This window comes from Marmota monax, unplaced genomic scaffold (assembly GCF_021218885.2).
Source record: "Marmota monax isolate L192 unplaced genomic scaffold, Marmota_monax_Labrador192_F-V1.1 WCK01_AAM20220418_F8-fsc00089, whole genome shotgun sequence".
Lineage (NCBI taxonomy): Eukaryota > Metazoa > Chordata > Mammalia > Rodentia > Sciuridae > Marmota > Marmota monax.
The window spans coordinates 4,080,906-4,369,263 of NW_026694744.1; the positions used below are offsets into that span (position 1 = coordinate 4,080,906).

At 39.8% G+C, this 288,358-nt stretch overlaps 5 protein-coding genes and 1 long non-coding RNA gene across 25 annotated transcripts; 2 read left to right on the forward strand and 4 right to left on the reverse strand.

The window, feature by feature from the left end:
• The first annotated feature begins 8,639 nt into the window (after nucleotides 1-8,639).
• On the forward strand, nucleotides 8,640-173,740 carry Gpm6b (glycoprotein M6B). 6 transcript variants are annotated; one of them, XM_058572576.1, is made up of 8 exons: nucleotides 8,640-8,836; nucleotides 134,575-134,694; nucleotides 155,847-156,033; nucleotides 157,839-157,995; nucleotides 164,740-164,911; nucleotides 167,243-167,316; nucleotides 168,297-168,362; nucleotides 171,782-173,740. In XM_058572576.1, exons 1-8 carry the CDS (start codon nucleotides 8,833-8,835, stop codon nucleotides 171,929-171,931), a joined length of 930 nt encoding a protein of 309 aa, XP_058428559.1. In that variant the 5' UTR covers nucleotides 8,640-8,832; the 3' UTR covers nucleotides 171,932-173,740. The 6 variants fall into 6 exon arrangements, with proteins under 6 accessions (XP_058428559.1, XP_046280312.1, XP_046280308.1 ...); XM_046424352.2 differs by lacking the exon at nucleotides 8,640-8,836 and adding an exon at nucleotides 125,686-126,118; XM_046424353.2 differs by lacking the exons at nucleotides 8,640-8,836; nucleotides 171,782-173,740 and adding exons at nucleotides 125,690-126,118; nucleotides 170,256-171,378.
• Nucleotides 145,144-155,946, reverse strand: LOC131423398 (uncharacterized). The gene is made up of 2 exons (XR_009224887.1): nucleotides 146,784-155,946; nucleotides 145,144-146,268 (listed from the first exon to the last, which is right to left on the reverse strand). It is a non-coding gene; the product is annotated as an uncharacterized LOC131423398 (long non-coding RNA).
• A 1,281-nt stretch (nucleotides 173,741-175,021) lies between the features above and the next one.
• Ofd1 (OFD1 centriole and centriolar satellite protein) lies at nucleotides 175,022-216,668 on the reverse strand. 4 transcript variants are annotated; one of them, XM_058572573.1, is made up of 24 exons: nucleotides 216,529-216,668; nucleotides 216,342-216,445; nucleotides 216,106-216,204; nucleotides 210,241-210,441; nucleotides 207,555-207,623; nucleotides 207,430-207,460; nucleotides 201,489-201,596; nucleotides 199,471-199,607; nucleotides 198,971-199,144; nucleotides 196,814-196,920; nucleotides 194,137-194,256; nucleotides 192,144-192,217; nucleotides 191,287-191,378; nucleotides 190,174-190,363; nucleotides 188,938-189,068; nucleotides 188,070-188,181; nucleotides 185,693-186,346; nucleotides 184,966-185,092; nucleotides 183,928-184,028; nucleotides 182,076-182,195; nucleotides 177,716-177,873; nucleotides 176,580-176,735; nucleotides 176,110-176,177; nucleotides 175,022-175,166 (listed from the first exon to the last, which is right to left on the reverse strand). In XM_058572573.1, the coding sequence occupies exons 2-24, from the start codon at nucleotides 216,351-216,353 to the stop codon at nucleotides 175,037-175,039; spliced, it is 3,171 nt and encodes a 1,056-aa protein (XP_058428556.1). In that variant the 5' UTR covers nucleotides 216,354-216,445; nucleotides 216,529-216,668; the 3' UTR covers nucleotides 175,022-175,036. The 4 variants fall into 4 exon arrangements, 3 of the variants coding, with proteins under 3 accessions (XP_058428556.1, XP_058428555.1, XP_046280307.1); XM_058572572.1 differs by lacking the exon at nucleotides 216,529-216,668 and having other exon boundaries at nucleotides 216,342-216,522; XM_046424351.1 differs by lacking the exons at nucleotides 175,022-175,166; nucleotides 216,529-216,668 and adding an exon at nucleotides 175,574-175,731 and having other exon boundaries at nucleotides 216,342-216,522.
• A 60-nt stretch (nucleotides 216,669-216,728) lies between these two features.
• On the forward strand, nucleotides 216,729-230,545 carry Trappc2 (trafficking protein particle complex subunit 2). 6 transcript variants are annotated; one of them, XM_058572581.1, is made up of 7 exons: nucleotides 216,729-216,896; nucleotides 221,853-221,951; nucleotides 223,954-224,065; nucleotides 226,504-226,653; nucleotides 227,429-227,572; nucleotides 228,280-228,366; nucleotides 229,483-230,545. In XM_058572581.1, the coding sequence occupies exons 3-7, from the start codon at nucleotides 223,973-223,975 to the stop codon at nucleotides 229,579-229,581; spliced, it is 573 nt and encodes a 190-aa protein (XP_058428564.1). In that variant the 5' UTR covers nucleotides 216,729-216,896; nucleotides 221,853-221,951; nucleotides 223,954-223,972; the 3' UTR covers nucleotides 229,582-230,545. The 6 variants fall into 6 exon arrangements, with proteins under 6 accessions (XP_058428564.1, XP_058428562.1, XP_058428566.1 ...); XM_058572579.1 differs by lacking the exon at nucleotides 221,853-221,951; XM_058572584.1 differs by lacking the exon at nucleotides 226,504-226,653 and having other exon boundaries at nucleotides 216,822-216,896.
• A 3,494-nt stretch (nucleotides 230,546-234,039) lies between these two features.
• Rab9a (RAB9A, member RAS oncogene family) lies at nucleotides 234,040-254,098 on the reverse strand. 6 transcript variants are annotated; one of them, XM_046424245.2, is made up of 4 exons: nucleotides 253,922-254,098; nucleotides 239,483-239,513; nucleotides 234,900-235,165; nucleotides 234,040-234,767 (listed from the first exon to the last, which is right to left on the reverse strand). In XM_046424245.2, exons 3-4 carry the CDS (start codon nucleotides 235,132-235,134, stop codon nucleotides 234,529-234,531), a joined length of 474 nt encoding a protein of 157 aa, XP_046280201.1. In that variant the 5' UTR covers nucleotides 235,135-235,165; nucleotides 239,483-239,513; nucleotides 253,922-254,098; the 3' UTR covers nucleotides 234,040-234,528. The 6 variants fall into 6 exon arrangements, with proteins under 6 accessions (XP_046280201.1, XP_058428561.1, XP_058428560.1 ...); XM_058572578.1 differs by adding an exon at nucleotides 239,191-239,276 and having other exon boundaries at nucleotides 234,040-235,165; nucleotides 253,922-254,096; XM_058572577.1 differs by adding an exon at nucleotides 239,162-239,276 and having other exon boundaries at nucleotides 234,040-235,165; nucleotides 253,922-254,096.
• Nucleotides 254,099-271,113: 17,015 nt separating this feature from the next.
• On the reverse strand, nucleotides 271,114-284,215 carry Tceanc (transcription elongation factor A N-terminal and central domain containing). 2 transcript variants are annotated; one of them, XM_058572575.1, is made up of 4 exons: nucleotides 284,048-284,215; nucleotides 282,007-282,119; nucleotides 281,483-281,609; nucleotides 271,114-275,317 (listed from the first exon to the last, which is right to left on the reverse strand). In XM_058572575.1, exon 4 carries the CDS (start codon nucleotides 275,307-275,309, stop codon nucleotides 274,251-274,253), a length of 1,059 nt encoding a protein of 352 aa, XP_058428558.1. In that variant the 5' UTR covers nucleotides 275,310-275,317; nucleotides 281,483-281,609; nucleotides 282,007-282,119; nucleotides 284,048-284,215; the 3' UTR covers nucleotides 271,114-274,250. The 2 variants fall into 2 exon arrangements, with proteins under 2 accessions (XP_058428558.1, XP_046280194.1); XM_046424238.2 differs by lacking the exon at nucleotides 282,007-282,119.
• Between the last annotated feature and the right edge of the window lie 4,143 nt (nucleotides 284,216-288,358).

The following is a 288,358-nucleotide window of genomic DNA, read 5'->3' on the forward strand; positions in this document are numbered from 1 at the left end:
AATTCATTATTACTAGGCAATTACGAACTATAAGAAGAGTAAGAGAAATTAATTGTGAACTAGTACAAATGGTGGGCTTGTTGAATACATTCTGAGCTCTGTGCACAGTTCAATTTTAAATTTCATCTGCAAAAACAAGGACAGAGTGTCAGATTAGCTATATTCTTGGGCATTCATTGTGAATTCCTAATGCAATGCCATAGAACCCAGATCTAAATTCACATATGTGGGTAACTCATCCCCAGTCGAAAGTATGGAATGGCTCATGAAAAACAAAAGCATTAGAGATAGACACAGCCTATACTTCTAGATTGAAATGCTCAATACAAATCAAAGAAAAATCACTTGCCAATTGCTCTGACTCACAGAAGACAGCATGAAATGACCTGTGTTTTAAAAGCAGGATCCACTTTCAGCCAGCTCTGAAATCCCAGCCCCCCTGGGCTGCTGCTGTTTTCTATTTTGACTGCATCCTCCTCATGCCTATCTAGTAGGCAATTCTATAAAACATAATGCAGTCTAGAGCAATTCTCCTGATTTTCTAAGTCACAGCCAAACTGGACACTGACTCTAAAAGGGGTGGAATGGACCCTTACACCTGTTCCCTGAAGCCCAGACTAGCAATTCTACAATCTGGAAACTTCTCCTATAGATAGTAACATGGTGGAATAGACATCTGGACTCAAATAAAAATGTAGAATTGCCATGAACTTAGTGTGTAACCTTGAATCTCTATGATCCAGTTTTCTCATCAAAGAAAACACGAGGAAAGGCCCCTACCCAATTCATAGCCAGGAAAGTATGAGGGGAATCTAGGGTACTCACTTGATGTGCACGAAAGTGCTCAAGAGAAAGCCAGGGACACAGACACCCATAATACCTCCATCTGTCACCTTCACGTGACTGGAAAAGCCCACAGAAGAGTCACAAAGGGACAAACATCTTTTTTTAAAAATATTTTTATTTATACATGGACACAATATCTTTATTTTTGTTTTTTTTATTTTTATGTGGTGCTAAGGATTGAACCCAGTGCCTCACATGTGTGAGGCAAGCGCTCTGCCACTGAGCCACAACCCCAGCCCACTTTTAAACATCTTGCAGGCAAATATAGAATATTCTTGTCTTCCCTCCATAAGTTGAACATAGTAAAATCTAGAAGGAAAAGTTCATCATCATAAGAGGGCTTTTAGTAATAATAATAAATAATAATAACAGTGGCTCGGGAGGTTGAGGCAGGAGGATTGTAAGTTCAAAGCCAGCCTCGGCAAAAACAAGGCACTAAGCAACTTAGTGAGACCCTGTTTCTAAATAAAGTACAAAAAAAGGACCAGGGATGTGGCTCAGTGGTTAAGTGATAATAATAATAGATGCTTTCAAAGTAATATCAGCTTCCTCTCCAAGGTCTTCCTAGGTCTGTCCCCCAAGCCCCAAACCCTGGCCCAGTGCTGGATTGCCTCCTGGGCCTCAGAGAGCTCTGTGCTTTCCATTGTATTTTCCATATCTCCTTCTTCCATTAATCTTGCCTACTCTCAGATGGGCGCAGTGGTGCACACTCATAATCCCAGCAACTCAGGAGGCTAAGGAAAGAGGATCACAAATTCAAAACCAGCCTGGGCAACTTAGAGAAATTCCATCTCAAATTTAAAAATAAAAAAGGATTGGTGGGAGGATTAAATGAACTTTAGATAGGGCAAAGGAGAAAAAGGAGGGAGGGGAAGGGTGGGGGCATAGGAGGAAAGACGGTGGAATGCGATGGTCATCATTGCCCTAAGTACATGTATGAAGACACAAAGGATGTGTGTTCTCTGGACATTCATATGGATGCAAAATCTGCTTCTAATGTTCAATGCCTAAAAAGTAACAAGATATTTTGGTATTGGCCAGGTGTGGTGGCGAACATCTATAATCCCAGCATCTCGGGAGGCTGAGGCAGGAGATTGCAAGTTCAAAGCCAGCCTCAGCAACTTTGTGAGGCTCTAAGCAATTCAGAGAGACCCTGTTTCTAAATAAAATACCAAAAAAAGGCTGGAGATGTGACTCAGTAGTTAAGAACCCCTAGATTCAATCTCAGGTACCAAAAAAAAAAGATATTTTGGTATTATGACATGTAAATTTACATGGAAGTTGAGGGAAGACTGCCATTTATTTTATTTTTATTTTTTGGTACCAGGGATTGAACTCAGGGGCACTCAACCACTGAGTCACATCCCCAGCCCTATTTTGTATTTTATTTAGAGACAGAGTCTCACTGAGTTGCTTAGTGCCTCACCATTGCTGAAGCTGGCTTTGAACTCCTGATCCTTCTGTCTCAGCCTCCCAAGCTGTTGGAATTACACGCAAGAGCCACCACTCTCGGCAAGACTGCTATTTATTTTGTGGGGAACTTTACCAAGTTGTTGACCATTTTACAACTGGTGGCTAGGACACTCTTGGTATTTGAATTATCAAAACATCACATCTTGGGCTGGGGTTGTGGCTCAGTGGTAGAGCACTCATCTAGCATGTGTAGGGCCCTGGGTTCTGATCCTCAGCACCACATAAAAATAAATAAATAAAATAAAGGTATTTAGTCCAACTACACCTAAAAAAAAAAACACACATCTTGATCAGTAGTTCCATTAATGGGGATTGCACACTTAGGCTGTTCATTGAATGACTTCTGTACATCTTCCAATGGCACTGTGCCTGAGCATTTACACATTGACAAAGACACTATTACTTTCAGTTCTCCTTCAGAGTTACGAATTATATTGATTTTTTTCCTCTTTGGGTTCCATATCAGGAATACAGAAGGGATATTGCAAATGTTTATTCATACAAAATGTCGCATTCCGTGGAGTTGGGAGCAATGGCTCCCATTTTGAGAATATGCTTAATCCTTTCTTTCTTGATTAATCAATTTTAAACAATATCTACTGGTACCCTGACATGAAAGATGAGGATTATGTCACTTATATTATCCCTCCTCCCAAACTCCCATTCCTTTTTCCATCAAATTTTGGCAGTATCTTCTGCCTCCTTACTTGAGAGTAGAAGGACATTAATGAGTGCTGCCTATTAAACACTTTTGTACTTCTTTTTTTCCAGAACAGTTTTAGGTTCATAGCAAACGTGAGCAGAGTACAGAGTTCTCATGGGCCCCCAACCTCCACATCAGCACTGCCCACCCCCCACTATCAATATCCCACACCAGAAGTGCCATTTGTTACATCATTATTATCTAGTGTCCTTAGTTGCTGCTGTACATTCTGTAGGTTTTGGCAAATGTACAATGACATGTGTCTGCAAAACTACAGAATAGTTTCACGGCCTTAAAAAATCCTCTCGGCTCTGCCTATTCATCCCCTTCTCCCCACACCCCTGCAACCACTGACCTGTGAGGCCACTTTTGCTCATATTCTCCCGTATCCTGCTTGGTGTCAGCCATACTTTTATATTGTCAAGGTTTGCTAACATTTTCATGTAGTTGTAAACAGAGCTGTCATGACCAAATATTGAAACCCAGTTCACTGATTTTCTGTTAGGTTAAGAAGGCAGCCATTTTTTTGAGAGACAAAAGGAAGATATAAAAGAAAAAAAAATATGTCTGATGTGCAGAGTAAGTAACTAGAGTAAGCGAGAGGCAGAGGGATTTTTTTAAAGGCTTCCTTCTATTTTTTTTTCTTTTTTAGTTGTAGATGAACACAATACCTTTATTTTATTTATTTATGTGGTGCTGAGGATCAAACCCAGTGCCCCATGCATGCAAGGCAAGCGCTCTACCACTGAGCCACAGCCACAGCCCCACAGAGGGATTTTTAAAAATCAAACATCAAGTCAGGTTTCTGCTCATACAGAGATTATGCTGGAGAGATAAGATCTCTAAGTGCTTATGAAGTAGGAAGGAATGAGACCCACACATGTGATTAAATGTTCCCCGAAAGACTATAGATAATACTGTACCTTAGACTTGCACATTGCTGAGTTTTAATATTTTCACTCTACATACTCACACAAAATGATAACTAGATGAGGTGATGAATATGTTAGCTCAATTGTGGTAATCATTTCACAATGTATACACACATCAAAACGTGTTATACATGGTAAAAATATACAATTTTAATTCATCAGTTATATTTCAACAATGCTGGAAGTAAAACATTGGAACAGATAAAATGTACACTTATGGTTCATAATTATTCTGTACTCCTTAGAAGAGACACTGAGGTTCAGTTAAATGTCAAATTCCAAGAAAAAATCTGTTGAATATGATTTTTATTTGTAGTTTAAAATTAAGCTGGGTGCAGTGGTGTATGCCTGTTTTCCATCCACTAAGGAGGCTGAGGCAGGAGGACCACTTGAGTCTATAAGACTAGCCTGGGCACCATATTGAGACCCTCTCTCAAAGAAAAAAAAATCAAGTCAAACTATTAGGAGACTATCTTCATCATGGAGCCAGGTACAAATACGTAAATGCATATATATTTCTACATATCTTTTCCTGATTATATAAGTAATACCATCCCCAGCACCAAGGGGAGTAGGGAGAATCTTGTTCATTGTTAAGTCTGGGAAAACACAAAAGGGTATAAAAATAAAAATTAAAAAAAACTCCATTAATCCAATATTCTAAAGATAAACCCTGTTAGAATGTTGGTATAGTTTAGTATTGTAAGGATAGGGTCACTGCTATAACAAATAAGCCTCCAAATACTCAATGACTCAAACATAATAACAGTGTGTTTCTGGGACACAAATGCATCCAGATCACCTCCAGGTTGTCAATATATGGAAGGGGAGAACACCCCCATTCCACAAAGTCATTCAGTGACCCAGGTTGACAAAGGCAATTCCACTTTCAGCATGTGGATTCTAGAGTTACCTTCGGTGTCAGTGTTTCTTTCCAGCCAGGAGAAGGGGAAATTACATAGAATCATGTGTGTTGGAAATTTTGTGGGTAAGAACTGGAAGCGGTAAATGTCATTTGGGATCTCATTGGTTAGAACTCAATCATGTAGTCCCACCTAACTTAAGGAGTCTGGGTTATATAGTCTAGCTGTGTAGCCAGACAGAAGAAATGTGTTTGTTGAAAAAATAATAATGCTAGCTGGGCACGGTGGCACACTCCTGTAATCCCAGCAGCTCAGGAGGCTGAGGCAGGAGGATCCTGAGTTCAAAGCCAGCTTCAGCAACTTATCGAGGTGCTAAGCAACTCAGGGAGATCCTGTCTCTAAATAAATAAAATACAAAAAAGGTCTGGGGATGTGGCTCAGTGGTTATATGCCCCTGAGTTCAATACCTAGTACCAAAAAAAAAAAAAAGGAAGAAGGAAAAAATAATAATCTCTACCTTAGTGTATTTTCTTTCAGCCATTTTCAATACATATATGTATATATGAATACAACTAGGATTATAATTTATATTATAAATATATATTTAATATAATATATAATATATTTATATTAATTTAATATATAATTTAATATAATATTATATCATATAAATATATTTATATTATTTATTATAATATATATTTAATGTATAATATATATTTTTAATTTGGCTTAAAAAACTCTACAAGTAGCTGGGCACGGTAGTGCATGCCTGTAATCCCAGCACCTCTGGAAGCTGAAACAGGAGGATCATGAGTTCAAAGCCAGCCTCAGCAAAAGTAAGGCACTAAGCAACCCAGTGAGACACTGTCTCTAAATAAAAAATAAAAAAGTGATGGGATGTGGCTCAATGTCTAAGTGCCCTTCCGTTCAATCCCCTGTACCAAAAAAACAAAAAACAAAACAAACAAAAAAACCCTCCAAGTCTTTCAGCATTTTCCCACATAATTCTTTACAAACTAGCTTACATTATATGCAATTGTATAGATCAGGGATTCTCAACCTCTGCATCATAGACATGTGGAGCCAAATAGATCTTTGTTGGGAGAAGGGAGAGGGCTATCTTGTGCACTGTGGTTGTTTAGTGATATCCCTGGCCTCTATGTACTAGATGCCTGTGGCACTTGCCCACCTCCCCCATGATGATCAAAGTATTTCCAATTGGTTGAGGTGGTGCATGCCTGTAATCCCAGCTACTCAGGAGGCTAAGGTAGGAGGGTGCCAAGTTCAAAGCCAGTCTGGGCAACTTAGTGAGATCCGGTCTCAAAATTTTAAAAGGTGGAGGAAGGGATGGCTTACAGTGCTTGCCTAGTGTGTGTGAGGCCCTGGGTTTGATCACCAGCACTGCAAATAAATCAACGAATAAATAAAGAGACTCTCTCTACTGTAAATAAATAAACCATCTCTAGACATTGCAAAATGTCTCAGGGTTGGAGATAGGGAGGGCAAATCACCTTCAGTTGAGAACCACGGAACCAGCTTAACAAAAACTTAATCTGTTTCCTGTCTATTGAGCAATTGTTGCTTTCTTGTTTTATTTTGTTTGCTACTTTATCTTACCCTCTGATGAACACCCTTTCATATTAATTTTGGCTTTAACAGTTGTTATTTACTTAGGAGAGAGTCCCAGAAGAGGGATTATTAGGTCAGAGGCTATGACTATTTTGAAGTCTCTTAATACATACTGCCAAATGGCTTTCCAGAAAGGCCTGACCAATTTACTTACCCACCTGCAGTGCAGCTTGCTTTAATTTATAAACGTTTGGGCTATTTAATATGATAAAAATTATTATTGCTTTAAGATAGTATTTCTTTAAATAACAGTGAAATCAGTATGCTCATTTGCCCATCTTCTGTACGCTACTAGTAGCCTTTGTTAATTTCCCAACTGCTGTTCTGTTTTTCTTAAGGATTTTAGGGACAATTGCTTGTTGAAATCAATCCACGAGGCTTCCAAAGTGAGGAAAATTTTCTATTAAAATGTGGCTTTCCTTTGACATTGTGTACACAATTGTTATAACATTTTTTTTTCCTTTTAATCACAGCATCCCATTGTGACTAACTTCAATATTTGGACAGCTGTTCTTTCTTTTCTTTGACTAATAAAAAAAAAAAAAATCCAAGACTTCTAGGGAATGACAGAAAGAGGACCAACGGGTTTACTTTCTTCTCAGTGCATCAAATCTTCTAGTTCTTGGTTCCAGGGCGGTTCATTGAGGTTGTATCTTGCCAAAATACTACTTCAGACTATCATGCCCAAATCCCATTCTGTCGTTTGCAGGGTCTCCTAAGAGCCTCCTAAAATGTAGGACCCAGTCAAACTGCTCTTCCCTAAACCAGGACTTAGCATAAATTCCTCTTCATCCTCACCTTTGCAGACAGTCTCAGTTACTGTCATCTGCGGCTGGATTCCTATATACACGTATACTCAGGAATTGTTCAAACGGATTACTTTCCTGTAATAGGAAGACAAAAAGTTAAACCTATGAGCCCCTGCTGTTTTATTACTTCACAAAGATTGGTTAGGAATGATTATTCCCGTGGGATTGTGAAAATGAGCCAGTGATCCGCCTAGCACAAATCTCTGTCCTTTTATGTAAAATATTATTAGGCTTTCTTGAGCTCTGCCTTGATAAAATCTTTCCTAATCCAATAAATTTCAATAGATGAAATGTTTGCTTCCTCCTCCCTTTCTCAGTGCCAAATCCTCTCTATTCTGGCTTAAATGTCCCTTAAATGTACTATCTATTGTTACTGTTTATGTAACCCTCTGTTCAAGTATCACGATGTATTTTCAAAACAATAAAGGAGCACAACATAAAATATCAGGGGTAAATATCCGGCTCAGAAATGTCTCAGAAAGCATTAGCCATACAAAAACGGGAAGGGGTCTCATGGCTTTTCTAATTCCTCTGGAGACAAAAAGATTCTTCGCTAAGGAGACAGAAGGAATTCGAGCCCTGGACACTGTTAAACCATTAATTCACTTAAAGGCTCAAGTGCGAGGCCTGAGCTTCGGGAGCCGAGGTTGGCTAGAGTCTGGGAAGTCTCATCTCTAATATAACCTTCCGGAGATGAAGTGGACTGACTGACCATGGACACCACCAGATCTGGCCCCCTTCCAGATTGGAGGGTGCTACCTGTGCCCTTCCAAGTCATTTGTTATCCACAAGTAACTTAAGTCAGTGCTTTGCCACCTTGGAGTCACACTGGGGTCACCTGGGGAGATTTTGAAGTCTGATGCCTGATTCCCACTCGCAGAGGCCCTGATGAAATCGGCTTCCAAAATCTCCCCAATTGGTATTGATTCTAACAAGCTGCCAGGGTTGAGACCCGCTGAGTTAAGTCACCACTCATTCGTAGCCCACATGAGAACAAAAGGATCAGGGGGTGCGAATTAAGGTAGCGCTGCCAAATATTGGGTCTTCTTGGGTCAGTGTCCCGAGCCTCAGTTTCTTTATCTGTACAATGGGTAGTGGTTAAGACCTCAAATCCCCCTCCAGCTCGAATAGTTTTCATCTGGGACGCGAATCGGCACCTCCGGGATCCTAGAACCCAGCTCCCCTCTCTCCCCATTGCCTTGCTGGCTCTTCCGGTTCCCGCGCCCCTTGCCTCCCGCTCGGGGGTCCCAGAGGAAGCCGAGAGCGTCGCGGGCAGTCTGGGAGTGCCCGCTGCCCCCGATCGGGCCCTCGCTCCGGGCTCACAAAGCCCCCGGCGCTGACGTCAGGGCCCCTCTCGGCGCGGCCGGCCCCCAGTGCAGGCGGAGCCGCGCGGCGCTCCCACCCCGGCCAGCAGCGAGCAAGCCAGCGGCCAGCCCAGCGCAGCCCAGCGCAGCCAGCCCGGAGCCCGGCCCGCGCACGTGCCCGCCAGACCTGCAAACTTGTGCCACCCGCTCTACCCGTCCCCGGGGAGCCCGAGAACCCGCGGCCCGCGCCCCTCCCGTCCGTCTCCAGCCATGGGTAAGCGAGCATTCTGGCCCCGCGCCACCGCCACCGCCTCACGCCCCCGCCCCGCCGGGGGTCCCGCCCTACCCCGGTTCAGGTGGCACTTCCTAGCCTCCGCGGTGTCGGGGTGGAGACGGGTGTGGGGGGAATGGAGGCTGCAGGTGGGTGGGGCTTGGCGCAGGTGTCCAGATCGCCCAGGTGTGCCTCCCTGTCCCATCCCGGGGGCGTCCCCACTCCGGGTGCACCCAGACTGCACCCCTCAGCGTGCGATGCGCGGGGGGCCAGAGAGCTGGGCCCTCAGCAGGGCTCGCGGAGAGTGCAGACGGCGCGTCCCGGTTTGCAGGCTCCTGCTTTATTTCAAGGGGTTGGTGGAGTACCTTCTTGCCGGTTTCCCGGGACGATCTCCCTGTCGCTAGAGCTCCCAGCTCTGAGTCCAATCATGTCCCGCTCTGCCGTCCTCCTAGTCTCCTTAAACCCACATGAAACACAAGCTCTGTTCCCCAAACCCGGGGTCTTCCAAGAGCTCCTTTCGGAAACCAGGGAAGTGGGAGGGGAGGGGAAGGGAGGGGAACCCGGGTGAGTCTCTTCTTTGTCCCCTGTTCCAACTACCTAAATGCGGCTTGGGCGCAGGTGAAGAAGGTGTGAAGCGGGTTCCAAAGCAATTGGGGTAACGACTAGCAACGGTGAAAGACTCGGCTCAGGAGAGTGAAAATCTTCAACCTGGCCCGAGGCGGGTGTTAGGCGGCTGTAGGATTCTTTCTGACACTTCTTAACACCGAGAAATGCTGCCGTCAGCAACATGTCGCTAAACGGGGACTCGATCGGAAGGAAAACTCGTGAAGAGTGCCTTGGAAATTAACCTAATTCCGCGGTATTCCTGGAAATGTATGTCTGAGAGCTGTGCTTGGGAAAGGTTTCCTCTCTCTTTCATTATCCTTCCCCAGTGACAGCTCCAGCCACAAGCGCCACAAAGACTGTGGAGCGCCCCTCTGAAGCATTTCTAATGAGGAAGTCTGTGGGTTTAACCTTTGCAGGTTAATGGTGAGGGCTTGGGAATTGCTTGCTGGCCCCCCTCCCACGTTCCTCATCTTTCCCCATCCCCTTGCCTCTGCAATGAAGTGGGGGGAGGGGGGGAAGAGAGGTGGTAATTCTGTATTGATTATAATTTGGGGTGAGGCATAGTAAAAAAGGGCACTTATTTTGTTTTTAAAAAGAAGCTCCAAGAATTTTATAGTTTAATTTTAAAAATTTACATTGCTCCAAATATGAAAGTAAGCCTCCTTCCCCCTCCCTGGAAAAAAAAAAAAAAATCCGACATGAAATTTTTTTCCCCAAAAGTTAAGGATTAGATCCTTCTAGAAAGGACAAAATGTAGCTCTGGTTCCTGCTTCTTTTAATGCTCCAGTGTGAGCGGTGAGTAGTCCAATCACTCAAGGATCCCTTTTAGATGAGATTCCTTACACAAAAGTAGATGATGGCTATGGCTCACCAGGTGGCTGCATTTGCAGTAGTAGCAGCCAAAGATGTTGCAGTTCTGCAGAAGTACAGATTTGAGTAAAGCACGAATTAGTTGTCTTGAAATAAAGTTATTTTGGTTCTGAACAACTGGCTTTTACATTTGTATGTCCAATTTGAGCATAGAATGACCACATGGGGACCTTCTTCACATGCTTTCACAACACTCTGGACTTAATTAGGGCTGGGCTTTATTTTTCAATAGGTGTGGAAGGTAGATGAAATTCTCACGAAGCCAGTGTCCAAGCCAAAGGCCTGTTCTCAAGGAAGTACTTTGTGTCTTGGACAATTATTGGTTCTACACTTCAATCGCCAATTTATGTTAATTTGTGCATACTTCACTGGTTTTGGCAGTATCCTTGGTTTTTAGTTTTTAGTTTTACATTAAAAAGAAAGTTCCCTTCAAGCCAGAAAGGAAACATACTGATTTCCTTTAGATTCTTAGTAAATACACTGCAGGGCCATGAACTGGTTTTATTTTTCCAGATGTATTTAATTACTGAACATACCCTTCTGAATGTTTTAACTGAAATGATTTAATGTTGGGAAAATCCTGAACATGGGTCCATTGAATTGGTTTTTATACAAGTGACTTCCTTAGCCTGGTATGAACTGATCCACTGGTAAAATGGATGAGGCTTCTGGAAATAAAAGTCTCTCTGGAATCACATTTTAAGGTATTTGAAAATCTTTAAGTAGAAAACTAAAATAATGAACAGTAGTCTGTGTACAATTCTCTCTCGATGTATCTTAAAACATGCGTTTTCAAAATTGTTGAGACAATGATTTTCCCCTGGCTTTGTTTAGCTATAATTCACATACAGTTCGCACATTCAAGTCTCCCAGTCAGTGGGTTTGAATGTATTCAGAGTTGTGCAACTATTTCCACTATCTAATATGAGAACATTTTCATTGCCCCCAAAAGAAACCTTGTACCCATTAGTAGTCACTCCTCATTCTCCCCTCCCCCAGCCCTTAGCAACCACTAACCTACTTTCCATCTCTATGGATTTGCCTCTTCTGGATGGTTCATGTAAATGGAATGAACCAATTAATGTTTCAAGTATGTTTGACTACACAGTAACTTTGGTTGTTTTACACAATGAGAAGATGTTGATGTATTGTTTGTATGTAATACACAACCTAAATGAGTGTGTTGAAACTATCTGGCTGAAGGGTTCCACATATCCCCCAACCTGCCTTCTCCCCACCAGTGTTAACTCTGGTTTTATCTGACAGAAACTCATTTAGGCCAACAGAATTTTGATAGTGTTACTCTGTTCACAGGCCTGAAGACATAGTAACTAAATGGATTCAATGCAGTAACTTCTTAGAAGGCATTTGTAGAATAGCCCTGATGCTTCCATATGGCTCATATATTCAGAGAGAAATGCTGATTTTGTTTCATTAGCTGCCCATAATTTTAAATTGAAAATTGCATATAAAATGATCAGATACAGAAAGCATCAAAATAATTGTTTTGACTCCTTTTGTAGTAAGGAAGATTTTTGTTTTGTTTTGTTTTTTCAAGATGGGTCTCACTATGTTCCCCAGGCTATTCTTGGAACTCTTGACCAAAAGCCATCCTCCTGCCTCAGCCTCCTGAGTAGCTGGAACTACAGGCCTGGGCTACCAAGCTCAGTTGAAAGGAAGTTTTTGTAAGGATTACAAACTTAGCCTGGAAATTTGGATGAAAAAGTACCTGATTCAGTAAGCCTAGGCAGGGCCTGGGTTTTTACATTTCTTTGTTTCTTCTTTCTTTTTCTTTCCCCCCTTTTTTTTTTTCTTTTGGTACTTGGGATTGAACTCAGGAGTGGTTTACCATGGAGCTATATCCCCAGCCCTTTTTATTTTATTTTTATTTTTTAATTTTGAGACAGGGTCTTGCCAAGTTGCTAAGAATCTCTCCAAATTGTTGGGGCTGGCCTCTACCTTTTGATCCTCTTGCCTCAGCCTCTAGGATTACAGGTTTTAGCCACCCACCCAGTGGTGTGGTTTCTGCAGTTCATAAAAGCTCTCAGGTGTGCCTGATACTGGAGCCAGGAAAGAGGGAAAAGCCTGGCAGGCCAGGGAGGCTTGGTGCCTGCCCCAGCTTACCCCCTAATTTGCTGTGTGATCCTGGGTGAATCATTTTTTTTCTTAACCGCAGTTTACTCTAAAATAAAAAAGATCCTGTGAAATTACTTCTTTGCACCCTTGCAAATCTACAAGTGTGTAATTTAGGAAAAAGAAATGAGAGAGTAATATTATGCTTGAAAAACATGGGCAAACAGCCTCCTAATTGTTTAAACACTATTTGGTTCCCTGAAGCCAGTATTACAAGCATCATTTTGTAGTTGGGTTAAATGCTGGCATTTTCCATGTGCCCGCCTACAGGATGGTGGGCTCTTCTCCAAGGAAACTGGTGGAGGAAGCCATAATGTGTACCCTCTTTAACACTTCCAGCTTTGGCTTCTGCCCTCTTTTCTTGAGAGCTGTCTGTACCAGAAGGTCCTTCCTCACCACACATAGGCCTGTGCTCCAAAGGGAGTACTGCAGATGCATATGTGCAAGGCTTGAATCTAGAAATTTGCTCTGGAATTCAGATGCAGTTGGAAACAAAGGAATGGTCTCCCAATGAGTAAGGGCAGGATGTGCTAGCTGGCCTCCCTCTGAGTGTAAAGGTCTAATAAAGAGCCCACCCCTGATGGTCTTGGAGAGTGTTCTTTCAAATCAGGGGGGCAGGCTGAAATTGTGAGTAAATCTCACAGTCCAATACCACAGAGTCCTGTTTGTCACAAACAGGAAATAATTAATTCTTTCCTTTATTTTTTTCTCTAGCAAAAGCTCTTGCCCAAACCACTTGGCCCTCCAAGGGCTTCCTAGAGGAGATGCTTCTCATCTTCTGCACTGGGAATCAAGGAACTGAATGGTTTAATGAAAATGCTAACATGCTGAATCATAGAAGAGCCATATATATGTCCTAAACTTTTGATTTAACTTGAAACAGTCATTTGCTGACAGTTTGTTGTTGAGCCCTTGCTTGAGTGTGACATCCTCATTGAAGTTCCTTGGTTTTTCTTACATAAATCATAGCCCAGTTCATTCGCTTCTGATTTCCAGATTCAGATTCTTTTAAGGTAGAATGAGAACATAAAGGCATTGAGAATTGATCTGTGTACAGACACTTTATATTACCTACCCCAGTCCCCTTAAACGTTTATAATTGTCTTGCCCATAATTATTTTGGCAAAGACTTTCCAAAGCAATGAACATGATTTTCTTTTTTCTTTTTAATATTTATTTTTTAGTTGGAGGTGGACACAATATCTTTATTTTATTTTTATGTGGTGCTTGCTGAGGATCGAACCCAGTGCCTCACGTGTGCTAGGCGAACACTATACCACTGAGCCACAACCCCAGCCCGAACATGATTTTCAAAAAAAGAAAAACTTTGTTTTGGCACTCATTTTATTTATATAATATCGAATAAAATTTCATAATTATGATATGAATAAATTGGCCTGAACAGGTTTGGGAATGAACACAAGGGATTCTTCTTGAGAACATGATTCAGCCGGTGAGAGCACTACACAGACATCCTGCAGAAGAGTTTAGAACCCAAGTTCTGTGGACTGTGGTCAGTATGGTTTAGGAAAAAAAAAAAAAAGCAGATACAGGGTAATTGGGCATGATACCTTAGGTGAATTATAGGTAAGAGAGCTTCTACTGTATTTTTGAGCCATTGTCATCCATTTAATAAATTTACCATGATTTTTCTGATTATGATTATTTGGCTTGTGTTTTTAAAATACCTCCCTTTTGGATCAAATACCAAATTCATCAAGTGCAGAGATTGTTTTATTCATCATTATATCCCAGTGTTCATTCAAATGATTGGCGTATTGTAGGTGATTCATAGATGTTTGTTGAAAAAGTATGGATTTTGTCATATCAAATGCATTTTGTTAAGATCTCTCTATCTTATAATGTATTGATTGCAAGGTATATAAAATTATGCTTTTCTGTGTATTAATTGTATGATAAACTAAAGTAAATGAAATAAGGTAGAAGACATTGTTGTTCTTGAATAATATTAATACTTTCATCACAGAATTTCACAGAATAACAGAATTTCAGCACTTGAAGTCACTTTAAAAGTAATTTGATGGCTTCGGGCATACACAGACCCGAAAACAATTTAAAGAGCAGCTTGAATGTTCTTCCATTACTTTTTATGCCTTTAGCTTTTCTACTTCTGATGTTATAAAGTATTTTCCTCCCTCTGGTGAATAGTACTTTCTTCTTGTCAGATTTTTAAAGTTATGGAAAGCGTGGGGAGAAACACTTTGCTTAAATGGAACTCATTTTTGCCCTGGGGATTAAAAGGAAACAGAAAGGGTTGGGGATGTGGCTCTGCGGTAGAGCACTTGCCTGGCATGAGCAAGGGCCTGGGTTCCATCCTCAGCACAGCAAAAAAAAAAAAAAAAAAAAAAGAGCAACAACAAGCAGTTTTATGTTTCCTTCTTTACTGTGTGTATTAGAGTTAAATAAATATCAACTGCCATGCCATTGAACTTGGATGCACCCAACTCTAATTAGGGCTCTGTATTCCTGTTACATACCTATCACTGAGGCTCTCGAAGGAAGGAACATAACTTAACAAGAGTTCACAGGGCCCTGATCAGGTGAGCCAAGGACTGTGCTAAGTCTCCAAGCAAAAAAAAAAAAAAATCAATAAGAAAGATTTTGTCCTCAAATGACCAGTCATTCCACAAAGGCAGATAAACAGTGAAAGTACAAGATCCTGTAGGAAAACGAAAAAGAACTAAGGACAAAAGAGGGAGGTGGTATTTCAGAGATTTCCCTGAGAGGCGGTTACTTTTGAGTTTTGAAGGATGAGCAGGATGATGAGGGTCAGGATATCTGGGGCTTTGGGAAAGAACATTCTAGGGTCTGGTATAGATGTGCAGAAGTGGGACCATGACAGCAGCTGTCGTATGGGCAGCTTGAGGAGTTGGGAAGGGTCTGAATATGGGGGAACAGGGAGAGCTGAGACCAGGTCATACAGTGACATGCCAGGAAAGAACTTGTTCATTATTCTCTTGGCTGTAGGGAAGGGATTTTAAGCTGGCAAGTGACAGCTGGAGGGAAATGACAATCTCCCAGAAGGAAGAAAAGAACTCCACTGAGATAGAGAATCCTTAGTGTCTGATTGTAAAATTCCAAATGAAAGAATAGAAACAGTTTTGGGAAGGGTGAAGCCTTGTGGCTATATGGAGCATCCCATAGGGATGAGAGTTATGTCAAGAGAACGGAAAAGACTGGGTAACCCGTGCAGAGAGGTAGGAGGGAGCAAGGTAGACTGGTGGGATCCTGAAGAAACTGGCCTGGACATGGCAGAGTAGGTGTGGGAGAGAACAGAAAATAAGATTTGATGGGAAGACTGAGAGCCACATGGGAGTAACAAATTTTAGTTGATTACATGGACACCCACAGATCAATCTTGCAAAAAAATGTTTAAATCTTATGGGTTGCCTCCTCCCTTTAAAGGATAGAGAAAGAAATGTGAGCTTTCTGGGATGGGAAGAGATATGGGTGATCTTTGATGTGCCTCCAGAAGGGATGGGGGTTGAAATGGAATCTCATCCTTATCTATTTGATTATTAATTTTAAAAGTGGCACTATTTGTCAGGCACGGTGGCACACGCCTGAAATCCCAGTAGCCTGGGAGGCTGAGGCAGGAGGATCATGAGTTAGAAGCCAGCCTCTGCAAAAAGCGAGGTGCTAAGCAATTCAGGGAGACCCTGTCTCTAAATAAAATACAAAATAGGGCTGGGGATGTGGCTCAGTGGTCAAGTGGCCCTGAGATCAATCCCCGGCACCACACACACACACAAAAAAAGTGGCATTATTTCGTCCTTAAATATTTGAAAAAAATTCACCCATAAAGCCATCTAGGTCTGGCATTTTCTTTGTGGAAATGTGATTTTTATTAATTATATTTCTTTAAGCGATTGAACGATTCGGATCTATTCTTTGTTTCAGTTTTGGTAAGGTGTTTTTTACAAGGACTTTGTCCATTTTATCCAAGTTGTTAAGCTTGTTCACACAAAGTTCATAATAATCTTGTTTAATAATCTGTTTAAGCTTATTGTGCACTGTAAGTGCACACTTTACCACTGAGCTACACCCCCAACCTCTTGCTGTTTCTGATGATCGATCTCATTTAAATTTAATTTTAGGGCTGGGATGTAGTTCAGCAGTAGAGCACTTGCCTAGCCTGAGTGAGGCTCTGGGTTTGATCCTCAGTACTGCAAAAAAGAAAAAAAGCAATTAAACTTGATCTTTTGAAATTTAATAGCTGTATGTCACTCGGTATATTTGAACTTGGTATAAGAAGATTCATGGTAAATGATCTTGGACTGGGAGTGTAGCTCAGTGGTACAGTGCCTGGGTTGATCCACAAGAAACATAAATAAGTAAAAACTGAGAGTAGATGTTCAATTGACCTTAGTATTTGTTTGTGTATTTATTTGGTTTCTGTAGGACTGTTAAATTCTACTTTCTTCTTTGGAACAACTGATGACAAGTACTGAAACCAATGAAGTCCCTTTTTCTTCACATTTAAATACACTTTTGGAGCAATATTTCTCAGTGTCAGCACCTTTGACATTTTGGCATGGAAGATTCTTTGTTATGGGGAGCTGTTCTGTGCATTTGAGGGCATTTAGCAGCATTACTGACCTCTACCCATTACATGCTGTAACATTTCCCTGGTTGCAACAGCCAAAAAACATCTCCAGAAATTGTCAGATAATAGGGAGAAGGGAGCAATATTCTACCAGCTCGAGAACAACTGCTTAAGAGCAGGAGAGATTGAAAACCTTCTGTGCTTCACAGTATTATAAACTCTGAGTAGTATTGTCACTGGGGACTTGCTTAAGCATATCTGTGGAATGGAAGGCTCTCTGATATAAGTCCCCCCCCACCCCTTATAAAAAGGATCCTTGCCAGGTGCCGTGGCACATGCCTGTAATCCCTGAGGCTTGGGAGACTGAGACAGGAGGATTGCAAGTTCAAAGCCAGCCTCAGCAAAAGTGAGGTGCTGAGCAACTCAGTGAGACCCTGTCTCTAAATAAAATACAAAATAGGGCTGGGGTTGTAGCTCAATGGTCGAGTGCCCCTGAGTTCAATCTCCAGTACCAAAAATAAAAAAATAAAAATAAAAAGATGCTTGATTTTGCTAGCTAAAGAAAGTTTTGTTTTTAACATCAATAGAGAATCTAGAGGTATCATGGGGAGTCTGGCAGACCACCTGATTTATTCTGTCTTTGGAGTTTTTTAAATGGTACCCAAACCATCCTGGATATCAGATGCTGTTTCTCTTGGTAACTTGTTCTAACATTTAGGATGCTTTCCCTCTGGAAAGGACTGAATCTATGAAGTTTGTTTGGTTACTAACATCATTTTCATCATCTTTCCTTCTCTTCATTAAGTAGAAAGACATGAAGGATCTAATCACATCCTTAATTACCGTGATGGCCTTTCCAAATTTAGAATTCATCTCCTTAGCTTTAATCAAATCTGCCCAGATTAAGCCTTTAAGGCAACCTTCCCACACGTTCTGTCCTTAGGTTATGTGGTCATGTCTTTATTACATTTTTCCATGTGTTTGAGAGATGCATAGATTAGAAGAGACAGGACTGATTTCCCCCTTGTTACTCTCAGAGATCCTTTTGTTATAGCCACAGATCTCTCTGCCCTTCCTATCTCCCTGCTCCTTCATCCTTAATTCCTCCCCACCAAATAGAGACCATTTGTTTTCTCAGGGATCTGAGTGCGTTTACAAAAGAGTGCTAGTGTGAGAAGAGAAGGAGCAAGGGCCTGGCATGGAGGCAGGAAGATCCCAAGTTCAAAGCCAGCCTCAGCAACTTAGCGAGGCCCTAAGCAGGTTAACAGACCCTGTCTCAAAATTAAAAAGGGCTGGAGATGTGGCTCAGTGGTGAAGTGCTCCAGGTTCAATCTCCAGTCACCCCCCCCCCGCCCCCGCCCCCCCAAAAAAAAGATTTTAAAAAGGGACACTGTTGGAAGTGAAGGTTAGATGGAACTTTGAAAACCTGCTATTTTATATGTATATCAGGCCACTTTTAGGTTTAAAAATGTGGTTTTTAGAGCAGCCTCCCTGAAAAGACTGTTTCAATGGCAGATTTTAAAATGGGAACTTAAATTCAGACATCTGTTCCTTCACACAAGGAGCGAAGAATGGAGGTGTAATTAACAAAGTAATTCAAGCACTTAAGATAACTTTATTTGATGCAGCCCTTTATTTGATATTTTCCTTTTAGTTTTCTCATTTGGCATATTCTGACAGTTTCCATGGTAAGTAAAATAGAATTCAGTACATTAAAGGGATAAATTTCCATTACATGAATTATTACCATTTTGCAAAGCCATTGTACTGGATTCCCCCAAACTGTTTGGAGCTCTATTATATAATGATATCTTGTCACAAATATTTTTAGATGTTTTGTAAGAGGCATGATTATTATAAAATCATTTAAAAATTTGTTATTGAAATAGAATACATACACAAAAAGTAGGCAGATCATAAGCATACAGCTTGATAAATTTTTACAAATGTAACGAGATCTTACATTAAGAAACAGAACATGGGTTGGGTGCAGTGGCACATACCTATGATCCCACCAGCTTGGGAGGCTGAGGCAGGAGGTTCGTACGTTCAAAGCCAGCCTCAGCAATGGTGAGACACTAAGCAATTCAGTGAGACCCTGTCTCTAAATAAGATACAAAATAGGGCTGGGGAGGTGGCTCAGTAGTCAAGTGCCCCAGTACACCCCCCACCAAAAAAAAGCAGCAGAACACGGGGCTGGGGGTGTCACTGAGTGGTAGAGTGTTTGCCTAGCAAGCCTGAGACCCTGGGTTCCATCCCCAGCATGACATTTTTTAAAAAACAAAACGTCTCCAGGCCCTTAGACATCCCCCTCAAGCTGCCGTTCTGGTACCTATTTTAGTAATCACCCCTAATTTCTGCCAACACAGTTCTGCCTGGTTTTCCATTTTATATAAATGGAATCCTACATTTTGAACTTTGGTGTTGGCAGCTTTTATTCAACATCAATAACATTATTTTAAAACTCGGGGATATTTTCTGTCACAGTAGCTGTGAGAAGGACTTTGAAAATACTTGTCAAGAAATGAGATAGGCACATGAAAAACACCCATACAGCTGATTGTGAAGATACAGTATCTCCATTGTCCACATCAGAAATGGAAAATACATTTCCAAGAGTGGTGAATAAACAGGAAATGGTAGGGATTGCATATTTATGCAGGAAATGATCAATAAGAGTGTTTTTTGGCTTTAGGATATAAGGACGTAATAGCCGTTGAGGCCTTCTCCTAGTTAGTCTTCTAAGAAGATGGAGTTCTAGGAGTTGTCTGAATTAACCATAGTGAGAAATTTTGTCTCCTTGTTGACCAGAGTGACTACAGTCAGTAAACTGAATCCTTGGTCTTCCCACCGAGCTGGCTTAAGTTTTATGCTATCACTGGGGCTTCAGCTTTATACTGCCACCAGTAACATATGAGTACCCTAGCTTCTGAGCATCTTCATCAGCATTTGGTACAATCACATTGCTTAATCTTTCAAAAAAAAATATAGGGTGTGATGGTACACACCTATAAACTCAGCTACTCAAGAGGCTGAAGTAGGAGGATCCCAAGTTGGAAGCCAGCCTCAGCAACTTAGTGAGACCCTGTTTCAAAATAAAAATGAAAATGGCTCAGTAGTAGAGTACCCCTGGGTTCAATCCCTAGTACTGAAAAAAAAAATGATAGCTATAAAATGGTATTTCATTATCTTTTTTTTTTTTTTTTTGTACTGGGGATTGAACTCAGGGGCACTGGACCACCGAGCCACATCCCCAGCCCTATTTTGTATTTTATTTAGAGACAGGGTTTCATTGAGTTGCTTAGCGCCTTGCTTTTGCTAAGGCTGGCTTTGAACTCAAGATCCTCCAGCCTCAGCCTCCTGAGCTGCTAGGATTACAGGTGTGCACCACTGCACTGGGCCCCTTTTGATTTTCAGACAGGGCCTCCTTAAACTGCTAAGGCTGGCTTGGAAATTATGATCCTCCTGCCTCCTGCTTTTGTGATATGATTTGATTTGATTTGATTTTCACAGTACTGGGAATTGAACCCAAGAACCTTTTTACCAGTGAGCTACATCCTCAGCCCTTTTTATTTTATTTTGAGTCAGGGTCTAGCTAAATTGCTGAGGCTGGCTTTGAATTTGCAATCCTCCTGCCTCAGCCTCTTGAGTCACTGGGATTACAGACATGTGCCACTGTGACCAGCTTGTGCTTTTTATTTTTGCCTTATTTAAAAAGTATTCCTGTCCCCAAGGTCATGAAGGTGTTCTTTTTTAAAAATTTTTTTTAGTTGTAGATACATACAATACCTTTATTTTATTTGTTTATTTTTTATGTGGTGCAGGGGATCGAACCCAGTGCCTCACGCATGCTAGGAAAACGCTTTACCACTGAGCCACAAACCTGTCCCGTGAAGGTGTTGTTTTCCTTTAAAGTTTTTCTTAAATTGTGCTTTTCATTGTTTAGTCTTTATTCCATCTGAATTTTATTTTTGCTATGAGGTAGAAATCTATTATTTTATATTTTCTATACATAAGCCACCACATACTTAATGATTCATCTTTCTGCATTGAGTTTTGTATGTTATGAATATATATATATATATATATATATATATATATATATATATATATATTTCCTACTAAATGTGTGAGTATATCTCTGGATCCCATTCTATTCCTTTGGTCTATTTGGCCTGTGCTAATGTTACACTGATCTAGTTACTATGGATTTATAATAAGACTGGCTATCTCTTAGGACAAGTTTCTTCTTTAAAAGTGGTTGAGCTATTCTTGATCCTTGCTTTCAGAATCAGCTTTTCACATTTCACAAACATCCCTGTTAGAATTTTGAATGGGATTGCAATGAATTTATAGAACAATTTCCTGACAGTCAAGGTCATTACCATATTTATATTGAATATTCTATTTGTGTGTATGATATAGCTCTTCATGCTTTGACCTTTTACATCCCCCAATAATGTTTTTGCATACTCTTAAATTTATTTTAAGATCTTTTGTAGTTTCTGTAGCTTTATGTTTTTATAGGAAAAAATTAAATCCATTAAGGCCAAGTATAATTCTGTGGGATGTCATGCTTTCCTTCTGTAGAATTCAGAAAGTTCAGGTAGATAGAACATCTTAGCGAAATGAATGAAGAAACTTTAGGGGACACTGATTCTGAGTTCCCACATAACCATCCTGGTCATAAGAGCTGCAGATGGTAGCTGTGTGGCTATGTCCCTGGCCCTACTGATTAGCAAACATACTGGTTGTAGTACATGCATGTACTTGCTTTGAATAGGATTTTGTGTCTTTTTATTTTCTTTTTAAAAATTTTGTTCATTTTAGATATACATGACAGTAGAGCGTATTTTGACATATCTTACATACATGGAATATAACTTCCCATTCTTGTGATTGTGCATGATGTGGAGTTTCACTGGTTAGTATATTCATATATGAACATAGGAAAGTTATGTCTGATTTGGGCTGGGGATAGAGCTCAGTTGTAGAGTGCTTGCCTCACACACATAAGGCCCTGGGTTCAATCCCCAGCACCAAAAAAAAAAAAAAAGAAAGAAAGTAATGTCCGATTCATTCTACTGTCTTTGGGTTTTATCTCTTTTTGAAAGAGAGCAGAGTCCAACCATCATTGAGGGTAAATTCAGTTTCTAAACAGTTTTTTTAGCTGCTTACTTACACTACATTTCCCAAATAGTATTATTTTCATCATCATATTGACACAGAATGAGAAGCCAAATCAGCTCTTCCGTTAATTTTAAGAAAGACTGTTTTACAGTGGAGAATATAAGTAGTGGATAACACATCAATTTTTTTTTCTTGCTGAGTATTTTCTCTAGGACTAGAGAGCCTACAAGTCTTGTTGAATGTTAAAACTCCTTTTTTTTTGGCAGTGTGGGGGTACCAGGGATTGAACTCAGGGGCACTCAACCACTAAGCCACATCCCTAGCCCTATTTTTTATTTTATTTAGAGACAGGGTCTCACTGAGTTGCTTAGTGCCTCGCCATTGCTGAGGCTGGCTTTGAACTCGTGATCCTCCTGTCTCAGCCCCCCAAGCTTCTGGGATTACAGGTGTGCACCACCACACTCAGCTTGAATGTTAAAACTTCTACAGCCTAAGAGTCACCATTTTACTAAGAAGGGACCTTATTAAGCTCTATGAGTCCTGAGGAAGGGGTCCCATTGTTTCAATATTTATGCAGAATGCAAGAAAAGAGGAAATAGAGTTTAAGTTAGATATAGAAAATTTCTCTCTATTGAAGGTGGTTGTGCACTGAGAGAGACTGTGAATTATAACATGCGAGTCCAGCTGGACGTGGTGGTGCACACACCTGTAATCCCAATGACCTCGGAGGCTAAAGCAGGAGGATCGTGAGTTCAAAGCCAGCCTCAGCAACTTAATGAGGGCCTAGAAAACTTAGAGAGACCCTGTACCAACGAAAAATCATCATGCACAGTAATGACTTTTATTGCTTTGAATAGGATTTTATGTCTTTTTTTCTTTTTATTCTATGTAAATTTTATCCATTCACTAAGTATTTATTGGACTAGTGCTGAGCTAGAGATTTAAAGATGGTTAATTTTTTTTTTTTAAAGACATGATTTTCACAGTAAGCAGCTTGGTCACATGATTACAAATTAAAGGTATGTATCCATGAACTTAGTATGTAGCAAGTGTACCTAGTATTGGCATTAGTAAGACAATCTCTCCCTTCAAGGTGCTCTGCTGTCAGTGAAGATGGTCAAGAAGTTAATGCCCGGAGCTGGGGATGTGGCTCACGCGGTAGCGCACTCACCTGGTGTGCAGCCCGGGTTGGATCCTCAGCACCACATACAAAGATGTTGTGTCTGCCAAAAACTAAAAAATAAATAAATAAATATTAAAAAATTCTCTCTCTCTCTCTCTCTCTTTAAAAAAAAAAAAAAGAAGTTAATGCCCAGTGCAAACCCATGTGACAAGTATTAAAGGGTACAACATAGGTAGGGACCCAAAAAGCTTCTCAGTAGAGGGAATACATGGAAGGAGCCTTAGAGGCTGAGCTAAAGTGATATGAGGTATTTTTATGTAATCCAACATTTGATATAAGATTAGAAAATAAAAATTCTCAGTATATTAAAATGTGTATTTTTGTTTGTTTGTTTGTTTGTTTTTAGTACTTGAGGTTTGAATTCAGGGGTGCTTTACTATTGAGTTACATCCCTAGCCCTTTTTATTTTTTATTTTGAGAGAGGTGCTCACTAAATTGCTGAGGCTGGCCTCAAACTTGTGATCCTCGTGCGTCACCCTCCCAAATTGCTGGGATTACAGGCATGCACCACTATGCCTGACAAAATATGTGTTTCTTCTAAAAACAAATGTGACCCTATTTGTGTAATTACAAAGACCAAATTTTCATTGAAGATGCAAACTCTTAGTTAAGAGAGAAGGGGAAAAGTCCAATATTCCATTAATATCTTAATGCAATGCAGCTAAGGTAACCCAAGAGAGACTTAACTGTAGCCCTTCTGTTCAAGTATTCCTTCCATGTTTGGCAATGTTACTCATGAAAATGAAAAGTTCTTGGTTGATTTAAGCTTACCTAGTTTCCCTAAGTAATTTGATGGAGCACTTTTTGCTCCTGGAATATTTTACATAGCTGCTCACCCTGCGAAGAGGAGGCCAGCACTTGGGCTGTAGCACAAGCTTGATTTATTCTGGAAAGCAGCTTTAGTCAGCCGTCAAATGAGATTATGTGTGCGGCTGTTACCCATCACTTCACAGAAATATTCTTATTCCTCAATAAGGCCTCAAACTTTTATTTATTTATTTGAGGGCAACAATAATCACAAATGTAATTCTCCTACAACATGATTTTGGAAATGCAGTTTTTAATAGGGTGCATGGGTGATGAAGGCCAGGACCAAATGGTACTGCTAAATATTTTCTAAGTCTTGTCTGCTGTTGTACACAGCATTGCCCCTCACCAGTCCTCGTGTGTGTACAGTGTATATTTGGATCTCAGTAACCTTGAAAGGCTACACTCATAAGAATCCATTCTTACAATTAGCTTCTTTTGTCATATGCTTTTTTGTCTTCAGTGTAAAAACTTCAGAATATAAAAGTGGAGTTTGAGACTCGGGGTGTAACCTTGGCAGAGCTTACCCAATTTACGTGAAGGCTGGAGTTCAATCCCCAGCACCAGTAAATAAGTAAATAAATAAAACTATAGTCTAAATATGGATGTGAAAGTTCTTTTTATTTCTTATCATCTTATTTTAGCTTTTAGGAATTTGTACAGAAACGGTAGTATATCTACTTTGTGATTGAATCACAGTTTCCCTAGCCTAGCATGACAAGTGACATATTAGAAAGAAAAACAAAGCTTCCGACACAAGTAACTGTGACATAGAATGAGTTGCTGATTTGAAACCTCTACCTTGTTGGTGGCTTGAAGATGTGTGACTTTCTGCGGGTATAAGCTCTTCCCTCTTACATAAGATTTGGGGATTCGGGACTCATTCTTTCAGAGATTGGGGAGAAATGGACATCTCAGATTTCTTCAGAAAGCAAAAAACAAAAAAAATTTTTTTGTCTCAAGAGTTTGTCAGTTAGACTGATGGTTCTCAGCTGGGGTCAGTTTTGCCCTCAGAGGACATTTGGCAGTGTTTGGAGACATTTTTCATTGTTAGGAGTGGGGGTGATGTTCCTGGCATCTGGTGGGCAGAAGCCAGGGATGTTACTGGAATTAAAGATCTGGGCTGCCCACCACTCAGAGGTCAGTGTTCAGTAGCTGAGGCATTGAGAGGAAGGAATCAGGCTTATTCAAGGATTGGCAATCTTGAGAAGGAAGAGGGCTACTGCCTCAAAGCTCTATCCCTTGTGGTTCAGGGTCACAGCCTAGCAGGATCTTCATCATCCAGAATATATGTCTCCCTTTTTCTTGTCTGGAACATCTCAATGGACCTCACCATCCTGGGGGCCAGGTGTAAATTTTCAGTTGGTACCTCTCACATTAACACCTTTGTGAGAAAAATCAACAAGTTTTCACATACTGAGACTCCTAAATGGGCTGTTTGAAAAACTCATTTTAAAATTATTTCTACAAAATGGTTAAGCACTCATGAACGTTATTTGAAATGAAAATAATATTGTTCTTTGAGGGAAAAGTTGAGAATGCAGAAACCCATACCTTGATTTTCTAGAATTAAGAATTCATTGGAACACGAAACAGCAAGTACTTGTTATTCTAATACTTACCGATATTTGGAAGTGAGTATTTGTTCTTCAAAATATCAAATAAAAATCATAGGGCCACAGACAGGCCAGTCATCAAACTCTCTTCTTTCTCCCTCCCCCACCTCCAGTCCATTTGCCTAATCTCCCTTTGTGATGTGTCATCATGGTCTCATATTATTTGAAATCTCTCTGATAAAAAGTTTGACTGCTGTTGACCCTTCCTTGAAGGTTAGATGACTCCACCAAATAAGGAATTGAGGCAGGAAGGAAAAGAAGGTGTGCCCCACTGTAGATCACCTGCCCAGGGAACTGAGAGTTTTCTGTGTTTCTATTCTTCTGAGGAAGCATCTCAAAAAAATGCTTACAGAACGGCTCAACTGTTCATAAGCAACTACAATGATACGTGAGGAAAAAGAAGATTGCTATAGCTGAGCCCAAGATCTGAATATCCACAGAGGTACTGTTTGAGGCATAGCTTGCTTTCCTAGTCAGCTTCCCAAGTCTCATTGTGCATATTCATGGCCCAAGGGCAATTTTTCCTTCCTTCCTTCCTTCCTTCCTTCCTTCCTTCCTTCCTTCCTTTCCCAGGGATTAAACTCAGGGTCACTCAACCACTGAGCCACATCCCCAGCCCTATTTTGTATTTTATTTAGAGACAGGGTCTCACTGAGTTGCTCAGGGCCTCGCTTTTGCTGAAGCTGGCTTTAAACTCAGGATTCTCCTGCCTCAGCTTCCCAAGCCACTGGGATTATAGGCATGTGCCACCACACCCGGCCCCAAAAGGCAATTGTAAGTGCAGGGAGTACAGTGATGACAAGGCAGCCCTTGGCCTTGAAGAATAGTCCACAGTCTGGTATAGATATATCTGTAAGCAGAGAAATCATAAGGATGAAAAGCAAGATCATAGAACGTGTTCAACAAAGCATTTTCTTCTGGTGGCAGAGAACTCCTGCGTATGTATATGTTTCTCTCTTACATAGCAGCTGGCTATTTCAATGATTGTATTAACAAGTTTCAGACTTTCATTGTATATAAATGCTGCTGCTATTGGCAGTGAACATCCTGCTGGAACCTATTCAGTTGGGAAGAATCTGACCTTTTCAAAAGGGCATTTTCTGAGTATAGCAAATTATCATTGCTAGTTTAATGCAATTGGGAAACCAGAGATAGTTGGGAATAAAACTGATGAAATCCATAAGTTGTGTCACATAAATGATGTTAGTGACTATAATAACATGGTGAAACACAATCATCACCTGGCACCCCCTTCTTCAGAAGCCTGGCGTGAATTAAGGCAGTGTCTGAATGCCTAACAAATTCTGGTCTCATATATTTTAGTCTCAGATACAATGATTCATTTAACGATTGCAATAAATTTATTACCTGTGAAAAGTTGTCTCTGGGGTCTCAGAGACAGGTTATATGTTATTGTTCCCATGGTAACTTTGTACTAAAAATGGCAAGCTGTGCTTACTTGATTTAAAAATATCTACAGTTTGATTGCTATAAAAACCACTCTACCTAATTTGCTCGCGTCCAGTGACTCACCCCTCATCTAACTGGCATTTCGGCAAATGACTTGATCACATAAGTTGTTTGGAGAACTCAGGTTATTGCAATAAAGCACTGAAGATATTTTAAATGACCATCATTGAAAAATTCAAATATTTAAAAATTAGTTTGTGTCTTTGTCATGTAAACAGAATGAAATGGACTTGATGGAATGTTTCTCAATAATTTGTGGAAGCAGCACCATGATGAATTGTCCTTTGGTGTGACAGTGGGTATCTTCAAATCACAACGGTTATTGAGGCAGATGTGCCCATAGACTTTTCACTTGAGTCTGCACAAGGCTGTGTTTGAACAAGTCGGTCTACTTGGCTCTCCACTGTTATCATGGAGGTCTCATAGCTTATCTGCTGCCATGTTTTATTTTTGTTTTTTAAGATGAAGTCTCTTTAACACACATAAATTAATAAACTAGTCCATGTTCATTCCAAATAAATTTAAGTGGTGCAGAAAGCCTCATTATTTTCCACTCAGTAGCCTGGAGAGAGTGCCCAGGAGTGCTTCTACCTCAGGAGGACGTGGGCTTCTTTGTGGTAAGTGTTGATCACTTGTTCTTTTTATACCTGACTATTTTGCAAATCGCTGAGGCCTGTAGAGCATTTCAAATTCTGGTTAAGTGGGGAATAATAATTTATGTAGGTATATATATGAGCATAAATTGCTTTGTGATTCCATATTGGTGTTATAAATATATCCTACTTTGGAGACATGAGCAATGACAAATCTACTTCTTTTTTTTTTTTCTTTCTCCTCTTTAGATATCCATTCCCAAAATTTAGGGCAGCTGCCTGAGGCCCTTCCTGCTCTGCACCCACATGCTACATGCCCCTGCTGAGGCAGGGCCAGAGCAGCTGAAGATCCTGCTGTGCCTTTCAGAGCTCTTTGGGGGATAGTTAAATGGTAAATACACTTAGTTGTTAGGTGTATTACAAAAGCAAGAGAATGAGCCCTGACAGTTTTTGAATTCAGGACAAAAGGACACTGGTTTTTTTTGGGGGGGTGGGGGGGTGTTATATTTTTAGTTGTAGATGGACACAATATCTTTATTTTGTTTATTTATTTTTATGCAGTGCCTCATGCATGCTAGGCAAACACTCTACCACTGAGCCACAATCCCAGCCCTAAGGAGACTATTTTTATGAAGCAACTTGCTTTTCACAGAACTCAGAATATGTATGTGATATCAGTTAAGAAAAGGAGATATGTAGGGCTGGGGATGTAGTTCAGTGGTAGGGTGTTTGCCAAGCATGGGTGAAGCCCAGGGTTTGGTCCCTGCACTGGGGGAACAAAAAAAGAAGATATACATGTACACAATACATATAGACCTATTGTGCTAGCCAGCTTTTCTTTGCTGTGATAAGTACCTGGGAAAAACAACTAAAGGAGGAAAGATTTCTGTAGGTTCACAGTTTCAGAGGTTTCAGTCCATGGTTGACTAGCTCCATTGGTTTGAGCCTCAGGTGAGGAAGGACATCATAACAGAAGGGAATGATGGCAGAAAGCTGCTCAGCTCTTGGCAGGCCGAAAGCAGAGAGAGAGAGAGAGAGAGAGAGAGAGAGAGGAAGGAGTAAGAGAAAAGATATAGTCCCCAAGGGCATAATTGACTGATGAGGTCAGAGCCCCTCATGATCTGATCACTTGTTAAATAGTCCACCTCTAAACATTCCTGCATCAGGAATCAAGCCTTCAACACATGACTCTTTGGGGAACACTTCATATCCAAACCATACAACACCCATCATATAGAAGATGAGCATATATGACACATACGCATGTAGACATACATGCACAAATGTGTGTTGTGTGCGTGACAGACACACCCACTACATATACACACATATGCATGCATGTATCATACTTACATGATGCAAATACATTTATTAAAAATATTTACTAAGTGTTTATTATGTGTAAGTACTGTTCTAAGTGTTCTACCCAAGAAACCATTCTAATCCTTACCATCTCATAGATGTGATAGTTAGGACGTGTCAAGGGCTATTATTTGAACTTGAGAACTCTGGCTCCAGTTCTGTGTTCCTTACATCCTTAGGGAAAGAGGTAGAGTTAATATCATTTAATAGCATGATTGATTTGGATTTTTTGAGTATTGATGCTATTGATTCTGCTAAGACACAGGGAGAGATAGAATGGAGAATGTAGTTTCTCCTACCTGTTTTCTCCTGCCATGCAGAGGAGGAAGTATGGGACCTTATTGCTGATTTTTAAGGTAATATTAATGGTGACACCTTCAGTGGTGAGTTAGATGTTTGGAAAGTTGACGGAATCACTTGGGCCAAATCTGATGAGTAAGCTGGGTGACCAACCTGAGAACTGCCATCTTGGGACTGAAAGATATTAGGTAAATTGTTTATCCTCTCAGAAACCACTTCCAAAAGAAGAGTGGCAGCACTATTGGATGCCAAATGGCTTGCAGAATGTTCTTTATATGGATGCTTTTGTAACTTTTTAAAAATAGAACAAAACACACATAGACAATTTTATTACTTTGTCCATATTGTATTAGTTAAAATATAGGTTTATTTGGTATAATAGAACTCCTCAAAATGTTAATAGCCTTCGCATGCCAGAAGTTTCCATTCCTCTGATGTAAAAGTGCTAACTGGTATGGTGGCACTCTTCCACAAAGAGTCAGAAACCTAGGCTCTGCCTTTCTTCTTCTATCATACTCAAGACTTGGCTTTAAAGACAGTTGCTGCAGTTCCTGCCATTGCCTTTACATTCCTGTTGAGAGGAAGAAGAAAATAAAGGCAGGCCCTTCTCTTTAAGGCCATTCTATAGAATTAGCACACGTCACTTCTCAAGTTCCAATGACCACAACTTGGTCATAGGATCACACTTACCTATAAGGGATTCTAGAAAATGTTACCTTTAGCTGGGCAGGCAGCTAAAAATATTATAGAAGAACAGGGAGGAAACAGTATTGAAATACAGTAAGCAGTGTTTGCCCCATTTACATGTTAAAAAGACAAGCAAAACTGGTAAAAAATAAATAAATAAATAAACCCTCAGATTTTAAAAATTCTCAGATGTTAAAATAATTTGATTTTTCTTTCAGGATAATACTCAGGCAATCCATGTTCCACATTAAAGCTGTTAATGTAAAACTTTTTAAAAATCCATGTAGCTTATGCTCTTAGTATTAGGAAATCCAGGATGGAGAAAAGAGTTTTTCAAGCAGTTGAGCATCTTAAAGAATTTCAAATATAAATTCCTTACTTTGTGAAATGCTCCAAAACTAAGACTTGTGAACTAGAGAGGACAAGTATGTGCTGAAGTCGAATGGTTAACTTTTGCAAGTGCTCACCTGCTGCTTTTGTATAACAAAATGTGTAAATTGAGGAAGGATGTGTTTTTGTGGTGTAAAATTATGCTAATAGGAATTTACATCCAACACTGAGGGCAAACCCTTCCTCAAAATCAGGTGTTTTGTAGTGATTTTAAAGGAACTGAAGCCAGGTGCAGGCACACACACACACACACACACACACACACACACACACTTGCGCACGCACCTGTGATCCCAGCGGCTCAGAAGCTCCAGAGGCTCAGGCAGAAGGATCACAAGTTCAAAGCTAGCCTCAGCAATTTACTGAGACCCTGAACAATTTAGTGATACCCTGTCTCAAAATTATAATAATAATAATAATGCTGGGGTTGTGGCTCAGTGGTAGAGCACTTGCCTAGCATGTTTGAGACCCTGGGTTTCATCCTCAGCATCACATAAAAATAAATAGAGATATTGTATCCACCTTCCACCTACAACTAAAAAAAATCCCAGGTACCTAAAACCAAATTAATTAATTAAAAAAAATAAAAGGAATTGGAAGAGTAGGTTCTGCTGTGATTGTCTTGGAATTTGGGGGAGTGGGGATGGAACTGAGAGCCTAGTGCATGCATGCTAGGCAAGCACTCTGCCACTGAGCTACATCCCCAGCCTGAAATTTTTATTTAAGGTAATAATTAACATCACCCTATGTAATAATTATATGTCTTTCAGCCACATAAACTTATCTGTTTTTTTTTTTTTGGTTGTGTTGGGAATTGAACCCAGAGGTACTCTACCACTGAGCTATACCCCCAGCCCTTTTTATTTTATTTTGAAATATGGTCTCACTAAGTTGCTGAGGCTGGCCTTGAGCTTGCAATCCTCCTGCCTCAGCCTCCTGAGTCACTGGGATTAGATGCATGCATGACCATACCTGGTCCATACAAATTTTTGATTAAAAGTTTTAATACTTTTCATTAAAATAAAAAGTAACTAAAATATAATCTATATTTTCCTCACACTGATATAAGATGGAATCAGTGATTTTGCAGATCTTAAATGTAATTTTCTTCAGTCCAAGATATGGAACAAATGTAAACAGACTAAATGGGAAATTTTTAATTTTCTTCTCACAGTAGCCATATGAGGAGTCATTTTTAAGCAGCTAAAACTGTGTCAAGTACAGAAAGCGATAATTGTCTTAGTGGCATGTATAAGATGAATGACAGTTTCTCATGGTATCCTATTCTTCAACTGATGAGAGCAGGGATCTTGCCTTCTCTAAGCTAAGTACCCAAGTGTTTCTTTCATTGCTTGAGTTCAGCCCTCTTTTCATTCACATTTTTGGCTCTCCTGTTTAGATGAAGGTTTAATTAATTTTTTTCAAATTTGAAAAAATAGTGACATTCTCCCAGTTGTGTCTATGAAAAGGTTTGCTTCAAAAGCATTTGTTCTCTAGTCTTTAACTGAGTTGTTGTAGGCACAAGTCTCATATGAACATCAAAATAATGAGAAACAAAAGCAATGGAGGCCAGGTGCGCACACGTGTAATCCCAGAGGCCTGGGAGGCTGAGGCAGGAGGATTGCAAGCTCAAGGCCAGCCTCAGCAATTTAGTGAGGTCCTGAGCAGCTTACAGAGACCCTGTCTCAAAATAGAAAAATCAAAAGGGCTGGGGATGTGGCTCAGTGGTTAAGGGCCCCTAGGTTCAATCCCCTGTACCAAAAAAAAAAATTTTTTTGAAAGTAATGAAGTCAGGGCTGGGGTTGTGGCTCAGAGATAGAGCACTGACCTACAATGTGTGAGGCACTGGGTTCGATCCTCAGCACCACATAAAAATAAAATGAAGATATTGTGTTCACCTGTAACTAAAAAATATATATTTTAAAAAATAAAAGTAATGAAGTCAGATCACTTTGGGGGTTAAAGTCGCTTTCTGCAATCTGATTTTAAATGCTAATCAATTAAACTTTCTGTGCAATAATAGCTTTAAACAGTGGAAACAGTTAAATCTTTTATTGACTCAGCATCCCTTTGCTTCCTGAACTGTAGAAAAAATTTTTTTTTCCCAACAGTAGGACATACATAAATACAGAAACTGCAGAAAAGCCATTGCCATGTTTTCTTTTAGCAGTGCTTTGCAGATGGGATTTTAGAGATGGGAAGGCACCTTTTTGGTTCTTAGCTTTACTTATGGATTACGCTCATGACTACTTGGTAAATTGTTCACCTTTATTCTACCTTGGCGTTTGTTTTCTCATCTATGAGAAGACAGTAGTGAGAGGACAAAGGAAATAATGAGCGTCCTATGTGGTTGGTGGCTGGGAAAGGACTTGACATCTTAAATGTTACAATTAATGGCAATATTTCAGGTCAATCAGGTGATTGGCTGCTGGCAAGTCAAGTTCACATTTGCTTTATCTTAAAACAGTTCCCAGCTCTTTGGAAACAAATTACATGCTCTGCACTGGGAAATATGTAATGGTTTACGAGAGGTATTTTAGTTGACTTAGTTATATTTTGTGAGTCATATATTCCAACTTGCAGCAAAGCCTGCTCTGGTGATTTTACCAGGCGAGTCCCCAGTAAGAGCTAAAGCTTGTATAAACCCCTTGGTGGTATTTTGTTTCAATAGAGCTTGAGATAGACTGATGAATTGTTAAATGATTATGGAAACTGCCTGGTTTGGGAAGTGAATTTGGTTTGAAAAGTAATTGTAAAGGGTGAAAACGATACAGCTTTCACGGCCTCCCTGATTTTCCAATAAAATAGTTACTAGCCATTTAAACTTTAATTAGTTAAATTAAATTCATTTCTCTACTCACATTTAAAATGTTCAGTGGTCACATGTGGATGGAGATTACTATATTTAGACAACCAAATACAGTACATTTCCATTATCACAAGATATGACACTGGTCGGTGCTTGTCTACAGGCACCTAAGAAAGGATTAATTATGGTGTAGCAAGCAGGAGCTTGGGAAGGAAGGTAAGAGATGATCCTGCTCTAACTTGGGTCCTTAAAAGCTGTGTGACCTCATCCCTAGGCTTCAGTTGAACACATCAATACAGCATCTGTGACTTCTGTATGCTTCTATAGAGTGATGTTACAAAGCTCAGGAGAAGATCAGATGTAACAGGGTCATTTTATAGTTTAGACAGTAGGCTTTGGAGACAGACTGTGGATTTAAACACAGTTGCCTACAAGTTAACTTCTGGGCCTTTTCTAATCTGAAAAACAGGGACTTTAAAGTACTTTATGTGATTGTGTGGTAGTTGGTTTCATATATGTGAAGTGCATAGAACAACACCCAGTCCATGGAAAATAACTGAGTAGGGCTGGGGTTGTAGCTCAGTGGCAGAGCACTTGCCTAGCATGTGTGAAGCACTGGGTTCCATCCTCAGCAGCACCACATACAAATAAATAAATAAAACAAAGGTATTGTGTCCATCTACAACTAAAAAAGCATTTTTAGAAAAAGAGTGTAGACTGGGCACAGTGGTGCATGCCTGTAATCCCAGTGCTTTGGGAGGCTGAGACAGGAGGATTGTGAGTTCAAAGCCAGCCTCAGCAAAAAGTGAGACGCTAAGCAACTTAGTGAGACCTTGTCTCTAAATAAAATATAAAATAGGGCTGGGGATGTGGTTCAGTGGTCGAGTGCCCCTGAGTTCAATTCCTCAAAAAAATACCAAAAAAAAAAAAAAAAAAGTATAGGGAGCTATCAAAAGCTTTTGCTATGATGTTTTTAGTTTGCTGGTATTTTTTTTTAACTCTATGTAATGTATAATACATGAATCTAAACGTACCATATTGTAGCTTCCCCCATCCCTTTACTGGAGATTGAACCCAGGAGTCCTTTACCACTGGCCTCCAACTTGCAATCCTCCTGCCTGAGCCTCCTGAGTTGCTGGGATTACAGTCTAGTACCACTGCACCTGGCTACATTGTAGCTTCTTACTGCTTATGTTGTTCCATATAAATTGACTCCCTTTGGAAAGGAAATTACAGTTCAGAATGACATGTTCAAGGTTTAGTCTTTTGATATGTCAGCCATATGATTGGTTCTTCCCAAAAGAAATTAACTAGCCTGATGTCAATGCTGAGACATTGTAAAGCCCAGGCTCCTTTGCTGATGTTTATGTTCTGGTCTCAAGTTCATTAGATCATAAAATCAATCACAAAAGCCAGGATTCTGTTCAGGAAGGTTTTTATCATACCTCACAGGTGGCTAGCATCTTTTCCCAGTGGGCAATTTGACTTGAAGATGAGGGTGGTGCCAAGACAGTACTCAGTGTCCACCCCGTGTTTGACGTAGTGGTTGATGGTCTCCTTTGATGAGGGTGCTCCAGCCAAGTGATTCTCAACCTAGCTGTGCCCTCACATCACCTGGGGAGCTTTAACAGTGTTGATGCTTGGTCCCACCCCCAGAGATTTCGGTTTAATTGTCTGGAGTGCATGAGGATTTTTTGGAGCTCCACATGTGATTCTAAGGTACAACCAGAGCTGAGAATCATTGGCCTAGCCCACACCTTGTGATAAGGACTGGCTACTTTTGAAGTATGACCCAGAATCTATGGTTAAAGGATTCACACCATCCTGGATGGAGAGAGCCAGGGCTTTTCACATGTTCCTGTCCAGGTCTGCATTTTTCTCAGTGCTGTGAATCCATTTAGAGTAGACCAATCAGAACCATGGACGACGAAGTTAAGCTGAAAAGAGAGAGTAGATGTCGGATGACAGGTGCTGAAGGCATTACTGACAAATCAGTGGAAAAGATGGGTGAATCTAAGGGGAAGTCAAAGAGGAAAAAATAGAGAACCTTTTGCTTACTTTAAATAAAACCAACTGAACATGTGTAGGACATGGGAAGCTTAGCTAAACAGCTGCGTGGAGGTTTAGGTTGACAGACAGCTGCAGTGGCTAAGAGCATATATTTGGAACCCAGTCCTGAGTCCTTTAACCTTTCTGAGCTTCATTCTCCTCCTCCATTCAGTGGGAATAAGAAAAGGCACTAACCTAATTCCATTATGATGATAATTAAATGAGATGATTTATGTAAACTGCAACTATAATGCCTGGCCCATCATCAGCACTATAATTATAAATAATGAAGACATGATCAGCATCAAGTTGGTCTTCGTCATTATCTGTGTAATGAGCATACCCAAAGAGCCAGCAGGGTTAGTGGCTGCATAAATACAAGTATCTGGCATGGGGCTTGTTAATAGGAGAAACTGGCAGCAGGACAGGGTGGGGGGGGGGTGTATGGGAACTCTGTGTACTCTCATTGCAATAATTCTGCAAATCAAAAAGAGTTCTAAAATGAAATGTTTTGAAAACTTATTGCCAAGGTATACTGTCTTGTTAAATGGGAATGAGATATTTATTTAATTATTTTTCAGCAAATATTTGTGTGCCAGTGGTATGCTCAGTAAATCCAAAATTTAACCTCCAAAATATTTTTTATTTTTAATATTTTGGGAGCAGATAGTTTACAAGATACATATTTCCATATGTATGTAGAACCAGATTTGATCTATTAAACATGTTTTTTTTAATGATTTGAGAAAGAAACTAAGAAAATAGCACAAAGATCCTGTGTATGCCTCACCAAGCTGCCCCTAATGAAAACTTACATAACCAGAGAAGAGCGATCAAAACCAGGAAATTGGGGCTGAGGTTGGGGCTCAGTGATGAAGCACTTGCCTCACATGTATGAGGCACTGGGGTCGATCCTCAGCACCACATAAAAATAAATGAAAGTAAAATAAAGGTATCATATCCATCTACAACTAAAAATATATTTTAAAGAAAACAGGAAATTAACATTGGTACAATGCTGTTAACTAAACTATGGCATTTATTTAGATTGCACCAGTGTTTTCTTCAATGGCTCTTTTTCTATCACAGGATCCACTTCAGGATCCCACGTGACATTGAGTTGTCAGTTATGTGTCCTTAATCTACTCCAACCTGTGACAGTTCCTCATTTTTTCCATTTCTTTTGACCTTGACTCTTTTTGGAGAGTACAGGTCAGATATTTTGTAGCACATCCCAGAATTTTGATTTGTCTGATTTTTCAGTCCTGCATTTGGGACAAGAATGCCACAGGTATGATGTTGTGTTCTTCAGTGAATCATTATCAGAAGACGTGTGATATCAGTATATCTCATTATTAGTGGTATTCACCTGATTATTTTAGTTAAGGGGTAGTGTGCAAGTTGTGATCTATTTTTTTAAGACTTAATTATTTTTTAGAACATTTTAGATTTATAGCAAAATTTTTTGTGGTACCTGGGATTGAACCCAAGGACTCACACTGAGACACACACCCCAGCCCCCACCCTTTTTTAAAATTTTGAGACAGGGTCTTACTAAGTTGCTGAGGCTGGCCTCAAACTTTCGATCTTCCTGCCTCAGCTTCCCAAACTGCTGGGATTACAGGCATGTGCCATCACATCCAGCATATAAATGTATTTGATAATGGACATCACTTGTATGCCATGTTACAATGTAAGAATAAGATGGGGGGAATTATGTCCAAATATTAACTAGTATAGCTGTGCTTTTGACTTTTTATGTGTAATTTCCATTATTTTCTCTCTGATCTCATTTGTGCCTCAATGATACCTGCTCACCATTTTCAGCATTCTTCCACCAATAGTGCTTGAGAAAGCAGATAATCAAGCTGTTTTAATTATGTATAGAATAAAAGGGAATAGGCTATAGATCAGGACTTGAGAGTTCTTTAGAAAGAAGTACATTCACTTTTTGGCTTTTTGGGTACCAGGGATTAAACTCAGGGCCACTTGGCCACAGAGCCACATTCCCCGGTCCTATTTTTTTTTTTAAGAGGGAGAGAGAGAGATTTTTTTTTAATATTTATTTTTTAGTTTTCGGCGGACACAACATCTTTGTTTGTATGTGGTGCTGAGGATCGAACCCGGGCCGCACGCATGCCAGGCGAGGGCGCTACCGCTTGAGCCACATCCCCAGCCCCTCCCTGGTCCTATTTTGTATTTTACTTAGAGAAAGGGTCTCTCTCTCTCTCTCTCTCTCTCTCTCTCTCTCTCTCTCTCTCTCTCTGCCTACCTTTAAAAATAATTAAGTTCAATAATTTGGTAGTCCATCTTAAAGATTAGACAAGCCTAGGTTTGACACTAAGTGGTTAAGAGTAATTTGTAAAGTCAGACAAACCTGGATTTATGTGCTGGCATTATCCTCAGTAGTAACTTACTGAGCTTCTCCCAGCCATAGTCTCCATACCCATAAAACCTCCCCTTGGGTAGTCCTAAAGAGAAAATGAACAGATATAAGGGATGTGCAGATGTGCTGAGGCCTGTGTTAATACCGTCATGTGCTGCATAGTGACATTTCGGTCAATGACAGACTGCATGTACAATGGTGGTCCATAAGATCATAAATGAGGGGCTGGGGATATAGTTCAGTTGGTAGAGTGCTTGCCTCACATGCACAAGGCCCTGGGTTCAATCCTTAGCACCTCCAAAAAAATATGATTACAAATGAGCATAAAAATTCCTATCACCTGGTGACATTGTAGTTGTTGCAACACAATGTATCACTCACATGTTTTTTTGTGATGCTGGTGGACAGAAGCCTACTGTACTGTCAGATAAAAGCACAGAACGGATACTTGTGTACAGTCCATGAGGCTTAATAATGAGGATGAACAAATATGTTGTTGGTTTATGAATTTCCTATACTATACTTTTATCATTATTTTAGAAAATATTCGTTCTACTTATAAAAACAAGTTCACTGTAAACCCTTGTGCTGGGATAAGCTGGCTGTAGACCCAGGCACAATAGTGTTTACCATGTTTTTTGATCACATCATTTCTCTTGTGCTTCATTTAATCTCGTGTTGTTTTGACCCTAGAAGCAATGGTCTATGCCATATATATATACCATACAGCCTAGGCATGTAGTTGGCTGTTTCGTCTGGGTTTCTGTGAACACACCTTATGATGTTTGCCTAATGGCAAAGTTCTCAGAACGTCTGTAAGTTACACATGAGTATATTTGATAAGGGCCCAATAAACATCAGTTGCTGTCTTTGATATCATCCCACACAGGACTCTTGGGGTGGCTCAAGAGTTGACAAAGCACAAAAGGATAAATAATTAGCTTTACATCCTAATTAATCTGCAACTGGGCCATAGAACTAATAGGAACCACAGAGGCAGAAAAAGTCTAAGACTCTTTTGTACATTTATTTCCTCATGTTAAGTGCAATTCAGTCATTCTCAAGTTAGTGGTCTTGCTTTTATGGCCATCATTCCAGAATCTTCCTGGGGATGACTACAGAACAAAAAGAACATTTTCCCCCCCTTAACTACTACATAACTTAATAATAAAGGAGTCATATATGAGGTTTTAAAGCTTATTAAAATTGTTCTTCAGAGTCAGTTTGGGGAATAATCTGATCATTGAAAAGAGTTTATGAACTTGGGCAATTTTTCTTTCCCAACAGTTACTCTATTCTTTGAAGTACTAGATATTTCTAGTAAATTTCATCCTCAAGTATGAAGGTTAATACACTGGGCATTTCTTAAAAAATAAAATAATATTTAAAAAAAAGCTGGTTTTTCTCTTTGTCTAGTTAGGTTGTAGTTTGAAAGATATAAGAATTACAACATGCTTCATCTATTGAGTTTAAAATTTAATCTAATCATAAATTGTTAGTTCAAACTAATCTTTTTGTAGCCTAGCTCTATGCAAAAGGGTTTATTTGTAATATGTATCAATCTTCAAAACATAGTGGCCAGTAGAAGAAAATTCACCCCCTGGTTCCCACCCCCTCCACCCCAATAGGGACATGGTGTCCTAGAAACAGCCAGACCTATACTAGATTCCATTTAATGCTGAGCCTCCAAAATGGGTCTTTAGAATTAAATTTGGCTATTAGCCCAGATTTACTCGAATTTGTAACAAGCATTGCTTTGTATTTCAGCCTGCCCCCGGCCCCCAACTTTGTAACTGGTTAGGGGAGGGGAAGTGGGAGGAGGCACATGGACAAAAAACAAAAGCAGCTGCTGGAGAGGGAACCCAGTGGAGGGAGAGAAGAAAAACAATACCGCCATAGCAGCTGGGCAGAGTCTCAAAAGAAGCGGCCCTCACTTTACATTTGATCACTCTGAAGTTTTTGAAGCTTTCAAGATGTTCTTTATTAGGGGAGAAATGAAATGAAGTATGTGCATGAAGCCGGTGGATTAATGCATAAATGAAATTAAGAGACCGGTGACTCTTGTATCAATACAGCCCTTGCCTTATTTTAAAATTCTGGGCCGCTATTTAATATCCAGCATCAAGATGGTTTCAGAGGGTTGTTGTTGTTATTATTATTATTTGCTTTCCTTTTTAAAAACTTTTTAATCTCCTTGTTTCCTGGAGGATATACCTGGATCAGGCCAAATCTTCTCACATCCAAGATCAAATAGGGTTTGTTTTTAATTTGGTGCCGGGGATTGAATCCATGGCCTTGTGCATGCGAGGCAAGCACTCTACCAACTGAGCTTCTCCCCAGCCCTCAAATGGGATTTTTTAAGTGTCTGACAGTAGAACAACAACATGTAATCCAAACTGGGAAGACAGGCAGCATGGTAGAACCTTGATCTAGTTTGTGGAATGCTATTATTGGTCAGAAAGATCAGGAGCAACCAGGGAATACAGAAGAGGCGGAATGGCTGGCTGGGTTAGCAGACTGTCCCTTGGAGGTACCATCTCCATGTTGTACAGATGGCTCATGTATATGCACTATTTATGTCATTGCTTGGCTTAGCACATGGGCAAGTTCTGAATTTTACAAGGTGGCTCAGCGGGCAAAAATTTTTTATCATAACCTGTCAGCCACAGCATTTCAGAAACTGTAAAGAACAAAAATGAATTCTTAATACAACCATATTTGAGTACAGGAAGATAGGATCTGTTAAAGGCCACAGTACATCTTTAGGGCTTTTTTTTTCTTTTTACGGTGCTGGGGATAGGACCCAGGGCCATGCGGGTGCTAGGCAAAGGCTCTACTCCTGAGCTAAACTCCCAACCCAGATACTACATCTATTTTTTTTTTTTTTTTTGGTACTGAGGATTGAACCCAGGGATGCTCAACCACTGAGCCACATCCCCAGCCATTTTTATATTTTATTTAGAGACAGGGTTTTACTGAGTTGCCAAGTGCCTCACTAAGTAGCTGAGGCCGGCTTTTAACTCACGATCTTCCTGCTTCAGCCTCCTGAGCTGCTAGGATTACAGGCGTGCACCGTGCCAGGCTCAGATAGTACATCTTTGAGCATCAAAATTTTTGATTTTTTTTCTTGAAGGTAAAAGTAGGCCTTTTATGGAGGATGCCTACCCTGGACCTTACTCTCTCTTGGGTCCAGAGATAAACTGCTTGTTTTGTAAGTTTCTGATGCCTTAAATTCAGGCCTTAAGTGCTTACCCAGCCAAGCCTTAAGGATCCACTTGAACTCTTCAGACCTCCACCCCTGAGTGTAAGGCCGAGTCTCAACTGATCCCAGAGGTTTGAAGAATTCTCAGTTCTCTTAGTCTGTCTACTGTAGGGGTCAGCAAACCGTTTCTGTAGAGAGCCATGCAATGAACATCAATCCTGACTATTCAACTGTGCTGCCATCAGCACTGGACAACACATAAAGGAACTGTGTGGCTGTGTGGCTGTGTGCCAGTAAAACTTTATTTACAAGAATAGGCAGCAGGCTGAAGTGGGCCTTTGTGTTGCAGTTTGCAGAGCCATGATCTGAAGCAAGGGGCCTTTGGGGATAGATCCCAAGAGGAATTAAATCTCTCTCTCTCTCTCTCTCTCTCTCTCTCTCTCTCTCTCTCTCTCCCCTCTCCCTCTCCCCCGCCCCTCTCTCTCTATATATATATATATAGTGTGTGTGTGTGTGTGTGTGTTTGTGTGTGGTGCTAGGGATTGAACCCAGGGCCTTGTGCATGCAAGGCAAGCACTCTACCAACTAAGCTATATCCCTAGCCCCTATGTATTTTCTTATGAATGTGGGCAACAAGTCACATTCACTTAGCAATCCTTTGCCATTAAAAGAAATCACAGGTATTTTCCTATCTCATTACAGTTGCTGTGCATATCTCATAATATCATTCTACTCATCACTACTTTGAAATTTTATATTATACCCCCACCAGCATTATCAGAACATATACATTCTATATTTATTATTACCTATATTGATTATAATATGTATTATATATATGTATATATATTTATATGTATGTGTATACATATTTCAAACTTTTTTGTGTTGTGCTAGGGGTTGATCCACAGGGGTTGTCTACCACTGAGCTACACCCCTGGCCTTTTTTGTACTTTATTTTTAGACAAGGTCTTGCTAAATTGCTGATGTTGGCCTTGAACTTGCAATCCTCTTGTCTCAGCCTCCTGAGTTACAGGCATGCACCACCACGCCTGGCACAAACCTTTTATTTTGATGTCCTGCAATTTGTTTTTCTTCCTAATTCTAGGTATTTTATTTCACTTATTTAAGAACATTATTTGGAGAAGGGCGTCCAGAGTGTTCAGTTGGCTGCCCAAGGAGACTAAGAAGCCCTGTCTTACAGGGAGAGCCTCATCTTGTGAGAACAACCCCTTTTCTCAAAAGATCCTGTCCCTCTCCTCTCAGCCACTGAGAGGCAGGCGCTCTTCTCCAGCTCTACCAGGGGCACCCTCCCCTGTTCTCCCCATCTGTGTTCCACCCAGCCTTCAAAGCCCTGCATGGATCCCTCTGGTCCTTCCTTTCTCTGACTCTACTACCTCTGGTGCCAGTCACAGACACTCTCCCCTGGCTCTGCCTTGTGGTAGTGTCGTATTTGTTTATGTGTATGTCCTGGCCCTAATGAGACCATCAGTTCTGAAATCAAATGGGTCCATGATTCCTTGAGGGAGGAACCTCTTCTGCACAGAGTAACACATTAGTATTGGATGGCAGTGACCATGAAGATGACCCTGTGTTGCCCTGACCATGCTGGCGTCTCTCTTCCTGGAGCCTGGCCTTGCATTGGAGAAGATCCAAGATCCTGCATAGCAAAATGATAATGAACGTGAGCTTAGGGCAGAATGCTGATGTGTCCATTCTGCTAACTATGTGCTTTGGCAGGTGCCTGTCTTTATTTCTCTGAGCTTCAGTTTCTTCATTGGTAAATTGTTGATCTTACTTACTTGATAGGATGTTGTCAAGAGTGAATAATAGACTGACTCTAAAAGAAGTGCCTGGCCTAGTGTATGGCAAATGTTCAGTACTTGGGAAGTGGTGTTTGCCTGAGTTGGTCAGTAGCTGGATGCTTGGGGTTAGCCTGGTGTAAATCTAGGTTCTGAGGCTAGCCCTATGAACCCCCACATATTCCTTGAGGTCCCTGTGGGAAACAAAAGTATGGAGATGTCTGAGCCTGTTATCAAGGGGCTTTAACTTTGTGGAATCAAAGTGGTCAGGGATGCGCCAGGAAAGAGGACTCATTTGGACTCTAGTTGTACCACAGTTAAGCCATTGTGGCAGAATAAAACTAATTCTTGGACATGACAGCCTGAGAGCAAATCTGTCCAATCTATCATCCCTTATGATCCTGATACCCATGTCAGCTTGTGGTCATTTCTAGGACCCAGTGTCCAGCAGCAGAGAGCCCTGGAATGGTTCCAGGGGCACCTGGAAAAATCAAACTAGAGAGATAACCATTCATATGAACTGAATAACCTTCACTTGAGTCTCCTTCCATCTTTGTGTGTGTGTGTGTGTGTGTGTGTGGTGGGAGCACTAGGGATTGAATTCAGGGGCATTCAACCACTGAGCCACATCTCCAGCCCTATTTTTGTATTTAGTACCTCTCCATTACTGAGGCTGGCTTTGAACTCCCTATCCTCTTACCTCAGTTGCAGTTTGCAGAGCCATGATCTGAAGCAAGGGGCCTTTGGGGATAGCTCCCAAGAGGAATTAAATCTCTCTCTCTCTCTCTCTCTCTCTCTCTCTCTCTCTCTCTCTCTCTCTCTCTCCCCCCTCCCCACCCCCCCCTCTCTCTCTCTCTCTCTCTCTCTCTCTCTCTCTCTCTCTCTATATATATATATATATATATATATATATATATAGTGTGTGTGTGTGTGTGTTTGTGTCTCCTGAACCGCTGAGATTACAGGCATGCACCACCATGCCTGGAGTCTCCTTCCATCTTGATGGAGTCTGATCCTTATTAGGACCTTTTCTTTGAGGCTGGGTCCAATGGGCATCCTGTGGTTCAGGCTGTGGCACTACAAATCATGTGTATGGGGGCATCAGTGACTCATTGGGATTTGTTAGGGCTGTTGGAATGAGGAAAAACTGGGCTTCTCTGATTGGATTGGCATTAGGTTTTGTATGTGAGTCATAAGCCCTGACTAGGGTGGAGAGAGAGGTCTGAACTTCCTTTCCTGGTCTCCTTACTGACCTGCTGCTGGACTTCCAGTGACTTCTGTAGATGGGAGCTGTTGTGACAGACTAGAAGAAGTGCAAAACTGAAGGTCAGAGTCCTGGGTGTTAGCCTGGGACTTCTGCTAACTAATCTGATGATCTTGGGCAAGCCACTGAACTTCTGTGTGCTTAAGTGACCTTGTCAAAATAGGATAATACTCTCCCTGATGAATAAATGAACTAATGTTGAGAAATCATTTCATGAGCAAGCCATTTTCATTAATGCAATGGGGAAGCATGCTGGCTCTGGCTCAGAGGGCTGAAGTGGTCAAATGAAATAATCAATGTAAATTCTAAAAGAAATCCAATTCACATTCGCAGAATTGCATTTAATAATAAATTAAGTGAGGGTAAACATTCATGTAGTGTGGCCTGGATTATTTCCCATTTGGTTTTGAAGGTACCTATTGTCAGAAAGGAATGAAGACCTTATTGAATAGAATTCTTACTTATATTTCTCCAGTGAAGAAGTTTTTTTTTTTTTTTTTTTTTTTTTTTTTTTAAGAGAAGATTCTACCACACTGATAGTGGTCCAAGTTCATCAGGAAAGCCACACACTTAAACTCCTGCTGCTACTAATAGCCTGATGGTCATATAGGAAATCTGAATTCAGATCAACAAATGATGAGTCTTGAAGTGAGAATCATACATTTCCAGTGTAACCTCACATTGTCACCTTTTGCTTCTATGTGACAATTTTTAAAATTTTTATGTAGCAATTCTGTAAAAATAAAATCCTTAAAGTCAGAAGTCGTTTAATGGATTTGTAATGAGAAATAAAATCAGCAGGTTGACTTAGATCTTCAAAGCATCTCTTTCCTGGTTGGGAAAGCTCCCTGGAGGCCTAGTTGCACACAGAGTAATAATAAGGAGAATTCACCAAAGGGCTTCCATGATCAATGATGCTGAGTTTCTAGACAGCTTCTTGGTTCTTATCCTTGGTTCTGAAGGTTTTTATCCTTCAGTATAAGTCCATGTTCCCTGCTCCAGAAGTTGATTTGCATCTTGAGTCCCCAGTACAAGCAAGCAGTGTCACCTTGTCTAGCTGGCCGGACTTTAGGGACAAGTGGTCCTCGTCCCTGGCAAGTTTAGGGGAAGAGTGAAAACCAAGTCAGATGACTCTGAAGTTCCCTCAAACTCTACAACAGAAAGAATGGATTGAGCAAGAATAATATTTTAGGCTTGGGAAATTGAACCTTCTTTTTTAGACAAGGAAATGGAACATTCCAGACGGTAACACAAGAAACCAAGGAGACCAAGGCTAATGAAACCTCCAGGGAAGAAATGAAAATCTTTTGGGTTGGAAGAAGCCAGCTGCTTTCCCTCACATCTTCCTGTGTCTAAACTACATTAGCATTTGACATGTTTACTGTCTATTTTCCTTGTATTTCCATAGCCACCTCCATGATTATTTTATGTTGAGTCAGGAAAGGATGTTCCAATATGGTGCTGCCTACATTCTGCTTTCTTCATAATTGTTAGTCCATCCGGGTCCAGATTTATATTCAGTTGTTCTTTTTCAAACACTGACACAAGTAATTTCAAGATACACTATGTCATTTGATCCCCAAAGCAGCCTCATTTTAGAGAGTTGGATAATGAGGCTTAGAGAGGTGAAGGGACATTGCAAAGCACACAGGGGCTTGCAGACCCATGTGGAAGTGTGTAGCACCTTCTCCCCAGCTGCCTCCCTGTTCAGCACATTGTCTGACTTTTGTGAATTTTTTAACTCAATGGGAATTCAGAAATGGTATTCCATGTTATACATTGGAAGTGTTGTTATGGGCAAAAATGGGCCAGAAAGCTCAGTCTGGGGGCTTCCAACTGAAATTGATAGACCTGATTCTGATTTAAAACATCCTTCAAAATAAGGATCCCCCCTTTTTTTCTTTAACAGAATATCTAAGGTTAAGAAATTAAACAGTCTTGGAAATACAGTTGGTTCTGCTATAGTCTTCTTTTTGAAGCCATCAATAAGATGTACATGATTAGAATTTCACCTTTGTTATGTGCCATTTTCTCCTGGTGAAATGTTAGGTCAATGCAGAAAACCATCCAGCTGATCCAAGTGTAAGGTCACGTGGAACTATGTAAAACACACACATACACAACTTCATATGCCTATGAGTGGTGTATTAGGAACCACATCTGTCCACACCTGGTGTTACAACTTTCCCTCCAATTTCAGATCATCCTCCTGTCACTTCTCCCCAGTTACTCATAAGCTGCTCTCTTTCCAATACCACTTCACAGGTAAACTTCAGGCCTTTGTTCAAGGAGAAGTGACATATTTATTGTTATTCATTAATCATTTAATGTGTATAAGAGGTGTGTGCTGCCTTTTTTTACTAAGTTCCTATCTTTTCAAAAAATGTACATTGCTGATGAAGTTTTCGAGTGTTTAGCCCCTAACTCCATTTTCCTGATAAGCCCTGTTTTTTGTTTTTTGTTTGTTTGTTTGTTTTAATTGTACTTTTACAAAGAATGATGATTTTTAAGCCCTCCTATGTCACATTCTAGCACAAGCGTCTAGACAGTCATTTGCACTAAACTTTCCATCCGACTTCACCCTATTTAATGTTATTTTCAAGATGAGATAGGGCTCATTGCTACAGATATTCTGTAATATGATATATTAAAGTTCTATTTATGATTTATTCAGAACCCACACAAGAAGGAATAGATTTATTTGCCAAATGAACAAAATTAATGACATTTAAAAATCTTCTGAGTGGAGAGAATGGTTCATGGAAAATGAGAAAGCTAACATTTCTCGAAAACTAGCTTTATATCAGGTCTTATCATCCTCGTGGTAGCCAGCTCAAGGGCTAGAGAACTGAGGCTCTCAAGTGACCAGGCTGGCAGTCACAGCTCAGAGGCAGCCTCTCTCTCCACTCCAATGTGATCCCCAGATTGTCATCTGTGCCATTGTTCATCATCTTTCCCATCTATTACTTTTTGTGTCTTCTGACACACACATAGTTGTAGTGAGTTCCTGTGGGTTGTTGCTGACAATCCATCCATTTACCCAGGTGGCATTGGAGAGATTTTTTTTAAATATTTATTTATTAGTTGTAGTTGGACACGATACCCTTATTTCACTTATTTATTTTTATGTGGTGCTGAGGATCTAACTCAAGGTCCCACACGTGCGAGGCAAGCGCTCTACTGCTGAGCCACAACCCCTGCCCCCTGGAGGGATTTTTTTTAAATCCATTTTTCTCAACTCCCCCAACTTATTCCGCCCCCACCCCCTAGTTCTGGGAATGGAACCCAGGGCCTCAAGTATGCTAAGCAAGTGCTCTACCACTGAGCTATATCCAGCCCTTTTAATTAATTTATTTATTGATACCAGGGATTGAACCCACAGGCGCTTAACCACTGAGCCACATCCCTAGCCCTTTTAAAAAAAATTATTTTTTAGTTATAGTTGGACACAGTACCTTTATTTTATTTATTTATCTTTACGTAGTGCTGAGGATGGGACCCAGGGCCTCGCATGTGCTAGGCAAGTGCTCTACCGCTGAGCCACAACCCCAGCGCCCCCCAGCCCTTTTTTGTTTTATTTAGAAACAAGGTCTCCCTGAATTGCTTAGAGCCTCCCTAAATTATTGAGGGTGGCTTCAAACTTGCAATCCTCCTGCCTCAGCCTCCTAAACCACTGGGATTATAGGCATGTGCCTCCACACCCAGAGAGGATGTCACTAAGTTGCCTAGGCTGGCCTCACACTTGCGATCCTCTTACCTCAGTCTTCTGAGTCACTGGGATTACAGGTGTGAACTACCAGGTCTAGGGTTAGAATGATATTCTTGAATTTGCAGGAGATAAATTTGGGTTGTATTTCCTAGTATTTTCTGAGGGAGCCTGGCAATGTAGTTCAGTTAGGTGACTAACATGGAGCTAATCCCAATGAGAATGTCAGGCATAAGAGCTAGTCTATGATTTCCCCTCCCTCAGTTTCCCTATAGAAAGAAAGAACACACATTTAGCCAGGAGCAAATGGAAAGTAGTCAACTGTTGAATGATAAATGATTCTTCTTTGTTAGCACATATTTAGTAGCTTTCATTACTAATATTTATAACATACTAAATGATAGATTCCAACCCAGGGTGGTTAGTGCTTCTCAAATTTTAATGTGCAACAGAATTGCCTGTGGATCTTATTAGAATATAAGGTTCTGATAGGTCTGGGGTGGGCTCTGAGGTTCTGCATTTTTGGCAACCTCCCAGGACATACAGATGCTGCTTGGTCTAGGAACCATAGTGTGTGTGTGTGTGTGTCTGTGTGTGTGTGTTATTTAAGGATTGAACCCAGGGCCTTGTGCATGCTAGGCAAGCAGGCTACCACTGAGTCACAACCCCAGACCAGGAATCATACTTATGAACATCAATATCCTAAGAAAACATGAAAGCATTTCTAAGAGATCTCAAACTATTTTTAGAATTTACCAAAATCTAAAGCAGTAGTTCTCAACTGGGGGCACTTGGCTGTCACTACTAGAGGGTGATACTGACATTTAGTGAGTGGAATCTGGAGATGCCCCTAAGTACCCTACAGTACATAGGACAGCCCCCACCTTAAAGAATAATTTGCCCCATATGTCAATAGTGCTGAGGTCAGGAAACCCTTGCCTATAGAAATTACAGACCAGTAAGGCAGTACAGACTAATACAAATACCCCTTCTCTTTTTTATTTTTTGCAATACTGGGGATTAAACCCAGGGGTGCTTTACCACTGAGCCACATCCTTAGTCCTTTTTATTTTGAAAGAGTGTCTCTGTAAATTGATGAGAATCTTGCTAAGTTGCTGGCCTCAAACTTGAGATACTCCTGCCTCCCAAGTTGCTGAGATTACAGGTATGCACCTCCATGCCTGGCTTTACCCTTTCCCTTTACCAGGAATTGAACTCAGCAGCACTTAGCCACCGAGCCCTATCCCCAGCCCTATTTAGTATTTTATTAAGAGACAGGATCTCACTGAGTTGCTTAGTACCTCGCTTTTGCTAAAGTTGGTTTTGAACTCGTGATCCTCCTGCCTCAGCCTCCCAAACCACTGGGATTACAGGTGTGCGCCATTGTGCCTGGTAAGCTTACCTCTTCTCATCAAGAATGATATTGAACCCCATGTGTTACACCAAATAGTTTGTGGTGGTGAATTGCTGCAATTGACATTATTAGGTATCTCTAATTGATTTTAAATGGGGAAGTAAATTAATTGTAACATAAATAAATGCAGTTAAGTAAATTAAGAGGAAAACACTTTTGGAATCACAAGATCTCCGAGGAAATCGACATGCTAAAGGAGACCCACAAGGGTGGAAGGATGGGAATGCCTGCTCTTCGTGGAGTGTGAATGTGGTCGGCTGACTAAGCTGCACATGCCTGGCCAGCACTGTTTATTGGGGTGGTATGTGAGTGAGTCCATCTGGATGTTTTTGGAACAAACTTGGGACATTCCTTGGACTCCTGAATATGTCTTGCAGCTGGGTAGCAATGTGGTGCAATATTATGACCCACAGATTGAAGATTCTTCTTAACAATAAAAATTTTCCAGAATTCTCTGTGGGAGATTTTCTCTTCCAGGGAATAAAAAATATAGATGGATGCAAAGATCTAGGTATGCTTATTAATAGACCAGTCTTGTTTGATGGGGCATAATGTGACAGCATCTGTATTTTTCAATGTATTAATATAATCAGTTTGTATTTGAGTCATTTAAAACAACAGTTGCAAAAGATAAGCACATCTCATCTGAAGATGGATTGTTTGAAGGCTTTTTTCTGTCAAGTATAATTTTCAGGATGGGTTAAAGAAATTTGATATGATGCATCTTGCTCCCCAGAGGTATTTATAAGTTAACTTCCATCTCTCTTAGAAGATAACATAATAATAAACTAATGTTAACTGGATAATATCAATCCATTTAGAGAAGGGAGAAAGATGTGTTGGATCAATTGAGACTCTCAAAGAAGAATCTAGAGAGCACAGTTCCAACAACTCTCAAGGCTGGTAGAATTTTGTAGATAGAGTCCAACTGTTGGGCAAAGATGTGTGGATCCTGTGTATTATAGTTCTTAAGAAAATCTAAACTTTTCCTATAAATGAAAACAGATCTGCTGAACAGTTGATTTCATCATCTGGAATAACTATTCTTAGTTTGTTTGCTCTTTCCCCATGAGTAAAATAAAATATATTAGCTCAGCCATCACGGTTTCATTTATTTAATGTTTAAAACTCCAGAATAGCTTATCTTATCTCTCTCTCTCTCTTTCTCTCTCTCTCTCTCTCTCTCCCCCTCCCTCCCTCCCTCCCTCCCTCTCTCTCTCTCTGTAATTCCTCTGTTAGGGCAAACTTGATGAAACTGCTGACATGTGTCCATGTTTTACCTACAAAAGCAGCAATTTCATGTAGTCCTGTCTAATATTATTTAGTATTTTTTTTTTAATTCTTGTGTTAAAAGTGCTTTTTATAGCCTGGCACCATGGCACATGCCTGTAATCCCAGCAGCTCAGGAGGCTGAGGCAGGAGGATCATGAGTTCAAAGCCAGCCTCAGCAAAAGTGAGGCCCTAAGCAACTCAGGGAGACCCTGTCTCTAAATAAAATAAAAAATAGGGCTGGGGATGGGGCTCAGAGGTCAAGTGCCCCTGAGTTCAATCCCTGATGCCAAAAAAAAAAAAAATCAAAAAAGTACCTTTATAAGAGTGAGTAGTAATGTGGTCTCTGAACAGCTGACTTTTGTAGGTTTCATCTCTATGGGATATGGTTTCACATCCTCATCCTTGCCTTTGTGGGTGGCACCTTTCACTTCATGATGCTGGTTCCTTTTAAAATTTTTAAGAAGATGAACGCCTTGTCTTCTAGTTCTAGTTATATATTTGCATTTTTATTCATAAGCACCATATTTAAGATCATTTTCAAAACCCTAATTTTAAGATTTTTTTTTTTTTTTTGCTTGTACTGGGGATTGCACCCAGGGGTGCTTAACCACTGAGCCACATCCCAGGCCTTTTTATTTTTTATTTTTTTGAGACAGGGTCTCACTAAGTTACTGAGGCTGGTTTTGAACTCGTGATCCTCCTGCCTCAACCTCCTGAACTGTGATCCTCCTGCCTCAACCTCCTGAACCTCTGGGATTGCAGGTGTACGCCACCATACCTAGCTCTAATTTTAATATTTTTAAAAACCCTAATTGTATCTCAGCATTTCTATTCCATCAACCAGACACCCATATCTTGAGATGTGGGCAGATATCCCTTTGGATGAAATGGGGGTTTTGAGGTCATAGAAGTGTTTGGTGCACTCAGATTGAAAAATGGCTGCCTTGCCACTGATCTTGTAATGTCCTTTGTTATTTTCCACTATGGAGATGCCAATTGTGTCACTTTGCAATTTGATTGTTGAATACCTATTAACATATCATGAAACCAGGAATCTTCAACATAGTCAGGAAAATCCTGTTCCAAATTAGTCACCTTCCAGAAGAGTTCATTTATAATTTGTTATGATCCCCCCCGCTGCTGCAGAAGGATATCTGTTTTTGTTTTTGATTTTTTTTTTATTTCCCCAGTTTTGGTTCATTCCAAAATCTACATGGGTTTGACTTAAGAATTTTGCTAAAGGAATATCATTCCCCTCCAGGGAAATGAAAGCTGCATGTTTCAACACAAGTTTGGAACTCTTAAAATAACTACAAGTAAGGGGGGGGGGGAGTATCAGATCATTATTAGATTGTGCAAAAAATTAGATTTGTAGGTTTTACTGCGGCCATTGTCAGTGCCTTACTGTAAAGCAGGATCATAGCAGGGGGATGGATGGTAAACAGCTTATTGTCCCCCCTGGGTATTGTGATTATGTGGGTATATTTAGAAGCTGTAAAGAAAGCAGAGCATCAGCTAAGAGGCCCCAGTAGGCATTCACAAATTAAGATCTCGCCCATTACGAGAAAAGATCCCCAAAAGAAAAATATTTGCACAGAAGGAATGAGGAACACTTTCTCACCAAAATGGTGTTGTAACATTTCAGGGAAAACAGTGACTGCCACTTACTTATTATTGTCATTTATATCTCCTAGGGCTGAGCAGTTGTCCCAGAGGATGAGAGTGAGGGAGTATATGGGAAGCCTGCTTTGGGTCTCTGCTTAGATAAACCTCCACATTTTAGCAAATTTCTATTTTCTCTTTAAAATAGATAAAGAGGAGCAGGCCCTTTCATTGTAGGGGCAAGAAATAAAATGTAAAGTGATCCCACAGCAGGTCATTGTTTAGAAAAGAGCCTAACCTTATTTTTAACCAACTGTTGGAACTACTGTATTCTTTCTTCTCATGCGATTTTATGAATTTTTATTTAATTTGTAAGTAATCAATGGCAAATAAATGATCGAGGCTCTGATTTAATTGGTAACAGGTTCTAGTAGAATGCTTCAACATATGACTGAACTATTTTAAGAGGAAAAATAGGCTAAATAGGAATATTCATTTCTCACCCTAAGATAAATGAAATACACTTAAGATCCACGGATGGAAGGAACTGCCTTATACAAATTCACAGAGTTCAATCATGGGTGACAATTACTTGATAAACTTATTGTCTAGCCTGTCTGGTTGGCTAGATTTCACAGCACTATGGCCAGATTGGCCACAGTACTATAGAATAGCTTTATTCAAGTCTTTTGATCCAAGAGTGAGGGTTTGGTTGGGAGAGGAAGAGTTCCATATCATTCGTGCATGGCTGTAACACAGATCCATTTAATCTGTGGATTCACTTACTGGCTTAGTGGGCCAATATATATTTGGGTCATTTGGAGGGGTTCATGTGGAAACAGTGAGTGCTCCCTGAGACATCCTGGAGAGAGACTCTTCCCCAAGTGATAGTGAGTTTTTACCTTGGAACCAGCTCTGCTTAACCTTGGGGAGGATTTAGGCTTCAGGCCAGCAAATTCCTCCTATGAGGTCCCTAAAGACTGGAGAGATGGAATACCCTGCAGAGTTTCAGTCTGTTTATTGAAATCTTCAGATGTGTTTAAGACCTCGGGTTAAAGAAGACGGAGACCTCCTGCAGCACAGAATATCCTTGTACAGAGGCAATTTCTCTTGTCCTTGCATAGTGCCTTAATGATAGAGGCAGTCCTGCCCTGGGCTTCTTAATTACCTTCCACAAATGAAGTAAACCGAATCTATGCAAGGCTTGCCTTCACTGACTTGGGGACCTCCAGTTTGTGAGTGAAAGCAAAGCCATCAGTTAGTGGGTGACTTTCAGGGTTTGAGCACTTATTTGTGGGGTATTGAAAACCTTGGGCTATCCAGGGTCCAAGAACACAGGGCATAGACTTTTGTGATTCCATTTCCCTCTCTATGCTACCTGCTGCTTTGGCCAGTCAGATAAATCTGGGCATTGATTTTCATTAGTATTTGCCCTCACAGAGCAGGGAAGAGAAGTAAAATTTAGGCTATATGTTATAAAACTGTCATCAACTTCAATAATGTGTTGGTCAGAGGAAGGTAGAAGCCGATATTTGACAGGAAGATTATTGCTTTCTTGTAGATTCAGTGTTGTCACTACAGTCTCTCTCTCTCTCTCTCTCTCTCTCTCTCTCTCTCTCTCTCTCTCTCGTAGGTAATTCAATTTAACCTAGCAGGAAAATCTGGTCATTTGAGAAACTAAGGTAATTCTATGCCTCTAAGGTAGAGTTCTTAGATGACAGATCTTGAGGTTCCCTAAGATCATATTTAACAATTGCTACATTTATAGTAAAAATAATGAAGTCAGTATAAATTTTGGTAAACACAAATGTAACTTAGGGTTTAGGTCTGGTAATAAAATGGACATCAAGGTCAGAAATTGGCAAACTCTGACCCATGGACCAAATCTGGCCTGCCAGCTGTTTTCAAACAGCCCACAGGCTGAGTTTTACATTTTTGAAATGGTTAAAAGAAAAAAATCAAAAGAAGAATATTTTACCATACACAAATTAGATGACATTCAACTCCCATGCTGGGTGTGGTGATGCACACCCATAAGTCAGGAAAATCACAAGTTCAAGGCCAGCCTCAGCAATTTAGCAAGGCACTCAGCAACTTAGTGAGACCCTGCCTCAAAATAAAAACAAACAAATAAATTTTTAAAAGTGCTGGGGTTGTAGCTCAGTGGTTGAGTGCCAAAAATAAGTAACTAGCAAATCCTAGTGCACATAAGTAAAGTTTTACTGCAACACAGCTGGTCTTTTTTTTTTTTTTTTTTTAAGATATGGTCTAGCTCTATTGCTCAGGCTGGTCTCATACTCCTGGTCTCAAGGCACTCTCCTGCCTCAGCCTCCCCAACAGCTGGGACTATAGACATGCACCACTGCACCTGGCTAAGTCCATTTATTTTCATATTATCTATGGCTGCTTTTGTGGTACAGTGAGCAAGTTGACATCCTGAGAGTTTCTAGAAGATAAAGGACTTGTCCTTCATCTCTGCTGGTATTAATAGCCTCATGTTGGTGTATTTTAATTTTTCATTTGTTCACTCGGGAACATTTGTTAATCACCTCTATATGCAAGAATGGATGATCAAAATATTTAACAACCATAGGTGTTGGTGAGGTCTCAGCCATTGCAAGGAGAGCCAAGTTTCCAAAGACAGAAGCTTCTCTTGGTAAATTTTCACTCCTCTTGAGTAGGCAAGAAGGAGTGTTTATTACTGGGGGAAAGTTGTTTCCTTTTGTGGAAAATCATTCCATTTGTGTAGTTCTAGAATGTCTGGTGTGACATTCCAATTCCAATTTCCTTACAGCACTTCACTGTATGATAAGAGCTTCGTACCTTCATCTCTCCAAACCAGACATTCTAAAATGGAAAGGAAATGCTTGGGAATGTGTGTAAGGTTAAAAACAAATCTTCATGACACAAATCAGAGTAAAGCAGATTCATATCTTTTTCTCTCTTACCCCTTGGTACCTTTATTCTGTGGGACACACAAGTAGCACATGAGTGAAAAGAGGTGTCCTCACCAAAGTGAGATGCATAAAGTGGATCATTGGACATAGGAAGACAATACTGACACCTCTGTTGTTTTTGTTTTAAATAATGAAACTAGCCTGGCATGGTGGCATACTCCTATAATTTCAGTAACTTGGGAGTTTGAGGCAGGAGGATCACAAGTTTGAGGCCAGTGTGGACAACTTAGTGAGATCCTGTCTCAAAAAATTAAATAAACAAACAAACAAACAAATAAAAGGGCTAGGGATGTCCCTCAGTGGTAGAGTGCCTCTGAGTTTAATCCCTAGTACTTCAAAAAAAATTTAAACTTTACTTGCATTTAATATATATCTACTTCTAGTACTTTAAGTACATAATCTGCACCTAAAAATAGTTACCTATACTGGGAATAGGGCCTTTTTTTTTTTAAACTAACAGAGGTATATCAATAAAAATAAACTATGGAGATTGTTGGGAAAAGGAGTTGAAGTACTTCTTAACCCTTGAGGCTGCATACGAGACCATTTATTTTAGATAAAAGCCTCAGGTTCTTTGTTGAACCAACTAGTACCTCATGGAAGATGCTAGAACTTCAAGCCTCTAGTGTGTCTGAGAACTATGAAAGGAGGATGGGAGGGAAGTTATCACAGATGGTTCTTGACTTCAAGAAAATTGGATGGACCAAAACTCTTGTTGCCTTTGTTTGTTATTTTTTGCTGGGGGAAGTTAGGGGTTCCAAAACTCTTCTTTATTTGAGCAGAGAAAGAAAAGGGTATTGGAAAGTATACATGCCTTTGTGTGTTTCCATGAAGGCTGTTCTCATTAGAGTTGCTATATCCCAGTCATCTTTTGAGTTTGTTGTCTCCCCAGAAATCAAAGTTTTGCTAGCCTTCAACAGTTCGATATTCACATGAGGAAATTGAGGTACAGAGAGGGAATGTGCCCAAGAGCACAGAGTTGACTAAAGACTCAGGGAATGTCTTTAACACAGATATGTGTGAATTTGACTCAAGAAGTAAAAAATTTGTTGTGTGGAAGGAGCTTTACAGAATAGGTACTAAAATGAAAATGCATCCTATATTTACTAGGGAAACATTTATTTAGACCCCACATTTTGCCTGAAGAAGTGAGTCCTGAACTTCTTGAAATATGTGAGTTCAGGCCTAGTGTGGTAGTGCACACCTGTAATCCCAGTAACTCAGGAGTCTGAGGCAGGAGGATCACAAGTTGGAGGCTAGCCTCAGCAACTTAGCAAGATGCTGTTTCAAAATAAAAAATAAAAAGGGTTGGGGATGTGGCTCAGTAGTTAAGTGCCTCTGGGTTCAGTCTGTGGTACCAAAAAAAAAAAAAAAAGCCAGTTCGGGGACAATCTTGATGGGCCACCTGGCACATAAGCACACACACACACACACATTGGTGGCGTGGGTTGTGTTAGCATGCTACTTTTAGGATGTGTGAGAACTTATTTATGGGGATCCCAACATGACTTGTCAGTTTAGTAGGCACATACTGAGCGCTCAGAGGCCCTGTGATAACACCTAAACTGTGCTGCGGAGATGGTAGATTGGCAGGGAGAGTCTGGAAAGCCTTTTGGCACATCAGTATTCGGCTAGCTGGACAACTGCTGTTGTTTTGATCACTCACCTTTTCTTGAGAAAATGGTTTCCAGAAAGAGGAATTCTTTCATACTCAAGAACTATGCTGGACAGGAGGCTCAAATAGTCATTTTCCTATCCCTGAAGTGAAACGTTTTTTGTGCCCTCAATTTACTGCTCAGGTCTAGAGCACAGCCCAGCAAGAAAAATGCCCAGTGCATGGTAGGCAGAATTTTCTGCCTGTGGACATTCACAAGGCTGCATTGTGGAAACAGAGGCCACTCAAATTGTTCATTGTTCTGTGGCTCCTACTTTGGCAGCCAGAAGCGAATTCATTATACGGTGCTTGGCATACTTTTCTTCTGTTTGTTTCATGCCATGGGGACAGCGATGCATTTTGTGCTCTCTGCAACCTCTGGCTTCACCTCTTGCTGTTCTAGCCTTCCTCTTGTTTCCCATTCCTTCTGTCCCACTCCTTCCCAAATCCTGGAGACAAGCAGACGGTGACTGATGGCCTGAAATCCTATGGAATGGTTAGGTGGATCAATTTCCCCGAACTTCAAGGAAAATACACTTTGTTCTCAAATCTGGGCGGGTGAGGCAGCCAACAAATATTTGTTAAAGCACCCATGGGACACATAACAGTGTGCCAGGGCCCCTTTTGGGGACTGCAAGCCTAGACCAATGTCCGCAATGGCAAACAAACCCCGTTTGTCCCTTGGTGTTTCCATCCCTGAAAGTGTGGCCTCCTGGGCTCACAGGAAAGAAATTGAGAAGCAGCCCTTTCAAAACGACCATTTGCAAGTTTTTTGTTTTGTTTTGTTTCTGACTGAATTGTTTGTGCAATGGAAAGCACAATTAGCATGACTCCGCACAAGTCAAGGGACAATTTTTTTTTTTTTAAATTCCTGAGCTTTGTGGTCTCTCAAATCCCAAAGCGTATTGAGTGAGCTGGGCATCTGGCTACCATGCAGATTCTAATTCTGCATTTGTAACAACATTCCAGGTGATGGGAGGGTCCCCCTGGGACCACCACATTTCCGTGGGTCTCAGCCTTGGCTGAACTTTGAACACTACTCCTGCCTGAGCCCCCACACCCCAGAGATTCCCCTTGAACTGCTCTAGGGTGTGGCCTGGACACCTGCCAGTTAAAAATCCCTCCCAGGTGGTTTTCATATACGTGATTGTGGATGTGTTGCAGCCTTGCCAGTGGAAGAATTGAATTTGTGCTCATGGAAGGGGGGGGGGTGTCTTCCTTTGGGTCCTAAGTCAAATGAGTCCTGTCTTTAGCCCTTGAAGAGGTGGCATTGAAGAAAGCATCCTTCCAACTTAACGTACTAGTTCTCAACCAGGAGGGACTATACCTCCCAGGGAGCATCAGGCAATGTCTATGCTTGGTTGTCACAGCTGGAGCAGGGGTGCCATTGGCATCACAAGTGTACAGGCCAGAGATGCTGCAAAGCAACCCACAGTGCAAATTGCACAGCTCCAAGCCAAAGAATGATCCAGCCTCAAATACTGCTGGTGCTCCCGCAGAGGAGCCCTGGTATAGCTTACCTAACACCTACCCTCACAGGCCGGAAGATCAACACTTCTTTCTTCAATGACCTTTCAGAGTAACTAGTAGTATGTAGCTAATAGCCTTTCTTTTGTGCCGAGTCCGGCCAAGGGAGCCGAGTCCGGCGAGGGACGGCGAGGTTAAAAGACACACAGGACACCAAGGTTCTTCATCCAGGAGTCAATAATCTTTATTGCTAACACACCTTTTTTTATACCCCAAGCAGCAGAAGTGGAAAACTACCCAAAAGCAGGAGGGAGGGGGGAGAAATTTAGTTTCAACATCTATTATTGTCAGGTACCGAAACCTCCCTTAACAATAAGTCCATCAGACCAGAAAAGGTCAAGGCATTCCCGTGGGATACATATGTCTCAGACGGACAAGCAGGAACAGAAAAACCGCAAGTTCGCCATGGCCTTGTGAGCTGGCCACACTGGCATGCAGAACAAACTAGTGGAGGTAGGGCTCCAGGGGCCAAGGTGGACCTGTTGCCAACACTTTTGCGTCTAATTCTATTTTACAACATGCTACTGTGACAATCATTCTGAACTGTAAAGTCAGTTTTCCTCTCTAAAACAAAGCTACTGAGGCACAAGCCTCCAAAGTCCCTTAAAAATTCTGATTGAATGAGGGGAAATAAGAGTAGTTATTGCCTAATATTTACAGATTTTCTCTTTCTGGGGGCAAAAAAAAAATTCTGAAAACAGATGATGGCGAGAAATATGTACTGTTATAAAAGTATTTGGGGCTGGAGATGTGGCTCTGTGGTAGCGCACTTGCCTGGCATGTGTGACGCACTGGGTTCGATTCTCAGTACTGCATATAAATAAATAAAATAAAGGTCTATTAACAACTATAATATATATTTAAAAGTTATTTAATACCATTGAATTGTAAAATTTGTATTACATATATTTCACCACAATTTTTAAAAAAGAGATGAAGTCAGACACAATGGTGCACACCTGTAATCTCAGCAACTTGGGAGGCTGAGGCAGGAGTTCAAGGCCAGCCTCAGCAATTTAGCAAGACCCTGTCTTAAATTAGCAAACAAACAAAAAAAGGACTGAGGATGTGGCTCGGTGGTGAATCGCCCCTAGGTTCAATCCCCTGTAAACCCCCACCCAAAAAAAAAAAGAGAGAGAGACAGACAGACAGACCCCCAAGGTTGCAAGGTTGAAAATAAGCCGATTGGTTGGACAAAAAATATATATATACTCTTCTACTTCTAAAGTGAAACCACCACCTGCTCCAGGTTTTCTTGTCACCCAGTCCTCCTTCCTCTCACTTAGGGCTTGAAATCTCTTGGGTTTCTGTGATTGACGCTCTTCCCCACCAAACTGCTAAGCTTCATGAGGGCAAGGACCAAGTCTGCTTTGTTAGTCATGATATCCCCAGTGCCCAGCCGTTTCCCTGGGATTTAGTAGGCATTCCACAAATATTTGTTGGCTGGATGGATCTATGAATAAGTATGTTAACCTCCCCATGTTTCAGGTCTTGTAGTCCTTTGCTATTGAAGGCATTGTAGGATGGAGAGATTGTAGTTAAGTATTTTTTTGAATGACGTTATTTTCTGAGAATTGGTTTTGATTAGAAATCACCTGGAGTCATTTTATGCTGATTAATGCCTGGGCCACACCCCACAGATTCAAATTGAATTGATCTGGGATGGTGTGGGGCATTTATAAAGGGATCCAGGTAATTCTAACCTCCACTGTCGTGAAGAAACACTGTCAAGGTTTCTGTCTCTCAAAATGTGATCCCAGGACCAGCAGCATCAGTGTCACCTCAGAGCTTTTTGGAAATCCAGAGTCTGGGACCCAGGAATCAGAAACTGCCTTTGAACAGAGGCCCCAGGTAAATTGTTTGCTTGTTCAAATCCGAGAAGCCTACAGGTTCCTTTCGTGCTAATGTTGTATTATTTTAGCCTGGAGAGCCATTGGCTCCACCATGAAAGACAGTGTTGTCTATTTCTGAAGGCCAGAGAGAGGTCTGCAATGCAAAAATAGTTGACAGAAAAAGAGGTATTGTTACCATCAGAATCAGTTGTTCTTCTATTTTAGATAATTGGCTTTGGAGACAAATGTCAAAAAGCACTTCTTTTTTCCTATTTCATTTCTACTCTTGGTTTTTAAAACCAAACAACAGGAGGAAAATAGCTGGGAAAGGATACAGGAACCAAATGGGTAGAAGAAAAATAAAAGACAAAAAGTTACATCTTTCACAGAAAAGAATGCATTTCCTGTTTGCCTTCGCTGAGAGCCGAGCATAATGCTTCAGTGTGTGAGGGCTGCTGAACAAAGAATGGAGAAATGGCTGAGAGGACAGAGTCTGAACTGCCAAATATTGGCTCAGTTAGAAACCATGTGACAAATACAGCTCTCGATTTCATTTACCAGGGCAAAAGAGAAATGTGTGCGTGTTTATATCCTTGGTGCTTCATGTGAAAGAAAATTGAAGGCAACTAATTTTACCTTCTAGAGTTTTCTGTGTTATGATTGAAAGTGTTTTTCCCTACCAAGCTTGTAACCAAATAGCTTTCTGTGAGAAAGTGGGCTTTTATAATAATCCCTGGCTGCATAAAGAAATGTTTCAAAACCCTAATGTTTTCCCTTAGTGCTGATAGTGTTGTGTGGATGGTGTGAGAAGCTACTAGAACCACAGCAAAACAGTTCTTGGGTGCTGAAGAAAGGGATGTTTAGGGATCATCTAATTCAGTGGTGCTCAATCTGTTTTTGTGCCCCCATCATACCTGTGGATCATAAAACCCTGCAATTAGTCTCAGCTGCCTAACAGGAGTCTTTTCAAGCTGGATGGCATAGAGTGGAATTAAGGAGGCGTAAAGGGGCCATTTTGGAGTAAGAAATCTTCTATAGACTACTGCTTCTCAGACTGCACTGTCTGTCCAAATCTGCTAGAGCTTTGCAAGCTATGGCTCTCTGGGTTCTGCCCCCAGGGATTCTGATAAAATAGTTCTGGGGTACAACCTGGTGTGAGGTAGGGGATTGCTCCCTGGTGCTATTAATGTGCAGCCAATATCAAGACTCATTTCCTTAGTCTCTTCCCCTCTTCTCTCTCTGTGTTGCCAATTGCTGGGGAAGTAAAGCAAGGGGACATCAAGTTGATGGCAGGTCTGTGATAGAAAGTCACATCTGCATTTTCTGTGGACCCTGCTGCCTCCACAGCCACCTTCCTACCAGCATCTCTAGTGTTAATTTCCAAAACTATGAGGAAGTTCCATGATGTTCACTCCAGCACCCTTACCTGTGTGTTCCCCCAGGATGGTTCCAAGGAAAAAGTCCAAACTTATGAACTAAACTCTTGACCCTGTTCTCACCATCAAGTTTGACTTATTTGTTACCAGAAGTGGAAACACAAGACATTGGTCAGTGGGCAAATAGAAGATGGCAGTGATGTGGTTGAAAGGTGAAAGGCACTATTCGAGTGGACATTTGCCTAACATCCATCCTCGTGCATCAAATATTGAGAAAAGAAGAGCGTGTATATTTTGGCCTTCCTTTCTTGGATCAGTGGTGGTTTGAGGGAAAGGCAGGTGGGGCCGGTGTTGATATTGGTGGTCAGGCATGTTTAGCACTGGGGGAAGTGACGATGTCAGCAAAGGAATGGCTACTGAGGGTTCTGTGGGGTCTTTTGTGTAGGCAAAGAGGGAAAATATCTTAGAATTTGAGGACAGAGGCCCGAGATGACAGGATTATATAGAGACCCTATCCCTTGCATGCCCTGTACTGTCAACAGTGCTGGGAACTTATAAATACTGCCTGTGTGTGTAAGCATTTTTCCCATGCTCCAGTAATACAGCTCGATCCTGATACATACAGTACTCTAAACATAAAGATGAAGGAATGCAGTGTTTAGAGGGAATGTTTTCAGATTTCACTGGAGAAAAATGTGGTAGCCTACAAAAACATCAGTTGAGTTCCTAACGGCATTGGATTAAATTAATCATTGATTAAATGTGGAACTTCATGGTGAGGCTTTGTTTTCTAATTCATTAGCTTACATTTGAATAAATTTGCTTCACTGCATAGGTAGACTATTAATTTAGTTAGGTCTTTGTAGCACATAACCCCAAAATCAATTATTGTTTTATGCTTATGAGTTGTAAAGTCAGGACAAGAGTGTAAATAGCAAGGTCAAAATTTCACTTCTGTTGCTAATTAAACACATGACAAGTGTTATCAGATACGTACATGCAAATTGTTGTGTTGTACAGATACTCTCTTTGCTCTGTGCATTTTAGTTTTATAAGAATATTAGGTTTTAGCCGGGTGTGGTGAGACACATCTGTAATCCCAGCAGCTCAGGAGGCTGAGGCAGGAGGATCCAGAGTTCAAAGCCAGCCTCAGCAAAAGCAAGGCACTAAGCAATTCAGCGAGACCCTGTCTCTCAATAAAAAACAAAATAGGGCTGGGAATGTGGCTCAGTAGTCAAGTGCGCCTGAGTTCAATCCCAGGTACTCCCCCCCAAAAGGTCAAGTTTTGGGCTGGGGCTGTAGCTCAGTGGCACAGCACTTGCCTAGCACACATGAGGCACTGGGTTCGATCCTTAGCACCATATAAAAATAAACAAATAAAATAAAGGCATGCTGTTCATCTACAACTATAAAACAATTTTTTTTAAAAATGTCAGGGTTTTTTGTTTGTTTGTTTGGGGCTATTATGATAACATTGAGAAGCAAAAACGGTGAAAAACAAAAACAAATCTCTCAAAACTCAAACCTAAAATAGTGTCGGGCTTTCCCTTTTAATGCAAGCCTCTTCTCTGTGACTTTGTTGAGGTCGGGTGACTCCCTGTCTGCTCTTTCTTCACTCCATCACTTTTTTTCTTTTTGGTACTGGGAATAAAACCCATGGCGCTTTATCACTGAGCCACACCCACAGCCTTTTTAATTTTTTATTTTGACAGGGCTTTGCTAAATTGTTGAGGCTTGCCTCCAACTTGCAATCCTCCTGCCTCAGCCTCCTGAGTTGCTGGGATTATAGTTGTGTGCCACCACACCCAGCTCAATCTTCAATTTTTTTGAGAGACCTCCATACTATTTAATGGCTGTACTTAATTACATTCCCACCAATAGCTTTTAAAAGTTCTTCCTTCTCCCCATCCTAGCCAGCATTCAATCAAACCCACATTGAGGTGCCATCTCACCCTGGTGAGAATGGCTGTTATCCTTCTATCCTCTGGTATGTAGCAGTGAATTAAGATAGACAGGGATGGGACCTCAAGGTCCTCCTGACACCTGGAGGTTGTTTACACACTGGTAGGGTTCTAAGAATCTTTCATCCTCTGAAGAGCCTGGCATCTCCCTGTTCCTGCTTCTGAAGATTTTTCTGAAAAGGGTTCAAAAATAACAAAGGACAGGTGGCAGGCAGGGCCATTCGGACCTACTCCCTCCCTTCCCTCTGCACCGTATTGTGCCCTTCCTCATTATTGAGAGACTGTAACTGCAGGGAAAAATTTTGGAGGAGTCATTTCTGAATGTCTCCATTTTCCAGGGAAAACTTAGTGAAAGAAAAATATTTAGCATAAACTTCCCAGACATCTATTTGAACAGCAAAGTATTCCTTTAAGGTAGCAAACAGGATAGTTGATGGACTATTTGGTGCTTTATGTTAACTAATATATTAGTTGAGAATGAAGTAACCACCCTGAAATTCCTTTTTTTGTGTGTGTGTGTGTGTGTGTGTGTTGGGAGGAGGGGTCCTGGGGATGGAACCCAGGGCCTCACACATTCAAGGTAAGCACTCTACCACTGAGCTACATCCCTAGACCTTTAAAATTAAAATTAAAAAAAAAAAAAAATTTTTTTTTTTGAAGCAGGGTTTTGCTAAATTGCTACGACTGACCTCCAAATTTGCAATCCTCCTGCCTCATCCTGAGTAGCTAGGATTACAGGCATGTACCACTATGCCTGGCTTGAAATTTCATTTTTTATATGATGCCGGTGTATTTTTTATTTTTCCACATTTTTTTTACTGGTGCATTTCAGTTGCATATAATGGGTGGGATTTGTTGCATATTCGTACATGCACACAATATAATTTGGCCAGTATCACTCTCCATCATTTCCACCCTCTCTCCCCTCCTCCCAACCCCTGGTCCCTTTCCTCTGCTCTACTGATCTCCCTTTGATTTTCATGTGATCCTCCCCACCACACACTCCTCTTTTTCCTCTCTAGCTTCTGTACCTTTATACTTCAGTAAATCAATTCTCCATGTGTACTTCATGATTATAGTTTTCTTATGCATAGTTTCGGGACTTTGGTAAGAAAAGTGGTACAAAGGTTTGTGGGGTTTTTGTTTGGTTTTGGCCCGTTCTGGGAATGCAGAATTGGGGAACAAGACTCCTGCATGAACAAGTTTCTCAATGTGTCCTTAAGTGAGGTGACATGCGATGCTGTTTTCCTCCTCCTTTCTCTGGGTTTGTTTCCCCTCATGTACATTTTGAGAAGGGCCATCTGCTCCACTGGGGCCATTATCTGAGCCCATAGACTACGTGGATCTTCTTGATATTATGAAAGCTAAAGGTTGTGTATTTCTTTCTTTCACATTTATTTACATTTTTTATGTCTTTGATCTAGCCAATATAAAAGTTATTTTGATATCTTTGGAGGGAAACAAACCCAGATATCTTATATTGTCTTTGTAGTAGGTCTCGTTGAAGTTCAATGTGACTTTTACACTTGGAGCAATTATTATTTGCGACCAGCCCCAATCAAGTGCTCACTGATGACATGTGGCTCCTGGCTGTCATATTGGTCTTCTCCAAAGAAGCTCCAGATCTTGATTCCCAAACCCAGATGGTGAGACTCTTGGCCTGATTAAGAAAGACTATTTGCGGGGCTGGGGCTCAGTGGTAGAGTGCTCTCCTAGCATGCATGAGGCACTGGGTTTGATCTTCAGCACCACATACATGTAAAATAAAGATATTGTGTCCACCTAAAACTAAAAAATAAATATTTAAAAAGAAAAGAAAGACTATTTGGACATTGAGAGGAGTTCTTTGAAATGATAGAAACGAGGACAGGTGACAATAGGAACTAAATCACTTTGCATATGAAATCTTTGCTTGTCTCCCTTATTGTAGGCCTCAAATAAAAACAATCTAGGCTGAGGATGTGGCTCAGTGGTAGTGCACTTGCCTAGCTTGCATGAGGCACTGGGTTCGATTCTCAGCACCACATGAAAATAAAATAAAGATGTTGTGTCCACCTAAAACTAAAATATATTTTTTTTAAAAAAAACAATCTATATAACTTTTTCATGTGAATTGGAAGGATACCTATTGGGTTTGTGCTTGTTTTTTTTTTTGTTTTTGTTTTGTTTTTGTTTTTGTTCTTGGGATTGAACCCAGGGGTGTTTTTCACAGAACTAAATCCCCAACCTTTAATTTTGAGACCATATCTCACTAAATTGCTGAAGCTGGCTTTGAATTTGAGATCCTCTTGCCTCAGTCTCCCAACTCACTGGGATTACAGGGGTATACCACTGCACCTAGTCAGTTTGTACTTTTGAAAAATCAGAGGCAGGTAAACTGTAGTGTACCTTTTTAGGGCCTAATCTTTGCAGTTCAAATCCCAGCTCTACCTAATAAACTAGACAAATTATGCGGTCTCACCCTAGGAGGCCTATTGAATCAAATTCTGGAGGTGGGCCCACTAATCTGTTTTAACATCCCTCCAGGTGTCAAAATTCAGAGAAATCACTGTTGTTTGTTGTCAGAGCTGTTTGCTCAGTGTAAAAAGTGCTACTAAAAGTGGCTGAGTAACATCAGTGTTCCTTTCATTGTAATCATTTTTTTTTTTTTACCAGAGATTTAATGCATCCCCAGTCCCTTTTATTTTTTTTTATTTTGAGACAGGGCCTTGCTAAATTGCTTAGGGCCTTGCTAAATTGCTGAGGCTGGCTTTGAACTTGCAGTCCTCCTGCCTCAGCTTCCCAAATTGCTGGGATTATTGGCATGTACCACTGCACCCACCTCACTGTAATCTTTTAGAGCAATGTTGAACATTTGAACTCGAGGATTCCCACATTCAAACATTCAGTGTTTGAATCCAGCCTTTGTATTTGAGGCTCTTCATATTTTATTTAGGTTTTTCTGTAGGAAGCTACCTATGATGTAATATTTAGAAGGTTTCTGGGCTGGCTTCTGATTATTGAAATTTTCAGTTGTACAACTGATATAATTCTCCCAGAATCAAATTTAACAATGTAAATTGGCAGGAGCCAGCAGCATTACATTTGAAACTAAAAACTGTAGGCCAGGAAGCCAGTTCTCAATTGCCCATGGATTGACTAACTTCACTAGCCTCCCTGGGGTGCGGTTTTTAATCCATGATGACCCTGCCACCTGCCAATCTATTCATATGTGAATCTTGGTCAGAGATCATGATCTGCTTAAGGAAAAAGACTTTTCTTTTAAACATTTCAGTTTAAGTACATCATAAAAGCAGTGTCTGTTGACAGGGGGAGGGAGGGAAATAAACATTCCAAATACTATTATAAAAGCAAAAAATGCCTTGCTATGGTGGCCATTCCTTTTTATTATTATTTTTAAATTTTAGTTGTTGATATACCTTTATTTAATTAATTTATATCCATGTGGTGCCGAGAATCAAACCCAGTGCCTCACACATACTAGGCAAGCGCTCTACTACTGATCTACAACTCCAGCCCCCGCGGTGGCCATTCTTACACCCCTGCTGTATTAGTTTTTTGTGGCTGCTATAACAAATTACCACAAATTTTATGCCTTACAACAACACAAGCTTGTTATGATTCTGGAGGTCAGAAGTCTAGCTTGACTCTGGGCTAAAATCAAGGTGTTGACAGGCTGTGATCCTTTCTAGGACTTCTAGGAGGGAAATCCCTCTCTAGCTCTTAGAAGCTGCCTGCATGCTCTGGCTCATGGCCAGCTTCCTATACCTTCAAAGTCGGCTACTAAGGGTTAAAAAATATAAAAATTATTTTGATATCTTTGGAGGAGAAACAAACCCAGATATTTTATATTGTCTTTGTAGTAGGTCTCGTTGAAGTTCAATTCTCTTGAAAGACTGACCTCTTTTGCTCCTTGTCCCATATTTAAGGAACAGTGTGATAACACCAGGCCTGAGTAGGTAGGTGATCCAGGATAGTCTCACTGGTCTGGCATCTAATTAGCAACCTTAATTCCATCTGCAAACTTAATCTCCCTTTGCCATGTAATGCAACATATTCACAGCTTCCACATAATAGAATGGGGACATCTTTGTGTGGGCAGAAGGTAGGAAGGCTCATGATTCTACTTGCTGTCGAAGGCTATGGAACTTCCCTACATATATGCAGATTAATTACAGTATGACTTTGTATTTTTAGTTCTGACTTTATAGATTTGCTTTTTAATTGTCCTACCTGGTACCACATCAAATCCTGGGTTCATCAAGCCAACTGTCAAGGTGTCAAGGACATTGGGACCTGGGGGGGGGGGTGAGGAGATAATTAGCAAAATTTGTATATGGACAGGTCATAAATGATACTAAGAGATTGCCCTCAGGTCTGAAGAAGGTGATAAAAATATTGTGGTTATATGGGAAAATGTACTTATTTTTTTCAAGATACTGAGACACCTAGTTGTGAAATGTCAGAAGGGCTTTAATGTGCTTTAGAAAAAAGAGATAAGCAAATATGGTGTAATGACCTTTAAAATATGGTGTAATGACCTTTTAAAATGTGGTGAAATAACCTTTCACATGGTATATACATTCAAGTGATACAAAAGACTCGTAGGGCCAGATGAATAGTTTCTGAAGTGATTCTTTTATTTTTTTCTTTTTTCTGGTTTTGTTTTGCAGTACTAGGGATTGAATCCAGGAACACTATACCACTGAGCCTCATCTCTAGCCCTTTATTTTTATTTATTTAGTTTTTGCTGATGGAGATTGAACCCAGTGGTGTATTACCACTTAGCTACATCCCTAGCCCTTTTTTTAAAAAATATATTTTTAGTTATCAATGGACCTTTATTTTTTTATTTACTTATATGTGGTGCTGAGGATTGAACCCAGTGCTTCACACCTTCCAGGCAAGTGTACTACCGCTAAGCCACAGCCTCAGCCCAGCCTTTTTTTATTTTGAGGAAGAGTCTCACTAAGTTGTCCAGGCTGGCCTCGAATTTGGGATCCTCCTGCCTCAGCTTCCCTGGTTACTTAAATTATAGATAGGTACCTGGCTCATCATTCACATTTTAGATAACCTTGGGATCTGTGTTTGCCTCACATGCACAAGGCCCTGGGTTCAACACCCAGCACCCCCCCACCCCCCAAAAAAAGAGAGAACCTTGGGATCTGGTTAGGTTTGTTTTCTCTCATACCACAATCCACTTTTCAACTTCTAAAGGAGGTCTCACTTGTGGATGGACAGCATGCCTTATTGGGACAGAAGGTGCTATCATCTATAGTTCTCTTTAGCTACCTGAGGGTGGCAAAGGATTACTTTGTGGGAGGGTACAGTCAGGGAAGTGTTTGCTCCTGCTCTGTGACCCAGGCCTGACCATGTCATTGAACATACACAGCTGGGAGCTGTTTGACCCAGAAAATAGTCCTGTCTGTCTATGCACTCACATGAACTCTAGGTCTGCTCTCCAAATTGGGAATTGAGATGGTGCTCCCAAATTACCCCAGTGGCTTGCCCATTATTCAAGAGGGTGACACAACATCATAGCATGTGTATGATGTCACTTCAAATGTTGCCAGATAACAGGCGCACTCATGTCGGACATGTGGCACTCCATCATGGAGGGCGAGTTCCACTGGGAACAGCTATTCTTTTGTCCACTGTCCCCAGTAATTATAGGTGGATGTTCAGTGACTCAAGCTTGCTCAAGCTGGCAAAGATTCTTTCTGCCTTTAGCATCAGCTGCAGGCCATCTTCACAAACAGTAGATTGTTCCAGACCACCCCAGACCATTTGACTGGATCCCTTCCTGCATGGCCGCATCTCATTCACTAATGTTTCTGATAAACAGTTTGAAGTTCTCTGTGACATTAACTACTGAGGCATGGTTTTTGGTACCACTCCTGATGACACGGAATTTATGGATATTCATCAGGGAATATTTGCATGTAGAAGTTTTTTTGTTGTTGTTTGTTTGTTTGTTTTGCAGTACTGGGGATAAAACTCAGGGCCTGCCACATGTTAGGCAAGTGCTCTGCCCCCTGTGTAGAAAAGCCTTTTTTTTTTATTTTTTTTGGCAGGGTGGTTACTGGGGATTGAATTGAGGCATCCAACCACTGAGCCCCATCCCCGCCCTATTTTGTACTTTATTAGAAACAGGGTCTCACTGAGTTGCTTAGCACCTTGCTTTTTGCTGAGGCTGGCTTTGAACCCACAATCCGCCTGCCTCAGCCTCCCAAGCCACTGGGATTACAGGCAGGTGCCACCACGCCTGGCTAGGATGTAAACATCTTGGTAGACATCATGTACCTATGTGTCACCCTTGATGAATAACCCCTCAATAACAGTGTATTGGTGACCTTCTAAGGGCATACACTTCTGGTGACCCAGAAGTATTGCAGGACCCAATCTCTAGTCTCAGGCTGTAGAGGCTTGAGGATGGCCATCATCTGTTGCTTATGGCTTCTTCCTGGATCTTTAGTTAAAGGAGGCTGCCTTTGGTGCTCATATCAGGTTACTCTCCTCTGTGTCAGATGAATCACCATTAGTTTTCTTCTTCCCACATAACACATCATTCTAACCTCACCATGGCTTTTTTGTTGTTGTTCTTGTGAAGTTTTTCCTTGCTTTTGTTCTTTATTATTTATTTTTACTTTTATCGTAGTAAAATGTGTGACATAAAATTGACCATGGTAACCATTTTAAAGCATAAAAATCCATTGGCATTTAGGATAGTGTTGCACAAATATCACCACTATAGAGTTCTAAGATATTTTCATCATCCCAAAAGGAATCCCCATTCCCATTAAACAGTCACTCCCTGTCTCCACCCTGCCCCATTCATACCCCTGGCCCACGAATATGCTTTTTGTCTCTGAATTTGTCTGTTCTGGATATTTCATATAAATAGAATCATACAATAGTGTCCTTTCATGTCTGGTTTCTTTCACTGAGCATCACATTTTTAACTTTCATCCATATCATGGCATGTATCAATATTTCATTCCTTTTTTTTTTTTAAGCTGGGTCATTTTTCAACAATTTTTTATTGGTATATATCACATGTACATCATTTGTGCACAAATATAAAATGTATAACTTGATCTTTTGTAAAAGCAATCCAGTTGTCCAAAAAGTACAACCACCACCCAGATCAAGGTACAGAATATGTCCCACATCCTATAGTCTGTTTGTACCCCTTCCAAGATGTCTCCGCTGTCAACTTTCTATCAAGTATATTAGCTTTGCTTATTTTTCAATTTTATATAAATGGACTCATACAATATATAATCGTTTAGAAATAGCTTCTTTTGTTCAAGATTCTGTGTGAGATTCACCCACATTGTTAACTTATCATAGTAGTTTTTTTTTTTTTTTTTTTTTTCCATTTCGATGTAGCATGACACTGAGGATATGACAATTATTTTTACATTTCTCCCACAGATGGCCATCTGAATTGTTTCCAGTTTGGGGCCATGATAAGGAAATCTGCTAGGAACTTGCTTCACCATGTCATAGGATAGATGGAGATTTTATATTTTTTAGTTGTCAATGGATCTTTTACTTATTTATATGTGGTGCTGAGGATAGAACCCAGGCAAGTGCTCTACCACTGAGCCAGGACTCCAGCCTCCTAGATGTAAGTTTATCCATATTTATGTAAGCATAAAGTTTTCCAAGGTGATTTTTCAAGTTTATATTCCCATCGGCAATGACTGCTCCACTTTTTCCACTCCTCACCAATACTTGGAATTGAATGATTTTTAAATTGTAGCCATTGAGGTTATAATTTCAATTTACCTTTAAGGAATGATGCCAATTGTCTTTTTAATATGCTTTTTTGGACCCCCTGGATATCCTTTTAAGTCTTCAGTACATTTTTTTTTAAGCTAAAAGAAAAAGCTATAGGAAAAGGGGATCCTGTGAAAATAGAAAGGAGATCCGTAGAGTAGAAGCCATCATTCTAACCTCACCGTGGCTTTTTTGTTGTTCTTGTGCTTAATCACTGAGCCACATCCACATTTCTAGCCTTTTTTCTATGTTTTTATCTAGAGACAGGTCTTGCTAAGTTGCTTAGGGCCTCGTTAAGTTGCTGAGGTTGCTTTAAACTTACGATCCTCCTGCCTCAGCCTCCCAAGCCACTGGGATTACTGGCATAGGCCACCATACCCAGCTGTCTGTTCTCTTTCAAACCCGTGTTGGGACTTGCCTTCACCTTGATTCCTTTTCCTGCATCTTCCCATGACTTGTGCATCCTTGATAGTCCCACAAATGCCCCTCATTCAGCTCTGGCTAGAGAAAATACTTTTATCTTCTTATATCTCCATTTGGGCCCACCCAGTTTGTTTTGGCTTTGACAATGATGTTTATTCTTCTACCTGCATCCAGTTGTCAGCTTCTCAAGGACAGAAATAGGTACTAGTTCTCTGTGCTTAAAGGCACTTGTTACTATTTTTGCCCTTCTATTGTTGGGCTATTCTAGTAACAACTGGAAATTACAGAAATAGTTTATGGGGGTTGGGTATATAGTTCAGCGGTACAGTGCCTGCTTAGCCTGAGCAGGCCCTGGCTTCTGTCCCCAGCCACAACCCCCTAACAAAAACATAGGTTGTGATTCTACTGTTCATTAAGCTCAGGTTTTCATTGAAATACAGGCAGGATAGAGTTTACTGTTTTTGAAGTACTAAAACATCAGAGAAATAAAACATAGACCAAAGAGAGAAAGGTAGCTTGGGGGGGGGGGTGGTCTTAAGGATATAAGGCACAAATAAAGATTTTCAGAATAACAATAATAGGATTAAGGCAGTCTTCCTGAGTTTGATCTCATTTATTCTTCACAACAACCATGTAAGGTGGATTCTCTATCATTATCCCCACTTAAATATGAAGAAAGGCACAGTTAGATTTAGCATCTGGCTCAAGGCCACATAGCTCTCAAGTGGCAAAATCAAAACTTTGAACTCTAGAGTCTGTCTCTTTGACCTCTCTTCTAGTCAACCTCTCCATGGCCTTTGAAGAATGTATACCCAAGATGGCGCAGGTATTAATTTCCATTTGTGGCTGTAGCAAATGCCACAAATGGCCTGGTCTAAACAACAGAAATCTGTTCTCTCACATTTCAGGAGTCCTGAGGTCCAAGGTGTAGGCAGAACTGATTCCCTCTGAGTACTTTGAGGAAGAATGCTTTACTTTCTCCTGGCTTCTGGAGTTGCTGGCAATCATGATTCCTTGACTCTATAGACTCATGGCTCCAATTTCTGCCTTCACCTCCACATTTCCACGTGGGTCTCTCCTGTGTGTCCCAATTTCCTAAAGTCCTCAGTTACTGGATTAAGATCCACCCTAATCTATCATGACCTCATTTAACTCGATTGCATCTACAAAGTCTGTATTTCCAAATAAGGTCACATTCTTAGATACTGGGGATTTGGGACCTGAACACAAAATTTGGGAGCTGGGGCACAGTTTAGTTCACAGTAGCATGTAGGCTCGTTTTTCCAGATTGGGTGATCTCTTGGCTAGTGCCATCCCTTTGCCACTTTGGAGAGTGGACTGCTGTCATTATTTCCTTGTACCAACAGTGCAGGGATTATCAGTGAGCCTCCAATTTTGAAAGCTGCTTGCCAATTTGTGTGTCCCCTGGCACCTTACAGAATGTGTTGGGTATACTTAGTGCTCAGTGAATATTCAATCTAACTACTAAGGAATATGCTGTGTATGATATTAATTCCCCCCAATATATGTTTGTTGTTAATTGCTCTCCTCAAGCCCTAGAAAAGTATAAGCTTTTTAAAAATAAAAATGTCCTATTCGCAGTTGGGAATCTTAATCTTTATTTTTATCTGTTTACAAACTGTTGAAACAAAGGTTTTGACCGCCTCACAATGCCTCACTTTTGGGATAAAAATAGTATAAATGTATCCATTATAAATTGCTGGCAGCTCAAGTTGAAATGTGTGGTTGCATGCACAATATGTACTGTTAAGTATTCTCATGTGTTGTTGCTCAGGGTAAGAAAAGATGACACAGTGGTTTTGTCGTTTAAAGCCACCCCAGTTCTTTTTTTTTTTTTCTTTTTAAAATACTGTATGTAATGTTTAAAAGACAAAGCACAGCTTAATGAAATGAGAACTTGCTATTTTGGAAAATGTGATGGAAAATGGATGGAAAATGTGAAAGTCCAGATACATCAGACACATTCTAGAAGGAAATGCACTCTTAAATGTAAATGTTTGGGGGCTGGGGATGTGGCTCAAGTGGTAGCGCGCTCGCCTGGCATGCGTGCGGCCCGGGTTCGATCCTCAGCACCACATACAAGCAAGGATGTTGTGTCTGCCGAAAACTAGAAAATAAATATTTAAAAAAAAAAAAAAAAAAAAAAAAAAAAAAAAAAATGTAAATGTTTGGTTTTTAATCATTCATCAGGCAAAATTTGAAACATTTGTCCCGTCCAGATCCCTAGAGCCCATTTTTATGGCACTTACATGGAATGAAGCAGCTGGACTGTGATATAATCAGTATCATTGGAGGGCTGAACGTATGGCTGGCTTCTTTCTAATTGGCCCATTTAATCCCAAGACTGCCCTACAAAGTTGATTCAATCATCCCTTTTTAAAAAAGAAAAAAAAATTGAGATTAAATTCACAGAATGTAAAATGAACCACCTTAAGGTGAGTAATTTATTCAGTGGTGTTTGCTGTAGTCAAAATGTTGTGCAAGCTCCAACTCTCTCTGGTTCCAAAACATTTTTTTTTTTTTGTAGTTGTAGATGGACAGCATGTCTTTATTTTATTTGTTTATTTTTATGTGATGCTGAACATCGAACCCAGTGCCTCACGTGTGCAAGGCAAGCACTCTGCCACTGAGCTACAGTCCCAGCCCTCCAAAACATTTTCATCACCCCAAAGAAGACATTGCCATTGCTCTTTTGAGAATCAGGAAGCAGACATGGAGATATTCAGCCCTTTTCCTGAAATTCTCTAACAGCTAAGCGATAGAGGCCATGTTGGAACTTGAGCACTGGGATCAAGGCCACCCTGTACCACTTTCAGAAGATCCTGCTTGTACCCAAGGTCTCTCCCTTGCATTCTGGAAAGTGTGGAAAAAGCACTTGGGCTCCCTGACTTCATGTCCCTCAGTGACAAGTAGGTAAGATAGCTGCTGGTTATTGAGGCCTCAGGGTTATACAGAATTCTTTACCTTATTCCATTTGAGAATAAAGGCAAACCTTTTCTTCCTTTGTCAAACTTCCAAACCCTAGTTCTACACAGCAAACAGTACTCCAGGTGGGTATTTCCCTCTGTTTCTTGATATTCCATCTCCAGATCTCTCTCCAAACTCTTACACTCACTCTTGAGAAAATTCCATCATCTTCACCAGGACTGGGACTAGGTTGAAGCAAGACAGATAGATGTAAAGGGGTACTTGCTCTTATATAAGCTGAGGGCCCCACTCTTTTTTATTTTTTGGCCTTACTCAGTCCTGGTCTTGCCATTCACCTCCTCCAAGATCATGTTCACTTGACACTCTCTCTCATTCCTGGTCTTCCTTTTAACTTCCCCTTTCTGTTGAATTATAAGATCTTCCTTATTTCTGATTCTTTGTCTTTTTTCTCCTTTATTTCAGTTCTCTCTGAGGTTCCTTCTTCTTTGCCTACCCCTAAATATTTTCAGTTTATTCTTACCTATTTTTTTGCCCTTCGAATCCACCTGGTCTTTTCATCTATTCTCCCAACATTGTGTTGATGACTGTCATACCTACAGTTCTAGCCCTGTTCTCTTTCCCACTCTCAGCTCAGAGGATCATACTTCTGGCTAGCCTGGACAGTTGATTGATTCCTGTTACCTTGGAATCATTATTGTCAGAGCCCCCAGTCACTCTCAAATGTGACGTGCAGTAATCCACTTTTATTCAGTTTGGTTTTCCTCAGTTTCAGTTATTTGTAAGCAACTTCAGTCTAAAAACATGAAGTGAAGAATTTCAAAAATACAAAGTTTTAATTTTTGTTCCATCCTTAATAGTGTGATGAAATCTTGTACTGTTCTGCTCCGTCCCATGTGGGAAGAGAATCATCTGTTTATCTAGCATATCCACATATATAAGCTACCTACCCATTAGTTACTTAGTAGCCATCTTGATTATCAGATTGACTGGTGTAGTATTGCAGTGCTTATGATCAAGTAACTCTTACTTTACTTAATAATGACCCCAAAGCACACAAGTAATGATACTGGCAATTTGGATACGCTAAAGAGAGGTGCCTCCTTTAAAAATAGAAGTTCTTGACTTACTAAGGACCAAAAAAAAAAAAAAAAAGTCTACTAAGTTTCCTAGGATCTATAGTAAGAACAAATATCTAGCCATGAAATTATAAGCAGAAAAAAAGAAATTTGTGCTAGTTTTTTCATGGTGCTAGGGATTGGACCCAGGGCTTCATGCAAGGTAGACAAGCGGCCTACCATTGAGCAACATCCCAGCCCAATTTGTGCTAATTTTGCTGTCACACCTCAATCTTCAAGACTTATGGCCATGGTGGCAGACAAGTACTTACTTAAGATGGAAATGGTATTAAATTATAGGGCTTGGTACTATCCACAGTTTCAAACATCCACTGGGGGTTCTTGAAACATATCCCCATGGGTAAGGGGGAGCTACTGTATGGTTACATACTACCACCTCTTTTTAGTGCCCCTATTTTACTCGAATATGTCACAAGCATACGAAATGGAATAGATCAAAAATCAAATTCCTCAGTGTCTTGGCTAAAGGCTGTACTCCCTTGGTATTCTTCTTCTTGACTAATTGTATCTAGATTTCATTTATTCATGTCTGTGTTTTGTGGTTCTGGGGATGGATCCCAGGAAGTGCTCTACCACTAAGCTACACCCCCAGCCCCCTAACTGATTGGATCTAAGGAAACCTGGTGGCCTTTGATGATCTCAGATCTTAGCGCTCCAAGGATTAGGGGTGATCACCATCCATGCAGGAATAGCTGGGCCCACTAACCTCCACCTCTGTTCCTTAACTTTCCCCGTGCCATGGACAGCAAGGGCTACTGCTCATTTCATACTTCAGCCCAGTGCTGCCCAACAGAACTTCCTTTTATTATGGAAATGTTCTCTGTCTATACTGTCCAATAGCGTAGGCCCTAGCCCTATGTGGCTATGGAGCACTTGAGATGGGACTAGCGCAACAGAGGAACTGACTTTGCAATTTAGTTTTTAATTAATTGAAGTAATCACATGTAGCTAGGGACTACAGTGTTATAGACCAGTTCTGCTTCATTACTTCTCAAACTTTCATGTGCATGCCAATCACCTGGAGATCTTGTTAGAAGGCAGAATTTGCTTCACTACATCTGCAATAAGACTTGAGATTCTGCATTCTAACAGACTGGGAGGGGAAAGTGAGGCTGCAGGTCTAAGGAGCACACTTTGAAAAGGAAGGCTCTTGTCTAACCCAGTGATGGCAACCCTGGCTCATATTAATCACACCTAGGAAGGCTCAAAAGTCTGCCAGATGCCTGGGCCCTGCCCCAAACCAATTAAGTCAGGATCTCCTGGAGTAACTTGGGCATTGGGATGTTTGCATAGCTTCTCTGGTGATTCTAATATGAGGTGAGCCCAGATGAGCTGCTCAAACAAGATTAACTGAAAGTTTAGGGTTAAGAAAATTGAATTAACCAGCGAACACAAGTCCAGCAGCCACTGGGAGTCCCATGGGGCACTCACTCCTCCTTAGTCTAGAGTCCTAGACGGGGTCTCTCTCAGCCTTCTCTCCCAAATCTCCTGAAATTGCAGAGGCTGCAACAGCTTTAACTTCTTTCAACACATTTGGAAGCTGCCAGACTTCGCCTCACAGTTGTAAAAGACTTTGCTTTTTGCAAAGAACTGTTCTAGACAACATAGTTTTTCTGATGAAATGCACACAGATGCTATAAAGAACTTTATACTTACACTTTGCACACATGTTCATTGTGCAGCATTTAAAAAGTAAATACAAAGGCCAGAGATGTCAAATAATCAAGTCCCTACAAAGACTTCATTCAGGGAATCGGACTCCCTAAAGCCATGTTGGAGCTCTATTTTCTGCACTTGTACACTCTGTTTGTATGTCAGAATGGTTGTCACTGCTTTGAGTTATTTTATTTATATATATAAAATATATATTTTTTTAATGTGGTGCTGAGGATGGAACCCAGTGCTAGTGCCTCATGCATGCTAGGCAAGCACTCTACCTCTGAGTCACAACCCCAGCCCCTGCTTTGAGTTATCTATGTGCTTGCTCTTCTTCCAAACTGAGAACCCCTTGAAAGTAGGATCACTGTCCTATTTCTCTCTACACCTCCAGCCATATCCTGGGTAACTTCCCACAATCTCACAGGGCCAAACCCAGGAGTGTGTGTGTGTGTGTGTGTGTGTGTGTGTGTGTTTATTCATTGATACTGAGTATTAAACCCAGGAGTGTTCTACCACTGAGCCTTTTTATTTTTTATTTTGAGACAAGGCCTTGCTTACTTGCTGAGACTAGCCTTCAACTTGTGATCCTCCTACCTTAGCCTCTGGAGTTGCTGGGATGCACAGCGTGGGTTTAAAATTTCACAGATGATCTTGATTTGCAGGCAGAAATAAGCATTCTTGCTCAAGAGCCTAACATAGTCTCTGTCACATGGCAAACAGTGAATAAATGTCTTGAATACATGGAAATAAATGAGTTTTGAATTCGATTTGTCAGTGGAGAATTTTAGCAGACCATCCTAGCCCAGAGATCAGAGTTAATGTCACAAGAAATACATATCAACACCATTTGTCCCCGATACCATACACTCTAAAGGACACGGTGTCATCACTCTGGTTTCCTTCCCAGAAATTCATAACTTCAGCCGAATCATGAGGAAATATCAGACAAACCCAGATTGAAGATGTTCTACAAAATGTGTAAGAAGTATTCTTCAAAAAAGCCAAAGTCATGAAAAACAAAGACTGAGAAACTATTGCAGATTGAAGAAGACTAAGAGATGTTACAATTAAATGTGGTGTAAGATCCTGGAGTATTTGGGGCATTAGTGAGCAAACTGGTGAAATAAGTTCTGTACTTAATAACACTGTATCAAGGATAATTTTTTTAGTTTTGGTAAGTGTTGTATAGTTACGTAAGATATTAATATAATCTTGGTGAAGGATATATTGGAACTCTCTGACATTTCTGAAAGTCCAAAGTTATCTCAAAACTAAAAAAAAACAAAAAGAAACCTATATCCATTCAATGTCACCTGACATTCCTCCTAACTCTGCCTCTAAACAGCTCTAAGCAACCATTTATTTCCTTTCTGTCTCTCTAAGGTCACCTATTCTGGATCTATATTTTAAATGCAATCATGTAATCTTCTGTGTCTGGCTTCTTTTAATAGCATATTTTTGAGGTTTCTCCATGTTATAGTATGGATCAATACCCCTTTCCTTTTCATGGTCCAGTATTCCATCATGGATATATATGTGCCACATTAAGATTATCCACTGATCAGTTGATGGACACCTAATGTCTTTTGAATCATTATTGTGATGGCTTTTGGTTAAATCCTAGGATACGGTACTCTCCCCAGCCTCCTGCATTCTGTGTGTATGTTGTTCCAGAAGATACATTTTTGAGATAAAGCATCTGTGCCATCTCTAAGCATCCCACACAGTATTGTTTACTTCTGTATATAATTAGCCACTTTGGAATGTCTTCAGAATTAAAACAAGAAATGTCTCTGGGGTCCCAGAAAGGGGGGAAAATGTGGGTTATGTTATGTGCAAATCAATAATCACCACTTCAGACGACCAAGCAGTGAATTGCTATATTGAATATGTGTGAGAAAGAAAAGATAACAGTTGTCCAAGAATGCTGTTGCCAAACTTTGTGGCAACAAACTTCTGTGGAAACAGCATACATTACTTTCTGTGCCATGGAATTTCCCCTCATTTGACCCAAAGGGTAAAGGAAAACTCTTATGCAACCATCACATTTTAAAACTTAATCTTTCACATGTAGGCTGGTTAATAACCAACAACAGACATTTTTATCTAAGAAAAGATGACTAAGATCCTGCATTTTGCTTTTAGTGAGAGCTGATTTACATATCTAATTCATGTTCTGTTAGCAGAGTTTTGGGAAAGAGAGGAAATGCAAGGAAAAAACCCGAGGCTTGTCTTGGACCCAAATTGAAAGTTCTGTAGTTATGTCCAGTTGTGTAGATTATCTTTCAAACTCTGTCAACTTATGCTACTGAAGTGTTGGCCTTTTCTTTTTGAAATCTGACAGTTTCCAGTTATTGCTCTCTACTGTCTATGAAAACTTTTCTAGAATGTTCATGTTCTAGAACATTCTTTGCCCAGCTCGAATCTTCCTCAGTGTTCTGATATCACTTGGATGCAAAATGGAGCCATTTTAACTGAGTCTAAGAGCTCAAATGAGGGGCTGTGCTAGATACTTGTGTGCATAGTTTCTAATCTGCCCACCAGTCCTTCGACAGTTGATAACTCCTTGGAGTTACTCTAGAAGTATGCATCCAGAACTGGACACAGACGTCATCTGGGTGGTTTTTGGTCATTTGGTGTAAGCTGTAACTGGCCTTTTCGAGGATCATATCATTTGAGCTTCTATTGATATTTATTATCAACTAAACTTTTTCAGTCTTTTTTTCTGTTGCTGCTGAGTCTGTCCCATCTTGAAATCGTACATTTATTTCCTAAAACCCAAATTTAAAATATAACATTTGTCCCCACAATATTTAACCTGTTCAGATTATTCTCATCTTTGTTTTGTTAAGTTCCTTTGGGCATCTAATGATTTTGGTTGATGAATGGGTTGGCCTCACTTCCCACCTTCATATCACCTGCAGACTTGATCAAGAATATATCAATTTCATCTGTTGCTTGATTAGCATGCTGAAATGGGGAAGGGCTAACCCTAGACTGCCCTGATTTCTGGAGACTGCCCATAGCTCCATGTTGTTATCACCACTTCTGGATCCAGCTTTGATATCTATTGAAATCAACCTCTCTGAAGGTCCTTTCTTCCACGTTCCCTTGTGAACAAGGGTAGGTTAAATACGTTTACAAATGTCTTATTGAAATCCAGATCATTTATGTCTGGAGAATTCCCTCAGCCTAACAGTCTAACCTTATCAGACAGAAGCAAGACAGACTGATCTTACATCTAATAGTCTCTGCATCTTCTTCTAAGTGCTCAGGAGACATTTCTTAATAATCTATTCCAGACTCTTGACTGTGATATATATCACATTCACCCATGTATGGTTTTTGAAGCATGTATCTCTCTTCCCTTTTGAAAATTGCAAATGCATTTCCCTGACTCCATTCATATTACAGGAGAGGATTTAGTTATTTTATCTCCAAGTGTCTAGGAGAATAATTTGTCTTCACTGTAGTACTTAGATTAATTTACAATATCTTCTAATCAATCTGAGGCCTTAGTTGTCTCTTCTGCAGTTTTTTCCCTACTCTTTCCTGGCTGAAGGTCATCATTGCTGTCTAAGAAGTTAGATGCAAAATAAAGTTGAAAAGATAATAACAGGGTTTTCTTTTATCTGTTAGAATCCAAAGATTAGGGCTAGCCATATAGCTCACTGGTGAAGCGCTTGCCTAGCATGCATGCACAAGGCCCTGGGTTCAATTCCCAGTACTACAAAAAAAAAAAAAAAAAAGAGAGAGAGAGAGAAATATTAGTCCATGAATTTAGCACATGACTTCTTTTTGATCCTAAAGTCATGAACTGCTTTACAGTTGATAAAATGCTCTCTTATACATGTGATCTTTACAAAGTAGGTTGCTGAGCTAGACCAAAAGCTGACTTCACACCCAGTGAATCAGTGATTTTTTTTTTTTTTTTTTATTTTTAGTGTTTATTTTTTAGTTTTCGGCGGACACAACATCTTTGTTTGTATGTGGTGCTGAGGATCGAACCCGGGCCGCACGCATGCCAGGTGAGCGCGCTACCGCTTGAGCCACATCCCCAGCCCGAATCAGTGATTTTGATGCTACCTTTTGGAGGTCATTGGGCCTGTTCCTGACAGAGACCTGGATGCCTCCTGGATTTTTCCCCTCATAGCCTTGGTCACATTTATCACATGCTATACTATAAAAAACTTGGAAAACTCGCCTTTTTCACTTGATCCTCTGAAATTCTTGTTTGCCCTTCAATTCATGCCATTTCTATCATTCATATGTGTAGTGTGGGTAGGGCACTTCCCAAATACCACTCCAATTTCCTGTGTTTCTCTTTTGCTTTTTGGGGGCTCCTTGCTAACTGTATCCCTAGAGCATCATTTCTGCGATCATCCCAATCATCCAAAGCAGGAGTGGAAGCCAGGAGTGGTGGTTCAGGCTGGTAATCCCACTGACTTGGGAGACTAAGGCAGAAGGATGGTAAATTCAAGGCCAGCTTCAGCAACTTAGTAAGACCCTGTCTCAAAATAAAAAGTAAAAAGGGCTAGGGATGTAGTTCAGTGGTAAAGAGTCTGTTGGTTTGATTCCCAGTACAAACAAATAAAAAAACTCTGGCCCTGGTGGGAAAGAAAAAAAAATGTCTTTGGGGGATGTTTTGGGAGGGCCTAAAGTCAAAATTGCTCCCTTTAGTATGCCCATGTGCCTAGTACCAGCCCCTTGTCCCCACCGCCCAATGTGAGAAATATAGCCACTGCTTCTCAACTTAGTGCCAAGAAGTCAGCTTTTGGTCTAGCTCAGCAACCTACTTTGTTTGCCATCTGCAAAAGGGAACTGGCAGCAGTAGTAGGCAGGCGATTCAGAATTTATCAGCTACTCTGCTTTTTTGCTGAATAAGACTCCACAGATCTGCTTCCCTGGTCTGACATCACTATGCATACCCTTGGAGAGATGGGCAGAGGGTTGAAGGTCAATATCAATACTTTCAGAGCTGTCTAGTCTCTTGCTGATTTCCCGTGGTCCTTTGTACTACAAAGTGGGAAATCAAGCAACAGATGACCTTTTAAATATTACTTCATTGCTTCAATTTATAGCAACTTTTTCTCTTGCCTTCACTAAACTCTCACTGCTTTCCAGAACCACAATCTACAATCATTTATAATTAATTTGGGATATAATAAAATAATATAAAGAATTGCTTTAGGAGAAATACTAATATGCCCATCACATATAAAACTGCAACATGAGTATTTTTCTCCCTGCCTTCTTTCAACATTTCACTGCAAAATTGAAAAAGGACAGGGATGGACCAAAGGGAAATTATTTCTTTGTTGTTTTGCCAAAGACCTCATCTCTTTCCTTTCAAAATGCCACAGATCCTGGAGTTTTGAAAACTGCTATAATTATCACAAGGCAGCTCTTTCTCTGGGAAAAAAGTGAGTGAATTTCCCATTAGGAGATCATGGTTAAAATAATCTATCAGTGCTGGGACCAAATGTAACTAGAAAGTGTGTTCAAAAGCTGCATTCATTCAGGAGGAACAAAGAACAACCTTGTCATAATGAGCCCTGGGAAGCGGCCAGCCTGGGAAAAAGGCCACACAATTGCCATTTTGGCATCTGAGTAACTACTACCACCTTACTTTTGCTTGTGGTGTTACAGCTTTTGTGGTTTTCTGTGGGGCTGGATCCTTGGTGTCTTCAAGTGAAGTTTCCACTAAGTCCTGTCATCTTTTACTCATAATATTGGGATCTACCATTTTTATAGGAGGCAGAAATAAATAATGTCCTGAATGAGTGAAAGAGCTCAGTGAGTTTTTCATTTCAAATGGTTGTAGTGTGTAGATAAGACATTTGTTCTCATCTAGAAATGAGATGAATTAAGACCGTGTGATATTATCTGTGTCTTTGCTGCTCATTTTTCAAGGATTGCCCCTAGAGGATCTTTTGATGAAATTAATTACAGAATATGTAAAAATGTGCAAGATCCTTTATCATCAGAGCAGAACAGAGAAGGAGACTATTCCTGAAGATTCTGCTTGCTGCCTAAACAAGACACAAAATACTGGTGTGATGGGAGTGGGAGAGATTGCTTTAAGGCTAGATGGCTTTCTGTGATTATGCCAGTTTTTAAAGTATATTGCCACAAACTAAATGAGAAGTGAGGGCTGGGTATACGGCCTAGTGGTAGAATGCTTGAGGTCCTAGGTTCAATCACCAGCACTGTACCACAGAGGGGAGGGAGAGCATTAGAAGTGAAAGAGAGCTCAGGACAGAAGGTGGGAGGATTCATAATACTTTTCTCATTGGAATTTTTCAAAAGCTCTACAAAGTACAGTCATCCCTTGGTATTTGAGAGGAATTTGTCCTAAGGTCCCTCTCAGATATCAAAATCCATGGGGCATAGCATTTGCATATAACCTATGTATATCCTCCTATATATTTTACATCGTCTCTAGATTATAATACCTACTGCTATGTAATGCTATGTAAGTTATTGTTGTATTGTTTAGGAAAAATGACAAAAATGTCTGTTTGGTACAGACATAATTTTCAAAACATTTGTTGAATCTAGGGGTGGAACTCATGGCTAGAGAGGGCTAACTGTAACTTTTTTTAACTTTTTATTTATTTTTTATTTATTTATATGCAGTACTGAGAATTGAACCCAGTGCCTTACACATGTCATAAGTGCGCTACCGCTGAGCTATAGCCTCAGCCCATACTTTTATTTCTTACTATTTCACATCCCTTATATTGCCTACCTACCCACCACTCGAATCTTATTATGAAATTACTATTTGAGTTTAATTTTAAAAATAGAGCATGGATTCCAGAGGCTGCCACTGCAGACTGCTTTTGGGTCTTCATCAGAAGAAATGTCCACCAGGTCCACGGGGACCAGTGGTGCAGTCAATTGCTTCTTACTTGCTCCAGCCATAAGGTCAGCAAAAGAGAGGCACTGCCTATGCTTTACCACATTTTTTCCCCTTATTCAACCTGGGTCTCCAGGAAGGGGAGGTCACAGCTGAAAAGCAAACAGAAGCCCTATTTTTGGCTTTTAACTTCCAAATATCAGGATTCACTTGATGTGCTTTGTGATTTTGTTTTTTGTGGTACCAGGGATTGAACCCAGGGGTGCCTAACCACTGAGCTATATCCCCACCCCTATCTATATTTTATTTTGAGACAGGGTCTCTCTAAGTTGCTCAGAGCCTTGCTAAGTTGCTGAAGCTAGCCTCAAATTTGCGATCCTTTTGCCTCAGCCTCCTGAGTTGCTGGAATTACACACATGCACCCCATGCTTGGCTGTTTTGTGGTTTTGACTTTATTTATTTTTGCATTATCTAGTGACTTGAGAACTTGATCACCGAGCCTACCACTCCCTAACAAACACACCTTCCCACTCCTACTTTAGGCTTGACCCCATTGAGCTGTGCTAAGCCAGATGAACAAGATTTTGATTTTTTTTTTTTAACCAATCTGTTAAAAATTCTTCCCCTGAAAAGTGTTTGAATAAAGTTATGCTCATTTTGTCTGTTTTCCAGGGTTTCACAGGCATGAAGCTCATTCTGGGAGATTTACTTTTTACATCTACCCTTTATTTCTGTTTTGAGTTTTATGTTAGTGTCTGCATATATTACTTTTATTAATTGAGTCTATCCAGGTTATTTTTCAATTAGAAAATTAATTAGAAGGCCAAGAACCTGAAACAGATTTTTTTTCTTATTTGATGAAGTACAATATTGAGTCCTGAGTCAATTTGAAAGCATACTGTTCATTATTGACTTTTTCAGTACCACAATATTTATCATCATGATTGCCAAGGAACATTGTTCAAAGCCAAAATGTTAGAGGAAGTGATTATCAGTTGAATTCTTATCTGAACTATTTCTAACATACAATATGAAATCCACTCTATTTAAATACAAATACAGATACATTAAGGAATTCACTGTGTTAATTATCTCATATTCAGGTGGGAAAAAAAATCTTACAGTTGCCAAAATTGGTATTAAAAGGGTAAGAATGGGAGCTGTGGGTATAGCTCAGTTGGTAAAGTGCACAGGCCCTGAGTTCAATCCCTAGCACCCCCCCACACACACACACAAACACACACACACACAGACACAAAAAGGGTAAGAATGCACAATTACAACATCAGGAACAAAAATTCTTGGGCACCTACCTACAGGGTTTTCAGAAGAGTTTATCTTATGTGACTTTTTTTTTTTTTTTTTGACACTGGGAATTGAACCCAGAGGTGATTTGCCACTGAGCTATATCCCCAGCCCCCCCCCCCTTTTTTTTTTTGAGACAGGGGCTCACTAAGTTGCTGAGGCTGCCCTCCAACTTGCTATCTTCCTGCCTCTGTCTCCAGAGTCGCTGGGATTACAGGTGTGCACCACTGTGACTGGCGGGACCCGTTTTTTAAGCTAAATCTTTTACCATACCAGAGAGTATTACAAGATTCTTGTGCATTTTAAATTACAATTTTTTTCCTTTCCCAATGAGACTTATACAATATTTGTGTATGTGTGCTCTATTACAATTCACAAAACTGAAATAAGGGAGAGAAAGGTGGTGGCTGGAATGGGGGGGGGGGCAGTCTAATAAGGATTATCTTGCTTTTCTTCTGAAATTCCACCTGTAAGAACCACCTGGCCAGCTGATATTTTAATTTACTGAGAAGTATTTTTCTTAGTATGTGTATTAGCAGTGAGAGCTATTTCAGTTGTTGCTACTATTGCGATATCAGTTGCCAAGGTGATAAAATATGGATTTCTTTTTTAACCTGGGGCTGGAATGGAGGATGGGGAAGAAAAGAGAGCCAAGAAAAGCAATGATGCTGCCAACAGGCATATATTGGTGAGGTTCATTATTCATTTATTTCAGTAGCTCTACATCCTTACTTTCAAACACTATTGAATACTCTGTGGGTGGTAAGATCGTGTGTGGGAAAGAGCTTAGTTATAATAGCTGACATTTATTGAATGCTTGCTATTCTAAGCACATTATATGTATTAACTCATCTAATCCCCATGACAACCATATGGATTAGCAGGGTTCAAATCCTGACTCCTCCACTTCCTGGCTGTGTAAACTTGTGCAACTTAGTTTTAGTTCATCTGAAAAAAAAAAAAAAGATCTCTCAGGGTTCATGTTGGCATTAAATGAGATTGTAGTTATAATTCACTTATAATTATGCCTGGTATATAGAAGGACTTGATAAATGATATAAAAAACAATAAAAATTTGTTTACACAAAGACTTAAATGTTCATAGCAGCATTATTCAGAGTAGCCCCAAACTGGAAACAACATCAATGTCTTTCAACTGATAAATGGTTTAAAAATCAATAACAATAACAAACATGGCATATCCATACTGTGGAATATGACTCAACAATGAAAAAGAAAGATATGGATATGTTAAAAAAACATGGAAGAATCTCAAACATTAAATGAAAATATATACAAACATACCATATGATTTAATGTATGCAATTCTAGAAAATTCAAACCACAGCAACAAAAAATAGATCAGTGGTACTAGGACCCTTTGTAATGGGGGAGCTATTCTGCATCTTGATTGTGATGGTTATATAACTGCAGATAATTGCTAAATTTCATCAAATGTACACTTAAGAATGGGTGATCCCAGGCACAGTGGCACATGCCTGTAATCCCAGTGGTTTGGGGGGCTGAGGTAGAAGGATTGCGAGTTCAAAGCCAGCCTCAGCAAAAGCAAGGCCCTAAGCAACTCGGTGAGTCCCTGTCTCTAAATAAAATACAAAATAGGGCTGGGGATGTAGCTCAGTGGTCGAGGGCCCCTGAGTTCAATGCCCAGTACCAAAAAAGAAAAAAAGAATGAGTGAGGTTTAATTTGTGTAAATTGAAGTCAAAGTTAGAAAAACACATTTGCTACAAATTGTAAGATTGCCTAACATTAGACTTTCTTGTATTTTAGAGCAGGTGAATGGAAAATCTTAGATTCTATTTTCAGGACCATTTGAATTATTTCAAAGGAGAATTAGGCAGGATATTGAGCCCTTCTCATATACCTCCCTGCTATGAAAGATTCAAGGGATGATGCCAAAGGGCCCTGTGATAGTCTGTATTCTTATAAAAATCATAGGGATGGAGCAGACATTTTCTATACTCTAAACCATCGAGAAATCCCATGATAATTCAAGATATGTGGTATTAATAAATATTGAGGTAGATCAGAAAGAGGGAAAGGAATGGTCAGAGAAGGCCCCTGACAGATAAGACTTGAAAGAGTTAGATAGATGCTCTGGGAATAATTAATCATTTACCAGCTGATTGTGATCCTGAGTTATTATGAACTTGAGAGAAGGGAGCAGATGGAATGATCTAGAGGTGGCTGGGGAGGTGTAGCGAGAACAACAGCAACAAAAGATACTCCTAAGTGGGATGAAAATGCACAAATATTTAATGCTGAAAGAGCAAGTAGTATGTTTTTTCGTGTGGTTCCTAAGAGAACTTAAGCAGCAGGATGCTATATCCCAAGCACAGATGAAATCCACTTTTAGAAAAAGTGGGTTGCTTTCAGACCTTTAATAAACGGTGTCCGTTGCCTCAACTTCTTCAAGATACATGCAGCTCTTTAATCGCCAGTGCAGATCTGGATCCCCTTCTCTGTGCCTGCTGATATTCTGCAGGTTTCCGGTGCATGGAAGGAATCAGTGGTTGAATTCATGTGCTAATCCTTCTCTTTGGACTGCCCATACTGTGTGCTTTCAGTACAAAATCTTGCTCATCTACCTTATTAAAGTGCTGACTCCAGAAGAGCCAGGAATTTGTGCCTTTGTGTCACCAAGCACTAACTACTGCACAGTTGTTGCTCGAGAACTACTGGTTGAAGAAATGAATTCAGGCATTTTCAGGTTTAGGTAAGATGTAATTGTTAAAAGATCAATTAATGTTCTGTTGCATTAAACAAACCCAAGCCTTTCCTAAAAATTTAAAAAGAGGTATAATTGGGTTGTGTAAATCATGAGTTCAAATGCTGGTCCCTGTTGTTGGAGAGCATCTGTCTGCTAACAGGTCAGTGTCTTTGGACAGTACAAAAATTGAAGGGCTGGGGTTACGGCTCAGTTGGTGGAGTGCTTGCCTCACATACACATGCCCTGGGTTCAATCCTCAGCAACACACACACACACACACACACCCAAAAAAGTATGGAAATTGAAATACTTACCATCGAAGTTTCTAAGACAGAGAAAAGCTCACTTTGTGGGCTTAAAACTCAGAGCCTTTTATTGCTATTAAAATGAAAAGTTACACACTTAATAGAAATTTTCTGATCTTTTGACTTCTTTGCTTCAGATTGTACTATCTATGTAGGTGATAATTGATAAGCGATGCTGTCTAATAATTATTGCTTTATTCTGTCCTAATTTTCTCCTGCCTCATCTGTAGTAGGATGAGTGAGATCTGAGGATGGAAGCAGAGATGAGAGTGGCAGACTTTGACAAGTGGCCATTAGAAACTGAAAAAGGAAAGGAAATGAATTCTCCCCTGAGCCTCCATAAGGATTCAGCCCTGCTGACTACTTGATACCTTGATTTCAGCCCATTTGTAAAACTCATTTCTGACCTCAAGAATTTGAGAGAATCAATTTGTGTTTGCTTAACCCATTATGTCCCAGCATCCCATTTATAGGTATATATAGGATTGGGAGACATAATGGCTTAAACCCATTATGATTTAATGGGTTAAGTCACTAAATGTGGTCATTTGTCTTAGCAGTCAGAGGAAACTACAGCATGGCTTCTTTCACACTTCCATGTGCTTAGGGATCACCTGGGGATCTTATTAAAATGCAGATTCTGATGGGGTTTGGGGAGGAAGAGGAGGATTTGCAATTACTTGGAGCTCCCAGGTGAAGCTGAGGCTGCTGGTATCTGCCCACACTTTGAATGGGGAGGCTCTGCAGGGGGTATTCATTTTCTGTGCAGCTCTCTCTCTCTTTAATTGCCTTTGGTCAACTTCAGGAAAATATTGTATCCTGTTGGGCCTCCTTAGTTTCTAGGAGCATGTAAAGAATTAGAAACCCGTTTCCAGGCGAGCCACAAAGACTTGGAGTAGAGCCAATATGGGAAAGAATAAAAGGGCTGCAATTATTCAACCTCAAGAAAAGAAGGCTGAAGGATGATTTAATCATGATATGTAAGAAACCAGAGAGTTAATAAGTGGGAAATGGTGATTAACTGCTGCTGCTCGTCTCTACTGAGCCAACTGGGGGATAAAATAACTGCAAGAAGGATTGGGGCTTAGGAACTTGGTACTGGCAGGGAAGATTGTGGTTTTTCTTTGACTGATAGAATTTTGCAGCTGCAAAGGGCAGGGGAATCCATCTAGCCCCACCCTTTCATTTGCTAGATATTGAAACTGAGGCTGAGTGACCTTCAGAAGGTCACAAGCAAATGACAAGAGTCTGGAATAGAACACCTGGCTTGAGCATGACTGCACCCACCCCCCCACACCCGCCCCCCCACTGGAGTTTGTGCTGTGGATAGAAAGCTTTGGGAGTTGCTTTGAAATGATTTAAAATCACCGGAAGCCTTCCCTGGTGTTGGAAATATTCTATATCTTCGTCTTGTGTTTGGTTACCTAGGTGTATTTTTGTGTGTCCAGCTCATCAAATTGTGTACTTAAGATTTGTGTGTTTGCTGGCATGGTGGTGCATTCCTGTAATCCCAGTGGCTTGGGAGGCTGAGAGGAGTTCAAAGCCAGCCTCAGCAGCAGCAAGGTGCTAAGCAACTCAGTGAGACCCTGTCTCTAAATAAAATACAAAATGGGGATGTGGCTCAGTGGTCCAGTGCCCCTGAATTCAATCCCTGGTACTCCCCCCCCCCAAAAAAAAAAAAAGATTTGTGTGTTTGATTGTGTGCCTGCTGTTCAGCAATTTAGAGAATTTTTGCTAGCATTTAGAAAATGAACAAGCTGAACTCTTTATAATAGCTTCAAACTGGCAATGATTCAAATGCCTTTCAAAGTAAACTGGATAAATAAATGGTGTATTTCTATGATGGATTTCAATACAGCAGTGAGAGTAAGTAATATGCAGCTACAGAGGTCAATCCTGCAAGCATGTTGAACCAAACAAAGAAACCAGGGACAAGAGTGAATATTCCATAGAATTCCATCTGTAGAAAAGTAAAAACTGAACGAACTTATCAGCAGCACTAAAAGTCAGCATAGTGGGTAGTTTTGAGGGTAGGCAGGGGGGCACATGGGATTCTGTCTGGGTATGTCTAATTTGTGAAAATGAAGTGTGGTATGTGGCTCTCTTGTATATTTTCTTTGTGTATTATACTTCAACAAAAAAATTAACTTTACTTGGGTATGGTGGCACTCACCTATACTCCCAATGACAAAGACATAAGCCAGTCTACTATGAAGTTTTGGAGAATTTAATTTTATGATCTGTTTTAAAGAAGTATAGGAAGACTAGTTAGTTGCTTTAGAAAATATGTGTACTTTTATAGAATACCTAGAAAATACTTGTTACGGAGAGAAATCTGGTAAGGAATTCATAGGTTTAAATCTCACTTGTAAACCAAAGGAAATCTATTCTATGGTTTGCTTTCTCGCTGAACTTATACAGTCTTTCTTTCATGAAAATCTCTGAAGCCAGCACCAACCCTCAGTTCTTTTTTGGCCCTTTGTAGTGCCTCAGAATGAAAGAATGGGGTCATTTTTGAAAAGCAGCAGCTTGCGATAAATAGTAATTTTGTTAGGAGACAGTTTTGTCATGCCACGCACATTCTCCTGCAGCAGCACCCGCAGAGCTGCAGTGGGGCTCCAATGGTGTGAAGTGGTTCAAGGCAAGCAAGCAACCAATCAGAGCTCCTCAACTTGAGCTAGTCTTCACCCAAAGCCACAGCCACTTCTGCTATTGGTGGCATACCTTCAAACTAGCCAGCTAGCTTACCTGAAATAATTTCATCCTGAGAGACTGTGCGGAAAAGAGTTGACATGGCAGATCTGAAAATGTTACCTTCATAAGACTATTTGGCAAGGTTGGCCCTTGGCTGGCTGGTATCTGGGAATTTCACAAATCGTCCTCTGCCCTGCTGTAAAACTTTCCCAGATAGGGCTGGCTCAGGGTGCCTAGACTGTGCAGGCAGCATGGTTATGCCCAATACCTGCTTCCCTTCCTGGAGTCTGGAGTTTGGCGATGGTTAGGCAGAGGGTGCTTCTGTGAGCAGCCTGACTTTCTAATGGGCTTCCCAGGGCAGAAATATGCACGTGTTTTGTTTTCATTGGCTGAGTTAGCCGTGCATGACCCCTCTGGGAGGAAGGGATCATAAGGAAGTCTGCACGTACATTCTTCCAGACTCCACGTATCTCATTCCCTTGTGATCTGTGTGACCTTATTATGTTGCTGTAATGACTGTTGGCTGTAAGTACAATGATCTGCTAAGTCCTCTGCGGCCCTCTGTCAGATCCTTGAACCTGGGGTGGTCTTGGAGATGCAGGTACCTAAGTGAGCATTTAAGGCAGTTTTTCAGCTTTTTCCCTCCAATGAAACAGAGCTCAAAGGCACCCTTGTGTGCTGTTGGTGGGAGTGCAAACATGAAATGTCCATATTGAGGACATGTCAATTTCTATCAAAATCATAAATTCATCCATCCTTTGATCCAGGAATCCTATTTCTGAAAATTGTTCCTATAATTTTAACTATTCCTGTACAAAGTGATGCGTATAAAAGCTTTTCATCATATTTTTCTCCCAGCACTTATTTATAATAGCAGAAGACTGGAAACTAGTGTGTCTGTAGGGAGCTGGCTGGATCTCCCAAGGTGTATGTGCAGCTGTAATAAAAGGATGACCAACTTGTATATTAATATGAAAGATTTCTCATGTGTAGTATATAAAGAATAGAATAGTAAATCTAGTATGGTATTTTTGTGTGAGTACAAAGAATAGGAAGTGTGTTATGCTCAATAACTATTAAAAATGATCACCTGTAGAGGACAACTTAGACAGTAAATGAAGGCAGAAGTGAAAATTCTTGGTGTATAGTTGGTCATATTTTGATTTCTCAATTGTGTCAATGTACTAGGTTAGATTTTTTTTTTTTTTTTTTTTTTTTTTTTTTTGGTGCTTGCTGGGAATTGAGCCCATCGCCTCGTGCATGTGAGGCAAGCACTCTACTAGCTGAGCTATATCCCTAGGCCCCATGAATTAGTCACTTGTTTTTGTTTTATATTTGTTTAGTTGTTGATGCACCTTTTTTTAAAAAAAAATTATTTGTATGTGGTGCTGAGGATCGAACCCAGTACCTCATGCAGGGTAGGCAATCGCTGTACCACTGAGCCATAACCCCAGCCACTTGTTTTTGTAAATGAAGTCTTATTGGAACACAGTCATGCCCATTCTTTCTTTTCTCTCTTTTTTCTTTTTCTCCATAGTAGGGATTGAAGGAGGATGGGAGAGACGGGGGTGGGAGGTACCACTGTATACTCATTTATTTTTTTATTTTATTTTATTTATTTATTTTTTGTGGTACCAGGGATTGAACCCATGGGCACTCGACCATTGAGACCCATCCCCAGCCCTATTTTGTATTTTATTTAGAGACAGGGTCTCACTGAATTGCTTAGCACCTTGCTTTTTGCTGAGGCTGGCTTTGAACTCTCGATCCTCCTGTTTCAGCCTCCCGAGCTGCTGGGATTACAGGCGTGCACCACCATGCCTGATTTATTTTTATTTTTGAGACAGGATATGGCTAAGTTGCTGAGGCTGGTCTCAAACTTGTGATCCTTCTGCCCCAACCTCCCAGGTCATTGGGATTACAGGCGGGTATCACTGTGCCTGGCACGCTCATTTTTTTATTGTGTATGGCTGCTTTTGTGATATAATGGCAGAGTTGAACAGTTCTAACAGAGACATTATGACCCACAAAACCTAAGAGTTATTATATGACCTTTTCCAAAAACCTTACCCATCATATTTGGGGTCCATTATTGACTTATGGGCTATATGATTCTACTTTATATTGCATGTCTCAAAAGCTATACATAGGGACTGCAGTGGTGGCTCAGTGGAGAGCATTTGCCTAGCACAAGTGAGACACTGGTTTCAATCCTCAGCACCACATAAAAATAAATGAATAAAATAAAGTGTCCATCTACAACTAAAATAAATAAATAAACACACACACACACACACACATATATAATTAAAGCTACACATAATTTCAATGCTGTGTTCCATTGTCCTTGTGCAACATGTTTAATGCTGTCTTTTTTTTTTCTCCAGAGAAGCTGAGAGCTTAAATATGTTGCCCACACTCACATGTGAGGTTTGGTCAACGTCCAGACTCCCACCCCTCGGACTCTGTTCTGTCCACTGTGCTACCCACACTTAAGACTTGAACTAATAACTGGGCAGACTCTCAATGAGAAAGGCAAACATGATGTTCAAAGTGTTCTTTGATTTTTTTTTACCCCCCCCACACCAAATATAAAATGTATCGAAAATGTTGCTTTGAGCTGACTTCCTGATTCTATTTCCTGTTCCCTTCTTGCTATCAATTATGGTGGTTATGTTCTAACAAATTGATTTTTACTCTACCATTGTGTTGAATGACTTTAGCGACTCCTGTGTGAAGGTAATTGGTAGTTTCATTGTCTTAACGTTATGATGACTGTTAGTCTAATTCAGAATAATCAATGATTTTGAGCCTCAGGCTGATTATGTTCAATTGTTTCACCACTCATTTGTTTGTATTTATAGTGCACCCATGTACACATCCGACCTCCAGGCAGTGACAGTATGCACAAAATAATCAACTGATAATGTAAGGCACTATGTGATTATGTCAAAATGAATAGCACAGGGTGTTGGTGGCATAAGAGTTCACAGAATGCTAAAGTGGTCAGGAAAGGGCTTATGGAAACCCTGACAGTTGATTTTCTCAGCATCTGTAGAATCGGTCCTCTTTTGTCTAATTCCATTTCTACCTAGTCCAAGCCACCGTTGTCTCTGACCTGAATTACTGTACAACTCTGGCTATTTCTCCTACATTTTATTTTTTTCAACTCTTGTATTGGGGTATAATTTACATACCATACAATTCTCCAGTTCCAGGGATGATTTAAATAATTTTTAATAAACGTACTGAGTTTTGGAGCCATTACTACAACCTAATTTAGAACATTTCCATTACCCAGTATGATCCTATAAAGCCAGGCATTATGCCGCATGCCTGTAATCCCAGCTGTTTGGGAGGTTGAGGCAGAAGGATCATGCTGAGGTTCAAAGCCAACCTGAGCAAAGGCAGGGCACTAAGTAACTCAGTGAGGCCCTGTCTCTAAATAAAATACAAAATAGGGCTGGGGATGTGGCTCAGTGGTCCAGTGCCCCTGAGTTCAATCCCTGGTACCCCCCACACACACACAAAAATGATCCTTTAAGCTTATTTACTGTTAATTTCTTTTGTCACCCTCAGTACCAGGTTCCCTTGGGGAATCACTGATCAAGTTTCCATTTCTGCTGTTTGCTTTTTTGGAGCATTTTCAACAAATGGGTTTATGTGTATTTTATGTCTGGCTTTTTTGACTTAGCATGAGCATGTTTTTGAGGTCCAACTGTATCCACACTTTGTCGTTATTGCTAAGTAATATTTTACAGTGTGGATAGACTACATTTCGTTTATTCACTTAACGGTTTTGATGGACACTTGATTTGTTTGCATTACTTGGCTATTATGAATAATGCTGCTCTGAACATTTATATACAAATTTTTGTGTAGCCATCTTTTCATTTCTCTTACCTATTACATCTAGGAGTGGATTATCATACTATTCTTTGAACTTCTAAGAAATTTCCATATTTTTTTTTCCCAAAGCAGCTGCACCATTTTGCCTTTTCCCAGCAGTATGTGTGGGGTCTGGCTTCTCCATATCTCCACTGGCACTTGCTACCATCTTCTCGATCATGTGGTCTGGTAGGAGACTGTACCTTTCTTTCTCAAAAACCCCTGCACTTGGAATTGTCCCACTTGTTTGACATCAGTCTTTCTCTATGGGCCAGAAACTTCATGAGACAAGCCTTTGTCTGCTTGTCACCTCTATATCCCCAGTGTCCCTAGAACAAAGCCCAGCATATATTGAGTGTTTGGTAAATACTTGTTGAATGAACAAATAAATGAATGAGCTGTCCCCTGACCAGACAACTTTAATGCCTTCTCTGTCTTCTGTCTGTCCTCAGTCTCTTCTAGCCCTTCCAGTTCATCTCCACAGTGCCGTCAGTTATCTTCCCCAAAAAACATATCTGATGTTCACAACAAAAAGTTCACCAATAGGGAAAGTTTTGCTCATAAAATAATGGCCAGTAAAAAAGCAAAATTGAGCATTTGTATATAGCTATGTAAAGTAACACAGAAGTAGAAAAATAACTGAAGAATTAGCTCAGCATATTAATCTTAGTAGTAGCCTTGAACTTTTTTCTATTTTTCAGTGTTTCACAACCTGTGGGTTTTTTTTTTTTTTTTTTTTTTTTTTTTTTGGTACTGGGGATTGAACCCAGGGGCGCTTAGCCACTGAGCCATATCCCCAGCCCTCTTATATTTTTATTTTGAGACAGGGTCTTGCTAAGGATCTTGCTAAATCTCTGAATCTGGCCTTGAACCTGTGATCCTCCTATCTCAGCCTCCTGAGCTGCTGAGATTATGTGTGTGCCATTGCACCGGCTCACAACCTGTTTTTATTCCGATCAGCTTGAACATCTCTCTTAGATTTCCATTGTGCATGGCTAGTCTTTCCCTTCTCTCACAACCCATTTCCACATTCAAGCTGGTGTTGTTGGCAAAGCCTATTCTAATACCAGTTGCTTGGAAGTTGAACTATATTTTCCAAGACCATCTTTGTGCAGCATCAGTTCCACAATGACAAGATGAACTGCAAGAAGAAAGTGTGTGTGAACACGTTTGGGGGTATAGGGGAGCCAGGCTGAGGACCATTTGTGAGGTGGGACAGATGCTGGAGTCACAGAAGACATGTTTGAAGTTCTTAGTTGATTTTTTTTTTTTTGGTAGCTTAATATCTTTATAATGGCCATTGAATATTCATGTAGTTCCAGGCTTAGGCTATAGAAAGAAAATGTAGGTGTTTCTTCTCTGCTTCACCTTTTATATCTTGAAACAAATATGATTAAAAAGTGACAGGGAGGGCTGGGGGTGTAGCTCAGTGGTAGAGCGCTTGCCTAACATGGAACAAGTCCTGGGTTCCATCCTCAGCACCGTTTTAAAAAAAAAAAAAAAAAAAAAGTGACAATTTTAAAACCCAGTTACTATTTAAATCACTGTATTAGTAAAGTTACTTGTTAAAGGACCTTGCTATTAAGCTAGTGTTTAAGCTATAATTTGTAAGGCCCTTTTGGCTTTGTTATAAAGTCCAATAGGGAATTACTCATTTGACGTGATATATAGGAGACATTTTCTAATGCACCAGCATTAATCCACTTATAGCTGAGTGGCTAACAGATTAGCAAACATTTCTACTTTCTCTAAAGAAATGCATATTGTGAGGGCCTGAGTGATGGCTGAGGAGGAGGGTGAATAGAATCATAATTCATGTATTTAAACTATACAAAAATACAAGTAGGATTAATGTTGTATTAGAGTATAGATGGGGATATTTATGCATTGTATTTAGAAATAATAAACTGAAGTCCATAAAGAACAAGTTTAAAGTAGACTTAGAGAAATTTATTGATAAATATTGAAATTTTGTTTCTGAATATTTATATACCTATTGTTTTTTATTAATAATTATTAATAAAACATTTCCTTATTTCTCTCAACTGAATTTTTTCCTGCCAGATTTTTCTGTTCAACCCTCAATGTTTTTTCTTTTTTTAAAATTTTAACCACCCACCCAGGCAGCAGAAACTTAAAAATAAATCATTTTATGTATGTATGTATGTATGTATGTGCCAGGGAATGAACCCAGGGGTGCTTAACCACTGAACCTCATACCCAACCCCTTTTTTAAAATTTTGAGATGGGGTCTCACTAAGTTGCTGAAGCTGACCTAGAACTTCCAATTCTTTTGCCTCATACTCCCAAGTTTCTGGAACTACAGGTGTGCACCACATGCCTAGCTAAAATTTTAATTGTTTTGGGTTATACTAGGAACTGAACTCAGTGCCTCGCGCATGCTAGCCAAGTTCTCTCTCACTAAGCTACCTCCCCAGCCCAACACTCAATACTTTGACAGCAAGTTGTGTGTAAGGATGTTTGCAGTTGTGTAAAATGGTATTTTTTTCCTTTCACCTCAAATAATTTATTTATCTTTGTGTGTGTGTGTGTGTGGTGCTGAGGATTGAACCCAGGGCCTTTTGTATGTGAGGCAAGCACTCTACCAACTGAGCTATATCCCCAGCCCTCACCTCAAATAATTAAAAAAAAAAAAAAAAAAAAAATTTTTTTTTTCCAGTGCTGGAGATTAGACCCAGGGCTTCACACATGCTAGGCAAGCACTCTACCACTGAGCTATATCCCCAGCTCTTTTTATTTTTATTTGGAGATAGGGTCTCACTAAGTCGCCCAGGCGGACCTGTGATCCTCCTACCTCAGGCTCCCCATTTGCTGAGATTACAGACATAGAAGCTATCACACCCAGCTAAAAGGTCTCATTCTATATTATTATTGACTTGGACTTGGGGTTGATCAGGAGATGTGATATATAGATGTGGGGGAATTCATAGTTTCATAGAGGAAATAGAAGTAGGGAAAATAGATCCTAACTTCCTTGGGTACAAAGCTTTGAGTTTAGATGTCACAGAGAGGCAATCAAATGGCAGAGGAAGGGAGGATGGAGAGCAGGGTTTGGGCCTTGTTTTCTGTGGAATAGGGCCTCCCACCCTTTTGGCCTAAGAGGGACTTGGTGCCTTTTCATGGTCTGGTAAGAATCTTCAGAAGGACACAGCCTCCTATAGGGAGTGGGTGGTAGTTGAACTTCAGAGAAAACACAGGATAAGGACCATTGATTTGAAGGTTGCCCCAGGTCTTGTGTGGGTGTATATCTCTTACAGAACATGTCGCCCCAAATTCAGCACTTACTAATGGAAAGTTTCCTTAGAAAGTTACTGGCTGTGCTTCGTCTTTAGAAGTTAAGGCATCCTGCTGGGCAAGATAGTGCAAGTGGGTAATCCTGGATACTTGGGAGGTTGAGGCAGGAAGGTCACAAGTTTGAGGCTAGCCTGGGCAAGTTAGTGAGACCTTGTCTCAAATAAAATTTAAAACAAGGGCTGGGGATGAAGCCCAGTAGAAGCAGCCCTGAGTTCAATTCCCATTACTAAGGAAACGGGCTGGGAAGTTAATTCATCCCATAGAAGCAGTAGATTGTTAAAGATTTATAGCATTAAAATTGACTTATAATTATATAAACTAATGGTAAGTTGAACTCTTAAGTACAAAAATATTAGAAAATTTTCTTTCTTAACTTACTCTTGCATGGAAAAATAAAATCTCTTATGTATATTGGAAACATTTTGGGTTTTGGAATAGGCTGTTGGAATAGGTTAGATGGAAGACCATTTCATTCAAATGAACAAAAATTCAGTGAGATGGAAATTGGCTGTTTGTCCTAAGTAAATAGTGAAAAAGCTGGAAGCCTTTCAAGTGCAAAAATTTCCACTGTAGTGAAAACATTCTGGCAAATACTAGAAGGTACCTGAGTAAATCCAGGCAAGATAAATCCAAGCTTTCTTGGTTTTACTTCATGTTAAAGACCGTGAATTGTCTTTTTGTTTTCTTAATGTTGTTCAGAGTATATAGTCAGTGGTAAAGTGTGGAGCAAGAACTGTAAGCCACAGTTAGCTTTGAGACTAGGAAATATGTTGGCAGATTCAAATGGGAACCACCTGTAGCTACAGGCTACTAGAAAATGCTGTGGGCAACACCCTGAAATATTTTCTTAAGTTTGAAGATCTTTCTGGATCCCAGTATTGATTGTATAATGACATTCTCCATTTAACTCCAAGTTTGTTTCTTTCTTTCTTTTTTGTTGGTGCTGGAGATTAAACACAAGGCCTTATACATGTGAGGCAAGCCCTCTAACAACTGAGCTATATCCTCAGCCCTCCAAGTTTCTTTGTGTTCAAGACTTGGCAGTCACCATATTGTATCCAGCTGGAATAATAAGTCTGATACTATTTGTTTAAATAAATTCTGAATGTACCAAATTGATGAAGTTATTAAATGGGATGTTTGGCAGTCATAGGATGTGTATGTGATTAATTATGGTATGTTTTAACTGTCAGAAGATTAAGACAGTAATCTAACAACCATCAATCAGATGCAAAATTAAGTTTTTCCAGTGACTTTTGGTATACTAACATCTGTGTTAAAACAGTTCTATCAAAATGGAATTTGGGGCTGGGGATACAGCTCAGTTAGCAGAGTGCTTGGCTTGCATGCACAAGTCCTGGGTTCAATCCCCAGCACCAAAACAAACAAACAAACAAAAAAGGAATTTAGGTACCCAAAATAGCAAAACTACAAAGCTACAGTGTGATACTGGCATAAGAATAGATTATATAGAGATCAGAAATAACCCTTACTTTTTACAGTCAATTGATTTTTCCACTCGGGTACCAAGACAATTAAATGGGGAATGAATCTTAAACAAATTAACTGGGACAACTGGATAGTCACATGTATTAGAATGAAGTTGGATCCCTGACTCATACCATATGCAAAAATTAAAGTGGATCATAGATGTGAATGTGAAAGCTAAAATTACAAAAAATTATAAAAAATTACCCAAAACAGGGGTAATCTTAGTGCCCTTGAGGTAAACAGTGTTTTCTTAGATACAACACGAAAAGTATAAACAACAAAGGTAAAAAGAAGATAAGATTTTATCAAAATTAAAAATCTTTGTGCAACAAGGGACACCATCAAGGAAGTAAAAAGACAATCCATTGAATAAAATATTTAAAAATCATTTCTCTAAGGGACTTGCATCCAGAATATATGTATACATGTGTATGTGTGTGAACATTGTGTATATATGTGTGTATATATATAATATGAACTCTCACAGCTCAAAATAAAGCTAAAGGATTTAATAGGCATTTTTCCAAAAAAAGATATATAGATGTCAAATAAGCACATGAAAACATGTTCAACATTATTGGTCTTTAGAGAAATGCAAATCAAAACCATAATGAGAGCCAGTTGTGGTGGTGTACACCTATAATCCCAGCAACTCAGGAGGCTGAGGCAGGAGAATCATAAGTTCAAGGCCAGCCTTAGTAATTTAGCAAGGCCCTAAGCAACTTAGCAAGATCCTATCTCGAAATATAAAATAAGAAAGGCTGGGTATGTGGCTCACTGGTTAAGTACCCCTGGGTTTAATCCCTGATACAAACAAAAAAAAATTAAAAAACCACAATGAGATATCGCTTCATACCCACTAGAAAGGCCAGAATCAAAAAGACATAAAATAAACATTGGTGAGGTTGTAGACAAATTGAAACCTTCATGCTACTGGTGGGAAATGTAAATAGTGAAACCATTTTGGAAAACGGGCAGTTCCTCAAATGTTTGAACACAGTTCCCATCAGGCTTGGCAATTCCACTTTTAGGTGTATACCCAAGAGAAATGAAAGCTTATGTCCATACAAAAACTTGTTCCCTAACGTTCATGGTGCTATGACAGTATTCACAATAGCTACAAAGTTAAAAAAAAAAAAAAAAACCTGGATGGGGATGTGGTTCAGTGGTAGAGGGCTTGTGCGACATGCATGAGGATGTGGGTTTGATCCCCAGCACCACCACCAAAAAAAAAGTAAAAATTACCCAGATATCTCTCAACTAATGAATGGGTGAACAACATGTGGCACTCCTATAAGAGAATATGATCCAGCAGTCAAAAGAAAGGAAATATTGATACATGCTATGACAAGGAGGGTCTTTGAATACTCTGGGCTAAGAAGCCAGTCACAAAGGACTATATAGCATATGTCTAGAAAGGACAAATATATAAAGTAGATTAGTGGTTGCTTAGGACCAGATTGAGGGGGTAAGGTATAGAGTAGGGAGAAATGGAGAGTGCCTGCTAGTGGCATCAGGCTTTCTCTTAGGGGATAATATTTAAAATTAGATTGTGGTGACACTCCAACCATATAATTTGAACAAGTGAAAAGAGGGGAATATACTAAAAAAAAAAAAACCATTTAATTATACACTCTAAATAGGCGAATTACATGGCATGTCAGTGATATCTCAGTAAAACGGTTTAAAAAAATTGGTTTGGCCTAATCATGCATCAAAACCAGTGGAAGAAATATGTTGAGTAAATGTTAATAATACATTATTTTATGCTGTATCTATTGATTCATATTTTAATTCAGAAAATATGCATCTCTAATTACTGCCATTGTGTATCTAAGGCTAATGTGTTTGGATAGATCCTTTTGACCATGGCAATAGTTATTCTGTAATCAGGTCAATAAAACAATTAATGCTGGCAGATGGATATGCCTCCTGTTCAACATTGAGGTCATGTTGGGCCCTGAGGCTTCACAAACCATAGGTGGAAAATTAAAACTATTTAGTGTTTCTTTGTATTGAACTCTATCAGTGTATTTGATGTGTACATTTGCAGTTGATATTGTTGTTAGCCAATTTTTTCCTCACTGGTATTGAAGTGCTGTTTAGTTAATAATTTGTTTTGTTTTGAGATGGCGTCTTGCCATGTTGCCCAGGCTGGCCTCAAACTGCTGGGCTCAAGAGATCTTTCTGCCCCAGCCTTTCATGCAGTTGGGGCTACAGGCACCTACCCGGCTACTTAACAATTTCTGGAAAGAGATGGTACTGTTTAATCTTTTGTTATTTAAGGTAGAAAAATTATACCTTTATTTTAAAAGCCAGAGGACATAAGCATTGTAGATGTTCTAATAGTTACCATTTCAAAAATCAATGAGTTTTTTTTTTTTTTCCCCTGGGGGCAGGTACTGGGGATTGAACTCAGGAGCACTCAACCCTTGAGCCACATCCCCAGCCTTGTTTTGTATTTTATTTAGAAACACAGTCTCACTGAGTTGATTAGTGCCTCTCTTTTGCTGAGACTGGCTTTGAACTTGTGATCCTCCTGTCTCAGCCTCCAGAGCCACTGGGATTACAGGTGTGTGCCACCACATCAATGAGTTCTTAATGAATGTGACCATATTTTTTAAAAGCTAGGCCAGTTGCAATAGCATGGTACCAGAGAGAAAACATTATATTGTCCCTGACCCACCAGAGATCAAAGTCCTAAATATGTGGATGTTTTGGACAAAAAGATGGAAGGCCATAATATGGTATATTGGTAGAATATAGACCTGAGATCCATCATGGTTTCACAGGAGCTGTAGCCCTTGTTTGCAAATCAATAGAATGGAATTAGAATGGGGGGGGGGAGTGAGAAGAAAATTGGCCCAAGAAGCAAAGGCAAGAAGGTACAGGTAAGTAACAGAGGAAGGTGGCAGATGGGCAGAGATACTTGGTTTGTAGGAAGGAGGAAGATCCACATGAGTCAGTGAGAGCCAATGCCATCGAGTAGGCAAGAGGTCCTTTGCAGACTGGGAGAACAAATCAAAGTGTTATCTTGGGTCAGATAAGCATAGGTCTGGGATTTGAAATGGGGAACTGTAGAAGTAACCAGCAGTCAGCCATTGTTACCACCCAAGCCCAACATCAAGTGAGGTTAAAGTAAGGGATAAGGATGAATTTGAACTACTAAACCCCATCCCCCAACACACACATACCTATTTTGTAACTAATAAAATGTGGGGAAGTCATAGCGAAGTAATACATATTGGATAGAGATAGCACACGTGTTCACTATAGAGAGGGATTTGGTAAACTTTGAATGACTATTTCAAGCAGAATGGTGATGCAGGAATGTATTACCATGACCATCATACAGATGTAGAAATGGATGTCCAAAGAGGCAGAAGTGACTTAGCTGGCAATTGACAGAACTGTAATTCTGAAGTCTTGAAATAAGGATGCTGGGAGGGTAGTATTGCTTTTGGTGGGAAGAAGGAGAGCTTTGTGAAGGATGAGAGGGATCTGATGGGGATTGAGAAGGTAAATTCAGTTTAGCATATTTTGAGTTTGTAAGGATATGAGATATAAATTTTATAAAATACATATACACTTACATATAAAAGTATGTCTATATACTTGCATATACATGGACTTATGTACATTGCATTCATGCATGTGTGTATGAATGTATATATTGTATGTGAATATATGCATGTGTATACAATGCAAAACATGTACCATGAACATATATGTATCCATATACTTAGACTATTTTGAAGAATGTAAAATATTTAAGTTTATTTTCCCCATCCTCATCAGACACTTCCCCTGTCCTTCCCTTCATTTATGAATATAGGTACACATGTGTGAATATGTGTCTCCATATATACACATATGTGCACACAGCCTTGTGTGTGTTTTAAATGAGTGAATAAAGCATAGAAAAGAAATCACATCCTAAAATTTACAAGTGAGAGTTTTTGGCTTGGAGGAATCATTTAAATCTATTAGAAAGGGAGACTTCATGGTTGAGGAGCCTTTTACATATTGACATGGGGAGAATAGGAAGCCTAGCCAAAACCAAGAAAGACAGCCCCAGGCAGAAGAGGGAATCTGTCTTTTGGGCAACTGCTCTAGGCAGTGGTATTTCGCTGGAAGGAACCCAACAAATGTCATCTGAATGCTTGTTGGTGTTTTGTTTTTAATATTTATTGTGCCCCTGGCCACAAGCGAGGACATGAGATTGCCAGGAAATCTCAGACATGGTGCCAGCCCACTAAAGACCCCCAGGTTGGCAGGGTGATTATGTTTAAACTGCTAGTATAGCTGGGCATGGTGGCACACACCTGGAATCTCAGCAGTGTAGGAGTTCAAGTTCAAGGCCAGCCTGGGCAACTTAGACCCTGTCACAAAAATAAAATATAAAGGGCTGGGGATGTAGCTCAGTGGTACAGTGCCCCTGAGATTGATCCCTTGTAACCTGCCAAAAAAGGCTACTCACATAACACGTTGAGGCAAGAGAGTGCTATGGCTTCCCCAAACAGGGTAGCTAAGGATGTTGAAGGTGGCCGGCTGACTGCCCAGGCCACGGGGAGGATCATCAGCACTGATCCTGGAGGGTTGGATGGTGTGATACTCAGCCAGGTATTCCTACTTGGGGACAGTATTCCAGCCCTTCAATGGCCTTGTCCAAAATGAAACATTATACCAAAAATTGTTAGCAAGATGAGGCAGATGTAAGAATTTAAGCTACCATTTTGGTAAGGTCCAGGTTGGCAATTGTTTTTATTAGTGAATTGTGCTTTTGGTATTATAACTCAGTGGTCCTTGCCAAAACCAATGTCATGCAGATTTTCTCCCTGTTCCTCCAGGAGTTTCATAGCTTTACAGTTTACGCTTTAGTTCCACGATCCATTTTGAGTTATTTTTTGTGTGCCAGTATATGTCCAAGGTAATGTTTTGCATATGGACATGAAATTGTTCCAGCATCATTTTTCAAAGTGTCTCCTTTTTCCATCAAATTATCTTTGTCGAAAGTCAGTTGGCTATATTTGCGTGGGTCTGTTTCTTGGGTCTCTTTTCTGTTCTAATGTATGTGCCTTTCCTTGGTAGCAAGGTGCCTTGATTAACACAGCCAATTTGAGTCCCTCCAACTTTGTTCTTTTGCAGAAGGATTCTGATTGTTCAAGTTCCTTTACTTTCTCATAAGAATTTTACAATCAGCTTGTCAGTATCTACAAAAGGCTTACCAGGAGTTTGACTTGATGAATCGAATCTATAGGTCACATTGGGAAGAATAAAATCATCATTCTGAACATCAGTTTTTAAGTAGAGCTTTACTGCCTAGAAGACTTGGAATTAGGAGAGACCCAAATTGAGTGATGGTCCAGGTCCGTGAAATGTCAATTAACATAAAGGGGTTGGATATGTCTGTAGATGAGAAAGCAAGATGGAGGTATGAAACCTAGGGTTGGAGGTTGAGAAACAAAGAGGCTGAGCCTGGGTCAGTGTCTAGAGACTGGATCACACAGAGATGGGAGTATGTGGGGGCTTGGGTCAGAGATGAGCCTCCAGACACGGGACAGGGAGAACAATGTCTAGGCCTCCAGTAAAGGCAAGAGTCAAACATGGTCCAGATTAGTATTACAGTAGGAGACAAAGCACATGGCCTCTCATCATCATTTTCAGCCTCCCCAAGGGGAGGAGGAAAGGCAGGAATGTACTGACCTTCCAAAGGCAAACTTAGCCCCGACTGATGCTGATTCCATCTTAACCCTTAGGAGAACTCTAACACTGAATTTTCCTGGCCTCACCTCTGGGACCCGGGAACCTAATAAGCCTGGGTAATAGTTAAGGAGCTGGAGCTTCTGTGGACAAGGGTGCCATTTTAAGTATCCCTGATGGTTTTGAGTTGCCATTAAAGGGCTCAAAGCCCTTCTGAGCCAGATAAGTCTGCATTTCTCCTTCTCAGATCAAGAATTAATATTTTGTGGCCTGGGTTACAAATAATTTAGTTTGCTGGCGTCTTAGAGATTTACTAGATTGATGTTGTTTCTGTGACCTTTCAAATGTGCCAGTCTGGTTTGCTAGTGTGTTGTTTTGTAGGACTCTCCTTTAGCAGAGGCAGAGGTGACAGGGACAGCCTTCCAGAGGTGTGTATGAAGTAATTGTTCCCATCCCACAGGTATTCATGTTGCCTTTCGCTCTCCTTTATTCCCCTCTATTTATTCATGGAGATAGGAAACATACATAAATAGTGTGTCAGAAGTGTCCCCTCAGAACATCTACACTAGCTGGATTTCTTCATTTTTGTCAGTTTCTGCAGGAGAGAGGGGGAAGGCCTTGTTCCACAGTGGGATTGGAGAAAGGGTTTGGGGTTTGTAATTTTTTTTTTTTAATCAAAGAATTTAATTGAAATTTAATGACAGGAGGGAGGCTGCTTATTACATAGTGGTCCAATAAATACTTTCTAATAAGTTTTTAAGCCGTTTGAGAAGAGGCTTGCTTTAAGAAAATTGAAAAACCCACAAGCCGCTTCCAGGGAGGCAAATCCTGGAATTTCAGACACTGTTGCTAAGAGCAGCCTTGCTTTCCCCTCCCCCCCTTTGCTTTTAAAAAGCAGAAGCTTAAAAGCCTCTATTGTGTGTGTGGTGGGGGGGAGTATGCTAATTTGAGGCACATTTCCCATCAGAGTCTTTCTTAGGGCTGTCATAGCTGAGATATGAATGATGATAGAGAGAGGAGAAGGCAGCATTATGGGGGTTCTGGGGTTCATTATTGTACAGGGAGAAAGGGGCTGAATAGTGTGGCAGCTCCAGTCACCCGTGAAGCCCCTCGGGTCTGCCCGCTGCCCAGAGTTGAGTGGGTTCTCATGGTATGCTTGGCCCTCCCCCTAGGCCCTGCCTCTTGTCATCTTTGCTAGACAGCCACATTCTAACAGGGGACTCATCTGGGCCCCCTTCAAGGCAGGCTGTGTGCTTAAAATTAATAAATGAGCCAAGGAGGGGGAGTGAAGCACTGGGGTTAGGCTTCCAGTTCCTAGAGGAAAAAAGAAGAAATCATAAAGTTGTTAGTTATACCAAGGCCATGATCAAAGGGATATTTAGATCTGTGTTCTTTTGAAGCCGTGTCTTGTCATGGTTTAATCCAATTCAAGTTGTGTTTATTTTGTCTTCAGCTTATCCATTTGGCTTTTTCATCAAATGATAAGCTAGATATATAGCCAGATTTTCGACTTATTTGGAGGGGGGTGCCAGGGGATTGAACTCAGGGGCACTCAACCACTGAGCCACATCCCCAGACCTATTTTCTATTTTATTTAGAGACAGGGTCTCGCTGAGTTGTTTAGCACCCCGCTTTTTTCTGAAGCTGGCTTTGAACTCATGATCCTCCTGTCTCACCCTCCCAAGCTGCTGGGATTACAGGTGTGCATCATCACACCTGGCTCGACTTATTTTTATGGGGCAAATATAGCCAGGATTTTTGTATAGTGAGATGACAGTATTGAATGTGGACTCCTATGCTCAACAATAGGAAAAACATGTTTTCCTTCCTGCCTTGAGTGGCTGATTTTTATGCAGGAAAGTGCATTGATTTAATTCCTTGTGGGCACATTTTGGTTCATTTAGTTTTTTAAATGTGTGAATTTTATAACTGAAGAATAATACATACATTAGCAAACAGCCATTAAGGCCAGCAAAACTGCTTCCAAATTGAAATTTCCCATGACTCATTGGAGGCAACTTGTACATTTGTCATGTGTATATGGGATATATCCAATGTTGCTAGTGAAAGGGAACCATTTGAAGCCAGTAAAAGAATGTTGATTGTACTCTAGGTTTATGTTGACTATTTGGTAGATATTGATGGTATGCTTTAGGTGTGAAAAGGAAAAAAAAAACCTCTTTATTGCAATGGTATCTAACATTATGCTTTATGCTTTTTTAAAAAATTAAACATTGCATCTTTGCTTCCTGTGATTATAAAGTCTGAAAAGCTGAAATATGACAGATCTTGGCACTGTCAAATGGGAAGTTGTAGTCATGGGCTGCGTAATGATGTTTCTGTCAACAGAGCACATGTACTGTGGTGTCCCATAAGATTATATACCCTAGTGATGTTGTAACCATCTTGGTTTGTATAAGTATGCTAAATGATGTTTGAACAACAAAGAAATTGCCTAATTATGTACTTCTCAGAACATATTCCTTTCATTAAACATCACATGACTGTATTTATACCCAAAGAGCTTCATAGATAGAAACTAGGTTTAGAGCTCATTCATTCACCTGTACAAAGAAGTAGCTCATGTATCCAGATGCATGCAGGTATTAAATAATTTAGACAGTGTAGGTTTATTCCTTAAATTAAGTTCTAGATTCTTCTGCTAGGTGAGTCTGTTCACTGACATAGTAAGCATGCTTTAGCATTAGAATCACAGCCTGTTAACAGCATTCATTTTCTTTTTTTCTGATGGAAATCATAGCAGGTCAAGGTTATCCTAGTGAAGACACAGATCAGCCACCTATGAAAGTGATTGAAAGTGCCAGCTGCCACTTGTTGCAAGCACAAGACCTGTCTCACACAGATTGCAAAGCAATGGTTGGCATGTTTTGTTTGTGTGTTTGATCTCAATAGGTGCAGTGAGATACAAGTTTAAGAGGCACATGCTTCCGAGGAACATCTTGCGTTTGTTTCTGAGTCAGCTTTGGTTCACCACTAAGCTCCTGCTCTGCTCCTGTCTTGTATTGGCTTTTAGCATTCTTTGCATCTAGCAATGATCATGTACTTCTCTACTTTACTATAAAAATGTAAAAGTTGAACAAACAACTGAATATGAAAACTGCCCATTACCATCAGAGATTCGGATTGGAGTGCAGAGGTAAAAAGGAGAAAAAATTTAACCTTCTGTTTTCTGGTTTCAACATTTTGTTCCATTGTATAAGTATTATACTTGTAACTTTTTTTAATAGTAGGAATTAAACCTGAACTACATTCTCAGCCCTTTTGATTTTTAATTTTGAGACAGGGTGTCTCTAAATTGCTGAGGTTGGCCTCAAATTTGTGATCCTCCTGCCTGAGCTTCTCAAATTGCTGGGATTAGAGGTGTGGGCCACCACCCCTGGCTTTATTTATAATTTAAAAAAATGAAGTGGGAGGGAGGTTGCCAGTGTCTTTATTAAACCCCTCACCTCATTCTGAGATAATATTAGGAGACCTGAAACCATATGAGGAGGACCCAGTCAGTGTTCTTTCATTCTGAGTTTGAGAATCTGGCTGCTGTTGAAGACATGACTTCTTGCCAGTGATTAGAAACTCAGGGGTGCTCAGGACTTTTGTAGATTTATTGATGTTTCAAGCAGGCCACTAATGATGGAGCTACCTACTGGAAAAGGTTTTGGATAATTATAGTTCTCTTTTTTCTTTTCTTTCTCCCACCCTGGTGCAGCCTCCTGAGCAGTTGAGACTATACACACACGCCACCAGGCCTGGCTAGTCAGTGATATCTTTTAAAAATTCACCTGTAAATAGCCAGCTTTTATCTACACTAACATGTGTTCAATAATTAATGTATTCAGGAACTATTGTCATCACGTTTTTGGTCCTCAGTCTCCCCAATCACTTCAGCCACTTCCAATCGCTTTAAGGTGGGTACATCTAAATATTCTGCTCCACAGATGAGGATCTGAGGCACTGAGGAGTTAAGTAACTGGCCTCTGTGGTAGAGTTGGGGAAGATCTGGTCTAGGATTACTGAAGAAATGGCGTGAAATCCCCAAGTGTGTAGCGGTGGGGGGGACTCCTGTCCCTTATCCTTCTGGTACCCATTCAGATGGCATTTTTTCTATGAAGCCATTCCAGCCACTTCCCCTCACCCAGCCCTTATTTGCCAATTCTTGCCCAGAGTTAAGCTCTGCTACATCCTTGTCCCCATGCTTCCAGTCATCCTTCTGTGGATTATGTGAGGTCCAGGAGGCTGAGGATCAGATCTCTTCTTAGTCATTTGTAAGCACCAATAACAACCCCTCCCTGCCATTATAGGTCTGGGCTAGCAAATGAATGAGCTGTGGACTTAGTGATCATGAGCTGTCCAGTTTGGTGATATACTCTGATTCCAGGTGTCATGACAGTGTCCCTCACCCAAGTAAATGGCTAAATAATTGCTGAATAATAAGTGAATGCTTGAGTTCCTTAGCTCCCCCAGTGATAACCAGCCCCATTTTGTTTTCGTATCTATAGCACCTGGCATGTGGCTAGCACTTGATAAAATATGCATTAAGTAAACAAATGAGTGATTAATTAACAGTTAAAATGTTAAGATCTAGCTTTAGGTCCTAATAGTAAATGGCAGGTATTCCAAAACGTCATCTGTGTATTTTTGTGAGTCTTAATATGCTTTAATTAAGAAATAATGAGATATCCAGATTTTGGGGTGAGGAGAAGAACAAAGAAAGGGATGAAAATGTTTTCATGGAAAAGTTCAGAAGTTACAATTTTAAGCAGGTGTTTACATCGAGAATAGTTAGGACAGCCTATCTGTGATGTGTTGAATACACGAATAACCTGCTTTTTATTCACAGTAATAAAAATCATGAGTAGTGATTTCTGTAAAATTATTCATCTTCCTTTACCAGTATATTAAAACAAGTATGGGGTTAACAGGTTTGAAATTCATTTCTTTTGAATACTTTCACTAGGGTTTAGCAGTAATTAGTGAGAAATAATTTATTTAAGAAGGAATAAATAGATTGCATAATTAACACATTGACCGATCAACTCTTTGATATGAACATGATTAATCACCTGTCACTTTCATCTGTGAAATGAACAACGTAGAGGCTACACAGCAAATCCTTCAAATAAGATTTTTGATATTTTAAATAAGCTAATTGTCAGGATGGCCAATTCTAAATAAAACTGTTCAAGCTTTCTAAATATATTCGAGTTTTCTTTTACATGACTGTGCCATGTTCAACTTATCCTTTATATATCAATCCTTAGGATCAGGTGCTTAAAAGAAAAAAAGCTTCAGGGGTTGGGGCTGTGGCTCAGTGGTAGAGCACTTGTCTAGCATGCGTGAGGCACTGGGTTCAATCCCCAGCACCACAAAAAAAAAAATAAATAAGTAAAGATTCTGTGTCCACCTATAACTAAAAAATAAATGTTAAAAAAAAGAAAAAAAGCTTCAAACTCATATTTGGCTTTGGGATGAAGAATTAACCCAAACCAAGAATTTGCTTATTGTCCTGTTATCCCAAACAATAGTGAGCATTTCCTCTTTGGCAACATCATAGTAATAACAACAGCTTAGAGTCTTTTAGTGCGTTATCATTTTCAGTAGTCGAGGGCATTTCCTATTCCCCCAAAGCAATGGAACATATTCCACTGGTGTGCTGCAGTTACTGCGGAATTTCCAATAATTTGTATCTCACAATGTGAAAATATGGACTGATTAAAAAAATATATATATAATATATATATAACTTATTCTGATCATGCACAGCTGTCACTGCCATGCAGTCTGATAGAATTTCTTTGGGTGGGCAAGAAGGAGTGGGATCTTAGCTTGGGAGCGAGAATTGCCCATAATGCACAGTTCTCCCCTGAGAGTGGGTGGAGCAGGTGACCATTATCCATCCATTATGTTCTGGCAGAGGCAGGTTGACAAGCTCCATCCTGGAGTTTTATTGCCTTTTCAAGAAAGCATTTCAACCCCACTCTGGTCTCGCCTATTAATCACAGCAACTACTTTTTATTGAGTGTTCTAGGTCTTGTGCAAAGCCCATGGCATGCATTAGCTCACTTAATCCTATGGCATGGTTTATCAGTGGCTTTTCATTAAGAAGATAAATTGACGTTAACAAGTATTGATTTCCAAAGATTTATGTTGTCTTCTCTACTCTATCTTGGCCCAATAAAATTGTATTTTTAAAAGGTATTTGATAAAAATACACTAATGCGTTTTTGCAAAGATATAATGTATAGTTTTAGGAAGAATTAGCTCTGCTTAGAGTATACACTGTACATTAGGTGTTTGGACCTTATCCTAAGAGATAATTTGCTTTCCTATTCCTCAGGTGAAGAAGACAAGAGCTTATTCGGCTATGAGTCAAGAATATAGCATTTTAGTCCTGTCTTTCCTGATTAAAGACTGGAAAAGGAGAGAATTAAACACAATTCTTCTTACTATAGTTTTCTGCAAAGAAAGTCTAGATTGACTCAGTGCATTCATCTTAAATTCCTAGGTGGTTAAATGAAGGAATATATGTAGCCTGTCCTGTCAGGGCCCTAGGTGACATTGCTTTCTTCATGGCACAGAACAAGGACAAAGACTAAGGGTGGAGAATTAGAAACCTTCCTCTGTCATTCCATAGCCATTTGGAATGCACTGATTACTCTTCAGTGTGTGACTAAGTGACCTCAAGCTGTGTGTTGATTGAAAGCACTGAATGAACATGATTTTTAAAAGTACATTGGAGCCACATGTGGTGCTGAACCCTGTAATCTCAGTGGCTCAGGAGGCTGAGGCAGGAGGATTACAAGTTTAAGGGCAGCCTCAGCAACTTAGCGAGACTCTAAGCAAAAGTGTACTGGTACATTGCCAACATGGAACTCATTTCCAAAAAGGTAGAAAGGAATTTTATCAAATGGTTTGTGAGGTGAGCATAGGAACTCACCTGATCTAGGAATCCCTATTGCTATCTTTTAGATGTTGAATATCTCCCAAAGCCTGCCCTTGTGTTTAAAAAAAAAAAAAAAATTGGTTCCCAGGGTGATGGTTGGGAGGTGGTAGAACCTTTTAGGAGGGGGGGGTCCTAGTGGGAAGTCCTTTGGTAACTAGAGGCATGACTCTGAAGGACATTATGGGATCTCAGTTGCATCTTTTACTCTTTGATTTCTGGCCACAAGATGAGTGGTTTTGCTCTACTACATTCTCCTGCTGTGATGATCTGTCTCACCACCAGCCCGAAGCATCTGGGCCAACCAGTTTTGGACCGGAACCTCAAACTGTGAGCCAAAATAAACCTTTTCTCTTTATAAGTTGATTATCAAGGGTATTTTATTATAGTGCAGAAAGCTGACTAATATACCTATCTTAAAAAAATAGATTTAGCAATGCAGTATGTCATTGATATGGAAATTATGAATGTACAATTGCAAGAGAAACTAAAATTACCCAACCTATTTTAAGTTATTATGAGTTATGCAACTTACTTGTCATCTGCTGTACAGTTCTCAGTATCATATACAGACTTCAATGAAATGCTAGATGTCAGCTCAGAAAGAAGCAAAGATAGTAGGCTTGAGAACTGGTAGGTGACTCCAAATGGCATTCTGGAGATGACAAAGCTTCTGATTGATTGGACCTCTTCCAAAGGAAGATGTCTGGCACCTTACTCCAAAGAATTCCAGAAGCTCAGGGGAATCCATTCCAGACTGTTCAAACATCAGATAAGAGTAGGTAGAAAAATCACTTGACCTGAACAGTTAGCAGATGACTTAGGATGACAGGAGCAGTGATAGAGCTGGGCCTGGAGCCAGTGGCTTGCAGCAGTCCTGACCTGATGCTTCTTTCTTTCTTCTAACCATCCTGCTGAACGGACCATGTGACCTTAGAGCCAGGACGGCCTTCATAAAGCATCCTGACAAGTCATCTATGTGTTTGGGTCTGATCTTAAATAAACTGTTTCCACGTGGATCCTATAAACTATTCCTAGGTGCGCATGCTTGTACGGAGCTGTCTCACGTTCTCTTTACTCATTGCATCTTGGACAACAAGCATTTAGCTGTCTTACTTTACAGCACCCATAAATTGACTTGTGAAATGTGCTCAAGCCAGGGAGGGGAGGGCACCTGTTACCTGCCCCAGCAGCACACAGGTCAGACTCCTGTAGATGCATCCCCACCCCATGCCCAAACTTGGCTACAGTGGCCCCCACGCTCTTCCATCTGTAGTGACAACTTATTGGGTCAGCCTTCTCGGGCAGGGCCAGTCTCCAAACTCGCAGACCCGGGTACAAAATGAAAACACAAACTGCTTGTTCTAAAGGCCGGGAAAAGGTGGTGTTTGATGTAGTCCACTACAAAGCTTTACTCTTTCCTCCTAGCTTCTCTCTCCAATTGTCAGGGTTGTGTTTTTTTTTTTTTTTCCTGCTTTTCACTTACTGTCATTCTAAGTCAAGAAAAATTGCATTTTAAATTATTCATTTGAAATCATTAGCATGAATCTTACTGATCATCCTTATACTGTGCACTGCAGGTTTTTGATACAAATCTGAGAGCATTTAACACATGTGGGATCTCTGAAATGGCACAATTCATGTTTTGTAACTAGTACTTGCATTCATATGTTGTTCTAGGCAGAACCGTGGAAATGCTGCACAAAACTAACTAGGTTGTTTTTTTGTTTTGTTTTGTTTTGTTTTGTTTTTTACTGGGGACTGAACCCAAGGACATTCTACCTCTGAGCTAAAGGCCCAGCCCTTTTTACTTTTTATTTCCAGAGAAGGTCTTGCTAAGTTGTTGAGGCTGGCCTTGAATTTGCCATTCTCCTGCCTTGGCCTCTTGAGTCACTGGTATTACAAGCGTGTGTACCTGGCTTGGTTGTATTTCATGATATGAGTACATTCTTTCTCTCTCTCTCTCTCTCTCTCAATGCTGTATTATTTATTTATTTATTTATTTTTATGTGGCACTGAGGATCTAACCCAGGGCCTCCTAGGTGCTAAGCCAGCGCTCTACCGCTGAGCCACAACCCCCCCACCCCAACCCCCCCACTGAGTAAATTCTCTTAACACTCCCTCCCTTGGCTTGCTGATGAGTAATAAAGAACTCAAAGAAAAAAAGAACTCTGGGCTGCCCTGTCTTTCCTTCTATAGTGTCTTTTTCAGCATAAGTGGTTGGCCAAGTTATAGGGAAGCAATTTGAGTAAGAAAGGATGTGTTAGTTTCCTTGGGCATCCATGCCTTAAAACTCCATTACCTTCTTTTTTCATTCAAAGCAAGTTGTGGTTTGAACAGAAAGTGTCACCTTTTCAGACGGTTGGCACCAGTACCTATTCGGTCCTGGACGTTCCATGCTTCCGTTGTACTGACTTTGAATCTAACTGAACTCCCTGTGTGTCATGGGCCCATCAGAATTCTGGACTAATGGGCCATTGTGAATGTGATATGCAAATGGGGTGACAAGGAACACATAGCTCCTCTGGCTGGCATGGATGAAAACCTGGCTTTCATCCCCAGCACTGCTCCAAAAAACAAAGCAAGACAAAATTAAAAAAAAAAAATGACCATGTTTGGGGGAGAAAATAATGAGTGGTGGCATAGCTGTTCTGAGTGTCGTTGGTGACCTACCTCCACTCAAGTGTGTGCGGCATCATTGCTCCATTGGACATTATGTGCAAAACACAAGTTTGAAGTGAAATTACTAGAAATTTCAGGACAATGGCATCAGAGTATTCGGCCCATGCTTGAGTTTGAGGGCAGAGATCTGTATACGTTGCATTTCCGCGAAGCTGGACCTTGCTCGTGTGGTTCTATGACATGAAGAATGGAATTCCATTGTAATTTTAAAACATTAGAGGCAAATCTAATTTGGTCTTGAGTGCCTGTAGGTGTTAGCAATGCCCTTCAGATTCCAGAAGCCAGTTTCATCCATGTTTTAAAGAGTAGTTAAGTATCCTTGGAGGCACATCTTTTTAAAATCCCATTGCTTTATCCATCTCAGTTCCATTTATTTCTTTGCATCTAAGACTTCACATCCAAGCTAGCTGTCCTCAGGGAGGGCTTTGGGATGTATTGAGGACAGACACACAGAGGTCTGGGGCCGGGAGGCAATGGGGGTAGGAAATGCCCTTACAAATCCAGTCAGGCCATGCAGGGGCACAGAAGTGAGCCCCTCAGGGACAGAAAAAGATCTGGAAGGATGTGAAATCAGCTAGTCGTCCTTCTGGCCACCTCTCCCTTGGACCTGTATGTTATTGGTGGGAGCACGAAGAACTTCCAGAACAGAAACAGCATTTTGTCAGTACCATGTAGGAGGTGTCGTGCTGAGACTCTGCAATATTTCACTTATGCTTGCTAACAATAGCCTGCTGGGGGAAGTTCTCTTATGAGTCCTCTGTCAGTTGATGATGAAGCCACAGCTCAGAAAGGTCAAGTGGCATAGTAAGGCTGCTCAGAACTGGGCTGGAAGGGGTGGTGGGTGAACATGAGGGTGTGATATTCTTACCCAGCTGGGGAGGTGTGCAGCCTTAATCCCCCAGAGGTTGTAGGGAGAGTGTCAGATGACCATGCTTTGTGGGTAAAGTAACGAATGTTGGGATGGCTGTTCTGGGTGAGTCATTGGTGATGTGGACTCTGAGTTTGACAGGTCATGGCTGCTAGCCAGGCCCAATCCAAGCAGCCTGGGAGGCTGGGGCAGAGGGATTGTAAGTTCAAAGCCAGCATTAGCAACTTAGTGAGGCCCTAAAAAAGCTTAGGGAGACCCTGTCTCAGAATAAACTATAAAAAGGGCTGGGGATGTGGCTCTGTGGTTAAGCACCACTGGGTTCAATTCCTGGTATCCAAAACAAAACAAAACCCAGAACAGTTGATGGCTGCTGATCACCTTGTCACCTCACGTAGCTAGCTTTGGCTCCTGTACGGTGGTTTCATGACTCTTAAGTTCCCAGCTTTAGCATCCAGTGGTCAAGGTTCAGCTCTGACTTTGACCAGCTACATGACCTTGGCCAGGTTCCTTGGACTCTCTCTTGGTTTTTCCATTCATACAAGGGGGATAATGAGGCCCATCTCTCAGTACTGTCATGGAGGCAACAATATGAAAGAATATTGGGTGAAGTTCCACAACATTCTGATGCAGAAGGCACTCTCAGCCCCTGCCCATTGGCCTCTATTCCACTTAAAGAGCTACTGTCATATCTCACATCTGGATGCTGTGAGTCCTCTGGAGACAGCACTGAACCCAGTCACTGGGCCACACATCTAGCCAGCACCTTTGCTTGATCCCTTGCTGGCATTTAGTTTCCTTGTGACTTGGTGGCAGTTGTGGAGGTATATGTATAAGGTTTGGGAAAATACAACTGGCCTTTCCATTGCTCAGATCAATGTGAAGCGACCACAGTCAGAGGGATCCAGGGCCTGCCAGAGAGAACACCTTCCCCAGCAGCCCAACAGAGAGAAACTCGTTAATCTGTACTTTTTTTTTTTTTTTTTTTTGGTACCAGGGATTGAACTCAGGGGCCCTGGACCACTGAGCCATCCCCAGCCCTATTTTGTATTTTATTTAGAGACAGGGTCTCACTGAGTTGCTTAGTACCTCACTTTTGCTAAGGCTGGCTTTGAACTCTTGATCCTTTTGTCTCAGTCTCTGAAGCCACTGGGATTACAGGCCACTGTGCCCCGCCAATTTGTACCTTGACTTGACTCTTTCACGGAAAGATGACGGCAGCCTCTGCATGTACAGGGCAGGGAGCCAGCTTCAATGGCGTAGCGGCAACAAGGAGTTTTCTTGATGTGCCCTGAATTCTTAAAGGGATCTTTAAGGGTCGTAAAGAGATCACTCCATCTTTAGTCCTACCCTGCTGGTCATATCCCATCATTTTTCAACTTCTGAGGTTTTACAGCAGGGACATCTTGTGATTTACCCTTGAATTTGAAAACATCTGTCTTCCTTTGGCAAAGCAGGCCTTGAGGGCACACTGTTGAAGGTTAGGGTTGGTCCAAGTTGCTTTCTCCAACCTGAGTGGGATTCAGGTGTCTTTCCAGTGGAAAGAGATGACATTTACAGAAGGTGACATTGATCATGGAGAGACACAGGGGACTTAGACCACTATGAAGACACAAGAGTGGAGTTCCCCTAGGAGCCTCACTAAAGGAGACGGGCTTAGGGCTGTGCCTCTGGAGGAAAGTTGAGGCTGGGAAGGCACTATAAGTGAGGTTTTGGGCAGGTGACATAAGGGGAGTCCCCAGCAGAGCACCTCAGTTTCCCCCAACTTTGTACGTAAGATATCAACTCTGGGTAGGAGAACACTCCAGGCTCTGTGGTTTTTGGTGACAAACCACTCTGGAGGCATGAGTCAGATCCCAGTAGCTGTGGTTCAAAGCTAACAAAGAGAGGTTTGGAAGACCTGCCCTTGTTCATATCAACCTGGTGCATGCTGGGAAAACGACTTAATTGGGAGCCTTGGCAGGAAGAGCTTATTGATGGTGTTCTACTCTTAATGAGAGAATCTGAGTTCCCCATGGGCTGTGATAATTAATCAGGAAGATTGTTGTCGGTAGATGAGCTGTCTGTCTCCTGACCTATGCCTTGTGTACGCAGAAAGGAATGGAAACTTCCTTTCTTTATCGAAACCACTTAAAAAAAAATCATCTGGTCCTCATTTCTCTGGTTTTGTTTGAGTCTGGTTCTGTTATGTTAGGGTTCATTCCCAATATGATGACACGTAGAGGAAGGGCATTGTCTTGCTCATCCCCTGGGGTCTCTGATCCCCTGAAAATTCTACCTCATTTAAGTCCCCAAGCAACCCAGACTCAGGGCAAGCTGTCTACCTTACTAAGTAAAATAAAGAACATAGTCAGGTGTGGTGGTGACGCATACCTAGTCCCAGTGTGTGGTTTAGATGTGAGATGTCCTCCAAAAGCTCATGTGTGACACAATGCAAGAAAGTTTAGAAGTGAAATGATTGAGTTATGAGAGTTTTAACCGAATTAGTGGATTAATGCACTGATGGATAACTGGGTGGTAACTGTAGGCAGATAGAGTATGGCTGGAAGAGGTGGGTCACTGGGAGTGTGCCTTTGGGGTATATATTTTGTTCCCTGGAGTGGAGCTGCCTCTGTTTTCTGGTGCCATACTCTGAGCTACTGACCTCCCCTATGGCCTTCCACCATGATGTTCTGCCTCACCTCAGGCCCAGAGTCGAACATCGTGGTCTGAGACCTCTGAGACCATGAGCCCCAAATACACTTTTACTCCTCTAAAATTGTTCATGTCAGGTCTTTTGGTTGCAGCAATGAAAAACTAACTAAAATACCCAGTGATTTAGGAGGCTAAGGCAGGAGGATCAAAACGTTCAAGGCTAGCCTCTGCAACTTAGACCCTGTCTCAAAATAAAAGGGTGGGGATGTAGCTGAGTGGTATGCCATTCCTGGGTTCAAACCCCAGAATGCCTCCCTCCAAAAAAGAAAACACCAGAGCAAGCATCATATTCCCATATGTCACCCTTAAAAATGGGGTTGATAATCCCTCTCTCTTTGACTGTGATGTAGTCCCAACCAAGTAATAAGAGCATCCTTCTCTGTGCAGGACAGGTTATGCTTTTAACCTGCCCATCACCACCTCTTCTAAGGTGTAATTTTTCAAATGTTGGAGTCCAAATAGATTTTCCTTTTCCATTTTCATTTCAGAGGGGGAAGTATCCCCTCCTGCCACCCGCTGCTGGCCGTCTGCCTCTCCTGTGATCTCAACTCATCATTTATCCACCCCCACTCGCATCTTAAATCTTTCTTTCAATCACTGCCACCTTTTCAGCATAGAACATTTGGGGGACTTTTCTTGACTGGCTTCTTCCTTTATCTGCCTGCATCTTTGCCAAGTCCTCGCCTTCTGGCTGCCTTGACTGTGGAACACCCCCTCCTCCTTAAAATTCCCTCCTCCTCTGTGACAGGGCCCTCTCCTGGATCTTCTCCAACATCCTCTACATCCTTTGAGGGTGGTTCTTCCCCCTAAATTAGGTGACACCTGCAAGGTTTTCTTCTCAGCACTTTTTCCCTTGGCTTCACACCTGCTCCCACGATAGCTGGTTTTTTTCTGCTGATAACACCCAAGTCTTCATTTCCAAACTCGGCCCAGATGGAGCAGCTGCACAGCCATGGCCCACGTGGCTTCTAGCTTCCAAATGTGATAGTCTTTCTCTTTTTCCCCACCTGGTGTGGGCTGAATTGTGTCCCCCACTCCCCACCCCAAATATGTTGAAATCCTCACCTCCAGAGCCTCTGAATGTGCCCTTATTTGGAAAGGGTCTCTGTAGACTTAATCAAGATGAGATGAGGCCATATCTGGTTAGGTAGGGCCTAGTCCAATATGACTGGTGTCCTCATGAGAAGACTCACAGAGACACACAAGGGGAAAAGCAGACGAGCCACAGGCAGAGGTTGGAGTGATGTATCTATAAACCAAAGACTGTGCAGGATTGCTGACTGTGCCCCGAAGCTGGAAGATGTAAGGGAGGATCCTCCCTGAGGTGCCATCAGAAAAAACATGCCTCTGCCCCCATGTTGGTTTTGGACTTCCAGAACTGTAAGAGAATAATTTCTGTTATTTGTTTGTTTGTTTGTTTTTTGGTTCCAGGGACTGCACCCAGGGGCTCTTAACCACTAAGCCACATCCCAGCCTTTTTTAATATTTTATTTAGAGACAGGGTTTCGCTGAGTTGCTTAGGGCCTCACTAAGTTGCTGAGGCTGACTTTGAACTTGCGATCCTCCTGCCTCAGCCTCCTGAGCTGCAGGGATTACAGGCCTACACCACCACGCCCGGCTACATCTGTTATTTAAAGTCATCAAATTTAGGCTACTTTGTCACATCAACCCTAGGAAACCCGAACATCACTGAATCTTATGTTCCCTGTGGCACTCATTATCCTTTTAGGGATCCAAGCTGAAAGTCTGGGGAACAACCCTGAATCCACCTCGCCTTAATGCTTGGTGTTTCATTTCTGCCCCAGCTGGGGGTAGAGTCTCCACTTCATCCTCAGTCAAGAGCAGTTACCCTGACTCTGGCCTCTTTGGTCTCTTATCCATCCATCAAACTGCCTTCTTATATAATTTTCCTAAAGTCTCTGAGTGTGTCTGTCAGTACAGCACATGTTTTGTGAGTGCCTGTCACCTACAGCAATTGGTATCACCTAGGAAGATCTTGAAGTCCTTGTGCCCACCACATGCCTGTCAAATCAGAATCTTTGGATGTGGGGCCCTGGCATCAGCATTGCCCAGACTTTGCAGATGATTGTGGGGTACAGTAAAGGCTTGAGGGCCACAGACTGGGAGGATTCCACAATAGTCAAAGAAAATGTAGGGAAGAAAAAAGAGAGATTTAAGGCAGTCATTCTCAACTGGTGGTGATTTTACCCAGACATTTGGCAGTGTTTGGCAACATTTTCAGAAACTGGGGTAGTGATACTAGCATCTAGTGAGTAGAGGCCAGGGATGTTCCTAAAAACACCCACTATATCCAGGACAGTCCCCTTAGCAAAGAAAGAACCAGCCCCAACTGTCACTGGTGCTGACATTGAACAAGCTTGATATAATAGACAGGAAGGAAGCAACAACACTGACTTTTGAGACAGATGTGTCCACACCGAGCTGGGTGATGTAGCGCACGCTTATAATCCCATCGACTTGGGAGGCTGAGGCAGGAGAATTGCAAGTTCAAGGCCATCCTCAGCAACTTAGTGAGACCGTGTCTCTAAATAAAAAGTGAAAAGGGCTGGGGATGTGGCTCAGTGGTAAACCATCCCTGGGTTAAATCCCCAGGACTTCCCCCACCACACACACATACATAAAGAAACATGTGTCTGCACTAGTGAAAATGTCAGGCCTCCTCCGGCCACAGGCCACCTGTGCTGTGCTCATTCTTCAGCTCGGTATATTGAAACTTTCTGGCCATAACTGTTTCCATCCGTGAAGCCTCAGTCTGCTCCTGCCCAATTTATTATCTTGCTTTTCTTTTGGAAATTAATTTGTTTCTCCCCCCCTAGGAGAAGGAGGCTTATCACACCTCAAGTTGGCTTTTGCCAAACTGGGCAGTCGCTATTTTCGTAGCTCCTTGGAGCTCCTAATGAGGCACTGTCTGTCATTAAATAAACAGTCAATTAGATTGGGAAGAAACTGGCCTGAAAGAGGCTTTTCATGCGCTCATAGCTATTGACATTAGCCAGCTTTGCGACAGTGGCCTGCCTGGGAACCACCTCTACCATTAAAAAGAACAGTAATGAGGATGGCTTATACTTCCGGAGCGTGACAACCAGAGTGTTCATATACATCATTTGGTTTGATTTGTCATGTCAGCTGTTAGCTGTATGTGGTGTCACTTTGTGCAAAGGAAAGTATAGCAATATACAGGAGGAAGGGCATCAGGACAGAGAATAAGAACAGGAAGGAGTCAGAAGGCTTTTTTCAAAGACCCACATTAGATGAAAAATTAGAAATTTAATTCTGCTAATGGAGGACAAAGGCTTTGCCAAATTGATAAAGCTTTGGGAAAATCTAGTTATGCAAGGATGCAATTCTAGGTGAACATATACGGACTTTCTGGCTCTATTCTGTATGTTTTAGTTTTTTAAAAAAATTATGTGACCTTTTAAACAACACAGATTATCATTTTAGCTATTTCTACTTTACATGAAGTATGTTTTCTCCCTTAAATGTACTACATAAGAATTCTTGCTATATTTTAATTTTGTTCTCACTAAATAGAAGGCCCAGATATTTATTACGAGAACATATCTTGGATTTTATCATGGGAAGTAATGTGAAAATAAGAGCCACTTGAATGAATTTTAAATTATCTTAAAAAGAAATTTTTGTTAAGTGGCTCTGGGTATTGATTTCCTTGGAGGGACAATGAGGAAGGATTATGCCAGAGCATATTTCACATTATACAAATGTTCCATGAAACAGGAAAATTGCAGAGGAATTAGTAGCCAGAAGGAATTTTAAAACATGTTTTCTTGGTGATGAGTGATTATTCACTGAGGAGTCATTCTGAGGACATAAGGAACCTAAAATATGATTTAGAAAGTTGTAAAAAAAAAATTAAATAAATAAATAAAAATAAGCATTCCCTTTTTCCCCTAGTACTGGGGATTGAACTCAGGGGCACTTTACCACTGAACCACATCTCCAGTGCCCCCCTTTTTAAACATTTTTTATTTTGAGACAGGGTCTTGCTAATTTGCTTCGGGCTTTGTCAAGTATCTAAGGCTGGCCTTGAACTTATGATCCTCCTGCCTCAGCTTCCCAAATCGATGGGATTATAGGCATGCACCATCCAGCTGGAAAGAAAATGGGCATTTGAAAAAAATCTTTGTTAGCTATGTGGCTGGAATAATCTGTAGGAAGATCATTGTGCAACTTGAGTTCTGTCGGCTGAACAGTCAGTTATATAGCACAGAATGGCTTCTTGATTTTTAGCATTCAGTAGGTACTTTATGAATCCTCCTCTGCTCATTTGTCACTGTAGTGATACCACAGCACTTGTAGCAGGTAGGATCACCTTGGCTTAGGAGAGTTCTATGTGTCCCATTAGCCTTGGGTTGAATCTAATATATCCATTTAGTGTTAATCTTTCTCATCCTTTGATTTTTCAGAAGTATTCTTGCTATCTTTTAGTATGGGACTCAAAGAAATATTTTCAGCTCTGAGAGATATTTCCCCTCCTATTTGTTCTGTATATCTGGCTTTTCTGGCCAAAGATGGATGCATACCTCAAAAATACCATAAACATGTACTCCATTTTCAATGTTGTTGACAATTTTTCTTCTTTACTGATTCAAATGGATTATCATAAACATCAGTGAGACATTTGAGGCTGCTTATGAAGTGGTACAATGGTACTTTCGAGAACTGTCATACATCATTGTCCTAATGACAGTGATGAAGTTGTAAATAAGGTCAGAGTGGTGAATTGTTCATTTACCTACAGTTTTTCAGAGTGAAGTATCCGAAGGCATCTACTGGAGGGTTTGTGAATATTTTGTCTAATATCTTTGATTTCTGTCACTATGATACAGAACTAAGTTGTTTTTAAAATAAGAATATCTTTTCTATTGTGCCTTTACACTTGTATCATTATTAAAATAATATTCCCAACAGTGTGCAGTATCCTGAATCTGGGGCCCCGGCTATTGGGGAGGTGGAGGCAGGAGGATCATTTGAGCCCAGGGATTTAAAATACTCTAAAGTGATGGCCAAAAAAATTATTCTACTCTGCCAGTTCCAGAATTGAATGACTTTGTTAGACATTTTAAAGAAAAACCAATAGCATAGCTAATCACAATTCTCCTCTTTTGTGCCAAATTGAATTTTACTTTGGTTTTAATTTTCATTTTAAATACTGAAGGGAACAAGCCTGTCACATACCAGCACCTGTCACCTTTTTGTCTGAATGGGCCTACTTGTTCTTTGCAAGACATGATTTAAACTTTCCCATTAAGACACATCAGAGGTTTTTTTTTTTTTTTTTTTTTTTTTGTTTGTTTGTTTTGGTTTTTTGTTTGTTTTTCTTTCTTTTTTAATCACAAAGGAATCTTTTTTTATCTAAAGTCTGCAGCTTTAGGCTGCTGTGTGTCTCACTCCCCTCACCAGAAGACAAAATTGGCTGGGGCCATACTGAAGGGAATAGTTGATTGTGGGTGTGGTCTTCTAGGACAATGGTTAAAGTGAAAAGTGAGATGTAAAATTAGTATCCAAACAGGCTTAACTGGTTTTCAAAATCTTCTCTTATTTAACAAGACAGAGGTATTGAATATAAAAAGGTTTGGGGATTATCTAAAACCAAAGTATTCAAAGATCAGGTTGTTAAAGGATTTGGATTCAAGATCTTGCACATTTTTTAAAGGTGTTAAACAATAAACCTTCAAAATTTGGGAGAGCGTTTTAGGAGAGGGAGTCTCCAACCTGTTTCATATATGTTCCCAAGATGGGTGTTGAGCCCAGTCAGCTAACAGATTCTTTTTGCTCAGGGAATCCTTCACCCTGTAGTTATCAGTGGTCATCTTTGTATTTGAGTTGAGTTAAACTTTTTAATAGGGATAAAGACGGTAGGTGGGCCAGCCAAATGCATTTTTAAAATGGGGCAGAACCAGGTGCCTTAGCCCACATCTGTAATCCCAATAACTTCAGAGGCTGAGGCAGGAGGATCACAAGTTTGAGGCCAACTTCAACAGTGTAGCGAGACCCTGTCTCAAAATGAAAAAATAAAAAGGGCTGGGGATGTATAAAGAACATCTGGATTCAATCCCCAGTATCAACAAACAAACAAACAAAAAACCCCACTATTGGTACAATAGCCTTTATGCCAAATATTTAGAATGCTTTTGAAAATGCCGTTTTGATTTTGAGTGAGGAGTTCTAATGAATAAATCACCATATGGAAATAATCACATCCAATTTAAAAAATGAATTTTCATGTCAAGAAACCACCAAAATGTCGGCTAGATATACTTATAACATATTATGTTTGTTTTTAAATAAGGAGAGTTTACCTTTTTATAAATTTTGACTTGAGTTTAGTTTGCTTTACTGTCACATATATTAACTATAGACAAAGGAGTGAATTCTAATACCAGATTGCTACATTGCTATTGCTAAATCCACGTTTGGGTTTTCTTCTCTCTTGCGTACATTTTCTTTCAGTCTTATATGTGTGTGTGTGTGTGTGTACGCACGTGTGTGTGCATTATTTTTTTTTTTAAATCAGCCTGTCTATCTAGAGATTCTGTGAAAAAGAAGTATTAAAAAAGCAAATAGAGACTATCGGCACGTCCTTTGAATATGATTTCCCAGGGCTTGGGGATAAATGAAATAAATAAAACTGTGATGCACCAGAAAGGGGTGGCATGGGAAAAAAGCCTGGTGGTTCTGGGAAGACGCGCATTCTCCTAAGACTGCATATATTGTGGCCGACCAACTAAGTCACGTGGTGGGAGGGGGCTCTTTTCTTTCTCTTCCACATCCCTTCCTCTGATGTCACAAATCTGTTCTTTCCTGGGAGAATTAATTAGTATTCATTGGGTGCAGTTGGCAAGAAGAAGGGGAGGGAGCGATCTTAAGACAGCAAGGAGGAAGAGCTGTGGGGGAGCAGGTCCTTCCCCTGGGAGCCACACAGAGCGGAGGCACAGTCGCGGGTGCAGAATGGTTGTTTTATAACTGGGATCCTCGGTGACGTATGGCTGCCTGTTCCTTGGCAGCTGTCTTTATGGACCAGTAGGCAGAGCGAAATTGACGCTGACAAGACTTTTGCATCTTGGAAGGGACTGTAATCTACTGTAGTGAAGAACAGAGCCTTTCAATCAGGCGGGTGTAAATAAGAGACGGAGGGGAGTCCAAAGAAAAGGAAGAGGAGGAAAAAAAAGTGTGTGTTGGGGGGAGCAGGGAAAAGCATTTTTGGTGGATGGTATGAAGCCAGCCATGGAAACTGCAGCCGAGGAAAATACTGAACAAAGCCAAGAGAGAAAAGGTACCCAGTGCTCCGACAATAGCCGGTTTTAAAGCTTTTCACTGAGGGTGCTTGAAAAGGGGTTAGCCGGGTTTTGTCTCTTAAATGGCTCTGAAACAATCCCTATGGCATGATCTTGTTTGCAGGGTGGTGTTTTCCTGTGGGCTGATGTTAGATGAAGAGAGCAGCCTCTCTTTAGTCCATTCCTGTTGCACATCTTCCTATGGAATGTGCTATTTCATAGAAGGATGTCCATAGTTTGTCACCAAGGGGAGTTGAATATGGGAAACTGTCTTTTTATTAATGTAATTAATCACAATTTAGCTTTTACGTTGTGCATGTTATATTTCAGGGACACGGAATGTGTTGTTCTCTGCCAGTGCCAAGACGGAACTGGAGGGGCATGCATGCTAATTACACTTTGGTTCCACTAATATAGTAGTGATTTAGACATACCTTCATTTACTTATTCTAGTGTGATTGCTCTTTCTGTGTATCAAGCCCCAACTATGGCCCGTAATGATCATTTACAGTTAGAGCTTCCGAGAGGGCATAGCTCTGTTGCCTAGTACTGATAGAACAGAAGGGGTCTTTTGCTACTTATGACTTAAAGATTTGAGGGAGGAAAATTGATGAAAGGTCCTGTTCCCTGAAGGAAATCTTAGACCATGTCACAATTTTGATATCCAGAATAGCTTTTTGAGAAATCAGTATTGTTGCAGTATGAAAATGACAGAAAATAGAAGCTGAAATTAATCTCTTTTCCTAAATAATGACTGATGTCAAGTTTGATGCCCCATGGAATCAGCTCAGCCCCTGTTAGGTTAATGGCATCTCACTGCATTGTAAGTGATCTCCCTCACTCAAAGTCATGGACTGTCATAATCGCACAAAAACATGTTCTATATCCGCAGTGGCTCTGATGTTAAAAGCTACCATGCTAAGGTTATTTCGCTCAACGGCCCTTGCGCTCAATGACAGTCACTAAACTGTAGTAATTCTCCAGAATAGGGGCACAACTATGTTTTTCTTATGCCTATATAGGTTGAACCATATGAAATTCCTGATGGTCAACCATTTTAAACCTACAAAAACTGGTGACTATATGTAATTCCACTTAGCATGTTGGGGTAAAGGCAGCTTGTTTTTATGCAGAATTTCTTCTGTGCACATTAACATTTTTATCCTGAACAGACCAATTTCATTTTAAAAATAAATTTCTTAAAGTATGATAATACACATAACATAAAATTTGCCATTTTAACCATGCAAGAATATAATCCAGTGGCTTTAAGCAAATACCAATCTAATTTTAAAGTTGTTAGTTTGGTTCGATCCTTGTGTCAGACCGACCTCCCTCCAACAAAAACCCACCCTGTCTTCTCTTATATGTGCCTCTTTTTTTTTTTTTCCTTTTCTCTAATCTACTTTAATGACTGAATAGTGATAAGAAAAACTCTTGAATATTTCTCACGCTGAGGAAGTGAGATAAAAGTTTAAAGATTCATTTCCATTATAAGAGACATGATTGCATGTTTGAGAGGTATAAGATCCTAACAGCATCATCCTGAGGAATTCTATCACTGTTTATAGCATTTTTTTCTAAAGCAAGTGATTTTGTTTCATGTGTACTTATTTTTTTATTAATATGATGGTCTCTCGTGGCAGATATAAAATGTTTTGCTTTTTTTTTTCAAAAGCAAGCAAAGGACATATAACTGATACAAAATCCTTTCTAAATAATTGTGAATTTCATAATTTAGTCTCACGGATTGCTATTTTATGTCAATTAAATATTAATAACAGGTCTACAGATTGCCACTGCATCCCTGACAAACTGTATGTGAAAATGCATTAGCTGTGGATTTACAGGCAAAATTAGAAGTGGAAAGATCATTGTGGAGGAGCTTTTAAAATTACCAAAATTTATAAACATTAATTGTTTGTTCAATAATTCATTAGCACCAAACGACCAAAAGATAGCATCACATGTATGAAACATACTTAAATAAGAATACAGGCCAGGAAATTTATTTTTACTGATCTGGAGCAAAAAGAATTGTGCTTCATCTGGAGACTGGCTTATCTAGTGATCTCCATTTAGACGAACAAGTTCCCATGTTAGCTCCACAAAGTCAAACTCATACAAGTATCTTCCTAGTTCCTCAATTTGCTTGTCCATTGTCATTAAGACCCACATAAAATAATAGCCACCGATGGTCATGTGTACTTGTCACTTGAGTATTACAGATTTATTTTTAAGTTTATAAAACAAATGCTTATTTCATTGATATGAACATTTAAAAATTTGACATCATTACTTATAGAGGGCATTATATAATTCTGGAACTGATAGACCCTCCCTCTCTGCACTTTTCTTTTAAGGCTTTCAGAAAGGATTCTTATTCTGAGTTTAATTCTATACATTTTGTCACTTCATGCAGTTTTTCATGCTGATATTACCCCTCCCAACACACACACACACACACACACACACACACACGTTTTCAATTGTAGGTGACAGGGGCAAAGCCCATCTCTTAATTTGAGGTATTATTGCCCTACCCAGTAGCTTGTGAATTAATAGCTTTGGATAATTATTATGCTATTAAGAATGTAAATTAAACTTAGATTTCTAAATTGACCTTAGCTTTTCTAGTTGTCCTTTCCTGGGCAGGAGAATACATCCCAGCTATTGTGATTCACAAACTCCCACAGAGAGAGCTGTTTATTTAAAAACTAAATCAGAATGGCTTTGTTCCTATTTTAGACAAAAATAATCCAAGGCTCCACAAAAGAAAAGCATTTGTGTTTTTGAAATGGTCTCATAGCTTTGCTCACAGAATGCTACTGGATGACCAAAATTCACAAAGAGTGTTTAGTATATATTCAGGAATTTTTAAGGAAAGCAAGTAGCAGGCTTTCTCAGATGCATTGGTAAAATGCCAAATTGTTACAAATGACGGTTTTTAAATTGAGAGCATTAAATTAAATCAAAGTGTGAGGATTGATTGAGTAAGCAGATTCACTGCAAATGAAATAAGTGGAGGAAATGAATAAGACAGAATCAAAGGAAATAGATCACGGGATCCAATAATAAAAAGATGGAGAGTTAGGTTTCCATTTATTTCAGTGGAGTATTACTTGATGTCAATTCATTTGTGAAAACAGATGCATCTGAAATTGCTGGGAGCACGTAATCACTGGGTAGAAAAACAATTGAATCATAACAACTCTGTATGCTCTATTATATGAAAAAAAAATCTGAGTAGCTGTGATGAAGGTTATTTTTATGACATACAGGAAATTGGATTCTACTGAAATAATTATAGTCAGGCTAGTTCAGTTCCTATGAATCGTTGCTGAAATAAAATCCAGAATCTAGGCATCAAATTAAGTTCCTAACCACATAGAAAGAAAAATGTAGTAAATTGGAAATAATGTTTAATTTAAAATAAATTGCAGGATATAGTCAAGAATAAGAAATGAATTCAAATTGACTTGTTTGTAAAATTAACAGATCCATTTCCATCTTTTTTTGATCAAGTAGATATGATTTTCTACATGTTTTTAAAATTAAAAAAAATGTATACTTTTGACTCTCCTTTTTTTGTTTAGGAGGAAAAGCACTCTTTTAGAACATATGACTTGTATACTGAAAACCAGAGGGGTATATTTAACATGTCACAATATTCTTAATGATCGATGAGTTATGCATTTTTATTGACATTTTTTAACTTGTATTTATGAATGTGATACGGAGAAAGTTTTAGATGCACTTTTTCTCTAAGAATTTGCCAAGGTGGACATCTGAAGAGATGGTGTCTGGGGAATAGGCTATAGAGAAAAGTGCCTGGCCAGATGGTGTGAGACACATGTGGTAGGTATGATATGGTGTCATTTGATTCTTCTTCTTCTTTTTTTTTTTTTTTTTTTAAGAAAATTTAAATGTGGAGAAAGATCTCAAAGAGCCATTTGGTACATCTGCCACTTTTTACATTATCAGTTCCATAAGCATACTTTACAAGACTTGGTCATGCTAATTCATTAGAAAAGAGTTCTGGTCTATTTCTGGAAACTTACCTTTTGTCTTCCTTGGAACTGAGTGTCAACCCAAATTAAGATCGTACATTTTAAGATTATGTTTCTTTGTCACTTGGAAGTACAAGTCAATTTAAGGTAAATGATCTTAATAAAATATTTAGTCTTGCTATATTTGAGAACATGCAAAATAGCCCGTGTCTGCATGATGTAAGCTTCCCCTTCCCATGACTGGTGTTGGATTGTTCCAAAGATACTCCCCTCCTTTTTTCTCCCTTGGACCAAATGCATGCATGTGCACACACCCACACATACATGCACACCCGTGCACACGAACATACACACACACATGAGATGTTTGGCCAGGAGTAGGACTGGCTATGGGATGAAGAAAGAACAGGATGCACATTGACTTTTAAGAGAGGGACGCTACAATTCCAGTTTTGCAAATGTGCTTTGTTGCTCCTCATTTGTTTATTCATTTATTCACTTCATTGTGTTCTCCTTTGAAATGTTATCCCCTGTCCTCTCAGCATTTGTTAGAGGAGTGAAAGTGTACTAACTCATTTTAGGCACTATCATTAAGAGTGGTACAATTTCAGCTGGGAATGGTGACATACACCTGTAATCCCGGCAATTTGGGAGGCAAAGGCAGGAGGCTCACAAGTTCAAGGGCAGCCTCAGGAACTTAAGGAGACCCTGACTCAAAATAAAAAAGGGCTAGGAATGTGGCCCAGGGGTTAAGCACTCCTGGGTTCAATCCCCATTACCAAAAAAAAAAAAAGTAGTATAATCTCAGGTTCCATAATTTTGTTGGATTGGTGGCAAATAAAATAGAAGACAACAGTGGCATAGAAAATTTTGATTCTTAACCAGCCCAGTGATATTTGTCTTTGGAGAGTGTGTAATAGGAGAAAATAAAATAATATCATATTTTATAGGCTGACTTTATTAGTTATATTAACTGATTTATATAATCAAGTCTTACTATGCTATATTTGGCATCACAAGTCACACTTTTTTCGAAATGTAAAGGACCAGGTAGCAAATACTTACAGTTTTGCAGACCACAGGTCTTTGTCACACCTGTTGAAATCTGCCATTGTAGCATGAAAGCAATCATAATATGAAAACAAATGATTTCAATTTTGTTCCAATAAAACTTTTTTTTATAAAAACAGCCAGCTGGGGATATAGCTCAGTTGGAAGAGTGCTTGCCTTGCATGCACAAGACCCTGGGTGCAATCCCCAGCACCAAAAAACAAAAACGCAGATAGCCATCATTTGCCAACCATTACTATATTCTATATTCTATTGTATTGTTATGGCTTTCTTTTAATATTTTAGCTAATAGCTAAAAATGAAGGATGATAAATATAGCTTTGAATGATCAGTGAATATTTTCTCTCTAGGCAGCTTAGTGATCGTCACTTAATTGCTTCTAACATAATAAACAGGGGAAAAAAAAAGGAATGCAGCACTGTTTTGCTTTCTTTTCTTTAGTTTCCCATTGTTCATGTCATGCCTAACTTTGGTGATGACCACTCACAGTTGTGTGTCTACATAAACCACTAGCACTCACCACATCCCCATCTTCTGATCTCAAAGGGGGACATTTTGCAGTGTTTCCTCCATAAGGCCTAAACCATTTCCTCATTCTTACCAGATGCCTGGAATGAACAGGGTGTTTTGATATACCCCTGGAGCTGAGGCTTTTTGCAATCAGGCTTTTTGCTTCTAGGTGTTGGGACCCTGTCCTCAGTATTCAAATATATATTGTGCTCTCTGAAAATTTACAGATAGCCTTATATTTAATGTCTCAATTTTATCTCAAGTTTATTTTATACTAAGTTTATCTCTGGGGCTGGGGAATATAGCTTAGTTGATAGAGTGCTTGCCTCACATGCACAAGGCCCTGGGTTCAATCCCCAGCACCAAAAAACCAAAAAGTTTATTTCTAAAATGTAAAATCCAAGTGATTTTTCTTTTCTTTACTATTTAAAGATTTGCTGTTGTAACAAGACCTCTCCAGAAGTATCAGTTCAGGGAATGGGAAAACATCTATGCAGTTGCTGATCCCATTTGTGCATCTGCTGGGGTAGTTATGTTTGAATGATGAATTAAATACCTCAGGCGTGGCTGCCAGAAGACACACTGGTGTTAGGAAATCCATGGTTTTTCATTGATGTTGCCCAGCAGCTAGTGACTGATTCACCAAATGTCTGCAGACTTCCCCATCCATATAGAGAGATGAGGGCAGGACAGGGACAGATCCTCTGAATTGCATGGCCTGGCTAGAGTAGAAGTCTACAGGGTAGGGAACATGGAGGACCATTCTGGGTCCATGGGCTCCCAGTGTGTTTCCTTACTTCCAACTAAATATTCATTCATCTAATAGTTATTAGGCACCTACTGTATGCTGGGTGTGCAAAGATGAAATCTGAAAAAGGAAGATGAGGGGCTGGGAGTGTAAATCAGAAATAGAGCACTTCCTAGCATGCATGGGCCCTGGGTTCCATCCCCAGCACCCACTCCCCCCAAAAAAGAAGGATGAAAAATTTCACATTAAAAGTGACTAAGGTACTTAGAATCCTCTTGTTTGGGGGACCAACATGAAGGGCTCACAGCCACTTTGCTAAGAGGAAATTAGATTGTTCGATGAGGTGACTTGACCTTCTGGTTCTTTCTAGCCTCAAGAGTTCTTTGCTGCAGAGAACATAGCACCTTTGAGAATCTTCTTGAAGGCTGAGGATTATGAGCTTTTATAAACCTGAATTAACATCAGTAGCTGAGGACCAGGGCCATTTCTTTAGGAGGCATAGCACAGCTCACCTCAGCATGGACCTCAGAAAAACACTGCTGCCTCTGGAAAAAGTATAGAACAGCCGCAAATGCACAGGCTCAGGAGGAGGTTGCGGTGGTTTTTTAAAGTGCGCCCTCTGGAGGCTGATCGCCCAGGTGCACACCCAGGCTCCTCCACCCACTGGCCAAATGATCTTTACCTTTTTGTCTCCCTCCCTTCTTCATTTATCAAGACAGAATAACAATTTCATAAGGTAGTTGTGATGGATAATGGAACAGGCACCATGTGCTCATTAATATGACAACTAGCGCATCATAAACACTTTATAAATTATAGCTGTCACCCTCAGCACTGATAACAGAAACAGCAGTAGCCAAAAAGTTCTGTTGTGCAGTTCTGATCTTATTCAAGTCTCTTTTATTTCTCCTTTTAGACAAAGCATTTTTATCTTACTTTGAAGTCAAAAAGGGTCTCTCTAAAGTGTCACCTAGAAAAGTAAGTCTTTGCTTCCCAATCTGAAAATTCTTAAGAGTTTTCAGAGAGAGAGGAGCGTGGAGTTGGGATTCCATGCAGGCACTGTCAGATTTTCAGTGTACCCTGTCAGGGTGTTTGCTGCTTTGCCTCCCAATGTGGATATTTACTGGGTCTTTATCGGCAGCCATCTAAGGTGCCAAATGGAGCATTAAAACTGCTCTTCTGATGGAATCATTGCCCACATCAGTGCCAGAAGCATTTTTTTTTAAATCTCTAAATATTTGTGATACCCAGAGGACATAACCCCTTATCCAGTTTATAGAATTTTCAGACATAAACTGGCCATGGTGACCTGAGTTTGTTAGGGATTTCAAGATTATAATTCAGCTGTTACCAGAAGCTTCTTCTATGCCAGGCAAATTGGTAGGTATTTTCTTCTCCATTCCCTAAAAAGTGGGAAACAGTCATATTGACAGAGACCCAAGTCCTTTGGAGGCCAGTTGTCAACACCTGAGTAAGCTCTGACTTGAGCCCCAGACCTGCAGCCCTTTCTTCATACTGAGAAATCATTGAAATAGGATTTAATGTAGAATATTCTAGACTCTGATATTCTGAGCTGAAGGAGAGGTGACACAGAATACCACAAATGTCAGTGGAGGATAGATATTTTATCCAAGATTCAGCAGGCTACTGGGTTATGTGTCAGATTTTTAGGACTGAAACTGGGGAAAATTATAGAGAGTGAACCTATGTTCACCTTTGCTTATGCAGCTGGCAAAAATTATAGTGCTCTTTTGGTCTGAAAAGGAAATAAAACAGAAAGAAAAATTGTGCAAAGCCAAATTTTAACTATAAATAGTGTCTTTTCCAAATGAGCATTTTGAGGGGTGGGTTGGAGGGAGGAGGTGGAGACATGAACAAAGGAAAGGAGATTTTGGTGATCTGTATAAATTGAAATTAAAAGACAAAGGAAGCGACTCCAACATTCTTAAATGTATCATGCAGAGTTGTTGAACTGATACTGAAGGATTACATTTCAATAGCATATATTTAAGCTCCCATTTCCTTGAAGTATATGGTAAAAGAATAAATAAAAATGCTGATATAGAATCTTTGCTGGAGATAGAGACACTGACTCTTTGCCACCTGAAATTGGCAGTGAACAGCAGAGCTGAAATGGAAATTGGCAGGTACCACTGGATGTACCCAGGCTCAAAGAACCACCAGTACCATCCTGTGCCAACCATGGGGGACAGGGCTAGCCCCTTGAGCAGTCCAGGTAAATACAGCCTTGGGGTGAATTCTAATAGCAAGTCAACTGTTCTCTTTACTATGATTTGTAATAGCTCTTTCAGTTTCATGATATTTTATGTTTTGCTTGATGCATTAATTTGTTGACATGGGCATGGGTGGAATAGGCCCTTTAAAAATTTTTTAATCATCTTTCATTTTCTCTCCCCCTTTCCATTCCACCCCATCTTTCTCTATTTTCTCTCCCTCTTTCCTCACCCCACCTCTTCTTCTCTAAGGGAACAGTGTACAGTAAGATAGGCCTTGGGGCTAACATAAAATTTTGGATGTCTGAACCAATAATGGGGAAGGGGGACCATATATGTCCACCACTGGGCCTGGAACAGGACCAGGGCAGACAAGGAGCCTTGGATGTAGGAGTTCTGAGCATGCCCCCAATATCTCTTCAACCTGGCTGTTTTGTGTCACCCTCTTTTAACATTGGTCAATGTCTTTGAGAAAGAGAAATCCAAGCATGTGAAATTAGGATTGGATCAGTGTGTGTTCAACTCCCACCAGGTAGGTCCCTTGAATTCAGTTTCCATTTTCCTTGCTCTTGAAGAGCACTGGTGTCTCAAACCACTAGGTACTGGGTCTGGATGAAATCCATGATTGGATTTGGGGATCTTGGGGAAGGGAGAATGCTGACCAATATGGGCATCTACCCTTTTGTATTCCCAAAGTTTACATGTGGCAATGTTCAGCTCAGGTGGCGAAAACTCAATGATTTAGCTAACATAGAACTGTAGTTCAAAGTATGTCGGATGTGACATAAAGGGCTGCTGGCGGGTCAGATAAACACAACAGCAGGCTTAAAGTATTGCTGTGATTTTTGTGTCACCCATAATGTCATCTCTCCCAAATGGCTGCTTGCTTTGTTAGGAATAAATCAGAAATGGCAGCTTAGCAAGTACAGCTCTGGAAGGAGCAATCCTGAGATACAGTGGAAGATACCTATTGAATGGCAAAGTCATAAAACCCTTTATTTCATAAAACCATCTTTTTTTCTTCAAGACCTAGATTGTGGTGTCAGGTTAATGGCCATGAAATCTGACTTTCTGCCTTGGATCTGTTAGGTACCAGTTCTGTGTGTATCTGTGCAACGCTGGTTAGAAAAGGTGAGCAGAAATGGATCAGGCATCCATTCTCATAGATCTTTTAAAGAATGTAGGGGGTACCAGATATGGTGGTGCATGCCTGTAATCCCAGCAACTGGAGAGACTGAGGCAGGAGGATTACAAGTTTGAGGCAAGCCTCAGCAACTTAGAGAGGCCTGGTCTCAAAAAATAAAAGGGGCTGGGGATGTGGCTCAATGGTTACGAGCCCCTGGATTCAATCCCCAGTCCAGTAGGAAAAGAAAAGAACAAAGAAAGGGTTCTGGAATCTTGATTTTAAAAAATTGTCTTTAGACATAATATAACCAATACAATACTGTTCAGTAATAAAAAGGAATGAAGTATTGACTCATGCTGTGACATGGGTCAATGTCAAAAATATGTTAAGTAAAAGAAGTCAGACACAATGTTATATGGCTCCATTTGTTTTAAATTTCCAGAACTGGTGAATCCATAGAGACAAAAAATAGATTACTGGTTGTCAGAGACTTAGGAAAGTGGGGAATGGACCACAACTATAGATGGGCACAAGGAATGATGAAGATGTTCTGAAATGAGATTGTGGTGATGTAAATTTACCCGAAACCATTGAGTAGTACATTTGAAATAAGTGAATTTTATGAACATAAATTGTACTCCATGAAGGTATTTTAAAAAGTGCCCCCCCTCTGGGGCTGGGGATGTGGCTCAAGCGGTAGCGCGCTCGCCTGGCATGCGTGCGGCCCGGGTTCGATCCTCAGCACCACGTACAAACAAAAATGTTGTGTCCTCCGAAAACTAAAAAATAAATATTAAAATTCTCTATCGCTCTCTCCTCTCTCTCTATCTTTAAAAAAAAAAAAAAGTGCCCCCCCAAGCTATTAGGCACGTGTAGTTTAAGGTTGGCGGGTATTTGTTAACAAGAAAGCCCCTGGTATCAGAAACTACTGCTTGAGGCAGGAGGGTGGTCATTTTAAGAATAAGTGTTAGGGGCTGGGGCTCAGTGGTAGAGCGCTTGCCTAGCATATACAATGCGCTGGGTTTAATCCTCAGCACCACATAAAAACAAATAAATAAATAAATAACGTATTGTGTCCAACTACTATATATATAAATAAAAGAATAAGTGTTAGATGACAGTTTATGCTGTGTAATACCACCACCAAGGGTTGGGTACTGCTTCAAATCCCATCTGGAGAGCCTGAGTCAGATGAATAATGATTGTCAACAGCCCCTTGTCCATTCAGGTCTGGTTTTGGCACCAAAGAAGTTCAGGCCAGCATAGGTCTTTCTGCCAGATAAGTTAGGCGATAATGGATTTTATCTGAGCATGCTGGTGCACACCTATAATCCAACAACTTGGGAGACTGAGGCAGGAAGATTCAAGTTCAAAGCCAGTCTCAGCAAATTAGCAAGGCCCTAAGCAATTTAGCAAGACCCTATCTCAAAAATAAAAGATAAAAGGGACTGGGGGTATAGCTCAGTGGTAAGCACTCCTGGATTCAATCCCCAGTTCCCTTCCCTCCAAATCCTCAATCTTGAAATGGTCTCAACCCACACAGTTTTAACTTTTTTGTGCATGAACTGCAATCATTGGTGAGAGGGGAAATGCTGCTGACGCACAAAACATTGGGATCATTTGTGTCTGTGCTGGCCATAGAGACCTTACTCTTGATAGTATAAAGACAATGGTGTAGGCCTCAGAGAAGGGGGCTTTAAACCGACCATGCTGTCACCTTTCCAGGCGCTTAGAGGTCTTCTTGGCTCCAAAATCGATGCAGTTGCCATTCTGTACTTAGATCCTAACCAGATGGTGTGACGGAAAAAATAGAGAATTCCATATGGCTCTTGTGTCTTTTTTTTTTTTTTTTTGTATAGAGTTCTCAGTTTCTTTCCACTGGGGGAAAGAGGTTTTGATACAGCCTGACCAAGAAGTCTTTGCCAAAGGAAAATGCTTCTCTCACCCACATAGTCTTGTCTTGCAGCAGGGGCTACCATTCCTCCAACTTCCTTATTCCCCCCACCACAAATGTCAAGGCTGTTCTAGTGTCCTTTGTCTTGATTTTTTTTTTTTTTACTTTTTTCCCCCCCTGCTGCAGCTTCCTGATACAATGACTTTTTAAAGACCTAGATAATAACTCTTTCACCCTTTTTTATCTTTTCATTTTTTCCATACATCTGGTCTAGGCCTACAAAGGTCAAAGGAGGAACCCCTTGTAAAACTGCCTGAGGGGCCTAGGTCTGAGATAGTAATCTGATGCTTATTGCAAGGGTGAAACAAGATCTAATGCTAGATCTGCATTCCATGGAAAATTGTGCTTAAGGTTTAGGAAACATTCCCAGGCTGCTATAAATTGTGTTACTCAGGCTTCAGAGAATAGTTTCAGAGAACTTAGATTCTCTGCTTCAAGTGTGGGCTGTAGCTCAGCAGAATTGGCATCTCCTGGGAATTTGGGAGAAAGGCACAATCTCAGTCCTCCCTATCTACACTGAATCAGAATCTGTATTTTAGTAAGATTTCCAGGTGACTCCTATGCACATGAAGGTTTGGGAAACATTAATTTACAGCCAAGTCCATGAAAAAGAAAGGCACAGACAGGAAGGAATCGAAGATGTGAAGTTACCTTCAAAATCTAGAAATTTGTCTTTGGAAAAGAGAAAAAATTGCTTAAAGTATTGATTCTTTCTTCTTTCTGTCTCTGTTTATGGAGAGGTATGAGTAAGATGTGTCATGGTAATCATGAACATGAGTCCTGGTTGGTTTGAAATACTGTGACCTTTGATTCTCTTACCTGCTTGTCTGATGAAGGAGATTGGGAAGGAGCTGTGAAGGTGAAAAAGGTTCATTTTCTTGGGCAAAGAGAGGGCCAGAGGAGAAAGTTAGTAATGGGAGTTTGAGAATAGTTCTCAAATGCGTCTCATGTACCTCTTGAATATAATTTATGGCATATAAGCTGTATTTATTATTGAATGTAGGCTGCGATCCAATGGACCAAGAATGACTGCTCATATATACAGTGGTAAATCTGTAGTTGAGAATTCAGCCTGACAGATAAAGAACACAACAACCATTAACTTCACCAACCCATCCCCCTCTCCCAAATCTGAATAGCTCTGATGCTTACTTAGATTGAGATGGCTGTAGACCATTCCAGAAGTCCAGAAAAAGATGGTGCTCTCTCACCTATGGAACATAATAGAGGGGTGAAGAGAGGAGAGCTGTGGAAATGCTGGTGTTCAGCAAGATGCCCAAATGTTGTGCTTTGCATGGTCAACTATGGATTCCAGAGCAGCCATGGGGGTTGGTGACTGAGAGGGAGGGAGAAGTATCTTGAGTGAACTGCTATGACTTGGGTTCTACAGTCTCACTCTCAGGACTCTGTTCAAGGCTGTGTATGTGGCCAGGTGTGACCTCAGGCAGGCTACCTGAGAACGGCAGACTTCCTCTTCCTGTCCTCTGACTGCTGAGCCTGGGACTTTCCTCTCATGCAGTTACTTTATGGCCTGGCAGCTATGGGTAGGAGTCTTGGAAAAAGCTGTTGGTTTAAGGCCACCAAATTTGAGGTCTTTCTCCAAATCATTTTAAATGTATTTCAAGAGGAAAATGCCTCCTACTGTAATTGTATGCACCATTGGGGCCTGTGCTTGTGGTTGGGTGTCTGCCATAACCCACGTGCCAATCCTGCTGTGCAGGTTCTGGGGCACTGCCTCACTGTTCCCCAGAGCCTGGGTGCACAAGCTTTCTGAGCTTAGATGACTCAATCCAGGGAAGCTCTCAACCTGTCGGATGCTTCCTGTCACTCTGGGTGTTTCTGGTTCGATGGAGGGAAATGGTGAACAAGCACACTATAGCCCAGGTTCATGCTGCCAAGTTCCTGAGGTCTTTAGGATTCTTTACATTTTGTTTTCTGCTATATAAATTATTTCATTTTCATATCACAAAAAGGTGGTCTATGGTACAGTAACTATTTTATAGCTTATTTAGCAAAGACTGTAATCAGCCATTTTATATCCATAAAACATTTCTAGGTGTTTACAAAGGTTCAATTTTTGGTCTGCTATGTTGTCATTAAATGATTAGCACTTGATTGTGTAAGAGTGACTTACTGTGTCTGTGATCTATCAGTTTTTTCTGCCTTTTGGTCCTGTGTCTGCCCCTCAGAGTAGGAAGACGAAGCAGAGATGAGAAGCAAATGCATCCATATTGAGTGCTGATCTGAAGCTTTTTGTCAGGCACAGCAATTGGTTTTAGGGACACAACTTGGATTACTCCAAGTTGAATAATTCTAGGTGTTTAGAAATTGTGGCATATGGTCTTTCCTTTCTTCCTGATCCCACTCACATTGTTTTCAGTTAGAATTACCTTATTTTGTTTTGAAATGTTTTGATCCCTTTCCAGGTAACTGAAGCTACCCGGAAGTAGCTAAGGAAGCCACTTGAGTCTTCCTATCTCCCTCCAGGCTGTCCTTTTAGACCCCAGTTCACTCTCAAATTATCCACACACATCACCTGTTTCCAGTTCTGTGAAAAACTGATGTAAAATGGCTTTTGTACTAAATGGAGAGTCTTAGATGGGACAAGTATCAGAGAGTCATTTAGATGGATCGAGACTTTCTCTGAAGGTCATTATGCTTGCATTTTATCTGGAAGCTTCCATGGATGACGCTTTGGTCCCAAGAAGATTAACTAGTGCTGAAACAAATTTCAGGCTGGTAGGAGACATAAAACAAATACTTGAACAACCTTGTTTATCAATGTAATCAATGGAGATTCCTGTGAGGACTTGACTTAGACCAGGATTGTGATGCCACCCACTATGCTTTTTGCAAATAATTTTATGTGAACCAGCCATGCTCATTCATTTACAGATGCTTTGTGGCTACTTTGATGCTCCAATAGGAGAAATGAAAAGTCACTTTGCAACAGTAATCTCTACAAGACCCTGAATCAGTGAAGTGCTGTCCCATCACCTTGGCCATATTCTAATCCTAAGAAGCAAGTTACTAGAACCAGCCCACACTTAAGGGGGAGGGAATTACCCAAGGACATGACTATAGGAGTGGGGCCTGTTAGAAAGCTGTCTGCCATAGTCCATGAAATACTTCACAGTGGAAATGCATCCTAAGTTCTCTTAGAGCACTGGCTTCTCTCCTGAATGATAATAGCCCCTTCACTTTCCCAAAGTCTCACCTTTGGGAGCCTGCATCCCAGTACTGGGTACCTAGTCGGTGCTTTATGACCCCTGAGACACTAGACTTTAAGAAACAAGGTCTTCGAATCTCACTGTCTGCTTTGTCCTGTCTTAGTGCCTGGGACCATTTATGGTATTGTGACAATTGTTTTATTTTTTAGCACTCATGATGTGTGGCTCCATGTGATACTGTACAGTTTTGGTGTCCTTTGTGTACTTACTTGACTTGCCTCCTGGGCCAGGCTGATGAGGACCTTGCACTCTCATTTGCACAGGAGCTTAATAGGTATTGAAGTAAACTGAACTTGACTGGCTAGTGCAGTTCTCTACAAAGGCTTGTGTACATTCTAAGTTGGGAGAAAGAATGTAAATGGTGTTAACTTTGTGGACTAAATTAGTTTTCTCTAATATGTCTTCAACCTTGGCTTATAGCAGAATCCTGGGGTCGGGGGGGTGTCTTTTAAAATCTTGAGACCACCTCCATCCAGACCAACTCAAGTCCAAATCTTGGAATGGGGCTAGCCATCAGCCCATCAGCATTTTTATTTTTTGGGGGGGTGGTACTGGGGATTGAACTCAGGGTCACTAGACCACTGGGCCATATCCCCAGCTCTATTTTGTATTTTATTTAGAGACAGGGTCTCACTGAATTCCTTAGTGCCTCACTGTTGCTGAGGCTGGCTTTGAACTCGTGATCCTCCTATCTCAGCCTCCCAAGCTGCTGGGATTGCAGGCACACGCCACCGCACCCAGCTGCTATCAACATTCTTGAAAGCTCACTAAGAGATGCTTACATGCACCCCAGGTTGAAAACTACTGTACCAGACCAGGGTCTCCCAATTAGAGGAAGTTTTGCCTTTCAGAAATGTGCTAAGGACGTATACAACTGAGAGAGTGCTCCTGGCATCTATCTGGTGAGTGGAAGTCAGGGATGCTGCTAAACACCTGCAGGCCACAGGAGAGCTCTCTCCGTCAACAGAGAACCAGCTAGCCCCCAAAGTTGAGAAACCCCTTATCCTATGAGTTGGGATGTTGGTAGTAGCAGCTCATGGAGTGGCTCTGTTCCAGATGCTAAGCTTTTTTCAGGCATGGATAGCTTGAGGTGTCTGGACATTATATACTGGATGATCTCCTCCCCAATGCTTTCTACAGAGAAATATGTGCTTTTAAAAGGGACACAGCACTTAAATCCATGAATTTGAGTCTACAGATATGTATGTGATCTCTACCACATACATGCATGTACACATCTATATATGTGCTATGAATACCCTACCCATACAGACACACACATGGGATGTGGGGGGTGTTGTTCCAGTTAGAGGAACAGCTAAGTTTTAATCATCTCCTTTTACTTTTCTTTCTCCTAATTGTAGCCTCCTGTCCTCTACTTGTCTGGTAAAGGTCCTGAGTCCTTTCTGACCCTTTGCTGTCCTCAGCCCTCAGCACAGAGGAGGCCTCCTGCTCTGCCTTACTGACCTGAGGGCCCATCATCAAGTACAAGAGCCTGCTGGTTCTGCAGCCTCAGCATTGGTCCCAGCCCACCCCACCCAGGGTGATGTGCCACCAATCTTTAATTCCCTCCAAAGGTCCACAGCCCTTTTAATTACTATTGTCTTGTAGAAATTGAACTTAACAAGACATTTTAAGAAACTGGTTTTGGGGAATAATTGGTATGCATGTACTGCATCTATTTATGGTGTCTGTTTGGTAAACCTTAATGTGTGCACCCATAAAACGAACACAAACAGGATGGTGACATATCTGTCACATACCAAAGTTTCCTCAAGCCCCTTTTAATGCTGACACCCCCTCCCAAGCAACCACTGATTTGCTCTCTGCCTCCCTGGCAGTTTCCTTTTCCAGGAATGCCTCTTCTGAAGATCTGTTCACATAAATCTCACACCCTTTCTCATTTATCCTTTCCTATAAAACATCGTGACATTGATTGTACTGCTCCATGGCTTTGTCTGATTTTTATCCTTTTTGCTTCTGTTGAAGACGCCCTGCCCCCCTTGGAAGCCAACTCAGACCCGTTTTGCTACCACCTACAGCTGAAGACTTTAGTTTGCACCCACTTGGGTCCAGCCTACACACCGGAGCCAGATTCATCTCTTAAAAGTACATCTCAGATCATGTCACTCGCCTGCACACAAATCTTCCCTCTTTTGCCACTGCCTGCAAAATGAAGCTCAGAAGCTCAGAAACTTCAGGCTGGCTTGGATGCCTCCCACGGGGCAAGGGAGGGCCCACCTGCCTTTCTGGCACCTGCCCACACTACCCTGCTGTCCTTGAGAAACTCAGCCATACCAGGGCCCCAGCACCGCACTGGTCCTGCTTTCCTTCCCTCAAGCCTTTCATTGGCATCTGTTCTTCAAGCCCTATCATCCAGAAACCCTTTCCTTGGCTCGCCCTACTAACCAAGATCTGTGTCTACCTCACTCCCCCATGTCCCTGTGTCTCCTCTATTCTAATTAAAGGTTGTCTTACATCTTTGTATGTCACTACCTCATCCCCCCACCCCTCCAAGAATGGGTGCCAGGAAGGGTGCACCTGCAGTCCCCAGCAGTCACTCCCATAGCAGCAGGACTCCATAGACACTGAATGAATGGAATTCAGAAGAGTGGACATGCTGTCCCCTAGGTGGTCAAGGAAGCCAAGTGCCACTGGAGCTCAACATTACTTCTTACAGATCTCCCTCTCTTCCCCTAATCAGCACCAGTCTCCCTAATTCCTTGGTACCCCACTTGACCAAGCTAACAGCAAATATATGATATTCCGGAAAACCAAACCAGTTCCCACAAAAGGCAGAGGAAGAGGCTCACAAGTATCTGTTTCTTGAGTTTGCTTATTCCCAGCCATGTAAGTGTATCTTTACTTTTATATAATCATTCATCTTGCCATTTATCTTGCACTGCTCAGACCTTATTACAAATATTGGAAGTTAATTTATTTTACAATTTTCACAGAATGCCATTTCAGAAAGGAAAGCTCCTCCTTAAACAGATTTTAGGACAAGCTTTTAAAAGGGTTTGCTGAAAAATGCTTCACTTTATGGCATTAAAAAGGCTCAGCATTCTTAATGTTCTTATATAGTTGAATTTTTATGTCTAATACTGTAAGAAAGAAAGCTGAGAAGCAACCTATCATTTAAGTGATTTTTGCATTTAGCTCTTTAACAGGAAGCCCCTCTGTGAATTGACTTAATGTGTTGCACTAGTGGTTCTCAGACTTTGAGGTGTTCGTCCCTTTATACTTTTTTTTTTCTTGGTTAGGTCTCTTTATACTCTAAAGAATAATCAAGTCCTTCCCCAAAAGCTTTTACTCATATAGGGATTTATACCAATTTTTCTATATTAGAAATTGTAACTAAGAAATGTATTTCTTTAATAATGAAATTATTAGGGTTAGCTGGGGATGTGGCTCAAGCTGTAGAGCACGTGCCTGGCATGCAGGGGTGCTGAGTTCGATCCTCAGCACCACATAAAAATAAAATAAAGATGTTGTGTCCGCTGAGAACTAAAAAATAAATATTGAAAAATTCTCTCTCTCTCTCTTTGAATAAAGTCTATCTTTTAAAAAAAAAAAAAAGAAAGAAATTATTAGGGTTGGGGATATAGCTCAGTTGGTAGAGTGCTTGCCTCCCATGCACAAGGCCCTGAGTTCAATCCCCAGCACACCAAAAAGAAATGAAAGAAAAAGAAATAAAATAATATAATAAAATTATTAAAATAACAAACCCATTCTCTGTTATCCTAAATACTGAGAGTAGTAAGTACAATTTTACATTTTTGTAAATCTCTTTAATATCTAGTTTAATATTTGATAGCCGGATACTTGCCTGCGTCTCTGCATTCATTTAGGGTATCTTGCTTTATTTGAAGTATAGGAATCTCTCATCACAGGTATGTAGTTGGAGAAGGGAGGAAGGTTTTAATGGCCTTTTCAAATACTTGTGGAGTTCTTCCTTTACAGTACACCAGAATTCAGTAAGTACCTATTTCTGTTTTTTCCTCTCTTCACAGTTTTTTAATATTGTTTAGTTGTCAATGGATCTTTATTTTTATTTATTTATACGTGGTGCTGAGAATCGAACCCAGTGCCTCTCACATGCTAGGCAAGCACTTTACCATTGAGCCACAACCCCAGCCCCTCTCTTCACATTTTTATTGGTGTATTATAGTTGTACATAATGGTGGGGATTTGTCATTACATATTCATACATGCACACAAGAGAACCATATAATTTGGCCCATATCATTCAGTAGTTGTTTATTAAAGATTTTGTAGTGTGGAATATGAAACCATGTTGGTGAACTTTTTGTACTCTGTTCCATTAGAATTCATCACTCTATTTGTGCTTTGGCTTTTTATGTTCCAGAATGATTACAAAATGAAATTATATCATTTGCAGGAAAATGGATGGAACTTGAGACCATTATGTTAAGTGAAATAAGCCAAAGTCAGAAGTTCAAGGGTCCTGTGTTTTCTCTCATGTGGAAGCTAGAGAGGGAAAAGGAAATAAAAGGTGGTGAGTAGGGAGATCTCATGAAAAGGAAAGGGAGATCAATACAGGAAAGGGACCAAGGGGGGAGAGGTGGAGAGGGTAGGGGGAAATGCTGGGGAGTGATATTGGCCAAATGACATTGTTATATTGTGTGCATGTACAAAAAAAAAAAAAAATTCCATCACTATGTACAACTATAATGCACCAATTAAAAAAAAAGTGGAAAGAGAAAAAAATGATTTTGTAAAAATCACATACCGGTTGTTTGGAAAACATTGGTTCTCTGAATTGATCTATTCAAATATTAACACATTTCATTAAACCATATTTTTAAAAATCCCGTTTGTTCCTATCACCACTGATTGCATCAAGAAGCCCTAGAGCTGTCAGTTTCACTATGGCAGGTACAATTTCCCCCAAATTCATTGGCAGCAGATACTACCAGTTTTCTTTGAAATGACAGACTGCTCACTTGGTTTTTCTTTTTAAGGAAATTCCTGCCAAATTCCTAAGTCTGAATAACTATAGCTTGTCATTTTTTTTTTTTTTTGTACTGGGGATTGAACTCGGGGGGCATTCTACCAGAGCTACATCCTCTACTCTTTTATAATTTTTTTTTATTTTGAGACAGAGTCTCACTAAATTGCTGAGACTGGCCTTGAACTTGTGGTCCTCCTGCCTCAGCCTCCTGAGTTGCTGGGGTTACAGGCGTGTGTATGCTATCATGTCTGGCTCCTTCTTGTCAGTCATCTTCCAACAAAAGACAGTATTCTACAAAGAAAAAAAAAAACCTTTTAAAGGGAAACTGGCTCTTTTGTATTTCTCTTCCTGTGAGTATATGGTGGGTAAAGAATGTGCTAGTGGGGCCAGGTGTGATGGGGCACACCCGTGATCCCAGCAGCTGGGGAGCCTGAGACAAGAGAATCAAGAGTTCAAAGCCAGCCTCAGCATTGGTGAAGTACTTAGCAACTCAGTGAGACCCTGTCTCTAAATAAAAATACAAAATAGGGCTGGGGATGTGGCTTAATGGTTGAGTACCCCTGAGTTAAATTGCCAGTACTCCTCCCGATCAAAAAAAAAAGAATGTGCTAGTGGGAAGTATATTTTGCAGCCACTGCTTGATATTGGCTAAGGGGTAAGCAGTTTTGTTGGGGAAATGTCAATGCAGTGAAGTAAATAACATCTTAGCACCATCATAAAAGAGTTTCCATCTCCCAGACCTCCTGAAAGGGCCTCCGCATCTCCCAGGGCTATGCAGACCATGCTTTTAGAACCCCACATTCTACCTCTTAGCTCAGTGTGGCGCTGGTGGACCTTCAGTACACAGGACGGAATCACCTGGGAGCTGGCATGAAATGCAGGAGCTCAGTCCTCTCCCAGATCTGTTTGAAAAGAATTTTGCATTTTAATGTGTGCAATTAAAGTTTCAGAGCCACTGCTGTTTAATGGGCTCTGCAAACTTTTCCTGCAAAGGGCCTGATGGTAAGTATCTGTGGCAACTACTCAACTCTGGCTCTGTAGCTTGAGAATAGACCATATGTAAGTGAGCAACTGTGGCCGTGTGCCAATAAAACTTTATTTATGGACACCAAAATTTGAATTTCATATACTTTCCATGTGTCACAAACTATTTGAGCTTTTTTCTTTTCTTTTCTTTTTTCAATACCTTTATATTATTTATGTGGTGCTGAGGATTGAACCCAGTGCCCCATGAATGCAAGGCAAGTGCTTTACCCGTAAGTCACAACCCCGGCCCTCTTTTCTTTTTTAACTACTTAGAAATGTAAAAATCATTCTTAGTTCACAGGATGCATTGGAGAGCCAGATTTGGCCTGTAGGCTACAGTTTGCTGACCCTTGCTCTGTATCACTTGTTTGTCAGCTTGGGTGCTCACTGAAATCACTAAAGGAACTTGAAAAGCCAAACATAACCTAATTCCTGAAGTCCCACCTCTAGGAATTCTGATTTATTGCTGTGGAGTGAAGCCTGGGCATTAGGATTTTCAAATGTTCTCCAGATGACTCAATGTGCAGGAAAATTTGACAATGTCTAATTCTATAATTTTCTCAAAGTAAATTTTATTTTATGCATTTCTTTTTACATTTTAGAATTTGGTGGTGTTATCAGAGGGCGGTGACGAGGATGGTGCATTGTAACCTCAGAGCAGGGTTTTTCACTCTGGATCAAAATGCTGGTAGTGTCCAATCATTGTTTGGGAGCAGGGTTGTCCTATGATATTTAACAGCATCCGTGCGTGGCTTCTACCTCCCACTTGTCAGTAGCATCCTTTGGGGAGGATTGCCCATGATTGAGACCCACTGGTCTGAATATGTGTAGGCGTTTTGTTTCTGCTGTCTCAGGCTTTTCACTTTGGCACTGTAGACATTCAGGGCTGGATAAATCTTTGTTGAGAGGGGCTGTCCTATGCAACGTGGGATATTGCACATCATCCCTGGCCTCCTCTGACTAGATGCCAGTAGCACCCTTTCCCACAGTTGTGACTATCCAAAATATCTCCAGGCATTGCCAGATGTCCCAAGGGGCACAATCATCCCCTGTTGAGAATGTTCCTTAGCCTTCTCAGAGTTAGGAAGGCTTGGGTCCACTGACATTCACTTCTGCTTCTCTTAAGTAGGATTCTGTCCACCTCCATTTCCCTGTTACACCTCTATTTCCCTGTTGTTTCAAATAGCTGTTACTAGGTGTTTGAAAGTTGCAAAGCTTGGTTCCTCCTTTTTTTTTTTTTCAATTTTGTGCTCATCAGGAATCAATAAAGTAGCAAAGAAGGACTCTGTAGAGGAGTGCGGGGTGTGTGTATGGGGGGATGGAGGGGGGAGAGAGGGAGAGAGGGAGAGGGATGGAGGGAGGGAGGAGAGAGAGAAACAGACATTCATTTCCTGGGGAAGAATCTGAGCCCTGTTCCCACTGACCCCCCCTCCGGAGCCAGCATTAAATCTACAGCCAAGATCACGGACAACTTGGGCAAATCACTTGGCCATTATGAACTCACGGCCATGGCAACGGCCATCCACAAGCCCGAGGACAAAAGGTATCTTATTCTGTTGTTCTGCACAAAAGGTTCTAGGGATGCAGGAGACAAAATGGCTATTGAGAGAGGCAATGATGTGTGTTTTTTTCTCCCTACTATGTGGTTTATATTTAAACTGTCTTAGGCTAATGCACATTGGAATTTTTGTGTGAATCAAAACCTAAAACTCTATTTAGCTAGAGACTAGCTAGATGAAGGCTTAAAGCTAAACAGAGGTTTTGGGGTTTGGTGAGAGGTCTTGAGAATTACTCGTAAAATGTGCTAGAAAGCCTGGCATTGATTTTTTTTTTTTTTTTTTTTTAACTAGTAGGTCACCATGAAGCTAGAATTAGGCAGCCAATATAGATAAGTAAATTGAGTCAGGTCAGATCCAGGAGGCCAATTTGAATGAGTCCAGGAAATTGGAGACTGCCCCCTGAGGGATTGAAATGCCTTCAGAGCCCTTCCTCCACCCTGCTCCAACCTGTTGCTAAGGTAACCAGTCCCCGGAATTGCCCCTCCCTGCAGGGAGCTATAAAGTTGTTAATGTGTCCTTGCAGGGCTCCATCCTGCCCTTCCCCCTTCAGCCCACCTGCTTCCCACCTTTTGGCCATTCCTGGGTCTAGTCTCCTAAGCAGGGAGGAGAAAGATAGGGGAAGAGGACAGGAGAACAAAGGAAACCTAAGACATAAAAAGGCAGAATACCCCGCCTCTTGAGATACCAGGATACCAGCTATGGCCCCCTTCTCCCTCTCAGGAGAAGTCTGTTACTCCTTTTTATTTATTTATTTTTATTAAAAAAATTATATATTTATTTTTTTTAGGTGTAGATGGACACAACCCAATGCCTTATTATTTTTATGTGGTGCTGAGGATCAAACCCGGTCCCTCCCGTGCTAGGCGAGCCTTCTACCGCTGAGCCACAATCCCAGCCCCTGTTTCTCCTTTTTAAATAAACCCTGCTTTATATGCTTGCCTCAGCATGCTTCCCAAACTTCAAACTTCAACATGTGAGGAAGCAGGACTTGTCACAGATAATCGGTGGTATTAACAGTTATCTAGGGAAAAAAAAGTTTCCTTGCCTCTTCTGGTTCATGTTAACCAATGCTGCCATTGCTGGTTTGAAGCTTGGGAAGATTCTGTCTGTGGGTTTGTAAGAATATCCAAGAAAAGCGCTGATCTTTCTTGGCTAATATCAACTTCTAATAGTATGATGCTTTGCTGATACTGGACACACCCCCAAACTTAAAAATCATCAGCTTGCCTATGACTTCTTGCACTACAGACAATCTGAATCAGAGGTCCACTTCCTTTACATAGGTGCTCCCAGTACCATGCAAGGTGTCTGCTTTCTCAAGTAACTGTGTACCTGTTTTCTCAGCCCCTGCATATGCCATGACACTAAAGCTTCTTGGATATGAAAAATCCCAAGGTTAACAGTATTGTTGGCTCCGAAAAAGCACTATAATTGCACTCTTTTTTCAAGACAGCCTTAAACAACTTGGAACATTTGGGTTTTGTTCCTTGCAGTCCCTGGAACTTGTCATTTGATTTGCAAGTAGAGTATTGTGGCCAAACCCAGCAGGCTACCATTTTCTTAGGGAGAGAACACCAAACACCATTGAATGTGAAAGCAGACACTGCAGATGGACTCAGGATATACCCCTGAGGTGGGAAGATGGCACTGCTAACTAGCAACAGGCTTCTCCAATGTTCCTGTGCACATGGATCCTAGAGGGAAGTGCTTATAGTGTAGATGCTAACTCAGCTGGTCGGGGTTGGCCCAAGATTCTGTTTCCCACAACCTTCCATTTCTCACAAGCTGATGCTGCTGGCCTCAGGAAAGCACTTTCAATTGATAAGCAGTCCACTGGCATCTCTTTTTGACCAGTGATCATACTTTGAACACCAACCGGTGCTTTTAGATATGGGCTGCAAACCTTTTCTATAAAGAGTTACATAGCAGATGTGTCAGGCTTTGCAAGCATGTGAACTGTCACAACTATGGACAAAAACAGCCAGGTGATTTATAAATGAGTAAGTGCGGCTGTATTCCAATAAAATTTTATTTATGCAAGCAGATCATAGTTTGCTGACCCCTGGTTTTTGAAAAATTCAAGCATTGACGGTGATGGATACTGTGGTGGGTCATTGTTACTCCCTTTCATAGTAAGGGGGAAGTCATTAATTCTCCTGTGGTGATATTGCATTAATCATGGCTTGTCCCTTGATACAGAGTTTGATGGTCACTGTGGTTGGGATGACATAGTAGGTGAGGTTATGTCTGCCTTTCCTGGCTGGGTTTCTATCTAATAAGTATGAAATAAAACATTACTGTGGACATAAAATGTAAAAGAACTCCTTTAGGGCTGGGGCTGTAGCTCAGTGGTAGAGCACTTTGTCTAGCACATCTGAGGCACTGAGTTCGATCCTCAGCACCACATACAAATAAATAAATAAATAAATAAAAAGATTAAAAAAAAACCCCTTTCATCCCCTTCCACATAAATATAAAACTGGCTACATAGTTTGCAGACCTGGTATAATATTCTGTAAGGGAATATAATATTCTGTAAGCGTCGGAGGAAGAGACTGACTTTATGCAATAAGCAGGAGGGGGTTTATTGAGATTCCAGCATGCTGGGGCTCCATGCCCACTCGAGAAGGGAGAGCAGCCCAGAGCCCAGAGCCGGGGTTGAACAATGCTTAAGTACACTTTTTTGGGGGAAGGCAGGGACTTTACATACATCACAGTCTCCTTTAACAAATCACCATACACCGCGGGAAAGTCAAACAACAATTCTTAGACTTGATTAGTACATACATTGGCGGGAACAGGGCTGGCTGGAGTGATAGGTCATTCCTAAGGAGGGGGTTACATTTAAACTGATTGGTTCAGGCCCTGAATGTCTATGTGACAAGCTGCACAGGATCTTAGGCTATAAATCAACTAAATGGCCAGTAGGACATTGTCTTAACTGCCTCAGGAATTTAACCCATGCTTTGCAGTTTAGAAGCAGGTTTACAATGCCTGGTCCTTTACATTTTAACTTGGGCTTTGCAGCTTAGAATCTTTACCCTTTCAATTCATATGCTCTTGTTCAAAAATTAAAGAATTTCAAGGTGGCTGTAGCAGAGCATTAGGCCAAGCATGTGGCCCCACAAGACTGTAGAGGGAGCCGTTGCAGCCACTACCTCTGCTGTACACATACCTACCTATATTTCAACTTAAATGCTGTTTAATGTGAAGGTCCTAATATTGTAGAATCCAGTCTAAGAAAATATTTTGCTTTTTCTTACTGACTTTTTGAGGCAGTTTTGGGATGAGTGTGTACCATGCCCAGTGTTTGGTGATATCTTGCCCACTGTTGATACAGGTGGCATCTAGACTAGCACAGAAGATGCAGTGGGGAGCAATCCATTTATCAGTGGTTGGATATCCACCACCCAGATAATTTTTTTAATATTTATTTTTAGTTGTAGTCGGACACAATACCTTTATTTATTTTTCTGTGGTGCTGAGGATCGAATCCAAGGCCTTTCACGTGCTAGGCGAGTGCTCTACCGCTGAGCTACAACCCTGTCCCCCAGATAATTTTTGATCTGGTGTTATGCTTGAATTCGGGACCCCCAAAGACCACCAGAGACCCAAGATCGATGCAAGCAGCAAAGAGGTGTTTATTGCGAGCTAGCTTGGTCCTCCGCACGCACACACAGCAACTGGTGATGCTGAGAGGCCCTGAGCCCAGGGTTTGCAGCATTTTTATACATTTTTTGGAGAGGGCAGGGACTTCACATACATCATAGCATCCCTTAGCAAATCATCACACACCGCGGGAAAATCAAATAACAACTCTAAAACATGATTAGCACATTCACTGGCGGGAACAAGTTGGGTAGGGGTGATTGGTCAGTGCAAAAGGGGTATTCGTTTGAACTGATTGGTTTAAGCCAAGAGGGGTGTACGTGCTGAACTACATGGTTTCCCAATATGTTATCAACCACCATAAACTACTGGGAGGGTTATCTGGCATCCCAGGTATTTCCCTGTCTCATGCTGATTGGTGGCTGCTAGGGGGCTGCTATGGATCCCCACCTAGCCTGACTGAGTCAGGGACACCTGGCAGCAGATCTCTCCTGTAGATAAACAACTTAGCAGGGTGGGAATGTGCCTAGGAGTGCTCTGTGGGATTTGTCCCTTTCTTGGACAGGCTTTGCTCTGAGATAGAGGCTGGTTTTTCACTGGCCCACCAACCTAGAACAAGCTCTTATCGAGTTTATTCTACAGCAAGTTCTTAATTGCTGTTAAACATCATGATGCATTTATAGTTCCATTTTCTCCACAATATTCCCCAGCAGTGTTATTTCCTATCAAGTTTTCCCATACTGTGTGCTACCAGCTTCTAGACACACTAGCTGGCAGGGTCTGTAAGGGTTTTATCTATGCATGTGGATTAAAGATGACCAATATGGTGATTTCAGTTTTGTAGAGGTAAGGGTTCCTCCAGCCACAAATGAAATCATCTTTGAAAACATAAGGAAGTCAGCATCTGCTGTGACAGTGTGATTCATTAAAGTGATTCCCCAACTTCTTGAATCCTTGAATTCCCCTGCTGTTACCAAACTAGATCCACAGCACGGGGTATATGGAGTCCCTGGGAGATATAAATTGCAGGGAAACTTTAGCCTTGATCTACTGTTGAATTTGGGACTGGACAGCAGTGTTCTTCTAACCCCACTCATCTTTTTGAACCTGGGAGCAGCTGTGATGTTTCCTTTGAACAAAGCAGAACGTTCTAACCCTTTGGATGAGAGAGCCTTTTGAAGTGGCAACTGTGGATATGGAAGGATGAGTTCTGTTGTTAAAGGGCGAATGTGCTGTACCGGCACACCTAACCCTAACTGAATGATGAGAAAGGATGTGGGTTTATTAAAAATATATATACAGCAAAAATATCCAGAAATTAATGGACATTTGTCAGGTAATATGTCGCTGTCACATTAGTCATTTTAGTATTTTGCATATATATCTTTCAATAGAAAGCCTTTCCTCCTTCCTCCTCCAGTGTGAGTTATTTGCTTCTATCGTTTTCTCTCCTCCCCTGACTCTCCAAAATAAAACCTGGTTATGATCCAATTTATGTTATAGAAAATTGAATATTTGCCAAGTCAAAATGTGTCTTTTTTTTTTTTTTTTTTGGTACTGAGGATTGAACTCGGGGGTACTCAACCACTGAGCCACATCCCCAGCCCTATTTTGTATTTTATAGTAGAGAGACAGGATCTCACTGAGTTGCTCGCTGTTGCTAAGATTGGCTTTGAACTTGAGAACCTCCTGCCTCAGCCTCCCAAGCCACTGGGATTATAGGCGTGCTCCACCATGCCTGGCTCTAAAATGTGTCTTTTAAAGCAGCATTCTGTGATGATGAAACAATTGTTTTGTATCTGCATTGTCTGTCATGGGAGCCACTAGCATAAGTGGCTACTGTACACATGAAACATGGCTAGTACAACCAAGGACCTGAATATTTCTTTTTTTTTTTTAATTTAAAATAGTCATGTGCAAGTGGCTACCTTATTGACCAGTACCATCCCAAGGCCACATATCTCTGTCCAAGAAAGACCAGACACAACTGGGTTAGCCAGCAGGCAGGCATTCATCTTGTTCTTATCACAGAGACTGAGAATGAGGGGAAGAGTGTGAATGATGACACACATAGGGATCTTTTCTCTTTACATAATGGGGTACATCAAGGCTAAGGATGTTGGTTTTTCTTGGTTTTGAATCCTATACTGTTCACAAATCTGAAATGTCTAAAACTCTTTAAGGTACTGACTTGCTAGTGAACCTGAACCATACTGTGTACTGCTCCCCACTTTAACAAGGTTTCATCAATCTATAGAGAGATTGGTCTTCTTGAAAACTGCTGATCATCTTTTGAAATAGAAGGAAACACAAAAGTCTTATGATGTCCTGACTCCCCACCCTCGCCCCCCAATGAACTAAAGAGAAAGGTCTATAGTCACTTTCCATGTTGGGTTTCAGCAGATACTAGTTTCAGATGGGATGCTTATCTACACAGAGAAGTTCATCTCTGGTGTGTTGCACGCGGTGTTCATTTCCTGGATACTATGAAGACCATTTGGGGGAAGGAAATTTAACTGGCTTGTCCTGAGTAATGAATTGCTTGATTGCTCTTAAACATAATAATGTGTTTAAAGTTCCATTTCCCCCACAAGCCATTTACTTAAGGGTTTGGTTAATATAAATAGGGATGGGCCATCAGGAGAGATCCTGACATTATTGGGAGGCCAACACTGCTGTATTGAAACATAAATGTCTCCAAACTGAAAATGTTACCTTTCTGCCTATCAGAGAGGCCTTTATGGACATCTTGAGCAAGAGTCTCATCTTCTCCATATTAAGAGTGAAGTTTGGCTCTATCTCATTCATTTCACTTCATGGATGCTCATTTTGTCTTTTTTTTTTCCTCCCCCTCCTTCTGTTCCTTTCCCCCCTTCAAGTACTATCACCCACCAGTTCTGGGTTTTGACTCTGAATGTGTGTCAAGGAAGGGGCAGATGGAAGCTGGGGGAGGGGGAGGAGGATTGTGAATGAGTTGCTTGTGCGAGCTGGGGTGGGGAGCACTTTTTTTTTTAAAAGTTGGGGTAATTTCTGATTCCAACTTGAACGAAATTTGACCCCCTTGAGTGGATCTTGGTGACTTTCTACTTCAGTGAACTAGGTATCCAAATACCTGACTTTCCCAAAATAATCCTGTTGATATTATTCCAAACCTGGTGACAATATAATTTCTGTATGGGCTGCTTGTAGCTTCCCAAGGGGTCAAGGGCTTGGGGAAGGCCATTGGCTACTACAGCAATCTGTGTACTTGAAACCCCAAAAGGCAGTTTTGAAAAAAACTGTCACTTTTTCCCCAGAGCTGTGACTTTACTGCTGTTCTCCTTGGTTTTGTTAGTGGAATAAGTGCTCCTCATTGCCACTTGGGCAGGGTCCTTCCAACCCCAGTGAGTCAGAAATCTCCAGAATTGTGATTGTTGATCAGCTAACTGCTCTTCCACTCGCTACCCTTCTAGACTCCAAACAAATCAAGTTCTATTTCCACTTGGAGCCTTGGGGTCTTCACCCAGAGAATGTGAGACCATGGGAACCTCTTCTCTGGTCCTTGGGATGTTGAGATGTTAGCCGTAGAGCCTGAGGGAGATGGAAGAGTAGAAACTTGTGTGCTAATTGGTAGTGGTCTGGAAGACCAGAGGTGTCCCTGCCTATCACAGCTGCCTTTCTCTCCTTTGGGTCCAGGCTGCTTCGAATGCTGCATCAAGTGTCTGGGAGGAGTCCCCTATGCTTCCCTGGTGGCCACCATCCTGTGCTTCTCTGGAGTCGCCTTGTTCTGCGGCTGCGGGCATGTGGCTCTCGCTGGCACGGTGGCCATTCTGGAGCAACACTTCTCCACCAACACCAGTGACCATGCCTTGCTGAGTGAAGTGTAAGTGCTTCCCTTGCAAAATGTATGTGATATGTAACTACCTCAACATGTTTTCTGGAAGATACCACATACTCTTCTGAAAGAAAACTGATGCTTTTTAAATTCAAGCTTACTATAGGCAGATAGAATAAAGTCCACGGAAGGGGGGCATATGGGCCCCAGGGTGGGATCTCACCTGGAAACAGCAAGGTAAGCACACAGGGAATTCTACACAGCAATGGATACAGGGCACTGTAACAAAGTGACAGGTAGGTGCTGCTGATCATCTTATCAGAGAGTTGACATTGTTCCTAGGTAACAGATACCATCTGGTTTTGTCATAGATGACTGCCATCTTTGGAATGATAGGAGCTCCACTGAGGACTAGCCCCAACTCTAAGTCCACAGGAGTAACCTTTTAATGTTAATTATTCTGGTATAAGAATAAATCCCAGGGCATCCTCCAGTGCAGAAAAGGAGATATGCCAAGGATTTAGCCCCAAATCTCTGCCTTCCTGTTCTGGAATAATTTTCAATGGAGTCTTAATAACTCCCAAGCATAGAATCTCATAACTGTCAAGCCTAGCAGCAATATACATGTTACCTTGAAATACATTCTGCCTTTCCCATTCATTTAGCATTTTTGTTTTCTTTCCTTTAATTCCAAAGTTTCAGTGTTTGTCTTGTAAGAAACCTCTCCAGCAGAATGAAAAAAGGGACAGCTAAATTTTTGTAGAATAAAGAAACCATGTTGGAATAGTTCTTATGGAATTATCTGTTGATGAATGTCCTCCAAAGAAATGAGCAGGAGTAGGGTGGGTCAAAAGGAGGGATCAAACAGGACAAGGGGCTCACTGTATACTATTGTGCAGAGAAGAAATATTTGCCCAGACCGAACCTGGGAAAGGTGAATTGATTTAATTTGCCAGTGATCTCAATCCATGATTCTCAAACTTCTGAGCTTTAAAAAATGCCCAATGCCTCAACAGACCAATCAAGTCATCATCTCTAGGGATGTGATCTAAATCTAAATTTTCTAAAGCTCCTCAGGTGATTACAATGGTGGCCAAAGCTGAGGAACTGTCATTCCAGTCTCTCAATTTTCACAGGACAAACTTAGTAGTGAATTAACTTTCTGTAACTTAAGTCTACTTGACGTACTATCACTCTTATACTAAGTATTTCAGTAAAAAAAAAAAAAAAAAATACCTGCCCAAGTTCCTTCTTATAGAGGCCTTGAGGGCTGGGTTTATGGCTCAGTGGTAGGGCGCTTGCCTAGCATGTGTGAGGCATTGAGTTTGATTCTCAGCACCACATATAAATAAATATATAAAGGTCCATTGACAACTAAAAAATATTAAAAAAAAAAAAAAAGAATAAAAAGAGGCTTCAAGTGCTGAGTTTTATGAGTAACTAGGTCTGGGTAGGAAGCATTTTGAGATGGTGGAAGGAACATGCTGTCCATTGAGCCTGGGTTCAAATGCCGGCCCTGTCATGTGTATCCTCAGGTAAGTAACTTAACTCTTTAATGCCTATGGTTAAGTTCAAAATTAATCAATCACAGCATGGGACTTGGAAAGTAGTCAGAGATTCTGAGTGGGCCCTGCTCCTAACCAAACGAAATTTCTCCCATGCCTCACCTATAAGCCCATTATGGAAGGCAGGCCCAGGTTGATGAGGGTGGGCGGAAGGGCCTGCCCAGAATGCCCAACAAGGCTGCTAGGGCCAAAGGAGGCAACTTCGCTTCATGTCCTCTCTTCAGAATCAAGAAACAAAATTTCTAGTTGACAGTGAACTGAATGTTTCAAGATCTCTTCTTTTCCTAGGATACAACTGATGCAGTATGTCATCTATGGAATCGCATCCTTTTTCTTCTTGTATGGCATCATTCTGTTGGCAGAAGGCTTTTACACCACCAGTGCAGTGAAAGAACTACATGGGGAGTTTAAAACCACCGCCTGTGGCCGATGCATCAGTGGAATGGTGAGTGCGAACCTTGCTATTCTGGCAAAATTGACCAGCTATCTGAGAGTGGCTGGGGGTTTGTGACACAAATATTGTTCTTCCAATGTAGAGTTAGGAACATGAAAACCTTCAACATGTCATTGGTGATAAATGAAAATTTATGGCTGCTAATGGTAAAATGTTTCCTTTATGAACATGCAGATAAGGGTACTGAAGATTCATGTGGTGTTTCCACTATAGGAGGAGATAAAGTTTCAGATCAGCCCAAGGTTCCCTTTTGTCTTTGAATATGACTAGAGAGGCCCTAAAGACATACATGTTTGCTGTGTGTGGTGGTTCACGCCTATAATCCCAGTGACTCAGGAGGCCGATGCAAGAGGATCACAAGTTTGAGGTCGGTCTCAGCAATTCAGTAAGGCCCTGAGCAACTTATACTATCTGAAGATAAAAAATGTAAAGGGCTGGGGATGTAGCCCCACTGGTAGAGTGCCTCAGATTTCAATCCCTAATACCAAAAGAAGACATGTTCTATGATAAATGTCACGATCCTTCTATTAATATTTATCAGAACAGACTGCACCAAGTAGTCACTGGGAGGTACAAAGGTTAAAACAGGTTCTTCCTCAAGGAGTTTATTTATAGTCTAAGGGGGTGCAGGGAAAGGAGGGGGTTAGCCAAGAATGACCTGTGGGCCATATGAGGCCTACTGCCTGTTTTCATATGGTTCAAGCTGAGAAAAATTTTTTTATCTTTATTTCATGATATGTGAAAATTACACAAATTCAAGTTTTGGTGAATGTAGTTTTATTGGCACATAACCATGTTTTGTTTGCTTCTGGCTTTTGGCTGCTTTCCTGTTACACAGTGGTAGAGCCAAGTAGCTGTAATGGAGACTGTATGAGGCCCCCCAAATCTAGACCGTTTCCTATCTGACTTCTTATAGCCTTTGATCTAGAGGACAAATCTTGAAAAAATAATAATGGAAAGACAAGGTTAGAAAGTGCCACATCACAAAAGGTAACCTGGTGGTGGGGGGCTGGTAGGGAAGAAGCCAGTATTGGGTTTCATTTTTGACATGCTGAATTGCATTTTTTTGAAGATAAAATATTTATATATGAGTTTATAATGGCGTGCTCATGTCAAAATGTCTCACAGGAAGTTGGCTATGTTTGTGGCATTTGAAAAAACAGTCAGGTGTAAGAGCATTTTGGGAATCAAGAGAAGCACTAATGCGAAGGAATAAATGCCAGTCTCAGTGTTGAGCCTCCCCTAAGGGAAATACCTGCTATCACCACAGGGTGATAAGTTCCCTGGTAGGGGGAGCACTGACTGAGGGTACCACTGTCATGGGTCTGGCTTAAAGCCTGGGAGAGCCCACTGTTTGTAACAGTCCTCCTGCAGGAGGCACACTAGTTGGGGTGGAATTCTCTGTGATCCAGTAGCACGGGCATGAGGGTTGGGTCTGGGACGCAGAATACCTTAAGTTTCAGTGCAGATTCGGGGAGGGCTTTGCACCAGCACAAAGCAGAGGAAATTGACACCACACACGAGAAATGGGGGAAGAGGAACCAGCATGAACAGGACAGGAGGTCCAGAAAACAGATGGGGCTCCAGGGAGCCAGTCCTGTGACCAGGCTGGAAGGGAAGGGTCTGTTGGAGGAGGAGGGAAATAATACTGCTTGGGAGGGACAGGGATCAGATGAGGAAGGGCCTTGAGTGAAATTCAAGGATATGAATGAAATTGACAAAGACACGGGAGAGGGAGGGTTATGCATAGATCACCAATCTCCCTGTGGAGGGTAGATTTGAGAGAGGAAGGTAAGCAAAAGGGCCGAGCCACTGTGGAGATGTGAACTTGGCTCAGGAAGTAGGATGGTGAACAGGGGCAGATGCAAAGACAGGGGAGGTGGGCTCTGGGCTTGGTCACAGAAGTGAAGAGGAGAGGAGGTAATGAGTGCCCAATCTCTGGCTGTGTGTGTCATTAGAGATGGGGAAAGTAGATTCAATGTGACACATTAGGGCTTGGTGTTACCACCAGGAAACAGGTGGAGTTACCTAATACATCATGTAGAAAGGTTAGGATGGGATTTCTGAGAATGCTCTAGGCCAGGGTGACCAAGAGTTGGTCATTTAAGAGTGGTGGCCATGAACAAGTTGACATCAAGGAGGTTTGTGGAGGGGGATAGTGCTGGGGCACAATGTTGTCTACTGGCTAGGCTAAGGAGAAGGAGCCCTAGCAGGGAACTAAGGAAGAATGGCCAGAGAGGTGAGTATTATCTTGAGTTCAAGAAGGAAGGCCATGGCCAAGGTGATGCTCCCAAAGGGTCCAGATAATTTAACGTAACCTTATGTCCTATCAGCATATCATTCTTCCTTTAAATGGCCCCTTTAAAAATTTGAGCCAACGTCTCAAAAGTTGTGGCAAATGGCACTTGGGCCAGGATCTCTGGAAAAGCCTAGGCAGCCTACCACATTGCTTCAATCTACACATAGGTCCCTGTGCTTCGGCCAGACCTGCTGGTTTTCTGCCTAGGCTCCAAACTTAGGCAGGTTGCCTTCTGCCATCTTGAGCTACTTTGCCTCAGGCTGCTGCTCTCCTGTACCACTGTCGTCCAACAGGGACCCTGCCAAGTCCTTAATATCCCCTAGCACAAGTAAGATAAGGCTGTGAACATCAAGTTTACTGCTGGAGACCAAAGATGCAGCCCCTCCCAGTCCTGCCTGTCCCTGTTGTTCCCTCACATCCACAGGTCAGGGACTAACTCCACAATCTGCCTTTCACCCAGACCTGCCCCTTCTATGAGAAATAGGCCCCACAGGGAGCAGAGTATACAACCTAAGCTGCCTGGGGCTGCATGCCAACCTGTAATTTTGTCCTGAGTGACACCATTTGTGAGACCTCAGAATGGCTCTGCTGGGCCTCTTTTGGATCTGTTTGCCTAATCTCCTGTGTGAAAATGCTTGAACAAGAAGAACTTAAATTATCATTGCAGATGATATGATTCTATACCTAGCAGACCCAAAAGGGTCTACAAAGAAACTATTAGAGCTAATAAATGAATTCAGCAAAGTGGCAGGATATAAAATCAACACGCATAAATCAAAGGTATTCCTGTATATCAGCGACAAATCCTCTGAAATGGAAATGAGGACAACCACTCCATTCAAAATATCTTCAAAAAAAATAAAATACTTGGGAATCAACCTAACAAAAGAGGTGAAAGACTTATACAATGAAAACTACAGAACCCTAAAGAGAGAAATAGAAGAAGATCTTAGAAGATGGAAAAATATACCCTGTTCATGGATAGGCAGAACTAACATCATCAAAATGGCGATATTACCAAAAGTTCTCTATAGGTTTAATGCAATGCCAATCAAAATCCCAACGGCATTTCTTGTAGAAATAGAGAAAGCAATCATGAAATTCATATGGAAAAATAAAAGACCCAGAATAGCAAAAACAATGCTAAGCAGGAAGTGTGAATCAGGCGGTATAGCAATACCAGACTTCAAACTATACTACAGAGCAATAGTAACAAAAACAGCATGGTACTGGTACCAAAACAGGCGGGTGGACCAATGGTACAGAATAGAGGACACAGAAACCAATCCACAAAACTACAACTATCTTATATTTGATAAAGGGGCTAAAAGCATGCAATGGAGGAAGGATAGCATCTTCAACAAATGGTGCTGGGAAAACTGGAAATCCATATGCAACAAAATGAAACTGAATCCCTTTCTCTCGCCATGCACAAAAGTTAATTCAAAATGGATCAAGGAGCTTGATATCAAATCAGAGACACGCTGTCTGATAGAAGAAAAAGTTGGCTACGATCTACAGTCGGTGGGGTCGGGCTCCAAATTCCTCAATAGGACACCCATAGCACAAAAGTTAATAACTAGAATCAACAAATGGGAATTACTCAAACTAAAAAGTTTTTTCTCAGCAAAAGAAACAATAAGAGAGGTAAATAGGGAGCCTACACCCTGGGAACAAATCTTTACTCCTCACACTTCAGATAGAGCCCTAATATCCAGAGTATACAAAGAACTCAAAAAATTAGACAATAAGAGAACAAACAACCCAATCAACAAATGGGCCAAGGACCTGAACAGACACTTCTCAGAGGAGGACATACAGTCAATCAACAAGTACATGAAAAAATGCTCAACATCTCTAGCTGTCAGAGCAATGCAAATCAAAACCACCCTAAGATACCATCTCACTCCAGTAAGATTGGCAGCCATTATGAAGTCAAACAACAACAAGTGCTGGTGAGGATGTGGGGAAAAGGGTACACTTGTACATTGCTGGTGGGACTGCAGATTGGTGCAGCCAATTTGGAAAGCAGTATGGAGATTTCTTGGAAAGCTGGGAATGGAGCCACCATTTGACCCAGCTATTCCCCTTCTTGGTCTATTCCCTAAAGACCTAAAAAGAGCATGCTACAGGGACACTGCTACATCGATGTTCATAGCAGCACAGTTCACAATAGCAAGACTGTGGAACCAACCTAGATGCCCTTCAATAGACGAATGGATAAAAAAAATGTGGCATTTATACACAATGGAGTATTACTCTGCATTAAAAAATGACAAAATCATAGAATTTACAGGGAAATGGATGGCATTAGAGCAGATTATGCTAAGTGAAGCTAGCCAATCCCTAAAAAACAAATGCCTAATGTCTTCTTTGATATAAGGAGAGTAACTAAGATCAGAGTAGGGACGAAGAGCAGGAGAAGAAGATTAACATTTAACAGGGATGAGAGGTGGGAGGGAAAGGGTGAGAGAAGGGAAATTGCATGGTAATGGAAAGAGACCCTCAGGGTTATACAGTGGAGGGGGTAGAGAGAGGGGAGGGGAGGGGAGAGGTGGGGAGGGGGGAGGGTGGAGGATGGGAAAGGCAGCGGAGCACAACAGACACTAGTATGGCAATTTGTAAATCAATGGATGTGTAACTGATGTGATTCTGCAATCTGTGTATGGGGTGAAGGTGGGAGTTCATAACCCACTTGAATCAAAGTGTGGAATATGATATGTCAAGAAATTTGTAATGTTTTGAACAACCCACAATAAAAAATTAAAAAAAAAAAAAAAAAAAAAGAATTACAGCACTTGCAAGGACAAGTCGGTCTCCACAGGGAGTGTCATTCAGAAGTATTTCTGAAAACTGTGTTCCTGCAGGGATGAACCACTCATCTGCTGACTGTTTAGTCCTTTGTTGATCTGAGCATCCCTACTCCCAAATGGGATTCTTGTGACACTTTTTGTTTTTTGTTTTTGGTACCGGTGATTGAACCCAGGGGTGCTTAATCACAGAGCCATACCCCCAGCTCTTTTTGTTTATTTATTTTTTGAGACAGGGTCTTGCTAAGTTGCTTTAGGGCCTCACTAACATGCTGAGGCTGGCTTTGAACTTGCAATCCTCCTGCTTCAGCCTCAGAAGTTGCTGGGATTACAGGTGTGTGCCTGGCACACTTTGGCTTTTTAAGGTTAGGCTCACAATACAGAGGATAGGGCTGTTAACAAGCACTGAAGCAACAGGCTGAGGTCAGAAAGTTGTATGAGGTTGGGGAGACAAATGAGCTCTGACCCTGTTCAAGAAGGCCTTGCTCTCCTCAGTCTCTGTGGGAGGCTATCCCAATAACTCACTGAGGAAGCAGCTCTGAATGCTGGAGGCCACTATGACAGGAACAGCTCCCAGCAGGGCACTGGCCTTCTCTCTGAGCCCTGACCACCTCCGGAAGGAAAGACTCACCAAGACCAAGAATCAACAGTCCCCTTTGAGTCCTTGTGGTGTTATTAGAAAGATTGTAAAGTTTTCTTTTGAAGGGGAAAGAAAAAGAAACCTTAGTCTGAAGCAGCAAGATCCCAGGCACTGGGGAGGAAGATGAAACTGCTGAAATCGGCTTCTTTGAGTATTTTTAGAAATGCAAATGTTTCTGGAACTATAAATGTTTCTGGAACTATACTGAAAAAAGGCCTTGTTTCTGCAGTTTACCGGGCTGACCAACTGGAGGTAGCCCCTTTGAGCCTAACCTCCAGGCCAGCGTCTCACTTTCCAGGTGTTCCCTGCAGTATAAAAAGTCAGGTAGAATCCTCAGGTCTCACCATGAGCTTAAAAAATAACAGTCAAAGTAGAACTCGAACCTGCCCACACGCCCTGTGGGTGCACATTCTGCGAATAGAAATACCATAAGGTGTTTGAGGCAGCCTTTCAAAGCTGTCTGAAAATTGGTAGTCAAGATAGGTTACGAAAGTTGAGTACTGCAATTACCCTCTTCCTGGAATTGCCCATGGTGACTTGTGGGTGAGGACCATGAAGCTTTTTTCCTAAACCAATTGCTTTGCTTGTAAAGTTGCTGTGAATCTTAGAAAACTAGAAGAAAATGGGTATCTTATCAGATTCAGAAAGAGTGCCTCATGGGAGGCCCTGTCACTAATTAGTTCTGTGACCTTGAATAAGTAAGGTCACCTCTTGGGGTTAAGACAGAGACCTGAAAAAGCCCCCAAGGTGGCTCTGGGGATTACCATTCAAATCCTCTATGTAGGGGAATGGTCAGCTCCAGCTTCCCCTGCTCCCCTACCCTGGCCATTTCTTCTAGCTGCCCTAGCAGGGTGTGGTTCCCAGAATGCATCCTGCATCTGTGGCTTCTGTACTGGATGGGCCCAGAACTGCACAGTCCTTCCTCTGGGAGATGACCCGCTGGTGCAAACGATGATTCTTTCTCCTTCCTCTTGTTTTTGGCCTAGTTTGTTTTCCTCACCTATGTGCTTGGAGTGGCTTGGCTGGGCGTGTTTGGTTTCTCGGCAGTGCCTGTGTTTATGTTCTATAATATATGGTCAACTTGTGAAGTCATCAAGTCACCGCAGACCAACGGGACTGCGGGTGTGGAGCAGATCTGCGTGGATGTCCGGCAATATGGTACTTCTTTTTAATTTTCTCCCCCTTAATTTTTTGTCGTCTTGTTGCATATATCTGCACCTTAATTATTACAGAGGCATCCCCTTTACCCATGGCCTGTTTCACACATTCATCTATTGAATAGTTTACACTCTTTCCCTTCATATACTGTTTTCTGGATGGAAGCATTGCTGAGGCTTTTAACTTGCTAAAGGATGTCACTCAATAGTTTTATATTTTTAAGTGTTTAGTAAAAGATGTTTTTTTAAAAAAATATTTTTTTAGTTGTGGATGGAGACACAATATCTTTATTTACTTTTATATGGTGCTGGGGATCAAACCCAGTGCCTCATAATACAAGGCAAGCACCCTACTACTGAGCCATAGCCCCAGTAAAAGATGTTTTTAATGTAACATTACTTTATAATGCAATTTAGTCAGACTTCTGGGTATCTACTATAAAAATATTTTTCTTTGTTTTATAACTGACTTTTTATCTAAAATGATACATACTGTACAATCTAATTAATTTCTATATCCAACTCTTAAAAGTCTTTTTTAAAATGACTAATTGTTTAAACTTTATCTATACCAAAACACAACATAAATCCAGATGTATTTTTAAATCATCAGGATATATGCTGTGGAAACTGCCTTCAGCTCTCGGAAACTGCTTTAAATGGCTTATTCTCATGAATGGGATCCTCAAAATAGGGAATGAAGGTTGGTTCCTTGTGACAAGCCACAGAAGGGGCCGTGGGTTCCTCTGGTCAATTAATTTGAGACTTAACTTTCTGCTGTGAGAGAAGGCAGCATCTCAAGGAAGAAGTCTAATTACTGCTTCTAGCCAGGATGCTAGGAAATCTGTTCCCTGGCAGAAATAGGAAAAGAGATCTTCATTAGAACTGAAGAAGTAACTATCCTTCTAGAGCTTTTCTGGAAACAGATGAATATTTAATTTTTGCTTGTTTTTCTCACGTGTCTTATTCTCAACACCTTGTTTTACAACATAATATGGAAATAACTTAAAACTGCCCATCACACTAACCTCTTCTCACCAAAGTCCCATGCCAAACAACACTGTTCTTTATGATGGGTTTAGAAGCAGATCCTGAAGTTGGTTTTTAAAGCATTTGTGGAAAAATATTTAAATATGTATCATTTCCCTCTTCCTTAAAAAAAACTTTTCACCACAAATTTTTGGGGGTCCATAATTATATTTTTAAGTCCTCTGTATTTGCCCAGCCAGTTAGCCTTGCAATCACTGGCTTCACCGATAGTTTCCCATCCTTCTAAGGCATGAAGATTTACTATGGGCCATCACAGGGATGGAAGGAATAAGGACTTTTTATGTTTTTTAAATACTCTTTCCTTACCTCCTGGGAGAAGTGTAAATTGAACTGTGCTTAATTTTTAAGCACACACTTAAACGCATTAAAGAGGTAAAAGAGCAGTATCTCAAGGGACAACTGTCACTGTAGAAGGGACTCAGGATTACAAGAGAGATATCACAAAACTAGACTGTTTATCCAATCCTCTGGGATGAGGGGCACTAGTATTTTTTTTTTTTAAGTTTCCAATTTGATTTTCAATTTAAAAATATTCCCAACACATATATACAATTCTTTTTTTCCTGGTGCTGGCAATTAAATCTAGATTTTGTATATGTAGGCAATTGCTCCACCACTGAGCTACATCCTCAGCCCAGGCGTCCAAAATACACATCCAAAACTTTTTATTAGATTTCAATAAACTTAAAGTTTCCAAGTTTGTACTCTCAATTTTGACACTTCTCTCAGGTCGACCACTAGCCAAGAGCTTGAATAGTCAGGCCACAGCACAACATTCATATGGAAATTTATCTAATGTAATGCTTTCTGATGGGTCACCTTGCAGATACAGTTAATAAATTCACTATAGGGAAAACCTAGTTTTGAAACAATCTTTACAAATATCAACTCAAAATTGAACAAAGCACAATTTGTAGGAGGAAAAAACACCAAGCTGTTTAAATCTCTTACAGACCAGGTGACTTTGCTCTTGACCTATTGTCCAAATAGGGCTTACTCTATTCCAAAAAGCCTGTTCTGTAGACAGCAGACACCTCAGCTATTGCTGAGGAACAGTCTACAATTATGTTACAATTGGCAGCCAAAGTGGTGGGGTCTGTTAAGAACATGAGGTTGGCCGGGGATGTAGCTCCGTGGTAGAGGGCATGCTTACCATGTGTGAGGCCCTGAGTTCCATCCCAGCACCCGCCCCCCCCCCCCAAAAAAAAAGCCAAAACAAAACAACAAAAACCCACCCAAGGCACTAATTGGCACTAACTTTCTATTGGGATTCACTTTGCAGGTATCATTCCTTGGAATGCTTTCCCGGGAAAAATATGTGGCTCTGCCCTAGAGAACATCTGCAACACAAATGAGGTAAACCTGCCACGGGTTAGGGGGCTCATAGGTGATGGCCTCATAGATTAGACTGAGATAAAGGGTTCTCCCAGCTGTAAAAGGCAGGAGAGATGGTCAACATGCTATCATGGACAGCTCTTTTATGCAGACTCTTTAGTGAACTCTGTTACCATCACTATTCAATCAGTTTTGGCCTACAAAAATGGTCATTTCATATGTTCCAGCCCCTTCCATGAAGGGCCTTAGGAACTGATGAGCTTTTCCTTCTGTCAGTAATTTAGGAGTGATCCCAAATCTACAAATCTGAGAATTGATTCTTTCTGGAAATTTTTAAAAAGAATACGTCACAGAAAAAATACCAATTAATTTTCATAGAAAATTTCTCCTGAATTTGTGCATATACCAAGTTTTTAATTAGAGTTCACCATTAATCATTTCAGTTTCCTGACAACTTGCTGTTATTTCCTTATACACTCATCCTTAACTGGCAATTTAAAACCAAAGTCTTATGATATATTATCTTGATCCTACAATATTCTTTAGACATGGGCTTGTAATTGTTAATAAAGCAAAATTCTTAAATGCACCAGTGGGAACTTGCATAGTTAAGAAAACACCAATGTGATGTGCTTTTGAAAGACAACAAGTTAAGGGAATAGTCAGCCCCTACCCTAAAATGGATTGGCTCAAAGTAGAGTCTCCTATCCTAACCTTGGCTGCATACTGCAGTCACCAGGGAGCATTAAAATATACTGATGGCTGAGGCCCAACCCCTAGGTGTTCACATTCAATTGGTGTGGGGTGCAGCCTGGACATCAGAAAGTTTTTAAAGCTTCCCAGGTGATTCCAACGTGCAGCCAGAGCTCAAAGGGAACACAAGCTTGCTTCTAGCCTTTTAGAGAATAGGTACCAAGGAGAAGGATGAGGCAGCACCCCAAAATGGGTATAGACAATGCAGTCCACAGAAAATGCTTATGCTTGTGCCTGTTCTTTCCTAGTTCTACATGTCCTATCACCTGTTCATTGTGGCCTGTGCTGGAGCTGGCGCCACCGTCATTGCCCTGGTGAGTAAGTGCATCAGGACCACCCTAGTCTAGCTCCCCTCCCCCCAGCCTCTAAATGACAGATTTCCCTTCCAGCTTTTGCCAGCCTACTGAAGCAAAGGATCCTGGCACTCAGCCTTGGGTAACTGTTCCTCGTATAAACTTACCTCATGTCTAGTTTATAGGAAGTAGTAGTGGCTGCCTTGGTATTGATTGTAAGCGATATAATTTGGACTCTGGAAAGAAGAGAGGGTACCAACACTGGTTGACTGGGCCTAGCATGCTCAATTTAGTACTTAGTATCATGACTTCATTCATGGACAGTTGCTCAAGTGAGGCACTGCCCATTTCTTTGTAAAGAAATCTTCACTTGCATATGGAAATATGCATATATATATACAGATGTATACATATATGATTGATCTCATTATATGTGTGGTAGTTCTGTTCTATAAAGTCATTTCAAACACTGAAATATTGAATATTGAACCAGGCCCCTAAGGGGGAATATAGAGTAGGGTTGATATAAGCCTCTGGTCATATCTTCACCAACTTGTCAGTACACAACCTTGTTTTGTGTGTTTTAGTGTAAAGACACCTTATTTAATATATATTGTTGCTGGGCGTGGTGACACACGCCTGTAATCCCAGTGGCTTGGGTGGCTGAGGAAGAAGGATTAAGAGTTCGAAGCCAGCCTCAGCAAAAACGAGGTGTTAAGCAACTCGGTGAGACTCTTTCTCTAAATAAAATCCAAAATAAGGCTGGGGATGTGGCTCAACAGTTGACTGCCCCTGAGTTCAATCCCCGGTACCCCTCCAAAAAAAAAAAAATATATTGTTGGCCATGAATTCAACATTAATGAATCAACAGCACCACCACTCATGCCTGAATGAAGTCTAACACGCAGATTATCTCTGAGGTACAGCACAGTCTATTTGTGAGCCATCTTAAATGGCAGCACTTGCTAGACCTTCACAAGGACACTTGCATACAGTTTGAGCTGAAACAAGGTGGCAGAGTGTCACCTTGTTCAACCTCAGCTCAAATCTTACACTGCTCTGTATTTGTCCACTGACTAAGGAAGTGCCTCAAGTGCCTATTGTTTTGGTCACAAATAAATTTTAGTCAGCAGGCAAATTTTATTTTTAGGAATCTGCTCATAAAAATCAACTGTATAAAACACATAGGCCTTATGTGTGTAATTCTGGGATGCTACCTGGTTTGTGATGTGAAGAAAACCAATTAAGATTGGCAGAACAGGGGCTGGGGTTGTGGCTCAGCGATAGAGTGCTTGCCTAGCACATGCGAGGCCCTGGGTTCGATCGTCAGCACCACATAAAAATAACTAAATAAAATAAAGGTATTGTGTCCACCTACAACTAAAACATAAGTTTAAAAAAAAAAAGATTGGTAGAGTAAGGGGAGATCTCAGATGCTCGGAAGTGACTCATTCCCAGTTATTCTAAGTATTAAGTCATTCATTCCCATGATATACTACTAAAAGCACAACTTATGAATTCATGGTGGTGACTTGTTCTCTTGGCTGAGCAACAGGCAGGAAGAGAACTAATTGCTGCTGAGCAGGCAGTTTTGGAAAGATGAGGGGAAATAAGATGTTGAACTTGATCTTTCTCATGCTGCTGACCCAGCTCTTCATCTTATTATTCTTGAAACACATCCAAGGCTTTTTAATAAGCTTACTGAGGGTAGAGCCAAGGACTTAACATTGTATATGTGTGATGAGAAAAAGTTTGTGTGCTAGATGTGGAAACCATCTGTTGTGATTGGAAGTGGGGCAAAAAGAAACGCCGTAGACTATGAGATGGCATCCATCCCTGCCCAAGCTTAGAAGTGTTGGGACATTGGCCCTCACTGCCTGTATCTTACTGTCCTGTTTTGTTCTCTTCCACCAGCTGATCTACATGATGGCTACCACATATAACTATGCGGTTTTGAAGTTTAAGAGTCGGGAAGATTGCTGCACTAAGTTCTAAATTGCATAAGGCCAATAAGGAGCTTTAGAGAGCTCTACTCTGTAGCGTGAATATCACTGACACTTCAGACTAAAGCAGAGTCTGTTTCTGCAGTTTTGTTACAGTAATTTGTAAATAGCTTCAGTTAACTCATTCGCATGTTAGAATAATATGACTTACTATACATGAATTACAAAATAATGATGTGGCTATTTCCACATTTTGAAAAGCATTCAGTTACTTACTGACATTGGTGAGCATCCTTTCAAAAACTTTCTTGAAAAACGTTGAGCAGTATCTAAGTGAAGTATTAATGCTTTGACATACCTGCATTTTCCGTTACTTATGCTTGCTTGATAACCACTTTCAGTGATGAAAATGCGAACAAGTGCTGAAGATGAAAAGAAATGTTTTAATCTGGATTTTGTTTTGTTACTGTAGAAGATATTTTGCAAATTTTAAATTTGACTTAAAACAACTTTTTATGATCATATGGTTCACTACCAAATAAATGCCCCCACAAATAAAGCAGATGAAAATTTGAAGGAAAAGGGTGTCACCCATCTGATTTCTCTGAAAAAGGATCTATGAATTATTTTTTTTTTGCATAACACAATCATTCCTTTAGAGCCTACAAAATTGGTAACCTTAAATGGTTGTCTTTTGGTGAGTAGTAACTGTTTCTTCATAGCTAGTTGTCAAATGGCATGTAAGATTTTAATGGGAAGAGAAATTGGGCCTGAATCTGAAGGTCTCAAATATGTTGTGAAGGAAGTAAGAAATACAAGGAAATTGAAATAGATTTATTTTGCAGGAAATATGGGGAAAATGGGAAAGAAGTATGTGCCACATCAATTGTAAAGAAGGATAATGAGGATTTTTACATTTTGTGAAATGAAATAATGGCAGTTATAAAATGAAAAATAGTTTCACTACTAAAAATTTGTTAATTAAGAAACTGCATGCTTTGCTTATATAGTTCTTAATTTTGGTTTTGACATTTAATTTTTCCATGTTAAATATGTAGTTTAATTACTCAAAATAAACATTGTTCACACTTTTAGGTCTTTGGGGGAATTGATTTTTTTTATCCACAGGTGGAAAAGATCTTTGCATTATACTTAATTAAAATAAACACAACGGGTTTCTGAACTTCTGCATTAGTCTTTACAGTTATCCTCAAAATGGTAAAAAGCACTCTTATGTTTCATTTTTGCTTTTTCTTAACAATAACTTCGGCCATTTTCCCCCCAAGTTCACTATATTTGTGTACTAACTTTTCTTCAGCCTTTTAATATGAAGCCAACTAGTAGAGCATGCTCTGTGTCTGACAGCTCTGCTAGCAGAATGAGTATTAATACCGAATAACCCTTGCCCCTTTACAGTTGAGTCCATCTAATCTGACTAGCAGCTTGCTTTGCCTTCTCACGTGCTCACTAGCCATCATGCTCACCCTTCTTTTCCAGATCCACTTCCTCATGATACTGTCTTCTAACTGGGCTTACTTAAAGGATGCGAGCAAAATGCAGGCTTACCAGGATATCAAAGCAAAGGAAGAACAGGAACTGCAAGATATCCAGTCTCGGTCAAAAGAACAACTCAATTCTTACACATAAAATGTTTGCCAGAGTGTTTCTGCCGACGATTTTACAGCTCTGACAAATCATCAGCTGCTCTGCAGTACAGATGTGTATCCCACCAAACTAATGTAGATGTACCAACATTTCACTGTCTGTCTCAAGCTACTGGGATGTATCTCTAGGAAAACCTTCCAGTGGGTAAATCTTTCTTTAGGACAAATATTGGAGGTTTCATGTCAGCCATTTTAAAAGGCAACACTTTTGACAAACTGTTCATCCTTTGAAAATTTGTGGCATGTATGTACTTATTGCTAGAGCAGTTCTATCAAGACAGGCAATGGGAATACATCATACTCCTTGATAGGGACCTATGACATGCCAGCATCAAGGGATGTGACCATAAATTCACATATGCTATCTGCCCTCAAAAAATAAAATCTACATAGGAAATAAAATGGAATTGGTGTAAAGTTCCAGTTCTGACAGCTGACATTTATTTAACTTGGGCTCAAAGATAATGTGATTCCTATGACTGACTTTAAAAAACAAATTAGCACCCCTCAATTCCAGGACCCATTGATTTCCTCAGCTAATGAGAAACCTATTTTTCAAAAATACTACAAAACGAGAGCTTACAACAATTGTGCTGAACCTAACACAGAAGAAGCTGAATTCTGACTTGGTGACAAGCTTTCCAGAATCAGTTTTATAATAGATTTCATTTACACAATGATAATGACAGTTTTCATTCTTCTTGGGAAATAAGCATCAGCTCTGCCTTAATGAGTATTTACCTGAAATTTCTAAGAATTTATATAACCAGAGGCCCCAAACTCCTTCACAGAATTTTGTTCCATAAATATTTTTAAGAAGTGTTACCTTATTAAAATGACCACCATTCTAAACCATTTGTAAGTGGTCTGAATGGTGAGTTTACAGTTTCATAGCAACTATCTAAAACCTAACTGCAAATTGACCACAGACCTCTAACCTCCTACTTTTATAGACTTGAATACATAATTTAAGTTAGGGTTGGTATTTATTTCATTTCAATTCTTATCTTGGTTTCCTGGAATAATGTTTAATGTTCGGCAAGAAAACTGCTTGAGTTTAAGCCATTTCAAAAGAAATTTGCCTTCTAAGTCATTGTGTTCCAGAACATTAAGTGACTATAGGTACTGGGTTTTAGTGATGGTAAACTTTGTGTTGTTCTTTTTGAAATGATCCATATAGCTATTGGGTGCATCAGTGCTTTTCAAAGGGGCTGCATACTATAGGGTTAACTATGTATATTCATGTTAAGAGTTAACTTGTGATTTGGCTGTTTCCTGGATTTAAAAACATACATGTGCAGAAATGTATTCAAATGAAAGGAAGCATACCTTTATCAAGATGCTATTAAAATTGAACATCAAGTATAATATTTCATTTGGATTTTTTTTTTTTTGGTTCATGCCTAAAAATGCCTATTTGGATTTTTGTTTTTTAAATTGGAAGAAGCTCTCTTCTGTGTAGAACAGTTCCAAAGTAGCTTAGTGTTTTGTTTTCCTGTTGCATGACAGACTTAAATATTTTTTTTCCAGCAGTGAGGGTGCTGTTAGAGTCCAGTGTTTTAGAAGAGGCAGTGTCTAAAGCCTAATTTTACTTTTCTAATTCTGGTAGCTATTACCAGGAATTTTTGAAAGTTTTGTTGAAGTAGTCTAATATTTTTTATGTAAAGAGCATTAAATTTTGCTATGTATAAATTTTTGTAACCTAACAGTGAATCAATATTTTCTATCAGTGCCAAGGGCTTCCTGTAGTTCTATTCAAGTGTTACAATAAATATTTGTAGATAATAGTCAATACTTGTGTATGCTTATTTTAAAGATCTATTTAGGTGGAAATAGTTGTGGATGTACTAAGAGTAATGAAATAAAATTATGGCTTCATTTGCTTGCCTTTTTACCATACATAAATCCTATCTTTCTCTGTCCTCAGTATGGTGTCATTTTTAAATATGCATTATCAAGATTTCACATTTGCATAGAAATCTAATCTAAGAGTGCTGTTTTATTTCTGACAAAACTCTTCAGCGAGAGCATTTTAAGAAAACATTGGAATCCACTGGGCTATATTTTGCATAAAATGCCACTAGCACTTTATAGAGTTCTATGAATGAAAAGTATAGAATTTTTCTGACTAGCTTCTTCAATAAAATAAATAAAAGCCATCTACCGATAAGATTAACACAAGGCTTACTCTTGGGCAAAGTAGAAATGGGGAACCTTAACAGGGTCCATGTACCCTTGGCTAATTTTCAAACCCAAAGTATGGAAGTTGAGTGAAAGAAGAATTTATTTGGAAATGTAACAATCTAGTTGTAACAGTTACTCTTTGAAGCAGCAGAGCTAAATTTGTTACTAGGATTTCATTTTATAATTTTTTAAAACTAATCTGTCAGCATGCTTATGCATTTGGATATTCTACACCTGACCTTTCTCAGTGAGGACCAGCCTTTGTCATTATTGACACACTGACATTCTAAATGAGGTGCTGACTCTGCCCTTCATTCACGCCTGGCTCACACCCAGCAGGAGAACAAGTGGGAGCCCAATTAGCCTGCTATTTGTCACCGCACATAGTACCTTCTGTTTAAACAGCATTTTGTACAATTAACGTAAGTCACGTGAGTCTCCTGAATAAACTAAATTATGGTCTGATAAGATCACAAGCAGTCTCTTTAATTATTCAAAGTAATCGGGCCACCAAACGTAGAAACCTCTGGGGGGACAGATTTTTCTAGTTACATCTTGTAAAACTTGACTTTTAGGAGATGAAAAGTTAGAGTTACTGGGGAGAATCTACTCATTTAAAAACCAACAAGTATATTCATTAAAAATGAAGACCAGCTGGGCATGGTGGCATACACCTGTCAATCCCAGCAACTTGGAAGTCTAAGGCAGGAGGATTGCAAGTTTGAGGCCAGCCTCAGCAATTTAGCAGAGTCTGACTCAAAAAGGACTGGGGACATAGCTCAGTGCCCCTGGGTTCAATTCCTAGTACCCCTTCCCCCAACAAAAATAGACCAAAGATTCCACAATAAAGATATTATCTCAGTCTTCTATTACTGCTGTAACAAAATCTCATAGACTGAGTAATTTATAAAGAACAAATGCATTTCTTACACTTTTGGAGGTTGGGTAGTCCAAGATCAACGGGCTTGCATGTTCGCGGTCTGGTCTCAGATTCCAAGCTGCCCCCTCCAATGGGGATGAATGCCGTATTCAAACTGTGGAAGGGCAAAAGGGCCTACTTAGTTCCTTCTAGCTCTTTCTAGCCTCGTCACATTGGGGTTAAGTTCCACCATATGAATTTTGGAGAGACAAACATTCAAACCATAGTAGATGTGTTATTTCTAGACCCCAGAATGGAAAAGTCTGACTTTATATCAGAGGGAAAACCTGAGCATATTGGGGAAGATAGCCTCCTGTTCTATATGTGGAAGCCTCACTTTGGAGAGGACTTGAACTTCCAAAATGTAGGCCTGTAGTTCAACCACAGTAAGATAAGTATAACCCAAGACAAAAATGGGGAGGGGGGGAAAAGAGTTCATTTTAGTGTAATGAATGAGAAACTATGGCTGGAGAAGAGATTTCACTTGATTAGATTAGTTAAAAAAAAAACAAAACACTCCAGTGGATTAATACAATTTTTATTAAGAATTTTATCTGGTTATAGAGAAACATTTAGAAAGCATGATGGGTTACATAATTTCACTGTTGTATGTGAGAAGTCTGGGCAGCTAACATGATTACCAAATGTCATCTGGTTCTTCATGAGAAAAGCCTGTGGAACTAAATTAGGGAAAGAACAAAAATTAGACACTTTTATGATTCCTTCCTAAAGTTCTCATCCTTCCTTGAGGAAGGTTTTTGCTCTCAGAGTTTGTGTCAGGATCAACATCACAAGTTTAAAAAAAAAAAAAAAATTCACAATCTTATTTTTTAACCCAGGGGCACATAACCACTGAGCAACATCTCAGCCCTTTTTATTTTGAGACAAGGTCTTACCAAGTTGCTGAGGCTGGCTTCAACCCTTCTGCCTCAGCCTCCCCTGGCTACAGTGCCCAGTTCAACTTTTTAAAGGCAAGTTCAAGTATCTGACCATTTCTGTTGGGCTGACAAAATGAGCACTAATGGTTTGCTAAAGAGCAATGTTTAGGAAAACCATACCTTTCATCCTTGTCACTGGATAGCAGCGTGTCCACTACTGAGCATTCTCTGGTTATCTTTTTTGAGCTCTGACACAAAAGAATTTTGAAATTAGATATGAATTAATTTTATTAAACATTTTGATTTCTCTGAAGTATTTTTGCAATGTTGAGTCTCAAAAGAGTTGACTTTTAAACAGGAAATTTAGCAGCACATCAAAATAAACTGGTATACACTTTCAATACCTATAATTCAATCTTAAAGCAAAATCTCTTCAATGTTCTACCTAAACACAAATTATGAAATTTTGCCAAAAGAGCATAATATATTGAAGGGTTGAGGGCCCATTTGAAGTGTGGATTTTCTGTACTTTTAATTTTTGTCTTCAGTAAAGAAAACAGATTCCTGTCCCTAGGAGTTAAATCACAGAAGCCCTTGGTGCCATCCCCCAACCCCTCTGTCACCTAGATTCCCCTCCAAAGCATAGGCACCTTATCTGCAGATAACTCTTGGTCTTTCCCCTGCTGGATGATTTTCATATATTTCTCTAAAGGATTTTCTCCATGAGTAGATTTGTCTCTCACATCTTGAACAGTCATTTCTAATTCATTTTTCATTTCAATCTTCAGTGATTCTTCAATCATTCTCTATAAAATAGATGGGGGCCCAAAGAGGAAATAGATATATTTTAAAAGTTTTCAGTGTTTAAAAACCATAGTAATATAAACCTAATCCTGTAAAGTAAAACTGCATTCTAGAGTACCATATATAAAAATATATACATAAATATAATTATACCTATAAAATATATATCTTTAAATTAAAGTAACTGCTACCATCAAAGGGAGATGAACATATCCCAATGAAGGAAGGCATTAATTTGCTTAAAGTGTACTGTGCTTTTAGACCCAAATTAACCAGGAGTCCAGGGAACATTCATATGGAAGATTAATTTAAGCAAGACTTGGCAAGCATGCTAAATGGCCAGAGTAATCCATCTGCCTAGAACTAAAATCAGGCCACAAAAGGCAAAAAGAGAACTATGGGAATTATGTATGTCTGGAAGCAGTTGGGGCCTGGCACCTGTCTCCCCTGGTTCTTCTAGTCCTAGCTAGCTGACTTAGGAAGCCTCTTCTTTAAACCCCATCTATAAAGGGAAGCTCCACAGCAAAACATAGTCCACCTCATAGCCCTATGAGTTTAAAGATCAGATGAGCATGTATGCAAAAAATGCTTTCAAAAGCCATCCTTGGGCTGGGGTTATGGCTCAGCGGTAGAGTGCTCGCTTAGCACATACGAGGCCCTGGATTCAATCCTCAGCACCACATAAAAATAAATAAAATAAAGGTATTGTGCCCAACTACAACTAAAATAAATAAATAAATAAACAAACAAACATTAACCGCCCCGCCCCCACCCCCCAAAGCCATCCTTTATCATCACACTCAGAAGGTGTATGCTCTCCAGCCTTTCTCGTGATAGTATGACAAGGAGAGGAGGGGAGGCCTCTTCCATTACCTGCCACTTAGGATTTCTGGACACCATTGGCTCACCTCTGAGCTCCAGGTAACCTTCTGAAGGCATTCAATGGAGAAACTACTACAGAGACCTTAGCCAAACATATTACCCTTCCCTGATCCAGTTTTTCCAGTTCTCTTCGTTCCCTTTCTAGAGCTTCTTGCCGTTCACTCTGCCTTCGTTCTTCTTTTTGCCTTCGTTCTTTCATTTGCTTCTCCCATGATTTTTCATCTTCCTTTTGTTCTCCAAGTTCTTTCTGATCAATACCTAACAGAACATAAAATAGTGAGTAGCTTCCAGCATCAGATTTTCTAACGACTACGGGACTGTTGGATTTCTCGTGGACTGTTGACCTGCTTCAAGCTGCTGCTGTTATACTTTCATGATTTGCAAGCCCCTGCACATTCCTAGCACCTCACCTTTTACTCTCCCCAAGACAAGTATGACTTGACTTCACCATGAAGGACTCCAACTGTCCTCCCTGAGTGCCATGTTTTCTCTTCCTTTACTTATCTCCCTCCTCCAGCCTTTCTCCTGAAATCCTGCATTTCTGCCTCTGCATTTGATTTGGATTCCACCCCTATCTTCAGGACCCAGACTGAACCACTAGCCCCTATTTATTTATGCAGCAGTTTCCTAACTCTTTCTTCTTCCCATAAACATATTCAGGTCTCTGATACCCCAAAGAGGACACAACAAACCCCCCACTCTCCCCTGGCTGCTCTAGCCATGTTACACTGTTCAGTCCTTGCTTGTTCTACACTGATGGTGGCCCTTCCTGGTGTTTTAGTGATCACGTCAGCACTGATAATTCCCTTGTCTTTCTCTAGCCCCACACTCTCCCCAGACTCACATGCATGTTTCCAGTGGATTCCCTGACAAAGCATGTGGAAATCCTACAGCATGGGCTTCATCCTGAAGTACTGGTAGCCCTTTAATCATGCCCTTTCTAGGCCAGGAACAGTGGCATATGCTTGTAGTCCCAGCTACTTGGGTGGCCAAGAGACAGGAAGACTGTAGGAGCCCATGACTTTGAAGTCAGATTGGGCAACACATCAAGACCCTGTGTTGTAAAAAACAAACAAACAAGCAGACATGCTCTTCTTACTGTCTGTCCATTGGGCCACCAGGGCTGGCAGATTCAAATTCCTCATCCTGGTGCTATAGAGAGGGTCCTTCCTTCTCACCACTTCCAGGGAATACTGAATAATGCAATCAACACTCAACCTGCTGTGAGTTTCAGCACTAGGCATTTCCTGCAGGGAAGCCCTGGATTTGCCTGTAATGTCTCTACTCTGGCAAAGTCCAAACCCGCGACAGTCTAGGGGCAAGAAAAACCTGCCTTCTTCTTCTCAGGCCTACTTCCCATCTACTACTGCCTTTGAGCATGAGAACAGTATATGTATGGACACACTCACTGGACCCGAACTGCAGCCGTGTTCTCCGCTCTCTGTGCCTTTGCCCCCACCCCACGGTTTCCTTAACCTGAGGCACACCCTTCCCCCAACCCCTGCCTCTCCCACAAAACCACAATGCTGTTTGAGAACCAACTTAAATGCCACCTCCTCTGAGGAGGACAAGTAAGCAGTTCAGCACCTTTCTTGTATAGCTTTGTCAAAAATCACGAGTACTTTTCTCTCCTCCCACTAAGTTCCTTCCCGGCAAGGCCCATGTTTTAATTACTAGTCTGGCCCCTCTCTCCAGCTCCTGGCATAAGTCCCTACATGTCGAAGCTTTAATTAAATCTCAATCCCACAGATGACCATGCTGGTCTTTCTCTTCTAACTCTGGCCCACAACCTACATATTTTTACCCAAGCAACGCCAACAAGCAGAAAAACCCACAGGTTCACTAGAGGACTTCAAAGCTTTTTGCTGTGCCTTGTCCTGAAGTTGTCAGCAGGAACTGAGTTAGTTTTACTACTGGCAGAAAGGCAACATGGGCATCTCTCAATCCTTGCCATGAAATTAAAATATGAGAGCAGGCCATTAATCATTTCCACAGATAGAACTACAGTGTCCTCCTTGCTGGTGAAAGAAAGGTCACTTCTAAATGCTACCACTTTCCTATACACAGTTGTGATCTCAAAATAGGAATGTTGTCTGGGGCCAATTAACAAAGAAGAAAAAGGGCTGCTCTCTGTTCTGGGGTGTATTTTGTAGCTGCAGGGTGGATGCAAAAGCCAGGACAAGAAGCATGTCCACTGGGCACCTCAAAGTCACAAAGTTTCAGGTTCTTCATTTCCCTCTGCTTGAACTAAAGAGGCAAAATGATGAATATAAGAGTATTTCTCAATAACCCAAACAACTGGGGCTGGGGATGTGACTCAAGCGGTAACGCGCTCGCCTGACATGTGCGGGGCACTGGGTTCAATCCTCAGCACCACATAAAATAAAATAAAGATGTTGTGTCCATGGGGGAGGGGGGAATAACCCAAACAACCATGCTGCTTACTAATTATTTCAAAAACTATTATGATCACCACTGTGTCTCAAGGCAGAACACTTAGTGCTCACTGATTTCCTTTTATTTTGATTTCCTCCCTCACTCAGGCCTGTGTATATGGACACTGCCCCTCATCAGTTGGTACAATTCCTCCTCAGAGCCGCAGTATTGGCTTGCAGACTGCCTGGGTCCCCCAACCCCTAGAAACTCCATGAAGGAAGGGGCTCTGTTTGGTTCACTGCTATATGCCTAGTCTCTAGAGTAGTGCCACAGAGAGATTGCTCTGGATCAATTCTGGTTGAGTGAATGCCTTTCAAAGCAGATTTACTCAGGAGCCAGCAAAATCAACCCTCTTGAAGTCTTGCTTCTTTCAGTACTTCCTCATATGCACTGTGATTTAAATTGAGAAACTGCTAACCAGAGGCTTTGAATATGTTTGGGAAGACTAAAAGGTAGCTTTACTTGAGACACTTCTTTTCAGGTATGAGGCTTAAGCATTTTGGACTAAGGAGAAAAGGCCCAGGCTGTACTGTTCCCTGATCCCTCCACCAGAGAGGCAGGTGGGTAAGCTGGAGAGACATGGGCAGACAGTTTTCCTCCAGCACCAATTGTTATGGGCCAGGCTATATGGGCAGTGACCAAACAGACTCCATTTTATCCTGAGACTCCATATTATGTAAGAAATGCTTCTCCCATGGGAAAGCCCCGCCTCTGAACCCATTAATAGTTACCTAGCATATCATACTTGGCAACACAAAATAGCAATTCTTATGCAATGTAAAATTGTTCTCTTTGGTTTCCATTTCTCTTGGGCAATGTACCTTGTCAGAGATTGATTATCTACACATTAGTAACCATTCTCTAACTTGTACTGAACTAGGGTCATTTTGACCCACTTCCCTTCTGCTTGCTTGCTGCTATGCTAACCTGGAAAGTCCTGTGGGAAATACCAATGTACATACACAATGCATTGTCTTGCTAACTGCCCAAATCAGCTTCTGTACCTGCTTGCTTGCAGCTATGTCAACCCAGATGCAGTTTTTGCCATTAAATATCCTAAAATGCTCAGGCTTGGGCCTGTTCCTTGCAGAGACATTTATGGGTCCTGTGGGAAATACTTGCCAGCCAGCTGGCTAAATAAAGAGTCTTCAATTTGGACAAAACTGGGACTTGGTGTGTTTTCTGAGCGACCTGCCCCACAACACAATCACCTTAGTGTTATCAGCTTTCCCCAAGACTGAAATATAGTTTTTAGGTTCTAATCTCTTAAGACATAATGGAAGCAACCAGATAGAAAAATAATAATATTAAAATGTTACAATCACATAAAGATAGAGAACGTGAGTTGACCATTGTTTCAGTTGTTCAACATTGTTTCCCAAGATGCTAAGGCTCCTACGGAATGATTTTTGCAGAAGTGTATGATGGAAAAGTGTAACTGTTCTGTCAGACTCAGAACAGGTAAAAAAATACATTTTTAAAAAGCAACTCTCCTGAGCCAGGGCTAGAGTTGTGGCTCAGTGGTAGAGCGCTTGCCTAGCATGCATGAGGCACTAAGTTCAATCCCTGGCACCACATAAACAAATAAAATAAAGATATTATGTCCATCTACGACTAAAAAAAAAAAAAGGCAACTCTCCTGAGCTGGGCGCAGTGGTGCACACCTTTAATCTCAGAGGCTTGGGAGGCTGAGACAGGAGAATCGCGAGTTCAAAGCCAGCCTCAGTAACTGCGAGGCACTAAGAAACTCAGTGTGACCCCATCTCTAAATAAAATACAAAATAGGGCTGGGGATGTGACTCAGTGGTCGAGTACCCCTGAGTTCAATCCCCAGTACCCCACCAAAAACAAACAAACAAACAACAAAAAAAACGCCATCAACAATGATAACACTCCAACTTTAAGACTGAGTAAGTTATGCTTATAAAATCCTTCAATGATATAGGAAATAATTTATATAGCACAGAGGCTGGCATTCAATATATGGCTGTGCTAACTGCTAGTTTAAAACAAGAAAAACCTACTTGAGTTATGATGTGGGACAGGTCTTGTAGGCAGAGTAGCTGCAGCAGCATCCACATGAGGCATATCACCAGCAGGGTGTAACCCATCTGCTTCAAACTGTCTTGACCTGTTCCCTGCATCTATGGGAGGTACAAGCAATTGTGTCATGAGTCCTTAAGTAATAGGAGAAGGGAGGGCAGGGCAGAGGGCAGAGGGCAGGGGGCAGGGGGATTAAACCATGGAACACATGAACTATAGCTAAAGTGACTAGGGGAGCCCTGCCTACAGGATTCTAATAATTTTTTTTTTTTTTAACTTGCAATCTTCCTGCCTCAGCCTCCCACATGTTTTTTTTTTTTTTCTTTTTTGGTACTAGGGATTGAACCTAGAAGTGCTTAACCATGAGCCACATCCCCAGCCCTTTTTTATTTTGAGGCAGGGTCTTGGTAAGTTGCTGAGGTTGGCTTTGAACTTGCGATCCTCCTGCCTCAGCCTCCTCAATTGCTGGGATTTACAGGCACACACCACTGTGGCTGGCCAGGATTCTAACAAATTCTCAGTCACTTGCCAACATATTTACTTTTTGAGGCAGTTTTTGTTTTTATTTTGCAGTGTTAGTGATTGGGCCCAAAGGGTTCTTATACTTTAAAGAATTAAATTTGTTGGGGCTGGGGTTGTGGCTCAGCGGTGGAGCGCTTGCCTAGCATGCTTGAGGTGCTAGGTTCGATCCTCAGTACCACATAAAAAATAAATTAATTAATTAAATAAGTGTATTGTGTCAACCTACAACTAAAAATATTTTTTTTAAAAAGTTTTTTAGCTGTAGTTGGACACAATACCTTTATTTTACTTATTTTATGTGGTGCTGAGGATTGAACCCAGTGCCTCGCATGTACTAGGCAAGCACTCTCTTGCTGAGCCACAACCCCAACCCCTAAAAAATAAATGTTAAAAAAAAAAAGAATTAAATTTGTTTACAAAATTGGATTCATTACCTAGCAGGAAAGTCAATCCGTTTTTTTTTTTTTTTTTAATATTTATTTTTTAGTTTTTGGTGGACACAACATCTTTGTTTGTATGTGGTGCTGAGAATCGAACCCGGGCCGCACGCATGCCAGGCGAGCGCGCTACCGCTTGAGCCACATCCCCAGCCCCAATCAATCCGTTTTAAGAGTTCACTTGATTGATGATAAACCATTTCCATTCAATTTAAATATTGAAGATTCAACTGGCCAGTTAAAAGAACTTCACAAAATTTACTAAGCATCTCATTGAATGGTTCAAAATATGATATTTTCAGATTTGATGATAAGTTTGATAAGGTTAAATGATAGATTGTATACAAGTAGATTTCTCAAGCTGGAGAAAGCCTCAGAAAAGATGGACCCTGCATCCTATTTTATACTTATAAAGTGGACTATGTGGTGAGACAGTCCAAGAAAAGGCTGTAGCCAGGACATCTGTTCCTGGACTCTTATTTTAATATTCTTTTACCTCCATTCTTTTACTAAGGATGGGATTTTCTTAATCTAAACAGTCAACATCTTTATATTCCATAAAAATTTTTTAAAAACCTACTTATTTTAAATCTGAGATAATCCCAAAGTGGGTAAATTAAGTATTCATTTATGGGCTTAAGCCTGTAACCTCAAAATGATGAGTCATCCTGAAATTTTTAAAAAGAGAACTCAGCTGAACCCCTGAAAATCTTCATGACAGAAAAATGAGGAAATATATCCATGTTTTTGGTCTTATCACAAAATAAAAATGTCCTAGTTTGTAATTACTTTGCTTATAATAATGGTTGTTTCAGTAAAACTAAACTTTCTACAATTTTAACTTATAAAAACCGGTACTTATATTTGAACTTACATTCAAAAGATGATTCAAATTCCTCATTATCCTTAAAAGCTAGCTTGTCCAGATTCGAAAATTCACTTTTTTCTTGAATTTCAGTCTGTTTCTGATGAAGACTGGATTGGAAGAATAAAATTCATGAATGTGAATTCTTAGTAATGTTAAAACCTAACAGCAGAGGATGACAAAAAGCTGTCTGTGACTCAAAAAAATAATTTGAAAAATTCATTTTTCTATGGCTTATTAAAATATAGCCCTGGTGCACTGAGTACTCACCAGGCATAAGGTATTGTTCTCTTAGTTTTCTAATAACCACAAGAGACAACCTTTCATACAGCACCAACTCAAACCAACTGAAGATACAATTCCATGAGCCTGTGTGTGTCAAATTGTACTAACTCAGGGTATGTGTGGGTCTGGTCTTTCCTTTTGCCTTTATTACAAGACAGTACAATATTTTAAAAAATTAAATGCCCTAGGTCCATGATAGGTACATGTAAGTTTTCAACTTTATACAGGAGAACTACATAAACATCAGGTGCCCAGGCTCAAACCCAAAACTAAGGAGTCAAATTTCCTACTGTGGGGACCAGGCACGGATGGGAGTCCTGCCCCCACTGGCCTAATTTCCAAAACCATCCACTTCCTCCTGCTTCAATAATCATATTCTAGAACCCACTATCACTTCGTAATTTGTTTTAATGATACATAAATCAGAACCTTATCTGTTTACATTTAAATGTCATTTTTTAAAAATGGCTTTTTAATGATGTATGAAATTGTTCCAACTTTAAAAATAGTTAGTTGTTTTGACAAATTTCAGACATCTCTTTATACATCATGCTTATTCACAGAACTTGCAAGGTATTACATAACATTCCCCCCCGGGTATTCAGATGATTATCAAAGATCACACATGATTTTACAATCTGACTACAAATTCTATAGTATCACATCATCTTTAAGATCTTCTTAAAAAAAAAAAAAAAAAAAAAAGGGCCAAGACAGCAGGTAACATGATTCAAATGAAGCCCATCAAACAATGGTACATACCTGGCCTTCTGTTCTGGAGGGCTGGAGGAGGAAGGGGCAGAGAGGCTATGCCCAGATTCCACGGGTGATGGCTGGGACATTCTGTCAGGACAAGAATTGGGGGAAGCAAGAAGTGATTTGCCCACACCTACAAGGCAGAAGGAATCAGGGCAAGAATATTAAAAATTGCATGAAGAAGACACCAACGTAGATTTTAAAAAGCTCTATTAGTGAAAATAGGTTATCATCTCTGAATATATGAGTATGATGTTTCAGATCATAAAGGCAACAATTTGAACACTTAAATTATAACTCTCGACTTAATACTAAAATGTACAAAACTGACCAGTAGCAAAGGAATGGCCACTGTCACCCCCTAAACACCTCTACATGCTAAGTGAACACCAGATCTTGACTTTTTTTTTTTTTTTTTTGGCTGTATTGGGATTGCACCCAGGCAGGGCCTTGTGCATGCTACATCCCCAGCCTTATCTCAACATCCTTTATGACACTGATTCCCGTAACAACCCTGGGACATGGGAGGGATGCCACTATTATTAACCAGGAGATGGTAGGTTCAGAGCAATCACAGCTGCTCCAGCAAGGGCTCCCCCAGGCTCACTGCTACATGTGCTATCTACTGTTTCCTGCTGTCTAGGGCCTGTATAAATATTCAAGAAAGACATTCCATGATGACCAGGTCTGCCCAACTCCCAAGCATCCTGCGACCCTTTGGATAGTAGCTTACCTTCCAAATACATTTCATTATTGAGGCTTCTTCTTGCTTTTGGAAGGGGCGTGGAGGAGAGACGTCTGGAAGAAGTACTCTTGCGTGCCCGCGAAGCTGTGCTGCCTGTCTGTGCCTCAGAGGCGGCACTCTTTTCCTCGTTAGGTGTGCCCACCTGAGGCTGCCCAGAGAAAACTCTGTCCTCTGCCAACATCCGTCTTTCTGGGTGCTCAGGGATAACTCGGTCCTCTGTAAAAGCACATCTTTCCAGGGAGCTAGAAGTGACAGTTTTGAGGGTTCCCCGTAAGTGCGAAGACGGTGGACTCTTTGCTAGTGGTGGGCTCTTAACCGGGTTTCGAAGAACTCTTCGATGGTAATCTCTGAAAGCTTTCTCCAAGCGTTCGGCCTCTTGCTCTAGCTCTTTTACCCTGGCTTTTGTACTAGCTACAAACTCAAGGTCAGAGTCTGGGGAACCAGCCTCTTTTCCTGTATTTGGATAACCTGTGATTCTTGGTACAACTGCAACTGCCGTAACCTTCTCCTGTCCAAGAGGGCTGTTTGAGAAATCCCTGCTTGTATCACAACTGTGAGGCACCATCTTGCCATTTATTAGCCCACTCACAGACCGATGGCTCAGAGACTGCTTTGGGTTGCGGTACACTTCATTCTCCAGGGCTGCAGATTATAAAAAGGTAATTTGAGAAATGAGGACAAAAGGCAGTAAGCAAAATTAAAATATACTTGAGAATAAAGGGCAAACTTCACATTAAACAACTTCTGAGGCCACGGTAAGAACTGTTAACATTTGTTGAGAGCTTATATGTACCAGTCACAGATTCATGTGTGTTCCTTTATAATATAAGATAGAATTTCACAATCCTTTATGCATGATTTTGAAAGCCAAAAAGCTCTGAGAATTAAAAAATCTATTTACAATTTATTTGGTGGCAAAGTACAACTAGATTTGAATTCATTTGGTTGAAAAGCTTGACCCGTACCAATGTAAACTCATTCATAATCTTTATTAATCCCAACCAGCATAAATATTCATAGATTTGACTTCAAAGTAATTAATGTGCTTCACAATAGGATGTGGGTCCAGAATTTCCAGGGCTGTAGCAAACTTCACAGCATATGGTCGAGTTTCAGATAAGGGAAAAGAATTTCATTCATGGCCAAGGAATTCTCACTGCTCCCATTTACAGATGGGGGTTGGAGGCTGGATCACACAGTTAGCAAGTTTTAGAACCACTGGGATTTCCTAAAGCAAAGCCAGTGCATGTACCAGCTCCTCTCCTACAATGCCTCCCTATGATGCTATGAGACAGAAGCTTGCAATAGACAATACATGTATGCAGAAGGGCTTTATGCTCAGTGAATTTTTTTTCGTTATTCAAGACTTCTATGAGTTTTGCTCTAGATACTGCGGCAAACAGAATTGCTAAGCAAAAATGAGAAATAGGAAAAAGTAGAGAGATGGAAATAAAATTAGTGAAGGTAGAAAGTACTAGGGACTGATAGGGAAAGATTGCAAGTGGGAAGCAAGGAAGGCTCAGACCAAAGGGACCATGAGAAACCAGCTGAACTGGTAACACATACACACTTTGAGTTTGAAAGCAACTGGAAAATAAAGTATCTAAGCTTCAATATCCTTCTTAGGAAGTAGGGACAGATATGCATCCGCAGAGAAGGCATTTTAATGAAAGAGCAGGAACTATTTTCAGAGTGTCTTTTATGTCCCATGAGCTGAATTGGGACCCATCTCATTTCATCTTTGTTTACTATGGCCTGGTAGGTATTATCATCCTCATTACAAATGGGGGAACTGAGGCCCAAGAAAGTTAGAGCACTGTACCCAAAATCAAACAATTACCTTCAAAATTGGGGTCCAAAACAAAACAATTCTTTAAAAGAGCAGCAGTGTTCTTTTTGCCAAGCCAACCTGCTTCTCCCATATATTTATATACGTTTCTGTTAAGGAATATGTAAAACTACTGAAGAGCCAATCAATCTTATCAGGGTAACAAAAAAGGGAATGCCTATGATGGATTTGGGGACTTCTGTGTTACCACCACAACTTTTCTATTTGGGGCACCTGTGAAAGCCACTCATTCTGGTGATCAGCTGGTATTTCTGAGATAAAAAAGTTTACTTCAAGGAATGTACACTTTTTTTTTTGGCAGTGCTGCGTATGGAACCCAGGACCTCATATACACTAGGCAAGTTCTCTACCACCAAGCCACACCCCCACTGTAGGATGATACTTATTCCTATGAACCCCCCCCCCCCCGAAATACAAGAAATACTATGTGGTTAATAAATTACAATCATTACATTTCCACAAATGTCAGAAGCTTTACATGCACAAAAATATTTATGGTTTAAAAACGTCTCTAACCTGTCTGAGTGTGTTTCAGTTGCAATTTTAAATCACCAACTTGAATATTTAACCTCTTTACAGAAGCATCATAATCTAATATCTGGGCCTTTAGCTGTGCAGAATGTTCAATCTGAAAAGATTCAGAGAAGAAAAAGAAATCAATGTAGAACACATCACAGCTTGCTTCAAAAGGAAAAAAAATCTCTTATTGTGCTTATCCTCTTATTTTTTGCCAATTCTGGGAAGCTTTATACCAAGTAATCAATGGGTCTCTGTTTAAAAAAAAAAAAAAAAAACGAACACAACACACAAATGAATTTTTCACTACCTTTTTCATTCAAAGAACAGCTACTTTAGGGCATGCAGGCTGAAATCAGAAAGACACAGTGAACATTTGTGAGTCTCAGGGTGGGAATCAAGACACTAACATGGTACTATCATGCACTCAGAAAATTTTATGTTTGAGTTAGCTTTTATTTCAATTATGAAAGACAGTTATGAATATGAAGTCATATAATCACTAGAGAATTTTCTCAGATGAGAAAGAACCCTTTATCATATTCAGAGGGTAATATTTTTGTTGTTGTGGTTTTTTTTTTTTTTTCTTTTTGTAGTACTGGAGATTAAACTTTGGGGTGATCTACCAATGAGCTACACCCCCAGCTCTTTTATTTTACTTTGAGAAAGGAACTAAGATGCCCAGGCTGGCCTTGAACTTGCAATTCTCCTGCCTCAGCCTCCTAAGTAGCTGACATTATAGATGTGTGCTACTGCAACCAGCTTGAGAGTTAAAAGATCTGATCTGTGCTGGTGTGGCTTGTGCAAAGTTTAGGTATCTATAAAGTAGACTGGTGTAACACTGGCATGAGTGAAGAACAATACTCACTTCACTTTGCAGCTGTTTTTGCAGAACTTGTCTATGAGTTTCAAACTCTTTATGCTCAAGTGCTATAGTACTTTCTGCTTTCTTCAATTCTTTCTGAAGAACCAGAAGCTCAGGAGACGGCTGAGCTATGCCTAAGAAGGTAGAAAAATTCTGGTCATTATCAACTTTATTTCACTTAACAAAAGTAGCTAAAGAGATTTTAAATTGTTTCCTTTCTTTGTACTCATGCAGTTAATATTCTATCAATTCCATTAGTAGACCGAGACCAATCCTGATTCACAAGCTTCAGAACAAAAAAATTTAATAAATGTTACCACACTTTATTACTCTTGGAGTTTTATTGTAAGTGAAAGAATTCTTTCAAATCCTTGAATTATTGAAAGCCTGCCTCTATCCTCTGCCATGCACACAAGGCCTAGAAGAAGCTCTCCAGCTGTCTACCCAATGATGACTAACTACTTTAAGCTCTCATTCGACCTGAGCAACTGTCAGTGAGTTGGGGTCCAGGCAGAAAGCAAACAGATGTTTAGGTGGGTCACTTTATGCAAGGTAACCAAAAAGGATAGTGTGGTTCACTGGACTAGAAACAGGGTCATATTGTTAGCACCCCCCTTGGGCCTGGAGGGCCAGGGAAGGAAGATATTCACAGAACTAGATAGTGTGAGTGGGCACAGGTGCAGAGCACTGATGAGAGGCTACCCATAGGTACACTGAACCTCGCTAAGCTGACAGGAGCAGTGGGTAGTCTAGGGCCGCTGTACAGAAGTTGGGGTGGCAGTGGGATATCAACAAACTCGACCTCCTCTTCCTTCCTCCAAGTGCTTGTTGCAGTCCCCAGTGTCAAAACCCAATTGGCAGTCACCCGTGATACCACCCAGAAAGGCAGCACAGCTTAAAAAAATGTTCCTCCTCCTCCTTTTTTTTGTTTAATATTTATTTATTTAGTTTATTTTTCGGGGGACACAACATCTTTGTATGTGGTGCTGAGGATCGAACCCAGGCCGCACGCATGCCAGGCGAGCGCGCTACCGCTTGAGCCACATCCCCAGTCCCAAAAAATGTTCCTTCTTAAAGTGACACTGCTATGCAACAGCAAGCAATGGAATTCCAATGCCAGAATCTTATCGAATCTACCCAAGTTATGCCTGTTTTATAGATACAATGCAGAGTTTCTTAACACTGACCTAATGTCAATTACAGAAATAGGTAAATCAGAAAAAGAAAAAAAGGACATACGATTTAGGAGATTCAAATTTTCATTCTTATTCTCTTCCAGTTGTTGTTTAAGTACTTTATTTTGTGCCTGAAGTTCTAGCTTCTCTTCTTTTAGTACTGAGTAATCATTCATCTCTTTAATCTTTTCATTCAGCAAGTGGTTTTGTTGTGTTATTGTCAAAAACTGGGCTTTGACAGACTCTAATTCAAGCTTAAATGAAAAAAGAAAATTTACATTTGAATGATTTTACTACAAAAGTCAAAGCCAGAAGACTGAGTTAGGCTATGCATTACAACTTAGAGGTTGAGTTCTCTCCAACCATAAGACCTAACTATGGTAAAAAAAGTCATTTTCTATACTAGAGTTGGAACAAGGTAAGTTCATAAATTCTATCTATAGACCCTAGAAAGCCAGTGCTTCTGAGGAAAGTTATCACTCTGTTTTCTCAGTGCAACCAGGACCCAGCGACAATCACACACATTGTAGCAATACATCTTTACTATGAGAGGTGAGACAGTAGTAGTCTCTCACTTGCTGTGAAGTGTTTTCCTTTCCTTGGTATAATATATCTGATATTAAGATATAGAAGCCTACAATACTGTCAAATAAATCATCATGGTTACAAAAGCAAATTTTATATACAGAATATACTTCACCTAAAGTTCCAGTTCTACCTTGCCAAAAGCAAGCATACCAGTGAACAGAAGTAACAGTGGCATGCGAAAAACATGCCTCATTTTGTTTTAATTTGGAAGATAATGATATAATGATAGGAATTTTTACCTGCTGCTAATGGGATAGAAGGGGCTGAGGTAGAACAGATATGTATTAGTTATATGCTATGGGCTAGATGCATAAGTTAGCTCACTGAATTCCCTCAAAAACCATATGATGTGGGAAATATCCTAAAGTCTACAGTGAGAAACAGATTTGCACAGAACTCTAGGACCCAAAGCTCTTTCTTCACTTCTTTATGGGACTTTGAAATGAAGAAATATTGAATTAACTTCAGTCATCACCTTCTTGGTCCTAGAATAATCAGGCCAAACCTATCCAGATAAGATATGTATGCCTAAAACTAAAATTTCATGTACTGCCTAAAGTCTGCTTCAAAAAAAGGGGATAACAATTACCTCAAGTTCTTTTATACGATTTATAGATTGACTTAGTTCTTCCTTTTTTGAATTAAAAGCTATGAGCTCCTCTTGCAAATGAATAGCTTTTTCTGAAAGAAAACGCCCAGCAATTAAACAATGTTTTCCTAATGAATCCAAAAGACATTTAATAATTTAAGGCAGTCTGCCAGACCTAATGACCATTATTTCATAAATAAAAATAGCAGATGTAGGAGTAAAAATTTAGTGGGCAAGAAATAAACCCTTTACCCAGTTCTGATTTACTCTGAAGAAACTGTTTGAAATTTCCATCAAAAGTTCAACTTCTTGATACAATTTCCTGGGTGTACACTGAAATGAAAAATATCTGAAAATTCTAAAATTATTCAACTTCCACAGTCTTGGATTAATGTAAATGAGGTTTCATAAGGTTGAATGTCAAGTAAAAATACCATACGGTGTCAAAATATATTAGAAGAAAAAAACAAAAACAAACCTTGGTCACAGAGGACAGAGAAGTTAAAAATTTCCATAAGTAAAATCTAAAGTCTCTCATGGTTAAGAGTAATGTTTACCAGGTGGCAATAAGTTGCTGTCACCTTCTTGATAATCACAGATCAAAATATATTGAAATAAAATCAGATATAGTACTAAAGATATGATAGTGATCTTTGTGAATATACAAAATGTTAAACATGAAGATTTCCAAAAAGACAGTGAAGGACAATGATTATTTTAAAAATTTTATAAAACTAGAAAGACAAAAAATGTAATTCTATAGAAATTTTTAGAGTATACAACAGACCCTACTCAGGAAACTAACAGACTACATCAGAACTGAAAAATAAAACCCCTCCCTGCTCCCCAAGAGTCACCTTTATTCCTCCTTTCATCTTCAATCAGTCTGTTAGTTCTATTGATGTATTCATCCTTTAGTTCAAGTTGATACCTGAGAATCAGAATGACTAAAAATGAGTTTCTTGTCATCTCCCCAGGAGGACTGCTATGAATGTAAGAGATCATCTCTGGCACAGAGCACCTAAGGGTGCTGAACACATGACAATGTTAAACTTCAAAGTCTCTCAGCATTAAGGCCAGGGATGTGAATTCTAAACATAAAGGTCAGGTAAAAACCCTGCCTTAATTCTGTAAATTGGGTCCCAAAACTCAGTCGCACAAAATGAAGGATGTTAACTGGAGATTACTGCAATCAATCACTTTCAATTAGTCTCGACTAGCATAGACAGCAAAGAAGTAAACTAAATTAAACCTGCAAAGCACACAACAAACCAACTCGCCAGTGATAACAAGGCAGTTATTTCTGATCCACCTGCTCCATCTTCCCAACCCCAATCAGAAGAAGCACTCTGCCCTCAGGCTCTAAGCATAGTATTGAGAGACCCCCAACAGCATTACATCCAGATCAGTGATACCAAAAGGCACATTTTCATGGAGTTTTACCTATCTTCACCAGCCATTACCAGTTGCATTCCTGGTTCAGAGATGCGAGAGCAAAGAAACATTCTCCAAAACTCCCACACTTGCCAAAGTCACAAAATATACCAAAATGATACCACACAGTTCCCTGTCTCCTATGTAAAATCAATATACATGCTTTTCTTCATGTTCAACAACTTCGGACACTTCGGTGCTTCCTATTTTAGTAAATGAGCTAACAAAATATGTGGAGAAACTATCATTTCAAAGATGGGCTGGGGAAATAGCTCAGTTGGTACAGTGCTTGCCTCGAATGCACAGGGCCCTGGGTTCAATCTCCAGGACCCCCCCGCCACACACACACACAAAAAAACAGATGGAAATCTGCTGTATTTTTTAAACAGAATTCATTTAAAGAACAACTACAAGAAGCCTTTGTAAACACTATATTAGAGATTACTGATGACAAATTATGGGCAAGGTGGTAAAAAGAGCCCAATGATTAAGAAAAACCTCAAGCAGCTATGTTGAATTGTCTCCTTGCTACATGTTTACTCAATAAATACTCACCAAACAGTTATGTGCCAATTGTAATACCACCCCTGAGCAAAGTTATCGCATGGGTGTAATGTCCTGGCACTAAAATAGCATTTATTAGTACACAAGATTCAGGCTACAGAAAACTCAAAGTAACCACAGGTGCCCATAATTTCCCTCTTTCTATCACTTTTTGCTTCATTTTAAAAATTCTGACATAGCAGAATCTTAAAGGAATATAAAACATGTTCATGGACAAATTCTATAATCTCTAAGTAGAATAATTTCTAAATCATCAGAAATTTCTACTTTAGTGGCAGTATGAGTAAGGTAAAGGCAAAGGTAACTAAAAGTGATTATAATTCCAATTTTGTAGCTGATCAGCAATATAAGCTGAGCAAGTCAGAAGGTGCCTTCAGAATAAAGCAAATGACAGGCCTTCAACAACTGTTAGAAAAACCATGAGTAAGAAGGGCAGAGGATGTAACTTTCTATTTCATATTATTTTGCCTTGGTACCAGGGATAGAACCCCAGGGCCTTGCACATGCTAGGCAAGCATTCTACCATCAAGCTATATCCCCAGCACCCCTTTTCTAAGAAAACTGAGATAAGTCTCAATTGCTCAGGCTGGCCTTGAACTCGCAATCCTCCTGCCTCAGCCTCCCAAGTAGCTGGGACTACAGTCATGCACCACCATACCTGGCTTATGTGTGTTTTAAAAACTATTCTAACTTGAGTACTCATGAGAAAGGATTAGTCAATTGGAAAAAAAAAGGACATTTTTTAAAAATACTAAATTTAGTCATAAAATGTCAGTTTTATCTTTTTCATCAGCATTTGCAACATCTCCACCAACTTAATTCAAACATTATTTCTTTAAAAATGCCAATTACTTTAGAAGTTCATTCTTGAGCTTTTGATCATAGCTCTCTTCAATACTCTTTATATTCTGTTCTCGTCTCTTAAGTGCTTCAGCAGTACTTTTATTTTTTTCTTCTTGCAGTTTCTGGGTCCTGAAATTAACAAAAATATACAAAGCAAAAAAACTATAATATCTGAGGATAACAAATTTAAGAAAAAAATAAGACATATTTATAGTTCAACAAACTCTTTTGTAGTGCTCACTACTGGAAAGTAAAAGCAAAGAGCCAAAAGTTCTCCCTATATTTACAAACTGACCTAGTTACTGTGCATCAGAACTAGCAAAGGGAGCTGCACAATGGCACCTGGCTAGGGGAGTGGGAAAGAGTCAAGACCAAGGTAGTTTCTCAAAGAAGGTAATTAACACTTAAAAAACCAGTTACAGTGGGTTATATATTCACTTTTGGGGGGGGAAATGGAACCACCGTTTAACCCAGCTATACCACTCCTTGGTTTATACCCAAAGGACTTAAAATCAGCATACTATAGTGACGCAGCCACATCAATGTTTATAGTAAGCAGCTCAATTCACAATAGTGAGACTATGGAACCAACCTAGGTGTTCCCCCAATAGATGAATGGATAAAGGAAATATGTTATATATGCTCAATGGAATATTACTCAGCTTTAAAGAAGAGTAAAATTATGGAATTTGCCAGTCAATGGTTGGAGTTGGAGAATATCATGCTAAGCAAAATAAGCCAATCCCACAAAACCAAAGGCCAAATGTTTTCTCTAATATGCAGATGCTAATTCACAGTTAGGCCCCCCGGCAGGGGGGGGTGGTGTGCACTAGGGAAGAATAACGTTACCTTAGATTAGGTAGAAGGAAGTGATGGGAGAAGAGGGGAGGGATGTGGGGATAGGATAGGAAAGAGAGTAGAATGAAAAGACATTATTACTGTATGTATATATGTGACTACATGACCAATATGATTCTGTAACATGTGCACTCAGAAAAATGAGAAATTAAATCCCATCTATGTATGATATATCAAAGTGCATAAGTGCATTCTATTGTCATGTATAACTAAATTAAAACAAATTTAAAAAATTAAAAACTGGTTATAACTGATAAACAGCTGTAATCAACTTAGCTGGATAGAATAATGATATTATTAGTTACAAAGTTAAAAAACTTGTTACTGTGCTCATGGGCTTGTCTCTTCTATAGTATGTTTCTAAAAACCACAAACACAAGTTTAGTGCTTGTCTCTTCTATAATATTGTCTCTAACTGTGGGATCTAATCCATTAGCCCAGAGATAATAAAGGTATATTTGTATTTATCATTTATTTTTATTAAAAAGTGTTTTTTAAAATTTTTTTAATTGTAGATGGACACAATACCTTTATTTTATTTATTTATTTATATGTGGTGCTGAGGATCGAACCCAGTGCCTCACACATGCCTGATGAGTGCAATACCACTGAGCCACAACCTTAGCCCCAGGTAGATTTGTATTATCATTTAATAATCTATCAATTGAATACTGAAGAGTGTGTCAAAAGAGCAAGACAGAGTGATCAGGGCTTTCAAATGCTAAAGAGTCATCTCCTTGTATGATTTTACTCAACATGGTCTTCATAGTGAGACCTTAAGTTAATAGTAATGCCAATTCTTGAGTCAACTGGTGGGGTTCACAAGTACCACTGAGCATACTACAGAACCCTGACCGGTCCAAGAACACAGGAAAGACTCCACATATTAGCTCCCTCTGCTGGCTGATTTGGAAAGGCACAGTACAGTGAACTACATTTACTTCACTTAGATGCTTAGAAAGGAAGGGTGGAGGAAGCGGAGGTAAAGAAATAACTATAGGGGCTGGGGTACAGCTCAGTGGTAGAGCACTCGTCCAGCACACGAAAGGCCCTGGTTTAATCCCCAGCTAAAAAAAAGGGTTTATATAATCATGAACTCCCTCTGCCCAAATTTTGTTCCTTTTCTGTCTTTTGATCAATTTACCTCTTCAGTATTGCTGCAAAGAGAGTAAGGTAGATAGAGAAATAAAATGAATTTAGCCTACAGAAGTGAGAAAACAACATTAATGAAGAGGGAGACAATTTCCTCAATGTACTGAGATTCCTAGATTATCTACAAGTATTAACAGCAGACTCCAAATGGGGAAAAAAGTTATTGCAGCTTGTTATCAATCCCATGTAAGATTTAAAAGATGAAACACTGTGAACATTTAGGAAAAGTAATTTTAACACATACATTTTGAGATACAGTTTCACCTAGTACAAATCAAGTCAGATTGCCTATTTCCTTTCCTGAGTACACAACAGGGAAATATGGAAGGTCTGGATATCTGGGATTCACAACATTCATTAAACTACCAGACTTGAATGAATGAATGAGTAACTGCAAAACATACCATGTGTTCAAGAATTATTACCTTCTCCAAAGTATCTGTCTGGTCTTATGGCAGCCTGATGATGGTGTTTTATCCTGTTTTTCACCTTAAGGTCTAATATTTCATAAGCAAAACCCTAGTCTTTCTCTTAACTTGTACCTTTTAAAGCTACGTAATATCACCTTTATAACCAAGAAATCTACTTGCAATTAACATTAGAATATGTGGATATATACACTTGTAAATCTTTTTCATCTCATTCTGAATATCCAAAATTAACATACATTACTTACAATTCAAAAGCATCAACTTTTTCCTTCAGCTTTGCTTCTCTGCCTCTTAGCAGATCTATATCTTTTAGTAGAAGCTGCCTTTGAGCATAAATTTCGTTTGCTTCAGTCTGTATAGGAAAACATTAATTTTTAGCAAGCAAGCAAAAGAAAATAGACTGAAACTCATACACCACTTTCTAAACTCCAGAAAACAATGAAAGTACAGACATTCCTGGTGACAATTTCACCTTTGATAGATTTCATCTCAAGGTATGTTTGTTCTATTTGTATAAAAATTACTTCCCCAATGACTGCTAAACTATATTACCCTATATTTCTAATATCCCTTGTCTAATTAGTTCTTTATTATCTGTCAGTCCCTTATTTAAAATTTGAATAAGTTCTTCAAGCAAGAAAAAACTTAAACAAATGTACACTCAGCAATGAAACTCTCAAAGAGTAGAATCCCATGGTAACTTGCTGATGGTGGAGCCATCTGAATGTTTCAGTTCATGGGTCATTCTGACTCGGTGCAAGTTCATATGAACTTCCAAATGAATGGGCCATCCTTCCACTTACAAGTTCACTGAACAAGGATATACCATTTGCCAATCAAATGTCAAGCAGTGTACTAGAAGCTGGACATAAAAAGGCAGACAGAGTTCCCATCTTTAAGAATCTCATAACTTGGTCAAGAAGAGAGACAGTCACATGAGGATGTGATGATCTTAAAGCTGAAATACATGAGAACTATACGGGAATGAGGCCTGAACGAGTTATTCGGTGGGAGTTAGGAAAGACATAATGAGGTGACATTCATGCTTAGGCTCTGAAGGACAGAATGGTCAAAGAAACGGAAGTAGACAGCATTCCAGGTGAAAAAAATAAAGGCACAATGTTTTAATGTGAATGGCAATCTTCCTCAATACCCTCAGATCATAAGTAAATGGGAATTTAGTCAGTTACCTGTCTACAAAAGGAACCTGTTAGTCTTAAACCCAATCCAGTATCTTAAAAATCTGTGCTTCCAACATTTATTATTACAGCCCAATTCTCAAGAAATGCTGCACAGAATTGTAGAGGGAATCCACCTAGTACTAAATAACAGGGGCCTAAAGACAAGCCTGATGCCAGGGTGGACCCTATCCTACTTGTCTCCTGACAACAGCAGTTCTGGATGCACACTGGAAACAGTTTTGCAAATCCGGACTGGCCTAAGACATGACCTTAAGAAAGGAACATGTTTTCCTAAAGAAGCAGATCCAATCCCTCCTACAGACACACATTCCTGCCATTCCTTAACTTCACCTCCTGTCCCATCACTTTCCCCGTTTTCCTGCATGGATGACCTTGTAGCCCTGGATGACTCTGCTCCAAGGACTTTCACCTTTGCTCACTTCTGTAGCTTCCTCCGATGGCTGCACACTGCATTTTGTTTCTAGTCTCCACCTGAAACCTCACCTTGCAACTCTGAACACTTGGTCTACCTTTCTTCCACCTACCAGTCTCTCTGGCCTATTCTTTGGATCACTTCAAGAATGCCTTATAGCCCTCCCTTTTCCCCTAGGTCAGAAGCCACCAATTATCCTGACTCCCTTCACCACCCAGTAGAGTCACAAGATTTTAATTCAACAGGCTGCCTTTCTCAAGTCAATTAAATTAAGCTCTGCACAAACGCCTCTGTTTCTATCTTCACCAAAAGGCATAGAAAAATAAAGGTGCTCATAAATTATAAACCCTCTAGAGAACTAGAATAGAAAACTCACCTCCAAGCACATGTTTTGGTCTCTCTCACTTCCAGGCTCCTGTTTCAGCTGGGTCTTGGGCAACACAAACCAGTCCTCCCTGCTTTAAATAGCTGCTCCCCTTTACCCACGCAAACGTCTACCTGAGCCTCTCCTTGAACTCCTACCTAACCCTACACTGTGCCTGAGAAGATGAGTGTCTCCATCTCAGAGTGAATGTTCACCCTGCAACTCTTTCCTATCTGCCATCTGGGAGGAAAAAGTCTCTGTAGCTTGACAAGGCTGGTGCTTCCATTTGCACCCTTGGTCATGGTCCTAACTACTTATCTAGGGCCTTGTTCCATCAACTGTCCCCACCTTGTTCCTCACTCTTGAACCAACCTACCAACAGCTGCAGGAAATAGCCACATGGTAAACTACTTTCAAATATTACCTCCTGGTGCTTCTGAATTCTTTCAAGAGCATTCTTTGAGCGAGAAATGAGGGCTTCATTTTTTGCATGATAAGTCCTCTTAAATTCGTTTCGGAACTCAGATAATTCCTTCTCGTACTTCCTTTTCTCATCCATTTTAAGTTTTGCTATTTCAGTTTCTTTAAAATACTTCCACTGCAAATTGATCACAAAAAAATAAAAAATACAGTTACTATCCTAAGGAAATAGTAACAAATTCTTTTAATGGTTAGGTTTAACATTAATGTTCTGTCCAAACTATAACATACTTAGTTTTATTCATTTTATTCAATGACTGTACCTGTAGGAGTCAGTCAAAGGGCATGAACCAATGACATCAACTGGAAATAAAAATAATATGCCTAACGGGATAATATCCCAGTCTTTCCAAAAGGTTCTAGATGTTTTCCCCACATACCTAAGACATTAGACGACAAGCAAAAACATCATGCTTGTTAACAGCAGCAAGAGATGCAGCTTACCTTTTGACCCATCTCTACTCGAAGATGCTGTTCTATTTCTTTTTTATATTCATTTAGCTTCATTTCTAAAGACTCTAGCTTTGGATGCTGAGGATGAGCATTTGCAAATTGATCGTCAATAAGCTGAAGCTTCTCAGCTATTAAAAAAACAACACATCAGATTAGGATACATAAACTTGGTCGGGTGTGCAAGAAGCCAAAAACAAATAGTATAAATGCAGGGATGCTGACATTTACATTGAAACATATAAAAAACTTGAGATAGATCAATAACGATATTAAGCAAGTATAATATAGATTTCTTGGTAGACCGTGGGTATGCAAGTGTTCACTGTAAAATGCTGGGGGGGGGGGGAGGGCAAAGAGTAAGTCAGAAATTACTGTATTCTTTTTCTAGTTTCTAAGTGCCAAGGCAGACAGCTTTTATTGAACTTTTGATTCAAGTTGACATACACATTTAAAACAGCAACTTAAAAAGAATGAAAGATCATGTATTTCGTCCCCTCCACTTTATAGATAAGGAACAACTGCCCAAATAGTTTAAGGGACTTCCAGAGGGTTAAGCAACTGTAGTATAACTGGGACTAAAGCAAGGCCTGTAGCCCTCAAATCAAATATGGAGCAAAATCAGCAACAGAGCAGAGTGCAAATCTGAAGCCTAGAGTACAATCCCATCCCTGTAAGGTCCCAAGAGCACCAAAAAAATCATGCACAGGGGAAATAAGGCTGGCAGAAATAAATAAAAATATCAACAGTATTTATCTCTGACAGGCATATCTTTAGACATGTTTTTCCAGCTACTTTTCTGTATTTTCCAAATGTTCTGTAACTTAAAAAGTCCAAGACAGGACCTTCTAGCCATGTGTAGTAACTGAGTACTTGAAATGTGACCAAGCTAAATTGAGATTTGCTTTATGTGTAAAAAATATACATGTAAAATAAGTGAAGTATCTCATTAATTTTTTTCTATATTGAGTACATGTTGAAATATTTTGGATATGCTGGGTAAATAAAATACATTATTAAAATGAATTTTACCTTTTTTAAAAATTTTATTCTATTTTTTGTACCAGGGATTGAACTCAGGGGTGTTTAACCACAGCCACATCCCCAGCCCTTTTTTTATATTTTACTTAGAGACAGGGTCTAGCTGAGTTGCTTAGGGCCTCACTAGGTTGCTAAGGCTGTCTTTGAACCCTCGATCTTCCTGCCTTAGTCTCCTGAGCTGCTTGGATTACAGGCATGCACCACCATGCCTGGCCCATTTTACTTTGTAAATGTAGCTACTAGAAAATTTAAAATTACATATGTGGCTCATGCTATCAGACTGTACTGCTTTATAATGTGTTTCTAATGAAATGAAACCTACACTTATTTAAAGGCTTACTCATACAATACAGTTTTTATAAATTATGAATTTTTTATCTTCTTACAAGGTAAGAAGGACGGACTAAGAAGCTGATTGAGTGCATCAGTTTAAATAGCTGTTTTCCATCACTAATAAGTACCAAACTAAAGGACAGGATGGTATTGCAGAAATGCTGTATAGTGACAAAAGGTCTAGATCATGGACTGGAAAAATTGGAGTTCTTACCCAGTCTGGGAGTTTCCAATTGCTCTTTCTTTGAAGACCTTGGATTCCTCAACTACAAAGGGAAGTGATGGACCAATGATATCTCTAGCCATTGGCAAAGCAAATACTCTATGACGGTCCAACTCAATGGCTGTAGTATAAAGCTAGTCAACAACCAAGGAAGAACCTCCCAGTTAAGAGAGGTTAAACCCAACAAACAAGGAAGAAGGTGGACCTTGGGATCCCTGCATGATTTTGGCATTCATGATAGAGAACATGACTAGAGAGCAATTTCTGGTCCCTTCCAGCAACATGATTCCAAAAGAAATGAATTTCCTTGTCACCTACAGGTTCCATCTCTCCAGTTCAAGGAAGAACCATACAATATGAGGTCATTTCCTTTATTCCAAAAGAAAACAACAAAAATTAAGAAGGCTATAATTACCAAGTGAGTCTTTGTTAGGACATGTTGAACTTGTCTGAGTTTCCATATCACAAGTCTCTTTAGCTTGATGATATTCTGCCAATTCTTTCAAGAAATTAATAAGAAAACCTAGAAAACACCAACATATAGTTTTCTTTCAGAACTTTCATTCAACCATTCCTCAGTTATTCAGTTACTCTTTACCCAATCTTGGCTTTATAATGTCAACATTTTTTACATTTATCTTTTAAAAATTTTTTTAAAATATTTATTTTTTAGTTTTTCAGCAGACACAGCATCTTTGTTTGTATGTGGTGCTAAGGATTGAACCCGGGCCGCAAGCATGCCAGGCAAGCGCGTTACCGCTTGAGCCACATCCCCAGCCCTAATTTATTTTTTTAAAATATTTTTTTTTAGTTGTTGATAGATCTTTATTTTATTTATTTATATATGGTGCTGAGAATTGAACCCAATGCCTCACAAATGCCAGGCAAGTGTGCTACCGCTGAGCCCCAGCCCCAGCCCCTTTAAAAATGATTGAAGAGTATGCATTTACAGACATATAACAATGAATCCTACTATTATATATAATAGTGTGCCAATATATGGGAAAAAAAATTTCTAAGAAAATGTCTTTCCAAACATGATATAAAACCTAGAAGGAATAAGGAAATTTATCAATATAACCATATGAAATTTAAAAATATATATGGCATGAAATAAATTCAAAGGACAAATGTCATATTGGAAATTTCAGTGCTTATATATATTCAAAATGCATATGTCCTTTAACCTAGTCATTCTACTTCCATGAACTTATACAGCTGGATTCTCTTTCACAAAGGCACAAAGGGTGCACACTGATCACTTTTAATGGCAAAAAAACCAAAAAGCCCTCATGAACTGTATCTCCATCAATAGGGAGTTAAATACTTTCATGAAAAATAATCAGTTTAAATATACCATGGTAGATACTTGAAAAGACTCATGATTCTGCATCCACTAAGTTACAGGTCTTTCTTTCCTGCTTGGTTTTAAAATTCGACTCCTATACTTTTAGCTTCCCTTACATAGGCAGAATCACCCCAAATTTTCAACTTCTTATGAAGTGTTCATCCCAAACCCCATGTAACAATCACATAGCTGGGCTACTTGATGTGTCACAAACCACTGCATGTACTGGCCACATTGCCTTAGTGTGAAATCTTTAATCATGATTTCTCCTCAGAAATTCCAGGTCAGTTATTTCTTTGGAAAGAACTGTTTTTTCTTCCATAATATGTTTAGGATTTTTAAGTTTTGAAAACTTGTGATACAAAAACTTAATGACATTCACTGATGTTTGCTTAAACCCAAGGCTCCCCTTTCTAATCCACAAAAACATCTTTCTCTCAGGAAAGCTTTCTTCCACTAAAAACATACTTGACTAATCTTCAGAGATGTGCTATTCCACTGGAGTATTTCTAGTGCAGTTACCTTTCCTCAGGTTGGTGGTACTCTTCACAGGCCTCTGATAAGTCCCCCTCTTCCTCTGCCCCCTCTCAGCACACAGTGAACCTCTAAGGGTTTGCCTCCCCTACTTACTGATTCAATCATTTGCTTGTATCAGCATGGACTCACAGATATTTTATAATTCACTTTTGTTTAGATAATCCAGAATTTTATTTTGTTGCACAAATTGTTCCAGCTTTGGCCTTTGGGAACCCTTTCACTGTGGAATTTTTTAAAAAGCACTTCCTTATAATCTGGCATTATAAGATGCTCCAGGCTCATCTTGTATATTTTCTGCTTTAGTTCTAGAATCAGCCATTTCTCCAAGGAGTCCTGGTTCCTTTTACTAAGGAATGGTAAGAAAAAAAAAAAAAAAAAACCTTCCCCAAACAGGGCACTAGTGTGCTTGCTCACTGTTACTGGAGTATCTGCTTCTAGGCCCTCCCAGCTGACACAGCAAGAGAATAAAGCCATGTATGTTAAAGCATGTATAAACACATTTCTGAAAACTTTTGTATATAGCATCTGTATCTATATTAAGCTAAAAATGAATACATACTGATGTCTCCAACCACATGGATCATTCTAACCTCCCTCCTTGTTTATATCTGTGAATTACCAAACAGTGAGAAACCTGTTTCCCTATCATCTACTATCCATTGCCTTGTCAATTCTAACATACAGTGGTTCCAAAATTGTTAACCAGTCCCTCAATGGGAAATAACTATCACCTAGAGTAGTTAGGTCCAACTCTGTTTGCCTTTATTCTCCACTCATTTCTGAAGTTAGCCCAGTGTCCCTCACCCCAACAGTTTGATCTGTCACAGTCTGTATTCCATCCTGGGATCACCTGACCTCCTAAACTTGAATTAAGGTTCCCTTTGTTCTGTAAAGTTCCATAAGTTTTTGACAAATGTACAATGTCACACATCTACCCCTGCAGCATCATACAAAACACTCTCACTATCCTAAAAAATCTCCCGTGCTTCACCTATTCGATTTCCCAAAGTGATCATATTTTCCCTTCCCCCCAGATCCCTGGCAATAGCTCATCAGTTTACCATGTCTATAATTCTGCCATTTCTAGAATGTCGTATGTATACACACACACACACATATATGCACATATTTACAATCATAATATGTAGCCTTTTCAGAATTGGCCTCTTCGTGAACAATATGAATTTAAGATTCATTTACGTTTTTTGGGTGGTTTCATAACACAATCCTGAGAGATGACTAATGTTGCATTGTATGGATGGAACAGTTTGTTTATCCAATCATCTACTGAAGGACATCTTGGTTGCTACCAATTTGTGGCAATTACAAATAAAACTGCTATAAACTTTCACATGCAGGTGTCTGTGTGGACATGAATTCTCAAATCTGCATGGAAATACCTAGAAGCACAACTACTGGATCTTAAGACTAAGACTGTGTTTAGCCTTGTAAGAAACAACCAAACTGTCTCCCAAGTGACTGTACCATTTTGAATTTCCACCAGCAACGAATGAGAGTTGTTTTTGCTTCACATCCTTGCCAGCATTTGTGTTATCAGTGTTTTGGATTTTTAGCAATTCTAATAGTTGTGTAGTGGTATTTCCTTGTTTTAATTGGCACTTCTCTAAAGACAAATGATGCTGAGCATTTTTTCATATGCTTATTTTCCATCTGTATATCTTCTTTGGTAAGATGTCTGTTCAGACCCTTTGCCCATTTTTGAATTGGGTTATCTGTCTTTAGGGTTGAGTTTTAAGAGTTCTCCACATATTTTGAATACAATTCCTTTATCAGATTTGTGTTTTGCAATTTTTTCCCCCAGTTTGCAGCTTGGCTTTCATTCTAATAACACTGCCTATCATGTTTTTTAATTTTAATAAAATCACATTTATTTCATGTACCATGCTTTGGGGGTAACATCTCTCACCATGAAACCCAAGTCATACAGATTCTGTTTTTGTTCAAAAGTTTTATAGTTTTGCATTTTACATTTACATCTGTGATTCTCTTGGGTTTGAGTTAGTTTTTGTTTAAGGTACAAAGTCTGTGTCTAGGTTCATTTTTGTTCATATGAATGTCGAATTATTATAGCACCATTTATTGAAAAGAATATCCTTCCTCCATGGAATCATTGTAAATATTTAGTTGACTGTATATTTATGGATCTACTTCTGAATTACTATTCTGCACTGATCTATGTTCTATTCTTTTGCAATAGGTAAAGATTTAACTTCCAGAAAGTAAAGGACTAATGTCCAAATTTTCCACCCATGATTCCTAGGCATCTTTATCTTGAAAGGAAAAATTAGGGGTGGGAAATATGAGCGAGTAGACTCTAGGGGAAAACTATTATGGCCATTCAATAGATCAGCACCTACTGCATAAAGACACTTTAAAATAAGACAGGGACAGACAAAAGATACAAAATATTTTCCTACCAGTTTTTTGATGTTCTTAATCTCCTAATTAGAAGCCACCAACATTTAAAATCATGTTAATAGTAGCTGTTTTACAATTAGCAAAGGGTTCTATCCAAACTTTGGCATTATGATGCCTAATGTGTCTGATACTCAGTTTTTCTGACTTCCAGAAGTTTTAGTGGGATGCTGGGTGAAGCTAGTAAGGGCTGAATAATACGAATCTAAGTAAGTGGATTATTTGTTTAAAGATCCCTTCAAGTCCTAAATTTCATTTTTAAATAATAGTAAAGCACCAGATATTAGCTCTATATTTTTGGCCTGTGCTGTCCAATATAGTAGCAACTATTCATGTGTGGCTAATTAAATTTAAACTAAATTAAAAATTTAGTTGTTGAGTCACACTAGCCACATTTCAAGTGCTTAACAGTCACATGAGGGTAGTGGCCACCACGTGGGACAGCACAGAGTAAAATATTTCCATGATTACTGAGAGTGACATTGTATGGTCCTGCTTTAAGAGTCCAGAACACAGGATCATTTACCATGCCGTACTTCAGCAGGGATGATTTATTTTTCAGGCAGCATCCCGTGATCCAACTTAGTTATCTTCTGCAAACATTACTCCCAAGAGCCCAGGCATTAAGTCACAGACTCAAATGTTTGCTGAATACATTCTGATTGAATGAATGAATGAATGTCCTAGTGGGGATGGCAGTAGTTCTGGCAACAGACAAAAATCCAAAAGCAAACTAACACAGAAGGATCATTATATAATATCATAATCATTTAAAAAGACCAAAAGATTAACTATGGATCAAAGGTAAGTTTTCAGCTTATGTTCAAACTACAAAGCAGTTTATCAGTTTATCAGGTCTGTATAAACACTGAAGAATAAAAATAAAGTACTTATTATTTGAAATGAAGCTCAAAAGTCAAAGTCAAAAGACATCAAACTAGTTTCAGTGTCATGGCTAAAATGAAAAAATAAAGGGTTAGGGTATTCAAGTAAAAAAATTTCTGCTAATTTTAAGAATCAAAAATCTTAGGGGCTGGGGATGTGGCTCAAGCGGTAGCGCGCTTGCCTGGCATGCGTGCGGCCCAGGTTCGATCCTCAGCACCACATACAAACAAAGATGTTGTGTCCGCCGAAAACTAAAAAATAAATATTAAAAATAAAAAAAAATAAAAAAAAAAAAGAATCAAAAATCTTATTGTTTTCAAAGGGAAGGAAAAGGTAAATACTGGAAATTATACTGACCAAATTATATCATTGTATTGTGTGCATGCACAAATATGCAACAACGAATTCCACCATCATGTACAATAATGAACCAATAAAAAAATGGATACTTTGACAAAAAATTAATACATTTAATACTTTACATACATGTTAATACATTTAATACTCTGTCAATTGTACTTCAATGGAATACCTAGTACACAAAGATAGCTATCTTAAATGCTATTTTTTTTTTTGGAATACCCCCCCTCCCTGCCAATAATGTTCCAAACAGCGAATTTTTTAAAATAGTTTTTAGATGTTAATGAACCTTTATTTTATTCATTTATTTATATGCGGTGCTGAGAATTGAACCCAGTGCTTCATGCTACACAAGTGCTCTACCACCAAGCTACCCCAGCCCTCAACAGTGGATATTTGTAGGGCTCTTGATTACCATCACTAGTTTACTTATTTGAGTATCTAGGAGTTATTAAAAAGGCACTACGTGGGAAAATGACCTGCATTTTTCTGAACAATTTATGAACCATTGCTTATTTTTTAAGGCAAGATTTTTTTATTTTTTAAGCAAGGAAAATCAAATGACTTAATTCAAATTAAGTTTCTTAGGGCTGGGATGTACCTCAGCAGTACTGCCCTTGCCTAGCATGCATAGGGCCCTGGGTTTGATTCCTAGCACAAAACAAATAAATAAAACAAAAAAATAAATAAATTTCCTACTCTTCCCTCTAAAAATTATTAACTTCATACTTTTACAGGAAAAAGTACATACAAAAATGTTGTTCTTCATTACAAAGATGAAGGTTCCTACCTTTTTGGTTTCCTTTATCAAATCCTGAGACCTGCAAAAAGAAAATATTTTACTTTTATTCAACTATCTAGTTATAATTAACAAGACAAAAAACAGGTTATTAAAAAAAATAATAATAATCTTACCAGTGATTTGTAGAGACTGGACGTGGGGTTGATTTTAATGAGTTGTAAAAGATCCTGCATAGTATATACCTTAAGGGGGGAAAATTAATTAGTCATATTTTTACACCAATGTTTAAGTGACAAGTTGGGATATATTTTTAAATATAACATTAAGAATTATGATTCAGATTAAATAAGATTATAAATATAGTAAAATGCAAAATTAAGGCTGTTTCTTATTCAATAGATTGAGGTTAAAAGGATAATTTTTTTTTAATCATATAATTAACTTCCAAATACTTTTACATTAAAGATGGCATACTAAAAAGAAATGACAGAAATGATTAATACCTTAGATGACAAATATCTGATGAGCCAAAGAATATGAGCAAATTCTAGAGTCTTTACAACTATTTAAAAATGTAAATGAACTAGATTTTTTTACAGTCCTTATAACTATAAATGACTACTGTATCTAAAATGTTTTTAAAAAGATATTTTGGATAACTATGTATGTATATGTGTGTATATATATATATATATATATATATATATATATATATATATTTTAGTTCTAGTTGGACACAACGTGTTTATTTTATTTATTTATATGTGGTGCTGAGGATCAAACCCAGGGCCTCACATGTGCTAAGCAAGTGGTCTACTGCTGAGCCACAACTCCAGCCCTTGGATAACTTTTTGTGGTTGTTGTTTTGGTACGGGGATTGAACTCAGGGGCCCTCAAACCTAACACCAGCTCTTTTTTTATAATTTCATTTAAAGACAGGGTCTTGCTAAATTGCTGAGGCTGGCTTTGAGCTCATGGTCCTTCTGCCTCAGTCTCCTGAGTTGCTGGGATTATAGGTGTGTACCACCACACCTGGCTGTATAATTATTCTTTTTATTTTTTGGGGAAGGAGGTACCGTGGGTTGAATTTAGGGGCACTGGACCACTGAGCCACATCCCCAACCCTGTTCTGTATTTTATTTAGAGACAGGGTCTCACTGAGTTGCTTAGCACCTTGCTTTTGCTCAGGCTGGTTTTGAACTCATGAAACTCCTGCCTCAGCCTCCAGAGTTGCTGGGATTACAGGCATGCACCACCATGCCCGGCTGGATAACTATACTTCATACATACTTCTACACTTTATATATATGTATGTATATATATATATATATATATATATATACACACACACACACACACACACACACACACATGTGTATGTGTGTGTGTGTGTGTGTATGTATATATTTCCTGATAATTTTTCTCAAATGGTGTTCTTTTAAAAGATATATCCTGAGCCGGGCAAGGTGGTGTACTCCTCTAATCCCAGCGGCTCAGGAGGCTGAGGCAGGAGGATCTCGAGTTCAAAGCCACCCTCAGCAACAGCAAGGTGCTAAGCAACTCAGTGAGCCCCTATCTTTAAATAAAATAGAAAACAGGGCTTGTGATGTGGCTCAGTGGTTGAGTGCCCTCGAGTTCAATCCCTGATACAAAAAAAAAGAACTATCCTTCATGACATTTTATATTAGCAGAAACCATTAAATGTATGAACTGGATTAATTACTGCTATAGCTGACTACATAGTAAACAAATTTGTAATGTATCATTAGGAAGCTAGAGAATGAATTAATGTTAACAGAATTAAAAATGAATTCTTAATGTTGATAAATAGAATTTAGTTGCTAATGAAGAAATGTAGCATGTTTAAATTTCAGGCTTTCATTCAAATACTGACATTGTTTTTATTTCTTTAAAATTTAATAATATTAAACTTATGGGCAAGAATAGATAAAAGAGTAAAAACACAGGGACACTATCAAGAGTGAACTCTAATGTAAAGTATGGGCTTGGAGTGATTACAAAGTGTCAGTGTCGATTCATTGACTATAGCAAAATGTACCACTGTGGTGCAACATGCTGATAGTAGGGAAGGCTACGGGGAGGGGCCAGAGGTGTATGCGAACTCTTTCACTCAATTCTGCTGAGAATCTAAAACTGCTCTGGAAAAAAAAATTCTATTTAAAAGCATGCACAAACATGGAAAGTTTGTTAAGTCTGCCTTTGAAATAATAAAATATGACTAATATGTTCAATAGTAATGAGGAAAAATAGTTACAATCATTAAAGTGATACAACATGTATTTCAAATGTTTCAGAATTTTACAGATTTTCTTCAGTTTTGCATTTCTCACTTCTCTTATATAATTCTAAAGAAAAATATCTGAAGAAGCTATTGCATAGTAAAAAAGAGTGCATTTTAGAGATCTATAGATTTAGTTGAACTGTATTGCCAATTACAAGTTATATGACTGTGGGCAAATCACTTCTCCAGGGTCCAGTTGGTTATCTGTAACACGTGACACCTGCATTGGTCCTAGCACAGTACCAAATTCACAGTAAATGTTCAACAGAAATGGCATTTATGAGTTTAATTAGACTACATTGAATATAAGATCAATGCTAGCTCCAAAACATTTAGTGATTCCACGTATCACTCTTTAACAAAAGACTAAATGAGCTACCAATCAAATTTAGTAGTCATTTATTATATAATAAATTATGTGCAGGACTGATGTGCATTCAAAGATGAACAAGAAATGGATATAAATAGTTCAGGAACACTTAGCTACTATGCGGCACTTTACAATTATCAAAGGAAGAAACTGTTAATAGAAAATTCAAAAACAAGAAAGACTTTACCTTTTCTTTTGCTAAACCACTTTCTGGAAAGAAAACAGAAAGTGAATATTCATAGCCACATCTCTGTAAGTGATCTGCCACTAGAGAGTTAGAGGCACCTATTAAGAGAGCACTCCCTTCCACTGAAATAGACTGAGGCTGCAGTTTTCCACTCAACACAGGGTGCATCAATTTGTGAATTAGCTGGTTTCTGAGTTGTGTCTAATGAGGAAAAAAAAGGGGGGGGGGAAGAGAAAAAATTTCAGTAGAACTGTTTTACTAGAGATATACATGGACATGTTGCACTTGTTGCAATTATGAAGAACAATTTTCTCACAATTTATAAATGCGGCCACAAGTTACAAACCATTTGTCTTACCCTGTGAGACCAGCAAAAGCTTTCTTTCCCCAGCTCCCAAGTAAACTGGTGGTCAGCCAGACCACTTATAGACTCTAACTTCACTTCCCTAGAAGCCCATTTCAGCTGCTTGTGATCAGGATATCAAGTAAAGGAGAAAATTCTGCCACTTCAAACCTCTGGATTGTTGGAGGCTATAAAAATAATATTGGATCAAACCAGTTTATTGGGCACATTGATCAAAGTAAAATTGTTTTTTAAAAATTTTTTTAGTTGCAGATGGATAGCACCACATAAAAAATAAATAAATAAATAAAGGCATGCTAAGAATGGAACCCACTGCCTCACGTATGCTAGGCAAGCACTCTGCCACTGAGCTACAGCCCTAGCCCCCAAATTGTTTTTTTTTTTTAAAGGAAATACCATATGCAAGAGAAATTAAATAAACCCCAAGGCAGCTTATTAAGAATGCACTTTCCATAGAACCAAATTTCATCATAAAAATTTTCCCCTAGAGTAACATTGAACTAAAATTAGTGAAAAAGAAGATATCATTTGAAGTTATATTAGTTCTCTCATCTTTATCCTTTCATTTTTCTATCTCCTTTCTTGATCATCTTCCTCTTTTTCTTTCCCTCTCCCCTTCGCAACTTATAAATTGGAAGACTAAAGCCCATTAGAACACCTTACTAACATATTAACTTTGCACACACACATGCACAAAGATCCGTCCACAATACCTGAGCCTCTCCTTAGAGTTTAAGCATAGGGAAGCATCCCAGAGGTATTAGCTTATGATGTAGCTCCCACAGTACACCAAGTTAATGTGGGTCTAGAAGGGCTGTTAGGATGACCTTGCCTCTACAACTCCATGGTGCTGTGTGGTCATTGTGAGATTTGTCCTAGAGCAAAAAGTGCCATCTTCTTTATACCATTCCACTGAGGTCATATAATGTTAGCATTAGTAGTCTGCCACTGTCCCAAGTACTTTGTATTTTGATTTGCTAAATCCTTACAGCAGCCCTAAGTGGTAGATACTTTACTCCCAACTTACAGATAGGGAAATTGAAGCACCTGACATTAATACAGAAATTAATCAAGGAAATATGAACATTAAATACAGAATTTAATCAAGGAAATCTGACTCCAAAGCTTATTTTTTTTGCTACTCTGCCACACCATCTTGAATCAATGTGTTGTTTTTTCCCCATATTTTTTTAATTGGTGCATGATAGTTGTACATAATGGTGGAATTTACTGTTACATATTTGTATGCACACAAAATAACTTGGCCAATATCATTCCTTATTGGATCAATGTGATAGAGCTTGTAAAATAAAATATTTTGAAGGAAAAAAAAAAAGAATGCACTTTCACAGTATTTGCACCTCAAGCAATCATGAAGGACAATTTTCTCACAATTTATAAATGCGGACATTTAGACTCAAAGTGGGTAATTTTCTCAAGATCATAACACTAGCATTACTAGTCATTTGGGTTTTCAGAAAATACCCTAAATTATCAGACTAATGGAAGCTTGTTTTAATCTACTTTAAAATTTATTTTCTAAAAGTTTCTGGTATTGGGAGATTGAACCCAGAGGCACTTTACTTAAACCCTGAACTACATCCCCAGCACTTTTTAATTTTAAGATAGGGGCTACGTTAAGTTGCCAGGGCTGGTCTCAAACTTTTAATCTTCCTACTTCAGCCTCTTGAATTGCTGGGATTACAGTCTTGCTACAGTCACAAACAGGCTAAGTTTAAGAGTAAATTGCCTAGATTCTTAGGGTTTAGCAGGAAATATCTAATAATTCAAATTATCTATAGAATACTAGCAGGCAACAAATGAAGTTTATGTTTTACCTATTTCTTACATCCTTTAACTACAGGAGAATAGTATATAATTACCAGGATAGAACAGGACTTATTATACACCGGAAGTCCTATATTTAAAAAGACATTTATACTGAACAAAATATACATGCTCAGCCTCATTTAAGACAATTCATTACCTGAAATAACAAAGAATACAGCATACTCCACAAATAAAATTTCGAAGTAGTTTAATTACATTTATAACATACAGAGGAAGTGGTATATTTAGATCCAGCTGAATTAATAAAAATATTTAGAGTGTCTTGCATACACATACACATAGTGAAAGGAAAATAAGAACAGGAAAAAAAAAAATGAAATGACATTTATAGACCAATTTCCATCTTGACAGACAAAAAGCATGTCATTTAATACTTGCTAAAAGAAGTGACAACACTGGCCTGGAGTTTCTCAGTGGCCAATTCAAGAGGGAAATCCATTCAGAATTATATTCTGCTATATCCCTAAGATAAAAAAATCAAATAGTATAAAAGGACTACTACCACGGGGCGTGAGGATAAGGGAAGGAAGTGGGAGAGAAGAGACACATCTCCAAAATTGACTAATCAGACCCAAAATAATGAATCAGAAGATTTGAAATGTAAGTAATTTTATAGATAACTAAGTATCTATAGATATGTAAGTAATTTGTATTTAACCATAGATACAAACTATCTTCAAATACCCAACAGAATGATAATTAGGCCACTAAAAAACTCAGTATATTTTTAAAAATCGAAACTCACCTATGCTAGTTATTGAACTGAGAAAGTAAACATCAGTTCAGCCTGAGAAAGTAAAAAGTCTGCCCTGCCATTGATCAAGTTGAAATCATAGAAAACCAAATGGGAAACCATATTTCTCCCATGACTACACTGTAGCTATAAAGTGAATAGGCTAGCATTATCCAGACACCAAAGTCAAAGAAGAACAGCTCAAAAAGAGTAATGATTGGTTCATATCAATTATGACTGCAACAACGAAGTAAAACACTTTAGGATCTACTCCAGAGTAAGACATGGGCTGGGGATGTAGCTCAGTTGGTAGAGTGCCTGCCTCACATGCACAAGGCCCTGAGTTCAATCCCCAGCACCACCCAAAAAAAAAAAAAAAAAAAAAAAAAAAAAAAAAAACACCAAAAAATAGAATAAGACATGCCGAAGAATACAAGGGTTGTTCAATATTAGAAAGTGTATTATTAATGAAGCACAACTAATTCTAGGTGAGTTAATACAGTTCACTTAATTCCAGATGGGTTAAGGAGTTAAATGTTAAAAAATAGTTTTTCTAAAATTTAAAAAGTGAAGATTCATTCTCTTAGTGGAGTATTGAGAATAAAAAGAAAATAGTTTTGACCATATAAAAACATAAGAACATTCAATTTTAAAGCCAAATTAAAATTGAATACTGAGATAAATGAGAAAGGAAATGAACTGTCAATCAATGGAAAACATACAAATGGCCACAAAAGATAGACAACATTAATAGTCAAAAGTGAAATAACAAATGTGCAAACAAGGTTTTTTCCAATCTTAGACTATGAAAAAGTAGAATGCCAGGGCTGGGGATGTGGCTCAAACGGTAGCGCGCTCGCCTGGCATGCGTGCGGCCTGGGTTCGATCCTCAGCACCACATACAAAGATGTTGTGTCTGCCAAAAACTAAAAAATAAATATTAAAAAATTCTCTCTCTCTTAAAAACAAAAATGAAAAAGTAGAATGACAGCAATAGTGCTATGAAACAAATATTCTCAGACTGCTGGTGGAATATAAACGATTATAATCTTTCCAGAACAAGAAATACACATCAAGCCAGTACAAAAAAAAAAAAAAGAATCTTACAAATGCTCATGTCCTTTGACTCATTAACGAAAGTCAATCTATGCTAGGCAAAAAATAAGAGATGTAATTGACAGTTCTTTGTAAAACATTCAACAACTGGGAACTACTACATAAATTACTCATACATCCAAAGATTAGCCTGCTGTCACTGAAAATAAGGATTTCAAGAAATTTAAGGAAATAAGGAAATGTTCATCAAATAATTTAAATTAAAAAAAAATAGGGCTGGGGTTGTGGCTCAGAAGAAGAGTGCTCGCCTAGCATGCATGAGGCAGTGAGTTTGATCCTCAGCACCACATAAAAATAAAATAAAGGTATTGTGTTCATCTACAACTAAAAATGTTTTTTTAAAAAGATACACACACATTGTACCAAGTAGTGGTTATATTAGACGATTTTTCTCTTCTGCTTTTTTGTATTTTCCAGATGAGTGTAAAGTATTTTCATGAAGTTACAAGAAGCAATGGGGAAGATGGTGGTGGTGGTGGTGGGGAATCAGGCTCAGTTTTCATTAATTTCTTGTTATTTTAAATGTAGAACATACTTCTGAAATGTATATTATCAAAAAAACTAATGAGCCAACTCTACTCCTTGATGTTAATCTACATATATAGTGTAGTAATACATATTTGCTACCCATATTAAAGTATATTAGAGTCCAATATGGTGGTACCCAGTAGTGGTGTGAACAGTGAGGAGTTTGTGGGGCAGAGAAAAATCAATGCCAACCACACCTATAAACACTAGGGCCAGTTTATAATAACTGTAATGCCCATGGGCTGGGGATATAGCTCAATTGGTAGAGTGCTTGCCCATGCACAAGGCCCTGGGTTCAATCCCCAGCAACACAAAACAAACAAAAAACTGTAAGGCCCAGACCTCAGTGTAGTAAAAAACCTCTGCAAAGAGAGAGAGAGAAAAAAATTTTTTTTTGGTTGATTTCATGTTATTAAAGAAACAGACAAAGTTGAAATGGATGTAGTCAGAATTGAATGTTGAAGAAGTGGGAAATGATAGGAGCTGAAAGGTGTTTAATGAACATTGCATTATTCACTTCAATCCTCCTATGTCATCTCATTAGAGCTAAGCACAAAAGACATCAAGGTAGGCTTCCTAGGATGATTTCTGAGCCAACAGTCCAAGACATTTTGTTTTCTGCCCCACTTAGCCAAGACTCAAATCTAATTTTAAATTATAAAATAATAAACTGCTGTTTTACTGATTTTGTAAAAAATAACTATCAAAATAATTTTCTGGGGCTGGAAGTGTGGCTCAGTGGTAGAGCACTTGCCTAGCTCGCATGGGGCACTGGGTTCGATCCTCAGCACCACATAAAAATAAATAAAGGTATTGTGTCCATCAAAAAAATTTTAAAAAGTATAATTGTGAGAAAAATAAATCTCTGATAAAATATATTGAAACATATGAATATTTTAAAAATTTTTTATTCCTTAAGCTATTCTATCATAAGCAGTACACTTAATGTTTTCTATATAGTGTTAATGCTCCTCTTCAATCAAACTTACTACAAAACCACTTGTTAAGGAACCTGTAAACTACATTTATAAAACAAACCTAAATTAAAAGGTGTTCATTATATAAATATTACTTACTTAATGTCAGTTCAATAAATCTATTATTTGAATATTCTTTTTAAGACTACTCAATATTTTCCATATAAAAATGTAACTCATTAATACAATGTGTACATCATACTACTTTAAAAGCCCAAGCTCTGGATAAATTTAAATGTGGACTGTTAACCGATTACACTTGTAAATTATGACACAGATATGCCTAAATCTGATACCTTAAGCGTGTCCAGTATACCCCGATCCTTAAACGTCTGGTACAGCTTTTTTCGCAGTTCATCTTGACTCAATACATCACACTTGGGAGACATGGTAGACTGGAAGAGAAAATTGTTATGAGTTACTTGGTGGGCAAAGGGGTCACTAATTTTTGAAAACAGACCAGCAGCCTCCCCGGAAACCCAGAGACTTCATTTCTGCCAGTACCGGGGAAATGGCAGGTATAGCTAGCTACCTGAGCCATCATCAGGTATCTGCTTCCTCCCGAGCTCAGTCGCCAGGACCCGAGTTCCAAAGTTCAGCCCAGGCTGCAGGCTCAGGACAAGAAGGAATCCCGGCCTGTTTGGGGGGAATAGGGAAAAACAAGAGAGCTGAATGTTCTGCCTAACACTCAAACTAGGAACTCGGAAGAAGATGCGTACTTCCTTTCTCCGCGGTTCTGAAGGGTGGGCGGGGCCGTGACCCTAGAGGGGCGGGAACTGTGAAAGGCTGCTGGAGGGCGGACGCCGGGGCGGGGTGGCAGGGCAGCACCCAGAGATTTCATGGCTCAGAGCCCACATCACCCCTCCTCGAGGCCCGCCAAACTGAATCGCCTTTGTCTGGACTGTTACAGCACACGCGTCCATCTGCGCACGCGCCCAGTGCTACCGGAAGCTCCACCCACATCTCGCGAGAGCGTACTATTAGGGTCTCGCGAGTACTGCTCCTGGAGTCCTGACTGAAGCTGGGGAGCGCGGGTCTCTGTGGCGCGAACTGACTGGGCGTTTCCATTGTCGGCCTTTCGCTACAGGTAGGGGTTGGAGCGAGTGGGGGGCGGGCGCTCCGGGTCCTTGGGGGACGTCCCAGGCTCCACGTGAAGCGGATATTGGTCTTGTACCTCCACCCCGCCCCGGCCAGCCGATTCAGTTAGCCCACCAAGCAATCCACACTGTGTTTCGATCTGCAAACGTCCGCCTTTTCGGAGGCTTGGCTCTCACTAGGTCATTCAGCTAACCCAGTGTTTCTTAACCACGGCATTATTGCTATGTGGAGCTGGAAAATTATTTGTTGTAGGAGGCAGTCCTGTGCATCGTAAGATAGTCACAGCGTCCCCGGTCCGTACCGTCCAAAAGCCAGTAGCTCTCGGCCCTCACGCTCACAGGTATGAGAACCAAGTCTCCGGACATTGCCAAACAACCTCTGGGAGGCAAAATCGCCCCCAGTTTTTGAGAACCACGGAGCTGAGCTTTCATAGAATTTCCGCCGTTGTGTGCTCTGAGCAAGATTAAAAAAAGGTGAGCTCGATCCCCAAGATGCTCAAGTGTAATTAGAAAGAAAAGGAACCAGATCTCTCAGCAGTAAGAAAATATCGCAGCCAAAGAATTGAACAAGAACGAAGATGCCTTGTAGACTGGGTAAACAGTTTAGAAAAAGGGAGGCAGTTTAAGATGAAAGTAATCAAGGACATATCTGTGGAAAAAGTGTGACTAATCAATGCTTTGATAGAGAGGATTTGAATGATGAGCACTGAGGAGAGCTTTGCTGGAAGGGGGAAATGTGCAAAGGAATGGGGTGGGGGTGCGGATTCTGTCCTGGCTCCCAAAGTCGTGCCCTGGGGAAATAAGGAATTTAAGTCCTATGAGGACAAAATTGGTCAGTGTCAGCTTTTTGCACAGTACTGAAGAGTACAATGAGGTTTGATCCTTGGCTGTGAAAAGTTGTAAGTATCTAAAAGCCAGCAGGAGTAACACTTCAGAGGAGGTGAAAAGCCTATAGGTTTTTGTTGGAAATAATTGTGGAAGAGGGACTTAGTTGTACATTAAAGAATGGGAAAGGGTTGTACAGAATCAGGGAGAGCATTCCAAGCACAAAGAAGTAAGAACAGTCTGGAGTGGATGTAATCCAAAGTGAGTTTTAGAGGAAAAGTAAGAAGGCTGACCACTCAGCTCTATCAGAGGTGAACAATAAAGTTGAGAAAAGACGTGGAACAATGTGGGAATCTGTTTGGGGTATTAGTACATGATGTGGTAGTTAAGAAACATTATGGCTTTTGAGCAGAGCAGTGAAACAATGAAAACAGTGTTCTGATAAGTGTTGATATGTTACTGTTAAAAAGTAGAATCACATGCTCACTGTTTAAAAAAGCCTGAAGACACTCCCAACCCCATCTTTTGATCCCAGAGTTGAATAGGATTAGGTAAAATGTTCTAAGAGTCAGCATAAACCCACTTAGGGGTGGGGAAATTGCTTATAAATTAATGGAAGACTTCCCATTAGATACTTATCAATAGTATTCTTTTTTTTTTTTTTAAACCCACTTATTGCAATAGTCAGGTCCCTTGCCACACCGCTTTAGTCTTGCAGCCCCAGGTCTATGGAACAACTGAAACCACTGCTCTCAGGAGCACAGGGCAATTAAGTTCGTTTATAGAGGCTGTAAAGAAATTTTTTTGTAAGAAATGGTTGGCTTTGGAACTGGGATGCATGAGTTTTGCCTTGCATTTCCCTGCAGTTTAAAATTCTTAAGAGTTGGAAAGGAATTTTAAGTTAATTGAGATCATCCTCCCACTCTGGCACTGGTGGTCTTCTAACCACCCCTTACACATTTCTAGCTTCCTTGTAACTTCAAAGTAGCCCTGAGCTTGGCCTACAGAGCTGTTTGGAATGTCTTTCCAATCCAGAGTCTAAATATTTGGCACTCATGTAGGCACTGCACTCCCTATAGTAGACATGAATAATTAATCACAGCAATTAACTGCTGACATCACTTTGTCTTAGTTTCTTTCGCAGCACCAGTTCCTGGTTGATAGTACCAGTTTGTTAGAATTCATTCACTAGAAGAAACCTTTTGCCATCCCTAACTCAAATCCCTTTTCTATTAGATAGCATATAGTATTGTGCTGCACGCGCGCACACACAAGCAGTCTCCCCCTCACTGCAACATCTTCAGTTCCTCTTGTTTCCAGAGCATTCTCTAGCCTAGATCCCACCCTCCCTTGTCCAAGTTAGTTTAAATGCTGAGCTAAACTAGGTTAAGGTCAACCTCAAAGCCTCCTTAGAGACCCTGGGCCATAAATTGACATAGAATAAATATGCAGTGTTCTTCAGGTCCTGACACTCAAGTCAGCTGTGAGTCATCCCTTATTCAGCAAATAATCAATGCTTACTCGACCTCTGGCACTTTTGTAGCTCTGGAGTTACCACAGTGAATAAGACTGCATCTGTTTTCATACTGTGTATCATTCTAGCAAGACTACTGTCATCACCCAGGCTACAGGTCTCCAGTTTGTTCTTAGATACTGGCAAAAAGTGATTTACTTACTGTCTACCTACCATATTTCCCTTCCAAAACAAAACAATGTAAATTTTGCATGACTTGTTCTCAGTATAAGTGGAGTATGTGAATAAATAATAACCTAATCTATTTCTTCTAGGTATTCATATTAATGAACTTATAATAAAAGCTCCTGACACAGTATCTGATCAAAAATGGGAATTTAATACATATTTCTGTTGTATTAGTCTCTTTGAATGTGCCCAGTTATAGACTAGGAGACAACTTTTTTCCTGTTTCTGAAAATAGTAGCATTTATCTGTCTCTGAGGTTATAACACTTATATACCAGGGCTTACTCAAATGTTACTAATACACAATAACATTTTGTTAATCCAAGCTATATAATTTGTTAGGACCTGAAGACGTAGATTTATTGAAATGCCTATTTTCTTAACATGCCTACCTTGAAATTTGCATCCTGCCTAACTTGCTTTCTTCCATGCTTGCTGTTTGAAAGTTATTCTCTTTAACAAAAAATGGAAGTTAAGCAGATCTGTGTCCTCTTCAGTATGTACCATGTACTTGAAGCAGTTGACCTTTTTCCCCTACTCTTTCCTCATCAAAACCCAAAAATAGGCTTTTTAAAAATTTTTTTTAATATATTTCACACTTTTTCAGTTTCTTGTGGGCTTTTGCCCTTCTGATTCTAGGCTCACAGATTTCTGGTCCTGTTATGTTCATTACTAGTTAGTGACCTGCTTTCAACATCATTTATCTGTTCTCTTTAAGGTAGCCAGAGAGCACCTCATATCACCTAGTTGATTTCTTTAGTTGTCTCCCTCTCAAAAAGAGGATCAAGTCTCCCTAGCCACCAGGGACCCTTTCTACCACAAGTGAGAGTTCTGGCTCTCCTCATCAGCCACCAAGTCTAGTCCCTTGTCAAACTTTAGTAACCTTTCACAAACAGTGTTGATCACCCGAGAGTCCTGAGACCCCTGTGATTTCAGCACTAGAGCTATCAGTTCATTTCAGTGTTGAGGCTACTTAATGCTGAAATCCCACCTTGTCCCTAATTCCTGCATTCCAGCACATCTGAAAAACTACAGCCCCTTCTCTGCAGTTCCATTCTGCAAGCGTTGGGCATCCTTGTGATTATAGATATGTAGTGGAAAAAAAATAGGCTGTGTTTATTTCCACATTGTCTTTCCCATGTTGCTGTGGTTATCTTCACATTGGTATATCATGGCCTCCCACAATACCTTTCATGGTATTTTGAAACCCATGCTCCTGGTAAGTGAACTCCCTTTGTCCCCTGTCTCTTCATAAAACATACCTTCTACCCATGTGCTGACACTGCCTTTTTTCTTATACCCACAGGTTTCCTACTGCTGCCTTAATATTGCCACAACTTCAGTGGCTTAATATAACAAATATATTACCTTACGGTTTTGTAGATAGAAATTTGACACAGGTCTCACTGATCAGCAGGACAGTGTTCTTTTTTGGAAACTCTGAGGAGAATCTGTTTCCTTGTGTTTTCCAGCTTTAAGAAGTCACCTGCATCCCTTGGCTTTGGCTTAATCCTCCATTTTCAAAGCCCTGAACACTGTAGCTTTGTGACCATCTGTGTGCCTACATTTCCCTCTGACTTTCCTCCTCTGCTGCCCTCTTCCGTATTTAAGGATGCTTGTGATTATATTGGGCCCACCTGGATAAGCCAGAATAATCTCCTATCTCAGGGTCACTGATGAGCAGCGTTAATTCCATCTGCAACCTTAAAGCCTCTTTGCCAGGAATACTAACATACAGGTTCCATAGATTAGGACTTCTCAAGAGAGGGGCACTGTTGAGCATGATCACCTGAGCAAGGCATTTGGAAACCATGCTAGATTCTTCTCTCTTCCTCAGCTCCCCAGTTTAATTCCCAAATTCTGTGTAGCTACCTCCTTACCTCTAGACCTGGCCTTCCTTGGAGATGATTCAAGGGCCTCTATTAAGGTGATGGGAAAATTGAGCAGACTCATGCCAACAGGCACTTTAACCATATTGATTGCTTTATATAATTTATTTTATATATTGGAATTCTGAGTAATACTTGCTTTGTGGGTAGAAAAGATTGCTGAACTTTTTATAAGAGTTTGCAGTCATTGATCTGTAGTTGTGCTGTTCTGTATTGTAGCCATTAGTCACATGTGGCTATTTATGTTTAAATTAATTAAAATTAACTAAATTTTCAAACTTAGTTCTGCATTCACACTGGCCACATTTCAAATGCTACTCACTCCCATATTGGACAGTGTAGTTATAGAACATTTCCATCCTTGCAGAAAGTTCAGTATATTGGACAGCAATAGTTTGTCTCACCTTTACCCATTATTACCCAATGGTAGTGAGCCTGCAAGTAGTTGCTAAGTAATTGCAGGTGTTCTGTTCCTGAGACAACGGGGTTATTTTCTCCCAAGGTTTTCAGTTCTTCTGCTTCACCTGGCAGGTTTTCTTCAGTAGAATTGGGTGGAGAACTACAACCCTTCTTACTTGAGCAGTTTGTGAAATCAAATTATGGTCAGCTCAAGTCAAGAATAGAATGTAGGTAAGGAAAACTGTCTCATCTGCTCAACTGGGTGGTTTTTAACAGAACTCTTCATTCTATGCTCAAACACTGTGCATCTCTCCCATTGGTGGATTCCATAAATGGGCGAGAGTCTGGGGAGGAATGTATACATGTATTTCCTTCTGCTGCTTAAGTTTGGTGTTTGTGTGTTTTCTCCTATTGCTATTTAAATGTTTGTGCTGAAGAAAGTAAGCCCTTCCCTTGGGAAACTCCAGCTCTGAAGCCTCTTCCAACAAGAGTTTATGATATCATTATTGGTTCAAATTTCAAATTCCTTTTGCTCTTCCTGCACTTCCATTGGAGATTTGTTGCCAATTCCCCTAGTTTTGCATAGCTTTTGTATCATTCCTGCTTATCTTTGTTATTCAGTTTTATTATTTGAATCTTTCATATCTTTCCCCTAAAATAGGGACAAACTTTTTTTGTAAAGGGCCTGATGGTCTCTATTGCAGCTGTTTAGCTCTGCCATTGAAGGGTAAAAGCAGCCTTAGACAATAGTAAGAGGATGCATGAGGCTAGATTTGACTAGCAGTCTACAGCATGTCAGCCCCTGCCCCAAATAACATTTAAAATCCTACTTCATCATGCCAAAGGAGTTTGTCTACCTTTTCTCCATAGTCATAGTTAAAAGTACCAAGTCAAGTTAAAAGTGCCAACTAGGCCCTGATTTCCTGATTAGGAAACAGATTTCTGATTTCAGTGCATGTTCTGTGTGAATCAGCAGAAGGCCTGGTGAGGTTTGGTGAGTCTTAGGCTCTATCTGTCCCAGATGTCCAGGATGCTAACTGGATACTCCCAGTTAACTGGATTCCCACCACACATTGAGGAGTTACTAGATGCTACCTCCTGGTGTGTATATACTCTTCCATGTTGTTCTAGATAATCGCTGTGAACCAGACAGCATGCATTAGATTGTGGCATCCTTATAAGCATACCATGAGGAAACTGATGTTATCCCTGTTACACAGATGAGGAAACAGAAACTGGGAGAAGGAGGACCATGCCTGTGGTCACATTGCTAGTGAGAGGCAGAGCTAGACTTGAACCTGGCTTTGTTTAACTCCAAAGCTCTTCTTCTAAAAATACAAATGTGTAAATCCATCCACCCCCACTCCTCTCCCCACCAAGCCATCATCTGTCTTTCTGTGCATCTAAAGCCTGGAATCACTGACTATCCCTGCCCAGTTTCTTAGTTTTGTTTTGTTTTCTTTAGTCAACCCTTAACCCTAGTTCCAAGATCTCAATGCCTCAGAATTTTTTCCTTTTGGATTATTTCTTCCATTTTTTTCCTAGAATACAGAATTGTTTCTTCCTTATAAATTGGTGTATGAAGAGGCATATCATAGGCTCTTGCATTTGCAGACTTAAATTTGTAGCACACATCCTTTAGGTAGAAAGAAGACAAAGTATACAATTTGTAGACAAATGCTATAGTGTCTCCTTTATGTATACATGTGTGTGATACAGTTGTTTTTAGCTTCTTCTGAAGGATGCCTCCTGGAAATTTCCAAGGCAAGCTAATTATTGCTTTCATCTTTTCCACATTCCATTGTACTTAACTATTCACCACCCTCTATTAATCTTCCCAGGTGTTGATGTGCAGGCTAACTGGTTCAGTCCAAATTAAATGTAACTCCATCAGATACAGGATTCCTTGAGCTGAATGTTCCAAACTTTCATATCATAAAAATGTTATCTTTGTGATTTCATATTAGAGGCTTTTCAGTTTCCCTCTGGATATACAGTATATTGGATTCTCAGTATATTATATTCTATAGGACATATCATAAATATCTAATTTGTATAATCCAAAAGACACATATATATGATAATATACTGGAAAGCATGTCAAACTGAGTGGCATTCTCCTCTACAATGTGCAGTTTAAATTTAAAAAATTCTAGAGTTTGTGTTAATCATTTTTGGATTTCATTCAGTATTGAGTACTAAAAGTATATTATTTTTTATTTAATTTAATTAGGAGCCATATATTGAAGATAATGTCCGGAAGCTTCTACTTTGTAATTGTTGGCCACCATGATAATCCAGTTTTTGAAATGGAATTTTTGCCAGCTGGGAAAGCAGAATCCAAAGTGCGTATGAAAGCTTAAATTCCACATGAAAATTTTTATGCTCTTTTAATAATATGGTATAGTATGATTTTAGAAATGGAATCGATCTGGACAGATGAAGCAACTCAAGTCCACCACAGTTAAATGAGGGTCTCTCTGGAGGCCCACAGACTGATAGAAGCCAGCTAGGAGATGTCTTTGAAATTATTTATTCAACCTTCAATTCAGCATACACTTAGTACAGACTAGCATGATGCCCAGGTCTCTTTCCTATAATATTAAGTTCACTATGTCACCCTCTATGAAGTGCTGCTTCTAAAGTGCATGGAAAGACAATCCACCTGTAGTGGGTCTGGATGAATAGTCCTTGCTGCCTGGAAATGCCATGGAAGTCCATTCTGTTTCACTGAATCACATTTTTCCATCAGGACAGACATAGTAGATCAATTTATATACCTGAGAGGGTTAAAAAAGACACTTGCTCCCATGTCTTGCTGTCACTGAATCTACAGCACCTTGTTTTCAGTGCCTGTAGCACTGCTGTGCTGGGTAGTGTCTGTGTGGTCTCTTCTCCAGAGACTACCTGGCTGTGTGCAGGTAATTCTGAAAGCAGTACCAGAGGTTAGGCCCCTTGACTTTCTTATTGTCAGGGATAGGTCCAGAAAAATAAGCTTGGGCTGGGTACAGTGGTGCATATTTGTAATCTCAGCAACCTAGGTGGCTGAGAGAGAAGGATTGCAAGTTTGAGGCCAGTCTCAAAAAATAAAAAAGACTTGGGGATATATCTCATCCCCATGATGTAGCTCAGCAACCTAGGAGGCTGAGAGAGAAGGATTGCAAGTTTGAGACCCTGTCTCAAAAAATAAAAAAGACTTGGGGATATATCTCATCCCCATGATGTAGCTCATCTTGGGGATGTATCTCAGTGGTTTCAATCCCCAGTACCAAGAAAAAGAAATAAGCTTGGTTCAAGAACATATTACCAGCCATTCAAACAGCCGTAGAGTCTTGAGATGAGAGTAGCCCAATCCTTCTGGGCATGGTGGCACACACGTGTAATCCCAGCTACTCTGGAAGTTGAGGCAAGAGGATCACAAGTTTGAGGCCAGCTCTTATTTGGGCAATTTATTGAGACAAGACCCTGTCTCAAAAATAAATAAGGCTGGGGAGGTACGTAGCTCAATGGTAGAGCACTTGCCTAGCTTGTGTGAGGCCTCCATTCAATCCCCAGTACCATTAAAAAAGGAGAGAGAAAACAGTTCAATCCCCTCCATCTTTTTGTAATAGTACATATTCCTAATAAGTTGCTGAGAAATACACTATGTTTCTCCCGGCCTCCACAAATAGGCTTCAATGTCCTTTAGGACGAGCTGATTTTTTTAAATTAATCATAATGCACACTCTTAAGCATAAGATACTTTTTAACATGTCAAATCTTGCCACCAAAATATGAAATTGGAGGTATTTTCTACCTCGTATTGTTGCAACATTGTTTTCCCACAGTCTTATGAGAATGTTGTACATTAAAATTTTGGAGGTATCTCTACAGCTATAATTGCTTTGTGGGACATTGCTGCTTCTATACAATTTTTGTTCTCTCTAGCGGACCTGTGATGGACAGAGTAGCATATATAAAAACACTTTATTGCTTCACTTGGTCTTATTTCTTTCTCCTGTGACCACTTATTATCTTAAAGCATTTCTACCATTCATACCCATTCTTTCAAGTGTGATCATTAGTGTGAAGTCATGGAAAACACTGTTGTGAGCCAGACACAAAATACATCCATTACTCTAAGGATTCAATTAACTTCGTCATGGCAACGTGAGTGAAGTAAACATACTTTAGCTGTACAACGGATTCCAAGGCAACTGCAACCTTCCTCCAGCCTATCCATGGGAACGGTCTTTTTAGCAAAAGGGTTGTATTACTTTCCTGTAGCTGTTGTGACAAAATACCAGAACTTAAGGGGCTTAGAACAACAGAAATTTATTGTCTCACAATTCTAGGAGGCAGAAGTCTGCAATTAAGGTATTGGCAGGGCCATATGCCCTCTGAAGGCACTAAGGAAGGGTCTTTTCAGGGTCTCTTTCCTAGCTTCTGGTAGTTCCTTAGCACCAGTGTTCATGTGGCCTTCTTCCTGTGTGCATGTCTGTCTCCAAATCCCTTTTTATAAGTGCCCTGGTTATATTGGATCAGAGGCCCACCCTACTCCATTATGGCCTCATCTTAACCACATCTGCAGTCACCTTCTTTCCAACAAAAGTCACATTTTTAGGTACTGGGGCTTAGGATTTCAATAAATGAATTTTGGGGAAGATACAATTCAGGCTATAACAGATATTCATTAAAAACTGCATTTTCAAAGAAAGAATTCCACCAGAGTAGGCTGCATTCCAAATTGTGAGCTTCCTCTCCACATTATGGTGGATCAGTCCCACCCTCTCTGCCATTTCAGTTTACCAACTGGACACTCTTAGCTCTGACAGGATTATACTCTGCTGTTAACCTGATGACTGCTCACAAGCTGGGGCTGAGTGTGGCCTCCTACCACTCACAGATTCCCATGCCACATAAGTTCCACTCACCTGAAAGAGGCCTCTGGCAGGTAAGCACGAGTGCCAACTCTTCAGCTATCTCTATGGCTTCCCTGGTGCCACTGCTCAGGAAGCCCAGCCCTCTCTGCTGTCTCCTGCCCTTGAGATGGTGTGTGACACCCATTTTCTACAACTGTCCTTTGCCATCTCCATGGCCCTAGCCTCCCTAATATGTTCGCCTTGATCCACATTCACCTTACACATGTTTTTCATGTCTTTCTCTAATAAGATGTGAGCTGCTTTTTTGTTTGTTTTTGTGGTACCCAGTATTGAACCCATAGGTGCTTAACCACTGAGCCATACCTGTAGCCTTTATTATTTTTATATTTTGAGGCAGGATCTTCTTAAGTTGCTGAGGCTGGCTTTGAACTTGTGATCCTCCTGCCTCAGCCTCCCAGGTTACTGGGATTATAGATATGTGCCACCAACCTCAAGATGTGAGCTTGAAAGCAGGAGAATCTAACCCCCCGCCTCCCTGTTCTCCCTCCCCCCCCCCCTTAAGTGTATTCTTTCACATGCTTAAAGGGTTACAGAATTTGGTAACTTCCTTCTTTTAATATTAAAAATATAGTTTCTTGGAAACATTTATTGGCTATTTCTGTTATTGTTGAGTTTTAGGTATCAAATTAAAACATGAAAACAAGTTTTTATGTCTCTTGATAATAAGTGAAGTAAAAGCAAATGGTGTTTTTCCCTACAAGAAAACCACATATAGAATTTATAGAATTATTGGAATTCCTGATACCACATTGCAATGTTAATCTGTTGCTTCTCTCTGTCATTTAGGATGATCATCGTCATCTGAACCAATTCATAGCTCATGCTGCTCTTGACCTTGTGGATGAAAACATGTGGCTTTCAAACAATATGTATTTGAAAACTGTGGACAAATTCAATGAGTGGTTTGTGTCAGCATTTGTCACTGCAGGGCATATCCTTAACTTATTAGTAAAGATACTGAACTAAGGTTGGGTTAGCAAATAGAACATGGAGCACAGATACAGGCTCTGAGTCTATAGGTTTCAAAGAATCAGGTAAAAATTTTCAATTTATAGGCTACTTTCTTTTAATAGTTTTTGTAATTATAGTTGGACACAATACCTTTATTTTATTTATTTTTTCTACCACTGAGCCACAAACCCTGCCCTAGGCTACTTTTCTTTTAGGAAAAACTGTGTTTTAACAGATCATTTTAAAGTTATCATCTATGAAACTCAGGTTTAGCCAGGTGCAGTGGTGCACGCCTGTAATCCCGGCAACTTGGGAGGCTGAGGCAGGACGATTATAAGTTCAAGACCAGCCTTAGCAACTTAGTGAGGCCCTAAGCAACTTAGCAAGTCTCTGTCTCAAAAAAGGGCTGGGGATTTGGCACCCCTGGTTTAAATCCCCAGTACCTCCCCTGCCCCCAAAAGAAAAACAGGTTTATCTGAATCATATTGAGGATGATTTTACTTTGTATGTATTTCTGACTTAAAGATTATATTCTCTTTAAGGTAAAACTAAGTTGACTTTAGACCCAGTTTATGTATTTAACTTTTCCATCGCAAACTACCATGCATGTGACTAATTTGAGTAACATAGCAATTATTGCTTTTTCACTTTTCATTTCTAATAAAGATTATACCTTAATTATTTCACATATGAGATTTATTATGCTTCATGATATAAGGCAAGAAGATGGAATCAAGAACTTCTTTACTGATGTCTATGATTTATATATAAAGGTATGGTATCTTCTACAATTTTTAAAAATCTGATTATAAAAAAGGATTCTAGCTTTGACAGGAAACTGGACTGTTTAAGTAACTCCTTTTTGCAGTTTTTCATTTCACACTAGATTTTCCCAATTAGAACTAGCTTTGGCAACTTTCTCAGCAGGCAAGTCTTCACTGACAAGTTAAGATGTGTTTGGGAAAACAGCTCTTGGTAGGCTACTTCCCTGATAAATTAAACTATATTCACCAAAGGAAGAAGAATGATACCTTATCAAGTGATTGTGGTGTGATGGTCAGTAGCTTCTTTCCTTATTAGTAATTTCATTTAATATTAATTTTTTCCTACATGTTATAATGTGCTTACTTTAGCTAAGGAACTGATCATTTAGCTTTGTGTTAAAGAATATTAAAACCCCAATTAAAAAATGTTACAAGAATAACTTTTCTTAACACTGAACATATGACAAAAATTTTTCCTTTGTTAATGTAGTCCAAAGGACCTTACAGATTAATCCATGTATTTGTAATGTATGAATACAAGTAGGTTTGTGTTTCTCATACAGGGTGAATCTGGAAAATTAATTTAATTTACACCCACAATATCTATCCTACTACCATTAGTTTTGCTACAGGTACTTCTCAAAACTAAAACACCAAAACAAAAAATTTTCTCAAGGGGACATTAATGTTTAACAATGGAGCATTTTCAGTGAAACCTAAAAATGTGGTATTCAGACTTGTTTTGAATATCTTTGATGAATTTTTTTAAATAGATTTTTTTTAGTTAGATGGACACAATACATTTATTTTATTGATTTATTTTTACGTAGTGCTGAGAATCGAACCCAGTGCCTCATGGGTACCGCTGAGCTACAACCCCAGACCAATCTTTGATGAATTTTTTAAAAAATATTTTTTAGTTGCCAATGGACCTTTTATTTTTTTATTCATATGTAGTGCTGAGGATCGAACCCAGGGCCTCACACATATCAGGCAAGTGCTCTACCACTGAGCCACAATTCTAGCCCCTCTTTGATGAATTTTAATTTAAAAGTTTTAAATAATTTAGAGACTTGATTTATCAGCCTTTTTGCTTTGACAAACCAATACCTTCTTCTTTCCTAGTTTGCAATGAATCCATTTTATGAACCCAATTCTCCAATTCGATCAAGCGCATTTGACAGAAAAGTTCAGTTTCTTGGGAAGAAACATCTTTTAAGCTGAATGCAGAAAAATTCTGAAGTAAACAGTGTCACCACAATGGGGTATACTCAGGAATGTGTATATTGTAAGTAACTTGATTAAATAGTCTGGAAAACTTTTACTTGTCTCAGTTTATCTAAATCTAATAGAATTTCTTTATAAAGTAGTTACATTGTGTTTCATGTGGATTATCAACAATTTGCTTGTGAAATGTTATTTATAAAGAGCTTTTTATCAATAATCTTAATAAATCGAAAATAAGCTTTTGACTTTCCTGATCTTGATATAACAATTCATTAAAAAACAAAAAAGTCAAGATTGGGTAGACAAAAAGATTCTCCAGAAGTGAATGAGCTTGATAGCGCATACATTGACTGTATATTTGGAGATGTTATAAAACTTTATAGTACATAGTATTACTCAAGAAGCTGAAGCAGAAAGATTTGCAGTGCTAAATGTTGCATGCCTGCCTCTGTCAGAGGGTAGGAATAGGATCCTACTATAGTTCTAGAATCCTGGACCCATGTATGCAAAATAGACCAGTTATAGGCCACAGTGAAACATATTGCCTCCATGTCCTTATGTTCTTGTAGTTCCTCTCTCTGAAGACAGTAAACTAAGGGTTAAATGGACCTGTTGATCTCTATTGTAAAAAACTGTAATGCAATTTAAGAAATGTTATTAAAGAAAAGTTTAGATTACATTAACATTTGCAGTTGGCCTTTTTGGCTCTACACTGGGGGGACCAGGAATGGTCTTTCCTGTCCTTTAATAGTGTCTGATTTGACTGTAAAATAGTAAATATACAAGGAAGAGCAAGTAATAGAACTGGAGTCTTTGTGTGTGTGTGTGCTAATTGTGAGCATATCTGAATAACTTTTGAGCAAGTAATTCTAAGCTTGGTCTTATATCCTGTTATGAAGTTGCTACTGTCATTTTTTTTTACTCTATTTATTTAATATCTTAAATAAAGCTGTATGTTCAATATTGTGGTAATTTTGCTTATTTCTGGTATTGGAATTGAACTCAGGAGTGCCCTATCACTAAGATAAATCCCCAGCCCTTTTTATTTTGTATTTTGAGATAAGAACTTACTAAAATTGTCCAGGCTAGCCTTGAACTTGCGATCCTCCTGCCTCAGCCTCTGAAGTATAGATGTGTGCCACTGTGCTGGCAATTGAGGTAGTCTGATAACCAATTTTGAAGGGCCACCCAACACAACCAGTTTTAGTCCTATTTCCCCTATTGAAAATCTGCAAAGTAAAATAACCTAATCCAATGGACAGATCACTTCTGAGTAGGCACCATAGCTTTGGGAGCAGGCAAAGATACTCATAGAAATCTAGGAGTAATTCCAGCCACGCTAATAGGAGACCCAAGCATGTATTTATTGTGTATAACTTGCCCCACCCTTAGCATATAATCCTGAGGGCTATAAAGTGAGCCAGCCAGGAGCAGCAGTGTGTTAACAGCAGGAAGTCATAGGGCTGAGAAGATCTGCGTCAGGCTGTGTCTCAGCTACATCGGAGTGGTACCCTGCAAATAGCCTTCCTTTTCTCAAGCCTTGTGAGGGTGAGACTATATTCCCAGAGTTAAATGCCAATTTTCATATGTGGCTGCATCATTGAAGGAGCTCAAAGGGACGTCCATCAGAATGGGACTTCAGAAGTGGGCCACATAGGGAAGCAGCATTCAAGAAAGGGGCATGGAGAAAACACAAGAGGCTGACAGGATAGAACAAGGACTGGTTTAAGGGGGAAGTCAGGAGCTGAGCATTAGAAAAACAAAGGTGTTTAGCTTGAATCTGGTAGGTGATGCCTTGAAGATTCTGGAACACAAGAGTAAAGGGGTGAAATCAATCATAAGAAAACCATACTGTACTAGGCACATGCATGTCAGCACTAAATTGTTAATATACATTAGTACTCCCAAAGTGACCCAGATAAAATAAACAAATCTGGTTTTGTCCTCTCTAGCTGAAAATTTCCTAGGATGCTTCATTCAACATCCATGTTTCCTATGTGTAGAAGAGTTTCTGCTCTGCCCATGCTACTACCATAATAACTCTGTTACTTCAATATTTCTGGTTGACAGTCCTTGGCATCCTGGAAACCACAGACTATACGAGCTCTACCTTTCACTGGGTGCATGTGGTCGTCTTTTTTTCTCTTCAGTACTTTACTGCTTTATAAAATATACTGTGAAAGAACTTATATCATGGTGTCATAATAATAAAAGTGAGAAGTTTGCATAGGAATGTAAAAAGTAAGGTTTTCTTTTAAGATAAGGAACGTGTGTTGTTTTAACTTCAACTAGGGAATTTTTCACAAGGGTGAAGAAAAGTGGCAAAAACTTTAGTCCACTGATGGTATTGCAATTTTCCATCTCATGTTCCAAGTTCAGCAGGTTGCCTTTTTCTTAAAAACACTCTTCCAGGAATGGGGATGTGGCTCAAGCGGTAATGCGCTCGCCTGGCATGCGCGGGGCACTGGGTTCGATCCTCAGCACCACATAAAAATAAAGATGTTGTGTCCACCGAAAACTGAAAAATATTAAAAAATTCTCTCCTCTCTTTAAAACACACAAACACACACACACACACACACACAAAACAAAAAAACACAACTCTTCCTGCCTCAGCCTCTGAAGTATAGGTGTGTGCCACTGTGCTGGCAATTGTGGTAGTTTGATAACCAATTTTGAAGGGCCTCCCAATACCACCACTGTTTTAGTCTTATTTACCCTATTGAAAGTCTGCATTCATATACAGCTTGAACTTAGTTGTATGTATGACTATTGTAATGATAAGACACCATGTGGTGAGCAACTCCTTTACCATGGGGCTGTGAAGCATGACCTACAGTTCTTCCCATCTGTTCACTGGGAGGCTGGGCAGCTGCTTCTCACCACTCCTGCTACCATAGTCCACTTGTTCCCCACTTCTATTCCCTTTTCCATATTGTTCTAATTTGTATAGGTGGTACCTGCCATTCGAGTACCTTTTACTTTCTTTAAACAAAAGAGAATCAGATTTCTCGGCTAATTTTTGCTGCTGGTTGAAGTGCTTTTCCATCAGCTGCAGTTTGTTTGAAGGTCAAAGCTATTTTGTAAAGTTCTTCCTCCTCTTGTTTTTACATTTCAGTATCATGTTTGGTAAATTAGTGTTCACCAAAATTCTTTAAGACAACATGAAGCTGGATTATTCTCCCTTCAGCCTTTCTCTGTGGACACAAAGATCTGTTCCTTTGATCATCTTTTGTTGCACAGGTCTAAAATTTTGGGAAGCCAAAGAAATGATTTGTTACATATCCATACAGTTAATGGATACTCTATATACAGTAGAAATACTCCAACTATATATATTAAGAAAATATGACAAGGCACCATATAGTGGGTACACTTTTGATTTAAAAACAAGTTCAGGGGTTGTGGTTGTGGCTCAGTGGTACAGCGCTTGCCTAGCATGTGTGAGGTACTGGGTTTGATCCTCAGCACCACATAAAAATAAATAAGGTTTGTGTTTAACTACAACTTTAAAAAATTGAAAATTTAAAAAGTGCTGCTCAGCTGAGCGCCGTGGTGCATCATGTAATCCCAGCAGTTTAGGAGGCTGAGGAGAGGATTGCAAGTTCAAAGCCAGCCTCAGCAAAAGTGAGGCACTGTCTCTAATAAAATACAAAAAAGGGTTGAGGATGTGGCTCAGTGGTTGAGTGCCCCCAAGTTTAATCCTCGGATACCCACCCCCCAAAAGTACAGCTCATTCTAACATGAGAATATGAAGAAACCACCCCAAATTTAAAATGTTCCCCTATGACAAAACTATCCCTTATGTTAGGAAATCAGACTTAGCCTGCTTACTACAATGATGTGTGATTCTCAATGGTTGAGGAAAAATTTATTAATCTAGTTTTTCAAATTTTACTTCCCTACATGACAATGGGCTCCCCTACTCCACAGCTCCATAGCTGAGGGTCTTGTCCACATTAATTGCAGTCTAGATTTGAATTGTCTCCACAGGATAGGCATAGCATATGAACTTGACCCATGAAAGACCACAATCTGCTTTACCAAGTCTGGTCATTGCAGCAAGTCCTCTTTTTTTTTTAAAGAGAGAATTTTTTAATATTTTATGTGGTGCTGAGGATCGAACCCAGTGCCCCGTGCATGCCAGGCAAGCGTGTTACCGCTTGAGCCACATCCCCAGCCCAAGCAAGTCCTCTTTTTAGAACAAATAATCTTCAGAGCAAAAAAGTATCGAGTGTTTCCTTAGAGAAGGCACTAAATAATACCTTATCAAAGATGTCTTCATTTACCCTCTCACAAAGTACAATCCTTACTATAAAGTTGGCTTCTGTGTTGGGAAGATGGGGTTGCATGCGCTGCACAAATGAGCAACTGTAAGTCAGATGGATTCTAATATGTAGAATGAGAGAGAATGATTAAATCATTTTAAAGAGATGAAGACAATCAAAAAAGCAATGCAATGTAAATGCATTAGATTTTAATCTTTAATATTTAACATTATTGCTTTAGGAAGTCATTTCCCTGAACCAAGAATACAATGCTAATTACATAAAAATATACAGATATAAAAAGTAGTTCTCCATTTTCCTGGGGAGGGGGGGTGGGGGATGGGCACAGAACAATCCAAGTATAACTTCTAGAATAGTCAAGTTTTTTGTTTTAATTAGTTACAATTGTGGTCATCTCATTTATTAGCTCTAACTTACATATTTAAATTAAAGAAACATTATTAGGCAACCATTACAATTTATAAATGTAAGGTGCCATTATTGAGTAAATAGATTTCCTTCAGAGTGGATGTGTCCCTTCTCCCACCAACTAATGAAGCAGCAAAAACATTAGTTGAAATTTATTAGTAGATGATACACTGCTGCAAACACTAATTCTCTTATCCACTCTTAAGTGCATGTATGAATTGGTTAGAACGCACTGATAATCTAACAATCAACAGCAAGATGAGCTTGTCTTGGGCTTTCGGTGGAGATGGACCGTGTCGGTCTGAATCAAGTGATCTGACCTATCCTCGTTAGCAAGAACTCTTCGAACCGCTTCCTCAAAGGCTGCTGCAACATTGGTGGCATCTTTTGCACTTGTTTCAAAGTAAGGATAGTCGCCGTTGTCTCTGCACCAGGCTTGGGCTTCTTCAGTGGACACCTGCCGCTCATTTATGTCGATCTTGTTGCCTAAAATCACAAAAGGAAAACTTTCGGGCTCTTTTACCTCTGCATAATATATGAATTCTTTCTTCCAGTTACTCAAGTTCTGGAAGCTCTGTGAATCATCAACACTAAAAGTGAGCAGGCAACAGTCAGAACCTCTGTAAAATGGTGTCCTCAGGCTTCGGAATCGCTCTTGGCCAGCTGTGTCCCAAATCTGCATGGTAACAAAATGTCCATCCACCTCCAAATCTTTGTTTAAAAATTCCACACCTATTGTATGGAAGAGCTGGGCATCAAACTTATTAGTTACATATCTGTTCATAAGGGAACTCTTCCCAACTCCACCATCTCCCAGGAGAATTACTTTAAAAAGCGATGATTTTCCTGCCATTGTTAATCTTACAAGTTTTGACTTCAGAACCCTGTAAAATAAAAAGGTACCATTAAATTCCTTCACACCTGAATACTCTGCATTATTCTAGAAATATTAGCATTTAAGTGAACTAAAATAGCCCCAATTCCTTTTTGCAAGGAGCACACCTAAATAATAATTGTCATTACCTGAGCATTAAACCATGTGCCAACTTCTATCCTACTATTTATTCCCTAGAACAGCTAGCAGGGACTCACTCTTCCTCTTTCTTGGGTCACAGCTACAAATCTCTCATTCAAGACCAAATCTGACCCCAAAGACCTGGCTCTGAACTATTGATCTATTAAGCCCCTCCTTGCTCACAATAAGCCACCTCATCCCTTGTTAAAGAGGTGGTTAAGAGACCAAGTCTTCAGCTTTCTTTAGTATCTTCAAACAGCGCTTCAGTGCACAGTGATGGTGTTCATGAATGGTGCTCCTTGTGACTGGGATTTTTTTCTATTGCCCACCCCCTTCTACTCTGCAGACATAGGCACTGTTAAGCAGGAAAGCCAGAGACTTCCAGAAGCTCACTGATCTGTCTGTGAAAAAGAAGTGAACCAACCATTGGTAAAGGGAGTTTATTTCTCTTCTTTAGGAACACTTTTTTGAGTTTGCTGAAATCAATGTCAGCAGCAATTGAGGAGGGGGGTACTGGGGATTGAATCCAGGGGCACTCACCCACTGAGTGACATCCTCAGCCCTTTTTTGTATTTTATTTAGAGACAGGATTCCTCTGAGTTGCTTAGGGCCTTGCCAAGTTGCTGAGGCTGGCTTTGAATGTGATCCTCTTGCCTCAGCTTCCTGATCAACTGGGATTATAGGTGTGTGCAACTGTACCCAGCATAATTAATATAATCTGGCATATTCTATTCATAAGACTAATTTGGGCAGCTCTACCTCTTAGAAAATATGAGCCTGTGTTGTTACTTGTGTGTTTTCAAGTGGAATGAAATAAATGTAGATGTGCTATATTAGAGGAAGTCCTGGGGCAGGATTAAAAACTTTCTTATACTTAAAGAGCCAACCTGCGAGTTGAGATTTCTGATGCCTATTGACAGCTACTTCTAAGTGCTTATGGGAACACTTTCCTATTTGATGCTTTTCTTTTCTAAATTATGGAAAATTTCAAACATACACAAAACTTCTAAATAATGAAAATAATATAACGAATACCCATGAACTCTAAACCCAGATTTACCAACTGTCCATGTACGGCAAATCTATTTTTTCCTCAACTGCCACTCTCCTTTGTCCTGTTATTTTAAATCAAAATTATATCATTTAGCCTGTAAATATTTCAGTATTAAATGGCTTTTTAAGTATACTACATTTCATTAAAGAAAATAAACTGTAGAGAAGCACTGTTAAAAGAATTGTATACAGTCCGATCAAAATGTCCAATATGGCAATCATTAGCCAGATGTGGCTGTTCAGCACTTGACAAGTAGCTGGTGGGAGTAAGGAACTGAATTTTACCGGGCACTTAATCACTGAGCCACATCTTCAGCCCTTCTTTGTATTTTATTTAGAGATAGGCTGGCTTTGAACTCGCGATCCTCCTGTCTCAGCCTCCTGAGACAATAGGATTACAGGTGTGTACCATCACTCTGGACTAGAAAAATGTTTTGGGGGCTGGAAATTAAACTCAGGGCTCAGCACACATTCTACCACTGAGCTATATCCCCCAGCCCATTTATTTTAGACTAATTTAAATAGTCACACTTAAACAATAGCTGCACTGGATGGCACAGCTCAAGAGTAAAGATGGTCATTAACCTTAATGTTAAAGTAAATATTGTGAATCCGTTGATAGGAAGATAATAAAGACACAAATGACAATTGTTATTATTGACCAGGATAAGTTTGCAAAACCACTGCAGTTAACATTATCTGGCTGTTTCCTTGTTATATGCCAATGTGACCCAGTATAATGTAACCGAACACTTCTGTAACATTAAAGAACCATGTAGTATTTCACACCACATAATCATCACAACCACATTAATGGTTAACATATATTCATGACTATTCTGTGCATCCTAACCTTGCATCAAAAACAATTTAGTAATAAATGATTTTGCTTAAATAACTGCAACATAAAAAAGATCAACAAAACCAAAAAAGCAAATCAGCTATACAGGCATGGGTCACATAAAGACTTCAGTCAACACCACACCACATTGGAACAGTGCTCCCAAAGATTAAAATGGAGCTGAAAAATTCCTATCATCTAGTGGCATCATAGTTATTATAGTGCAATGAATTACTCATGTGTGGTGTAAACCAACCTACAATGCTGCCAGTTGTAGAGAATGTACAGCACATACAATTATGTACAGTACATAATACTTGCTAATGATTATATTACTGGCTTATGTATTTATTAAACTATACTTTAAAAATATTTTTAAATTTATTTATTCTTATTAGTTATATGACAGCAGAATGCAATTGAATTCATTACACAAATAGAGCACAATTTTTCATGTCTCTGCTTGTATACTATACTATCATTATTTGAAGGTTTACTCCTACTTGTTAAAAAGTTTACTGCAAAACATATGCCATGTTAGATCAGAGCAGTCTCATACACCTCATGTTTACTATGTTTATTGATGGCACCAAGAGGTCATGTCTAGTGATTGATTTGTACCACTGAGGTTTGTGTAACCATTGTCACACAAAGTAGAAATCACCTTATTATGCATTTCTCAGAATGTGTCCCCATTGTTAACTGTATTTCAATGTAGGGAAAGTATCTGATGCTTCCTCAAATGATTAATATTCTTCAATGGTTTATCTCAGGACTAAGGTCAATTTCTAAGGCAAAAGAGCTCACCTCCCACCTTGCTTCTTTGCTTGAGTCATTCTGAAATGCATTGTCACATGGAACTGACAGCTCATCTTACACATTCATTACACTGGCATATGCTGTTCCCTCTGCTGGTGGTCCCCCGACTCCCACCCCAATGAACTGCTATGCTTTCAGACCTGCTCTTGGCATGGTCATCAACTCCACTGGGAATCTTTTCCCAGCAGCCCCCCCTAATGTTGTTCCTTTCATACAATTTTTAACATACTGAAACACAAAAGTTCCATGGTGTGTTATGAGGAAATAACAGATGTGCATAATTCTATCATTTATCCTAGTATTTTAATAAGTCTACTAATCTAACTGCCTGACCAGACACAAAGTTTTATTGTACAGCATTGCATTTTTAGAATCATTAAATGAAACTGAAAGCCAGATTCTATAATCAAACAACTCCACCTAGATTAAATCATTGAGATTTCTAATTTATAATTTTATCAGGACACTCTAATAATTCTTTTCCTTTCTCATCATGTGGCATTTCCTACTTTGTGTCATTATTCTGACCAAACAAATTTGGCTTATGCAAAACCCATATACCAGGAAACAGGGTATAATTTTTCAAATTTCCTAACTATAGTTTAGAAATCAACCTCAGATACTATTTAGGAATATGTTGGTATTTTCTACAATAATTAATAATACATATGAATACCTCTTTGATTCTAACCTATATACAAACATACATGGTGGTATAACTAAATATGCAAACCATCTTATTTCCCACTGACATCTAAGAGGCCAGCTTCACTAAATCAGTACATTAACATAATCATAATTTATGGACATTAAAAATGTTCCCTTTGTTTTTCTTTAAAACCAGAATTGTTTGCAAAAATTTTAACATAAATTAAATAATTAAAAGTATCCTACTAGCTGGGTGTGTAATACTTGTCATCCCATACAGGAAATCCAAGCGGCTCGGGAGGCTGAGACAGGAGGACTGCAAGTTCAAAGCCAGCTTCAGCAAAATAGAGGTGCTAAGCGACTCAGTGAGACCCTGTCTCTAAGTAAAATAAAAAATAGACTGGGAATGTGGATCAGTGGTTGAGTGCCCCTGAGTTCAATCTCTGGTACCCTTCCCCAGGGGGGGGGGGGGGGAAATCCTACTATGTCATTTTAAAAATTTACCTAAAAGTGTCGGGCTCAGTAGCACACACCTGTAATCCCAGCGATTCAGGAGGCTGAGGCAGGAGGTTTGCAAGTTCAAAGCCAGCCTCAACAACTTAGCAAGGCCCCAAGCAACCTAACAAGATTAAAATATGAAAAGGGTTGGGGATGTGGTTCAGTGGTTAAGCACTCCTGGCTTCAAAAAAAGCCTTATGTTCCTTATGTTTAGAATGACTATCCAAAGGCAATAATCTTTACCAAGGTCAAAAACATTACTTCAGTAATTTAGCTAAATTCTACAGATAAAAATATCTGGGAAAAGCATAGTCCCATCAACTTTACCTTAGTAGAAGTTCAATTCAAGCATCATTACCTGCAAAAAAATTAGAAAGCTCACATTAGCAACTTGAACTTGTTTGCATAATTTTAAGACTAAACACAATAATTAAAATATGAAAGAAATAATGTGATTTCTATTAGCAGCCAGTTTCTTAACCTAAAACACCATACCTAAGTGCAGTCCATGATCATCTTCAGCCTAAAAAAAGGCCTACATCAAATATTACACTTTAATTGTTTTTTCCAAAAAAACTGTTGCCTGCCAACCCTTCTAAGTTTCACACACCACAATACCTATAAAATTATATTAAGAGGAAGTAGAGAATATCTCATTTATTCTTTAAAACGCCCAAATTTTCGGTGGATGAGAATAAGTCATTCTAGAAAACAATATAAAGACAACACAAACAAGGAAAACAAAAGGGGAGGAGGGAGGAGGCACCAACATGATACAGGAAGAGTGTGGACAAGGCTAAAGGTAGCACAGTGTCATGAAGCTCCTGTGCAACCAAGGCAAAATGAAAACTTCCTTCTAAGTGAACAAGGGCACAGGTCAGAAAGGAGAGCTCATTCCCAGTACCAGAGCCAGGAGCACAGCCCCTGCATGAGATACTTAACCTCTTGAAGTCTCATGGAAGCAGGGGTGATAACAGAGGGCTGGGGGTGTAACTCAGTGGTAAAGCACTTGCCTAATTATGTGCAAGGCCCTGAGTTCAATCCCCAGCAACACAAAAACAAAGTGGCCAATCTTATAGGATTGTTGGGAAGATTCACTCAGATCATGGGACAAAAATGTTTTGTCACAGTGCCAGGTTCATAAGAACAGTGAAGGAAATTTCTGTTGAATAAATATATGAAGAAGTCTTTACTGGCAGTTTTACAGACAGGTTCTTTAATGGCCTTTTCTTACCTTGAATTTCAGCAAGAGCTATGTGTAGAACAAGTAAGAGGGTAGGCAGGCCTACATTAGACACCAAAGGATCAAATTCAATTTGAAGGTTTCCCAGTGATGCCAATGTAGAACTGTACTAGGTACTAAGTCTCTTAGTCTAAACCAATGGTTTCAACTCTATACCCACCTTTGTAAAGCAAATAGCATTTTTGTGGGGGATATATATATATATATATATATCAGTATGTGTGTGTGTGTGTGTGTATAATATATATAATCAGTTCTTAACTCATATATAATTCAATCAATGAAAAAAAAATACTCTTCAAAATGCTAACATTTAGGATTAAGGATAAAACAGCAGCAACTAACACTGATGGAGTTCTTTGTGCCATTTACCCTATGAAACTGCATTTATGCCTCACAAGTCTCTTATTACTCCTACATTACAGATGAGGATGCTGACTCAGAGGTTACATAGCTTGCCCAGGATCACACACTAGCAAAAGGCGGGAATAAGACATACATGTGACAGACTCTAAAGCTCAGGCACTTAATCCACTAGGCTATGACAAATGCAACTGATTCTGCATTTGTTTGAGGATTTTAGTGTTGTTGTTGTAGGTATAATGAAAATAAGCATGGCCAGATGTGGCATGCATGCCTGTAATCCCAGAGGCTCAGGAGGCTGAGACAGGAGGATTGCAAGTTCAAAGCCAGTCTGAGCAACTTAGCGAGGCACTAAAGCAACTCAGCAAGACTGTCTCAGAAAATAAAAAGGGCTGACGATGTTGCTCAGTGGTTAATCATCTCTGGGTTCCATCCCTAGTACCAAAATAATAAACAAGTTTTTTTTAAAAAAAGATAAAAAAATAAAAAGAACTGGAGATGTAGCTTAGTGGTAAAGTGCACCTGGGTTCAACCCCCAGTACCCCCCTCCTCCCCCAAAAAGCAGTTGCAAAGTCAGAGACTTTCAAACGTTTGCTTTATTTCAAGATCTGCACAAGAAGGCCAGGTGTAGTGGTGCACACCTGTGTAATCCCACCAACTCTGGAGGCTAAGGCAGGAGGATGGCAAGTTTGAAGCCAGTCAATTAACTTAGCAAGACACTATCTCTTTTTTTAAAAAAAATTTTATTGTTGGTTGTTCAAAACATTACATAGTTCTTGATATATCATATTTCACACTTTGATTCAAGTGGGTTATGAACTCCCATTTTTACCCTGTATACAGATTGCAGAATCACATCAGTTACACATCCATTGATTTACCTATTGCCATACTAGTGTCTGTTGTATTCTGCTGCCTTTCCTATCCTCTACTATCCGCAAGACACTATCTCAAAAAAAAAAAAAAAAAAAAAGTGCTGAGAATGTAGATCAGTTGTTAAGTGACCCTGGATTTAATCCCCAGCACCGAAGGTGGAGGAGAGATCTGCACCACGAACAAGTTAACCTAACAGAACTAGTAGTTGCTAATCTTTCAATATGTAGTAAAAAGCACATATTGTACCATAAAACAAATGAGTGTGCCTGTTTTACTAGTAAACCATTTATTAGAGTTTAAATGGTTTAAAACATATTTTAAATGAAATGTGAGCCAAATGTGTGCAGAACTCTAAAGCATCTCCACAGAAGGCTAGTTTTCCATAGGATGAATGGGAAAGTTGTTTCTCAAAAAGGATTTATTGAGTGCCTACTATGTGCCACACACTGAGGATACAAACCACACACACATAAATCCCTCTGTGGGTGAGCGTGACTTTCATACATAAAGCCACTTAAGTCACAACTGTGGCAAGTCCTACAAAATGAGAGGTGAGAGGTACATGGTGTATAGTACTATAACTACTCACACTCAGCCCAAAATAAAAGAACAATTTAAAATAGTGTAAGGGAGTTTCCCCCCATCTTCCATGGTGAGTGAGAGGCATAATGTGCAAATCTAGGGCTCCTTCAATCAGATCCAAGCCCTGCATGCAGTATCTCATGGAGCTGGTCCTGATTCCAGCCATCAGGACTTACTTTGCATACAACATAATCCTATAACATAAGCCAGCTGTTTCACCTGCCAAGCTACAATTAAGAAAAAAGCAGTACTTTCAATGCCAGAAGGAAATGGCTGTGTCACAATTTTAATGAGAGACTGTACATTAGTCTCCAACGTGGTATCTCAATGATCATTTTAGCTGCATGCTGTCCTTAGGACACAGCCCTCACCAACATGACTCGAAGAAAGGGGAATCTGACCTGGGGGAAGTGGGTTTGACCATAGGCTAAGCTCAACAGGAGGGGAGAACCTAAAAGAAAGGAGGGAGCCTGAACCAGGAAGAGGGACCACCAACCCATGTCAAGACCCTGCCAAGAAAGCCTGGCCCTGCCAAAGACTGGGAGAACCCAAAGTAAGCCTAAGCACCCAGAGGGTAGAGAGTAAGGAGTGTGCTAGAGAGATGGGACTGGAAGGAGAGGCCTTGGAACAGGCAGGGTCTTAAAAGTCACAGGAAGGATTTCTATCTGTACACTAGAGTACCAGAAAGTCACCGAAATAGCTTTAGCAAATGCAGAGTCCAGAAATATAATTGGCTGCAGTAGGAGAATGAGCTGCAAGCGAGAAGACTAGGAAGGCTGCAGGTAAGCGGGGATGGATGCCATTATGATCCTTCTCCAATGCCAATGAATGGTGTCAGCTAGGCTTAGGATAAAAAACTGAGGTGTTTATGTCTCACACTTGATCCTCCAGTAAGATGTTCACTCTGACTTCAAGTTTCACCTTCACTCCTTTGAATCCTTCCTTTTGAAGTCCAGCTACCTCCTACACCCCTTGTAGATGCAGCTAACCTCATCCCTCCTGCATCTCTGACTAAATCCTCTTACCCCAGAGCTCCTCATACCTCTGCACGTATCTACCATTTGCCATATGGAATTCTGTAACGGACATGCCTATTATGTGTAATAAAAATGAAACATGTTCTCTAAAAAGGTTCACAATATAGGGACATGTATTATATACCACTAAAAATTGCTTTTCCTGGGTTGGGGTTGTTGCTCAGTGGTAGAGCGCTTGCCTGGCACATGTGAGGCACTGGGTTGGATCCTCAGCACCACATATAAATAAATGAATAAAATAAAGGTCCATAAACATCTTAAATAAAATACTCAAAAAATACTTTTCCATTTGTCCATTTTTTAGACTATACCACAAAATACATGCCCATAGTATTCTAAAGCCACCTTCCTCAAAAAAAAAAAAAAAGAAAGAAAGAAGGAAGGAAACTTTGTAAGAATGTTAATTGGGCAAATGCAAATAATTTAAATGCCTAATTAGATGATGCTCTAAACAACCTGAGACAACATGGAGATATGAGATTATAGAAACACACTATTAAGTGATGAAATCAAATAAAATGCACACTGAAATCACACCATGTAAAAGATCACAGATTTATATTAAAGTCTGTAAGAAAACCTAGAATAATCAATGTTGAATTTAAAGTTTTGATTTGGTTGCAAAGTCACACTTTTTTAATATCAAAAGTGTTTTTTTTAAAGTTTCATTTCACTCAAGGCCTAGCTTGACCGAATCCTACCATTAAATGAAATGGAAATCATTTTCTTCAAAAACCCACCAGACAGCAAGAATATCACTTTCTAAACTGGGCATAGTGGTGCACACCTGTAATCTCAGCAACTCGAGAGCCTGAGACAAGAGGATTCCAAGTTCCAGGCCAGCCTAGGCAACTTAGTGAGACAGTGTCTTAAAATAAAAAACAAAAAGGACTAGGGATGTGACTCAGAGGTAAAATGCAATGGCTTCAATCCCCAGTACCAAAAAATCACCAAGATATCACTTTCTGAATTCTTCAGTAACTCATATTAAAAATAAGATTCAATATGATACCAAAAGCACAAGCAAGAAATAATAAACTGCATTCATCCAAATTTCAAACTTTTATGCCTCAAAGGACACTATCAAAAAAGTGAAGAGACAATCTATGGGATGGGAGAAAGTATTTATAATGTGTAAGCAACTTAATCTAAAATATATAAACAATTTTTATAACTCATCAATTTAAAGAAAACTCAAATAACCCAATTTAAAAATGGGCAAAAATGTTATCATTAGTTGTTAGCAAAATGCAAATCAAAACCACAATGAATTACTCACACATAAAGAATAAAAACTTTCATTTGTAGGAAAATGGATGGAACTGGAGATCATCATGTTACGTAATATAAGCCAGACACAGAAAGACAAATATTGCATGTTCTCTCTCACATGTGCAAATTTTAAAAAAGGAATGACCTGAAAACAGAAGAGGGACGGTTAGGGACTGAGAAGGGGGAAGCAGAGGAGGAAGAGGATAAGGAAGGGTGGACATAATCAATGTAAGATATATGCATGTACCATAATGTCACAGTGAAACTCATTAATTTGTACAATTAGTATGTATTAATAAATATAATAAAAACACAACAACGAAATATCACTTCATATCCACTAGGATGGCTAAAATAAAAGACAATAATAAGGACTGACAAGGATCTGAAGAAACAAGGAACTCTCATATATTACCATTGAGACTGTAAAACACTGCATTGATAACAAACAAGTCTGGCCATTCCTCAAAAAGTTTAAAATAGAGTTACCATGTAACCTAATTATGCCTCTTCTAGGTGTATATTCAAGAGAATTGAAACAGGTTAACAAAAACATTTGTTCATTAATGTTCATAGCTACATTGATCATGGTGGCTCAAAAGTAGAAACAACTAAGTTGTCCACCAATTGATGAATAGATAAAAAATATGTGGCACAGCCACACAATGCTGCAATGTGGACGTACCTCAAAAATATGCTAAATAAAAGCAGACAGCTGGGTGCAGTGGTGCATGCCTGTAATCCCAGCAATTTGGGACACTGAGGCAGGAGGATCACAACTTCAAAGCCAGAATGATTGCTTAGCATGCACAAGGCCCTGGGTTTGATCCCCGGCATTGCAAAGAAATTAAATAAGAATTTCAAAGAAATCAACCAGGGAAGCAAAAGCATACATAATTTCAAAAGTGTCTTCCTGGCTATGCCACTGAAATGTATGAGCAAGAAGCAACAAGGAAAGTCATTAAGCCTAGAGCAAGGAGAGAGACAGCGAGAGAGCGAGAGAGATTGAGATTTTAAAGAGAACACCACAAGAAAAGATCAACTTGGCAAGACTTGCCAGATAAAATAAATAAATTACCTAGTCATATCAAGTCAACCACTGAGCATTACCTCACAAATGGAAATAGCTACAAAAGGGGGGAAAAAAAACCTGTTTAATTCAAACCACACCATCACTGTCAGAGCACATGCCCTATCCTATTTAAATAACTCATTTCAATAAGTACTCTTTTTTTTTTAAAAAAAAGATGAATCATCTAATTTAACTGTTAAAAAACATGTTAACAATTTTTCGTAAAACAAGTCACCTCAGTAGTTTGGTATGGCAGGCAGAGTAGGAAGGGAGGAAAAGTGGAGGGAAAAAAATTAAAAAGAACTAAATCTTCTGAAACCAATGTGAAGTACAGAGCAGCAGGATCCCACAGAGCTCAACCCTGGAAATGTCCTGCACAGGCACTAAGGAACCACACGTGGCACTGAACACCCGAAATGTGGCTGGTCTGAAGAATTGGATTTTTCATTTCATTTTATTTTACTTTAATTTGTTTAAATTTAAAGTGCTGCACAAGGCTAGTGGCCACTATACTGAGCAGTGCAGGCCTACGGTGTGGTTAGGTTGACAGTCCATGAATGAAATTGGGGGTAGGGGGAATGCACCCCTTTTAATCACATGTGGAATCAGGATGTGTGTGTGTGGATGGAAGCTTTTGTGCTTGAGTTTTTTTCTGAGAAGACTAAAAAGGGTTTCTGCAAATTCTAGAGAGAGTTTGGATCTCTAAGAAATGATCCATACATGCTGGTATCATCTCTATATCACATGTGATCCATTTATGTGCCTCAACACCCTCAATACTTTTCCACGTTCACTCAGCACCACCATTTCTTCTTGTCTCCCTCACCCTCTCCTTGCACACTTTGACCATAAACTGAGAGTTCAGTGAACAGCGGTATGCATGGGAAGCATCTAATTCTGGAAAGTAAGGATAATGCTTTGTTTTTTATTTTGTTTGATTTTTAAGAGCTAAGCATAAATCTACCTGTAATAAGGCACTTAAAGTGGTTCTCTTTTTTTTTTTTTTTTTATGGTGCTGGAGATTGAACCCAGGGCCTCGTGCATGTGATGAGGCAAGCACTCTACCAACAGACCAATATCCCCAGCCCCTTAAAGTTTTTTTTTTTTTTTAAGTTGCCAATGGATCTTTATTTATTTATATGCAGTGCTGAGAATCGAACCCTGTGCCTCACACATGCCAGGCAAGTGCTCTACCACTAAGCCACGACCCCAGCCCCTAAAGTGGTTCTTGATAAAATAAAAGTTGTACTTTGAAGGGCAAAATTAAAATGCAAAGAAATGGATAAAAGTCACAAGACAAGAATATTGGGAGTTATGATTAGGTACTTCTGGAAGAAAAATAAACTATAAAAGGAATGAATATGAATGTTAGAAAAACATTAAATCATCAAAATAACCAAATGTGACCTACAATGTACATGTTCTGCTATCATATATGGAAACACTAGTTTTTTCAAAAATTATTTATTTATTCTAATTTGTTATATATGACGGCCAAATGCCTTTTAATTCGTATTACACGTATAGAACACAATTTTTCAAGTCTCTGGTTGTACACAAAGTAGATTCATACCATTCGTGTCTTCATACATGTATGGATATGGAAACACTAGTTTCGATACTTCTCTTCAAGTTAGATAAGAAAGCAGGTGTCTGTAATTTACAGCAGACACGGATAAGAAGCTGGAGAACTTTTATACAAACCCTGGGAAGAGCCAGTACACAAACACGGTCCACCAGGCCCCAAGACACAGCAAAGAACTTCACAGCTGGAGAAGTCAAGTAAAAAGAGTAGGAATTTCCCAAAAAGGTAAAAAAAAAAAAAAAAAAAAAAAAGAAGGAAGGAAGGAAGGGAGGGAAGGAGGAAGAAGGGGGGAGGAAATAGTAGCTCTGTGTCCTATATGTTTGGCATATAGGACTCAACTAGAGTAGAGGCTCTCAAATACCATCTTGCAGGGAAGTTGTCACCAGCTCACAAGGAAATGCTGTAGGTAACTCTTCACAAAGGTCAGTTTATCTGATATAACTGTCACTTCTCTGTCAATGACATCCCAGTTTGCCACTACTGAGGTGTTGAAATTGACTTCTCTCTCTCTCTCTCACACACACACACACAACCTTTCCCAGCCAAGACTTAACACTGCCATCACTACTACCCATCTCTCCATCTGCCCCCCACCCCCCGCCAGATTAACCCTGTACACAGACTCCCAATACCTCCATTACCCAGAATATCAGCAAGCCATTGAAGAATGCCTATTGGCCAATCCAATGACTTCTGGTTCCTCACCTGAGTGCCCTAAAGCACACACAACCCTAAAGTGATTTGACCAGTTTCTCCACCTGAGGCCCAGCTAATACACATTGAATTCTCTCAGGATGTACATGACATCAAATCTCAGAAGGCAAATCAAGTACCGACTAGGGAAGTGTTTAGTATAGTAGCATGCATCTAGCCAGAGGCACAGGAGATATCCTCAAGTCTTGGCTAGAACTCACTATCCATTACTACCTCTATTAGGTCAAACAGTCTGGCAAGTAACCCTCTGGAAATGTTTCCTATTTAATGGGCCATAAAACTACTCTGACAATAGCTTCTGCTTTCTTTCCTTGTGTCTCCTTAGCTTTCTTCAACCAGATGGTTCCTTTTCCTAACAGGCTCTTAATGAAGGTATTTTGCAAGGTTAAAGTCCATATGTCTTCTCATACACAACTTCCTGGGCTATAAAACACACTAATTCTTAAAGTCCACCTCCACCCTCTCACACCCTGGGGCCAGGCAAGAATTTCCAATCCCCTTCAGAATATGTTCATCTGGTACCCTAATGGTAGTTCAATTCAACACATTTAAAACCATGTTAATTGTTTTCCTCACTTTCAAAATCTCTCTTCAATCTTATCCACATGATTTGTTGATATAAGAAATGTGTCCACTTTCTTTCTAATATTGCTCAAATAATATTAGCATCCACCTACTTCCCCAAACTGCACCATTAGCACTGGGAAAAATTGAGGATCTTGGGGCTGGAGCTGTGGCTCAGTGGTACAGCACGTGCCTAGCATGTGTGAGGCACTGGGTTTGATCCCTGGCACCACATAAAAAAAATAATAAACAAACAAATAAAATAAAGATATTGTGTCCATCTACAATTAAAAAAAATTGAGGATCCAAGGAAAAAGCTTACAGACATAGGAAGGGTGGTATGGAGAATTAAAACCCAATTTTGATAACTTATTTCCTTACTACTAAACCTTGTAGTCGACAGAAGTTGGAAAATGCCAACTTCTAATCACGTGATTCCGAAACTGTGTGCTAATGTGCCCTAAAGCATCATGGCAAATTCATAGGGGCAGGGCAGGCTATTTTAAATTTCTAAGGAAAACAAAGATACTTGAGACTTGCAAGACACCTTCTGGAGAGAGTTCACAATTTCAACACTAGATTGCACACATTCCTTTTGATGACATCATCTTTGTGAAGCTGGATTTCCCAGAACTGCTGTGACATGAATCAAGTATTGTACAAAAATTAGAATGGATTATGAGAGTGGCAGCTGTTTGCTCCAAAACAACTATTTTCAAAAATGTATTTAAGAACCCTGGAATTCATTCCGGAGAAACACTCTGCATTCATCAATGTATGTGGTCCTAAGCAACAATTGTGTTCTGACTTCTAACTACATTATGTATTTTCAGGTATGTTTACCTAATCAAATACACAAATGTGAAAACACAGACTGGAGCAGTCACACAGCTACAAACAGCAGCCCAGTGATTTCTAACTTTTTTTTTTCTGGCAGTGCTGGGGATCAAACCCAGGCCTTGGACTCATGCTAGTTAAGCACTCTACCACTGAGCTACACCCCCGCTCTGATTTGCAACTTTTCTGAACCAGTTAGAATCATTAAACACTCCTGTTAGAGTTCTACATAGCAAGTTCTAGAAACAAACCTGTTTCCAGGCTTCTCTTGAGAACTCAGTCACTCTTATGAGAACTAACCTGGAAGTTACCTTAGTGTCTGTACCCAAAAATCTAATTCAATTCAAAAGAACTTGGAATTAAAAGGGTTCAGCTCTTTTATACAGTTCCACCATCCTTCACACTTGGATAAAGAATATGTTAATAGAATGAATGCATAGAGTTGTTCTGTACTCTTTCTCTCTTCCCTATCCAACAATGGCACACATTTGTAATGCATTGGGCCTAAGACAAAAGTGAAGTCTGTGTCTACAGAAAGCAAAGCCTGGGCTGCCTGATTCACTTCTGTTTTTTTCCAAACACAATCCACCCTCCACCCCACATGGATATAGCTCTTACCCAGCTTACATTCACTTAACTACATCTAGTTGTCTGTTCATGACAAGCAACAGTATTTGAAAGCCCAAACTCATCATGATCAAAAATTAACAAAAAGGAATGGAAAAATCCAGAATGTGGAAATACCAGAGCACTACTTCACAACATGTACAGTATTAAGAGTCACATTGGGAAACAGATTTCTCCTTCAAGTTATCTAACCAGCCCAGGCTCCCTGGCAAAGTAGACCTGGGACTGCCTCCCTCACCTCCTCTCTACCCACACACCTAGGTGGCTCCAGGTCTCCTCCCTCAGGTTTGCATCATAACTTCCTTCCAAACTCCCTAAGGCATTTGTGAGTTCACCTCCCCCAACCCTGCAATCCTTAATAAATGGTCTCCGTTGATGACCTACTTAGTCAGGAGCCCTGTTTTTTTAATGCTTAGTTTTTTGACTAACAAATTTATTATGTAGATAGCTTTCAAGTTAGATGCATAGCTCAAACACACACAACTTCTAATTGGCTTATTTCCTCCTGCTGCTTAACCAACATATTCCCTGGGGCAGAATTACATGGAAGTTAATAATTTGCTGTCTCTACTTGGTGTCATATAATCTCAGAGATTATGAAGTACAACCATCTCATTTTACAAAGAAAGAACTGCAGTGACCTAACTTGGCCAGAGAAGCAAGACAACCACTGATCAAGCAAGATTCCTCTGGCAAAAATTTACCTTGACCCTTTCCAGGAAAAAAAAAAAAAAAAAAAAACATTTTTGTTAAATCAAATGTGACAGCAATCCTTCTCAGGTGTGTAATTCAGTGCACCTCCCCACCCCCAACCCACAGCAGACAACTCCTGATAAGAGGCAGAGAAACCTATTTGTTAGCAAAAAACACACTGTGTGATGGCCTGAGTCAAAAACCAAATATAGAAACAAAAAGATGCCATACTGACTACGTGAAGTGTGAAGCTAGGGATATCTAAAATGAGATCCAACTCTTTTTCACTGCTCTTCTCAACCACTCCCAAAATTCACTTAACAGTTACAAGTGCCACCAGAATGAAGCAGTACATATTGAAAGGCCTGTGAGTAGGCATGGGAAAAAAAAAAAAAAAAAACAGGTTGGGAAAAACACCAGCAAGAAATTAAGCTATTGCTACTTTTAAAAATTTTATTATTTATTGATTGATTTCAAAGATAAAATGCATGCACAAATATTGACTACTGGGGCTAAATTTAAGGAAAAATTTTGCATTTAACAAGAAAGGTTTCTCAATTTGATTCTTGTAAATACTTACACGTGATCAACTGTACAAAGGTATAAAGAACCCATCAACTTTCCCCTATTTCGTCTAAGTGTGCCCACAGTAAATACCATAACACAGGTACTTCGTTGCTGGGTGTGGAGTGGTTCTGTTTTTTTAATGAACACCTGAGTAGCCCCAGCAATAAATTCTCTACTAGGATGATGCCAAAACCTGATCCTGATTGAGAGCAAAACTGAGGCTCCCCCACTACCTTTCTCACCAGCACCTTTGTATCAGTGCCCCCACGGGTTGCTTGGATAATGTGGACAACTGGAAACTAAACTCACCAAGTCCACTTCAATGCTTCTCTGGCTGTTTTGGTCGCGTCTGCCTTATAACAAAACATAGTTTTTGATACCAGAAATTCTTTGCTCACTCCTTCATCTTTCAAATATATGACTCTTAGTCAAGAGAATTTTCCCCAGCTTGCTTGAAAATAATGAGGATCCTATCCTTAGTAGGAAAATTACATTATATTTTAAGAACTACAGAAGTAGAGAAATAGGAGCCTACAGTTGCAGACTGCTCTAAAGCAGGATTTCTCAGTCCCAGCACTAGCAAACATTTTGGGCCAAACAACTTTCTTTGGGTGCTGTCTATAAGCTGTCTCTGGTTTCTATCCAATAGATTACAGCAGTACCTCTCTGGCCCCCAGGTGTGAACTCCAGACATCAACAAAATGGCCCCCAGTTGAGAACTACTACTATAAATCACACAGACCTGCTTTGAAAATCAGCTCTGCATCCTCACCACTTGTATGACTTGGGGGAAAAAGACCTAATCTTCCAATTGTCCAGAAAATTCCTCATCTATAATGTAGAGCAATTGCTGTAGAAATGCTATGAGAGTGAAATGTAATGATGCATGCTCAGGATTTACATGCACAGAACACCCCAGTGCCAGAGTGGGTTACCAATAAAAACAGTACGAAATGAGAGGAGGTCAAAAAAATTAATTTCTAGAACCAAAGAAACTTAAATTTAGCCCTGCAGAGTACTGTAGTCTAGGTGGAAGTAGTCCAGATAAAGAAACAAAAAGAGGAGAGGCTGGAAAAAGGGACTAGTATTTCTCTGGTCTCCAAGAATCTAGATGTTCTACTTAGTTTCTGGCCGTCTACGCTAACCTCCAAAATAATGAACAACAACAACAAAATCTCCAAATCACAAAAGTCTCCAAAATAAATATGTCCCCAAACCCAAAACATTTTAATATAAAGACGACGACTTACCGCAATGTACAAAACGCACTGAAAGTACCAGAAAACCACACCACTGTTAGGTAAAGGGATTCTAAATAAGATACTAAAAGTTCTACATTGATAGTGATAACTTCAACATAAACTTCTACAAAAGAGAAACTAAGGCCGGCATAGAAGCTCACGCCTATAATTCCAGCAACTCTGGAGGCTGAGGCACGATGATAGCAAGTTCGAGGCCGCCTCAGCAACTTTAGCCAAATCCTGTCTCAAAATAAAAAACATAAAAGGGACCAGGGGTGTAGCTTGGTGGCTGAGCATCCCTGGGCGAGGGAAGGAGAAAGAAAGAGAAGGGGGGAGGGAGGCGGGAGGAGAACAGAAGAGGGGAGGGGAAGAGAGGAGGGGGAGAGAGGAGGGGGAGAGAGGAGGGGGAGAGGGGAGGGGGAGAGGGGAGGGGGGAGAGGGGAGGGGGGAGAGGAGAAGGGGGAGGGGAAAAAGCGAGGCCAAGAGAAAGAAACTAAAAGCAGGCTTCTCAAAAGTTCCATTTAGGAACTGGGTTTCCTTCCACTCTAGTTTTTGTCCCACTGGTCAGTCTCTGAGATTACAGGCAAAGAAGGGATTTTCCATTACAATAGAGCCAGAGAGGAAAAAAAACAAAGTTGTAAAACAACAAAATAAAAAACAAATTCTGTCCATAGATTTTTATGAGGGCTTTGAAAGACTATGAAAAGACTGTGGTCACGTGCCAATTTGTAAAGTTGCAGAAAAGTTATTCCTCAAAAGAACTGTGGTCACGGGATGTGTCCTCACTTAAAAAAGCACCAACTACTTGGTCAGCACCTAAAACTCTCATCTTACCTTTTTACTTACTAAGGTGGAAAAAAAAAAAAGAAAGAAAGAATCGCTATTGTGAAACCTTTGCCAGTATCTGAATCAGATAATGCCCCAAACCGCCTGCAGCCCCTAGCAGTGGCTTTACATTCTAAGCTTCTCACCTGCGTGGTCAGAAGACTGAGCACACGTTCAGCTAGGTAGGATGTAAGAGGTCGCCAAAATCAAATAGGGTGAGTGCCTTTGCTTTCCCTGCAGTGATCATTAGGGCATAGGGTTTGGTCTGGGCAGTGTGGGTGTGCGTCCCGGTGTGGTTAGGGACAAAGCTACTGCGTATATGTGTACCCAGGTGAGTGCGTTTATTTGTCGACGTCTTTCTCCATCCCCTTCTTCCCAATCTGAGTTTTTGTCTCTCTCCCTGGTATCTGAGCGTGCATCTGTGCGTGGGGGTGGGTGGGGGAACCCGTCTTTCCGCCTGCGTTAGTCAGTGGGACTTAAGAGTAACGACAAGCCGTCGCCTCTCTCAAAGCGGGCAGTGACCCGCGCTGGCCCTGAGCACAGATGCTCCAGGTGCCCCAGGCCAGAGCCGTGCTCAAGGCCAGCGAGGCGCCCTTCAGACCTTGACGCCCGCGCACCGCGACTCAGCCCCCGCCCGCCCTCGAGGGAACGTACCGAATCCAGCTCACCTTGCGACCACACGGAGGACACCCTGGGAGCTCAAAGCCGGCTCGCCTGGATGCAAGGAGGGCAGAAAGAGGGTCGAGGTCTAAGCGGGCAAGAGGCGGCAGCAGCAGCAGTGCTACCCGACTGCAGCTCCAGAGGCTCGGTCCAGGGCGGAGGGAAAAACATGGCGACCGGCCGGGGCGGGGCCCAAGGAGGCGGGGCGGGGCCTGGGGCAGGCTGGGCGGGGCTCCGGGAAATGGGCCCGGAAGGCGGGGTCCGCGACGAGACTCTGGCAGCCGGCCCCGAGAAAGGAGGGTCCCCCATCCCCCACACCACTTTCTTTGGTAAGTCGTAGTTTACCTGCGTGTCGACTGCTTCTCGTGTCCTTCCGCCTGCGTTCTAGAGCCTGCCAGCATGAAATAATAGTTATTTTTGAAAGTTTGGGTAAAGTAAAATAAACAGAGTGCCTGAGCCAGTCACAGGATGTTATAACAGTGATAAAAAAACGAATGTGCAAGCGAACAAAGAACAAACAGGTAGATGAGAAGTGAATACAGTTGTGATATTGTGGAATAACAAGAAATTGTCTAATTCACGTTTAAAACTTTTAGTTGAGTCTCGTTAAAGTACTACCTCTATCATCTCTGAGTATGAAATAATAGTAGCAAAAAGTGGCATTGGAGAAGCTTGTAATTCCTTGCTTTATACATGTAGTTGAAAACGTGGGTGATAAAATACAAGTCCCTGGACACAGGAGGGATTCTTAGTGAGCTCTTGATATATTTTGTGGGGTAGCTTTAATTTGTTTATTTTCCAGGAGAAGGGTCTCACTTTTATGATTTGGGGCCCACAATTAATTTACAGAATCTCTGGCTGTTTGGAGGGTCATTTTCAGGTAACTTCCTTCAGCACTAGAAAGGGTATGATTAAGAATTTCACACAAATATAAAACACCACTTCAATCATTGTGAAAATAAGACAAATAATAAAGATTGAGTTCTAGTTTGAATTTAAATGAAATGTTCTTATATAAAGAAATCTAATTTGGGGGCTGGGTATGTGGCTCAAGCGGTAGAGTGCTCCTCTGGCATGCAAGTGGCTCTGGTTCGATCCTCAGCACCACATACAAACAAAGATGTTGTGTCCGCCGATAACTAAAAAATAAATATTAAAAATTCTCTCTCTCTCTCTCTTTAAAAAAAAAAGAAATCTAATTTTAGTTGTGCCGAATATTTCTCAGAAGAAACATAATTAAAAGTATACAAAATAGAAATCCATTGAATATAGAAGGAAAATATATTAATTATCTTCTTTTAAAACATATTAAAACTACACAATAAAACATATATGAACATTAATTTTTCAATAGAAAAAAATACAGTGTCATATACATTAGACCAAATTGCAACAAGCAATCCACAGGGTTATTTAGAAAATGCCACCTGAATTTATCCTGAAGAATTAAAGTCATTATACTATAGCAATATATGCATCCCCATGTTCATAGCAGCACAATTCACAATAGTCAAACTGTGGAACCAGCCTAGATATCTGTCAATGGATGCGATATATATATATATATATATATATATATATATATATATATATATGATGAAGTTTCATTCAGTTATAAAGAGGAATGAAATTATGTCATTTGCAGGAAAGTGGATGAAACTTGAGACCATTATGTTAAACAAAATAAGCCAAACTCAGAAAGTCAAGGGTCATATTTTGTTTTGTATTGGGGAGCTAAAAAGAAAAAAGGAAAAGGTCTGTGGTGCGAATCTCATAAAATAGAAGAGAGAGCAGTAGAGTAAAGGGATCAGGGGGAGTGAGGAGGGGAAGAAAAGGTTAAATACTGGGGAATGATATTGACTAACTTATATTGTTATATTATGTGTACATACAAATGTTAAAATGACCATTATATACAACTATAGTGCACCAACTAAAAAAAAGAAAGAAATGCCACCTGAAGGGGTGGGGATATAGGGGGGATGTAGCTAAATGGTGGAGTGGTACAGCACGTGCTACCATGTACACAAGGCCCTGGGTTTGAAACCCCATACCACCAAAAAAAGAAAAAGAAGGAGGAGAAGGTGGAGACAAAGGAGAAGGAGAAGGAGATAAAGAGGAAGAGGAAGGAGCTACCTGCCACCTGAAAATCCTGTCATAAGAAAGTCCTACAAGCAATTCTTTGGCTGTTCTAAATTGTAAGAAGGCATTCAAACATATCTGAGTGTAGCTTATAGTTAACACCTAAAGAAAGAATACTTGGATAGAATTCAATTGACACTTAAAATGCTAGTATATCCCACTATTCACCTTTCTACTTAATTTGTCTGTGTAAGAGTAGGGTACAGAGCAAGTGAAAAGGATTTTTGTTGTTGAATGTGTGTGACTGGCAAGCTGACACAAATTAGATAGATTGTCTCTATCTCTCTTGCTCTATGAACTTTATTGATTAAAACATTCAAGAACCGACCTAGTTTGACTCTATTCATCTAATTATCTTTATATTCTGTAAACACCAATGCATCATTCATGGAAGAGAAAGAGGTCAAATTTGCTATTAATGATTCCTTTCTTTAAATGGTACCTACTTATTACTATAAGCACTGGGACTTAACACCACATTTCAAGCTGAGGACTGAAAGAAATTGTCTCTGGCATCTCTGATGAAAAGCTATAAGTAAGTGAGCCCCAGACTCAGGTACAACAAATAATGACTAAAGAGTTGGGCCCAGTGGCTCTACCTATAGTTCTAGCTACTCAGGAGGCTGGGATGGGTGGAGGGATCACTCAGTCCAGGAATTTGAGACTAGCCTGGTCAATATAGTGAGACCCCCACCTCAAAATAAATAAATACTGACTAAAATTGAATTTATTATACTTTCACATATGCAGAAAAAACACAACTCAATGATAGGCAATTTGACCATTAAATGACATATTTAAATACTCAAAAATTCGATATTGTTCCCAACACATTGGCCAAAATAAGAAACTTGCTCTCAATATTGCATATTCTTTTATATGTATACTGACAATGGAAAAAAGTATAAAATGTATACAAAAATAATCCCTACGCCCATTATACTGGGCTTTAAAGTCAGAGTGAATATAATATTAAGTGAAAAAGAAAATTACTAAATCGTATATACAAGAAAAATCCCAATCTTATTGAGAAAATATTTGCATAATGTATAATTTTTCAAAGTATACAAAAATACTTTATGATTTATATACTTACATATTTATATAACATATATTTTTAATGTTTCAAACCAATGTCACACTTGTCCATTTATCTAGAAACTAGTTCAGCATATTTACTGTAATAATATAAAATTTCTGATACTGATATTTAAGTCAGATAAAACTTGAATATATAAGGAAGTACCAAAAATCTCGTGTCTTCACTGTCTAGTTTAAAAATGAGTTGAAGGGTCTGAGGGTACAGCTCAGTGGTGGAGCATCTGGTTAGGGTGTACAGGGCCCTAGGTTCCATCCCCAGAACCACACACATACATACACATAAGGGAATTTAAAAGCAAAAATGAACAAGAGCCTTGTCCTTAATCTCCATATCACCAGTGAGCAAATCTCAGAATCTCCAGCCTCAGGTTGATGTGCCCAAATGAAAATTCTGACCCTCAACCATGACAGAAGATATATTCTTTCATGGACCCCATGGATTCTGAATTCTATATAATAGTTCATGTTGAATGGCACACCTGGGAGTCAGGTCACTTACATGTATCCATCTGTTGGGCGGCCTACCTATTGTAAGAAGAGAGGGGGCATGGGAGCAAGGAACCAATTCAACTCATACCTCCCAAGTCCATGGGTAACCACACTAACCCAAACCCTTCCAATGCACATAGCATAGATACACATTTACCCTTTTCCCTTGGATGGTTTTAAAATTTGCGGGAAATGAAAAGTCAATCCATGTTAATATTTATTTGACAAATATATAACAAGTATATATGCTTAACTTAGAACATAGCAGTAAAAGTCACAGTAGGGATTAGATAGTGTCCCCAGCACCATCCTTCTCTGAAGACTACCATCCTCCTGCATATGTTAATCCCATCTGCTAGCTTTTTTAATATATCATATGACCTTATCTTGGTGAATTAAACAAATTCAGCCCTTTTTCTAGGAGAGCTTAAAAATAAGAGTGGAAGAGATGGGCTGGGTTGTGGCTCAGTGGTAGAGCGCTCGCCTAGGCCTGTGAGGCCCTGGGTTCGATCCTCATGCACCACATAAAAATAAATAAATAATGGTATAAAAAAACTGTGAGAAATAATTTTTAAAAAAAGAGTGGAGGAGACATTCAATATGCAACTAAACAAATGTGTAGTTACAAATTGGATTAAGGGCCTTGAAGGAAATAAACAAGATGCAGCAGGTGGGTATACTGGTGATGATATGAGAGAAAGTATGAATGAGGATGGGGTTCACCATGAGCCCTAAGGATGAGCAAGAAGCAATGGGAAAGATGTGTGGGGAGTAGAAGAAGTTGAGGAACCAGCAGTTCACCAAGGACACACCACATAGCAGCATTCAATTAAAAAATGTACAAACTATTACTAAATATTCCTAACTGATGAGACTCATGAAACTGCGTTTCTCTGTCCATAACTAGACCTAACATGTTCTCTCAGAAATAATATATGCATGCTGAATAGTGCTGTTCTTTTTCTCTGCTACACTCTAAACATAGCTTAACTCAGTTAAATAAATATGGCCCAATGGAAAAGGCATTAAAATTCAGGAATGAAGTGAGGAATTTGATTTCTTTGATGATTTGCTGATGAACATGAGTCATAAACTGAACTTAGCCTTTAAAGGCAACAGGAGGAAAATTGCATAGATACCATGATTACAGCTATGTAAAAAGTATATTTGTGTGTTTGTGCATATTTATAAACTAAAAAATGGAGAACAAAATCTAAACAGTTGAATTGTTATGGCAGTAGGATCCTAGGTAATTTTTGAGTTTTGAATTCCATGTTACAATATTGTTTTGAGCAATAAGTAGAAATTTTTTAATGAAGCAATTTAAAGCAAATTCTAAAATTATTTAATATGGCATCCAAATGTAATCTTTGCCTTAGGCTACAATGGAAATTAAAACAGCCAAATTTTGTATGTCTAATTTTGATGTATCTCAGGAATGCAAAGGTAGTTTAACATTACCAATTTATTTATTTATTTATTTATTTTTATTTTTATTTTTTTTTTTTAGTTGTAGATGTACACATTCCTTCATTTTATTTATTTATTTTTATGTGGTGCTGGGGATTGAACCCAGTGCCTCACATGTGGGAGGCAAGCTCTCTGCCACTGAGCCACAACCCCAGCCCAACATTACCAATTTAAAGAAAAAAAAAATACTATATAATCAACTCTATGGATAAAGAAAAATTGGAGGCCTGGGGTCTAAGTCAGTGGTAGAGCATACATGAGGGCCTAGGTTTAATCCCCAGCATCCCCCCCAAAAAGTACCAGATAAAGAAAAAATGCATTCAATTAAATTCAATACCAATTTATGATAAGTAACCTCTTAGCAAATCAGAAATAGAAGGAAAGCTCTTAACTTCGTAAAGAATATCTACCAAGGCTGGGGATATAGCTCAGTTGGTAGAGTCCTTGCCTCACGTGCACAAGGCCCTGGGTTTAATCCCCAGTACCACACACACACACACACACACACACAAAAAAAAAAAAAAACCCTATAACAATTATTATTATTATTATTATTATTACTACTACTACTATTATTATTGGTACCAGGGATTGAACCCAGGGGTGTTTACTCATTGAGCATCCTCAGCCCTTTTTTGTATTTTATTTAGAGACAGGGTCTTGTTGAGTGGCTTAGGACCTTGCTAAGTTGCCGAGACTGGCTTTGAACTCATGATCCTCCATGCTTCAGCCTCCTGAGCTACTGGGATCACAGGCATGCCCCACAGTGCCTAGCCTCCAAACATTATTCTTAATGGTAAAATTCTATAAGTATGACTTTTACAACAGGAAAAAATAAGTATATTTACTGTAACCACTCTCTTCAATATTGCATGAGAGGTCCTAGCACACAGAAGTTTTTGTTTTTTTTTAAAGGATGAGATTTGCAAAGTGAGAAACAGAACTATATTAAACACAGATATATGATTAAAAAATCCAAATAACTCTAGACATTATATCATTAGAAGAGTTTAGGAAGGTGGCTAAGTATAAAATGGTTAATAAAAATAAATTCCATTTATACACCTAATACAGACAGGAAATAGGGGCTGGGGATGTGGCTCAAGCGGTAGCGTGCTCACCTGGCATGCGTGCAGCCCGGGTTGGATCCTCAGCACCACATACAAATAAAGATGTTGTGTCTGCCAAAAACTAAAAAATAAAGATTAAAATTCTCTCTTTCTCTCTCTCTCTCTCTAAAAAAAGACAGGAAATATATATTCATAAAAAATACCAATTTTAATAACAAAATTACAAAATACTTAGGAATAAATCTAACACACACAAAAGATGTGATGACCTTCATGGGGAAAATTAGGTGCAATGCCTGAATGGAGTAGAACTGTGCTGTCCAAAACGGCCACTAAGCACATATGGTTGTTTAAATTTAAGTATAAGCCAATTTAGATTAAATGGCTTTCAGAACTCAGTTTCTTAATCATATTAGCCTATTTCCAGTGCACAATGGGCACATATGGTTAGTGACTATCCCTTTGTCAGTGAAGATAAAAAAAAAAAAATCCATCATCACAGAAAATTCTATTAGGCAGCACTGGATTAGAATATGTCCATTCATCACACAATTTTCAATTAGAATGCAATAATTTATAATACATTGTATGTTATACTCCCATAAAGGGAAGCATGACTTAGTAAGAAATATGAATTAGGAGTTGTAAAGGTTGCTTATCTTCTAAGAGTTTGTAGGAGATATTTATCTTTTGTGGGGGACAAGGTTTGCTTGGCATCTGAAGGTCCTTCTGATGTTTTGTGAGTCTTCTCATTATAAAAGCCCCTAAGGGGCAGATACTTGTTCTTCCAGTACCCTGGCAACAAAGATACAGGCAAGAGACCAAGGCTAGCTAATCAGATACTCTCTTTGAAGATCTGAATCTTTCGCAAGCAGTACAGAGATACTGTAATAGCTCAGAGTTCATTCTAGCATGGCTGTTGGTGGCCTTTAGTCTCTAGTGACCACAGAATTATGCCAATGGCAAGGATCCAGTGGTAGTATCCACTATGTAACAGTGACAGCATCTTAATCATGCCATTCAATCAGGCTCCAGGCCCTGACTTCCTGTTGGTTTCATGCTCAATACTCCAGCCTTGCCTCTAAGAGCTACTCAGTATTTCTCCAATAAATTCTTTTTCTAAATTAGAATGAGTTGATGTCTTTCATCTGCAACCACAAACCCTGAATGATACAAAGTTAGAATGTATCTTTACAGATTGTCTAGTCCAAGTTAGTGCCATACCTAATATAAATAGAGGCAAATGGAATTTTCTCTCTGATACTTATGTACTGATACTTATGTATCAATTTAGGCTAAGCTACATTGTGATAAAAACAATGACTCCACAAGCCTGGAACAGTGGGGCATGCCTGTAATCCCAGTGACTGGAGAGACTGAGGCAGGAGGATTGCAAGTTTGACACCAGCCTCAGCAATTTGTTGAGGACTTCAGAAACTTAGTGAGACCCTGCCTCTAAATGAAAAATAAAAAGGACTAGGGATATGGCTCAGTGGTTAAGCACCCCTGGGTTCAAACAATCCCTGGTACCAAAATAAAACAAAACAAAACAAAAATGACCCCACTATCACTGTGGTTTGCAAAACTGAAGACTCATTTCACACCTTAATGTCCATCAGGGCTTAGCTGTAGTTCCAATCCATGTCATTTTTTTTTCTGACCCCTAGATGATGAACACGAGCTAACTGCAGATCTCATTTGTTGAAATCATACCAAAATAAGATCCCTGCTGGCTCTTTTTCCATCCTGAAGTGACATTCATCATTTCCGCTCATCTTTATTGACCAAAGCAAGCCACATCTTGGCATGTATAATCTCCCTAAATGGAAGGGCACTGCAAGTCACATGGGAAAGCCTAATGTGAGTGGTGTAGTGTTCTCAAATTGTCCTACTGGGAAGTTTATTAAATATATGAACAATAATGCAATCTAACACAGCCCTTATGAATCAGGGCTTTATTTCATTAGTCTCATAATATTCAAATTCCATAACAAAATGAAATATGTTTATTTTGAACAAATTATTTTTCTGGAGAGTAGGTTTGAAACATTAAAAATAGTAACATTTGATCCCATTTATTAAGTTAGATGCAGTGCTTTTAAAGTGTACAGTAGGCTATGCAGAACCAAAACACATGAGCTCATATTGAAATTCTACTCGATGCAAAAATCTAATTTTTAAAATTGCATTAAGCATCTACCATGCTCGGAGTTAAACCTTGGGGCTTTGGGGTACAAAAACATAATTAAGGTCTGCAAGGAAGCTTGATGGATAATTAAAGGGAAGAATCATGTCCATAGATAATATCAAGCATTGATTAAAGAGGGGAAAGAGAAAATAGAGAAAGTTCATTGGATGGGCTAAGTGTGAAATCCCCCAGCCTAATAGAATTGTGGGAGAATGGGACCCCTTGTGAAAGCCATACAATTGATATACTTTTGCCACATATTTTATACAATAATTTTATACTACATAGAAGAGATGTGGTGAAGAAAAAATTGATCCAACTTGATAAGAATTCCTAATTAGTCTTTATTAAACATGATGGTTCTAGTAAAAAAAATATTGAATGCTTCTTTGGCAATTTAAGAAACACAGGGAACAATATCCTTACTTCCTTTTCCTTAAAGGAAAAAAATCTTGTGACCTTTTTCTTGTAGAGAACAGTAGGTATCTTGCTTTCAAATGTCAGGTTCTGAATGTGGTTAATCAAAAATAATTTTTGACACAGAAGTTTGAAGGAGTGTAATCATAACAGATATAAATGTTAAATTGTTTATGCAAATTCAGTTATGATACACTTTAGCTAAAGGTCAGTAAAGATCCTTTGATTAGTAAAGCACAGTTTACTTCTTGAATTAAAAAAAAAAAAAAAACTCATGAAAGAAGCCAGATATAAAAGGCCACATATTATGTGACTTCAATTCTATGAAATGTCCAGGATAGGCAAATCCATAGAGACTGAAAGTAGATTGGTGGTTGCCAGGAGCTGGGGAAGGGAAGAATAGGGAGTGACTGCTGACTGTATCAGGTTTCTTCTTGGGAGTAATGAAAAGATTCCAGAATTAGTAATGGTGACAGCTGCACAACTTTGTGAACATACTAAAAGCCACTAAACTATAACAAATAAATAAATAAGTACACATAAATTTTTAAAAACTCCTAAGTTGCAAAATTTGTGTGTGAGAGAGAGTGTGTATGTGTGTGTGTGAGAGGGAGGGGGTTTGGTAGAGATTATTTTCAGAATCACTGCTAGAATTATAGATATATAATCAAGTATAGTCTGTAATGCATATTAATAGATAACTAGGTCAACAACAAAATCACCAATGTTAGTTTTGGTAACATCTTTCAACTATATTATTAAACACTTGCAGGAGCTTCTGGCAAGTAAAACAATCAGCAAACTGAATTTTATTTTTGATCTTTATTATTTCCATGACAATGCTACTGAAGTTGGAGAAAAGATAGCCTCTTTAACAAATAGTGCTGGGAAAACTGGATAGCCTTATGTAGAAGAATGAAACTAGATCCCTGCCTTTCACCCTGCACAAAATCAACTGAAAGTGTATTAAAGATCTAGGAATTAGATCAGAGACAGTGAAACTGCTAGAAAAAAAACATAGGGTACAGGTACTGATTTCCTTTTTGGAGCAGGTACCAGGGATTGAACTCTGGGGCATTTGCCCACTGATCCACATCCCCAGCCCTATTTTGTATTTTATTTAGAGACAGGGTCTCACTGAGTTGCTTAGTGCCTTGCCATTGCTGAGGCTGGTTTTGAACTCATGATCCTCCTGCCTCAATTTCCTGAGCTGCTGGAATTATAGGTGTGGGCCACCATGCCTAACATGACTTCCTTAATAATACTCCAAAAGCTCAGAAATAAAACCAAGAATCAATAAATAAGTGTGATCTCATTAAATTTGAAAGTTTCTGCAAAGCAAAGGAAATAATTATAAGAAACTGAAGAGAAAGCCTACAGAATGGGAAAAAAGTCTTTGCCAGCTACTCCTCCAAGAGGGGATTAATAACCAGACTATATAAAGAACTGAAAAAACTTAACATCAAAAAACTAATAACCTACTCAAAGGGGTGAAATATCTAGAGAGACATTTCTCAAAAGAAGAAAGATAAATGACTGGCAAATATATTTTTAAAAGTTAAACATCCTGAGCAATCAGAAAGATACAAATCAAAACTACAATGAGATTTCATTTCATCCCAGTTAGAATGGCAATCATCAAGACTACAAATAAGAATAATTGCTAGTGAGGATGTAGAGGAAAAGTTATATTTATATGTTTTTAGTGGGACTGCAAATTAGTATAACTACTTTGGAAAGCAATATGGAAATTTCTCAAAAGGTTAGGAATGGAACCACCATATGATCCATCTATCCCACTCCCTGGTATTTATCCAAAAGAGCTAAAATCAGCATACTGTAGTGATAAATGCATACCAATGTTTATAGCAGCAGAACCCACAATATTTGAGCTGTGGAACCAGCCTAGGTGCCCACCAAAAGAAGAATGGATAAAGAAAATATGGTCTATATACTCATTTTGTTTTACTTATGGTTCTACTTAGCCATAAAGAATGAAAGAAAGTATGGTATTATGAAAATGATGGCAATTATGGCATTTGCTGGTAAATACATGGAGCTGGAGAACGTCATGCTGAATGAAATAAGCCAGACTCAGAAAGTCAAGGGTCAAATATTTTCTTTCCTATGTGGAAGTTAGATAAAAGGAATAGTAAAAGGGGGAACTTGTGAAACTAGAAGGGAGAGCAGTAGAGTAGAAGCAGGGACCAAGGGTGAGGAAGGAGGGGAGGCAAAGGGGAAGGCTGAGGAATAAAGTGGACCAAATTATGCCATGTGCATTATGACTATATCACAATGCATTTCAAGTTTATTTATGAATATAATGCACCGACTAAAACATAAATAAATAGAAGGAAGACCAATAGAATAGAGGAAGAATGGGGGAGAGAGGGAGGAAAGGGGATAGCACTGGGGATTAAAATGGACAAAACTATGTTATATGCATTTATGAATAGAACAAAATGAACCTCACTACTATATATAACTGCAATGCACTAAAAATTTTTAAGAACTTAATTAATAATAAATATTTTTTAAGAAAAAGGAAAAAGAAGTTTTATTGCTTTGGTAACAAAGGAGAAACACATAGAACTCTTGTCCCAGAGACTGTGATTCTGACCATCAGAGGGAACAGGGTTTTTTTTTTTTTAAAGAGGTGATTCAAAGGCTAAATTCCAGGTGTTCCCTGTCTGGAGTTGTAGTTCACTTATTAATTTTGGAGACAGGTATTTCTTAGATCTTCTGGCACCGTTCCAAGTCTGAATTACTGAATTACCTTGTTCCTGTGGTGGCTGTGTGCTCAAGGACTGGTAACTCTGCCTAGGATGGGGAAGAAAGATAATACTGTTTCCTCAGACTAGAGAGGGGAAGATTAGGGGGAGGAAGAGAGGAAGATAAAGAAACATCCATTAAAAAAAATAAGACACAGGGACAGAGCAGCAAGTACCATATTCAAAGCATAAGGTAATAAATATATTTAAATGATTAAAAAGCACATTTTTGAAGGTTTTCTATATATCTCAGAACCATGCTAGGGATTGGGGATATGCTGTGAACCAAAGAGACAAAAATCTCTGATCCCATGAAATTTCTGATTTAGTGGAAGGAGATAGAGAATAAAATAAAAACCAAGACACTGTGTTGAAATAGTGAATAAGCTCTTGGAAAAAAATCAGAAAAGGTGTTAGGGAATGTAGAGAATAGCTTGGGAAAGCCTCATTTCCCAAGGTAACATCTGAACCGGGGCTTGAGAAAGTAAATTAGAAATCTGTAGTAAGAATATTCCAGGCAGAAGCAACAGGAAGTGCCAACACCCTGTGGCAGGAGTGTACCTGGCATTGCCAAAAGGCAGCAAGGAAGCCAGTGTGACTAAGTCCAGTCCATAGTAAGGAGAGAAGTAGTGAGCAAGGAGCTTTGAAAAGTCTCAAGGGACAGATTAGCGAGGGTTTTTAAGGCCACTGTATAATCCATCACTTTTTCTTGGAGATGAAAGCCAAAACAGAGATTGAGTACAGAAGTGATATGACCTGCTTTGCATATGTCCCAGGATCACTTTGGCTATTGTGCTGGAAATATACTTGAGGGATAAGAATGGACCAGGCACAGTGCCACATGCCTGTAATCCCAGTATTTTGGGAGGCTGAGGCAGGAGGATCTCGAGTTCAAAGCCAGCCTCAGCAATGGTGATACACTTAGCAACTCAGTGAGACCCTGTCTCGAAATAAAATCCAAAATAGGGCTGGGGGTGTGGTGGCTCAGTGGTTGAGTGCCCCTGAGTTCAATCCCTGGTACAAAAAAAAAAAAAAAAAGGATAAGAATGGAAGTCAGACAACCTCTTACCAGGTTGTATGTATGGTGATTAGTCATCCAGGTGACAACTGGCCCTACAGGTGGGGATGATGCTAGCTTAGAACCAGCATGGTGGCAGAGAACATAATATATGGTTGGATTCTGGAATGTGTGTGTGTATGTGTTTGTGTGGTGCTTGTGCACATGTATTGCTGAGGATCAAATTCAGGGCCTCATGCATGCTAAACATGTTCTTCCACTGAACTATACCCCATGGATATTTTTAAACAGTGTTATTAAGGTATAATTTACACACAATAAAATTTACTTGTTAAATGAAATTCAATGATTTTTAAACAAATTTGCAAAGTTGTCTAGCCATCACCACAATTCAATTTTAGAACATTTCCATTACCACAAAAGGATCCCTTGTGCCCACCTGTAGCGATCCCCTTTCCCAACACTAGCCCCAAGTAATCACGAATCTATTTTCTTTCTCTATGTGTTTGCTTATTCTGAATATATCATAGAAATGGAGTCATATGGGGGCTTTTGTTTTCATTTCTGTTTTGTGGTGCTGGGGATCAAACCCAGGGCTTCATACATGCTAGGCAAAGGCTATACCACTGAGCTGTAACACCAGCCCATGTATAGGCTTTTGTGACATCTGCTTTTATTTATCATGAAACTAGATAAGATCACCAAAGAGGAGGCAGATCTAGAATGAGTCCATGGACTAAAATCGGGACACTCCAAAGTTAAATGTCAGGAAAGTAAAGAGGAACCAGCAAATAATACTGAGATGGAGCAGCCAGTGAGAGGGAAAACCAGGGAGTGTGGAACCTACTGCAAACCACGAGAGAAGTGTTCTCAAGAAGGAAGTGGGTATGCCAAATGCTGCTGATGGGTTTCAAAGCTAAGAATCATCCCCTGAATTTAGCAACATGAATGGTGGAGGTAGTTGGCGACCTAGACAAATACAGAGAGCAGTGTTAGCTAGAACCTGGAGCAATTCATCCAAATGTAGAAGCAGGAAGGCAGAATTTATATGCCCAGCTGCTGCAGACTGGAAAATGTTTCACAAATGTTAACATGCACAGGAGTCACTGAGGACTTGGTGAAAATGTTATATTCAGATTGAGTAGGTCTGGGTTGGAGCCAATGTTTCTGTATTTGCTCCTTGGTGATAATAGTGCCAGTGATCCAAGGGCCTCACTATGAGGAACGAGAGTGTATGGCTGATTTCATCTGCAGTTAAATTATAAGTTTCTTCGCTGAGTACAGATCTAACTAGGAACATAGATGGCAACTGCTCAGGATGGATTCTAATGGATTTTCCATTTTCCAGGGACTTAATAGCATTGGTAGTTCAGTTCCAATCTCTGGCTTAAAAAGCAGAGAGGAAACAGAAGGAACAATGACTTTGGATGCCCTCATAGCACCATGAGCTGTGGCAAGCAGGAGGACCTTCCATGCAGAAACACAAATGATGAGGCCCAGGAAATTGCCCTGAGAGCTTCCGCTTTTTACCTGTCAGTGATCTGGCTGTTGTGCTTCCCAAAAGTCCCTTTTGAGGAAGACTGCCATTATTTCTCCATTACATGTAAGAATAAATTGGGACACTCAAAACTCAGAAGGAGTCAATGAGATACATACCCAATAGGGACCCTGTCTTCAATTTCTTTTCTCAATTCAACTGATTTTCTGGTAACAGGTTATTAAAATTCAATTCATATATCATATGATTCAGCGATTTATTTTTAAAATTTTTGGTAATGGAGCTGGGGATATAGCTCAGTTGGTAGAGTGTTTGTCTGCAAGCACAAGGCCCTGGGTTCAATCCCCAGCACCAAATAATAAATAAATAAATAAATAAATAAATAAATTTTTGTAATAATTCACCTATTTAAAGTGTACAATTCAATGGTGTTTAGCCTATTCACAGACCTGTGCATCCATCACAATCTTTTTTTTTTTAAATTTGTTATTTAATTAAATGTATTAATTTATTTTTGGTACAGGGGATTGAACCCAGGGCCTTGAGCATGCTAAGCACTGACATATAAAAACACAAAAATTGTATATATTAATGGGGTACCATGTGATGTTTCAATACATCTATATATTATATAACCAGGTTAAACATATCTATCTCCTCAAACATTTATTAATTCTTTATGTCAAAAACATTCAAAATATTTTCTTCTAACTTTTTGAGATATGCAGTATACAATCACTCAATAGTCATAGTACCCTAGAACTTTTTACTGCAATCTAACTGCAACTTAGTACCCACTGATCAACCTTGATGAACCCATTGATCACAATCAATTTTAGCATATTCTTATCACCTTCCCCCCTAAAACCCTGAACACTTTAACCACTGTCTCACTTTTAAATAGTATAGATGTCCAGTAAAATGTCTAGAACATTCTGCTCAGCAATGTATGAGATATCGCAAAGCTGAGGGGCAAAAATCCATGTGTTGAATGAAAACAAAACTACAAAACTAGAAATCATCAGACTGAAAAGACAAGCTAGCCTGGTGGACTCATATATGCCAACAGTACTTTGAAATCACAGCCCAAGCCAGTCAGGGTAGTGCATGCCTGTAATCCCAGCGGCTCGGAAGGCTAAGGCAGGAGGATCACGAGTTCAAAGCCAGCCTCAGCAAAAATACTAAGCAACTCAGTAAGACCCTGTCTGTAAATAAAATACAAAACAGGGTGGGATGTGTCTCAGTGTTTGAGTGCCCCTGAGTTCAATCCCAGTACCCGCCCACCCCCCAAAAAAGAAATCACAGTCCATTGTGTCTTTTGCTGTTAAGATATTGGTAGGCTTGCCTTTAGCTTTTCTCAGCTGAGGTACCCTTGAGTTCACCTGCCATGGGTAAGAGCTGTGTGGGACACTGATTGATTGGACAAGTGCCTGGCCATGTTGTGGCTGGGGAAGGAAAACTGAAACTGTTTTGGAGCTTTGTGTCTTCCATCATTCACAGAGAGGCACACCAGGTGGAACCCAGCCAGATGACTCAGAGCCTCACTGGCACTCATGGAAATTTCTTAATTTTTTGTTTCAGTCCACAGAGGTGAATTTAGTGAATTATGATACTTTTCAGGTAACTTAAAAGCAGCTACTGGGGAGCTATCTATTTCTATGTTTACATACTTTTAAAAAGTCAATATATTCCAAAAATAACAAATGAAGTTTTTGAATGAATGATATCTTGCTTCTTAATTCTTTCTCTGACTTTTCCATGGCTGGTTTAGATTTTTTAAAAAACGTGTCATCACATGAAAAAGATTAATGACTGCTTGGAACCTATTCCTATTCATTTCTCATTGACATTTTGAAAGAAAGCAGGAATACATCCAACAAATTATTTTAATCCTATTTTTGACTGTCCATCCCGTAGGGCACTTACGATAATTTAATAAAGAATGCAAGATTGCTTGGCTAGTTTGTTAGAATTGTTATTCCTAGGTCATATAGATAGCTCTGTGTTTTTACAGAAAATGGTATTTCAAATTACAATTTTATATTCTTCAAATTCACAAAAATATAAATTATGTAAATGTCCCTTAAAAAGCTACATATTCTCAGCTGGGTCCAGTGGCGCATACCTGTAATCTCACTGGCTCAGGAGATTGAGGCAGGAGGACTGGGAGTTCAAAAGCTGGCCCAGCAAATTAGTGAGCCCTAAACAACTCAGTGAGACCCTGTCTCTAAATAAAACATAAAATAGGGCTGGGGATGTGGCTCAGTGGTGGAGTGTCCTTGAGTTCAATCCCTGGTAGCCCCGCCCCCAAGTGCTACATATTCTCACTGGCATGGTGGCATACACTTGTAATCTCAGTGGCTCAGTAGGCTGAGGCAGGAGGATTGCAAGTTTAAGGCTCAGCAATTTAGCAAAACCCCAACTCAAAAAATATAAAAGGGCTGGGGATGTAACTCGGTGGTTGAGCACCCCTGGATTCAATCCCTAGTACCACACACACAAAGCTACATGTTCTCAAGTTTTAAAATTTAGGTATTTTAACAGTCACTCACTTTGCAGAAAACCAGAAAAACTGCACGGACACTACAAAGAGGTTCAAGGTTTCCTGTGTCAGGAGAGCTGGCACCTGAGAGAATAAAGTGCAATTGTTACTGCACAGTATTTCTGACAATGTTTAGTAACATCTTGGGAAACCTAATTTTAAATAATAATGCAAATGGGATTATGTGAGGCTGTCATCAGTTCTTCCATCTGATTATGGGGCTTTTTGAAAGCAAGAAGGTGATTTCTATAATCTAAGTACTTACAGTAAGTACTTCTGAGAGCTAAAAAATACTTATTTTAGTAAAATATTTTGCATTTACTGAAGTTATAAATAACAAAGCAATCTAAACTGAGAGATGGAAGGCCCAGCCCTTGCAAAGGCAGTGGAGCCCTGCCAGCTGCAGGCTTCCTGCCTAGCATTTAGAAATGGTAATAGGGAATGAAAGGAGCCTCTCATCACAGGAAGTGCTCAGGGAAGAGACAGAGCCGCCATTGTATCCAACTCTTTATTTTAAAAAAGTAACATGGACAAAGGACAAGGGAGAGCGATGAGAGGAAAAAACCATCAAAAAACCTCCTACATTCAGGTATAACAACTGATGGTTAGGCCTATGCCTGGCAACTAGGGTACAGGATATACTTGTGTCATGCCGAGTTTCCACAGTTATGTGTTTATTATTATGGTCCATAGGTAGGGGATTTTCAAATGGGGGTTTTTATGAAATACCCATTTACAAAATTGCCAAGGGCTTTGTTAACTCTAAGGATGTAGGGAGACCAGTCTTTTCTGTACTTTTATTTGAAGCCAGTTATATGATATGTGGACCACTGCAAATGGTGTTCCTACATCCATCCTTACTTCCCTTCCCATTTAACATAGCAACTGTAGTGATCTTTCCCAAAGGGCACTTGAATCTCATCACTACAAACTTCATATGTTCAGTGACTGCCCATCATGCTTTAAAACAAAATCCAAAGTCCTTATCATGGCCTAACAAGGGACCTCATGAATTCTGTGGCCTCTCTGACTTTCTCATCCTTCTTCCTCTTGCTTACTGCACCTCAGCTGCTGTGAACTAGTGCTGTCCTTTGACTATATCGGGCACCATCCTATCTTGGGGCCTTTGCACTTGCTGTTCCTATAAGCATGATTTTGAATTAGAGTCTTTACCTCACTAGGAATATTAAACAAAACTCTTTCTTTTTAGGAGATAAGACATGGTATGTGAAAAAATTATTATCCATACTTAGAAAATGTGAGGCTGTTTCATTGGCCAAAAGAAAAAAAAGCCCATATTACTATTTTGCTCTCTCTAGTTGCAAAACTCACTGACAAAGTTGATATGAAATGAGGAAGACTGCAAAATTTTTACGTCAAAGAGTCAGGGATTTTCCATTTCAAGTGATTTTATTTGTCTGCTAGTTTGTAAAATTCCAACATAAATAAAAACCACACACACACAAAACCAAAACACCAACACTGACTTGAACTAATCAAACTTGGTTTTCATGTGCTGTGTGTGCTCTTTCATAACCACTGAAGAATTTTTAAGATCATTCCAAGTCATATGAAACCACACTTTGTGAAACTCTTAAGTTTTAGATGACTTTGCAAGTTACTGTTTAGAGGACTGACATGTTGTATCACAGTAAGCAGCCCCAAGAAGCCACAGAGAGAAAAGATATCAAAATAAAATCCATACTTGATGGCCTCAAGCTGATGTCTTCAAAACCATTTGAAAACACAAATGTATTTTAGTTTTATGCACCTTTTGGGAAAACTGCAGTAAGGAGGTAAATTGTACATACAGAGAGGCCTTCAGACTTCAGCAATGGAATAATGGAGAGTTAAGAGAAAAGAACTGGTGATAAAGTGAAAATATGTACATCTGTAGACAACCTGGAAGTAACCTTTGTAAAACTATAAAAACAATAACATACTATGATTTTTAAAGACAAATATCAGTTATAATCACATAGGCTTGTGTTTAAACAATTATACAAATTAGTCAAGCACTGATTGCAAAGGCCTTAAAGAAGTAATTTCTTCTTCAATTTAGTAAAATAAATTTAGATAAATAAATACTGGTAGATTTGAAGGTTGAAGCAATGGACTCCCTCTGGCAGATTAATGCCATTTTTACTGAAGCAGAATTTGGGCTTTAGACCTAACACACCTGCCTTTGAGAACATGAAGATCCCTAATATCAGAAACTAAATGTCAAAGAGTTTATGGAGAATTTGTGCAAAGAAAAGAATAAATAGCTCCTTCAACTAAGCAAGAGGACTCTAAACCAAATTCCAATCACAGGATGATTTATAGGGTAATTTTCAAGGCCCAAGGGAGAACCGTGAAATGAGAAAAGAAAGAGGAAAAGAATGAAGCCCTAGTCAGCCAAGGTTAGCACCTAAAGACACTATTCACTTAGCCCCCATCGACAGGAACACATTTCTCAGACTGTGGATTGAGCTCATCTCAGACTGTGGATTTCCTTTTTCCTTTTCTTTCTCTCTTTTTTTTTAAAATTTCAGAAATGCCCTAAATAGGCCAGAAGTCATCCCACTTATGAGTTTATTTCATGTGATCCTTCTCAGCATGCAGTGTACCTTGGGAAAATTATTTGTCCTTTGCTGCCCTGGTTCACATTATAAATTAATTTACAAACAAAGAATTGTGCTAGAAACAATATTCACAAAAAGCCCTTATGCTTGTTCACATACAAAAATATCCATCAGACAAGATTTGGAAGATAAGAATCTAGGACCAACTGGGTGTGGTGGTGCACACTTGTAATTCCAGTGGCTTGGGAGACTGAGGCAGAAGGACTGCAAGTTTGAGGCCAGCCTCAGCAATTAAAAATAAAAATAAAAACAAAAAGTGTTGGGGATATGGCTCAGTGGTTAAGTGCCCCTAAGTTTAATCCCGTGTGTGTGTGTGTGTGTGTGTGTGTGTGTATAAATCTAGAATCAGCGTGAACTGAGATATTTATAGTCGTTTAGCCTGGGCAAGTCACTGCAGCTCTGTGGACCTGTTTCCTCATCTGTAAAGTCTCCAGAAGAACACTCATTTATTACAACTATAAAGAGGATCAAACAAGAGCCTTTTTGTGAATAGTTCTTAATTCTGACTGCATCTTAAAATAACTTGAAGAATGACAGAAGCAATGTTGAAACCAGTGTCCTATCCCATAGGTTCAGACTGAATTGTTCTAGGCTGGGTCTCAGTATTAGTGGGATTCAGAGCTCCCCCAGGAGATTCTAATATGCAGCCACTGCTGAGAACCACAGGCCTATGGCTAAGGCAGCACTTCTCAAGGTTCCTGAGGACCCTGCAAAAATAAGTCTGCATTTCTGACAGGCTTCTAGGTTATGCAGACCTGCTCTTAATCCCAGTCTGAATACAGTAAGGTACTAAATAGCCACGAAGTACAAAGCAATAGTCATCCACTCTCTCTCCCTAAAAGATGACTTTTAGTGATGGTGGCATGTGCTTCAGCAAATAACTTTTCCTCCTTCTTAGTACTGTTTTAAGAATGCTATGCACAAGATTTTAAAAAGAGCACGAAAGGGCTATACAAATAAAAGGTATCCCTTGGGATATCTGTTGTTAAGGAAACATTCATTTATAATTACAAGCACACCCACTTGTTATGATACCACTGCTCCCCACATTCATTACAAATTACGTAGGTCATCATTTGTTCATCTGGGTTTGAATTCCTCACCCAACTTGGAAGAAAAAGTGTTCCTCTGGTAATTACAGTAACCTTGCAATTGTATTTCTCACAGCGCCTGCATTTTATTTTATTTGTCTGTGTGCCATCGATCACTTGGGGAAGGTAATGTTCCTGGATACAAGATTTCGTGTAGGAAGCTCTCAACTGCTTCAGTTCCTTGCTTGCCATCTCCATGACGGTCATTCCAGCAAATTCTTTTGCAGACATAGTTCCAGAGAGCAAGTTTTGTTGTAAGTGAGAGTTTCTGGGATTCTTCAAATTGGCCACTTTGCTTCTGATACAAGCTTTATATTTTTTGATGTTCCTTGAATAAAGGGTAAAAATGTGCTCTTCAATTTCTCTTGCCAAGTTTTGCCACAAATCAGCTTTTGGCTGCTCTGTGGAAGAACTAGTTAAAGCTGCAAGAAGAAGTTCTGTGCATTTAGTTCTCAAGGACATTGTAGAATCCTGCAACTCACTTGATCTCTTGCCAGCGGACTCAGGGTCACTGCTCCCCGAATGCTCTTCTTTAGGTTCCATCTGAATAGTGCTATTTTCAGTCACCACCATGTCAGTGTGGTTTGCAACATCTTGGGAGGATAGCAGGGGATTAGAACTGCAGGCACCCAGGATTTCATCCTGACTTAGGTCATGAGAAAGTCCTGCATTTTCTCCTTTATTACTACCTGAAGGGAATAATTTAGGGCTGTCCCTTGGTTTCAAATGAGTATCCTTATAAAGAGCTTTCCACTTTAACAGCAAACCCTTAGCTTTCTTTCTCAAAGCCATGGAGGGGCAGTTTTTGAGGACTCTGTACACAGCTCTGACCACATCTGTCTCCTGGAGATGCTCCTTAGTCACATAAATCATTTCTAGTTCAGTAAGGTGGTTGCCAAGATCCTCAAAATTTCTTTTCGACATCAGTTGCTCAATAAAAGAAGCTCTGGCAGCTGTCTGGTTTTTGTCAGACATATTTGCAGCTGCAAAGAAAAAAAAGAGGTTTCAGTTTCTTAAGCTTGCCTTTGCTAGTCGAAACTCCTGGACAGTGAAATTGTACTTTCTGCCAGTTATGTATGCAATGTTTTCTGAAGGAATAATGTAATATAAATGGCTGTGACATTTTAGAAAATGGAATCTGCAACGTGGAGTGGTTTAGTTTCCAGAGTTTGAATCTCAGTAGTTGACGGGAAAAAAATGGCATGGAAGCATTTCAGTGTAACATTAAAAATGGATCGCTAGAGGATCTGCTGTAACCTTTTCCACCTCCAATCATACTAATCAATATCTTTTTATTAAAATAAAGATTAGTCAATTCATTTGGGTAGAATTTGATGATCGTGTTGGGGAAGACATCACACCATGTCAGCATCAACATGGTAATGCTAAGCAACGATGAACCATTTTTTCCCTCATATTCAGCAATATAACTGAAATACTTGTTTATTTTATCTTTTTTAATATTTATTTTTTTTAGTTCTAGGTGGACACAATATCTTTATTTTACTTTTATGTGGTGCTGAGGATTGAACCCAGTGCCTCATGCATGCCAGGCAAGCACTCTACCACTGAGCCACAACCCCAGCCCCTGACTTTATATTCTTTAAAGTGATACTACTTTTCTGAATATAAAAGAATAAGAAACAAATAAAAGTGGGATGCTAATATCTTGAGCAACCTAAAGAAACCATGAGATAGTGCAGGCTGGGAGGCGGCCAGAACTAGATCTGGTGGACACCAAAAATCAACAGATAGCAGTATTGATATCTGAGTCTTTTGAACAACAGGGTAGTGATTCAGATGATTTATGACTTTGGACTAACTAGTCCCCACCAAATTTGATCTCATTAACTTTTTTTTTTTTTGCATTGGGATTGAACCCAGGGGCACTCAACCATTGAGCCATGCCCTTTTTATTTATTTGAGACAGGGTCTCGCTAACTTGCTCAGGGCTTTGCTGAGTTGCTGAGGCTGGCTTTGAACTCATGATTCTCCCATCTCAGCCTCCTGAATCACTAGGATTACAGGCATGTGCCACTGTGCCTGGCTGGTCTCATTAACTTTTTTTAAAAATTTTTTTTAGTTGTAGTTGGACACAATACCTTTATTTTATTTATTTATTTTTATGTGGTGCTGAGGATCGAACCCAGAGCTCGCATGTGCTAGGTGAGTGCTCTACCACTGAGCCACAACCCCAGCCCCTCATTAACTTTTAAAAAAAAACTTTTAAAATATAAAAAGTTGCTACATGATTATGTCTGTGTGAACCTTGTCCTGGGCAGGCAAATGTTCACTGTATCTAAGTAGTCTATTTTCCCCTCCACATAACATACATTACCTTGTTTACAAAAAAACCTCAGATCTATATTTTTTCCATCTGGTTTAAATGTGAGCACTAGCATTTTGATGGCAGGGACCTTTTCTTTTCAAAAGTCCATGGACTTGATTTTACATTAATCAATTATCACTGAACAAACACAGGATAAGAACACGGAAGTGATTCCAGAAAGAATTCATGCAATCTTTCTAGAAACCATCTGATAAGTACCCTTTTAGTCAGTAATTCTACTTCTATATTTTTCCCCTAAATAGGAGAATGTTTAAAAATGTACAGGACATGATGACACAATAACGTAACCATTTAAAATCATACTTATAGAGAATACTTAACGACATGGGGAAATAGTCATATAATATTAGGTGAAAAAAATCAGGATGTATAACTAAATAGACAAATGATTAAACACTGAGGTACATTATGATCCAGCAGATCTACCCAAGAGAAATGAAAATGTCCATGCACACAAAAATTGTATCAAAATGGTCACAACAGCATTATTCATAATAATGAATAAGTATTAAAGATGGGAAAACCCTAAATGCCCATCAACTCATGCATGAATAAATAAAATGCAGTACATCCATATTACAGAATTTTTTGTCATAAAAAGCATTAAAGCACAGATTCATGCTACAATATGAAATCAACCTTGAGGACATTAGGCTAAGTGATAGAAGCCAGACCAAAAATCCACATATTAATTTATATGAAATGTCCAAAATAAGCAAATCTAGAGAGACATAAAATAGATTAGCTAGGTGGGACTGGGGCAGAAGGGTAGTCGAGTAAAAGAGAAAGGGGAGTGGTTGCTAATGGGCAATGGGTTTTCCCTGCAGGGTGGGTAGCAAAAATCTTCTAAAGTTGACTGTGGCAATGGTTTCTATAACTGAATATACCAAGAAGCACTGAGCTATATACACTTTCATTAGGTGAACAATACAGTATATGAATTATACCTAAATAAATCTGTTATCAAAAAATAGTCAGATCTAAATTTTATGTAAAAATTACATATAAAAAGAAAGAAAAGGGATACACAAAATTTTAAAGAGTGACATTTTGTGAGTGGTCAGATTTTAGGTGATTTTTATGCATTTATTCTTTTCTGTATCTTCTGTGATAAGCATGTGTTGTTTTCATAATCAGAAAAGTTCCTACTCTAGTATTATTTCACAATAACCTATATACATGTAAGATATATACCTACTGAAAAATGACATGGGAAGTCAATCAGTCAACTTCCATCTTTCTTTAAGTAGGAGAAGATTATCTCTTAAAAGTGGTTGTATTGGCTGGGCATGGTGGTAGCACATGCCTGTAATCCTAGGGACTCAGGAGGCTGAGGCAGAAGGATCACAAGTTCAAGGCCAACCTCAGCAACTTAATGAGACCCTAAACAACTCAGTGAGACCCTGTCTCAAAATAAAAAATAAAGTGGCTGCATCATCTGTGGCTTTGCATTCAGATGAGGGCTCACAGTTTCCTCAGAAGTTGATCACTGAATTGTAAACAGTTCTATATTCCCTTAAGCTTTGTCCCCCAATATGAAGAGGTAAGTTTCCACTGGTGTTTCCCAACTCACAGATGACCCAAAGTCTGAATCTTGCCAATTTTACCACAAGAGAGAGAGCAGCAAGGTAGAAAACCTGGGCACTGGGTCTTTTTTGTTGTTGTTCTCATTGGTTTTTTTTTTTTTTTTTTGTGGTCCTGGGGGTTGAACCCATGGCCTTGTGCATGCAAGGCAAGCACCAACTGACCAACTGAGCTAAATCCCCAGCTGTTGTTATTCCTTAGAGTCAGTTTAAGTCACTCAGTGGGCCATCAATTTAGGATCTTAAAACAATTTTCCTAATTACTTAGAACTAATACTCAAAGACAATTCTTTTTTCCTTTAAAAAAAAAATCAACTTTTCAAGACTGAAACCAGTAACAGAGATCTTCCTAAGAATCAAAGGCTCAATAAACAGAGAATAGGTATAGCACAGAGAAATAGCAAATACACACCCTCAATTGCTGAACACTTCTCTTGGCTTGTGTGCTTTAGATCTTGAGGAAGTTAAGCAGTTGAGTCACAGTAGTAAGGCTTCAAGCTGCTCAACACACCTGAACCCTGCCCCACTTGTTAGAAAGTTCCTTCACAAAGAGAAATATCCATTCTGCTTGTATTCTCAGCACACTTCTAGATTTTCCAGATGTTCAGAAAGGTGGCTAGTAAGAAAGAGACAGGCCTACGTTGCCCACAAGGTGAGCAATATTTGACTCAGATCAGAGTTCCCAAAGGGGAATTTCACCACAATCAGGATTTCAGTGGTATGAAAGCAGTTTTAGCTTTGCCAGCAAAATGTTTTTACCACTTGTATAAATCCACAAAAGTTAATGCATTCGTGTGTATAAAACCAAACAATTCTCTGCTCTTCATTTCAGTCCTTTTGTTTGCTACTATGAACATGAGTGTACAACTATCTCTTCAACTCCCTGCTTTTGATTCTTTTGAGTATGTGGTTTCCTTCCATACTATGCTGTCAATTCTTTCAGTACAGAGACCATCTCTTTAGGCTCAGCATCTAACACATAATAAATTTTGTTGAGTGAACTAAGTAGAAATAAAATGGACACATACCTTACTTTTTTTTTTTTATGGAAACTCAAGTTGTGTGCCCCATTGCTTTCCATATTATGAAGTCCTGGGGCAATAAATGCTTTAACCCATGTGATTGTCTCATAGGGAGAATAGAAAGTTTGACAGCATTGAAATGCTATTAAAAATACAAAGGTGAGCCATGCCTACTTGTGCACAACTGTATCCTAATGTATCCTAAGGTTAAGGCAGAAGGATCACCAGTTTGAGGCCAGTCTTGGCAATTTAGCAAGGCCCTGTCTCAAATTAAAAAATTTAAAAGATCTGGGGATGTAGCTTAGGGTACTGTACCCCTGGATTAAATCCCAATTCCTGTTTGAGGCCAGTCTTGGCAATTTAGCAAGGCCCTGTCTCAAATTAAAAAATTTAAAAGATCTGGGGATGTAGCTTAGGGTACTGTACCCCTGGATTAAATCCCAATTCCTGTTTGAGGCCAGTCTTGGCAATTTAGCAAGGCCCTGTCTCAAATTAAAAAATTTAAAAGATCTGGGGATGTAGCTTAGGGTACTGTACCCCTGGATTAAATCCCAATTCCTGGTTCCATCAAAAACAAAAATAGGGAGAATAATGGGAAAATAGTATGGGAGTTTCTTTTTTAAAATTTTTTTAGTTGTAGATGGACACAAATCTTCATTTTTATTTATTTATTTTCATGTGGTGTGGGGGATTGAACCCAGGGCCTCACACATGCAAGGCAAGCGCTCTACCACTGAGTTACAGCCCCAGCACCAGTATGGGAGTTTCTTTAAAAATTAAAAACAGGCCAGGTGCAGTGTCATACACCTATAATCCCAGTGATTCGAGAGGCTAAGGCAGGAGGATTGCACATTCAAGAACATCTTCAGAAACTTAGTGAGGCCCTGCCTCAAAATAAAACATAAAAATGAGCTGGGTTTGTGGCTCAGTGGTTAAACACCCCTGGATTTAATCCCCAGTACAAAAAAAAAAAAATAAATAAAACAGAATTGCCATATGCTCCAGCAATTCCACTTCTGGGCACATACTCAAAAGAATCAAAAGCAGGGAGTTGAAGAGATAGTTGTACACTCATGTTCATAGTAGCAAACAAAAGGACTGAAATGAAGAGCAGAGAATTGTTTGGTTTTATACACATGAATGCATTAACTTCTGTAGATTTATATAAGTGGTAAAAACATTTTGCTGGCAAAGCAAACAACTACTTTCATACCACTGAAACCCTGATTGTGGTCAAACTCCCCTTTGGGAACTCTGACCTGAGTCAAATATTGGTCACCTTGTGGGCAATGTAGGCCTGTCCTCTTACTAGTCACCTTTCTGAACATATGGAAAATCTAGAAGTGTGCGGAGACAAGACATTGACAAGAAACTGGCCAATTATGTGTAGTGAGTCCATAAGGACAGATACAGGCCACTAGAAGCAACACAGAAGGATGGATACCAAACTCCATTTGGGTTCTCTATCATCTGGACAGATGCAATTTACTCTTGATTCATGGCACTTTGTTAGAGGGATCATCCTCTAGTACAGAACTCAGAAAGATATTCCTTCATTTTCCTGTTTACAGCTCTCCAGAGGTTCTCCTCTGCTCTCAAGATGTCACCCAACATACTTAAGGGCAAGATGATGAAAAGAGACACTCCGGGCCTCCCTCTTGACTACTCTCAAACCAGAGATGGGTACTGCCCATTTCACAGCTATGGGCCCTGGCTCCAGCAGCTCCCTGAGCCTGGCCTCTTTCTTACCACAAGTGGTTCTCAGTCCTGATTGTATATTAGAATCATATGGGGAAATTAAACAATGAAAACTAAAACAATGCCAGGGCCTTAACCCAGACAGAATGAATTAGAGTCTCTGAGCTTAGGGCCTAGATATTTATTTGTTCAGTTCTCCAGCTGGTTTTAATTTAAACCATACACAGACACAACCTCATTCCTTCCCCTACATCATTCCCCTCCCCCCACCAACAGCAGTAGGACTGCCATTAACCCCAAAGATAGCTGCTCCTGGACCAATGCACAGTACCTCTCTGACTTCAGATTTTGCTAGATGAGTCCTATTAAATCAGAAAATACTGAAAACACTACTGTGTACAAATCACCTGAGAACATTTACCAACTACAACAGGTGATTATAATGTTGTAAGCGTTATGATGTACACAATGCTTGATATTCACTTCCTCACTTACCTTTTAACAGAAGACAATGTACATTTACTGAGCAATTCTATGTGCCATGCAAATTCATGTCATCTCAATCGGCACAATAAGCCTGATATTCAAATACAGTTTATCTCCATCTTGCAAGTGAGAAAACCTGTTAAAACATCAAATAATTGCAGTGTTTTTTCATAGTGATTACTACATTTAAAAAACCATTTTTCTGTCTGCCTTCCCCACAAGACCATAAGAACTAGATCTGTTTTATTTACCTATAAATACCTGCCCAGTGCTTACTATTACTCGAGAAATATTTTGTTTTGTTAAACAAGTGAAAAGCAAGCATCCAGGATGCCCTCTCTCTTCTCTGCTTGTGAGCTTCATTTCTTTTCACTGCAAACCAACTTGCTTGTACTCACTGTACCTAAGCCCAGTGCTCCTCAGCTTCTTCCCTGGGAGACAAAGGCCATCTCAATTCTAGTTCAAAAATCATTCAAGAAATTCTAATTTAAAAACAAAAACAACAACAAAGAGTGGAGCATGTTGGCACACACCTGTAATCCCAATGACTCAGAAGGGAAAGGCAGGAGGATTGCAAGTTTGAGGCCAGCCTCAGCAATTTAGCTGGGGATGTAGCTCAATGGCAAAGCACCCCTGGGTTCAATCCCTAGTAAAAAAAGGAAAGAAAGAAAAAAATCCACACAAGCACAAAGCAAAACAAAACAAAACCCCCAAAGAAACCATTGTGAGCTAATCAAATGGGTCTGAGAAGCAAGTCTTTTGGATTTGGAGGGTCAAAAAAGTATAGTTTCCAGAAGTGAGGGGTGTTGAGCAAGATGACTAAGTTTCTTGGTCATCTTGTGTCTCGGTTTCTTCATCTACAAAAGGGGGAAATCCAATATTCTAAGATTAATATGAGAATTAAATTAGATGGTTTTTATAAAGTGCTTAGAATTATGCCTGTGGGTCTACAATTAAAAGTTTTATATCTACCATACCATGTATTGTTCCAGAGCAAAAGTCAGACACATATTTTATATTCTGCAGGCCTTACACTGTGTAGACTCCTCAACTCTACTACTCTTGTAGCAGGAAGAGTTGACACAGAAATACACATATGCATGGGCATGACTTGGTTCTGATATGACTTGTTTACAAAAGTAGGCAGATTGGATTTAGCCACAGGCCCTAGTCTGTTAACTCCTTTCTAGAGAAGTGCTGTCCCATAAAAATATAATTCAAGCCACAAATATAATTTAAAATTTTCTAGCTGCATGCAGTGACCCATACCTATAATTCCAGTGACTCAGGAGGCTAAGGCAGGGGGACTGCAAGTTGAAGCCTCTGCAACTTAGCAAGACCCTGTCTCAAAATAAAAAATAAAAGGTCTGGGGCTAGGCATGGGGGTTTATGGGTGTAATTCCAGCAGCTTGGGAGGCTGAGGCAGGAGCACAGCAGGTTCCAAGCCAGCCTCAGTGAGTTAACAAGGCTGTAAGCAACCTAGTGAGACCCTGTCTCAAACAAACCAGCAAACAAACAAAAAAGGATGGCTGGGGATGTAGCTCAGTAGTTGAGCGCCCCCTGGATTCAATTCTGAATATCAAATTAAACAAATTTTTAAATAAAATTAGGTGAAATCAATTATAATACATTTTATTTAGCCCAATGTATAGAAAATATTTTGTTTCTTTTTCTGTTCTTTTAAAATGTGGTGCTGGGGATTGAACCAGGAACTGAGTTACACTCTCAACTACCCCAATATTTTCCAATATATAGATATAAACAAATTTGGGGTACTTTAATTAAAAAGAATTCCCCCAAATTTGCCATTTTAAACTTACAGTACATCTCAATTCTGACTCATCACTGCAAGTTCTCAAGCCTTATCTTAACTAGTATCTACCTATTGGACAGCCAATTCTAGAACATATGCTAATATGAATAATGCTTACATATACACCTGCGCCTCTAGCTTCTGAATACACACCCAAAATAATTTTTTATGGTGCCAGCAAGAATGGGCCCTAAATATTTGTTGAGTGAATGCATATAAAAGCTTGTAAATATTAATATTACATATGGGCAAGGTGCCCATATCTACACTAAAATTGCCTAAACCCTGAGAAGTACCAGATGAAAGCTCACAATGAAAATTTCCGAGAGCTGGTAACAATCAACAGTAACTTAGATCTGGTTAAGTTTTCAGATTTTTTTTTTTCAGACCTAAAGAGAAAATTTAACTTTCTAGCCCTAAACCCATATACAACTCTCCAGCTTCAAGAGGAGCCCCTCCCTCAACCGAAGGAAAACGATACCAAATGTTGGCAGGGGTGTTGCATTTTCTGAACAGCCAACGCGACGCTACACTAGGACTCTTTTCCATAATGAAAATTTCTAATAAAGGAGTAACGAGGGGGAAGGGACCAGTCCAAGAACCAGGGTTCCGGTGGGTGGGGTCGAGCACTCAAGCAAAGCCTGCAGCTAAACATCCCAAAGTGAATGGCCTGACAGTCGGCACAAGAGCAGACGCGGCCCCGAAGGTTCCGCCCACCCGGGCGACCTCAGCTGGAGGGGAGGGTGCAGGACAGGGCCTACCCAGCCTGAGGCGCACCGGAGAGCCTCCGCGAGCATGGCGGCATTCCGCTGGAAAAGGCTCGCCTTGCTGAAGGGCAGACGCGGGGGCGTTCCCGAAGCGTAGGCCAGTGAAAAGCTCAGGCGCAGCCCCGGAGTCCTCAGCGCTTCCGCGTCCAGAGAGAACATCCGGTTCCCAGGACTGTATGACAGAAGCTCAACCAATCTAAGTCCACGGACCGGAGAACGCGGGCGTGGGACCTAGCGCGTGCGTGCTGGGGAAATGGCGCCTGCGCGGAGCGGTTTGTGGCTGTGGGCTGACCTTCCGCGGTTCTCTGAGGGAGGAGCCAGCACACGCCAGGGCTTGAATTGAAACTAACTTGGCTGTCGGGTTTTTTTTTTTTTTTTTTAGTAGCGAGGTTTGTTGAAGTACTCTGCAACTTACCCTTTCTGCTTTCTATCAAAAGACAATTAAAGACAGTGCTCAGCTAGATGCTGATATAACTGTGGACATAAATGTGAATAGTCTGTTTAACAGTAATTAATCCAACACATATTTATTGCACAGTAGTAGAGTTCTTTAAATAGGTGCATCCTGAACTTCTTATCTGTGCACATTTTTTGCCTGCAAGGTTCACTAAAACCATCCTTTGCTGATCCCCTACTGCAAGATAATTTGAGGCAAAGTTAAAGGAAGCAAAGGTGGATTGGATGTTGTTCAGAAAGCAGGGTGACTGTGATTGAATAATGTAATAAATACTTGGTCATTTTTTGTCTTTGGATAATGTTTATGTTTTGTTACTATTAAGACATGATTACAAAGGAGTCTTGTTTTTGTTGTGATCCATCACTGTCAGAGAATAGCCTCATCAGATGTTCTGTGAAATTATTTATGTTCCATATTCTAAGCCAATTTGGTGCTGTCAGGAGTTGCTTTTCTCTTTCTCTCCAGTCTTTAAACTACTACAGGGATAAACTGTTTGCTGCTTTCAACTTTAATGCAATTTGCATTTGAAGATTATTTTGCTAAAGAAAAAAATTATAATTTGACACTTGTTGAAACATGGTAAGGAAGACTTTTTCCAGGACCATCTCTAGATATAGGGACTACTGCAACCAGGTCCCTGTGCCCCAAATACAGCATGGATAAGTGAGAGTTTATAGCCAAGGAAAGCAAGGGAACAGTGGCTGAAAAACTACCAAGAGGAAACATTAGGGGTAAGGGAGATTCTGGCTAAATTGACCTAATAGGATTCTTTCTGGAGATAGGCCAAGACCAGACATAACCTAGGGGAGGGGTAGAGGAGAATGAGGAACTGGATCAGATACTGAATGTGATCAGACATTGGGGGTAGGAGGGTCTTGCAAAACTGACTTAGCAAGGCTCTTTGCTCAAACTAGGTCTTAGAAGGAAATTATAGTTTGGCCTAGGAGAAGTTTCAGTAGCCTGATTATATTTTGGCCAACAAAAAATCTTTGTCAATCTTTACTTTGGCCCATTAAAAGAAAAACTGTAGACAATTTAAATTTAGCACATTTCATTTGAGCAAGAACTTGTGATTCATGAATTGGGCAATGCTGAGATCCAGAAAAGGGTGAGAGAACTCCATGGGCAGTATCTATTAGAGAATGGAAGTAAAGTACAGAAATAGGTTGATTGGTTATAGCTTCACATTTGTCTTCTTTTCTTTCTCCATTGTTCCTTTTTTGAGTTCATTTTCTGTTCCCTTTGGAAATACCTGGTTAAATATTTGGAGCACTATAGGTCTCCAGAACAATAATCTTTGGTTTTGAACAGTGACCTAGAAGAAACCTTCCTTCATGATTGGATTTGTAACATTCAATCTTAAAATATTTAATATTTTTCAAAACAATTGTACTGGGCTGAGGATGTGATTCAGTGGTAGAGCTCTTTCCTTAACATATACAAGGCCCTGAGTTTGATCCCCAGCACCAAACAAAACAAAAAACTCCAATTTCATTCAAACTATGAAGACCCAAAATAAAGGGGTTAGTTTAGAAACTAGAAGTCACTTTAAAACTATCAGTAGAACCTTGTGGAATACAATAACCATTTTCTCATGAATTCTAAATTTAGGGAGGAAAAGAAATTAGGCAAGATTCTAAAAGACAAGGCTTTCCTCTGGTGTGAAGGAAAAAACATTATGTCATCTAAGAGGCAAATTATAGTTATTGTGTAGTCCTGCCTTGCCCACTACAGTTTTCCACATGTGGCTAATTACATTTAGATAAAATTTAAAAATCAGTTCCTCAGTAGCACTAGCCAAATATCAAGTTCTTAGTAGTACTAGTGGGGACCATATTAGATAGCACAGATTGAGAACATGCCCACTTGCTACAGAAAGTCCTGTTAAAATAGTGCTCGTTGGAATACAGAAAGGTTGCTGAGAAGTTCTTTTGGGCAATTTTAAGTAGACTATAAAAGTATTTCTATGATAATTTATCATACAGACATATAAGTTTTTCAGACCTTTGTTTTAAAATAATCTTTTAGCTGTTCTGATACTCTAGAATTCTCTTTGATAAATTTCCTCTGGTACAGCAGAAACCACTTTTCAATTCTTATTAAGTCTCTGAGTGGTGATGTTGATATTTTGAGCTCACATAAACAGCCCTTTCCTGAAAATTCCCTAGGAACAGAGGCAAAATCCCTTTATGGGTCCTCTCCAGAATCTAATGTTACACATTACTCAGGGAACAGTTACAGATGTTTTCCATGGAATGAAGTAAGAGAAACTACATCTTTCTGGGTTCTAAGTTGATGACTGATAAACACCAGACACAGCACCAGACATAGGACTTAACTGGGGATGTTCTTATAGGTCACAGAATATAATATGTGGGATAAAAAATGAACAGTTTCTATCAAATCACAGGAGTTACAGAATGTCAGGAAACATAATGAAAAAGCATAGAGTGTAGAAACAGAAATAATGTTTAAGTTCTGAAACATATACCTCAGACTTATATAGGTGCAATGGCAGAAAAGTAGTGAACACCTAGAATAAAGAAACTCAAGGGAAGAGTTAGTTTCTGCATAGATGAGGCAAAGATCAGCTGGGGGGCCAGGGATTAATTAAATGAATGATTCTTCACCAGGAGCAGGGGAGGGAGGGTATACACTAAGCATCTAGGAGAGCTTTTGTTAAACACAGAATCCAGCCTTTCTTCAAGCTGGGCAGGATTGGTGGGGGTAGGGTAGGGAGGGAGACTGGATTTCTGATTTAAAACCATTTTTTCCCTCCTAGATTAAGGATTCTTCACTTTAAAAAATTGTGTAGGAACTTCCTTCATTGGTATAGCCTTTTACATTTAATTATCATAGATAGATGCTTAAGTTGTGTTTTAGTTCACCTTTGTTGAGGAATAACTTAAACATAGTAAAGCACACAAATCCATGTTACATCTTGGTAAAATTAGATATATATCCAGTTATTCATCACCTAGATTAAGATATAAACATATCCTCTACAGGGCTTCCTCTGTCTTCCCCTCCTACCACCCAAGGCAACTTCCATCTGACCTTTTTCTCCATAGCTTAGTTTTATCTCTTTGGGATAGATCAGTATGGACTCTTAGTGTATGTACCGGTTTGTATTTAGCTTCTTTCACTCAATCTTATGTCAATGGAATTCACTCCGTTCTGACTTTTTATTCTGTGTAGTATTGGTCTGTATACATCTTCCATAATACATCCATTTTACTGTTAACGGAAATTTGAGTTGTTTTCAGTGGACTATTATGGATAAAGCTGCTATGAACATTTTTATTTTGTCATTTGGTGGATATATACACTTATTCTCGATTATATACCTTGGGATGGAATTGTTGAGTGATAGGGTAGGTGTATGTTTATTTTAGCCAACATTACCAAACAGTTTTCCAAAGTGGTGGTTCCAGTTGATACTCTAATCATCGAGGTATTAGTTTGAATTGCTTTATATGCCCACTAATATTTGGATTGTCAGTCCTTTTAATTTTATCCATTGTAGGGTGACCTACCTATGTTAGTGTTTCTCAACCTTTGCTACATATTAGAATCATCAAGTGAACTTCTAAAACTCCCAGTGGCCAGGCTGGATGTTTGCTGGGGGCCCCATCCTCATCCATTTGCTGGTTCAGATGATGCTCTGTCTGGTTGACAGGATAGTTGTCCTGCTTTTAGTGGCAAGTGTCACATAGACTTTCTCTGCTGGGTCACCTCACCCACAGGGCAGGGTCTTTCCAAGACAACTGATGCCTACCTACGTGCTTGATATGTATGTAGGCCATGGGAAAAACCTAGCAGCTCTGCTCCCACGTAAGCCCCAGAAG

Excerpts from the sequence above, each read along its gene's own strand:
- Rab9a (XM_046424243.2), bottom strand. The coding sequence starts at position 235,134 with ATGGCAGGAAAATCATCGCTTTTTAAAGTAATTCTCCTGGGAGATGGT.
- Trappc2 (XM_058572581.1), top strand. The coding sequence starts at position 223,973 with ATGTCCGGAAGCTTCTACTTTGTAATTGTTGGCCACCATGATAATCCA. Across the intron at positions 226,654-227,428 it reads CTGAAAGAGGCCTCTGGCAG|GATGATCATCGTCATCTGAA; the intron begins GTAAGCACGAGT and ends TCTGTCATTTAG. Across the intron at positions 228,367-229,482 it reads TCTATGATTTATATATAAAG|TTTGCAATGAATCCATTTTA; the intron begins GTATGGTATCTT and ends CTTCTTTCCTAG.
- Tceanc (XM_046424238.2), bottom strand. The coding sequence starts at position 275,309 with ATGTCTGACAAAAACCAGACAGCTGCCAGAGCTTCTTTTATTGAGCAA.
- Gpm6b (XM_046424352.2), top strand. The coding sequence starts at position 126,058 with ATGAAGCCAGCCATGGAAACTGCAGCCGAGGAAAATACTGAACAAAGC. Across the intron at positions 157,996-164,739 it reads GCCGATGCATCAGTGGAATG|TTTGTTTTCCTCACCTATGT; the intron begins GTGAGTGCGAAC and ends TTTTTGGCCTAG. Across the intron at positions 167,317-168,296 it reads ACATCTGCAACACAAATGAG|TTCTACATGTCCTATCACCT; the intron begins GTAAACCTGCCA and ends GTTCTTTCCTAG.
- Ofd1 (XM_058572573.1), bottom strand. Across the intron at positions 194,257-196,813 it reads AAAGTTGATGCTTTTGAATT|GACCCAGAAACTGCAAGAAG; the intron begins GTAAGTAATGTA and ends TGTTAATTTCAG. Across the intron at positions 182,196-183,927 it reads ATTTGAATCATCTTTTGAAT|ATGCAGGGAACAGGTCAAGA; the intron begins GTAAGTTCAAAT and ends TACCTCCCATAG.